This window comes from Chaetodon auriga, chromosome 4 (genome assembly GCF_051107435.1).
Source record: "Chaetodon auriga isolate fChaAug3 chromosome 4, fChaAug3.hap1, whole genome shotgun sequence".
In the NCBI taxonomy this organism is placed as follows: domain Eukaryota; kingdom Metazoa; phylum Chordata; class Actinopteri; order Chaetodontiformes; family Chaetodontidae; genus Chaetodon; species Chaetodon auriga.
The window spans coordinates 23,006,455-23,260,662 of NC_135077.1; the positions used below are offsets into that span (position 1 = coordinate 23,006,455).

The 254,208-nt window shown below is 43.1% G+C and overlaps 11 protein-coding genes across 26 annotated transcripts in view; 5 read left to right on the forward strand and 6 right to left on the reverse strand.

Moving 5' to 3' along the window:
- The window catches only part of rptor (regulatory associated protein of MTOR, complex 1), a 162,616-nt gene extending 155,170 nt beyond the window's left edge, over positions 1-7,446 (reverse strand). For 4 of the 5 annotated variants that reach the window (XM_076727986.1, XM_076727987.1, XM_076727984.1 and 1 more), the window contains exons 1-2: positions 6,999-7,444; positions 5,928-6,102 (exon numbers count right to left, since the gene is read on the reverse strand). In XM_076727986.1, coding sequence (XP_076584101.1) covers positions 5,928-6,095 — 168 coding nt within the window. In that variant the 5' untranslated portion in view covers positions 6,096-6,102; positions 6,999-7,444. Of the gene's footprint in view, positions 1-5,927; positions 6,103-6,998 lie in introns of all 5 variants that reach the window. The other variant, XM_076727982.1, reaches the window with a different exon arrangement.
- Positions 7,447-23,640: 16,194 nt separating this feature from the next.
- Positions 23,641-28,222, forward strand: LOC143319440 (neuronal pentraxin-1-like). Its single transcript, XM_076728434.1, has 5 exons — positions 23,641-24,238; positions 24,591-24,798; positions 25,530-25,771; positions 26,155-26,334; positions 26,931-28,222. The coding sequence occupies exons 1-5, from the start codon at positions 23,810-23,812 to the stop codon at positions 27,150-27,152; spliced, it is 1,281 nt and encodes a 426-aa protein (XP_076584549.1). The 5' UTR covers positions 23,641-23,809; the 3' UTR covers positions 27,153-28,222.
- A 20,543-nt stretch (positions 28,223-48,765) lies between these two features.
- LOC143319221 (endonuclease V-like) lies at positions 48,766-109,127 on the reverse strand. Of its 2 annotated transcripts, XM_076727988.1 has the most exons (9): positions 108,988-109,127; positions 107,348-107,519; positions 102,798-102,932; positions 100,674-100,713; positions 99,503-99,615; positions 92,030-92,098; positions 91,712-91,840; positions 74,996-75,065; positions 48,766-49,771 (listed from the first exon to the last, which is right to left on the reverse strand). In XM_076727988.1, exons 1-8 carry the CDS (start codon positions 109,029-109,031, stop codon positions 75,009-75,011), a joined length of 759 nt encoding a protein of 252 aa, XP_076584103.1. In that variant the 5' UTR covers positions 109,032-109,127; the 3' UTR covers positions 48,766-49,771; positions 74,996-75,008. The 2 variants fall into 2 exon arrangements, with proteins under 2 accessions (XP_076584103.1, XP_076584104.1); XM_076727989.1 differs by lacking the exon at positions 74,996-75,065 and having other exon boundaries at positions 108,988-109,112.
- A 1,948-nt stretch (positions 109,128-111,075) lies between these two features.
- Positions 111,076-143,045, reverse strand: LOC143319122 (SEC14-like protein 1). 5 transcript variants are annotated; one of them, XM_076727750.1, is made up of 18 exons: positions 142,887-143,045; positions 142,641-142,774; positions 140,717-140,806; positions 124,769-124,918; positions 124,510-124,641; positions 122,839-122,967; positions 122,053-122,326; positions 121,625-121,734; positions 120,610-120,799; positions 120,030-120,118; positions 119,657-119,727; positions 118,401-118,572; positions 118,031-118,165; positions 117,714-117,848; positions 116,785-117,036; positions 116,506-116,684; positions 116,011-116,037; positions 111,076-114,071 (listed from the first exon to the last, which is right to left on the reverse strand). In XM_076727750.1, exons 3-18 carry the CDS (start codon positions 140,777-140,779, stop codon positions 113,966-113,968), a joined length of 2,214 nt encoding a protein of 737 aa, XP_076583865.1. In that variant the 5' UTR covers positions 140,780-140,806; positions 142,641-142,774; positions 142,887-143,045; the 3' UTR covers positions 111,076-113,965. The 5 variants fall into 5 exon arrangements, with proteins under 5 accessions (XP_076583865.1, XP_076583862.1, XP_076583867.1 ...); XM_076727747.1 differs by lacking the exon at positions 142,887-143,045 and adding an exon at positions 141,802-141,827 and having other exon boundaries at positions 142,641-142,752; XM_076727752.1 differs by lacking the exon at positions 116,011-116,037 and having other exon boundaries at positions 142,887-143,027.
- Positions 143,046-147,959: 4,914 nt separating this feature from the next.
- On the forward strand, positions 147,960-159,493 carry rasal3 (RAS protein activator like 3). Of its 3 annotated transcripts, none has more exons than XM_076729516.1 (19): positions 147,960-148,705; positions 150,721-150,866; positions 151,010-151,088; positions 152,183-152,250; positions 152,360-152,445; positions 153,351-153,480; positions 153,624-153,722; positions 153,808-154,482; positions 154,591-154,735; positions 154,827-154,971; positions 155,108-155,344; positions 155,498-155,699; positions 156,408-156,499; positions 156,683-156,796; positions 157,685-157,871; positions 158,144-158,257; positions 158,357-158,547; positions 158,891-158,975; positions 159,102-159,493. In XM_076729516.1, the coding sequence occupies exons 1-19, from the start codon at positions 148,081-148,083 to the stop codon at positions 159,210-159,212; spliced, it is 3,531 nt and encodes a 1,176-aa protein (XP_076585631.1). In that variant the 5' UTR covers positions 147,960-148,080; the 3' UTR covers positions 159,213-159,493. The 3 variants fall into 3 exon arrangements, with proteins under 3 accessions (XP_076585631.1, XP_076585632.1, XP_076585633.1); XM_076729517.1 differs by having other exon boundaries at positions 148,010-148,705; positions 150,724-150,866; positions 159,102-159,492; XM_076729518.1 differs by lacking the exons at positions 147,960-148,705; positions 150,721-150,866; positions 151,010-151,088 and adding an exon at positions 151,520-151,661 and having other exon boundaries at positions 159,102-159,492.
- Positions 159,494-160,986: 1,493 nt separating this feature from the next.
- Positions 160,987-169,436, forward strand: trim25 (tripartite motif containing 25). 2 transcript variants are annotated; one of them, XM_076729729.1, is made up of 11 exons: positions 160,987-161,124; positions 161,494-162,109; positions 162,343-162,438; positions 162,635-162,868; positions 163,087-163,255; positions 163,539-163,589; positions 164,073-164,186; positions 164,441-164,530; positions 164,933-165,076; positions 165,375-165,434; positions 165,531-169,436. In XM_076729729.1, exons 2-11 carry the CDS (start codon positions 161,513-161,515, stop codon positions 166,061-166,063), a joined length of 2,088 nt encoding a protein of 695 aa, XP_076585844.1. In that variant the 5' UTR covers positions 160,987-161,124; positions 161,494-161,512; the 3' UTR covers positions 166,064-169,436. The 2 variants fall into 2 exon arrangements, with proteins under 2 accessions (XP_076585844.1, XP_076585845.1); XM_076729730.1 differs by lacking the exon at positions 163,539-163,589.
- Positions 169,437-170,050: 614 nt separating this feature from the next.
- LOC143320211 (E3 ubiquitin/ISG15 ligase TRIM25-like) lies at positions 170,051-175,634 on the forward strand. 4 transcript variants are annotated; one of them, XM_076729733.1, is made up of 9 exons: positions 170,051-170,165; positions 170,364-170,979; positions 171,886-171,981; positions 172,116-172,349; positions 172,682-172,862; positions 173,313-173,363; positions 173,669-173,857; positions 174,185-174,220; positions 175,138-175,634. In XM_076729733.1, exons 2-9 carry the CDS (start codon positions 170,383-170,385, stop codon positions 175,281-175,283), a joined length of 1,530 nt encoding a protein of 509 aa, XP_076585848.1. In that variant the 5' UTR covers positions 170,051-170,165; positions 170,364-170,382; the 3' UTR covers positions 175,284-175,634. The 4 variants fall into 4 exon arrangements, with proteins under 4 accessions (XP_076585848.1, XP_076585847.1, XP_076585850.1 ...); XM_076729732.1 differs by having other exon boundaries at positions 170,067-170,165; positions 170,344-170,979; XM_076729735.1 differs by having other exon boundaries at positions 170,067-170,165; positions 170,344-170,979; positions 173,325-173,363.
- dgke (diacylglycerol kinase, epsilon) lies at positions 175,455-184,746 on the reverse strand. The gene is made up of 11 exons (XM_076729731.1): positions 184,026-184,746; positions 183,336-183,495; positions 183,102-183,221; positions 182,805-182,948; positions 182,540-182,697; positions 181,805-181,853; positions 181,608-181,721; positions 181,385-181,456; positions 180,548-180,675; positions 180,255-180,366; positions 175,455-179,462 (listed from the first exon to the last, which is right to left on the reverse strand). The coding sequence occupies exons 1-11, from the start codon at positions 184,475-184,477 to the stop codon at positions 179,220-179,222; spliced, it is 1,752 nt and encodes a 583-aa protein (XP_076585846.1). The 5' UTR covers positions 184,478-184,746; the 3' UTR covers positions 175,455-179,219.
- Positions 184,747-186,541: 1,795 nt separating this feature from the next.
- On the forward strand, positions 186,542-190,213 carry c4h17orf67 (chromosome 4 C17orf67 homolog). Its single transcript, XM_076729004.1, has 4 exons — positions 186,542-186,642; positions 187,889-187,989; positions 189,110-189,231; positions 190,110-190,213. The coding sequence occupies exons 1-3, from the start codon at positions 186,588-186,590 to the stop codon at positions 189,224-189,226; spliced, it is 273 nt and encodes a 90-aa protein (XP_076585119.1). The 5' UTR covers positions 186,542-186,587; the 3' UTR covers positions 189,227-189,231; positions 190,110-190,213.
- Positions 190,214-191,754: 1,541 nt separating this feature from the next.
- cbx8b (chromobox homolog 8b) lies at positions 191,755-195,208 on the reverse strand. The gene is made up of 5 exons (XM_076729664.1): positions 195,032-195,208; positions 194,858-194,901; positions 194,572-194,637; positions 194,374-194,440; positions 191,755-193,410 (listed from the first exon to the last, which is right to left on the reverse strand). The coding sequence occupies exons 1-5, from the start codon at positions 195,098-195,100 to the stop codon at positions 192,535-192,537; spliced, it is 1,122 nt and encodes a 373-aa protein (XP_076585779.1). The 5' UTR covers positions 195,101-195,208; the 3' UTR covers positions 191,755-192,534.
- Positions 195,209-201,171: 5,963 nt separating this feature from the next.
- LOC143319872 (E3 SUMO-protein ligase CBX4-like) lies at positions 201,172-207,977 on the reverse strand. Its single transcript, XM_076729117.1, has 5 exons — positions 207,675-207,977; positions 207,452-207,495; positions 206,830-206,895; positions 205,129-205,195; positions 201,172-203,917 (listed from the first exon to the last, which is right to left on the reverse strand). Exons 1-5 carry the CDS (start codon positions 207,741-207,743, stop codon positions 202,436-202,438), a joined length of 1,728 nt encoding a protein of 575 aa, XP_076585232.1. The 5' UTR covers positions 207,744-207,977; the 3' UTR covers positions 201,172-202,435.
- Positions 207,978-254,208: the final 46,231 nt, after the last annotated feature.

A 254,208-nucleotide genomic window follows, 5' to 3' on the forward strand; every position in this document is an offset into this window, starting at 1 on the left:
CGTACGAGTCATCTGGCAACCATCAGCAGCTCACTGCCGGCTGAAATCAAGCAGGATGTCCACCTGATGTTGAACTATAACTTTCATTGTCTTTAAATATAGTTCAAATCCCAAGCCATCAAAAAACTGAAGAGCAAAACTAGACGACCTTGAGCCATTTGTAAGTCCAAAGGGGAGGTCACATAAATGACAAATGACCTGACGTCTTCAATTTGACAATCTCAGGAAAGAACACTGGTGTCCAAACAGCCACAGCGTCAAAGCACACCGCTATGACGCCTCAACATCTCTGCTCTACCAAAGTGTTTGTCACTGTGGGAGTTAGGACAGTGCTGTGGGCATCAGGGGAGATAACGGCTGCAATTAGACCACAGATGATTAATAGTAAAATGTAATATGAGTGGAGCTGAGGAAGCACCTGCCCACAGACACACAGTCATCGGCTTTACATGCAGCGACGTCTATCAGAGCAGTCTGAGCTGTGCATCAGGCCTCTGTGCGCTATTTAGCCAGTGAAGTAATATTACCAAGAGGAATCGTACACACACAAACAGCTACAGCGAGCCGTCGGATGAAGAGCTACACAAGCTGTTTCCTAAGTTTCTTTTGCACTGCTGCATCACAGCAAGGCAAACAACTTGAACTCTGCCGTGCGGTGCTGCAGCGTCACTGTGCCAGCACGGCCCGAGCGGTCGCAGCTGTTCAGGCCTTCGCTCAGCACGAGTATCAAAAAGCAGCACGTCCACGGAAACACACTCAATCAGATCACATCTTATATTCTAGCATGTTTGGTTCAATCTAGCAACGAGCTCAATGCTATCTGCATAAAAACACATAATATAAAGAAGTGACTTGAGAAAGATCAGAGTCTCAGAGTGTTTATTTATGCATTACATTGATGTGTTTGAGCACATTCAGACTCGATCTGAGATATTCATTCTTATTGCCAATTACTCTGAGACTGACTCTCGTTATAATAATGGGTGGTTGCTTTTCTGCATGTTCTTCGATCTGAGATATGTCTCTCGTGATGACTGCTGACTGTCTTAAGAGTGCTAATTAAAAAAAGATTTTTTCTTATAGGAACTATTAATTAGCCTGCTCTCAGGTCTTAACAGGTCTTTTAATTAAAGGCAGGAGATGTCAGCAACAGCTGCAGCAGTGCAGCACTTTCACAGCATCCCATGGCATGAAAACTGAGGATCATCATACCATGTGCATTAGCTTTCCCGCAGTGTTGAATTTAATTGCATTAATATTATTAATAATAATAATAACATAATATTTTGTGATCAAAGATGTTTCCAATCTAATAAATGAAGCCAAGGTTCACTATTTTCTCATTGTATCTTTCTCTCATAGTATTTTATCAAAAATGCTAAAAACAGGGTGTCTAGAAATGTCCTCTGTGCGCAGCATCGTGCTAGTTGGACAAACACTGCGTCCTGCTGCCTGTCGCTCAGGTTCACATGCTCAGGGTGTGTACTTGACTGTACACCCCCCCCCCGTCCTTGCATGTCCTCCTGTCTCCACAAAACTGCCACCAAGACAAATTACAGTGCATTTGTTATTTGGTGAGTAAAATCAATTCTGATGCACCTTCACGCTCAACAAGCCGAACAGCTGCCATACTCACACAGTCTTAAAAATAAGCCTCGACAACGTCATTTCTGTGTCTGACAGGACATCAGGCCAGGACAGACGGGCATCAGAGGGAGACAGGACGCTGGCAGGGTTTATAAAGAGGCTGCAATGTTAGATTAGGAAGGGGTGGACATAAAGTTTGCACCAGGTCTGCGTCAAAAGCCACTCTGACGTCACAGAGCTTACAGCTCCACAGGGGACGGTGAAGGATCTCTCAGGAGAGAAACGTCTCTGTCGGCCAACTCCCATCCAGCTTTGAGGCAGTTTATCTATTATTCAAAGTAATGTTTAAAGCCCGTGTGGAGGTTCACGACTAAAACTGCCTGAATTCACAAAAGACAGAAACACACAGACGCATTCTTCTCATCAGATTCATGAAGCGGCACCTGTTTTAGAAACGTCAATCATTGCAGAAGTGGGCGCAGGAGCACAATCCCAGCGTCCACAGGCCTCTGTCACACAAGACTCTGATGTGACACGCCAGAGCAGAAAAAGCTCAGGTGGAAACAATAGAGTGAACGACGGCTGAATTCCATTTAGATACTTCAGTTCCGGGCTTCTGGTATTGTGCACGCAGGCTCACTGTCACACTGTAACGCCTCAGTGAGACGTTTGAATAAAACAGGGCCATCGGTATATTAGCGACGCCTGCGCTGCTGCTCCTCCTGTGACAGTGGAAATGTGCTGTGGAGGAAACCTACTTTTGCCCACTCGCAGGCTTCTCATTTTCGCTCAGTGCTTTGTGCCGCTGAAGTGAACGGAAAGAAACACAAACAGTTTGTTTCACAGCATCTGACTGAGAAAGTCTAATCAACGTATTTCAATGTTGGCTGCTCCTGTGTTTTACCATCATACATAGAGCATCTTTGGAGTTGCTCTCAGCCCTCGTGATGCAGACAAAAATGCATTGCAACAATTAGAGGGCAGCTGAAGTATGATCAAGACAAGCTCAACGGTTCTAAAGGTAACTACACACTGGTAAACTCTGACCCCCTGAAGTCCCAACTTCTCTCTCAATACAGTTTATGGTTATAATGCATGTGCAGGAGTCTATAATGCTTTCTAGATACGGGATTCATAGAAAGTCTTAATGTTTTTCTAAGTTCAGTTTTGACTTTCCTACAATGTCAGCTGATGGTTTTCGCTGGGAACCTCCCAGATAAGTGTAGCCCATGTGGATCAATGGTGGTCAAAGCCTGTGCTGCAATCACTCACCAGGTCAAGGTTCATGTTTCTTTGCTCTCAATACACAGATGTCATGTTGGATGTTCAGCGTGAGAATGAAAATAGGCCAAAAACAACCAGTGACAGTACGGGACGACTGAATTAGTCTTACTGCTTTTCTTTCTTGATGGAAACCAGTCAAACTTATGTAAAATCACTCTAAACCTGATCCCACTCATTCACTCCCTGTCAAGCAGACTGCTTTAATTTCACGCTGCAGGTCTGATAGCTCAACAAAGCAGTCGTGATGACACACCTCTGACCTTACTGCCTCGCACTGCAAGTAGTATTACTGTCAAAAAGAATTCTCCACAGCCTCTCGACAGCTGTCTAATGAACAATTAGGCAGGCTTTTATTTCTTAAAGGAGCCATTTCTTATCCAGACTTAACCCTGACTTTGGACTCTACTGACAACACTGACAGCTATTCATGCAGTCTGTCTGAAAACTGTTATCATGATTATACTTGGCAAATGCAGTAAATGTACCCACGACCATCAGCGGGACACACAAGCAGCTGTGCCCCAATTGAAAACATACACACACACACACACACACACACACACACACACACCTGAATAGCTGTCAATGGCCCAACGGGGGAATAAACACACCATTTTTAAACTCTCCCAGTATGTGTGTGTTTGTGTGTCTACCTCTCCAACAGCAAGACCTCTGATTTCCCACAGTGCAGAACATCATTTAGAGCCCACTCGTAAGCCTCGCACTGCACACGTCTCTCACCAGGCTTAACTGTTCGCATCTCAACTCGCTCAATAACCTAACAGCGAAAGGTGCAGTCCATCAGCTTAAATGAGCCAAAGCAATTACAGGCAAAGCACTGTGTGTCCGTGTCTGTGATCACCCATGAACAACAACTGAAAAGAACATGTGCAAGGCTGCACAGCAACACTCTGGGCCCCATTTTTGCATCACTGCAACAGGCGACGACAAAACAAATATCTTAAACACTCTCAAACGATTAGATGCATTTAAATCAGCGTCAGTAAATAGCAGCTGTTTCAGAGCGGTGATACCAACGACGTGACCAGATGAGAGTGTATTTATTAATCACCAAAGCGTCCGATCCAGACTCCACCTCAGACAACCTTCTTGCACTTAGCGTTTCTGCGCATACAGGAACCAAAATAGCAGGTGCACTTAGAGACGCTCACACGGTCTCGTTCCCCCCATGTGCCATCAGATTCTGTGACTCACTGGAGACGCTCCACAGTATCAAGACTCCATTAGCCTCCTGTGCTTCACTAAAGCAAAAGAGTGAAAAATATGACAACGCAACTGAACACTAGGCTGATCCAAGAACCACCCCAATTTTTTCTGATTGGTGAATATTTGTGCTCAGAAATGCAGAAAAATGAACCAGAGTGCACAAAAGAAGCTGCAAAAAGTCTGCAACCATTTAAAAAAAAAAAAACTTTCTAAATGCATCATTTGGAATTGGTGCCGTCTATAACCCCAGAGCCAGCGTTACATTCAAGGCCAGATTATTCCTCCGTAAAACTCAAAAAGCAGTATTTTGTCACTCAGCCCACAGATGTAAAAAGGACACAATCTTCTTGTACAAATGAGGGTCTATGGCCTGAAAACGCCCCGAGCAATGAAAACTGTTACACAGTTCATTTAGCAGGAATTTCTGACGGGAACGCCCATTTCAGCCAGCCTCTATCACCTCTTTTAAATCAATACCACAGTGACATTTAATGAAGCCCTCTGATTCAACATTTCCCTGAAGCCTGACACTTGAGCGGGTAATTCCACTGATGTCCTCACAGCTGCACTTTCATTTGGGTGAATTTCTGCTGGTTATGTGTGACTACGCAGCATTTGCCATCATTGGAACAGCCGTGTTCTGCAGCCACGAGGCACTGAATGAATCAGGTCGCTAGCTCTGCGGTGGATCAAACGACAGCTTTATGAGAGCTGAAATACACTGTGGCCATTCATGAGGGAAAGCTTTGAGGCTCCTCTGTCAAAGCGTAGCACAGGTAGCCTCCAGCAGAATAAAATGAATCGGCACTGGAATAAATACGAGGGTAGCCAATGATTTGCTGCTGTGTCCTGGCTGTTTAAAGAGTGCTGTCCTATCAAATCGCAGTGTGTCGCATCGATGCATTTGACTCGTCGCTTTAACGGATTCAAATTTTGAGAGCTGGCATTGTGGACTGCCAATTGTCCAATCATAAGCACCACCCATTCCCTGAACGCATCAATCACAGCTAAACACAAACTTGGACGACCTCAGTCATCTGTCCACTCCGTCGTCTCAGCTACGCTAACATTACAAACCACGAGGACACTTTTGAGTATGAAGGAGAAGACAGACTAGCTTGAGTCTGTCCAAACATTACTTGTTAATTATCTTTTGAGGTGCTGGTAGGTCGATGTTGTTATGGAGGGCCAGAGTCAGGCTAGCTGTTCCTGTGTTTAGCTCAACAGCTACTTTAAATATGGCCGTAGCTTCATGTTTAGTGGACAGATTTTTTTAGAGTGGCATTGATCTTCTCATCAGACAGACAATGGATTTCCAACGAGACGAAACTATTTTGCTTTCAGTTTTACGGTCTTACATTTTGAATTCATAAAGGTATAAATCTTTAGTTGTCACAAATATGTAGCTTCATAAAAAAGGCTCAGTCATTTCCCATAACAGCTGGGCAGCTGTAGTTCTTAGCAAACATTACTCAAACAGGCAGAAATAGTCGAGAAGGACTTTCAGTGGCAGATCAATACACATTTGGTGTGCTGGGGAGCAGTACAATAAACTCCAGCTGAACCACAGAGGCCGCGTTCATCATAATGACGAAACATTTTGCTTGTCGTGGCTCACTGACGTGTTCTTCATAGTTTTTGAAGGCACTGTTGGTTCTGGGATTTGTTGACAATAACAGAAGTACAGAAAACCACCAGACTTCTCCTGAAAGTAATGGAAAAAACGCAGCTACAGCACAAATCTGAGCTCATTCCCTCAACGACTCTGCATGCTGACGATTGACGGAGCTACAGCACAAAGACTCCTAACAGCCCAGAAACAGCCTTACCCTGTCCTTCATCCTCCAGCTCTGCGCCAAGGCCTTGCAGCCCTCAATCTTCTCCGAGTGCCGCTTCTTCATGAAGGCCAGAGGAAGCTTCCAGTCATTCATGTCGGCCTCCTCTTCCTCCGCGAGGCCCACGGCCGGCGAATGAAGCAAGTCTGAGTCCATTTTCATCAGGGCCCTGCGGGGGAGAGCTCCCGTTAGTAACACACACACTTGAGTTTCAGTGGGGAGCGAGTTCAGAGGGAGCGCGTTTCTCTGCTATGATGCCACCTGTAGAGCCAAACAGGCCATTAGTGTAGTAAACTTATCTACTCGGCTCAGGTCGTTCCTAATTTAAGACAGAATTTTGCCAATATGTCTGTGCTTTGATGTTTCACATTCTAGAACTTTAGAAAAAGTTTTGCAGAGACGAGAATAAGAATTCCTTTAATAGGACATGCTAAAAATTTTCAGTTTCTCTGCTGACACAATGCTTCCACTGCCTTTACTCAGAGGCTGCTGAGTGTTGTGACATGAAGCCAACGGAGTTCCCCGAGTTCATGACGTGTATGAGTCATGTTTAATGCACTGCTGTCAATACTCCGCCTGAATGAAAACCACAACTGAAAGCAAACACACATCTGGATCCTCTCAGGTCAACACTGAACTCTTCCTTTCAGCAGATCAGCTGACTCCTCGGTGTATCAGCACACCTGGATGATGTCATGATGGGGCTCCAGCTGGCCACGTGAACACTGCTGGAGCCATAGCTGACGAGCTAGCTGGGTTATGTGTTATGTGCGCCTGAAGTCATGTTAACACGGCATGTCTGTGTTAAACTTGACTTCACAGCTGCAGCTCTCTGCAGGACAGCTAGCAGTGACAGCTAGCTCAGTGCTAGCTAACCTAGCGCGGCTAATGTGACAGCTCTCCCTGAAGCTGGCTATCGCAGTCAGACTGCATGAGAGCCAAGTGCTATCTCAAGCTTTTTCCTGGTGGCTTGCGAAACAAAATGAGCAGAGAGATAAGAGAGACAGAGCAGATGTGCAGAAATGGCGCTAGTGCTGGCAGCGAGGCGTGCAGATGCGTGCAGACCTTGGTGCGGTGGGATTGTCAACCCGGGCTGAAGAACCTCTCCGTCTCCGGACGATGACAGAAACGGTCGCACAAATAATCCTGGTCAGAAAATTGTAGGGCAGCGTCCACAGCCTGTATAATATGTCAAACCCGTCAAATCCAAGCTGGACCGGTGCGTGTTTGCAGGGGAATCTGCGGCTCCTCTCCCCACGGCTCTTCGCTATGGGAAGGGGCTGGAGACGAGGCCCATCTTCACACGGACAGTCTGCCACAGCCACACAAAGCACCGGCCACGCTTACAGATGACTGGGGTCGGACGGTGTTCTTCTACAAACCAGCGAAGCCGGTGGCTGATTTGGGGCGATGGTTTTCGCGGAAATCACAGCAATCCCGAAAATTTCTCCGGAGAGGCACTTCTTCAGCACTTCTGCAAGGGCGCAGCCATCTTGGGTTGGACCCAGAATGCACTGTTGGGGCGGCGAGGCTGTCATGAAACGTCACCGCTGCTGTTCCTGACACACACCACAATATCAACACACACATACACACACACACACACACACACACACACACACACACACACACACACACACACACACACACACACACACACCGAAAGATCAACACACACCTACTTTTATGTCACTTTTTGCTAATATGGATGTCAAATGTACTTTTTTCCTGAAAATGAACCGGAACTCATCTCTAAAATTTTAGTCATTTTATTATTTAATTGCAAATTTTTGGTTAAAGATCAACAGTGTTGTACTCACAAATGTCTGTGTAAAAGAGCACATTTACAATTTCCTGCAAAACTTAGATAAAAACAGTAGTATCCATACAATTACTTACTTACTTACTTACTTACTTACTTACTTACTTACTTACTTGGCATAAATGTTTACATAAATTTTTTCACTCATTTAATCCCTTTCGTCTTTTGACAATAAGCCCTGTGACAAGCACAGAGCTAATATTACCATCTGCTGTTACAGCGTACTGTCTGTGACTTTCAACATGATTTTATTGAGTGTTTTTGTCTTCTCTAGTATGATCAGCATACCATCCAAAAGGGTTGGACACAAAACATAAATAACCAGTTACGCTTGACCTTTGCAACAGGACAGAGCACTTTTGTTGAATGAAGGTATTTCTGTTATTTTGTCCATCCTGCAGCCAAACCACAGGCTAAAAGTTTACATATTGTTCATCAGCAATCAGCACTTTAATCTTTAGTCAGTCAGTCAATTAGCATTAGAACTTGAGAAGAAGTCAGAAAGTCCAACTTTAAATATGAAGTTTCACCATAGTTGTCTTATCCTCAGCTTCAGACATAAAAAAGTAACCCAATCACTTTTTAAATAACTGATAAATGAGCGTAAACAACAGACAGTAGCATTAATATAATGTAATAAGTAATATTAACCTGAGAGAGGGATGTCAGTGTTTCTTTACCAGTTCTCTACTAACTGTCATATCAGTTGAACTAAATGAACTTGTGACGTTGATCTATTTCCGAATCAGAAGGATTTGCAATAAAATACCTTTCAACAAGCCCAGATCTGAATTTCAGGCTCAAATCTGATATGTCATAGTTGGGGTGAAGGTGACTATTTATATTATTTATATAAATCCAAATTACATTCAGCAGTGGAGTCAAAGCCAATTAACAACAAGCAACGAACAAATGCCAATGATGTCAAAGTGCTGTACAGACTAAAAACACACACACAGAAAATTCCAATGAAAAATTTAGGTATTTGTTAAATTAAATATTGTTCTAACCTCACGTAGAATAAAATATCTCCCACACTTGTCATTTCATCATTGCCCCTCATCATGGAAAAGCAGCATCTTTGGTACCAAGTGAATGCAGTTTGGCTGATGTAATGGTGGACATGTGCACAACTTCCTCCCTCTGTATGATGTGTCGAATCTTGAGCCAGTTCATCTGATGGCTACATCCATCAAATAATGGCAGGGGGAGCATCTGCTCTAAAATCCCTCACTGCATGCGGGAGTGTGTTAAAAGTAGCCTGAGCTGTAACCTGTTAAAGTCACAGATCAGAACGGTGGCTCGCTTGCACCATAGATTAGGAGCTGTAACAGGGGGTAAATGTTGGCTAACAGTTGTTCTGCACTTTAAATTCACATAGGAGCAGTGGAAACAAGCTGTGAGCGCATGTGACGTTATTGCCTTTTAAGTTGATCTGGCAGAAGTGTTAGCAGACTGTTGTCTATTTACATATCCAGCAAATACGGAACATTTACTTGGAGCTGTGTTTGGTGAGTATGAGTCAATATTGGTCCATCAGTGCGTCCAACAATTTGGTCCAGACTGAAATACTTTGAATAATTCAATTTCCCTTGTTTAATTTGTTCGTCTTCAGTAATATGACGCCACTTGCTCTGTACAGCCTTACATTTCCCAGTACCTGCATGAGTCAAGTGCCGGCTATTTACACAGGCTTTGTCCTCAACATCCTTTGCTGTCAGGCTTCACACTCATTTCTCAAACAGCAGGAGCTAAAGGTTTGTTTTTGAAAGAGGAGTCACAGACAGAAAAAGCTGTCCCATCTGTCCCCGAGTCAAAATCTAACACCAGTCTGCATGTAGCCTACTCACTGAGCCGGTCGTGACATCACTGAGAGCCGTTTAATTGGGAGAGAACAATCAACATGTTTACCAGTTTGTTCTCGGTCAACAAAGAGATTTTCTCTAAGGCAGCAGTGACTTGAAATGAAATCAGGCACAACACAGTCTGTCTTGGGCACAAAGGACAATGCTGCACGGAGATGACTAACAGCTTTCTTTGGCCTGTCAGCTCATCAGAAAACATGAAAATGCTACACCAGATGGATGGAGCATGAAAATATCCCTCTCAGTGAATTTGCCAGCGCAGCAATCATCGCTGTGGCCTTTTGGCTCGCCGCACTAACAGTGCAGGCGCAATCTGGTGTAAGAAATTCATAGGTACATCTGACCGAATTTGTTCCTCTCGCCTCCCAGTCCCAGTGTCGACTGCAGGGGGGAAACCAATCCAATCTCCTCGTTGTGATCGAGGTTGGGACCCTAGGACGGCTGATAACCAACAGAGGGAGGACAAGAAAGAGAGGATTAGTCGACTTTTTTCTCCTCATCAGCCCTTCCATCATGTAGGGAATAGGGTGACATGATCAACTGGGCTGGATCCTGGAAGCTGGAAGTGTTCCCGCAGTGAAATCGGACAGATGCAGGAAAGGGAAGAAAATCCCGTTTCCAAGGATTGATTGCAACAAGGCAAAGGAAAGAGCAAGAGACAAAAGAGGCTGATGGATGGATGGATTCAAGGAAGTGAAAGTTTCATGAGAGGAAGCTTTGCTATCAGGTGATTCTCCAAAGATGCACAGAGACCAGTGACTCTTCTCGAGGAGGAAATTGGAGACACGTGAGCTGTCAGGGAGCACGAATCCTCTTCTCTTGTATTCTCATGTCTCATAAAAAATTTTACTGGACCTAACCCTAACCCTTGAGTTAGATGATACAACCTAAAAGCCCTAAAAGTAGGATCTCAGTCAAACTTGTTTGAGAGTTTAAAGGGAGACAAAAACTTAGTCTGAGCCTTTTTTAATATATTCAACAAAAAAAGGCCAAAATCTCTGTCTGCCCCAATCCTGCATCCCACTGCTGTTTTCAAGCCAAGTTTGCAGTACATCGATAAAAACACTGCTGTAGTGATTAATGCTTTGTTGTCCATGGCATAATGATTAGCAGTATTTACTTTCAGAGCAGCTCCACTGAAAACCTCAGCCTTCATAACTCACACTCAAGGTTGACTGAGAATAAGAACTGTAAATCTATCAAATCCCCAACCGAAGTTTGTGTGATGATGATTGCTGCAGCGTTGGCTTTAAATGATATTCACTGGAGGTTGATGTTGAGATAGACATCAACTTATCTTCTTGGCTGTCGGAAGCTATAGGGAGAGCTGTGATTGGAGCTGACTGACAAAAAAAAAAAAAAAAAGCATGGTTTGAGTTGAGGGTGAGGCTGCGGCTGGATGTCAGAAGCTTTAATGGACTGAAGCTGATTTGTGCTGGCTGTAAGCTGAAACTGAGGCTAAATAGCAGAGGCTGTAGGTAAAGGATAATGGAAATGGCTATCAAACAGATCCTGGACAAGGGTTGTGGATCTCTGTGTAAGAAACCCAAATACAGTACACTTTGATTTATGCTGCTCCAACCATTGAAAAATTCAGCCGTAAAATTCAGCAACAATGTGTTTTTCCAAAGCCAAAGTACCTGGAAGGTCCACACGCCTCAGTGTGAACAGTTTTCAGCGTTTCATTTAAAAGTGAAGATAGAAGACACGTTTTTAGTGCCTGGTTAGAGATAACGTGAAAGCATTTAGACTTCAGTTTACATTTTAAAATGTGACCCTATGTCAGATCAATTGTGGCTCAGTTTCTCTCACAGACGCTGTTTTATCTTCCATCCAAGCTTGTTAAGGTTTTCACCCCATGTTTTTGATTGGACCCAAAGATGCAGACCAGAGAGAAGGTTATAAAAAGAACACAATTTATTAACAGTAAAAATGGAGAACAAAAGGTGCACTCTAAAGGAGTGGAGAAATAACTAAGGGAGCTCCATTGCGACGGGTCTAAGGCAAGGCACACGCTGACGTGGCAGGCAGGCAGCTGGAACAGAAAAACACACCTTGAGTGGTAGTTCATGAGAGGAACATTAGCACACTCACGAGCAGAGGAGAAAGAGAGTTTGTTACTCACACTCACGAAACACACGATCGCGCCAGGAGTCAGGACTCAGGAGGAAAGAGCCGGGAGAAGTCGGGAACAATCCGGCAACAGGTAGGAGAGAGAGCTCTCCCCTTTTAACCTGTGCCTAATCAGCATCATGTGCATCAGGTGCACTCCAGGGAAGGCGGAGCTGGCCAGTTGTAGAGACACACCCAGCTAGACAGACAGTGGAAACAAACAGACAAAATCTACACTGGGGAAAGGGAACGAGGAAACACAAGGATTAGACAGATCTGCAGGATCCTAACAAAGCTGGAGACTGTATGGCCAACGATGAAAGTGAAAGACTCAAAAATGACATTACAAGACAAAAGACAGATGTGACTAAAAGGAGAATCTATTGAAAATTGTTCTTAGCTGTCCAAGTGGGAAAAAAAAAAAAAAAACAACAACAACTTAAGCATACTTAAAACATATTTAAATATTGCAAAGTGTGTTTCCAGTACATTTATATAATGTGTACTTACTTCTCAAGCATACTTTTAATAAACATCCTACAGTAAAATACATTCTCATCTCATTCTTCAAAAAACATAATTTAAGTTTAATATATTTTTCACCTGGGTACACATTGATACCACTAAGGTAACAAAAACAAAACATGCTGTATTTTGTCCTGAACTGCATAAAAATGTCATGTATAACATGCATCTTCTAATAAGTGCAAGGCCTGAAATGAATCTCACAAAATCACTCCATGCCAGAGCACACATGGGGATGGAAGACCAAATATTCTTGTGGTAATTATTTGAAAATGTGAAAGAAGACATAATTGCCTGCATGGCAGTGATTTGATTTCTCTTCATACACATTTTTATGAATTGAGGGAGGTTTATACAGTCAAAGGCAGTGTGGCTAAAGGCTGGATTAACCAGTAGGCAAAGAGGGCAATGCCCTGGAGCCCCAGACCTTCAGGGGTATTTAGTTTGTGTTCACTTAATTAATTTCAAATGAGTGTTTGCACCACTGAAGAACTGTTTAAACTGAAATGGCCTCAAGACAAGACCTGCACATGATCTTAAGGCACCATTTTGTAGAGGGTCCCAGAGCTAAAATCTATTTTTATGGGTTTTGATATTTCATTGTTCATTGTTTATGTTGAGGGCTTAGATTGTGCATTACACTTAATAACTTTGTGCTCAATCAAGTCACCAATACATTCACATTGTACAGACAGGGGTTAAGAGGGGCCCACGGTGATTTTAGTCCCTGGGCCCTGTGGTGGGTTAATATAGCCCTGGTCTGACCAACATCAACAACCTATTCTACAGAATACAATATATTTTACGGCAATTATTAACAGCAGTTTAATTATACATGTGTTATCATTAAAAGGATAAACTGAATGGGAACCATATTGTTTCTCCATATGTCCCAGCTCCACGACAGTGAAATCATTCAACTCAGCTGGAGAAATGCTCATTCAGAGGAGAGACTGGCTCACATACACAGAAAACAAACACAACACAAGGTCCAACTTATTTGAAGCTTTCAGTCGTGGATGGAGCTGCTAGAAACGCAGCTTGACTAAATTTGTGTTTACATTTTTGCAAAGGCAGAGTGAATATTGGACTTCCATTCATCATTTAGGCACCTGTTTGTTAACAGGTTATCCCCTTAAAAGGTGATCAATTGTCTGCACTTCTTGATTCAGCTGCCCGAGTCTGTTATTGCAAATTTAAGGTCCTCATCATCTCATCTTATATTGTGCTTTAGTGTTCGGCTCCCCCTGGGGTCAAGGGTGAAGGGCTCTGCAGCGGTTTCCTGGTCTGTTGGTGACTCAGCCTTGCTAACGACATGCATGACAAAATTGCAGTAAAAATGTTCAACTCCTTCATGTAAACTAGTATTTTTTTTTTTAATATAACACCATAACAAGATCATGGATTGCTGAAGGATGACTTTGCTGTTGCAGTGCAAAGTATTTTAGCCACATGCAGAAGCCTCAGAAATGCTTTAAAAGCAGGTTTTATGGCATAAATGTATCAGTCAACGGTGCTCGTACTAAAGCCTACCAAACAGCTTTGTCGATGATTAGCTTTGAGAGATGTAAATTATCTCTGTGTTCATGCAATTCCTCTGTAATAGCTAACAGCCTTTCCTGACAAGATAATCAATAGCCACTTACACAGGTACCTATTCATTCATGACCGGACGGGCATCATGGAGCACACATCCTCCAGACATGTCTCCATTTACCCTTGATCAATGAGTTCATATTAGACCAGACGACACCCAGTCAGTTGAATGAATGTTGGTGTCTTCCACCCAGCAGACCGAATGTGCATGACGCTCACTGAGAGATCACCTGCCACAGCCTCAGCAGATTAGAACGGTGGGATTTTACTCTGTGCTTTTAATGCGTAATCTCACTTCACTTCCTTCCTCGCTTACTGTAAAGTAGAGTTTTATGTCTGTTTTTGTGACCAACAACTAACAAACACACACAACTTTGCTTCCACTGCATAAAAATACCATTTTCATTGAATGGGTGACTGGCTAACACACATACTCATGAAGAGAGAGAGAGAGAGAGAGAGAGAGAGAGAGAGAGAGAGAGAAGGGCTGATTGATCTTGACATTGAGTTTTGAAGTTACGCGTTCAATAATGGTGATGTCACTTTGCATTTGACAAAGCGGATGCAGGAGGGATGTGTGACACTTCAGGCTCGTCACAGATGTATAAAAAGCAAATATGGCACACACAGACACACACACACAGGCTGGTTATGAAGCCAGCACTCAGGATTTGTACCTTGTAGAAACCCAGACCACATGTTCACACCCATTAAGCGAACAAGACCACAATAAAAATGTGAGGAACATTTCCCTGAACGCTGAACAGTAGCTGCTGCTCACCTTTCCAAACACAATGAGAGGTGTGGGTGGTGTGGAGTGGCCGGGTCTGAGAGCCAACCACTTCAGGTGAGTAAGATGGGTGTTTTTGTTTTATGAAAGGGCAGGCAGAGTGGAATCAGCATCCAAACAGACTGAATGTTATAAAGGTCTGCCCATTGACATTTCAGCTGTGCAGCTTTAGTCAACAATATGCTGAGCATCATTCATTGTGTGCTGTGATAATTATATACATGTTTGTGTTTATGGAAGCTGGAACCTGGATATGATGTGTTGTTGAGTTATTTCTAAAAAAAAAAAATCAAGGGAAAAAAACCAGAGTGCTGTGCCGATATTGTTCCATCTTTATTTTTGTGCAGCTGCAGAAAAAACGTAAGCACAAAGCCCATCCAGGCCTAACACATGGCTCATTCCAAGTTTGCACTTAAAAACTTGAAAACTTGATCATAGTTTGTTCAATGCACAAAAGGGTTTTGCTGCTACGGCCTGAGTCGGTCTGATATGACCAGTTGCTCAGATATCACTGTGTAACTGATGTTTCTGAATCAGTTCATTGACTTACTGACTCTCATTTTGTTTGCTTATTTTTCACATTTTATTTTAACATTTACAATTTTATCATAATGGAATCATAATGGGCACTTATTTATCCAATCAGGTTGTGCTGACAAGTGTTATTAGTGCCTAGATTATGCTCACAAGCAATAGTCTTTTAAATGAATGAAGCAGTCCATTTGTTTGCTGCTCCAGCATCACAGGGATGTGGTCAGGGTGGATGGTGGGTGCCTAAAGCGTAGCACTTTGACTCTAGAGACTGAGATCTCATTTTAATCCCTGTCTGTGGTTCAGCAACACAAGCACTCTGGTTAGGGAAAACCTGCAGTTTCATTTTAATGTCAATAATCACGTTATGTTAAAGTCACTGTGGACTTTTTCTGTATTAAGCCAAAACCATCATTTATCCTTGGCCAAGTGCTGTGAATTTCAAATTACTTGTATATAAATGTAATTTCTAGCAGACGTGGTTTTTCTGTGCACCATCCCCCAGCGGCTGTGCGCATGAGCTACTGAGGCTGCTGCATCTCATACTCAGCTAGTTTAAAGGCAGGCTGAGTGTGTTTCTTTGGTTGCAGTTTGTACAGACAACATTCTGATGAGTGGGATGGCTGCAGGTGAGTAGACAGGAGGAGGAAACCAGGTTGCCCTGCCCTGACTGAAACAGACACACTCATACACACAAATAGAGAGAGAAAAACAGCAGAAACACCAGGAATGAGTGAGGAATCCCATTATACACTAACACATTCATTTAAACCTGGATAGCCAGCCACATACAGTACGTGGTTATACATCTACAGATAAATAGGTGCCAGAAGAACAAGACCAACGTAGCTGAGTGAAACTAAATTGTGGAGGAGTCGTATCTGCTTGACAACAGCAAAGATGAATGAGGAATGAGTGCAACAAAGCATCCAGAGTCAGCCGTACCCTGTACTGAGCTGGGCCTCAGAGTCATCGTCTTGTATAGAAATTGGAAGAGTGTCAAGTGTCCTTGTGCACAACATCAAAGGTACATGATAAAAGCAATATTGCAGGCTGATTTAAAGAGGTTGCTTCTGAAATTCAGATTACACTGGCTCACTTGTCGCCTCTCGGGGTCTTAAACGCTCACACATGCAGAAAATGTGACTGAACACAGAGATGCAGCAGGACGTGCTGCATCAGGGGGAGAAAGTAACTATTGGCTAAACGGGATTGTTAGAATATACAGTCCCTGAAGGTGTGATTCAGATGAAAAGCAACAGGAGATGTGACTTTATTAGTATTCAAAATTAAATGACATTTTCGTTATTAAGCGGTGGGTTTGTCCGCCCAAACGTGCCTACAAACGACACTGGTGCTCATCAAGAAACCCTTTGCATCTGGATTATTGATGTGCAGTTCATCAGCGCACCTCATTTGTTCTATATAAATAAACTGCGTGGTACACCACTGAAATCTCTCAGCTTTGCTCCATTATAAATAATGCCGACCTTTGAAAAATGCACCCAAAGCAAATGTGAATGATGATGATACTGTGCTTTAATTAAGTGTGTGGATAATGTGACATCCCTCATAACACTGACGTACAGATAATGAAATATTCCACTTCCACCTTCAAATACACCTGAAAAAGAACCAAATTTCCAACAAAACATTCATCACCAACACGACAGAGAACAACAGACTCTGAGCGCGTGCCGTGGTACATTAAGCTTCTTCTAGTTTGAAAAGAATTAAGAATAATGAAACAAGAACTGGCTCTGTAACATTTTTTGCTTTGTTCAGATCGCAAATTAAGAAACCTCAGGTGTCGATGAAATGTCCTCGACTTCTTCCCCTCTTTGTCAACTAGGTTCACTTCAACCTCAGTCAAAATTTAATCTCCTTTCGGGAGACATACCCCAGCACTTAGGAGGGCCGTGGCAGAGGAAGTTGTGTTTTACAAGGATGCTTTGGTCACTTGATGCAGTAATTGAGAGGGGATATGCAGAGAGCTCACTCTGCCTTTTACTCTCTTCCACTCCAGACCCTTCTGCTTTACAGGGTTTCATCTTCACGACGTTATTGAGTCCTAAAACACACCTGCTCCCACAGTGCCACGGCCTCGCTCCAGCACTAAACGCTAAGTGCTTCGGCTTGTCTTTAAGACTGCCAGCTCTGTGGGAACTGTTGCTCCATTATAGCGCTGTATAAAATTTTAGAAGGCTTAATGTTTATTTCTGCTTGGATGGTGCTAGTCCACCTCAAAATGGGTCCGATTTAGTGTGTGTGAGTGTTTTTGAGCTACCAGCAGTCACCCCAGATGGTGACATTTTCACGAGCACAGACAAAGTGACCTTTATGAAGCAAAATACAGTGTGTTGTGATAATATTACAAACCTGCTTCACACATAGGTTAAGGCTGCGAGACCTTATGGCGCTGCTTTATGTTCTGTATTAATGTTTTTTTTTAATGAAAAAAGTCCATCTTTGCAGTGAAATGAAATACTGAACACGGTTCTGTAAACCCTCTTCCAAAGTAAATAGAGAATTAATGAGATCAAAACCATAGGGACTCTATCTGTACTAATAAAAGAAAATGGACTGTCAGCATTCAGACTGTGTACCTTTTCTAAACAGACAGTCCAACGATCAAACCCACTTAAAGCAATAATTGGCAGGTGTGCAGTTCATTCTGTCAGACAGACTAAGGCACGTAGAAGACAGAGCTCTGAGAGAGAGTTCAGGGATGCCGCCATGTTGAACCAGCTAACACTTTTGCCTTAACATGAACACAAGAAATCAAGTTACTCAGGTAGTCTGAGGATGATTATCATAACACAGTGAGGGTCAGAGTTTATTTTACCTGTAGATGTGAATCATTTAGTTTACTTTAGTTTTCACTGGACTTGAATATGAGACTGAATCACTATGTTTCAACACACCACTCCATACTCGTCCCTAACAAGTCCTGCCATGCATGTCCCTACATTTAAAAAAAATGACTAAAAACCAGGTTTCTCCAACCCCCTCCCCCGATTGCTGACTCCATGTTTCCTGTATACAAGTCGCTTATATTATTAGGTCACTGCAAAAAGCCAACTGTGGAAACCTGTGTTGTAACATATTACTGAACACACGGCAGCATCTGCATAATTAGTAATGTAATTACTTTCTCTTACTTTTTCATCTAAAATTTCTTTTGAAGCATACTGAGGCCTTTAATGTTATCAAACCTGGAGGAGACGCTGTGTAAAACTACAAAATCTATGAGCATGACAGTCATACAGCACAGGAAACATATTTTCACATCATTCACAGAAGCCTTCTGAAAAACAGAATCAGAGTTTCAGTCAGTCTGATGTTAAAGACTTAACCTACTTCCCCTTTTGGACAGATTTTGGCCGCAAAACGTGTAGAGGCGAAGGCCTAATGGGGAAAATGTTGTTTCTGGAGGAAGTCCAACAAGGCCAACACAAGTGGCTTGATGAACAGTGCTGTCGTAGCAAAAGCATTAATGTGCAGGCTTTGGAGAATTATGATGAGGTTAGCTTAGCGCCTAGTGGAACGCATAATGCCACCGGTATTTGTTTATGTCACTTTGGGTTTTAATGAGAGAGGAATAAGTTAGTGAATTACTCTCTGGTGTGTCTGGACATCAATAAAACAATGTTCCAGTCTGAGAAGTTGGAAGCAATTGATTATGGAGTTGAAGGTCAAGGCCTCATCATTCAGTCCTGTGACTCACCAACATGCACTGACATGTGGAGGGAAATAACGGCCGTAGATTAAGCGATTTACAATGTTTGTGTGTGCGTGTTTGTACAACACTTCAAATTACTGCTCCTGAGACTGGAAGACTGCCTGTGTGCATCTATGAATAGATAAACCGCTCTTCTCCGTTCCTCCTCTCTTCTCATGCTGTCTCCAGTGGGAATACATGCATAGAAGCACACGACTCTACAGTGCAGACGCCCCATTGGACAACTCCCTCCTGAGTCCCCCTTCACCTCCCTCTCTGTGGGATGATTGAAATGGAGACATCAGTGCAGCAGAGACAGTGGAGCTGCTACGCTGAGGCTCCGGTTACCTGGAAGCACATCTTAATTCTCAGCAGTCAGAAGCGAGGCAGTGAAGTGTGTGCAGAGGGACAGTGAAGCTTATTTTGTGGAGTCTGGTATGAGCAAACAGAGCAATTTAATAGGTTTAACAATTAAAACTGCAGTTCCTTTTGAACTGTAAAAAGAGAATAAAAATGGAATCTGATGAAAGAAAAGCAGGAGGATGTTTCTTTCATGTAGTACAGCAGTGAATATAGAAAAACAAGTTATATCTTGAGACAAACCACATCTAACTCCAAGGGACACCAACGTGCAGCCTCTGCTCTAACTACAACCCCTCTTGTTGTATTGTTTGTGGTACCCCCACCCCACATCCCCACATTTTCTCTCTGTGCTATTGCAGATGCTGTATAAATAAGCAAGCGGTTTGCTGCCAGTGTGTGAAATTGTTCTTATCTCTGCCATTAGAGAGTGGGTTCTATTATAAAGCTTTGCATTATTCAGTGAGCCTGAGAGACGGATCATTATGGATTTCAGGCCTTTCCCACACCAGCCCCTGGAGTCCAGCTTGGCCTGCCAGCTGATGTATGTAGATGTGACCTTGTAATCTGAACGCTCTGAACATGGTAGAAGTGGGAACGGGTCAGCTCCAGACTGTGTGTATTCCCCGCCAAACATGTTTGCACATACCAAAATCTGGCTGCAAACTACCAAGCGCCAGCAGCATGCTTTGCTCTCAGAGAGACAGAACGGGATGTAAAAATAAAGTCGACCTTAACAATATGCTTGCAAGAGTGCCAGTCTCTAAATTTCCTGGCAGCTAATTTAATTAGTTACACTCTGGAAAGCTCAGTAAGAGCTGATTGACATCTAATACAAGTATTGTCGGTGTTACAGCAGATTAAGTGGCAGCACATGGTGAAAATGAGGGGAACATGGCTTAACACATGCGCTGCAGCGCGTTTCTGCGTGGGATCGGAGAGGAGCGTTGACCTCACCCTGACTGTACTAGAGGTGGTCTGTCTCCCCGTGGGAATCACTGCCCAGCTTGATCATCAACATTAAGCAGTGCGCATCAAAAGCACTGAAATCTACCGCCTTTGTTCCCATTTAGTAAACGAGCATTGTATTGCTGCTGGTCCGCAGAAGATAACGATGGAAGCACTGCTTGTTGATCTGCAGTCGCGCACACTACGAGCGCTCATATTGCTCGGCCTTTTGGTGTGCATTTGCTGAGATAGGGATCTGTTACATGTCTATCGTAGGCCCCGGCAATTAGACTCTGTCATTAACCATTTGTTATATCTGTTGTTTCTCGTCTTCCGTTTGGCACCTTGCTGATTACAATGCGCCGGATCGATAATTAAACAAATTAAGGCGGACTGCTGGTCAATTTCCATCCCATTTTAGCCAGCGGCTGCCGCGACGTCATGCACAAGTCTAAAACCCCCGTTGAAATGCAACAGACCAAAATTAAAGACGTGCTAAAATGTTTGCACTGCACATTTGTTTCCTGGGCTCTGTTTGATGGCACAGTTTTACGCAGCGCGCCGCCACGCTGACGCGACACGCAGGGAGAAGTCATTTTTCTCAGAGCAAGTGGCAACTCCTCAGCTGGCAGCAGACCTGTGACTTTATGTGAAGACTGCATCCGGGGAAAGTGCCGCAGTTGTTAATGACTGAATATAGCCCAGGTGGAAATGATAATGTAGGCTCCAGGATGATAAAATGTGTGACAGAGACAGAACCTCAATATTCTGCCTTTTCTTATTCATCCTCTTTCTTCACTACTCTGTACTTAGATGAGGGTTCAGATAACAAGAAGCGCATCAAAATGAATTCAGAGTGGAACTAATCAAGAGGCTACTTCAGTATTTTAATGAATAACTTTCTAATTTTAATACAGACATACTGTACAAACTGCCCATTTATTTTTGTTTAAATATATCTATATATCTATATACAGCCTTGTTAAGAAATTGGGCTTGGTTGAAAAGGAAAGATGCCACACATTTCCCGTCAAACACGCACATTCAATGTAGTTTACACGAGCGGTTCACAGTCTGATCCTCAAACATGAACAATTTCTACTACGAGTGATGAGACAAGAGCGCTGTTCGCCACTCTTGTTGCTTCGTTTCATCATATTTTTAGGAAAACAAACAAGCAGCAAAGCTTGAGAACAAATAAGAAAAACAAGTAGCGTGAAACACAGACAAAAGTTGATTTTCTCTTTATCTTCTTATTTTTGTACACTGCTTTCGGGGCAGCTTTGGTTCTGGATGCACCCTGACGGTGTGATGTAGATGAACTGAAAAGAGTCGAGTTTGACTTTGTATTCAAGCTGTTTTACGCAGCAGCGTGTCCGTCCTACGTCACTGCCATCACTGGTGATTTGTTATCTCAACATGATCTGTCGGAGTGTTGGAGCTCTTCCCTATCTTCTTTATTAATGTGGGAGCCGCGGGGGTAGTTACGTAACAGCCTGTTTAATTATTTGGAAACATTTCACTTTGCTTTTAGCGCCTACGTCTTGTGGAGAGGTTCACTAACTGCTCTCAACACATCTGAGGAGTAAAGAATCTCTATCACACGTTTCTTTTCACTCAGAGACATGGAGGAAGCCCCCTTTCAAAGCAAAGCGAAAAACAAGTTTCTCATGTAAGAATGGGCCGTGCGAAAGGTAAAATACGCTAAGAGAGAGAGAGAGAGAGAGAGAGAGAGAGAGAGAGAGAGAGTGTGTGTGTGTCTGTGTGTGTGCGTGTGTGTGGGTTTGAGTGAGTGAGAGAGAGAGAGAGAGAGGAAAGAGAGAGTGTGTGAAAGAGAGTGTGAGCGTGTGTGTGAGAGACGGAGGGGAGAGACAGAGAGAGGGAGATGAGATTGTGTGAGAGAGTGTGTGTTTGTGTGAGGGGGAGGAGCGAGAAAGTGTATGTGTGTGTGTGTGAGAGAGAGAGAAGAAAGAGAGAGTGTGAGTGTGTGTGTGTGTATGTGTGTGTGTGTGTGTGTGTGTGTGTGTGAGAGAGAGAGAGAGAGAGAGAGAGAGAAAAGGAGAGAGTGTGTGTATATGTGTGTGTGTGAGAGAGAGACAGGGAGAGAGAGGGTGTGGCACCGGTGGGGACTCCAGCCATGGGACAGGCTCCTCTGGAAGATGGGGAGCGGCTTTCATTAAAGGTGGACCAATCATTATGCTTCTTCCACCTCATGAGGGGTTTGAATAAACTCAGTCTGTCATGTTAAGTCCAGTGGCAGAAGATAACTCAGCACATGCAGACAAGATCTTAAAGTGATCCCACGGAACTTTTGCTGAACAGTGACAACAAGTGGCAACGAGCGGCAATTACAGGATGGGAGGCTAAGATGTAGCTTAGCATGTGCAGGGAGGATTCATAAAGTCAAAGAGCTGACTCTGAGAGCAATATTTACAGCAAACTGTGCTAACGTCACAGCTTACTGGTCATACCAGACCATCCATCTGGAAACTGTACTTTACTGCTCATGAATTCAGCTTTTCACATGTAAGAGGGAAACATGTCATTTCTCTGTGAGGAGCTTTGAGTATTTCCATTCTATGTCACTCGTACTCTTCTACATTTCAGAGACAAATATTTTAGACAATGGTTTTAAATATTAATCCCACTGTATTTATCTGACAGTTAGTAGCTCACTAATTTCCATATTCTGGAATTAAGTTTGTTTTACAAAAGTTCAATCAATTTCTAAAACATGACAGCTACATTGTGTGGTGGATTTCCCCTCTTATCAAGTAATTTCAGTCTGGAGTCCTTTAAATTTCATTTTACTGTAAACAGCAAAATAATCTGTGTAATTACACATGATTTCAACATGAATCCACGTGTTTCAAGAATTGTATTGAGGCCAAGTTCTTATAACTCTTGTGCTGCTGTCTACACTGAACAAGACAGAAATGTCTATGAGACCAAAGTTTTTGCAGATTAAACAGCCCAGCATTTCTAAAGTAGTTAAATTCTGCTCCACTTTGACCAACTACAGTGAAAACATTGTTCACACATTGACACATCAGTGATAACAAACCTACAAGATCATGAAACGGGGCCAATGAGGGCTTTTAGTTTTTGCTGATAAAACTTCTGTACTTTTACTTGAGTGACATATTGAATGGAGGAGTTTTACTTGGCCCTCATTCGGATACTGTTGGTTTTAGCCAAAGTAAAGGAGCTCAGTTCTTCCTCCTCTAATCTGTCACATGAAAGACATGCAAGTCTGGTGATAGTGGGAATAGTCATCATTCTGTATATTCCACTTCCACTGCAGGTCAATTGTTCCACACTTTACTTTTACTACACAGACATAGAGTAGGCGCTCTCTGTTCTGTAGGAGCTGACTGTGTGGGTGCTTTGCAAACAGTGAGGACGACCTTAAATAAGGGGCTGGACTCCGTAGGTACAGCAGAGCCCGCTGCCTCCCCTCAATGATGCAGTGAATCTGCGCTGCGTTGGATCCGCTATATAAAGTGCACACCGCGTCCAGCGCTCACAGCTTCAGTGGAACAGCTCCGTGGTGCTGAAACCCTCCAGATAACACACACACTCACTCACACGCTCCAGCAGCGACACATGACTGGAGCCATGGACGGATTCTCGTGGAAACTTTTTCTACTTTCTTGCCTGGTTGTTGTGGAGAGCTCCGCGCAAGACTTCGGACAGACGCAGTTTATTTGCACGTCGGTGCCCAAGGATATGGACCTGTGCACGGCCACGATGCAGAACAGCGGGCCGGCGGAGGACCTGAAGACCACGGTCATGCAGCTGCGGGAGACCGTGCTGCAGCAAAAGGAGACCATTATGAACCAAAAGGAGACAATCAGGGAACTAACGTCCAAGTTGAGCCGCTGCGAGAGCCAAAGCCTCCCGGCGGCGGGACCCGGCGGGAGACGGCCGGGGTCGAAGAACACGATGGGGGACGTATCGCGGGGCACCACGGACACTCTGGCCCAGCTGGGACAGACTTTACAGACGCTGAAACAGAGACTGGAGAATCTAGAGGTAGGCAAGCAGAAGAGAGCAGCGCTGACAGGGTGAAAAGTTAATTAAATTATCCTCCCTTGTTATTAATTAGAATGAGGGTTACACCTTCAGTGCGCTGCTGCTGTATTGTTGTGGCTCTGTGCAGTCTCTGCTCGGAGCCACATGTACTTTAGTTCATCTTTTCCTTGAGAAGCTTCATATAAAGTAAACCAAATGCAGGGTAGCTGCATTTTTATGTGACGCAGAGCATCCACATGAACAGATTAGGACAAAGCTATAAGCTTCACACAGAGCAGAGGGACAGGGACAGGTTTCACTGAGTATTTCCTGTAGTCCTCTAACAGTGTTTGTCTCCCTCTGTCCGATGCAGCAATACAGCCGAGGAAACAACAGCGTGCAAACGAACAGCCTGAAAGATCTGCTGCAAAACAAGATCGACGACATGGAGAAGCAGGTTCTGTCCCGGGTCAACACGCTAGAGGAGACCAAACCAGTGTCCAGGAATGACAGCGAGCAGCGGAACAGAGTGGAGTCCACGCTCACCTCTCTGCACCATCGGATCACAGACTTGGAGAAAGGTGCGTTTGGATTTTCAGGGCGAGCGGAGCGCGCGCATACAGTAGGACTTCCACCGCATTAACTGTGGCTCCACGGGAGTTCTAAACGAGATGAGGTGCAATTTCAGTGGTTTTTAAGGTCAAGGGCGTCTCAGTCTTTCGAAAAAAATCCGAACTCTTCAGCACTCTTGTGGCTCCGTTTACAATGCCGCAACCATCACGTTGCGCACAAAGAACGCGAGGGAGGAGAGGAGAGCTGCATCGCTTTGCATATCTCATAACCTGTTAGCACTTCTTCTGGCTGAGTTTATGTTTTTCACGGCCAAAACCTGACTGTCTGACTTGCATATCAGCCTGTCTGTAAAGGGGGGTGATGTTGCAGAGGTCAGAGGCACAGAAACTTTGCAGGGTGCGTCTGGCACTGCCGCGTTTTGGACGCTTGCTCAGCTTTTCTAGACGTGCGAATGCGTCCCCGTATGCAAGAAGAGAGGGAAGAGAGTCCTCCCACACAGGCATCAGACAGAAAATCACTAGAAAAAAAGTGCTTATATTTAATAAGAGGTGTCAGCAATTTTAATAATGTGAAATAAATCTGCTAACTCTTCAGACAAGCTTTGTTTTTCTTACATTAAAAGAGACTCTACTCATATCCCTTAATCCCCAAGTAGATAAAAATGCTGACAAATACTCACTGTGTATTCTAATGGCCAAATCTTAAATGTGACACTGTGTACCTGACATCTCACCTGCAGGTAAAGACACCAGGCCGACAGATAAGTTTCAGCTCACCTTCCCCCTGAGAACCAATTACATGTACGCCAAAGCCAAGAGGAGCCTTCCTGAGATGTACTCCTTCAGCGTGTGTCTGTGGATCAAGTCCAACGCCTCGCCTGGGGTGGGGACACCCTTCTCCTACGCCGTCCCGGGTCAGTCCAACGAGCTGGTGCTGATCGAGTGGGGGAACAACCCCATGGAGATTCTCATCAATGACAAGGTAACAGAAATCTGCTTATAAAGACTGATTTCACACATCTCTCAGCTTTGCAGGACATCATTGTGGCTTTATGCATGTAGGTGTATCAAGCAATTTACAGATAGTGCAAAAAGTTCCAGTACCTTGCACTTGGATGAATCAGAGTGATCTGACAACTTCTCTGTGCCAGCACTGGAAGGGGAATATAAATAGGTGCTAAGGTGAGCAACAGAAGGCCTTTTTATAGAGGAAAAGATAGGTGAGAGGGGAAGTGTTTCAGCAGCAGGAAGAAAGGGTGTGGGAGCGATGAGTTTCCAGGTGGGGAGTGACTCCGCTACTAAAGTGTGAAAGGGAGATCGTTAACAAGGGGGAGAGACGTGACTAACGCAGGGCCTCTGCTGCAGGTTGCGAAGCTGCCGTTCCTCATCAATGACGGAAAATGGCATCACCTCTGCATCACGTGGACCACCCGTGACGGGATGTGGGAAGCCTTCCAGGACGGAGTGATGCGGGGCAGTGGGGAAAATCTGGCACCATATCACCCCATCAAACCAGAGGGAGTGCTGGTCCTGGGACAAGAGCAGGTGGATATTCATTTTCAAATTACTCATTGCAAGGTGTAAGAATAGAAAAATAATCTTAAAACAATTATGTGTTTGATTTTGGATGAAGATTATATGTGAGAAATTTATGAAATGAGATGGTGGAGACATTGAGGAGATGCCTCAATTAAGGCTTTCCAGTCAAATTAGTGTGTAATTTGTCATCATACTATTGGAAAAAATAACAGTGCTTCATCAGTTTGGCCTGAAGTTTGACAGTGAAACATTATTTGATGTCAGTTTGTTGTGCAGAGGAAGACATCTCCTCTATGAAGAGACCTGTATATACTCTATATTATCATTTGGCCAAATACAATCATGCTATGCATGCTGAAACTAACTAGGTTCAGGATTAAGACACATCTAACAGACACATCTGTGATGTCAATGAAATCTTAATGTGTGGTCTTGTCCTCAAATACACATCAATTCAAGGATTCTTCAAAGGAAAAAGTCGCCTGTTGTTTCACCTTCTCTGACCAGATAACCAAACAAAATAGGCCCGCTGACACTTCACTTCAACCTCTGACGTGCACTCGTACAACTGTTGGTTAACACTTGTCTGCACTGTTCCACAGGACACGCTGGGAGGAGGCTTTGATGCGACACAAGCTTACGTCGGCGAGCTAGCAAACTTAAATATCTGGAATAGGAAACTTTCTATCGCCGAGATCTACAACTTGGCGACCTGCAACAGCAAAGCGCTGGCTGGCAACGTCTTCTCCTGGACGGAGAACAACATCGAAATATTTGGCGGAGCCACCAAATGGACCTTCGAGCCTTGCCGTTCGCTCAACTGAACTGCATTTCACCGTTCAAGAAAGGCCTCTCTGTATTTTTGAGCTTTTGTCGTTCTTGTCTTCATTTGAGGTTTGTTAGAGACTATTTGAGTTATTGGTAAGCTTAAATCTGGGATTTCTATCATTCTTAGGTATTTATGTGCAAAACAACACCTTTCATCTTGAGGGAAAAAAACGAATTCATCTTGGAAACCTCAGTGAGAAAGTATTGGTATCTGTTTCTCCTTTTTTTTTCTTGGACATTCATTTGAAAGCACACCTAAAGCTTTTCGTTTGGCTTATTTCATCTTGGACTGGCAGCTGGCAATCTGCGCCTTATGTTTGGACAATTCACAATCCAAGTGAGGAATTACATAACCACTCGCACCCCCTTCGCTCTGGAGAGTGGGAGATTACGCTGTCCATCCAATTCTTGTCAGTGTTTGGCGCTGTGAAGTGATGTCTGACGCGGTACAGCTCCCTACGACCCCCCCCCCCCCCCCCCCTTTCCCACTCCTAACGCCCCCCCCCCACCCCCTCACTCTGCCCCGCCTCTCCGGAACTTGCACTGTGACTGATGAAGAGATCGCCAGGAGAGGAGGGTATGTTGAAGGACACTGCAAAGTCAGACTGTGGTACAAGTCAATTTGTAATCGTTGTTCGCTTCAAGTGTTTCTGTAAGAATGTCGTTAACTTGCCAACATTGCTACAAAGCCTGGGTGCCTTGGGCTGGTACAAATATTCAGCACATTCAGTATGTTATAAGTTGCAATTTCAATGTTTATTGGTTTCCGTTTTCTTTTCTGAGCCGGGTTGAGTTTCTTGTTCCTCTGGTAAATGTAATTTAATTACAGTTTGTTATCTGACATGACGTGTTTTGGCAGGTGTTTGTACTACTCTGTATTAGGAATGTTACAGTATTTGTATAGTAACAGCATGAATGACAGAGTGCTGTGAAAGCATTGTTGAAATCTGCTTTACTATCTTCTCTGGGTCTGGGTTTTTTACTGTATTGTTATATGCTCCAAGCATGGCAAAACTGAGAGATGAAGAATTTAATTTTTGTAATAAAATTGTGATACTTAACGTCACTGTTCCTGCCTGGCTTCCGTTATGTGCATCAAAAGGCGTGAGGGAAAAGAGCACGAGGGAAGGGGAGGTAACATGGTCAAACAGGAACAAGCTGGAACTAATTGCCAGGTAAGTGAAATGCCCAAAGGCAGTGAAGGTCACAAAGAGAGTGCCTGAGACAGGAAAAGCAACAGCGCGGGTGCGTGTGTGTTTGTGTGTAGTGACTCTTTTTAAGCTGACTGCAGAAGGTAACAGTCGCTGCTTTGTTGTTGTTGCTGTGAGATGCAGCGCCTGCACTAGAGACAGCCAGGCTGTCGGAGAAGAAAAGTGCTTCGTCATATCAGCCTTTCAGTGGCCCAGTTCAAGCACAGCCCAAACTAAAACTACAGCACTTTAAACCTGACTCTCATTATCAGTCCACTCAGAAGACCTGTTGCAGCAGCGCCGAGATGTGACTGTTGACACTTCCTGCATTTAAATGAAGCACTTCATCTCTTCCTCGAGCCTCAAGTGGTGAAAGCAATACATCATAATTGCATGATTTCCTCCTCTGCTTTCAGATAACCTTGAGATATTTCACCATGAGACATTTCATTTCTTTCCTCTTAAGAAAAACTCGAGGACAGTCATGTCATGCTGAATCATTTCTACGCATGCACACAGCTGTTCTCATCAGCTGCTCACGTCTATCCAATAGCACAGTGACACACCTTCATTGGGAGCCTATCATATTGCTGTTGTCTTTTTAAATATGATTGTCTCTCTCCGCCTTAGTTCTTCCATTCTGCAGTTCTGCACCACCACCGATTCAAGCACGGCTAAACCTTCAGTGAGATCAGCAGACACGTCAGATCATTACAGCGCTTTCAGTTCAACTGGCGCATCAACTGCTTTAACTTCAACTGCAAATCCCCTACAGCATCCTACATGCAAATATTTATTATTTTAACAATTTGAATCTGTTTACAGTGTCTGCACCGGCAACCTTCAGACTTCTTTAGTCATCACATTGTGTTTCATGGAATGAGCGCCTGCGTCCCAGCGTGGTTAGCCAATGAATAAATTAATCGAACTGTGACTAAGATATTATCGGGCAAAGACTAAGCTGTAGGTCCTTGCAGATGTTTCTGTTCAATAAATGTTGGTCTTAAACTTGACCTTGCAGTGCTTTTTCTTTAGCTGAGAGAGGGAGAATCTGCATCACCTTAATCTCCCATGATGCACAGCAGACAGCAGCCTGGGTCAAGAGCCTTTCAAAAGAATGACAAGGCATTAATACAAAGAGCAAATACCTGTGGCAGCATTAAACACACACACACACACACACACACACACTCATTCTCTCTCTTTCTCTCTTTCAGTCTCTCTCTCTCTCTCTCTCACACACACACACACACACTCATTCTCTCTCTTTCTCTCTTTCAGTCTCTCTCTCTCTCTCTCTCTCTCACACACACACACACACACACACACACACTCATTCTCTCTCTTTCTCTCTTTCAGTCTCTCTCTCTCTCTCACACACACACACACACACACACACACACACACACACTCACTCATTCTCTCTCTCTCTCTCTCTCTCTCTCTCTCTCACACACACACACAGACACACACACACACACACACACACACACAGGGGAAGAAAACTATTTATTCTGTCCCATAGCCACATTGGCAGATGGATCCCAAAACACTTGAATTTATCAGCCAATTATGTTTATAGAAAATAGGAGGACAGCTGAAAAATGACTGAGTATTAGCCAAAGTGGCTGTCACTGTAGGACTTTCCAACCATGTTCATGATTTATCAGAAAGTTTTGGATACAACAGTGCAAACTAAAATCCTGTTAGATAAGAGAGGGCTGACTGAACATTGGTTTGTGTGTATAGAATCAAGCAATGCACATATTATAATATAAATGACCTGCAGTTTATTCTATGACTGTGGAGTGAATACTGGCTCAGGCATTAGCAGAGGGGCAGATGAACCAATGCCAGATAAGCCTGCCTGTCACTTTGACAGCACCACACCCACCACCCATCAATGGGCGTAATCACTAGGTCTGCTTACTACTCTCAGCTAATACCCTGCCAGGATAACGCTGCTAATCCCTGACAGAATATATTGCTGCATGGCAATTGCATTTGTGCTCCAGACACACAGAAGTTAAAGCAGGTAGACTAAAATAGGACCAGTTGGCCTAAAGGATGACCCTATGCCTTGTTTACATAACACACAAAGATCAAGCCAGCTCTTACATGAACAATTTCAATGGACAGCATCACATGATGAAATGATTGGGGTCACACCTCCCAGAGCCGGATAGACTCTGTGAGACGGTATTTATGTACAGCTGTGCTTTGAGCTGAATGTCAACATCAGCATGCTAACTTGCGTTAGCAGGTATAATGTTTGTTTACAACCATAGGTGGGCATGTTAACATGCTAAAAATTGCACTAAAATACTGTAGAGCTGAGGCTGTACCACATTTCATTGCAATCCATTTAATAGTTGGTGTAATATTTTAATTAATCAAAAATGTCAACCTCATGGGGGCGCTAGAGCAAAGTCAGCTGATAACCAAAGTCACATTCATTCTCTAAGCACCATAAAGGGCCAGGGGCGTGGCTTGTGGACAGGCAAGCCAGGCAGTTGCGCCCCCGGCCACTAGCGGGGCCCCGGCCACTTATTTACAGCAACGATTATTGATAGGCCTGGGCTTTCAGGGACCTCTGTTGGTACCTGGACCTCACTTTGAGAACCACTAATCTATTTTTTCAGTTCAACTGTGCATTTATGTGTGCAAAAACCAAATTTTTGCGGCATGCACGGGTGGGGTGGGGGCCCCAGGGATTTCTTTCTTGGAGTCCCAAGAGACCCTAGCAACGCCACTGTGAATGGCTGTGGACCAACCAACTGACTGACAGTCGGACTGTAGACTTGTGCTGCTAGTATGGCTAACAAAGACATATTCAGGGACAACAGAGACGCTGCATATTCAAATAACAAACAAGTGATGTCAGACAAGTGCTTTGAAAGAATAGTTCTACATTTTGGGAAATGTACTTCCTTTCTTTCATCTTCTTGCAGAGAGTTGGAAAATCAATACCCCCTCATGTCCAGATGAGAAATATGAAGCTGGAGGCAGGAAATGGACAGACTGGAAGGAGGGAAAACAGCTAGCCTGGCTCTGTCCAAAGGCAATAACCTTTAAAGGTCACTAATTAACAAGTTTTTATCTTATTTGTTTAGTTTAGAAAAATATATCAGTGTTACAAAGAAAAAATGACAAACTGTAATTTTACTTTTGGATTTACATTCAGCAAATAAGACATAATGTGTTAATAATGAGCTTTAGAAGCAGCAGGTAGATTTGTTTTTTTCTTTTATCAGACCCAGGCTAGCTGTTTCCCCTTGTTTCCAGTCTTTATGCTAAGCTAAGATAGGTCTCCTGGTAATAGCTTCATTAGAATGGATCAGTCTTTTTATTAAACACCTGGCAAGAAAGCAATTGAATTTTTTCCGAAAATATCAGACTACTCTAAACACTATATTCCTGTAAATATCAGCAATAAAACAACTCAAATGCTTTAGCGAAGAAAATGAATTTTTTAGCCATATTGTTTACTGTGCTAATCTTGGCATCAATAGGGCATACACACACATACACACAATGAGCATCAATAGCAAGAGCCATTACGGACTCATGAAGACTAACCAGACCATAAATAGAAGGAAGGACATGCAACACTTTCACAAAGGCTGAGTGAGTCTGCTTTTTCTAGCCAGTAGATACCAACAGTAATATTATATACAGATAAAATAACAACACAGTCCCCAAACAGCTATGCAGAGAGCTGTTACTCATGCAAACATTAAACCAAATCCGATGTGAATCAGTAATGAATTTGATTCTGATACCAAAATAAGTGGGTTGCACTGATTTATGCCTGTTATTTTTTATTGCAGATGTATATCTGTCATAATGAAACACAAGGAGTGAGGATTTTTAAAGATGAGACCCCCTGAGTCAAGCAACCAGAGACAGACAAGATTCATGGTGCTGCTTTATATCAATTCCTCCACGGAGGTTGTTTTTTCTTTTGGAGAGATCGAGTGGATAAAGACGTGACATCTCTGCTGACATCTCATTAATTCATAAGCTGTCCCCTGTGGCAGAGGCAAGACAGGAATAATGTTTCAGTTCAAAACTGCAGCAATTTCTCTTGTTAACATTGGGGTGACAAAGCAGCACCATGTAATGAGAGTTTGGGGGTGCCGTGCTCATCAAATAAAACTAAGGAGAATGTCTGCTGAAAGAGTATGTGTTCATTCAAATATCAGTAAAATGGTGAACCCTTTGGACTATTGACAACCTGCTTATTTCTGCCACTGCAGCTGTTTAAAGTTTAGCTCCAAGACTGGAAATGAGAAAAGGGATTTGACTCACAGCAGATGCCTGAAAGTGGACAGCCAACGTCAAGCCTTCTCCTCAGAGGAGAGGGAGAAAGAAAGAAAGAGAGCCTGGTCTTCTTCTCTGCTGTCCTCCTCTCCATTCTGCTCCCATGGTGAGAACTCCCAGAGACAGCAGGGAGTGGAACTTGTGGCATTTACTGATCAGCAGAAGCTCCAGGAAGGATGCAGGGAGGATAATGAGGCTTCCTGGGCAGGCGGAGATCAAAGTGGATGTAGGTTTTGACAGGAGGCTGCCCCACTGGTCAGGACTCACTGTGGGACCAAAGACGTTCCACTAAATGGAGACCTGCCTCGCTCCACACAGAGAGGTCCCGCTACATTTTTAGCCTGCTGCTTTGAACAACTCATGTGTCATTTCTCTCCCTGTATAGCCTGAATATCACATGCCTGTCCCAGTGGGCTCCACGAGCCCACGACAGCAGCAGAAAACGACATAAAATAACCATAGTACATGTGTGACAATGTGAGAAGCAAAGAGAGAGAGAGAGGCAAAACCAATGACAGAAATCTCCTTCATGGTTAGAGGAAGAGCTGAAGGTGGGAACTGGCATGTGCAAAAAGCAGAAAGAAACTCCAAACAGTTAACAGATGTACAATATGTAATGGTAGGATTATGTTCTCAAGCTAATATACTTTCACTTGCTTTGTTGAAAGAAGTTTCTGACTTCTTCAATCTGCTGAATTTTAGCTCTGTTTTTGTTCTCCATCAACTCCTGAGAGAAACATCTGTCTCTTCAGCTGCTAAATGCTGCACTAAGCTCACTAGCTTTGTCTGCTATCCAGTGGTTGGCAGATGGGAAAGGGGGATGAGGGGAATGGTAGGTTTGTTAGCATGAGCAACACCTTTCACATACAAGTATTGATGATTAGAGCAGGATTATATAAAAACAGCTGCAGTTATCTCACCAGAACTTCAGATTTTCCTGATTTGAAAGACCAAAAAGTTTAGCTGTTGAGAGAGGCTGAAGGAAAGAGACATAGGTCTGCTGTTACACCCCCCAAAAGAGGTCAAACAACAAATACACAAACAGATGAGCCAGTCGAAATTAATAAAGGGAAGGAAAGCCACCCAGACCAGCCCAGGCCGTTGGACTGTGTTCTTCCCTCTGCCCTAAATCAATATTAAAAACTAAGGCTAACAGAAATAAAGTTGTGAAAATAGGACTACGGAACCATCAGAAATGAACAAAACAAAAAAAAAAAGAAAGAAAGACGGAAAGAAAAAAAAGCAAAAGATCTCCACACAGTCAGTCACAGAAGAACTGCTGCGATCAAGGGCAGAAGGTGAAAGAGACCGTTTGACATCAATCAGGCCAGACCAGGTACACCTGAGGGAGGAGCAGAGGAGTCAGCATCACCATCGTATGCACATCACAACCAGCAGGGGGAGCACATGACACACATACTGTATACTAGCTAGTTATACTATATCGTAATCGTACATTATGTGATAATGACTTACCTAATTTAATTAGTCTTGCACTGTAACAGTTACAGTAGTCACATACAGTAACCCTTCAGCTTCCTAATAATTCTCCTGCAGAGACGACTTCAATGATTTAAGATATTAGCAGAATTTTAGTTTAAAATGTTGAAAAAATTTACACTACCCACAGCAGAATGTGTTATAGAGATATCTACTGAAGTTAGCATGCTAACCAGCTAGCTGCGGGCCATCCTGTCTCTCTAATAGCACTTTGTGCCTCAACAGGTCTGTCAGTACAGCTCAGGCCTCTCCCCATGGTTTCAGCTGGAAGACGTATGTGAGCAGTGAGTTTGCTGTGTTTCTCAAGCTCTCTGAACTTTTTTAGTCTAATGATTAAATAAAATAAACTCACACAGTGTCAAAAAGGAACCGTCCTTACACCTATTTTCCATATTAAACAGAAAAATGCAACTGTATACTTTCTGAATTCAAGTTTCTTCCTTTCCTGCTAAATCACCAAGTTTAATCATTAAAACACACAAAATGAAGCTCACCAAAACTGTCTTGTCTTTCAAACGTTCAATAACCACAAACTCTGGTTTAGTTCTCGAGTTAGATGGGAAAATATTCCGGTTCTAGATGCTGCGCTTCCACGCTGGGATGCCCGACCTTCCTCTTGCTGCTCCCCTGGCTCCTGAACCTGAACCTCCAGTCTGTGTCTTCATCATCCCTGCAGTCAGAGTCCTGCTCAGAGCTGCTGTGAATATACTTTCTTTCTATACTTTCATGTATGTGAAGTTCATTTGAGATGTGATCACCTTGCTCATAAGAAAATGAGTGATGAAAAAGTCAACTGAACAAAAAGCATTAGAGTCCAGAAAATGATTCCTAACTTACCCCTCCAGACAGCTGCCCCAGGGCCCAGACCCCACAGTTCACCTCCTGTCCTGTTGTTTTCATAAACAATACACAGAGGAAGTGAGAAGAGGTCATAGGGGCCCAAATGGAAATCTTTGCCCCAGGCCCCCCTGACAGGATAATCCGGCCATTCTCCCTCATAAATGTATTAACATACATGGATTCAAATGTATTAAAACAAGGCTGATGAAAAACATCAATGAAATATTGAAATCACTGAAAAAGAGAATAAAATGAAAACAGAAACGATGTGGAATACAGTTTGAGTGCGAGCTGCGGTGATAAATAGCCAAAATGAATTAAAAGTGCAGGAGAGAAAATGAATCAGTCGAAGGCAGAGGAAAAACAAAGTGTTTGAATTTAAAAGAGGTTAAATCTCGAGCACATTCAAGATGATCAGGAGGCTGATTCAGCCTGTGCAGCTGCAGAGACACACAGCTTCAGTGGGATTGGTTTGACTGAGTTTATCAAGCTGATGTGTGTGTGTGTGTGTGTGTGTGTGTGTGTGTGTGTGTGTGTGTGTGTGTGTGTGTGTGTGTGTGTGCATGGGGTTGGAGCTGTCTCCACCATTAAATGACCCACAAGTAAACTTTCTGAAGGATAAATTAAAACTACTTTGAGCTATCAGTCACTGCAGGTGTGTGAGCTTGTCTGCATCCCGAACAAGTCTGGACAGTCCTGACAATTCAGGCCATTTTTTGTGACGTGGAAGCCTTTTGAAGCGTGTGTTTGATCTGAAAACCTGCCGAGTTATCGCCCAGCTCTCCACAGACAGATGCTCTTGCCTGCGGGTCTGGGGGTTCTCAGGTGTTTCCGAGCGATGTCTGTGATGAGTGTCTCCCACATACAAGAGTGCTTTTCATGAATGAGTGCTTATTTTCCTCTCCAGTCACGACTTTTGTCAAGGTTTCTTTTTTAGCTATGGTTTAGGTGCTCAGGGGTCAGACAGCAACCATACGTACGTGAATGGTTGTGAGAAGTTTCAGTTCAAGCAAAAAGAAAAGAAAAACAGCCATGATGGCATCAGCGCTGTATGAAACCCCGTCATGCCGCCTCCGATCTGCTTTGATTTATTAATGCGCCCACCCTTAACCTACTGCCACTTACCCCTCGCTGAATCCTCAATGAAATATGTATGGCTGACGCACAACAACAGGATGTCAAAGAGGAAGCTGGAGGAACACTGGGGGAAGGTGAAGGGGAGGAGTCTTCATCACCAGGAGTCCTGATCTCATTTGAAAGGTCGTCTCAGGTGAAGTCCCCCGTGGAAATCACAATCTGTGAAGCAGACAAATGTGACGGATGCATCAGAGGGGAAGATCATCAGATCTGCAGCTTTAAATACAAAATCTATTATGCGAGTAATAGAAAATAAATATTTGAACAACAAAGGTTAGAATACTAATAAATAAACATTTATTATTATAATTTTAAACAACTTTTCACAGTAATGGACTGCATGTACTTTTTGTTGCTCATAGTTTAAAATAAATTGTGTATTAACTAAGTTACATCAAAATGCCACTTGGACTTTGGATTTACTCAATAAAAATATGATATTAACAGAAAAACAATGTCGCATTCAAATGAAGTTATAATGTCTTTACAAATGTAACACAATAACCAATTTGATGAAAAAGAAAGTCCTGTATATCGGCTCAAAACCGACTCATGAAGTGAGAGTCCAGCTGACTCCAGCTCTGGGTTTGCTGCTGCTAATGATGCATTTTGAAGACTGTCTTAATACGGGGGGAATATTATGGAAATTCTTAAGTACTTAACCCCCAACAAGGCCTTACTTTTTTGCTGGGTGACAATTTCATCTTTAATGAAATCGTTTTACTTGTATGAACTTCAAGTAAAGACAGGAGGCATTCAGAGCAGTTCTACTGCCAAAGAGTGACATGAACATCGAAGGCATGATAGAGAAAGCTTCCTGCGCACAGTTTCATTTGTGAAGGAGCAAATGTCTCTTCAGCATCTTCATTGAAAACCATTCACTTACAATTTTAATCAAATATTTTTGGAATTGTAGCGAATCAGTCATTTAATATTTGTGCTTGGTGTAAAATGGTGTAAGACCATTAAAACATCACCTCGTTAAGCAGTAAATAAGTTACATTCCAGGGCCCATTTTGCAGAATGTATCTCTTTTTTGAGATGTTTATTTTCTTGTGCTCACTCACAAATTAAATGACCCAATCAGCCTTGTGTTTAACAGAATGAATATGAAGATGTACAAGGGCACACAGCTGGAAAACAGCATGCATGTTTAGTTAAAGGGTGCATCTTTTTTTTCAACTGCATCATTAGCAGACTGAATTTGTTCAACTGACAAACTTCCCATGAGTCTTAGCGCCTCTGGCACTTCTCATTTATGGTCACATGAATGTTGAACTTGACGGCTCATTCTTAAAAAATGGACAGTGGCAGAAGAAAACAGTCAAGGTCTGCAGGTGGAGAAAAATCACTCACAAGCCATCAAGGCTGCCCTGGTAAATATCACTAAATCTTTAATAAATGCACACGGTTTCTCTCTTTCTAACAATCCATTAACGCTGCTCTTAGTAGTAATTCACTTTCGAGTCTGCATGTTTACCAAGTAATTAATGGAGAGATTTTTTCGACAATCCACCAATTTTGCAGTTATAATCTAGTTAAAATGGAAGGATTGTCTGTCTGACTGTTTTCTCAACAAGTGTTCATCCGATCGATTTCACACTTGGTGGGTGTTCTGCTCAGGACCCCAACGAAGTGCAGTGTTGAGTGCAAAGTAGTTTGGATAAGCAGTCTTTAACAAGAGAAACATCGGCTTGCATGTGCAAGTTTAAACAACAGGCAGGGACGTCAGCTGATTTGAGTTTTAATGTTAACATTTTGAAAACACTATGCAGTGGTTAACTTAACGTTATTAAGCAATGATTAGATGGACCAGCTACAGCTTGTAATAGCTGGCTAGTTTCAGCATGAATTCATGAATTTTATCAACAGTAACCATATAGTGGAAGATATTAATTCATTCACTGTAACATCTGGATGAAAAACGTCTTAGTTAGATTTCAGTGGAGGGGCTTTTCTTTCAGCATTCAGGAAATGTTGCTAGCAGTGTAAAATTGGTGGTGGGTGTGTACATGGCAGCGGGTCTGGAACTCACGCTTACGTAAGGCTAAAACTGCAGGTCTGGAACTGCTACGTCTGCAGGGGATCTCCGGTTCCGCAGGTTGATGACAGCGAGAAAACTGCAAGCAGCAATACCAGAGACCAAGCAATCGGCCCCTTCAACGCAGTGCCAAAAAAAATTATTAACACTAATCAAAAGAAATGAATTTGAAGTGGCAGGGCTCAGTTGGAAAGCAGTGACATCAATTACACACACCGATCAGGATTTAAACACATTTGAATCAGAATCTGATGACAAATGGTGTTTAGTTCACTGTCAATCTATTCTCTTCAAACCAGCCCTGATTAGCAGATTAATGCGTTGAGTGTTGAATGTGCAGTTCTGTTGGAACTCTGGGACGCTGTGTAAAGCATGAACAGAAACAGAATTTAATCAGTTGCAAACAAATTGTGTTAACTGAAAGTTTTACGATGCGTTCCTGAGTCCATGTAGTGATCTCCTTTCTACAATCAGATGTTCGCAAAGTGGTGAATCTCACCCCATCCTTGCTTGACTGAGCCTTTCCAGTGTAAAGTGTAAAAATACTTAAGAGTTGATTCCCTGTTTTCTGGGGCTTTAATGTCTTATACTGATGAAGAATTAATAAATTTTATGAAGCCATAATAAGACGATTTGAACCTGTAAACCATTCATAAAGCGTGGTAGCAGAGGTACGCCTACACTGAAAAGTGCTCAGAGTTGTAAAGTTGAAGTGCCTAATGACACACTGCTCCTGGTTGCTCCATATATGCAGAGGAACATTTAATACGCCCGTCTCTGTCGTTTGTTCCCTCCAGCTTCTGTCTCATATTCCCTCCTCCTCCTTCATCATCTTTATTTCTCTCACTGTGAACCCAGCTAAGCAGGCATATGCTTTTTCTTCATTTTCCCCTCCCGCATGTTCACCCTCCCACATTCCCCTCATTTCACTCTCTCTCTCATGTTCCCTCCCTCACTGCCTTCTTCTTCTTCTTCTCTCGCTCTTGCTCTCTCTGTCCGTCTTTCTCCCTGTCTCTTGGGAGCCAGTTATAGCCCATATCTCACAGAAAAGGGCCATCCACCAGAGGAGACCAGTGATTTCCATAATAGGGAGGAGGGGAAGCCTCACAGTGGTATGCTGCATTGACAAAACCTACAAGCAAAAAGGGGTGTGGAAAGGAAGATCACAGAGGGGATAAAGAGTAAAAGCATGGACACAAGAGGCGGAAAATGAGGTACCTGGAGATGAGTAGGTCAGAGGGTCCAAATATCTGTCACCCAACCCAAAGGGGCTAACGAGGTGTAGGATGGACTGTAAATGGGATGCTGTATCCTCCCAGGGGTTTAGGGAGTGATCACATATTCAAGGTCAGCAGCATGAACACTAAAGTGTCCTTGGATGAGTTTTCAGCCTCACTGAGATTAACACTGAGGCTCTCCCTTGAGTTCTGAGGACTCTAATGGTAAGACCTGTCCTGTGATCAGGGCCCTAAGGAGGAGGGAAGGGATACAGTGTCACATGGAAAGAGAGAAAGAGGAAGAGGGTGGAGGAAGGAGCTGTACATAAAGCAGATAGGGAGCGACAGATGAGGTGAACAGGAAAGAGGCTGGAAGGGGAGAAGGGAAAAAGAATGAGAAGCTGTGAAAGAGAAAGACAGATCAAATGGAGCAAAGTGAGGTAGGCAAAAGGGGAAGAAAGCAACAAGAGATGGGAGAAGTTATGAGAGGCACCGCGGCAAGACGGCAGCGATACAGAGTAGATGCTGCTACTGGGTACAGATATATATATATTCCATCTAAAGCTGCCTTTCTTAGGAAACACCAACATGCCCCCCCCTCTCCATTTTTCCCTCCCTCCCTCCCTTCCTCCCTCCCTCCACCGCCTCCTTCCTCCTCCATCCCTCTCTCTCTCTGTGCCAGAGCACCGCAATAGCAGTATGAATAATTGAACAAGCCTGACTCTGGATTGAGAATTTCTGTTGCGGTTGTGTCTGCTGGTGCGTCAGGCAGGCAGGCATTCATGACAAAAACAAAATAAAAAACACACAAACACAAACCTGCTCCTGTTTGCTTCATTATAAATGTTAGAGTACGCTTGAAGACAGCGCATAAACACACTCACTATGTCACGCACATGGCTGGAGCTTGCACTCAGAGGAAGTAGCCTGTGTTGCTGTCTCACTGTGGGGATTTAAGTAAAAGGAGAATATTCAGCTACAGATGTACTGAAGCCTTTCTCAGCCTTCTATGACATTGAGCTGATGTTCAGAGTCGGAGTCTGAGAGGAAGAGAGAACAGGCGATGTTTGATGTGAATATTCCCGAGCAGATTTCCACTGAAGGGGAATCTATGCAGGATGAGATCAATCCGTTTTCCCAGTGGAGAAGACAAAAAAAGCATGTGTAAAGGACAAAAGTTAGAAATGTACTGCAGGAGATATGCATGTATATGTGTATTCTATGTGAAAGGAAAGAGGAGACGGGAATGCTGCAGTGGATGTGTGTGAGGGAGGGACAGAGAGCTGCAGTGGAGGTGTAAGCATACAGTCTGTGTGTGTGTGTGTGTGTGTGTGTGTGTGTGTGTGTGTGTGTGTGTATGTGTTTGTGTGGACAGAAAACAGACTACAAAAACAGAGTACCTGCTTAAGTGCCTGTGAGATGTGGAACAGAGGGGAAACGTGTCTGTGTGAGTGTGTGTTTGAAAGAGCAAGAGGGTGTGTCCACAGGGTGTTCTCAGGTCAGGCCACAGCCACAGCTACAGCTGCAGCATGTGTGTGTGTGAATTTGTGTATATATGCTCCAGTTCCAGCTTAATTGGCCCAAATCTGCCATTCAGTGAGGCCGCTTCCTCGCCCCTCCATGTGGCCTCCTGGGAGAGAAGGAGCATAAGCGACATATTAAACTCTCTCTCTCTCTCTCTCTCTCTCACACACACACACACACACACACACACACACACACACACCTGCTCACTTGCCTCGCCTCCATCTGGGAACAACAGCAATGGATGTGCAAAGTAATTAGGTCAACTGTGAATTGTTTAATTCATAATCACAGGTATATAGTGTACTGGACACAAACACACACACACACACACACACACACACACACACACACACACACTCTTTCATGACACAGCATTTCACCTGCATACATGTGAAACCTACTCTTTTTTTACTCAGGAAATTGACCTGATGAAGTTGTGAGAATCAAAACTTTATTTAAAGTGTAACGACGACACTCAGAATTCCCTGGTTTCTTCACAGTTGTGGTCTTTGATTCTACACATCTGTAAATAAGACTTTATGGTACACAAGGCCTTTGTCATGATTACAACCATACCTGCATACACTGAAAACAAACACTACATGCACACAGTGTAAATCAATTTTGCATGCATAAACACAGGCAGCAGCAGAGGCAGCGGCTCCTGTACACTGTGCAAGAGCAGCAATCTTGCGGTTTCTTTGCATGTCATACTGTACTAAGGTACAGTGGTGCTTTGAGCTAAATGCAAATGCCAACATGCTCACAATGACAATGCTAGAATACCTACAACTATTAGGTAGATTTGCAAGTTCACCATCTTGGTTTGACATGCTAACATTAGCTAATTAGCTCTAAACACAAAGTATAGGTGAGGCTGATAAATGTCTTTAATTATACAGATATTTAAAGGTTTAAGGGAGCAGCAACGTCATAGCAGTTTACTCTGATGGAGGAATCAATGTCTGAACCACTTTTTATAAGCATCCATCCACCAGTTGTTGATGCATTACACTAGAAACCAAAAACTGTCAACCTCATGGAGGCACTAGAAGAAAAGCCAGAGGATCACTAAAGGAATCAGGGTTCATTGTCTGGGAACCATGAATGGCTGTACAACATTTCCAGGTAATTCATCCAGGAATTGCTGAGACATTTCAGTGTGGACCGAGGTGGTTAACCAAGTGACAGACTGATCGATACTGCATCCCTTGAGCCACACTGCTAGCATGGCTAAAGCACACAGCAGAAACAAACAAAAAAAAAAAGGATTTGGCTATGGTTGTTTCCCTATCCTGACTTATCCTGAACTCCCACAATGCTGGGTCCTACATTTCCCATAATGACTTGATGGCTTCTCTTTGTTAGACCCTTCCTGCATAACAAACAGCCATGTCTGTCAAACTCCATGCCCCCTCTTTGTAAGGCAGCTCCTCTGTTACGAATTTGTTGTCTTCAAATCACAGCTGGGATTCCTTGATGCCATCATCAGGGTTATTTTTTCAGACTGTACTTCTAATGTAAATCCAGTTGAGGCATCTCACATGAACAGAATAAGGTGCATCAAAGTGTACAGCAGCATCACTGCTGCAGATGTTACTCTAAATTGGACATGTGTTGTATTTAAATGGTAATGCAGAGACAACAATCAGAGTAATGAAAGCTAAATCCTGTAACTGAGTTTTTCTAAAATGAGGGCTGCATTCTAGTAAGTTAAATCAAAATAGTGAGACTGGGCCAAAAGGGCTAGCTAGCCCACCAATGCAGCTATAATGTTAACGAATGCCCTCGTGGTAATAACGAACACATTGCCGCTCATTAGTAGTGAGAACTGTTGGCTTCACATGATTCATCTCTGCATAAAACCTTACTGGCAAGGATATTGTTTTGAGTGTTGCTACTGCAGCAAAAACATTACATAATACAACATATAAATAAGTTGGAATTACATAAGCAAGCACAGAGAAGCAGCAACTTTTTCTTGGATCAGCGGCTGGGGACTGAGAGTTGGCAGATGATGGAGGGAAAGAGACAGAAAGAAGGGAATCAAAGTGATGATTCAGCAACTGAGTGAAAGCCAAACAGGAGCCATGTGGTTGTGAAGCTCATGATGACAAGGCAAAGAGAAAAGAGACTCCAAATGCATCCAGGAGGAAAGGACCGAGGCTTTCCTTGGATAGGTGAGCTGAGAGAGAGACGATGCTGAGAGACTGAGAACCTGAGAGGAGAGAAAATGAAGAGACACGCAGAGATGAGGGAGCGGAAGGAAAAAGAAGGAGAAGACAATCCATAATGATGTATAATAATAACGTGTGTTCACCTATTGTATTCTGAAAACATTATTGCATAGATGACAAGTTGATTGAGGCTGAGGGAGGCACCACGAGACAATCCATCAGTCTTGTGATGGAGAGGGAAACAGTCCCAGTGAGGTCTCTGCACTCCCCTGGTGCTTTACATCACTGGAGCTGCACTGCATTGTTTTCAGAGAGCTTCAGTCACTCCATGATATATTTACTAGTTTTCCTGCGTCTTGTTTTTTTTTCTAAGCATTTCACAGCAAGCACTATGTATTCTACTGTCCTAACAAACAGCAATGAATTGATCTTACCAGCAAGTATCGCCTGTGTAGTCAAAAACTGATAAAGCTCACTCCTGTGCCATAGAGCTCCATTGTTTTCCAAACACTATCAATAAGTCACAGTGTTGGACTGGGTGACATGTTCCTTCATTATGATGAACATGGCCACTGTACTTTCAGTCAATCCCACACGCACTGCGCCGCTGCTGTAAATACTCAGCAGCACACCAAACGTGTATTAATCCGCTGCACAGTAGTCCACAGCAAAAGCTCCTCAACTCCAGTTTGCAATCGTCCTTTAGGAAAAGAAAGTGTTTTGATGCTCTGCAGCAGAATATGACCTCATGAACCAGAGGGCAAAGGGCAACCAATTCCCTGTTGGTTTCTCATAGATCCCCTTACCAATTACTCCAGTGATGTCCCAAGAAAAGACAACTTGAGCCCTCTGCACACTGCAAGAATCTCATGCCTCCCACAAATTACACACAGGTAGCTCACAGATTCATTAAAAAATCCTTCCTCTGGTCCAACTCTAATTTGACTCAAAGTGTGAATGTGAGCGTTGGCAGTTTTCCGCCTCTGTGGTTGTCCATCCCTCGGTGTCAGCCGTGTGATTGACTGCAGACCTATCCAGGGTGTAATGCGCCTTTCGCCCAGTGTCAGCTGGGATTGGCTCCAGTCACCCTGTGACCCTCCAAAGAGTAAGCAGGTATGATGGATGGGCGACTGTATTCCATTTAGGTGAGCCAGTTCCAGGACCCTGTTATTGTGCATGCTTTTTTGAATGGCTTACTCGCACACTAAATGGAACTGAGCCATTGTTAATGTGATTGTGTGTGAGTTACAGCTGTGCTTTTGCTGCTATGTCAAAATGTCTGCTGTGAAAAAAATCTCAAATATATCTTAAATATTTTGAGACTGTCAACAACAGTGATTGTCGCCTAAAATGACAAATGCATCAGGATTCACCTGCTCACTCAGTATATAAGCACCCAGATTAGAACCAGTATTGTAACCAGCCAAGTGATATCTGATGATTGTGCAAAATCTGGGAATAGGTTCAATGTCATTTTTAAAATTCTTCCATTCTGCAATACCTGCACATGGCCACTATGGTATGTTAAGGTCAGATGACTTAAAAAAAAACACTTTAAGGTTAGACAAAGATCATTGCCTGGAAATTCTTTGTGGATAACAGTCTGTGAAGCACAGATGACACATGCAGCCTCACAGTACTCTTCATCTATTAAGAAGTAAACAGCAGGGTGGCAGCTCAGTGGAGGTGAGGACGACACCAGGAGACAGACAAGTGGAGGACAGAGTCAGGCAGCTGTAGATGAAACCCTTCACCAAAACAGAATTTCCATCAAGGACTCCTTCATGTTACCTTGGGGGATTCTCAACCGCAGGCAGCACACTCACTAATACACACCAACATGCATATTCACCTGTACATGAGCACACAGTGTCCCTAATGCATCAAAGAGTGTTACCTTCAGTCACGAAGGCACAAAAGAGAGGAGGTGTGTTCTTCCAGTTCATCTTCTGTGCAGCTCTGTATGATGTGATCTGTGTCTTGGCCCCTTTAATCTCAATCCATCTGAAAACCACCAAGAAGCCCAGGTATACTGTAGCCTTTCCAGGAGGGAGACACAGACAGACAGACAGTTAATATTTCATGTCTGTAGAGATTTTCAGCTCACAAAGAGCTTGTGACCACATGAAACACCGTTTGATGGTTAAACCAAGTACTGAAAAATCAGCTGGAGGAAACCCCTGGGATAAAAGGGACTGAAAGCACTTTGTCTCTCCGTTCTCTTGGAAGTCATTCATCTGAGAGAATTGGAGATCGTTTTGGACCACAGAAAAAGGTAAGTTTAAATCTGTACAGAGTCCCTGTGAGTCTGTGCAGTCAAGCATCTGAGACCGTTTGTCTGCTTACATACTCAACAACATATTGAAGAAACCTTTGTCAGTGTTATTTTTTTTTATATACAACTTATGAAGCCGAGCAACAAACACAGGATACAGGTTTGGATGTTTAGCATTGTGCTGAGCAGAGCTAGAGCTTTGAGTCAGACTTCAGTCTCAAACATTATGCCTTAAAACTTGATCTGGACTTGAATGTTCTGAGACCTGGCATCGCGGGGCCAATTCTTATGTTTTGATCTGTTAAAATCTCAGAACAAGGCCAGTCCAATCTGCATAGCCACACAGCTTGAATATAATATTAGGCCTAATGTAGTGTAAGGGCTTGCTCTCAGCCATATAAAAAAAAAAGAAGCAGCTTTGAAAGGAAAATGTTGAAATGCTGGATGATAACCATCATTCAGCACCTGCATGTGGATGTGCAATTTGCTTATGAAGGGTTATGCTTGTTACTTGATTTGAGACTCACACTGGCAGAGTGTCTTAAACTGTCTTGACTTAAAATTACTTGAACCAGTGTTGAGTGACTTTTGATTTGACTTTAATTTGTGTCAAATTACTTGAGAGTTGATTTGAACTTGTGCTGACTGACTTGAGACTAGACTTGAACGTCTCACAGTTTAGTTGAGACTTGAAGTGAAGTTGTGGTGATCAACTTGAGACTCGCCTCAGACGTCTCTTGATTGACTTGGGACTACATTTGAATTTGCTGCGATTCATTTGAGACTCGCCTTAGACTTCTGACAATTGCCTGAGACTTGACTTTAACACACTCAATGTTAAAAAAACACCATTTGTGATGTATATTACCTTGAATATGTGTTGTGTTGGTGTTGTGCAGCTGTAGACGTGGCCATGCTAACATCCTTGTGAAGTAGCTAACCAATGTTTGCGAACAAGCTGCATAACCATTTAAGTTTGTGTCTTTCTCTGGGATATCAGAGGGCATTCTAGGAAATGTAAGAAATCACAGATTGATGCAGGAATGAAACAAAAGTGAATAGCAACATTGATTACGAAATACCTTCTGTAACTCACCGTTCTGCAGGAGTTTTTTCCTTTCAGCTCTCCTCTGTTTCACCACGTTGTGTCTCTCCAAAGATCAGAAGAAATTTCTCAAGCTGCAGCAGACACCTCTGCAATTCTCCTCGTCTAGCTGTGGAACTTGTCGACTCAAATCAAAAGAGAGCTGAACATTTTTCTCTTTGCAGGCAGCCGTGGCCCTCACCTCTGTTTCGCTCGCTTGTCCTTTGTTTGGCTTTGCTGCAGAGCTGCTGAGAGAAACCTCTCAAGGGCAGCCACGAGTCTGGAGTCTTTTCATTTGTCCTCGTCTGAGCTTCAAGAGTTCAACTGATTTCTTAAACATTTCTTTGATTCTTGTTCCATGCTTTCATACTTTACTTCCTCCTGATGTATGGGAGTGACACAGAGGGGAGATGTCTGCTCTCCATGTTCAAGACAATAATGGTATACTGCTGCATTGATCTCTGTAACTTCTCCCCCATATTTTCTTTCTTGGCCTATGCTCTGTTTGCACGGGCCTTGACGGGCTTCATTGTTTCCCCGAATAACAAAGATTTATTTATTTATTTTTTTGGAAAACAACACTTTATGTTTCTCCCTCTTATGTTTTGCTCTCTTGTCTTGTGTCTGTCGAAGCAGCAATAATTTAGCACCTGAAGGTTTGTAATGATTTTGCATTGCTGACCACTGCTACTTGGCTCATTTAATTCAGAACAACGCTGTTTTAGAATCCAGAAATGTTATATCTGTCTGCAAAAATCTGTTTGTGATTTCGACTCCATGAGCCTGCTACTAAAACTCAACTTGCATGAAGAATGAAATGACTCTCAGTTACATGAAGAATGAAATGACTCCCAATACATTTTACAGCAAGTTAGAGAGATCAGGGCCACAGCCTTGTAAAACACAACAGTGGAAATTATCAGTCACACAACGATGAAAAAAAAGGAAATAAATCAGAGGAAAATATTTTAATACGAAGATAAAGGGAGGTCAGAGTTGAGGGCGAGCTTAAACAAAAAATGAATGAGGGAGGAGACAGAAAGGCTGCTGAGAGAACAGTGGCAGAGCTGTCAGAGCAGGACAGCAGGATCACTGCCCTCTGTCAGACTCTTCAGGCTCTAAATAAAGAAAAAGCAAAGATGTCCACCCAAGTTTCAACTGCTCAGGGCCTCTGAAACTCAGAAAGAGAAAAGGGAGACACAGATGGGAAAACTGAGGAGCGAACAGAGAACAGAGAGGAGGAAGAAGTGGTCCGATTGTTTGTTTGGTGTCACTTCCTTGTACACCAGCGAGACACATAATTAAAACAGAGATCCAACCGACAGGTCAGCTGAAGAGGTCATCCATCATGATGTAAAATCCTGTAGCATTAATACGGTTTAGTCATTACGCTTTCTTTTCTAACTGTTCATGGAAGTCAGAGGTGAAAATGTGAGCAGGTGGGAAATGGAGAAAGGAATTTACTTCAACTTTGATGGGTTGAAAGTTTTATGTCATGAGTGAAGTCAAGAAAGTGAACTTTGACAATCCAACTTCCACAGACACATTATGGGAATTTGTTACTGTGGCATAGTCGTCTTGGAAATCTTGGAAAACAGCGGAAGGAGAAATGTTTGGGTTTACTAAATGAAAAACTTTGCAAATGCAGATGTTAGCATGTCTGGCTGACGAGCTTACTACCTACAGCTGTAACTGAGTGTTTCTTTCAAAGCCAAGACTAAATCTGTTCACGCTGTGTACACACACACACACACACACACACACACACACACACACACACACACACAATGTGCTGCCAGTCAGTGTGGTAGAGGACGAGGGATTCAAAGAGGTGGTTTGACGAAAACATCACATCTGTGTGGACCAATGAGGAGGCCTTAGCCTTCCTCAGGTAAACGCATGAAAGAAACACATCCTATCATGTCATGGCTTTTTTATCTGGATGAAGCAACACTAACAGTAGTGGATGGAAACGCATGTTTATGAGCATTTTCTTTTCCAATCTACTGGAAATTCTGTTAAAAAGCTTGATCACAGGCCCGATCAAAAGAAATGTGAGCAATATGCCAACGTTTCCTCACAGTCCTGATCATTTACAGGATCAGAAAACTTTTCACACTTGGACTTAATTGTGTTTCAGTGCTAGCCTATCTATTAATAATCAAATTTAGTGTAAAACCAGATTAGAACTTTGGTTTAGACTTTTAGCAGAGGGAAATTAACATGGTGTACTGAAATGTTTTCACTGCTGCTGCAATAAAACATTTAGTGTGACACTTGATCAAACTGTTGGTTAGTTAGAGCAAAAAAGCCTGTTTAGAGTATTCCAAGTTTGCACTGAGCATCAGTTACCGAGCTCCTTCTGTGAGCTTTCAGCACAGAGCTGTACGAAGTGCAGCGTGTAATACCCTGCCCTCCTCCTTCAAATGCCACAATCTGTCTATACTGTACGCTGTACTTGCCCCAGTGTCCTCACTGTGTACATCCCTCTGACGTGGCACGAGTCTGCGGTCACCACCGGCTGATCCTTTGACCCCTCCTGCTGATCAATACTGCCCCATCTGAACTGCTTCTATTCCTGGCCACCATCCCTGCAGAGTCAGCCCCCTTCCCCCCTGCCCTTCTTTTCCGCTCGCCTCGCTGGGACCGGCCTGGCACAGCGGTGTCCGCTGCCAAGTCTGACTCATTTGAAGAGAGGCGCTCAGTGACGACACATTTTACGCAATTTGGCCTACAGCTCATAATGTGTGTTACGCTGTTTCCCATATGCAGCCCCATGGGGACACTTGAATAATTATATATACGACAATTTTCACACAGCACACAGATAGTAGCAGATGACCAACACTCTGATGCAGATCACGGACATATGATTTATTTACAAGGCTCCCAGTGTAAAAAGCTGAGTGACCTAAAAATGTAATGAGAACAGTATATAAAAAGATCCAGTCTGACCCATATCCAGTTTAGATATGGGGCGAGTGCATAAAAAGATACAGTTAATCTGATGGTATCTTGGCCCAGACTGAAACAGCTGCACTTTTAAAAGCATTTCAAAGTTACAGAACACACTCACTCCAAAACACACACACACACACACACACACACACACACACACACACACACACACACACACACACCACACACACACACTCTCTCTCTCTCTCTCTCTCTCTCTCTCTCTCTCTCACACACACACACATACACATACATACACACACACACACACACACACACACAGATAAATCACATTTTAGGGGTCTTCTGTAGTTGCTGGTGTTCTTGGGATCAATTCATTTGCAACCTGAAAAAGAGAAGAAGAGACAAAGAACATACGTCTTAATGCAATAAATCTAATACAAAACCTAACTGACTGTGTCTACAGTATTCTCAGGCACAAAGAACCATCCTGGAAAGCTTTAAAGCTTTTGAAATAACCTAATTAAAAATGACAGAGCATAAGACCCAATAAAATATTTTACCTGTTGTTGTTAAACTGGGATATCTTTCATTATGCGGCTGACATCCAGCCACAGGGACATGATTGTGTTCACATAAGTTTAGTCTGCTGTCACCAACAACCCTCACCGTGGGCATTACCTGTATGACATGCTCGATCAAAGTTTGATGTATGACTGCCAAAGCTGTTGACTCTGCTGTTGACATCACTGTTGCACAGCAGCATTTTCCCTGTTACAATAAAGTGCAACACTGTGCATACGGTCAGTCTCAAATATTACTCACTCAAAACGATCTTTTAATAAGCTTATTGTCATTAAACATTCCCCAAACATCTCTCCTTCCATACAATCTCTCTGCCCTAACACCATATCCTCACAACTCCAGACAAATGAGCAGATATGTCACCGTGAGAATGTTTGGCCATGGAAGAGTGATTTCCTGCTCGGAGACAACTTATAAATACGGGTCCAGATTCATTACTGACAAAGTCAGATACTGTACAGGTGCTGTTTATCATGATCAAAAGTCCTGATAAATGGTGTGAGAAAGGAAGAAAAGACAGGCGTCCAATGAGCAGCTGCAGCAGAGAAGAAGCTGCTGGTGTGTCTGCGGCTGCAGGAGAGCAGAGCTGCAGAGAGGAGATTCATCGGCTGAGTGTCAAGGGGGTGCGAGGCATGAAAAACAACGGGCAGTTAGTGAACGGGCCAATAAAAGGCCGACATATGACATCATTATGGGTTTGGGTCAGCATTATTGTACCTCTGCATAGTTACAAAACGTCGCATCTATCTTAATTAATCACTGGTTTAATGCACCACCTGGCCAGCACGCTAAGTGACCCAAACCAAGATACCCATGATGCTGCATGACCAGCAGGTGCATGCTGGGTCTGGCTAAAATACAAAATGCTAAAATGCTTCATTCAGTCAGGAACTTTTACATTCAGTGAGGTGTGTGTGTGGCCTCTCTGCTGTGTTAACAATTATCACTGATGGGTCTGCAGTGGGACAGACGCTGAGTGGACTGGTTAGAGTGGGACAGAGGCTGAATGGACTGGTTAGAGTGGGACAGAGGCTCAGTGGACTGGTTAGAGTGGGACAGAGGCTGAATGGACTGGTTAGAGTGGGACAGAGGCTCAGTGGACTGGTTAGAGTGGGACAGAGGCTGAATGGACTGGTTAGAGTGGGACAGAGGCTCAGTGGACTGGTTACAGTGGGACAGAGGCTCAGTGGACTGGTTAGAGTGGGACAGAGGCTCAGTGGACTGGTTACAGTGGGACAGAGGCTGAGTGGACTAGTTAGAGTGGGACAGAGGCTCAGTGGACTGGTTAGAGTGGGACAGAGGCTCAGTGGACTGGTTACATCATGCACCGAGAATGAACGAGCAGAGAATGTGAACGGAGAGCGGATCGTTGAGGACTTCACAGCACACGAGACTCACAGAATGCTGTTCAGACAGGTGAGCACAATAAACAATCTTATTTATTGTTGTAACTCAGTGTACAGATGAGAGTTTCAGCAACTACTGTGTTGCCTAGCAACGCAGCATCGTATGTGTGTGTGCTACGTGATGTAAAAAACTGTGCAGTCTCTCCTTTGCTTATTATCTGTCAGTTGCTGCAGATGTGGTGGAGTTTATATTATTTATGCATGTCTGTGATCTGCTTTGGTGATGTTTTATTCGGCTGTTGATACTAAAGGAAGTGTCAGGCTATTTAATTAATGTGGCTTATACACCTGCTGAGGAGTCCAGAGACTTTATATTTACTGTCAGTCCTTTTCCTTTGAGTTTTGCCATATTTTTGGTTTCTTCTAGTGAGGAAAGTGAAAATACATCTGCAATCAATCAACTGTCTGTCAATCATTTGTATGTACCAAGTGTCGTCTATAGAAATGGAAGTCAATGTTGGTTTGGACATCAGGGCTCGTGTTGCTGATGTTGTTCCACTGGTGTATAGCGTAGGTTAATTAACGTGAGTAAGACTGCTTGAAAGTAACAACACCTCCACTTGAATACTGTATTTTATAATTCTTTCCATCCCTGATTTTAACTTGGTGAGGTTCCACCAAGGGGCTTCATCAACACAAACCTGCAGACATTATACTATCATACCACTGTTATTTCCGTGCTGTACCAGCAAGAACCAGAGCCTAACAGCGTGGCCCATTAGCAGCCCCCATCATTATTTTCCCCCCAAACTGTGAAGGCCTCAGCCTGCCTCCCTTGTTCAGTTAGTGTGGCTCCTACAGCAACACAACACAAAGCAATTTGCTCTGAATAGCCACCCAGGACATTTTCAGTACATTACAGAGGCAATCAGCATCAGCACGTAAACTGGAGGAGAGCGACACTGAGCGACCGAGCAGCAGAGAGAAAACAGAATCGGGAATTGTGTGAGAAGGATGCATAAAGAAAGAGCAAAAAGAGAGAGCCAGATGGAGAATGAGATGGAGGGCTGTTATCATGTTACACACGGCCACAGTGCCGGTCGAGGTGCTGAAGGGGCAATGAAAGGACAGCATAACACAGCTGTAATGGCAAGAGAGTGGACATTACATCAGGCTGACTCAGGGTCAGTGTTACGTTAGGGGAAAGAAGATGAGGCCTGCAGCTGGACACAGCAGGAGTGTGTGTGTGTGTGTGTGTGTGTGTGTGTGTGTGTGTGTGTGTGTGTGTGTGTCAGGGTGTCTCTCTGTGGATCTGATGTTAATATACTGCAGGACATATTAGTTATTAGATATGGACACATGATGTTGTGGCTGGTGATTATGGCGAGGTATTACTGTGTGTGTGTGTGTGTGTGTGTGTGTGTGTGTGCTTGCATGCATGCTTGACTGCTATAACTCAAGCAGCCATATCTTTCTGCAATCTCATCTCTTCAGGTGAATATCGATAAAAAATAAACACCACCCGTGCCTCCGTGTGAACAGCACAACATGAAGTCTGGTGGCTCATTTCTCCTCTTTTCTTACAAAGCAGCAGCTTTATGTTACGGCGTTCTTGTCTGTACTGTTTGGTCTATTGCCATTCACCTCAGTAAGTAGATCATGGACCCAGGAATACCATGATAAAGGATAACTCTGCTTTATCACTGCTTATCATCATCATTACTTTTGTAGTTAAGTCCATTAAGGCCAAGCAACTTTTGTTTCATCAAACCACAGTAAGATCTCGGCCCCCATGTGCAGGTGAAACTGTAGAGATGTTCATGGCGATTTGGAGCAGTGGCTTCCTCCATGAGCAGCCTTTCAGGTTACATCGATGTAGGACTCGTTTTATTGTGGCTATAGATACTTCTGTACCTGCGTCCTCCAATATCTTCCCTAAGTCCTTAGCTGTTGTTCTAGGATTGATTTGCTCTTTTCATGCCAGATGTTAATCTCTATGAGTCACAATGCATCTCCTTCCTAAGCGGTGTGACGGCTGTGTGGTCCCATGGTGGTCACACTTGGCTACTACCTGCAGATGAACAAGGTACCTTCATGTATTTGGAAATTGGAGGAAACAAGTTTGAAGGTAGGCCTTAAAACACATCCACGGGTAGCACAAGCATGAAATCTGTGGAGTGGTTAAAAATGAGTTTTAGTGATTGTATGTAAACTTCCTGCTTCTACTGTATTAATCTGAAAATGCTACATTTGGAATAAGATCTAATCCAAACAGAACATGCTCTTCACATGATCCGCATCAAATTCAGGATACTGTCATATCTGGAATAATAGTGTGCATATAAACATAGTCACTGTCACCACAAATGTTTTATAAACAATCAAGCAGATGGCATAAACAGGATTTATGCTGATGAATAAGTAATGAGGTGAATTGCTGTTTTGTAGTGGTTTCCCCAAACACTTCCTGTTGTCACAAAATGCAGCCACTGTGGCTGATCTGCATCTGATCTGACAGAACGCAGGAGGTGGGAGAACACAGAGGCAAAATAAAGCAGAGGGCGTCATTTCCTGCTCTTTCTCTGTGACATGAATCCGACAATGAATGTAGATCACAGAAAAAGGATATTTTTTTAGACATCGGCACGTTTCATAGAGCGACTGCAGTTCTTGTTTCGCTTATCAGCTCAGTGTCTTAACAGATGTGACGTTGCTCAGTCACGCTATGTTGCAAACCAGTGCTTTTGTGCAGCACAGAGTCAGAGTGACACAGAAAAGTCTCAAAAAATTAAAGCGACCAGTCCAATTTCTTTTTCTATTTTCCCACTGTCCCATCTGGTCTTAAAATACACCCCACTTACAGTGAAAAATGTCCTCACTGTCAAGTGTGGCCTCATTCTTCACACACATGCTTGCCGCAACACATTTTGATATTGCATGCGTTGCTGTTAAAAGCTTATTGTTAAAAGACAAACAATGAGTTTTGGAACCAACACCTTCCTTAAAGTGTGCAGGAGGGCTTTGATGGCTTATGACTCAGGCAATTAGAGTTGTGAAGTCTTACTCTAATAGGCTATTATGCATCCTTTCTAATTAGATATAAGACATGATGATACATGAGGGGGTATTACAGAGATGCAGCACTAATTATAAGCAGGGAACATTTTAATTTCTATAAATATATTCAAGGATTATGTACTTAATAATACACATACATGAATGATTGTTACTTAGATGACTTTGGGTCCTAAATAAAGGCTAGCAACCAATAGAAAATGAATGCTTTATTGTGTGGCAGGCCATGCTCAGCTTCAGTCAGCGGCCTTGGGTTTTGTTGCTGCAGTCCTCCATGCTCTGCTGTCAGACACACCATGAGTTGTGTGTCAAGCCACATTGTACCATTCTTCAAAAAAGGAAAGCCTCTAGTTCTTTTAAGGATGAAGGAAGTGGAAATCTACTGAGTCCCAAATTATTGATGTTGTAGCTACAGGTGAGCTCTAAAATAAAAGAGAAACTCAGAGTAAACAAGTGAGAGAAAAATGCCAAGCTGCTGGGCCACATTGTCCTGGCAGAGCTCCCCCTGATGCAAAAATCCATCTAAATGTGATCATCTTCAGTGTGTATCTTTGTGATGATTCATTTGCACCATATAAAAAGGAGATAAGCGCTGTGCAGCCACAAAATGTTCTGTGCCTAATTGAAAGAAGCACCAGTACGAATGCCAAGTTAGAACAGAAAAAAATAGACATTCAAAGGTCATTTAAACTGCCTTTTTTTGCTTTAACATATCATTACGAAGTAAATGTTGATTGCACCGTGTAATGGCTGCAGAATAATGACCCCATCAGTGTTTAGATTGTTTTCCTATAAGCTTTGCTTTCACTGTGCAATTTTCTGTCACAGGGTACGATCTCCAGGGAAGATGAAGGCTGATCCAGTGTCTCTATCTGCTCCCATGTCTTCATCACAGACAACGAGTGAATGAACTCACGCTGCCCCCCCTCCACCCCAATGCCAACCCCTGCTGTAGTTACTTGTTTGCGTGAAGCAACACTGTAAAAATGATGTTATTACTCCATATAAAATTATGACGAGCTCACGTTATCTGTGCAGTGAACATGCCTCTCTCCTCCCTCGTCTTTCCGGAGTGGTGTTAATCGTTTCTCATTCCACATTTGTTTCAGAAATTTGGAAACTAATGTGGTGTATTCTGTGTTTTTGGTAGTAGCTGGGCTCTGAGGAAAAACGGAAAGCGATCTGATTGTCATCGCGACTGCTGCTGCAATAATAAGACCACTTGGAAATGCTAGAGGGGGTTAAAAGGCTGCCTGTGACCACTTTAAAATCCACGACCAAATTAAAAATGGAGCTGATCTGAACTTTCATAATCACATTGACAGCACCACAACTAAAAACTATTTCTTAGAAGCCCTACTCTAATACAGAAATCTCACAAGCCCTGCAGCTCTTATTATTATCTAATTTAAGATCTTCCTTCTTAGGTCCAAAGCTCTTAATGGCCTGGCTGCACACCATGGATCAGACATGCCCTTAGTTCATAAGCCCAGCAGATCTCTCAGGTGTCAAGGTACCAATCTCCTTCATCTTCTCAAAGCTTCCCCCAAAACTAACGCCAATTTAGCTCCAAGCATAGAGCAATGTGGACCAAAGTTCTGCCTGATATGTCTCACATTATCCCTAAGAAAACAGTTTTAAAGGCTCGATATATTTTACAGCTTTTCCTTTTTGATCCTCTTCATGAAGAGTTCCAGTTCTCCCCTGCAGACAGAGATCTGGAGTCTGATTGGCTAGTTTGTACATACAGCATGTATTTTATTTTGTCTAATGTTGTGTTGTGTTGTGATTATATATTTAAGGGTGGTGTTAAACCACCTGAAAGAGTTTCAGATACTTGGAGCATTAGAGCCACCGTTCATTAAGAGTTCAGGAGGCTTGTGGATGCAGTGAAAGAGATGAAAGATTTGACCTTTGACCTTCAGCAGCCAGGTGCACCATCAGCCTGTCTGACCCGTGCATCTGTGCTGGACAGCCAAGGCCAGCTCTGCTTTCATTAGCTTGCCACAGCCTGTCTGTCAGAGACACAGCACGGACATATAACAGAGTGAGAGCAGTTCAGAGGAAGCAGCTTTATAAAACTTGCTCACAGCTGTGGCAAACATTCTCACATTTTTCTTACACAATCTCAATGTGGCTCCATTGCTTTGGTCCAACCTGAAATCCAGCCTATCAGAGGTGGGAAGTAACAAGCTATATCTACTCTGTTACATACACTTGAAAAGTGTTTCCAGGGTAACTTCAATGCAGTATACTCTTTACTCTAACTGAAGTACACAAAAAGTCCTATTCCTCCATTATAGTTGGATACGTTCATCCCGCTACTTCTATTAATTTATCATTTAATGCGTTCATGCTCATTCTGATAAAGTGGTCTGCTGACCCCACGTCTGCTAGCGCTGTCAGACTACAGCAGACCCAGCTCACAGTTCACAGCAGAACACTGGCTGAAGCTACAGCGGGAGATTAGGATGAGACAAAACATCCCGAGAGACAAATGTGAGGAATCTCTCTGATGATTTTGGTGACAAGTGACAATAACAACAGTGACGCTGGTGTGAACCTGCAGTATTTGTGTGGGTATGTGTATATTGTATTGATTGGCATTTCATATTAATTCTTGTATTTACTATTGATTGCTGCCTGCAAGCCAAATTGCCCCTCAGGGCCATTAAAGTTTTACTCTACCTGCATGAAATCATTGCAACTGTTCTGTAATGAGCAAAGTCTTTATGCTAATTTGAGGAGTTTGGTGAATTGAGTGCAGTCTTGATATGGATGACCTTACCGTATAAGATAATGAGACTGACCTAGACTATCATTTACATGATATTTGCAAATAGGCTTTGGTTTGATTAGCATATTAGTGAGCTTCCCTCTTACTGAGCAGTAGTAGATCAGTAGTGGCATTATGATTTTGTCTGTTTGGTCGTTTCAAATGGGCCTCAGTCCTGTTTTGGTCAAAACAGCAATTGTGAGACCAACAAACGAGAAGAGAGAAACACAAAGAAAACCTATACAATAAACTGCACAGGCTTTAACAACGGCTGGTTTCTGGATTTATTGATGTGAAAATAAATTTACACATCATGGCCCACCCATGGCCACACACACACATAAACACACATGCAGGTACTTCTGCAAACGCATGCATAGAGAAACATTCGCACACAAAACCCCCTAAAGTCAGCACATTTCTAGATGGTAAACAAGCCTGGGAGCTGCTTAGCCATGCTGGTCAGGCTTCAGGCATTACTGGTGCATATAACATGAACCCACACACACACACGCACGCACACACACACACACGCTCACACACACGCACACGCACGCTCACACACACACACATGCTCACACACACGCACACACACGCACACACAAACACACACACACACGCTCACACACACACACACACACACACACACACACGCACACACACACACACGCTCACACACACGCACAAACACACACACACACGCTCACACACACACGCTCACACTCACACACACACACACACACTCACGGGGCTGTAAACATTAGCAATATTTTCCCATTTCTTCTGCAGGGCAGATGGGAGAGCAGTAGATCTTCAGAGGGGCTGAGCCCTTCACTAGTAATAATCTCCTTTACACTTCACAGTGCCGGGGAGATGAATCACAGTGGATGGTGTGTGAGAGAGGGAAGGGGACCCTGATGTGCCATGCGAAGGCTAGCCTTTATGGTCCTTGGGTGTACGTCAGTGTGCGTATGTATGTGTGGATTCTTGGGTGCAGAGAGAGGCCAATGATCTCGTTCAGATGTTGTCAGCGGGCCAGAGGTGCTTTAGTTATGACAACAAAGTGAAGGAAAATCACAAAAACATACCATGTAACTGCTTTTCATCACCTTTCCAGGCTGACACACATATTGTACTTTAGTTATAAAGGAGATGAAACAGCACCCTGAGAATCTTTTTATTTACACAGAGAGGCCGTCACAGAGGACAGATGTATGAAAACATCTAGTATTTTTAAGAAAGTTTGAATTTATAGGATAAATACATTGCGCCTTCTTATTGAAATTCAGAAAAATACAGCAGATAATGTATATAAACAAAATATTTTGTTGTTCCAATTTAACATGGTAATGTAACCATATGTTTTGTTGTGATCATGCATTTTACTGCCACCCACTATCTCTTGGGAATAGAATTAGTCTGAAGGTTACAATCCTCAGCAATAGCCATTCTATGTATTTACTTTCTGTAATCACCTCTTTAAATGGCAGCTTTTATTGGCAGTGGCGGAGTCCAGCATTCCCACATTGGATTCAAATGGCACAAGAGATGCACAGAATACGATTCACCATGAAATCTGGTGTGACTGTTTTTCATTTGAATCTCACTGATAACATCCTCACTGTTTACTGTTCTTACTGTGTCCCGTTCACTCACTGACTACTAATACTGGTCCAGCACATCCTACTGCTGCTGCTCCACATTTAAAGTGTTCAGCTGGCGAAACATGGGGTGGCTTTTGATGCACTACCTGTGACTGCTCATCAAGACATCAGCCTTTCTTGTCAGTGGATCAGTTTTCAATAAAGTGGGGAGTAACTGAACCAGACGAAGCAGTCGAAGGGAGCTGCTACACATGTATCCAAAAACATATTCCTATGGATTATGACATATAATGTGCAATTTATGCAGTGATCTTGAGAGGTGCTGTAGGCAGATTCAGTTAGCTCTGGACAGAACCAGGCCAGCTGTTTTCCCATGTTTCCAGTCTTTGTGCTATGCTAGGCTACTAACTGAAAGACATGAGTGTGTTATCAATCTCTTCATCTAATTCTTGGAGAAAAGTTCATTTGTGTATTTCCTAAAATGTCAATTTAAAAGCCCTACAACAGGGCTGCCAGAAGTGGGGCCCACAGGCCAAAGTTGGCACATTGTAAGGTTCACTGTGGCCCACCAGATGTTTCTCATGACATTTTTTTTTTGTTTTTTTTGGTATGAGTAATTTGTATTTTTTGTCTTTTGTATTCCTGGGGATTGTGAACCTAAAGCTCCCCTGAGAGCTCAACATTCAATATCAGTCAGCATTATGATTATTATTATTGTTTTCTTACTCCTCTTGCAGCCACGCACAAACAGAATGACAACATTCAACGATGTGGGACATTCCCAATATTAAGTGTAACCAAACTGTGGCTCTGCTGCTCATCAGAATATTAAGTGGTATCACTCTTGGATTCACACTGACAGTCAAAGTGCAACTAGGCTCACTTTCAGCTGGGCTTTAAATAAGAAATACTGCCTACGTGTTTTGTGCTCATGCATCTCGAGGCCATTTGTGTGTCTGAATTGGCAGATTGATAGAAACCTTTCTAAAATGTGCACACATGCCAAGAATTAGCCTCAAGGTCTTTTCATTTCATGCATATCCAAAGCCTTTCCAACTTCATCAAACTTCACACTTTTTTATTCAAACTTCGACTAACCAAATGAGTTGAGTTAACCTGGCTCATATTGAGTTACTTAAGTACTCAATATTCTTTCATGGCTTCATCTGAGAGCAGCCTGATAAAACAGAATATCATGAAAACGCAGATGGATGGTTTGGTCTCATATTCTCCCCTTTTCATCGTTTATTCATCATTTCTTATAACAGCATTATTATATTAGTCTCACTAACTGGACCCAAAACCACATTAAATATGATATTGTGGGTTCAATTCTGAAAGTATCAAGAGGAAGAGTATGATCGGTCACACCTTTGAAATAGGAGATTAAAGCGAGGGGACTCATGAGACATCAACCATGACAAAATGGAATTCCCGAGTATCAGATGATGCAGTATCAGGTCTCAGACCGACGCTGTGTGACGTGAGCAGTGGCCTGACTGATGAGGACATGGCAGTGTGACAGCGACACCTGCCATCGAGCCGGTCCCCGGGAGACGCTCGCTACCTACGCAAACTGCTGACCAAGTTCTACGGAGAAAAAAAGCAGAAACACCCAAATTTATGGGGAACATCTGCGGTGTGGTGACAGGCTGCAAGTCAAGATCAGAAGGCGAGTTTTTAAGAACTTGTGCCTTCATGATTCAAAATGACATCCACAGCATATGTTATAGGAGATGACGTTTTTGCCTCATATTTATGACAGACACTTATAGCAGCAGTAATACCACCAGTAACAGTGGCTACAAGTACATTTACTCAAGTAATGAAATAGTACACCACGGCAAAGGGTACTTGCACTGTACCTGAGTATTTACATTTTATGCTATTTCATACTTCGACTACTTGACAGCTATAGTTACTAGTTACTTCGCAGATTAAGGTTCCACATCAAAACGTCATCTGCTACTGAAATATGTATTTTGATCATCCAGCTGTATATAAAGTAGAGAAATTATGCTGCTCATACACCCAGCTGCAGTTTCTATGGCACACACCTAGCTAAAACAAATGCAGACTAAATACAAGTGCCCCACACCACAGTAAATCCTACCTCCATGATAAAATGTTCAGCTTTGGTTGAAACCGTTTTAGAGAAATGTTCATTCAACTGTGCAGACTGCAGTGTTGCTGGGCTGTATTGTGTACTGTGAGCTGCTATTTATTCTACCCCATTAATATAAATAGGGTGAACCAAATCTTTCAAAGTGAAATGTTGTGCATGAGAAATAAACCCAATAATATAATTTCTAATAATGTAACACTCTGAAAGGGGACATTCTGCTTTATTTGTACATTTAGCTGATAACATTGTTAGCTAAAGAGTGACCGACTTCCAGCAGCTGAACTTCTTACTTTGCTGCAGTGATGTACAGGTGTTCCCCATGAAATATACAACTTATAGCTGTAATGGACTATTTGACACAGTGATACTGCTACTTTTACTTAAATAAAGGATCTAAGATACTTCTTTCACAACTGAATAACAGTATTGGAAGCAGCAGCAGTACTTTTTTGATATTAATGCTTTTAATGTTCATTTTTTTACACCTAGGAATTTGTGTCAAAGCAATGATTTTGTCACTATGATTGTTTCTATTTAGAATTTATTGTTTATTCCTATGTTACGGTCTGTGTTTTTCCTAATGCCACATAATAGTTTATGAAACATATGGACTTCTGGCCACCTTGAAATGTGTTAAGAAGTGTAATAGTGGGCTATTGGCGCAGTGTAGTGGCATTAGTAATTGAAAGACAGTATAAGTAGTAAAAATAAAAAGAGCAATAGTGGTGATAGTAATAGTAGAAGTAGTAATCGTGAAAATCTGTCATTTATTGATTGTACATTATATACTAACACACAAACTCAAAGTAAGCAGCAGAGACCAAACGCTGTTGGCAGAGTTTACATCAACAGCTTGCCTGCTGAAGCCCACTGGCTCCTTCCCCAAGAGAAATTATTTGCAAAAATCTAATATTGCCCTGTATTCAACCAGTGAAAGTGGAAAACGAACAATCTGCCATTGTGGTGGTTTGGGAGACTTGTACTTTGTTTGTACTTTGTCTATCATATATCGGAGGTTCATGGAGGATCGCAGTAGTACATACACTCAATGTGCCTTCATTTGTTTAAACCTTGATGTGAATCTTTGCAGAGTATTGCCCTGCTCTCATCATCTCCCACTGCCCATTAAACCAACCTTGAGCCATTTCTTTAATGAAATCCACTGACTTCAGACCTTGCCCAGACCTTGACAGTCTCATTTGACTGACCTGTCCCTTTAAAAACACCTACAGCATCTTGACTAATCAGGAATTCCAAGCAGAGAGAATCAGTGAACAGTGAACAGTCTCTTGTCTGTCTGTCTGTCTATCTATCTGTCTGTCTGTCTCTCTCTCTCTCTCTGGTTTCTGCTCCAAAGCGGCTGCTTACCAATAGCCAACATTCACTTTGAAGAGATGCCCCCTCATACTGAATTCTGATTGGGTCAGTGCGATACGATTCACTGCCATGTCTGACAGCTGTGTACCAGAGTGAGAAGGTGATGGAGGGGAGGCAGAGTTAGAGAGACGGCCGGGTCTGGAGGGATGAGAAACAGGGTAAAGGTGTGATGCTAAAGAAGGGGACAAAAGCGGAGGAAAAGAAGAAAATGAAGAAAGAGTAATGAGATGTCCAGAGAGGGAGAAAGGTAGAGTGTAGAAAGGAAGTGAGAAAGAGAAATGAGACATGTACAAAGAGAAAGACAGGATGTTTGAAGCTGCCTGCCTGACATTAAAGCATAGGCTTTATAAGGCAGCTGAGCCTTGACACTGAGGGGTAGGATGAGGAGGAGAAGAGGAGATGAAGGGTCCCTCTGTTACACCCTGTCAGTGAAGAGAACTGACATAACGAATAATGCAATCTGTGCATCTAACAATCTGCAACACTGTCTATTCAACAGCCAAGATTTACCACCGTGTACAGTGTGTGCTGTATGTTCTGTAACTATGTAGCATTATGCCAGGGGATCATTAATAAATGTACCAACATAACAGATGTTTGCATGCGCAGAGAAAACAAGCACATCCGTGTGACATTTGAGATTGAAGTCAAATATTTATCATTGATTCACTACTCATCTTGCCAACAAATCATACCCCTGCCTCGCCTGTAGTAAAACACCATATTACTCTGATGCAAATGAGCTGCAGCGAGCATGATGCATGGAACTGGATGCAGTATCTTCGGGAAACTCGCGGGCAGCACAAGCCTCCGCCACTCGTGTTGCTCTACTCCGCACCAAGACGCACATTACAGCTTATGGATGGCATGGGAGACGAGGAATTACGGTGGGCTGCGGTGAAAGAGCCCAGAGGCCACGGCTTCTTTGTAGTGAGTAATGATGTGTGTGAGTGGGGGAAGGTGTTTGTGTGTAGGAGCTGCTGGTTTTCCCACAGTAATGAGTGAGCGTGATGGCATATTGCAAGAAAGAAAGGCAAAACAAAAAAAACCCCTCATACTCCTGAACACATACATGCAGAGATTTAAGGAGGAGCGGAGTGAAATGGGAGCAAATAATGTGTGGGAGGGATAACGACACTGGAGCGACCGATGAGAGGACCGATGCTATAGATCAGCGAATAATTATTTCAGACCCTGAACCTGCGAGCTCCATCCATTATTTCCTCTGGGGTTACGATGAGTGTTTGTTGCCATAAGTACAGTATGTGTGCGCAGTAAAATGTGTCGGCCTGTCTGTGGAAAAGTGTGACACACAGACGGTTAGCTGCATAGCTAGAATAGAGGAAAAGTAACTAGACAGCTAAACACAGAGCATGAGCACTAGCGGGGGATATGACCGGGCCTCAAGAAATGCTGAGGTCATTAGTCCAAGACCCCTCAGTGCACCACCATCTCTGTTTTTAAACAATAAATAATATATAATAAAAATTCCCATAAGAAAATGCTTAGAATATGACCTTAGCATCCTCAATCGTAAGACCCTAGACAGTGAGCTGGCTGGATAGCTAGAATAGGCAGATGGACACAGATAGTGAGAGGAATGTCTGGACAGCTAGACAGACAGAAAGACAGCTATTCCTCTACCTCCATTCCATTTAGCTGTCTGTCCTTGTTTGTCTATCTTTTTTGGGGACAGATACAGACAGACAGCCACATACTGTATGAACAGTTACAAAAAAAAACCTAGACAGACAGCTAGTTAAGTCAGCTGTGCCTGCAATTTGTTACTAGTTGCAAGGTTTTGAAAACTAGCAGCAGGTTAGTGAACACAAAGCCACAATGTTGCATTTACACATCAGTTACTGTAAATGTGGTCAATGTTAGCTAAAATCATATTATACGCAAGTAGGGACGACTGCTTACACAGCTAACGAGTGATTTTACTACTGGACTAGTCATGCAGCGAAACCTCCACTAGACCTACCAAAAGACATAAGTAGATAAACAGATCTTTATTCAGTGAACGATGTTTGGCTCAGTTCACTGTGATGAGGCGCTCTGAAGTGCTCTGGGACATATGTCTATTTAATCCTCTCTGTAGGACTATTAATATTCATCAGCATCAACCAACTGCGATCAATTGCACAAATAAAAAAAAATTAAAAAAAAAAAAGAAGAAACATCTTTCCAGGTTTTATTCCCTGAGATCACAGGGCAGGACTGATGTGAATGAGCCTATACGCTGCCTGTGAGTTTAAAAGCTGATTACTTTTCATGGAGCAAACACAGAGTAAACAGGGCTTTGAAGAGTCCTGAGCCATCTTAATGAACCATGTTGTCTGAATATTTTGAAAGGTGTACCCTGGAATAAGAAAGCAGTTTGAGGGAGGGAGAGTAAGAGATTTTCCCAAGCAACTAAATACCAGAGCATACTGTGTCATCAAAAACTCTGTACTTGCTAACAGTCCCATGGGATCCCAGTGTTTATTACGCACCACAGTGCATATATTTTGATGAAACTATCATACTTCAATTAGTCCATTCAACCTTACAAGTAGTTCAAAATGATGTTTTCCTGAGGGTGGCACTTGGGGAAAAGTAAAGCCTGGAGATAACCAAAATCATGATGATCGTAGGAACCATACTGATGCCAGATTTAAACATGATCTGGCCAGTAGCTGTGTGGATATTCAAGGATTACAAATCAGTGGTAGGAAACTGCCCTGTGTGACCCTAAGCGACCTGCAAAAACCACAGGTTCATTGTGGCAATTCAACTGTAACACAATATCAACTGATATGATAAGGTCCTTAAATGGGGTCCTGCTTTATTATCTGATCTTTAGGTCCCATCCTGAGGAGGATCACGGTGTCAAAATTGAGTTCATTGACATTAGTTGAGTACATCCAGTGTCAATCATCTCTGACCAAGCATGAAGCAATGTGTGCTGTATGTGGCAAGACATAAAGTAAGGGTGTGGGGGTCTGGGTGGTGTCTGGGTATGCAGATGTCCACTATAACTATGATCTCTTGCTATCGTTAACAATACTGTGGCTGTCGTGCAGATATTGTACACAGAATTTTTAAATGTTTAGATGCAATTTGGGATTTTGCAGAATCCCATATCAACATCCTTGGCTGACAATGGTTCAGGGTTGAACAGGAGGGGTTTTTCAGCGGCTGGCAGCTCATTTCCTCCCCAGGGCCCCTCAGCAGGTTAATCTGGCTATGGGGACATTCAACTCTGGAGGGAAACGTTGAGGATTTAGACTCAACAAACTGCTGGACTGCCAGCCTGTCAATGTGGGGGGGGTTTGTCGTGGTGCATACAATGAGCTCCGACAAAAATGAATTCAGCATTTTGATCATGGGTACACTGGGCACATGGCAAAGAGCACACAGATTAACGCTACATGACAAAGCTAAGGTGGGAATCTCATTAATGTCTAAAGTCTGCAGTCAGTGGGAAAGGCTTGTGAGAGCGTTAATCCCACTCCTGACAAAGCCAAGCATCGCTGCTGACTGAAGCACCTTACAAGTGGGAGCGGAGCAGCCGACTGGCAGCAACGATAGAGTTACTAAGCAGGGGTGGCCTTCACATAACAGCCGCTCAGTGAAAACAAAAGCCCTGGCCATGTCTGCGGAGGCTCTCTTTCCCTCGCTGCAAAATCTAATAACCGATGTTCGCAGCATCTTTCCTGCCTCGTCCAAGGCTGAAGCGTCCTTATTACAATAGATCGGCCTGAATTGATTTGTCTTTAGAAGCCTCGGGGAAACAAAAAGGTCCCATTGATTTCTGGTTTATAGTGAGGCCGTCTAAGAAGTTCGAGCTTGTGGCGAAGCAGAGAGCAAGACACCTGGATGCCTAAAGTAAGCACGAGAGGGTGCAGGGTTAAGGACGCACAGGTGGTGTGTGGGGTGTTGGTTTGAGCGGGTGCGCTTTGTGCCATGGCTTCTATTGGACATAAACAAGGCCATTAGTCTGGTGCTGCAGCAGCTCACCTGTCTTCATAGCTCAAGTGCCAGGCAGTGTCAGCACGGTCCCCTATCAATCACACACACGTCAGGATGCCACAACAGAACAACACGCTGCTGACAATGGTGGAGATCTGCTACAACACCGCTGGGACGTGTTCTGTCAGACTTAGAGCGAACAGAAAAAGCAAAACACAGAAAACACACACAGCGCTTCTGTTTGGATTTAACCTTGCAGAAAGTGCCTCGAATGTCATAAGAGGATTAATAAAGGCTAAGCTTCATCCAAGTACACCTCCTGGACACTGCTATTTTTACTCCAATATAGTTTACACTTTCATATGGTGGCAATTGAGATTAAGCTTCTCGCCAGAGTGACTTGACATTGAGCACAACAACAGTATGCCTTCAATTTCTGATCATTTAACTAATGCACACATCTTCAAATCCAAATACGCCTGTCCTAGCATGAACTGAGTGGGTCTTTCTCACAGCTAAATATACTTTAAATACTACTAGACAGAAAAACAATCACGCCACCGCTGTGAAATCATCAAAAGCGCGCTCACCTTAACCGTACGTGTAAATGTTGCACAGGTTTTAAGCAAATTTCTGACCTTTTAGCTCAACAAAAAGTGCACCAGTGTGTGGGTGAAAAGACGGCATATATAATCAGTAAATCTGACACATAAAGTCATATCATTGCTGCTTCACACCTAAGATGGTATTTCTGATGTTTTTTTAATGATTTTTGTCACTCCATGTGTTGTTTTTGACAGCTGCTGTGGTTACAGACAGGGGTGACATGCATAAAGAGCCCTTATTTGTGCTGGATTCTTTATTCTTTGTGCTGACTGGCAGAGTGGAGGCATGTAACGGTGAGCGGCAGCGTGGCATGAATGCTTTGTCTCCAGTGCAATGAGGTAGAGGTGTTTGACAAAGTGCAAAAATCTGTTAAAGCCATCACTTAATCACATCTCCTCCTTTTCTCAGACAGGCATTAAAACTTTTTTGCACCATTGTAGCTTTTTTTTTCTCCGGAATTCCTGGGGTTTATATTCAGGTCTAAAGAAAGTCTGTCGAAGATGGGGTTGAGTCTGAAGCTATTCTTGTATTGGGGAACCAGGAAGAAATGCTGAATATGATGGAAGTCATAGTGCATCGTGACGGTGCAACATCCATCCACCTTTCACTTACAAACATACAAACAAGACCTTTCCACACAAGCAATTGTAGGAGTGGTTTTTCAGTGTATAAATCTCCCAGCCGAGCGTGACGATCCCTCAGTGAAATCAGCTGCTAGAAGAAAAAAGTCCCAGGAAAAGGTCAAAGCATGATGGGAGCACAGAGAAACAGACAACCGAACATTGTATTGATTAACTCCTCTTTGTCGTTCTACAGCTTTGACTTACATCCAGACCTTTCTCCTGCTGCAGAGCACCTCTGAATACAGCAGCATGCTGCACAGATCTACGGTGTGACTCAACACAACTGCCTCAGGTGTGATTTACAGTCACGCCGCTGCTGGAAATGACAACATTGTAAGGACGGGGTGTTTGTGGGAGAGAGACACTGTTTAAATCCACTGCTGTTGGGCAGCTAAAAGGATTTTTTTAACACAGTTTCATTCTTGTGCCTGAGCATGACTCCCTTGACTTACAGAAATCCTCCCGAGACTCTAAAGGTATCTGACGTGGAGTCATGACAGCCAGGAAACTGGAAATGTGTATATTTCAGGCAGATTGATATTTGCTTCAGCTTGATTCAATTAAAATAAAACGGAGCTCTTATACTTGAGCGCACAGTATTTTGTAATCGCTACTGTCAATCAAAAACTAAATGAAGCAATGTTTGCCGCCTCTTGTTTTCTTCATCTGCCCCCTCCCCAGACCCCTCCCACTTATTCCTCCACCCATTTGCCCTCTCCCTCTGTCTTCCCATCTCTTATTCCTGGGGCTCAGCAATTGTTCTTGTTATTGCTGAAGAGCTCATGGGGGCTTTGTGTCAGTGCGTATGTGTTTGACGACGAGGCGGCGGTGGTGAAAAATGAGGCAGGTGGTGGCAATTTATCAACACTTGAGGGGCGCATGGTGACACTCTGGCAGAGTGAGGCGAGGCGGCGCAAAGCGCGACGCTGGGAGTTTTTCTGTGTGAGGCCAGGCATGATGAAATGGATGCGGTTTCTCCTCCGCTGCATCAAACAGACAGTGGCAAGCGGAGAGAAAGAGAGAGGGGAGAGGGAAGGGTCTTCCCTCTGTATGCAGGCTTCCACTTCCACATCAAGCATCTGCTTTTCTCCCTCAACAACTCCCTCTGCATCATCCCCATCACCCTCTCCCCCTCTCTCATCCAGTGAGTCAGTTTTCAGGGGTTTACTCTGCAACTGTGCAACATGCACTTTTTTTTCTTTCCCTTTTTTTCTCTTTCCAATGCAATTTGTATCTCTGTTGGCGTAGAAACAGATGACAGAATGCCAATAGAAACGAGGAATGAACAGGGAGAGAAACTCTTTCACAGTCCAATGATGCCATGTCAACTCTGGCTCCCACCCACCAATCAAACAATCAAACAATCTGATTAATCTCCCTCCCTATCATCTGTGCTGTCAACCCCCTAAATCAGCACGCACACACACACGCACACACAAACACACACACACCCTAACTACCACTACATTCTCTGACCTTTTCACAATTTATATCCCTCCCTATTCCCTCTGCTCCAAATTCTCCACATCAGTGCATAAACACACAAATACACACAGACACTGTACACACACATTGGGTACTGTACTACTGGCCCTGCTCGATGCCTGCAGCTGCCTCAGGCACACTGCGCAGCTCTCTCCACTGGGAGGAATGCATGGAGCGAAAGACGCATCAAGACAATGGAGGGTCAAGTGATAAAAAGTTGAAAAAAAAAAAAAAAAACTGAAAAAAACCCAGAAAACACGAGTACGAAGAATACTGGATGGTAAATTAATAATAATAATAATAATAATAATAATAATAAAAAAACCTCTTGGCTGAAAGTTGTCCTTCACTAGTTCAAAATTACTAATGACTCCATCTGGTTAATATCTCAACAAAAAGCAGAGCGTGCCAGCGATTTTATCTCACTGCCAGATACGGGAGGAGACACACAGAACAGATTAGAGAGGCCTGAAACAAAACACAAGCAAATTTTGATGAAGCCAAGCCAGCGAAACTGGAACAAACGAGGGAACAATAAGTGGGGATGGTAAAACAAGGACAAATAAGAAAAGGAAACAAGACAACAACAGAGCAAACGCCTGGGGAGAAACAGAGAAAAATGGCTTCATCATAACTGCAGCTTCGATTTCAACATCAAATTGAACAGGGAGCCCTCTCTGTTTCATGTTCACTCACATACAAACAGAGAGAAGGAGAACGACGTGACAAATTGTGGATAAAACAGCACAGCAAACAGCTATGATACAGTGACAATTAAATGACTTTGCACTTTGTGATAAAAATCCATTTGATGCAAGTGTGCAGGGGTCTTTGAGGAAAAATAAAGGGCTGTTCTGACCAGAAGCTGAGCTGCCTACTGCAGATCTGCAGTCTGTCCATGCAGCATATAAAACAGGTTAACTGGATATAGCCAGAGTTAATGGACTCTCCATATTTGTTCCCAAAAACTGCAACTTCTATTGGCCAAAAGTATGGAAGTGCAACTAAAATGAACTTCCATAGAACAAGCAAAAATGCACTTTGTCTTAAACAACATTGGCTGAACAGCTCTGTAGAGCTGAGGGCAGTCATGGAGTTGGCTGATAACACTCTGTACCATCACTCTGAGTAATGTGTTCACATTGCATGTCGTTTGATCCCGTGTTGATATAAAAACATTACTGCAGCTTTAAAGGATAATTCTGATTGAATCCAAGTTGGGTCTTATTCAGAAATCATTCTGGTGTGTTTCACTCACTTTGCACTCACCAAAGGACCTGCTGAGATCTGAGAATGTGTAACACAAATGACCAGACAACCAGACAGATAGTGGGACCAGTATGTATGTATGTATGGTTTAGCTCTTATCTAACCTACTTTCTCTGGTGGCAAAACCTAAAGTTAGCACACCCAAAATGTTGTAATAATGTCTAGTTGCACATGAAAACTGTATGCAGACAACAATACATTAATCTTGAGGGATAAATTAATCATTAAAGGTAAGCAGGTAAACAGTGTGGAGAGCAAAAGAGGCGGAACGCACCGGCTGCAATGTAATCTCTGAGCCCACCGGCTATCATAAAACAATTTAGCTTTGTATTGCCTGTTCTTTAATGTATCTGGATTCATATGCATATTATCTGCAATGTCGAGCTGTTGTCGAGTTTGAAGGTCAAGTTGCTAATCAGACCGTAAACAATGACCATGACTGGCTACACTGGTGAGAGGAGGAACAAGCATGGAGAACGGACAGACAGAGAGCTCGAGACAGACGGAGGGGAAAAAAATATCATTAAAGCTTCGTGCCCCTGAGCCACCTGAACATGTTTTATTTACTGTCCCTTAGAAGCAGAAGCAGAGTTGGTGTCAGAACTTTTTGCTCCACAGTCTGGGCTGAGCGCCTGATACACACAGCCAGAGGCTACAGTCCTGCAGGACACACTAGAGCCACCCACCCACACCCCCCCACACAAACACACACACACACACACACACACACACACACACACACACACACACACACACACACATAATGATTCAGCAAACTTTCAGATACTACATCACACATTATATTTTCTATTAACTATAACAGATTAACGCAAACTTTAAAACTGGATATTTTCAAATGACAAATGACACATTCTTCTGAGAGCAGTAGCTTATGGTGACTAACGTTAACTAACTTCAGACAGTGTTGGAAGTGAGAGTGAGTTCTCTGACTCTGATTCTTCTCTTCTTGTGCTGCTGTTAAATTGCATTTTTACCTTTTTAACATGTCCATGGGACGTTTTATTATACGCTAAACATATCGTGTGCAAAATAAGCCGCCAATGCCATCAGTGGACCAATGACACTCTCACAAAGACAGATTCAGACAGCCAGAGTTTCATACGTCACAGCCCCGAGGAACTGACATTCATAGATCCATGAACACTAAATGAAGGCAAAGGTGCATATCTAAGCTATTTTAAGGCATGACAGGATTTTTTTTTTTTTTACAGAAAAAAAGCTTCTTAATATGTAATTCTGAAAACACATGCATTCTTCTTTGTCCAAAATCAAAGCAAAGCTGCATGAAAACTGCATTGAAGAAGACACATGACTAATTATTTGTGCACCTGCCAGGCTCTGCAGAAATCTAACTGGGGAAATCAACGTTATTGCTGACTGAACAAGCCACCCACAGCCCAACATGACGTGCCCCATGACAAAAGACACACACCTCCATCCATTGTGGCCCCATTTGTGGACAAACGAAGCCAAACGGGTCAATCTGAATTCCTTTAAAGTGAACTGATGGTGTTTAAAAACTGTCAGTGACATGGTGGTGAAACACACTGGTGTTTCTGAGAGGGAAGAGTGGAGCGTGATGAAACATTCACTGCCTCTGCATATCAGTCCTCCACTTAATTCAAAGCTGAATAGTACCTCCAGCAACAATCCGAGTCCTTGTACCACTCTAACTTTTTAATAAGAGCGTCTGCTCCCAGCAGAGCGCATCAGCCCAACCTTGGGCCGACTGCCTCTGCAACATTTTCCATGACATTTTAGAAATGTTTTGAAAAGGGCAGTCAAGTTTGTATAACAGCATGAAGTTGATTGAAACAATCTCAACAGTTGAAACTGAACAGTTTCCTGATGACTGATTGATAGTTTGGGACGATGGGATTCAAATCCCAGATGACAACTCACACATAATAAAAGCAGTAATTAAATTTGAATAACAGCAATAATTAAAGTTATTGTTTTGGGGTAGTCATGTGGTTAAGTCAGTCACAAGCAAGGATGGAGCGAGGTTCACTGCTTTGTGAACACATGATTGTACAAAGCACATTACTGCATGGACTCAGGAACACTTCATAAAAGCGCTGTTGGTAAACACAGTTCATTTGCAACTGACTGCATTCAGTTTTGATTTACCTTTTACACAGCGTCCAAACTTTTTCAGAACCAGGGTTGTAGAAGAAATCAGACCAGCTGAAGTATTGTTTTCCTATAGTTAAGGCATCATGTTGCCATTCAGCAATAAAAGCAATCAATAGCAGTAGAAGTTAAATCCAGCATATCGCTCCATCACTCTGACCACTAATAAGTTTTTATCCTCTTGCCTTGACTCCTTGCTTTTTCTCTCTTACGTGGGCATTGATTTTTCCACACTCTTGCTCCCTCCCTCCCTCCCTCCCTCCCTCCCTCTCTCCCTCTGCACCCCTGTTGTTTCCCTCCTCTGTTCGGATCTCTTCATCTCCTCTCCTGCTGCTCTGTCTTTCATGTCTCCCTCCTCTCTCCTTGACAGAGAGAGAAACTCTATTTCTCTTCCTCTGCCACCCAGGGACACCAACCTCAATCCGCTGTCGAGCCGCTTGCTCCCTCAGACTATCTGCAGGTGAACACTGGAATGAGCTAAGCCTGTTACTGTAGAGCTCAGAGCTACAGTAAAGACTGATTTTCAATCGTCTTCTGTCTCGACAAGAAGAAGCGTCTTAAATCACTAACCTGTCCGAAAACAAGCATATGCAACATTGGCTGGTTGCACATATGATCCGAAATAGATGTTTAGAAAAAGGTAAAATGATTTACAACAAAGAAAACAACAATATCCTACTGCTTCAAACTCCAGTTTTCAAGGCTCACACAGTTTATATGCTGAATTTGGAGAAGATTGGCCAGCATTTACACAAGGAGCTGCAGAAGCAGAAAAAGAGCGGCTTCTATTGAAAGATTTGTCTCAGACCACCGGCTCAGGGCCTGTCCAGCTCATGAGACAGGCGATAAGGCCTTCTGCAGGGTACGTTTACATCCAGCCTGGAAATTTCCTGTGTGTTTTATTTAGGGATAATCATTTCATTTTCTTGCAAAGCTGCAAAACCCGGGCATAAAACCTGACTTTTTATGACACATTTGGCAAACTCTGCCTAAACACACAACTTAGAATAACCACTTCAGATATGACCAACAGCTGTCTGAATTACAGCCACGAGTTACAAGTGAAAATATGAAGGGCATCGTAAATGACTGCATGCTGGTGCAAACGCAACAAAAACTAATGAGATCCTCGTCCGTCCATGGCATTACTTTCCACTGAATTTCACTGAAATATGTTCCATAGTTTTTGGTATATCCTGCTGACAGACAATCAAATCTACCTAATTAGTCATGTGCCTGCCAAATGTTCAGCAAACTGTCTTGGTGATAATGATGCACAGATACAAATTACAGTCCTGCTACAATGTAAATTAAGCCTGAAGTGTACAGCTCATCAGCTCTCACTGCTAACGTACAGTGTGTCTGATCGACTGTGCCTGCGGCCTGCTGAGAGTGAGAGGGTAAAGCTGGGTTAAGGCCGAGAGGAGCCTTCTACAGCCCTGCCTACTCAGCACAAAGCCTCTCTCCCTGTCTCAGTCTCTTTGTAGAGAGGCAGATCAAAGAGCACAGCGCGCTCAGAGGATTCACCACATCACGGAGCTTCGGAGCGGATGAACACGGACATCCCATTATGTTTCCCAGTGGGGCACGCTGAGGAATGTGATAGTGCACACACCCTTGTGTGCCTGCGTGAGCAACTGTGAACAAACCTGTGAGCGTGAGCGGCTGCTCCTCGGTCCTGAGCGCTCGATTCTGTGCACGTTTGAAAATACTTGGGTTCGGAGGGTGAGAGCGAATGATGATTGAGTTTTTCGAAGCATCTGAGTATGCCAACGATCTGCAGCTTTGATCGGTAATGAGGAAGGTAGGGTCGAACTGAGCGGCGCTGCCTGTTATTTCAGATGAGAATCACAGGATCAAAGGCTTTTTCTGTCCTCATCGTTCCTTCTCTCTTTCTGCCTCTGCATCTCTGCTTAACCCCCGGCGTCCTTCGCTCACCTCTGTCCTGTCACGCCCCTTGAAAATGCAGAGAAGTTGTCAAACTCTTAAGCATCTCCCCCTGCTGCAGGAGGATGGAGGTGTATACTGTTACTGAAACAGGACGTCTGAGTTCAGGCCCCCATCTTTGAGGAAAAACCATCAATCCGCCAGCACTGCCGCTGACCTCTGATCTGCTAATAAGGGATAAAGCTACGATATGTTTTCCTCACAGAGATCAGGGCCCGTGCTAAGTGGACTACACAGCGTTTGTAATGGATGAGTTTAATTTCACAGGTTTGATTCAAACTATTCTCTTGTTTTATTTTTCCTCTGCGCCTACTGCGCTCCAGCTAATAAGGCAGAAAGACGACATTTAGAGAAAAATAATTTGCTGGCAATTCTGATAAAATTCCGAGTTTTCCAGAGATACCAGAATGTTTACCCTCCTCAAAATAAATTTGCTTAATTTAAACAGCAAATTAGGTAAGAATGATTAGGCTTTCTACCAGGCTTTACTTTAGGATTTGGGGAAAATCCTCAGTGAGTCACTCGCTGTGGCACTTAAGCCTATTTTAAGACTGTGTAAATCTCTCTTCTCTCACTGTGTGCTGAGGTACCACACATGCAAGTTATTTGTGTGTGTGTGTGGTTGTGTTTGTGTGTGTGTCTGAGTGAGAATCCACTTGTGTATGATGTATTTTGTCACTTACTTCATTCTTTGATTCATGTGTCTGCAGCTGGAAAGTGTATGCGAATGTATTCTCTGGAGCGACAGTCTGCCTGTGGAGGAGGAGAGGGAGGATGAGGATGGAGGGAGGCAGAGAGAGAAAGAGAGGAAAAAAAAGCGAGGAAAAAAGAGGGGAAAGATTCCCCATTTAACAAGTTGTCACAAACTGTTCTCAGTTGTTCAGCTGCGTGAGCAGGAGCGCCCTCACACACTGAACATGTTCTTCTGAAGTTTGAAATTAAAATTAAGTGCCTTGATCCTGACTTTACACAGAACAAACCGAGCTCTTCTGTTTGCTGCCAAATCTGACAAACAACGTAAATCATTGTGTGACACACTGGGTTGTTTGTACAAATGTTTCTGAGGCTGCGCTGCCTTCTAAACATCATTAAGATATCACTGTGCCCCTACTCCAGTCCCAACATTGGAAAACTCTTCTTATCATCTCCTTTGTGGCTCCACAAATGACAAAAACACACCATGAAAGTCTTGCTGCGGGTTACTCTCTCCGATGGTTTTAAACAAACCAAACCTCAGCCTTTGAAGATGTGACGCTCAATAAAGGCAACATGATATGACAGTTGTGAACTTGGACCACGTGTCAAAATTTAATTACTAACAGAGCCTACTCGCAAAACATGCTAGATGTGTTATTTCATGGTTCTGTTGTCTTCAGTGTTAATCTACAATACAGAAAATTAGAAAAATAAAGATCACTGAATTAGAAGGTGAGTCCAAACTTTTCACTGGTTTTACATAAATAATTATATCTTAGTTAAATTCCACTTCACTCCTGGCCTGTGTGTCATCATCAGTACATAGTCTGTCACTTAGTACCTTTACATACACACTAGTTGCTGTTGTGACTCATCCTGATTTTAATTTATTTGGGATATTGCATGGATCACAAACGTGGATAATGTTCGAATCATGCAGGATTATTAATAACCAGGGTGCTGGTTTATTAACACCCCTGTATAATTTGAACATTATCTGGGTTCTTGCAGACTTTTTCACTCATTCATATCCTGAAGTTGTTGTATCTTTCCCTGCTCCCAAGGTTATGCTTTCCTTTGTTTTATGCCATTAATTCATTCTATCCTGTTATATATTGAAATGCTCATCTCTCCTCTCCTCTCATTTCAGTTACTTCACTTCCTGCCTTTGTGTTCCCTGCCTGTCTGAATGTCTGCCCTGCCCTAATTAGTTTCTCCCGCCCCTTATTAACCTTCCATCCCCAAATGTACTTTTAAAAATGAGTATTTTTCTCCTCTGTGAGCTCCTCATTTTCCTTTAGGAACTGAAAAACACAAACAATAACAGCTAATTATTCCTGGCTAATATTTATTATTTATAGTTATTTAACACCTTTCTGCTACATGGTGAATTGAGGTGACCGCATCATCGTGTCCCAAATGCTCCATTTTGAATATACAAAGGAATACACAGAAACTGCACTTTAGAACGCATCTAAAGTCTCTTTTTTAAGATAAGATAAGAAAAACGTTATTGGTTCCATGCTGGGGAAATTTTTAAATAACCTGAGAAGGTACTGGTGTGTGAAGGAGAGGCCCAAATACATGTGTTCCCCTCTCTCAATGCCAGTTCGTCTTTGTGCCCTGTTTTTAATTTAGAAATGTTGGCTCAATAGCTCAATTGGTAAGGTGTGTGCCTCATGAATTGAGGTTGTCAGTCCTCTGCAGTGGCCGCAGGTTCAACTCCCACCTGTGGCTCGTTTGCTGTGTGTTGTTCCCCCTCTCTCTGCCCCTCCTTCCTGTCGTACCTTCAGCTGTCTCTACCATAAAGGCTAAAAAGCCCCAAAAAAATTATTAAAAGAAGTGTCATAATGCTGTATCTTCAGTGCACATTTTGCCTGCATTAGGTCTCCATTGAAATTAGTGAAGCAACTTGGATGTTTGACGGCTTAATACCTCTGCATTAAGAAAATATATGACCTGCATAACAGCTTTGTATGCTATCCTTGGAGAATGCCAGTGTGAATCTGTGGTTGCACTAAAGTATGCAAAAGATTTCGTACTGACAAAATACTTCTGAACCGATAGCAGCAGTCCAGGTATATGGTTAACTTCCACAATCTACATAAAAAAGTGCAAAAAGGATTGCTTTTGAACCGCTGATATTCTGCTCGCCTCTCTGTTGTTATCATATCATTAATTGAAACTGCAGCTTTATTTTGCTGCCCATGGCTAACTCTCTCACAACACTGTGCAGTCAGTGTTTTAATGGAGAGAAAGTGGGCACTTTAAACAGCTGTCATTCCAGGATTTGGCTTTATATCTCAGCTATAATGATTTCAGTCACAGTGTTATGACAGCAAGCACAGCATCTTTAGTTGACTGCTCCCACAGAGTCTCAGCCTCAGATGCGGTGTGAGAAGTGGGATTTTTTTTAACAATGAAATGCATGCACTGTTATAGTTTGGGGGTTTGTGACATGGATTGCTCGTGCACTCTTGGTGACCGCATGGCTTGCCTACGCCTATAAACGGCCCTGAGCTGCAGTAAAATGCAAGCTTTTGTTGTAAGACAATGATTCTGCATTACTGGTTTCTGGATTGGCATAAATTTTTAAATTTAGGTATAAATCACAAGCAATGCAAGCTGACGTCACTCTGTAGTCACTGAATATATCTCCTTAAACTTGAATGACTGATGAATTACGCACAATTTTTAACCTGTTGGTCTTCGACAATATCCTCTTAGTTCCAAACAGGACTGACTCAGTTTTACCCAAATGTATTGAAAGCTGATTATCTATGAGCCAATCAGTACCATATAACAGAGGCTTGCATTTCACTGCAGCTGACATATCATTCATACACAGTAAATAATGAATAAGGGGGCCTTGGGGTACCTCGCTAATATCATTAGGTGCTGACTTTGACCCAATCCCATACTCCACAAAAAGGAAGTGTGTGAGTGCTGCCAGTACAGGTCAGGGTAGAACAAAAGAACCTGATATGTACAATATCATCAACGGTCATGCTCCTGAATATTTGTGTTGACAGGCAAAAACTCTTTTCATATACTGGCACACTTGTGCTATTTGGTCAATTAGTGCTGTCTACTTCCCAAAAGCATCAAGCAGAAGTTACAGGCACCAGCTTTGATCAATTGATTGCTTTGATTCAGTGAAGCTGTTTGAGCTCATAAACCTGGTCTTGTCTGATCAAGCTACTCTACACAGTCATCTGATGCTGGTTATGCCATTTAGATGTCAATTACTGACAAGTACTTGGGTGTGTGTGTGTGTGTGAAAGAGTGTGTGTATGAATGTTTGTTCACACCTGAGAGTCTGATGAAGGTGTGTGTGTGTGTGTGTGTGTGTGTGTGTGTGTGTGTGTGTGTGTGTGTGTGTTATGGGATAGAAAAACACTTCTGTGCCAATGAAAGTGAAGCCACAATGTCATATAAACTTGACATTACATTAAAAGTACACACGCACTCACACACAGATTCACAGGCAATAGTGTTAATATGACAACAAGGTTGAGGGTAGCCATTCTAAAAAGTGAGATCATACAGTATAACTATAGCTAGCCTACTTGTCAGTGAGGAAAAACAGTAATCAGTGATTCGGGTTCCCAGCTGGTGAAATCAGGAGTGATCACAGAGGATGTGTTTTCAGCTTGGATTTCAAAGTATCAACACCTCCACCTCACTTTACCTCCTGAATGTGACCACCAAAAGAGTGCTCATTAAATTGAGGAATAGTTGAGTAACCGGCATCAAAGATGTGATGGAGTTGGAGACACACAAGATACATGAGGAATGAGACAATTTAAACCCTTATTGGTAAAAAGGAGAATTGTGAAGTCAGCTCTTGCATGAACCGGCAGCCAATGCAGAGACATTACTGCCAGTATTATATGATGTAACATCTAAATCTTGTGAGGACTCTGGCAGCTGCATTCTGGACCAATTGGAGACCTTTTGTTGCTGTCTTAGATAGGCTAGGGGAAAACAGCATGGCAGCCTGTATTTGGGCTATTTTACAAAGGTGGAAGAAGGCAGTTTGTGTTATATATTTGATGTGTGGCTCCAATTTATGACAAGGGAGAAATACTATTCCCAGATTCCGAACTGTATGGGTCTGAGAAATTTTGCAATCTGTCACCTTTATGGAGAAATCTGTAAAAAGCAATGTGAATCTAGCTGGACCAACAAGCAACATTTCAGTCTTGTGTGCATTCAAATGCAGGAAAGTTTTGCACAGTCAGTGATGGACCAACCTGTCTGTAACCGAATGAGCTGGGACGAGTCATTGACTGTTACAGAAGGATAGATTTGTGTTACATCAGCACAAATCATGTTTTTGAAGATGTGAACCAGAAGGAGCAAGTGAACACAAAATGGGTGGCCCGACTACTAACCCCTGTGGAACACTGTTTTTGACCTTAGAGCAGGAAGACATAGTGTTATTGTATGCAAGGCGCTGCGCTGTATTACTCAGGTATGAACGGAACCAAGAAGGTGCCAGGTTCTCAAGACATTATAGGACGATGTCATAATCCACAGTGTCAAAGGCATTTAAATTTAATAACAGCAGACATGAAGGATCAGAGTCCGTTGCCATTGATAGATAGATATTTACCTTAGTTAGTGCAGGTTTCGTAGAGTGTTTGGGTCTGAAACCGGACTGAAACTCATCAGTAAGGTTATTACTGGATAGACAGGCAGTCAGTGGCTGGCAACCACCTTCTCTAACAGTTTGGATATGAGCGAGACATTTGAGATCAGTCTATAATTGTTAAGAGTTTGTGGGTCAAGGTTGGATCTTTTTAATGAGGGTGTAACCACAGCTGTTGGAACGATACCAGAAGTGAGGGATTTATTGATGATGTCAAGAAGAGGGGTTCCTACCATCGTGAACAGGTCTTTTTATGAGGTTGCCAGAAAGGGATTCAGAACACGTGGTTGGTTTGGAGCTGGTGACAATTTGGGAGAGAGTGTTTGAATTAATTGGATCAAACTGAAAAGGGTGGATGGTGGTTTTGGGGAGAGAGATCAGGGGTAGAGGGACACTGACTTACCGGTAATATTGTTGATTAGCTCAATCTTGTCAGTGAAATAGATGTGAAACACCTCAGCTCTAAAGCTGGTAACCAGTGTCAGTGATGTTTCACTGAGTTCATCCATGCTGCTGAATAAAACTCTGGGGTTACGTCTGTTGTTAGAAATCAGATCAGAGTAGTAATTAGATTTGGGAGGGCACATTTGTACTTTAGCAATGATTCATTCCAGGTCTGGCTTCTGCTGTTGTGTTGCACTGTTTTTTGTCCAAATTTCAGCAAGACTGTTTGAGCCAGAGCAGAATCACTGAACTATGAGGTAAAGTTGGGAGAGGGACGTTTTCTAGACTGAACAGGGGCCACAGAGTCAAGCGCAGTGAGTTGCTATTCAGTTCATTTGTTAAGCTATCCAGAGAGCCAGGGTGATTATTCAGTTTTTATGAGAGCATCAGGAAGGGATGATTGAGCACAGTACATTTGTTCGGACATTTAAAGTGCCGGTGGTGATCAGAATTAGCGTGGCAAACAGTCTTAAACCTGCAGTATCTGACAAGCTAACCTACTGTACAGTTTTCTGTCCCTGCACAGACTGCTGCTCCCTGTCTAGTGAGTAAAACCACAGTGAGCTGAGAGGCAGATCGAGGCAGAAGCTACCGCTGGAGAAATGTTTGAAAACCTAAAAACAGAATGGAACAGAGCAGCAGGTTTGAGACTGCTATTGATGTAGTTGCATATAGAAGAATTCTGCTCAGGGTCTCATAGATGCTTGAACTGAGCTTGCATGTAGACACACACAAACAGACCAGATACAACAACAGTAACACTGGGCCTCATCTGTCATTCCCTGCTTGAGAGACACAAACACTGGAGACGATCCTTTGAGTGTCAGCAAAACCACGATAATATGTCCACTTGGCCATTACAATATTCATGATGACTGGATCAGCTTAGCCATGTTAACAACAATTTTAGTCTATCTGCCAGCTCGTCCACCACTTCGGTCTCAAAACTATTGGATGGATTTGCGATGACAGTTTGTTTCCTCCTTTTGGCATGAATGTAATGACCTCTGTCAACCCTGACAAAAAAAAAAAAAAAAAAAAAAAGTCCAGTATTTTGGTTTATAATCAAATACTTAAAACTTAATATCAAACTTCAGCTGTACTTCGTGTTCAAAATTCTGGCATGCTAACATCAGAACTCTTTTCTCTTGCAACGGCTATGACAGACTGCGACAACTGAAGGCGGTAGTAGTCAACGTTTTGATGGCCCTGCTAGCTTATCCACCTGTAGACCACTTAAATTCTTTCAAGTAAGACTATGTAAGCCAAACTAAGTTTCATAGTTTGAAGATTTTCAATGATTTTAGTTGAATAGTTCAACATTTTGGGAAATATCCTTGTGTAACTGAGTCATACTGTATGTACAGTCCTACTGTATGTACAGTCCTGAAACTTAGTGCAGTCATACAATATCTGTCAAAATATTGCTAATAGCCTTACTGACAACCAGGGCCTTCAAACCTTAATGATCACTGTGCGCCTGTAAGTTCAAAGATACCTCCTCCTTCACCTCCACTAGAAATTTCTTTTATCCCCTTCTCCTCTTCTCCTTTATAATGATTGTCAGATTTGGTGGTTTTAATCCTGGTTCAACCATTTAAAAAACTATCTAACTTGGTTTTGAAAAGCGTTGTATATAAATAAAGTATTATTTCCATATATCTTTTATTAACTTTTACTTTGCATTTGGTCTATTGAGGTTTTTGTACATGAGATTACTGTCCATGTTGAATATTTTACTGCGAGTGCATCAGTTCTCCAGTGGGAGAGGATCGGGAGCAGACAGTTTTACTTCCATGTAGATTCAACTTTGTCATCTGTTACTTTCATAATTGTCTGTATAAACTTCAAAGGGATCCCGGTTCCACAGCATCTTCATTACTAACCAGCACCATGCAGAAGCCCACCAGTTACATTTGTTCTCTTTCTCGCCTCGAGACAGAAGATGAGAAGATCGATACAGCTATCATAGCTGTCCACTAAATAATACAACCAGCAGCCGGTTAGCTTGGGGAGTCAATTACTGAGCTTTAGATGTGACTTTGTTACCTGTTGTTAGCCACTTCCCCCTATTTCGACTCTTCATGTTATGCATAGAAAAAAGGCAGCTGGCTCCAGCTTCATATTTACGGTACAGACATGAGAGTGTTCTCCATCTTTTCTTCAAACTCTTATCAAGAAAGCAATATAAGCCTATTTCCCCAAATGTCCAACTATTCCTTTAAAATGAGAGGGAATATCACTGAAGCAGCTGCCCAAAACTTAAAACCCAAATGCTTCAATGTCTGTTCACCATATTCTCTAACCTGGCAAGCTGACAAAAATCTGCCCAATAAACCACCTACTTCTTAGCTCCTGCAAAATTTATTGACACGCCTGGTTGGCTTGTAACTAGGCAGTGTGAACCTAAAAAAACCTTCTGAAAAATGCAATAAAGAAAATTTCCCACTCTGGTTTGGAGCGCCATAAATTATCGTTCTGTGCGTACCTGACAAAGAGAAAATGGAGGGAAAAAAACTGTGATAAATTGTTAAGACTGTGACAACTGTGTCACTGCAGAGCAGAGAAAAAGCGAAAGTCTGATCAGTTCACAACTGGTTTCCTCTGGCCACAGTCCCTGGCAAGGCGAGAATGCACCGCTGAACAGATGTGCATTGCTGGCTCTCTGCAGGGGCTCTTGGTACATTCAGGCCACACACACATGCAGAGGTGTCAGAGTCCTGGCTTTGGTCCAGTGGCCTGGGGCAGGTCTTTATCCTCCAGCTCCCCAAAGCCCCTTAAGCCCTGCAGCTATGCCAGTCTGCTCTCCCCCTTTCCTTTCTCTATCTCTCCTTCCTTTTCCAAATCATTTTTACAATTCTCCTGCTCCCTGGAATCCACCTTCCATCACTTACTTTTTCTTTTTACACCAAATCCCTTGTATCACTCTAATCATTCAACTTTTTCCCCCAGATCTGTCTGCATCCTTCTCTTACCTTTCACTGACACCTCTCTCTCTCATATCCACCCCAGGGCTGCTCTTTCGTATCTCTCCAACCTTCCTCCAACCTCTCTGTGGAGGTCCAGAGTCCAGTGGCTGCAGCACCAGAATGTCAGTCAGCCATATATTAACATTTAGACAGCCTCAAGGCCCAAGGAGGAGCTCCAGTTTAAATCAGACACATCCTCTCTGCGCATTCAGAAAAGTTCCACAAGCCCACTGGAACAGCTGCCACCTGCGGAGCACTGGTGTCAATCTTCCTGGATGTTTTACCCCATCCGCTGTCAGACGTGACTGTCTTATGGCTGTGTGGGCTTCTCTTTCTCTCACTTTTTCCTCTAAGACTGGCGTGTTTCCTGCAAATTCTACTAACACCTTTTCTTGTGTCGCCATCAGCGTCAAGTCAACGTGACGTTCTAACTGCTCCACAGAGACTCTGGCTTTAAAAGAAGAAATGTACCATTGCTATCAGTGTGCCTCGAACAATCAGCTGTTTCCCATATTGATTTATCTGTTGATCATTTTTCATCAATTGTCTATAAGATGTGGAAAACTGTCATCGTAGTTTGCAAGAGCCGAGGGTGTTTTGTCTGACCAACAGTTCAAAACCCACAGATGTTCTATTTACACAGATATAAAAAAGAAAAAAGCAGTATATCCTCACATTTGAAAGCAGAGAGTCAGTCAAACAGTCAGTCCACACGGTCCACATGAAATATTCCCTTAAATATTGAATGATGTGCCATGAAATTCGGCCCCCAAAAGATGAATCCTAATGACCTTTGATCTCCTGACCTTCCTGCTGGTGCTGATTTATATGTGCAGCATTAGATAGTAACATATTATTGACACTTTGGTTTATGGCCAAATACCTGCAAAACTAATGACATCAGCCCCTCGCAGTAAAATAAGGCAGTGAATACGGTACACATTTAACTAGCTAAAAATGAGAAAGCTAACACGGTCTGTGTGAAGTTAGCTAGAGTTAGCTTTTAGCAGACTAGTGCTATAGTGCTGCTGGTTGTAAACATTCGTCGCGTTGGCTGACACGACAATCAATTTACAGTCAAAACTGTGGAATAATCTTCAGTAGATTGACAAACAAATAGCAGTAAAACTACAATAACGCACTGAACCTTGGCCAGAAACTCTTTACATTGTTTTTTTTTAACAAATGTTCTTTTTTTTTAGAGACCTTCTTTGTTGAGTCTATGCAGATTACTTATCATTTCATAATTTTTATAAATCAACACATCAGAAGACAACCAGACAACTTCCTCATTAAATGAACACACCCTCTAGGTTAAGTCATCGACAACTTCAGTCTTCTGAACATATTTTATTGATTTGCTGATTTTTAAAAAATGCCCATATAAATGTTATTCTTAGAAATAATGGATTAAATGACTGTGTGTGATGAAATGTAAAAGATGCAGTGACATCCCCCAGAGATTTATCACCTGACTCTGCAGTTCCCTTTAGCTCTACGGAGCACTTTAGCATCTTTTAGGTCACTGTCTTGGTTTGTTTTGGATGTGGAGTAGCCTGATGGTTTTATGTACTGAAATGTTCTTAGTATTACCTAAAGATTTAGAACTGGCCTCGTGTACTGGCCTATTGTGTAAATGTGTTGTCTTCATCTTGGCTTTGACAGATTCTTGATTTCAGGAGGAATAATGAAGGTAAACAACGATTAAATTAAGAAAACCGTAGCTTATAATGAATGTCAAATGTAGTAAGTTACTGCACACGGAGGATCCACGTGATCAAAAAGAAGCACTGGAAGTGTCTACTTTCAAAGTTGTGTCTTTCCTCACACACACACTATTTTACAATCAAACTTCGTGTAACTGTGGAAGACACACGAGTGAGACATGTTATTATTCAGTGCTGGGAGGGCAGAGAGAGGGTGGAGCATATTGATGGTGAGAAATCCCTGTAAGGATGACTCTTCATAGTTAACGTCCCTCAGCAGTCTCACAGAGTCTGGTACTTTTCTGTTGCTGTCAGCAGCCTTGTTGAATCGTGTGTGTGTGCACAAGCATGCTGGCATGGCTGCATGTGTGAGTGTGTATGTGTGCATGCTCGCTAATATGGGCTTTGTTTGTGTTACTGCGGAGGTGACAACAACCAAAAATACACTAGCTCTGCAGGCCTGAATTATTCAGGGAGTGGAGACGGAGCAGGGGGTGGAGATAGATGGATGGATGAGAGAAGGCGGCAAGAAGAAAAACCGTACAGGGAGGACAAAACAAGTCGGGGAGAACAAGGTGGTGAGAAGAAGTTAAAAAAGCGGGGACTCATCAAAAGCAAGCCATACGTACCGGTCACACACAGCCTGGTTGAGGTGACACACGAGAGAGAACACACGCATATATATTCAGAAAAACATATATTTTGTTCTTTCCTGCTGGGGTGCCGGATGAATTCTTGCTTTTGCACGCTGCAGTGCTAAAAACAAACAAGCCCACACAAAAAAACAATAAAAGCAAAAATCTTTGCTTCTTACACATAAATATATCATGCTCTTCAATATCTGCACACAAAACACACATCGGCAATATCTCTCTCTGAAGCACACACACAAACACACTGCATGCCTCCTCTTTTCCCCATATACCCACACACAAATGCATTCCTCAATCTCTTTTATTCCATGCATGCTGGCTCCCCATCGCCTATCACTCACATTGAAATTCCATCTGTTTTTGCAATCTGGGAGTGCAGCTGTGGAGCTTTTACATTTCTTGTCTTCCTGCCCAGTACAGGGGGTGGATGGGTGGGCAGGTGGGCTGTGGGGGTTGATTGGAGATATATGAAAACATGAAATAGAGAGTGGAACGTGAAGCCACATTTATCGCCTCTTAGCTGGAAAGCATACACATCTACTATCCAAAGAACTTTACAGTGCTGTGAAGCACGGGTGGCTCAGCAGGGAGGTTCTTTTAATGCTGCCATACATGCACGTCAGCTACACGGAAATACAAGTCAAACCCCTGTGATACTTCCAGGAAACAGTGTGCTGCTGGAGAAAGCCAGAAAGACCGTAAACTACTCAGTGACCTTTCACAGCGTTACATGAAATCATTTTACAGAACTCAAAGGTACACTGGGTAGCACAGAGAGCCAGCAGTGTACAGGTGACTGCTGCAGAAGGGGAGGGAAAAATAATTAGCAGCTTCCGCTCAGTACAAAGCACTCAGACAGAGAGGAGAGGTCTGGAAATAGGCTGTTACTGTACGTCTCGGACAGCTCCTCAGAGTCCCATTACTAGTGGATATCTTCCCATCAGTGTGTGTGAAGGAGGAGGAAGAGAAGGGGACTGGGGAGTAATGGGTTTCAGCCCGGAAATGGTGACCAAGGGACCACATGTAGCTCAAGATTACACATATGACACAGCTGTGTTCAAAGACCCATTAGGCTGAAGCCAGTGTCAGACCTGTCTCTGAAGCTTATCAGTCCTCATCAGTCTCTGTCTGTCCGCTGGAATGACGAAGCCTCTTGAACAAGTGGCCACGTGCGTTCAAGCTGAACAAATGTTGAACAAGTTTAAATTTGTTGTACGTGTTCTACCTAAAAGTCCAGTCTCTGAATTACAAGCAAAAATACAGCTGAGAGGCAAACAGGGACTTTGGGTGGAGGTAAAAAGGGGGAAAGTTGTGGCTATGCCGTGGGTATATGTTCTCTGGTGGCCTCTGACCTTTTCGCTTTCCAAGATCCTCTTTAATCAGTTGCCATCATCAGTAAGTGACACGACTGAATGGAATGAGACCGCAAACAGGAAAGTGTCTCTTGGCGAGGGGTCTCTTTGCAGGCTCCAAAAACAAAATAAAAAATAAATGCACTTGGAACTGTTCTGAAAACCACAGACACCAGACCACAGCTCTGTTCTCAGCGATGAACAGGAACAGGAAATGATTTCCTGCTCGTTTGAACCCTCAAAAAAGAGGAGCTACTTGAAGCTGCTCGATTCGTAGGGCTTTAAAATGCAATCCATTACAACGATTCTTTTTTTTTTATTATTATTTTTGTACCAGTTCCCGAAAGAGCCAACAGACAGGCCTGTTAATTCCAAGTGAGCAGGGCTGACAGAGGAGCAGCATGTTTGTCAGGGAACATTAGCTTAGAGAGACTTCTGTTTCAGCTCCACTGCTGTCCATTAGAGCTTTTAAGTGACTGCTGAAGGAAGGGAAGGAAGGAGCGCGGGATGTGCCTCTGTGTGTGTGTGTGTGTGTGTGTGTGTGTGTGTGTGTGTGTGTGTGTGCGTGCAGCCTCGTGGGAATGTGCACAGGCTTTTATGTGTGTCTGTGGATGGATTGTGTGTACACATGTTTTGTGTGTCTGTGTACAATAGGTCTGAGCAGAGAGGTCAGGAGACGAAGCTCCTGCCTGCAGGACTGTATGTTTCAAAGTTGAACATGGAGGGAAAAGTCAAAGAATTACTCTTTTTGTACAACATGATTTTATAAGTCTGTTCTTTCCTAATAACTTTCCAAGAAACTGCAAGAAGTACAGAATTTGGCACTAATTAAAAGGGAAACAAAAGACAGAGTTCTGAGACCCTTGCTGTTGTTTAGTCGGCTGTATTGAGTTTGAAAGCTGCAGTTGATTTCCAGATGAATTTCTTTGAAAGAACCAAAAAAAAAAAAACATTCTGCACACCTGAATGTGTGAAACACAAGGGAAGCACAACCTGACTTAAAGTGAACAGACTTGATGCTCCTACATTAACCTTTGTTAAAGTTTTGGTCTCACAATGTTTACCAGGTACAGTGTATGAACAGTCACACTTCCTTATACAGTACATACACAGATGCTGGGTGACTTATCCAATCAGAAGACCACAAAAAGTAGAAAACACACAAGCATTACAGTAAGAAGGCCTTTTTTCTTCATAAAATCAATGAAACATCACACTGTTGAAGGGATGGAAAGGGAACAATAAATAATTCCTTTGTCAGGTTTTGAGTATGAATTAATCCTTTAGTCTGTAAAATACCAGAAATACAGAAACCTTTCTACCAGTGTCTCAGAGTTCAAAGTGAGTCTTCATATGTCTTCCCCAACGAACGATCCAAAACCCAAATATGTCCAGTTTAAAATAATATGCAACAGAGAAAACTAGCTGAAATTAGGGTATATTTGGCATCTTTGCTTGAACAATGGTTTAAAAGATCCATCAATTATAAAAAAAACAATTACCGAACCTCCACACTAAAAAAAGAACGAGAAAATTAAAGCTTCATCGTCCTCAGATTGGATCATTTATCCAGCATCTCTGCATACAGCACAGCAGCGAGTTTTTTCCCCGAATCAGAGGAATTTCCTTAAAAGGCCTGCTCCATTTAAACTAAGTCAAAAGTTACTCATCCTTCATTTAATGCTGCAAACCTCTCTCGATGTGTATGAGTTGTCTGCTTGCCTGCAGACGAAAATGCATCAATTGAGCCGTCTCTGTTTTAATTATAATAGCCTTTCCAAAGAATCCAACTCCAAGTCAGAGAGAGATCCACGCAAAGCTTTGAGACATTATTTTCAATGAACCAAACCCCACCATGTGCCTCTACAGCGACTGAATGGGCCACTAATGCAACATCTCAACGTGGCAGCTTCCACTCTCTGACCTCCGCTCGTCACTCGCTCACTGCCACGCTGACCGCAGAGCAGAAAAGCAATGAGTCGAGGCAGGTGTCCGCTTGCCTTCTACTTCCCATCACATATTTCCTTCGGCTTCATCGGGCGAAGCGTGGGACACACAAGGAGTGTCAGAATTTAATGGTGTGAGGGAGCACGGCCGAGATGGAGCGTGAATTAGTTTGAGCTTGTGGTATATAAGATTCTGCTGCAGTGCTTTCACACATGAGCCTTCACTGCAGGATCCAACCATGATGTCATCTTTGCCTTTCATCTGTCTCTCTCTGAATCTCTCAAGCTGTGGAAGGAGGAGTTTATTTCAGTCATGATGGAAAGGGAGAGGATCTTATTAGATAGTGTAGAGGAGGCTTGAGGAGAAGGGTAAAAGAAAGAAGAACCAGCTGACGCCCTTTGCTAATCCAAAACATCATTCGAGCCTTAAACAAAATCAAATTTTGAAATGTAAAGTTTCCTCCATGCTTGAAGTGCTGAAATAAACGGTCAATTCATTGATCAGCTGATCAACAGAACAGTGGTGGATGAAACAATGCTGGCATGTTTTTCACTTTTCTTCAGTTTCTCAAATATGATGATGGCGAGGATAGTGTGACCAATCTGAGATCATGACATCATCAGGGTTCGTTTCTGAGTCTGAACAAAGTTTAGTAGGACTCCACAAAACTCACCCCTCCTCAGTGTGTGTCCCAGCGGTGAACCGCAACTAGATACAAAGCACATCACAATCTTTTGTTCGTAGGTGTGTGTGTGTGTGTGTGTGTGCGCACTTGTTTGCCCTCAGTCTACCATTACAAGTGTCTGGACAGAGGGGCCATACTGCAGCTCATCTTCATCTATCTTCAAACTTCAAATAGACGACTGTTACGTAACACAGACAGGCTTCCTGTCAGATTGACAGCTTTTTGATTTTTTTTTTTTTTCTCAGCAAGTTGTGACTGAGGTTTCACAGGCCTGGGGGACGCGAATCTTGCTCTGCCCACGAAAAGAGCGACGTAAACACAGAGTTCGACTCCAAACACGACACTCACCAGAATTGGATCTTTTTTTTCTGTGATGTCAGCAACAGAGAGAATCGAAAATATCTGTGGGAGAGACAGAGAGACGCAGAGAACACAGGGCCAGAGACGCAGATGGAGAGAAAAAAGACATGGAAGACGGGGGAGAAAGATAAAGACAGAGGTGCCAGTGATTGGGCAGAGGAAGAGTGTCCCCGGTTCTCTCCAATGTCCACATTCAGTCCCTGCTGCTGTCCTCCTCCTCCTCCTCCTCCCACCAGCTAAACACACTCACACTTTGATGAAATAAACACACACGCAGAGGGGATGAGTGAGCCGCTGCTACTGCAGCTCCCCTGGAGAAAAACTGATTTTGAGACGTGTGTTTGTGTGTGTGTGTGTGTGTGTGTGTGTGTGTCTGTGTGTCTGTGTGTGTCTGTGTGAATGTATGTCTTCTGTGCGGCGGATGTAAAAGCACACACACAACAGCAGAAGCACAGCACAGCCTAGTGGCAGAAAGACAGAGAGCCTGAGGCAGGAGGAGGGATCGTTCAGGTGAAGTTCGGGTTTTTTCTCCTCTACCTGTCTGCACCGCGACGATGATGATGATGATGATGATGATGATGATGATGTTTTTGAGACAAAACGTTTTTGAAAGTTAAATACAAAAACGCTGCTGTGAACACTGTTACTCATCTAAAACTACTCGTGTAGTTGCCAAATGAGTAGTAGAAGTACTTTCTGTAGCCTCTTATCCTGTTAAGGGGGTGAACAGAGTCACTCAAACATTTCTAGTGATCTTCGGTTCAATTCAGTTACTGTGTGGTCTTAAACTCCTGCAGCTCGCAGTCAGAAACAGCAAGAAGAAAATCAACAAAATAATCAGAAGTACATTGGACCTGATGCAAGAACAGTTTGTAGTCCTTCCTAATCCTCTCTTACTGTTTTCTGAGAGGTTTGTCCAAACAAGTGTTCCAAGTTGGATTCAGCAAATTCTCTTTGAGGTGGTGCGTCACCAAATCCGCGTCTGACCAAATGTGAAATATGGTCACAATCTCCCCTGAGTGATGGTGTTGAATAATGGCCAGGAAGTGTTTTTGCAGAGCATTACAATGTCACAGTGAAGCTGACCTTTGACCTTTTGGATATAATACGTCATCGCTTCATCATTTCATCCTACGAGACCTTTGTCTGAAAGTTTGTGAATTCTTGAGCTTAGGCCAAAGCTGTCTTATATGTGGTCACAGTAACTCCCTCCAGGCGTCCTGAGATATCGTGTTTATGAGAATGGGACACACAGATGTATGTACAGAGAGACAATCTGAAAACATACTGCCTCCAGCCACAGCTGTCACCAGCGCAGGGGCAAAAAAATAAAATAAAGACATGAGAATAATGAGAATAAGTATTTCAGAGTCTGCTGTTAACACACCTACCCAGTGTTGTCACTGCAAACACATTTTAGGACAATAGCAACAGCAACGACTTGAGTAATGAGCTTCGAGGAAGACAAAAGGACTGATTGTCTGCTTGGAGCTAAACAATCTTCCCTGTCACACTGGAGCTCTGTCGGATCAGTCCCCGACAGTCAGCACTGTGTTACTGTCTGAAACATGGTTTTCTGCGTTTCTGCTGCCATTTAAAAAAAATCCCCCCACAAATCAGACCATCCTTAACGTGGCTGCACACATTCTTCCCTCCATTTTTAAAAGTGTTCCAGGCCAGGCCGCTGAAAAGCCGCACACAGCATGACGCGCACACCTCCTCCTTCACAGCAGGACGCTGTTACACAAGTGCACTGTTTGCTCTCCAACGCAGCGCTCTGCCTCACAGCTGAGGAGTTCATCGTTTGTTTAATCTGATCACTGAATCTTCTGCTTCTCACTCTGCCTTTTCAATGGGATGGGCTCCCCTGAAGCTGCTCTGCTGCTCAGTCCTGATCAGAGAACTCATTGTTGACTGATGTGTGTGTGTGTACCTGTCTGATGGGCTCTGGGACCCGGTAGCGGCAGCAGGAGTGTGTGAGCCGAACAGCTGTGTCCACACTGATCTTGTGGCCAACGGACACGTACACCGGTTTAGAGCTCTTGTCGGAGCTTCTCAATGCCTGAGCACAAAGAGAAAACGTCTCTGTTAACTGTTGCACATTCCTGTCTCCCTGTGATTGTTATCGTCACACACGTTTTGTTGAGTTTGAACTGAAGTATGGCGGGTATTCTTTGAGGTGATCAGCAACAAAACAACACCGCTGTTAAAAGTATTTGTTTGTATTTTTTGTGTCTGTCCTTTGCCGCACCTTTCCGAGCACTTTGCCTGAGGCAGCTGTGAGTGGGAAGCTGTCTCCTCCTTTCTGCAGAGCAGCGATCTACGGAGGCAAAGGAACAAAGTCAAAAAAGATGCACAGCCTGCCAATACCAATGACAGCGCACTCAAACAAACTATTAACCTGCTGTGGAGGCTTCACACTCTCATTGTGTTTCAAATGTGATGTTTCAAACCTCCAAACTTTGAACAAAGTGTAGTTTTTTTGAAGGATGGCATATTAAGTTCTTAATTGACAAAATACATATAGTGTTTTAACAATAATTGCTGTCTTAAAAATTCAGGACTATCAGTGAATTACACTACATTACACATTGCATTACAATGCAAAAACAGCTGTTTGTGTTATATGAAGGTGAAGCTTCGGGACACTGTCAGAAAACTGTGTTTTTTCCCTATGAAGGAGAATGTCATGTATCAACATCCTCTACTTTGGACTGGGTTAACCTGCTGGACAGGTCAGAGGCATCATCAGCAGTGTTTCTCTCCAGCCAAACACTATGGCAGGTGATTTCACTGGTTAGCACAATCAGTGCTATCTGATGTAGAATCTGACAGGGATGGACACCCTTTTTTTATTTTTAAAAACACGCAGAAAAAAACATTCAAAATCCTTTTCGCAACACCTTATTGTCAAAAATAGTGAGGAAAATGAAAGTCCAAAAATGAGCATTTTTGTCACATTTTGTCCAAGGTGTTTTTGTTTTATAAAACAAGAAAATCTCAAAATCACATTGATCAATAACAATTCAGGATTTTTGATTTGGGCTGAAGATATAATATTTCGAAATCCAACAGTAACTGTTAAATATATTCCCAAAGTCCTGTGTCAGACTAATGCAGAGATTTTCTCTTTTTTTGCTGTTTGTTTCTCTTATTATTAACAGCCTTCTCATTTTTCTCCTCTAGGAGTGTTGGTGCAGCAAAAAAGACGAAAGATGAAAACTCACCAAAATGAGCAGGTGGCTTGTAATTAGTACTGTGTGCACAATATTTTCTATTTTGCCAAATGTTTGATCAAATTTCACCCAAATATTTGACAGAGCACTCGAGAAAAGCAGGTTGGTGTGTGATTTTTTTCAGATTAGTATTCATAACGGTTACATTGTTGTGAATACTTGAGTTTCGTGGCATCCCTCTCTCTGAGAGAAATGTGATTTCGAAAATGTGAAAACGAAATTGTTTTCTAATTGTTTTTAGCAGCTGAGCATAATCCATGCTGCTACGAACAGAGCGGTATGGAGGACATCACAGAAAACAGGGCCAGATGATGGAGCTCCACATTGGAAAGCCATGTTGCCAGAGCATGTAATTACTGATGCCTACATCTGTACTGCTGCAACCCATGCAGATAGGTTGGTGATGGCTGGACACACAAATCCAATCCGATTACTTGCAAAAAAAACAGTGAGGACAGTCTTTCAGATCCGATTAGAGAAACATTTCTCTGCCGCAGTCTGAACGAAGCTCACTACGTTAACGTTCATGTGAACTGCTGTCAGTGGCTGCTGTGTTGTCCGGATGGTCTAGTGGTATAAACACATGCCCTGTGACAGTAAAGGTTCCTGTTAAAATCCATCTTGGTATCAAGGTGTGTACATCTGCTCAGTCTCCCCTATGACAAATATATATATATTATTGATGTAACTTCTTCTGATTATGTTTCTCTGCTAAAACTGTTTTTAAGACCTAGAAACACCAAAAATTGGGAGGTGGGTTGCAAATTCCACCCACCACTGAGGCACATATAATGATACTCACTGACTTAAGCTGACACGGTAATAATCACATTTACATTTTTGCAATTATCTTGAAAAGAGCTTGGTCTGGAGTCAGAATTATTTCCTCATTGTAATCATCTTAATCTCATCTTCGGCTCTAAAAATGTCAAATTTTGCAATTTTTCTTAATCTGCTTGTGCTGCAATTGTTGCTGCTTGTTTCTCCTTTCTGTTTTATTTCTCCTTTGGTGAAAGTGGTACTGCAGCACACACTGTAACAGTTATAGTGGTATAGAATGGTACACACACACGACAAACACCAAAAATGACATACGTCGATCAGCAGGTGCCATTAAAATCACTCTGAGTGCTTTGGTCAGTAAACATTGTACATCACGCATTCAAAAACCTTACATGCTCACACATTGCCTGAACTAAGCTGAATGTTGTGGCTTTGAGTCCAATCTGCACGAAACTTTGCACACTGAATCTACAGACTGTGAGGATAAAAAATTCTTCATTTCTTTGGTGTTATTCAGTCTTTAAAGAAGGTGTGAGAAACGCCGAGTATCTAATAGATGCAGAAATTTCAGGTACAGGCCAACGGAAGCACGTCAGCATGAAAGCCGCGGCCTCTGACACAGACCACCAGAAAATATGATCCCACTGTCATAAAAAAATATGCAGCAGGCAGGCGTTAAGCCACCCGTTCTGAAGGCCGTGATCAGGTGTGATCATGGTGGCTTCCTATTAGTCTCATATTTGTACCCAACAGTAAGTCAAATGTGTGATTAGTTGAAGAACTCAAGGTAACCGCATTTTCAATTTGTCCGACGGGAACTGAAAGTTTCGATCTCACAGCTGAAGAGATGGTGCAAAGTCAGATGTAGTGATGTGGGCTGTGTTGACAGGTGTGCTGTGGGTTATGGGCCAGAGCGATGAAGGGAGCTTAGCCGCCATGATGGATGGAGTGTCTGCTCTACTATGACTGATTACAGCAAGCAGCCAGCGGGGAGACAGGAGGGGCCGCATAGGGCCCCCGATCCCGGCTGGGATGAGGCCAACAGTGTGTGTGTGTGTGTTTGTGTATGTGACAGAGAGAGGCTTGACTCGTACGAAGAGAGAGCAGGGCTGAAGCCAGAACAGCAGAAGTCAGACAGACAGAGCAAGTCATCAATAACACACTGGTTTGAGTTACGCCCTGGCTATCAGAGAGCAGGGGAAGAGAGACAACGAGAAAAAGAAGAAGACGAGATGAGATGGGAGGAGAAGAAAGTGAGAGGGAGAGAGGAGATGGGGTGGGAGAGGAGGGATACACTGGATGTGAGGAGAGAAACAGAGGGGGGGACAGAAGAGGGAGAGACAGAGGACGAAATCTGAAGGACACTGAGCTGCATGGAACTTCAATAACAAGGATATAATTTTCCCAAAGTGAATCTAGGACAAAGAGGAAGAAAAGAAACATTTTTTCTCCTCTTTCATCCTTTTGTTTTGTCTCTGACTCAGATCTCAGATAAAAACACACAGCACTCCCTTGCCTCTATTCAAGCACAGACATATTACTTTTTCACCTTCTGGGCATTCAGCTACAAGGAAAGGTAGCGCGTCTGAGCAGGTGGACTGTTTCTGCTCAAGGACACTTCAAAAAATGATGCATACATTCTTTAATGGACAGGCTGGCTGTCAAGGGAACTGTAAACACTAAAACAAATGTGTTTTAATCTTATTTGTTTCAAGACTCATCTGTTATTTTTCTGCAGTGCAAAAAAAAAAGAAAAAAAAAGTTTTCTCAAACTCTCAAGCTTCATCTGTTCGAAGTTTAAAAGGAATAACTTTTTCTTTCCAAGAATGACATAAGAAGATTAATACCACTATTATGGCTGTTGTTAATGCTGTATTCATTTCGTTATTTAGACAGTAATTAAAAGCAAATCAGAAGAGCCATTCGTGTCTGCACGTTGTGTTTTCAAAGTCAAACACAGCAAGCATTTCTGAAAGCTTCGAAAAGAACTACAGCTGCAAAGCCTCCATCGCTGGCAGCCACATGTAAATAAAATCCAGTATTAACACTTTGATTCAGTTCATTTAAAGGAACCTATACACAGTTTGTTTGTATTTGGTTTCATTTGTTCATGAACTGCTCCAACTCTGTAACCCTGCTAATTAAGACTCTTTAATTAACCATGCTTGAATATTCCAAATAATAGAATATTTTGTGTTCTTCCCATTCTGCCAACTTTGAGGGAAAGAACAGAGCTACGTTACGCTGTGGTTAGCCTAGCTTAGCATAGACAAGCAGGTAGTAACAGTTACTCTGGCTCTGTCCAAAGCTCAAAAATATGTGAAGCTCACCAATTAGCATGCAGCGTCTTTTGATTGTCCAGTCCGTACACAAACAGAAAAAAACTAAAAAATTGGCAATTTGCAGGAGGAGATAGAGGACGTCCAGACGCTAGCTACATACACAGACATGGGACTGAAAAATGTAGTTTTTTCCATTTAAAGCACAACTTTTAGGCTGCAGTCGAATAGTCAGAAAAACAGGTCTTATGTATTTTCCTAAACACTTTTCCTTTACCTCAATGGGAAATGTCATTAGGTCAAAGAAAGATGTGAAGGAATCTGGCCAAGAAGAAAGTGGCATTATATGCATAGGCCCCTGAGCTGCATGCTGTTGTAGTCTGGCTCTTTTAATGTGTAGTACTGTCCATGGTGCTGATGCTGCTGTCATGATTTTAAGGACTTTCTTAGGCCTCATACTGTTTGTGTCTGAAATGCAAGGTTTAATAGTCGGTTGAAACTATACGACTTTAGCACACTTTGCCATTCTTACAAATAAAAGGCTCCATTATGAGGTTAATTCATTCACATCAACTGAGCCAAATTTAAAGTGTCAATAAAATATGCAGTAAATAAGCATCAGCTCATGGTCGTTTTTTAACATAAACCCTCGTAACATTGACCTATTCGACATAAATCCACTGTTAAATTAAAAAGTCTGAAAAAAATGACTAATTCCCATAAAAACCAAATGCACGGCCAGTTACTTTCCTTTCCTTCCTCCTCAGAATTGGTCTATACACACACTCCACCAGCTCCAGCTCTCCTCAACACACAGACAGTGATTAAGATCTTCACATTTCATCCTCTGACAGAAACTGTCTTTCACTCTATCTGTAGCATTTTCAATACAGGCCAATTTCTCCAACCACTTGTCCACTGTGCCACAAATGTGTATTTGTACTATACGTGCACTCAATACTTCTTCTTGAAAGTGTTATATTTTGTTACTTTAATACCAATAAGGATCTGCGCCCCTGGGCCTCATACAGACATACACTAACACCTTTACTCTCGAGGCACGCACATTTAATTACAGCAACTGAGAGAAAGTTCCTCTCTGTAACCTTCAGGGACACTTCTCAGACTGCATATTGGTTTTTGAAAACTCTCAGCGTGTTTTTGGAAACTCTGTCTGACATCTAATTGAGTATGGCAGCATAATGCTTGTCAGTGGTACGTGCCGGTGTGCCTGTACCTCTGGTAACAGCTAATCTTATTTCTTAACAGCTAATTTTCTGAAATTTGGTATGGAGCCTGATATGGCTTGTGTTTCACGGATTACTTCACAGCTAATTTCCCACCAAGCACTCAAACGCCAATGCCAGTGTTGACTTGAGGTGTCGCAATTCTGTGCGTGCCTCTAGACAAATTAGACGGAGCCCCAGAGAGTGACAATTACATCAATATGGCTGGGAGGGGAGTTCTAAAATTTCATGCGCAGCAACTGATCCAAAGCTAATAGCTTGAGCCCAAAGATGCCGCATGGGCTTGTAATGCAGATGGTACCTGATACTCAACATGAACATGTCCAAGCCACCAGGACTTTGGCACAGAGATAAAATCAGGATATATGTGAGACTGCATCCTCAGAGGAGAAGATGTTCTGTGTAAACAAAGAGATCAGGTTCCCCTCCACGACAGAGATGAACCGACACTTTCTGACACAAAAGCCACTAGCGCTAATTGAGGGAGATGGATACACTCATGTGGGGAATTTAATTAGCATGTGACACTACTACATAAAAACCACTGGGGTTAGAAGCAGAGAGTCTTTTGGCTGCTAATCGAGTTGGCAGTGCATCGGATGGTTGCTAGAGTCATCTGCACTGGTTCCCTTTGAAACTTCAGCAAATGCCCATCGCTGCTCTTCTACAGATCGACATCATCTTTTCCCCAGGGAAGGCGCTTGAGCTCATTTATTAGAACTGTTCAAGCCCTTTCTTTTTTTTATGTTCTTTCTACGCACCCCAAACACTCCAGATGCAATTTTAAACCATTTTCCAGAAGGATGACAGATGCATGAACAACATAGTGCGTGTAAACGCATCTACAGTCTAAATCGATGTGAAGCATTAGCAGAAATGGACAGTGTGACAGTTTAAACTTCAACTTCTCACATCGAAGCTCAAAGCTGCAGATACCAGAACTTCTCCTTGTCTCACAATCCTGCTACATTAGAAAAAAGGATCATTTACTGTTTATTCTCTTTCATTAGACTCTAGCAAGATGCCTTCTCATCAGGCAGATTTAACTTTAACTTGTTTTTATTCTTTCCTCAACAGGTCACTGAGGTTCCAGGCTGAAACAAAGGGAACATTTGCATATTAATGAAATCCAGTTTTTCCTCTCCCATAGGTATACTTTGACCAATAGGTGTTTGCTCCAGCTTGATTTGTATTCAAAAAGTCACATTAGCATTAGCACACAAGGAGGCCTTGGCTTGTAATAAAAGCCACGCTGTCAAAATAGCACACACACTAACACAGACACACTCACATGCACGTACAAATAGAAGTGCGGGTTCAATGTATGCACGCACACGCACACTCAAAAGTAATTGAGGATTCTGTCCTTTGCTTCGTCCCTCTCTGACATTTCTTTGCTTTTTTTAGAACGCAGTGAGCAATGAACAACGGGAAAAGTGATTACACTTTGATGACTTAACTTGAATAATTTAATCTATTGACTTTTGTCAAGGGTGGCAGCTCTTTTACAGACACAACATGTCAAGGCTACAGCCGTGTCCCAGTTTTTCCTTTGTGTTTCATTGTGTTTCCCTTCCCTGTGCCTGCTGCGCCTCTGTCTGTCTCTCTCTCTTTCTGCCTCTCTGTGTGTCTGTGTGATCATCTGACTGGACACAGGTGTGCTGAAGCCAGAGCAGAGCATCACCAGCTGCATCCCATCCTGTAATGAAGCCTACAAAGACTCAGCTCTGCCTCATATTCACCTTGCCAGATCATAGTCTCATCTACCATCCTGCTGCTGCTGACTCTGGCCCTGCCTCACCCCCTCTGCACTGCTCTGCTCATCCAGTTCCCCTGGAGTCCTCTCAGGACCTGAATCTCCCCAGCTTCTGCACCATTCTGTCTGCTGTGACCCGTCTCCCAGCCCTCCACCTCATCTGCCTCAGACTTCAGCTCAGCCCAGCAACCCTCCAGATTCTGCTCTGCGCCTGCTGGGCTCCTATTCCCATCCCATTTGCCCTCATAATAAAATACCTCAAATATTACACCTGTGTGTGTCTGTATCTGTGCTTCAGTGCAGTCCATTACAGTCTCACTTACATTCTGTAAGCAGACCCACAGAGTGACAAAGCCCTTACAGCACAGAAGAGAAAAAGCAAGTTCAAGTTGGGTTAATAGGCAGTCTTAAATTTAGTCTCACCTGTGACCGGTGTTCTTCACTCTTGTACACACCCTGCACCTGCAGCAGGTTCTTGGCCACGCCCACACACGGCAGCCCTGACAGCACTCCGAGATGACACGCCAGGCCGAACTCTGTTGGGGCCAAACCGTGACAATGTCAGATCTAGATTGAAACCAAACTGAGAACAACTTGAGTTGCTCTTGACACAATTATATTGACTTTGTGGGCTTGCTGCGCTCACCTCAAATTCTTACCAAGTGTTTTTGAAGTGGAAATATCTGATTTAATAAGAGGGCATTAACTGTACGTTCAGCGATTAAACTTCTCAAAGGAATAGTTTCAGTAACATTCTGAGAGGTACTTTATACTCATCTATTTAACTACTTTGGGTTGTTGACATACTGTGAACTCAAGGCTCTGGGGATCTGATAGCAATAGATTCTCCTCATAGCAGACTTTTTGACTTGCCACAGCAGGAAAAGCACGGGTGTAAATATTTTGTAATGATTACTCAGTGCCACTCAGACACCAACAATACCTGCAACTTGGTGAAAATAACTATAGATATGTTGAACTGTTGGCAGAGTGGCAGCAAATGCACCACTGCTGGCAGTTACATCTAAAAACAGTATCACTGATACAATAGATTGCGCTAATTTTACAGGAGCAATGTACTGTTTGTTTGTCTCTGGATTCACTTGGAAATATAGTCATATAAATACGTAACACATCAAAAGTAGATCATTTTCATCATGACTACAAGGTTAGCACTACAGCTAACCACCTCAGAATAATGCATGAACACTCCCAAATAGCAATTAGGGTTGTTTTTCCTGTTCTTCCCATTCTGCCGACATTGCATGAATGCAGCATAATCAGGACACGGTCACACAAAAGTGCAAACTTAAAGAAGCATGTGAAAATATTCACATCTTCTCTTTGCTTGGAGTTCAAATTTGGTGAACTTTTACATGAATTTCAGGTCAGCAGGTAATGGCCATGTGTGACCATATCCTAACACCTAAATGGAAATTGGCCTTTATTTATGTTATTAACCACACCTGTGCTTTTCTTGACAAGAAAAGCAAAAGTGTTTGTTATAAAATAATAAATATAAAAAAACATTGATTGCATATTAGGTGTCACTGAACGCATCCTGCCATCAATCAAGCAGAAAGTATTGACTTACCTCTGTAGTGGAGCAGACCATTCCCATCGACCAACACCACCTGTTGAGAGGACACACCACACATACACATCTGAAATGAATTTCCCCATCATACAAAAGCTTGAGCTGTTAACCGTCCATGAAAACATCATACATAGCGAGTAAAATGTGTATTTCTAAAGCCCTTCTGTGCTTGAGCTGCTGCACTATTGTTCAGCATTTTCTTCTTGTTTTCCAAGATCCTAGACCTTCTGTACAGCAGACATTCTGACATGTCAAAGCGGGAAAAGCGCCACTACAATGAATAATATTAATCATGGCTGCTCAGACACTTCAGTGGAGCAGAGGCATCGTTAAAGCTTCCAGACACAACAAGTGGAAATTCCTTCTGCGACAGCATTTTCTCCTTATCTTCAGCTGATGACCCCAGCTGCTACCGCTGTCGGACACAGTGTCAGATGTACAGTGTGAGATGGCAGAGTCTTTATCCTGAGCTTCAAAAGCTGAAGTTAGCAAGTGACAAGATCCTCAAACTGATGCACAACTCGTCCAGTTCCAACACACTGATGAGTTCTTGAAGCCAAAGGTGACTCTACAGACGAATTTCAGCATTGAATCTTAAGTCGCCGGGAATAACTCACTTCAAAGGTTGCGGATAAAGGGAGCAGTGACTGCATCTGTCCAGGGCTAAATGTCAGTGGAAGTAAAACTGTGTGCGCGCGTGTGTGTGTGTGTGTGAGTATGATTGTATATGTGGTGGGTGAAAGTACATATGTGTGTGTCCCTGCACACCTGTGCACATGCTGACAGAGAGACAGAGTGGGAGGAAGCGAGGGAGGTGTGTGGGCAGCGACAAACAGAAGTGAGTGGGTGAGGATGAATTTGAGGCACTTTCTGAGAAACAGTGAGAGAGGGAAAGAGAAGAGCTTTGTCACAGGAGCTGCAACTCACTCAGGGGGTTTTAATGAGCATGAGCGAAGGCGAGGTTTGCACCATTTAGACAATCCCAGTGATATCAGTAAGGTGTCAATCTTGTTGGGTGTGTCAGTGAACTGTAAGTCATTGTAAAAGTCCAAAATGATGATAATGACCAAATCCCCAGAATCATCTTTAAGATGAAAGCTGAAATGTTACAGATAGCATGTAACGATATCAAGCTAACCATATGCTTTACAGCATGTTATCATGCTGGCTCGGTCCATCTGAGGCTAACAAAGTACAACTAGAGTGACTTAAGGTAAGCAAAGTCTGACAATAGAGCCCGACAAGCTGAGGCTGATGTCTCAGCAGTTAACAACATGGTTTTCCGTGGTGGTGTCACTCTTCATAGTCCAACATTTTGGGGAAAAAAACTTGACTGGAGGGAAGGACAAACAGCTAAACTGAAAAAAAAAACCGACTAAAGCTGACTAAAGAATTTGAATCTTGTTTAAATCAGTTACTTTAGAGGGAGTTACAGTCTGTAACTAACAACTTTGCCCAGTTCTTCTGTGCAGCTTCTCCAGCCATGAAGCAGTTTGCCAGATGGTAAGCACAAATCATTTGTAGCCAGGCTAGCTCTCCCTGCCTTTAGCCTTCATGCTAAGCTGGGATAGCATTTCCTCCCTCCAGCTTTGTGCTCACAGTTACGACAGTGGTACCAATCTTCTCATCTCACTTCTGGAGAGACAGCTAATACTTTCCAAAATGTTGAAAATGTAGAACTATTATGACCAATATGAACTAACCACATTTGAATTCAAATGACAAAAATCAAGAAAGGGCCTTGCACACACCGACACTCAGCTCAGGAACAGCTTAGAATATATTAACATAAAAAAAAAAAAAAAAGACATTTCTTGAAGTGGAAAAGTGAGCAGTCCTTTCCTGGATTCCTGGAACACATTCACATGGGGAACAAATGACAAAATCATTTTCAACACCTCAAAATGTTATTACAGTTACATTTTCATTTCTACAATTACACCAAGTGCTCGTAGTCATTTGAGGTACTCGTCTATATTGCACCTGTCACTTGTTCATCAAGCCCTACCTTCCCTCTAATGAATTATGAATTCTGAAGCCCTTAAACAAGATGAAAACATCATTTTTAGGAATATGAATATGACCCTGTGACTCTGTGTGTGCGTGTGTGCAGAAGCTGACCTGAGGCAGAAGTTGGGGCTGGTTCCTCTCCAGCCGCTGCAGAGCATCCAGGAGGAACGGGGTTTCTCTGAACGCCAGGAAGCCAGCTATGTACGGGGCCGTCAGGGTCACCATCTGACTGTCTTCATACAGCAGCTGGGGGGACAAAATATACATTTCTGTTTCTGGGCACCAAGGTGGCTGAGTGGTTGTCGATTCTGCGATGATCAAAAAGCAGTAAACTGATCCCCTACCTGCTCACTCACTGTGATTCCCACTTAATCACTGGCAATTCACAGCACTAACAGCACTGGGTTCAGATACATACATCTGTGTCAGGGATCAGGTGGTGCATGCTTTGGACAGATGCCTCTACCCCAGTGTATATGTAAGGGTGAGTCCACAGACACACAGACAAGCTGTGCAAGATAATCACTAACATGCCCCATCTGGCTCAAAATGAAACACCTGTTAGTGCTTGCTGGTTTAAGGCTGTGAACGTGTTCTGAGCATCAGAAACATTACTCTATTTAGGTTACCTGCTTAAAATCAAATTACATGGTTTTTTTTTCTGCTACAACATTGATTTGCAACAACTTATTTATTGCTCTGTCAACCTGATGTCCTGGGCTCTCCTTTGACAAAAAGTCAGCCAACAAAAAGGTTTATATTCTATCTTTTTGGTTTCATGATTGTGCCTCCTTGTCTGTGCATGTGCTGGTTGCAATGCAGTTTGTCCCACCTGCACTGCTAACATCAGTCTGCAGGCTAGTCAGTGAATTCGCAGGTCAGTCGAATCAGAATCAGAATACTTTACTGATCGCTGAGAGGAAACTGGGTTGCAGATACTCCCAGCAGTAATAAAAATAGAAAAGGAAATAAGAATTTGTAAGAGAATGTAAACATTTCTAAGAAAATGTACACGACACAACAATATAAATCAACCACAGATTGTAAACAATGTGAAATATGTCTATGTGAATATGTAACTATTTGTAATATGCAGCAATAAATAGTAGCCATCTATGGAGAAATACATCTCTCATGCAATATTCTACACTGAATAATAATAATAATAGAATACTACTACTGTTACTAATACTGATACTAATATTATCATAATACCCATAATAACAATAGTAACAATAACAATAATATATAGAACTATATATAGTATGTAAAGTAATAACGGTATATAGTAAGATAGAGTGATATAGAGCAATAATCATAATAACAATAATAGTAGAAGTACAACCCTGTCGCTGTGGAAAACAACGTGATGATTAGCAAAACACTGAAACCCCATATTTAATTGAAAATAGCACAAAGACAACATATCAAAAGTTGAAACTGAGAAAAGTCCTTGTTTTCTGAAAACTATGTCCTCATTTAGAATTTAATGCCAGCAACACCACATTCTGCATGTATTCCAGCATGGCTCCGTAGTAAAAGAGTCTGGGTGCTAAACTGGCTGCCTGCAGTCCCAACCTGTCATCCACTGAAAATGTTTGGAGAAGACACCGAACTGTTGAGCAGCTGAAATCATACATCGAGCAAGAAGGGCAAAAAAAATGGCACTTTCAAAATGACAGCATTTCACAAATGCTTATATACTGTTGTTAAAAGAAGAGGTGATGCAACAGTTATGTGCTAAACACGACGCTGTCCCATCTTTTTTTGAAACGTGCTGCTGGCATCAAATTCTAAATGAGGATATCATTTTCAAAAACAGTCAAACAGTCAACACTTCAAAGACTAGAAAAGCTCTCATTTGTGAATGGAGGCAAGCCCATGACACCTCGACACGATGATGCACTCTCTAACGCAATCAGAAATGTCAAATACCATTCAGGATATGTCAATGTTGTATTTTTGACGACAGTGACCTTCATCTCCCTCGACCAAACAGTGGTGATAAAACACTGCAGTGTTATGCATTAAAGTATTACAGCCAATAACTTCAACAACTACAGTTGTCCATGTGTTGAGTGTGTTTTGAGCTGATGTTTGAAGCCATCTTTTTTAAATGCAAATGCGATGAAACTACAAAATTATGGTCTGCTGTTCTGTAAAACTCCACCTCGGTGGACACTCTGAGCATCATGTTAACAGTATTACTTTGTGTCACAAATGGCCTCAGGTAGCAGTGTCGGAGTAAATTGAAAGCAAGCAGGGAACATAATCCCATTATTGGACAGCATTTCTGAACATTTCATTAGGCTCGTTGAGTCCATGTATCAACAACGTACAGTGACAAATGTCATTAATTATAATGGGTGCTATAATGAGAAGGTGCCAGCAGCCCATGTCAATGCACAGATAAATGGCAGGAGTGAGGAATGCTTGTGAAAGGCTCGCCAAAAAAAACAAATGAAATGACAATTGGGACTGGCAAGGTCTTGTCTTAACAACAGCCGGTTTAACAAGACTCGACCTTGAGCTGGATTGCATATTAAAGCTCTGCTCTCCTGTGTATTAGTATTGCTTTTTATGCTCGGCAAGGCCACTTCTAGTGCTTAGGTTGACTTGATAAATTTATCTGGATTAGAATAGAAATCCACTTCATCTTTCAATCCATTTTTTCCAAAATTAACAACATTCATTCATTTGGATGGGTTTTTCTTTCACTTTATCACAGGTCATTCATAATTCCTTAATGATACTGTAGAATACATTTACTATGCATTTGGCATTTCTATAGCATGACATTAGAACCAGTGTTTTTAACGATAACGTTTGTGTTGATTCTACACTGTTCATCCTCCTGTCCTCCTTGTACAATGACCCAAATACAACTTTCACACACACAAAAGATGGAACAATGACTTCAAATACTGGAAATATGGGTTAAATGGGTTACAGGTTAAACCTAAAGCTACTATAATCAATATTTTATATCAACAAAAGATCAAATGACCAGATGTCATGTGACAGGTGTCACTTAGTAATGACCCTACAGAGAATCAGCTCGAGAGCTTTTAAGCAACATGAAACAGGTTCTGGTTTGTGCCCATTCAAAGCATTTCAACCAAAAATAAACTGATTTGGTTGCAAAGTTGCTTCTCAACTGGTACCAAAAAATAGCAGTTTTTCCTTGACCTGGGGTCCACGTTCAATCTGACAACAGGGTGCTCCGTTTTGCTCCAGTTCCAGGTTGAATGACATGTTTACCTGAAACAGTGTGAAACTGTGTGCAAGGGGGTTTGAGGTAAATTTTCTCTTGTTTGGCGGGTGTGTCAGAGGTGTTAGCAATCAGCAGCAACATGACCACACTAAAAAGGCAAGGCGCTTTAAACAGGGTGTTCAATACACCACTATCTGTTTAAATAAACGTTTAGCTACGTTTTCTCAGGGCTGAATGTGCACATGAAGCACAAAATGTGACGACATCAGTGGCTCTCACTGTTCTCTATGACCTCGTTTGCAGCTGCAGCAGGCAGCTATTTAAAGGTAAAAAAAAAAAAAATAAGCCCATTGTACACAACCAGCTCAGCACAAAAGAGCTCCAAACAAAGTTAGAGGCTCACTGGCAATCACAGTAAACCAGCTGAAGAGCTAAAAGGCGCATGAATATTGGATTTATATTCATCAGTCAGAAAGAAATACAACTTCAAATGAAGGATGATTTTGATCCAAGACAGCAAGACACGGTCACCACATGAACTTCATACAGTGATAATAAGTTACTGGCCAAAATGGCCAAAAACAACTCAATTAATGCAGGTTTAACTATAGATTAAATATATAAACAATCTCTCGAAGTAGTTGCCATGGAGATAGCTTCATTTTCATCACGTAAGAAAAGTATAGGCCTGGGTTCATACCTAGTACAGTGAGCTATCAAGTGGACGTTGAGTTAAGATAAAAAGAGTCAACAGCTGCTCCCTGGCTCTCGATAGTTCTGCTGGACATTGAAAAGATCAGCAGTAAGTTGAAAAAGATACAGGACATCAAAAAAAAAACAATAGTTTCAGGGGACATGTGCAAGAAATCGACAAAACTATCAGCAGGATCACTGCACAGGCAACAATCACAAACTAAATATCTGTTTAGGTGTAAGGAAATTCATGGTCAGAGGTTGGTGGTGAGAAACTCAACGGAGAAATTACCTAAATTTAATGTACAACAGTCGAAATCACCTCAGGGACTGACTGAACCGAGCAGGGAGCCTTGGTGAAAGGATGAGTAACTTGCTGAAGTGTGTTCACAGCGCTCATGCAGCCAGCTTTCAGGAGTCACGCGCACAAAACAAGCAATGCTAAAGTGATGATGATGCAGCAGGACCTTGCATTCAACAGCCCAAATAAAGTTAGTGAGACTACTTAGAAATGCAAATCAAACACTCTGATATCATTCCACATTATGATACATTGGTGTATTTTCATTATTTGTGTTGAATATATTCTGTGATTACACTTCTCATCTCTTTTGTGAAAATGTGACTTTTCTGACAAATGCAAACGCGTTGTCAATACTGCTGTTGTTCCCACTTGTCACCACTAGAGGCTGACAAAGCTCACAGATTGCTGAGTTCATCCACAGTGAGCGGGTGTAGTGAGGGGGCAGCTCACCTCCAGGCCGGGGTAGCTGAGCACCACGAGCTGGGCGCAGGCGTTGACATCGTCCCCTTTGATGAAGGAGAGGTCCACTCCACCGACTCTCTCCAGGCCCGAGAAGTTAGGACTCCTCTGCCACTCCTCAGTGTCCTCCTCCACCACCTGCTGTCTGAGGCGGGTCTGCTCGCTGCGGGGACAACAGACGACTGAGTCTACAGTGCAATCAAATCACACAAGCAGGGCATCACACAAAGACTCAGGTGAGAAATACTTCATGAAAGAACAAAACTCCTGTTCAAAATGTACAGTCTGTAATCCTAATGTAAACAAAAGGGGTCACCCCCACCAAAAATCTAAATTTAAGACCGGCAACTGGCATCACTGACAGACTTTTATTATATGGACTTGAGTTAGACAGCAACTAAAATCTTTTAATACTGTGAAAGGTTTGTTTACATGTGAATTATTTGTCATTAAGTCATTTAAATAACCCAGTATTTTCAATTAGGTGTGGTTCAGAAACATATTAAATATGTTTTCTTTTACATTTAAAAGAACATCTGGTTTACATTCTGCAGTTACACATATGAAACAAGTTAAGTGTCATAATGTATGTTCTTCCTACACCAGAATAACACACCTGATACCACAGCATCATGTAGACTGTTAATTTTAAAATTCATTTTCTGTCAATCAAGGAAAAGATGAATGCACTCATGGTTTCAGCTGGAGTTTACTCCATTGTGCCCTTTGACCAAACTTAATACACAACTGCTGTTGTTGTCTTTCTCCTAAAAAATAAAAAAATAAAAAACTGTTTCTTAGGCATCCAATTGCTTTACACATTTATTCTATATCCTTGCTTATGTCCTGCAGCAATATAGTGTTTCAACAGGAGGTACATGAAATTATAAGTGCGAGTTGACCAGAAAGCAGTTTCTAGGGCTGCAGCTAACAATTACTTTCATTATCAACTATTCTTCAAATGATATCTTAATACATTAATGGTTTTGTCTACCCAGTGTCAGAAAGGTGACAACCCACCAACCAACACTGTAAAACCTACAGATTATTCAACCTATAATCATGTGAAACAAAAAAGCGGCAAAGCTGGAGAATGTTTTTACATGATGTTCCAGCAGGTTCACTGAATTCACTCAGTTTGCATAAGGCTAGAATAAAAAAGAGTCCAGGTCATGAAACCCTGTGGCCTCTACCTGGGCTTTGCATGCATGTCAACACACACACGCACACGCACACACACGCACACGCACACCCACACACACACACAAATGTGGCAGGCAGCAGAAGGACATAATATGGAATCATGGCGTCATCACTAGCCTTGCCGTTACAAACTCACAAATCAATGTCTGCTGAGCGCTGGTGGCTCAGGTCCAGAGCTACTGGCAGAGTGACAATAGAGACACGGACACACCTGGAGGCCAGTTAAACAGCACTATGTCCGTTTGTTTGTTTGTTTGTTTGTTTGTTTGTTTGTCTGTCTGTTTACCAAACCTCAGGAGAGCGTAACGAGGCAACGAGTAGCTCCAGTGTGGAGATACTGGACGTTCCACTCGTATCAGTTGTGTAGTAATGTAGTATAACTTCCTGTACACAGTTCAGGTATTAAAAAAGAGGAAAAGCTCTCTGACCTCTCCCACTGCTTCACCAGACCTTCCGCAGGTGGAGCAGACATCTCTACCAGCCTGCTGGAGGACCTTTCATCAGGAAAATCAACTGACAGAAGTAGCGTGGTTGCAGACGTTACTGTTTTCAATTCGTTTTCCTTCCGCGTACTAACGTCACTGCGAGGGCGGAGTCTGTGGCATCAGCGTGGTGCAGTGCGGGTGAATCCTGCCATCTAGTGGTTTAAATGGGAAAATACACTGATAGGAAACGACACGGCGCCTCCAACACCTTCACTTGACCACTTACATCTCATTAATAATATGCTTTTTTTCATATAAGGCCAAGAAAAAGATGATCTGATAGGTGGACTGATGTGTCATCAAAAGAACAGACTGTTATAGAGAAATGACACTGTGACCACAAAAGTACAGAGACGGTAAATGTCTTTCAGCAACTTTATTGTACTTTATTGTAAGTGTATTATAAATTGTACTTAAGTGTACTTTTACAAAAAAAAGTGTTGTAAATTACAAAAACATTTAATGGTAATAAAGTGTACTTAGGAAAAAGCACATTTATTTTCAAGTCCTTTGTCATACACTATTAGCATGCTTAACAGTATACTTTAAGTTGATTTCATCTTAAATATATTTGAGCACATTTTCAACATGTTGGTGATTTTTACTGCAAGTGAGTTTTTAATGCTCATGATTCATGTACAAAGTTGTACCTGTTTAGCACACTATTTACACTTCAGATTACTCAAGTGGTGCTCAAGGATTACTTGGGTACACCTAAGTATATCAGAAGGTGACAAAAAATAGCACAAAATGTACTCAGCACATTCTTCACAAAGTGTAATTTACCTGTGATATTTTTTCACCTGGGATCAGACTGCCAAGGCCTGTCAAAGGGCAGGTATGCTGAGAAAAACAACGGACGGCCACTGGAAGACGAGCATTCTGCATGGACTGAGACTGACACGTCCACTGATGAGATTTATCCATCAGAGAGATGAGATACTGGAAATGCTTGATGCAATCAGGTCTCCTAAGATGAGCCACAGACAGGAACAGACAGGTCAGTGTGATAGATGAAGGAGAAACAGGAGAGGATGCAGAGGCACATGTGAGCTCTTCTTCCTGTAAAACAATTTCTCCAGTGAAAATTGCCTAAGATGGTGAAGCCCTGGTTGTCTTTTGGCCAGGGTGTGTCCCACACAACCACAATGTCCTTAGTTTGAGTCCAGCTGAGGACCATTGTTGCTCCCCACATTTCCTGCCTATCTGTATTTTCAAATAAAGGCAAAAATGCTTAAAATCTTGAAATATTCCCGTGAAGTAGAGCATACCTCAGGGCTTTGTTCTTCACCTCTTGGCCAGTTGAAATAATTGAATGAATGACACTCGGCTATATGTGCCTGTAAAGACATTAATCACAGCAGTATTGGGAATTTAGTGCTCAGTCTGACTGCTGTGGGAAAAAGTGGATGTTGTGAAACTTCCTAAGTCTAAATCCTGAACAAACGGAGATGCTGGGGCCCTGCTCCAGATTTAGATTCAATCAGATAACAGTATCTCTTCACAATTGTGTGATCTCCCAATGTCTGACACCCAGAATTCTTCTGTTCTTTTTCTTATCCTTCTCTAGCCTTTGATCTACACCTTAGAAAGTCAACAGCTCTGTGCTTCTGCACGCACAGGAACACTGACATGACCTCACCCACGGCAGAACAGACAGTGTCTGTGAGAAGAATTCAGACTGAGAGCAGCTATTTCCAACGAGGACATTCAGGTCAGCGGGGACAGATCATCCTTTGTGATCATTATTAAAGTCAGTGATGCAGTAAACACGAAACCCATTTGATTCTCATTAATTGACAAGGCATTAAAAAGTGAATGCAGCCAGTGGCACAGAAATATGTAGAGACCCACTGACACAATTTTCAGCAAGTTTGGCAACAGATGTATTTTCAAATTCATCTCAGTTAACTGTGTCAACTGTGAGGGTCCCGGTCAAATATATTATGTTTCAGTTTTGATATGAATATGTACTTCACTTCATCACATAAGAAGAAGACGCATGAAAACCCCAAATGAACGTGAGACGGGTGCATGGATGTTCTCATAATTCAAGTTTATTGTTTTCAAAAAAAAAAAAAATGTAAAGGCGCCATATTCTCATTAATTCAAACATGTACTTTTTACATAATTCCTCAAATCAAGTAAAGAGAAGATATGCAACGATGTCGGAAAAGGAAGCAGAGAGACAGACAAACGTGATGGACAGACAAACAGTTATAGCCCTCATTTGTCAATGAGATCTTGATGAGAAGTGTACACGCTGGAAGAGCTACAGTCACAGAGGCGTGGGACAGCAGAGCATGGAAGTGTTCTGGTATTTGAAACACTGAACTGAAGCAGAAACAAAAACCTCTGATCTGAGTACACTTCTTTGTGCCTATGGCTTCAATCAAGGTCCACGCTGCTTTCTAAAATATACACAATGAAAAGTGCTTGAAAGCAAAACAGCAAACCTGGAGTGTACAGGTGACAAAGAGTCGACAGAGAGAGACCAAAGGAAGTATAAGAGAAGTTAGGTCTGGAACTGATGTTACCCGTTTCATCATCGGTCGAACCACTGAGGAAACGCAGGAATAACCAGGTGAAGGAAAGTTAGTCGTGTAGTTCTAGACATGCTTCAGAAAGTGAGAAGAGGCTGAGAAGAGAAACACGCCTGCTCTGCCCTGAGGGGCTGAGGGAGTGCTTAAACACATCTTACAGGCATCATCTTTTATCCCACTGTTTGGAACATTCATTCTTTTACACCATCATGCACACTTAACAGCCCACAATATGAGGAGGTCCTTCTTCTCAGTAAAGCAGTTCATGTTATTGCAGTTAATGACATACAGTTACCACAAGTTAACCTTTGACCTTTCATTAATATTTAAAAACGAGCAGTTTCACGTATCAAAAAGGAGATGCAGGGCCAGTATTTTCAGGAGTCTGATTCCCAGACAAGGAGAAAGCCTCTGCCTTATCTCTTTTGTTTTTTTTTTCTTTTTGCTGTCAGCTGCACTCAGTAACCATGGGAACAACATGCGATGACTCTTGGCAATGGCAACCATTTCTGCCCTCTACAGGGAGTCATCGACGCTTATTAACTAAACAAACTGTATCAAAAAACCGTTGCATGGATGTGTTGCGCTTAGAAATGTCCACTCAATTCACAATCGCTCATCTATTACAGTAATGACCTTGAAAAATGCAGGTACGTTTCTAAGTGGTGCTTACAAAGGCTAAAATGGTATTTATTGACACATGACTCTTCAAATGGCTATATCTCAATTGCTTAAATAACAGATCTGTAAACCCAACCACCACATGAGCATGCAGCAACACACCACACTGCTTCACCCCATCAAGTACTCATCTCCAGAAAACAGGAACAAACAGCCAACACTAGTACAGATACAGTATCAATATGTTGTCTACTGGTGCACCTTCAAATGATAATCACAAAGTAACATTCACCCCTAATGCACACTGAAATATACATCACTCTGAAAAATAAGTAGAGAATGATGGCAGTTCTGCCCAATTACACCACAACCCTCCAAATTCAGGCATTTTCATTGGTTGGCGAGCACTAGCCAATCAGTAGCACATTCACAAATCAGTGACAAGGCATCTCCTTTACGTCTCGATTTTGACTCTAGTTCCTCAAATTGTGCAGACGCTGGATAGAAAGCAAACAAACTGTGGTCCTTTCGAAGGAAAAGGAAACGTGTCCAGGAGAAAATCTGGAAAGTTATTTGTGTTTCTCTCCTGACAGAATGGTCACCGAGACGGGAAGAGATGACGTCAGTGCCACAGAATGTAGCTGTTTACTGGCTCAGTTTGCTTGTCTGTCTGCCTGTACACAACTTACGACAAAAATGAATCTGCAATCAGCACCCATGATCCTCCACGTACATCTTCATGATAAATAGAAAGATTTCACACAGTTGAAAGTCAAACTCGTGTTATTGCTTCTAGCGGATTACTTCGCCATAAGTCAGACCCAGGTCAAATATTCAAATGCTGTTCAAGGTGTGATAAAGCCCTCGTGAGACAGACGGGTGGCATTGGCCACAGAAGATAACAAGATGAATGACAGAAAGCTGGCACAGCCACGGGAGAACGTCTGAACGCTACTTCCCCGCCACCTGGCAACTTTGCTGACACCATCCGCATCATCATGATTCAGTAAGCTCCACCCAATCCGTAGCTCCGTGCAGTTTGAAAAACAAATTATTTGCAGGTGATATTCGACCCAGGTCAATTGAAGAGTTCACCCCGCCCACACACACCTGACCTATAAACAATTCACCAGATTGAACAAACCCCTCTGGTAAAACGGAAAACTTGTTTGTGTGTGTGTGTGTGGTGGTGTTTGTATGTAACAGCACATCCAGTTTTTCAGCGAACACACATGAATGAGGTATGCGTCGTCTCAGTACGGTGCGTGTGGGTGTAAATGTAAATGCATATATGTAACAGTGCCTCCAGTGTGTTCATCCGGCCCCGTTAGCTCCCAGGATGAGAATATTGCTTCTTTCAGTTTCCAGAGCCACAAAGGCGCCGCAATTTATCTCCCGACCTTTAACCTTTCCCCCCTGCATGAGACACGACACAAACACACATTCTGCTAATGTTCTGATTCAAACTGCTGCCCGGCACAGATGCCAGGCACGAAAAATATATGACCTTTGTGCAAAAATCAGCCCTTTAAATTGTACACACAGTCTCCGTTTTTTTCTTTTTGCCTCAAGATATTTTTTTTTTTTTTTTTGTAATTATTTGTCTGCTGTTTGTGCAAGCATGCATCAGTTCCACAGAGACCGGCTGTGCAAAAGTCCAAAGACAACGAGGAGGGGCAGGAGGAGAGTTGGCTTCGGTGTTGATGGTAAGGGTAGTGTGGGGGATTGTGGGGATTGAAGTCCTCAGCTTCCAGTTTCTACCTGGAGATCATCGAGCTGGACTGTGACTGGCTGGAGGAGGTGGTGGCGGCACTGAGCTGAGAGAAGCCGCTGTGGCTCGACTCCAGGCTGGTCATCGAACCCCTGAGGCGAAAGACAGACATCCGGAGAGCATGTGAGCGGACAAAAACTTCACATTCTGCAGCTAAATTCACATGTATGCAACACCAAAGCAACTGCAGTCTGCCAGCCACTAACTGAACGCATTCTGTGAGCATGACTCGTGCTCATGATGCACAACCATGCAGCCAGATCAAACCTACAGGAGGGAGGTAGTCACTCTGTGTGACACACGAGGCTCAGGCTCTGCCATAGGTAGAAAGGGGCTGAACGGCAAGAAGACATGAAAATTGCAAATTCTTTGCTTGTTCCTGTAAAGTCATTTCACACATACTATGTGGGAAAGGGGTTCTGGGTGTTTTGGTGAGGGCAGAAGCAGATCCACTCTGTCTCATATGCAAAACCAAAAAAAGCTTTTTCTGTTATGGTTTCCTTGCATGTTTGAAGGCTCAGGTGCCTATGGCAAAGCATGAAGCATTTTCTTCCTTTTTGTGTCTTTTTGTGCATTAATTTCCCAGAAATAAACTACTTTGACACATTTTTATCAGTGTAGTATGTAATTTGCTTGGTGCACATTTGTAGCAAATTTTATTTTCTAGTGAGCCCATGTCTATAGTGCACCATACATAGCTCCATAACACATGAGTTAGGATGTTTGTATCAAGCACTAAAACGACATGAATGTAATTGGAATATTTTAGAAGTTCAAGTATGGCAATTCCTCACAGTAACTTTACTTCTTTCATTAAGTTGTTAAGCGTAACGAGAGGGCAGTATGAGACCACATTCGTTCATTACATTTAGAGAAAGAACCCTGATGTTCATAAGAGTTTATCTTCAAAGCAAAATGGCAGGGCTCTATAGTGAGTGTGAGCATTTTGCACAATAGAGTGGGCCGATGGGAAAAATTACTGGACCACATTGGTGAGAATGACTGACTTCTGACACTCTTATTCGTGAAGTTCAGTGTACAGAACATTCAGGTAGCATCTTCTCCTTTTTAGTCAGCACTGACGATCACTTTCATTGGATATAATGAAAAGCGCAGGTCCTATCAGCTCTCACAAACTAACATTAATTCCATGACTTACGTGATGACAAACACAGAGTCTCTACTCGACCAAAGCTTGTTTGTTTAAGAGGTAAGAGAAGCATCACTCTGTAAGAGTTTTGCCTAAGAAAAGCATCGGCTGAATGCATCACATCAGTTTCAGGGGTCAGAATCAAATATTCCAATTTGACATCTATTTTATTGTCAGAGCAGAAGTTAAAAACTGTGATGATGATGTATGATGATATAACGACTGTCCTATCGCCTTATGAATGCTTGGCATGAGCTTATACGTTGCTGTGGAGGTACATTACAAGGGTTTCCTAATCCATATTCTTAGTTCAGATTAGTGTTTCAAATATTTAGAAATCTCAACCTCAACCAGACTTGTCAACCTTAAGCAACACACCCTGTTAAATGCTGCTGGAACGAGTTAGATGGTGATTTCAAGTCTGCTGAAGTGAAACAGCAGGTGTGCTGAGAGCAAAGTGAGATTCAGCATGTTGGTAGTTCAGATGGATGAGTGCAGGAAAACAAGTACAAATGCCAGGAAATGTCTCTCTGAGTAGGCATACAAGTGCACATGGTGGTGTAAGAGGTGTGTGCACACTTAGATATACAGCAGTTGAGCGCAAGTGGACAGAACTTAACCCAGTTTAGGAATCCTGATATTAGTCATGCAGGCAGATGACTGAAGCCAGCAAGTCCCAGTGCAAGGATTCTTTATTTAGCGTGAAAAAAGCAACAACATCCTGTTAGCCACTGCTAACACAAGCCATGAGCAAGAACAGATGCAAACAAGCATCTCTTTGCTGCATCAGAAGCGTGACTGCCATGAGGGGGCCGTTCAAATTAGTAGCAATGACAGTGAGCTGGTGCCAAAAGAAAAGGGACAAACGCTGAGCCACTTACAAACTCTGCACATCACAGCAAGCCGTTCTTCACAGGAAGAAGACAGAGGAGGAGGAGGAGGAGGAGGAGGAGGGGAGGAGGGGGAGGGTGTGAGCGATAGAACAGGAGTGGATTGGACAGAAAAGGCTGGATTAAAGGAGTCTCCGAGGGAGGGAAGCATCCTCATTTCAAACACTGAGCCTGGAAAACTCATGATGCTCTTGAGGCTTTTCGTCGTGTCATTTAAGCAAAGTTACAGACTTAATTCATTCAAATATCAAATGTCATACGTGGCACTATGTGGTGGGTTGTAGAGGGAGAAAACTGAAAGAAGGCAGGAGTGAACATGAGCAGTCATACAGGAATAATGTTTGAAATTAAAACTATGGCAACATCATGGTATAACACCTTAACACAGGAAAAATATGGGCACATACATACACTTCACGTATATAGCATGGACACAAATGTATGTCTCTGTATTCCACTCACACACATGCACACTCTGTTACCAACCTGAAGTCCTCAGAGCCCAACACCTCGGTGTAGTACATGACTTTACACTTGTGCGAGGAGACCTGCAGGGTGGCCAGCACGTCATCCACTCGAGGCAGGTTGGTGGCCGAGCAGGCTGGCATGTTGTGGAACTTCCACTGGAGGATGTAGAAACCGGGCCACCGCGTAATGTGGGAGCCCTGAGGAGAGGACAGATTGATAGTACAGACAATGTCAAAGACAAACAAGCAAAAACATGTTGGGGCCATAGTCCATCAATTCACAGTCCTGAAGCCTGACCTGGACGCTCTCGCCCTCCCTGCAGGTGAGCGGGGACTCCACCATGCTGTAATCTTGCCCCAGAGTCCAGGACTTGTCTATAAGTTGGACGTTGTTGCCTCCTGGGGATGTGATGCCGTGGGCTCCCAGGGGATCCTTACGCGGAGGCTGGGGGGCCCGCTTGGAGTGGTAGATGTTGAAAACCACGTCCCCTTTGCACATGTCAAAGTCCCAGGTGATGACTGAGGAGGCGTCAATGATCTCAATCAGAAGCTGGTTGGTGGAGAGAGGGGGGAGGGAAGATTGGCCAAAAATCAGAATAAAAATATGTTTTCGGGGGAATCACAAATTAAAACAAAGTAAGGAGGAACATTTTTTCTCTCCCTTTAGCTCTTAATTTCTTATTTTACTTTACACACATCCTTTCTTGCTTGAAGGAATAATGCAGGCGCTCTCTGGCTGTAAGCCTCACACTCTTCGTTACTGTCACTCATAACACAACTTATACTACAGTACTCATTTTATGAGGTTCCATATTTAAGCACCAGCTAAATGTTGCAAAATAAAAGACGCCATCAGTGACAAATAGCAGTGACAGAAAAATGAGCATCTGTTTGTGAGGTTATGAGCTCATTAAAACCATTTCCACAAGGGTGATTATGTATGACGCTGCGGCTCTGCCTTCGCAATCATTTATGTAACATGACTAACTGTATGTCACTGCAGACGGATTATGCTTCAAAGCCACATCACATTTGTTCAAGGTCTGAATTAAGAACACACAAAGAAGTATCGACCACGTTCGACCACTAGATGGCAGAAGTTTCAACAAAACCTCCACCAGAGACATCCTGCAGCTCTCTGCTGTCCTGCCCTACATATTCATTTCAAACGTCACCACAGGCTTTCCTTCGTTTCTTGTCACTCGGCTGCTCTACGTTAAGCCTCACCTCGTGCGGAGCTCCCTTGAAGACGCTGGCGCTTTGGTAGATCGTCTCGGTCCACAGGCGGACGTCTTCATTCTCCATCTCCTCGGCTGTGCGGTACATGGACTTGGGGACCAGGCCGCCTTCTGGTACCTCACACTGCAGAGGAAAAAAGCATGCATGTACAAGCATGCGCATAGACACACACACACACACACAGAACTGGGTCAGTAAAGGAGACCTCAATGAGGATGGTGTCATGTCCCAGAAAGTTCAAATTCACAATTAAATCATATTCTCAAATGATGACCTAAGAGTTTAAATCTTCATCAAACACTCACCATACACTCTCCCCCCAGGAAGTCAGGGATGATCTCCTTGTCTATGTAGTCCACCAGCCCTCCAGGACCCTGGTAATCATTGCCTGCATAGATGAGAAACTTCTTGCGGGTGTTTTCATCAATGAAAGGACTCACCTAAGGGCAGAGGCAGATGTGGATATGGGTTATGGACACACCAAAATTAGTTGTATCCTCGTTATCCCAAGGCAAAAGCATATGAATTTCGAGCAATAATAAGAGTGTGTTTGGTGTGATTGTGCACCAAGACACCTGCCTCCAGGTTTAAAAATGAGGGAGGACCATAAACTAGAAACACCCTTCAAATCTATATAAACTGGGTCTATGAGAAGTATCCCCTGCTGCTTCTCACCAGTGTCCAGAGGACTGGGAAAACTCTGGGGGCTCTCAAGATGAGCAGCCGTCCAAGAGTCTCTGGGTAGTTGGCCTCCACCACCTCGATGATCCTCAGCAGCGCCTTGACTCCCGGTCGCCACAGGTGACGCATGTTCAGTCCCTCCAGATCTACCAGACACGTCCAACAGCTACAGAAGAGGAAGAGAGCGAGGATTAGTGTGGATAAACGCACGGCACAAACACACACGTAAATGGGCTACAGCCTCTTTCCAACCACTTAGCACTAGTCACACTGAAGTGAAGCTTAAGTGGTGAAGGCAATGCTTGCTAATTCTTGCCTCCCCCCCCCCCCACGTCCCCCTTTCCCTCTATCTGTTCTGGCTGAGGACTGTGACGTGAATGCCACTCATAGTTCACATGCCTTCCTGTGTGGCTGTTATCCCAGCCACGTCTTCCTGCTTGAGAGGGCTGACAGATGACAGATACCATCTCTGTTCCCTCCCTCTCACTCTCACTCTCTCCATGGCCATCTGAAGCAGTGCACTCAATGAAGAGCCTCGTGCATTCTTTCCATGTCTCCTCTGCTCTCACTCACACTGTGTGTCTCTGTGTGAGCACCTGTGTTCAGGCTACAACTGCTGAATCCAATCCAACGAGCTTGCATGCTGCCTCATGCCATCAAAAAAAACAGTGGAATGCAGCTTATTTCAAGCATTTTTCATCTTTTTCTACATTTCTTTTTGATGTACAACCACTTTCATTGAGATGATTAGTATTGGCCTAGAGCTGCAAATGATGATTATTTTCATTATCAATTATTCAATAGATTATTGTTTTGGCTAAGTGTTGCTGATTAAGTGTCAAGACATCAGGATGGTGAACTCTGTCATCTTTCCTCTATATATTCTCAGGCTCGTCTTGCAGACTGCCCTCCCTCTGTGAAGTACATTTGCTTATTTTTACCCTTATTCCAATTATTATTCCTTATTGCATTCTACCCTTTGTAGCACAGCCTCAAAAATATGCCACCCGACATTTGACTGCACCTCTTGTCTCAGCATGTGGCAAAAACTCTTAGAATACTGAATTTTGTTCAGTTAATAAAACTGCTCATTTTGTCCCGATAACAGACCAAAAACCAAAGATACTCAGTTTGCAAAGACATTTTACAGAGAAAAGCAGTAAATCCACAAATTGGAGAAGCTGGAACTAGAGACTATTGGCATTTTTAACAAGTTGATAATTTTTTCTCCCCCACTTATGAAGCTTTACCTGATTGGTCGACCAAAAACCTTGGTGTTCTCCTCACAGCGTCTCAGACCCTCCTCATTGATAGACAGCACCTAAAATGACACAACATGAACTCAGTGGTCTATCGTGATCTTCTTATGATTTCAAGCATTTTGCTCTCACACTGGTAACCTGAGCACATTAGACTGAGAGCAACACTATAAACAAGTAGGCTATTTATATATGTACAGTACGGTATACATCCTGGTGTTAATACACTTGTCAGGATGTGCCACTATACATTACTTCCCTAACCTGTAATCCAGCCACCAACTGCCTGACCTATAAACCTATCAACCTACACTGATACACGCAAGCTTAAAGCTTAGAGTGTGTTGTGACTTGTGTTACATACATGTCTGAGCAGAGACTCCTCCCCGAGAGCACGGACCAGTCCTTTGGTGTCCATCTGGCCCAACCTCAGGATGTACAAAGGACGACCATCTAGAGGCATAAAACAAATATTTACATGATCTGTCAACTATTTACATTCTGCAAGGCTTCATGTTACATGGAGTGGTTTGCATAGTTTGCCTGTCTGTTCTTCTGTTGTGTAATACCATAAGTGACTGTGTACACTAAGAAATGCTTAATTCACTTGCAGGGCTGGAGGCTGGGGGCTGCTAAGAATGACTCAAGTTCATGTGATGTGTGTGTGTGTGTGTGTGTGTGTGTGTGTGTGTGTGTGTGTGTGTGTGTAACTTAAGTCTGTAAGAAACTGGACAAGTGAGATCTTCCTCTAGTTAACAGTGTAAATAAAGCCAGCTCTGACATGGCCTACATAAATCATGAGTCTATGTGCGTTTGCATAAGTCACACGTGAGTTTAGATGGTTTAAATGCTAAACTGTCTGTGAGTATGACTGTAGATGGGAGTATTTTTTGTTGTTTTCCTGAAATGGAATACACACATCATTTCTTTCTGTCAAGGCCTACCTCTGTCATGGTGGTGCCAGCCCCCTGTGTAGTAGTCCTGGAGGACCTGTGGTGAGCTCCAGGTCTCCAGCAGGTAGTCCACCTGGTGCTGCTTCCTCCAGGTCAGCGACTGGCACAGGATCTCCCGTGCCTTGTCCATGTTGAAGTCCCTTGCGCGCAAGAAACGCAGTATGTGCTCATCCTTAGGGATCTGGATAGTGAGGGGAGTTTGTTTAGCTGTACTGGATTTGTGAAAAAAATATATGAAAATATGACAAATAAACAGTATGTCAAAGTACGTCACTGTAAATTGGCTAAGTTAATAGACCACTGACATCGCAGCAAGCAGCAGGTCAATTAGCCTTCTTGGGAAGTGAAAAGTAGCTGGTAGCTGTCAGACTAAAATCTACTACAACCTGACCTCTGCACATCTCTGATAATGGATAAATTTGAAGGTGGACAATTACACCATTTTTATACCAAAATTAGCACATACATGCAGGTTTTTTTTAAACAAGGGAAACCCATCTTAAAATCGATAATTGACTCATTTCCCGTTGCCAGTAGACAAGTGTGTCTTTCTGTTTTGTTTTCTTGTATTTTTCTGGTGTGTCATGTTGAACGTCACAAATGTACCAGAAAGCAGAACAGTAGAAAGCAGCAGTGAGGCCGGTGACAATGTTACAGCGGTTACTGTCTCTCTTTCAAAGCTAAGAGAACAATGTTGAAGGTTTCGAGTTTCTTGGTAGTTTTGCGCTGACGATTCATAGCATCAATCCGGAAAAGGGCCAAAATTAGCGTGCCATGTTTCCATTACTGCCAATTGTAGCTGGAGCCGATAAATACCGGTGAGTGCTGCAGAGTCATTTGACCGAGAAAAGAATGCCAATTGTTCCCTTTCTCACTGAAGACAAAAGCCAGATGTCAGTGGGTGGTAGTTTTTTGTCCGTGTGAAAGCAGTTTGGAATCAACATACCTACAAATTGCAATTCTATTTTGCTCTATTATTCAAAAAAGCTACAAAACACAACATTACCTTTCCCTTGTGTGTCTCTTGCAGCCATTTACGAAGTCTGATTAGACAGCTCTCCTGCAGGGGGGTCAGGTCGCCTAGATAACGTTTGATATAGTCGGCATCCAACTTATCTGCAACACAAAAACAGAACTCCTGCAATTAACATAATACTCAACTTTGAATGACTGTGTGGTATACACTTTAAATGAAACCAATATCCCATAATACTGTATGTTGTTACTTCGATATCAGCGTAATCACCTTCCATTGAATTATTGTCTCATTCTGCTTTCAAATGTGCATTCATTCCATTTCTGCTGTAAACTGCAGCATTTTTCTAGCCTGTATTCTGCTGTAATGATCACGGTGTTACTGAAGTGCTGGCACAACGATTTTCACACATTCTAAATGTTCTGGCTTTCATTTTTCAATCATCTGTGGGAACACACCTTCAGGTGTACCAGCCAGGATCTCTGTTAGGCTGTCTGCCTGAAGTGCGCTGCTGTCCTGCTTGGTGTCCTGAGAGGTGCTGTCCTTAGCGTCACTGGGCTGTGGGATAGAAACGTTGGGTGTGACTGCGAGCTTGGGAAGGACTGGTGGGCTGGTGGAGAGGCTGGTTGGCCTGGGGAGAGGCAGGGGAAGAGAGGAGGGAGTCCAGCGCGGCACACGAGTGATCCCTTCATCTTCTAGCTCTTTCAGGTAGAACTCTATGATTTCTTTTCCCTGTGAGGAACACAAGTGATGAAGAGTCAGCATTATGGCAAAATGGCAGAAGAGAGTGTAAATTCAAGGAAATGAGATTTAAGACAAGGATATGGAATACAGACCAACAATACTGACGATACTATATCTTCATAAAGTATGTACTTCATTCACGCCAAGAAAGGCTAAGGCTCGGCATATTCATTTAGTATTTCCAACTCAAGTGTTGGGTAATGGAAGCAGAGGGAGACAATAAAAGGGATGCATTCAATATTGCCCACATCCATCTCAAATGAAAGCAGATGACTCACTGGATCCACAGGAGAAGACCCATGTCCACTCAAAGAGATTATACAAGCTTATTTATGCAATTACAGCATGAGACAGACTGACTGACTCATGCTCCAGCAATCTCGTAACAGCAAACTTCATAGAATAGACTGTCAGCTCTGCATAATCCATATAGCACCCATTATGCAACTATTCATCAGTCGCAAACTTATGTTTTTGTGCATCTGTGCACGCACACACACCTTTTTGATACTGCTGGCATACTGCTTCATAGCAATCTTTTCCACGGTGCTCTCAAAGCCAAAGAAGGACTTGATGTCCAGGCTGGCGGTCTGCTCAAAACATGTCCAGTCCTCATTCTCTGGGTGAACCTGTACCAACATACACAAACACACACTGTATATTATACTGCATACACATGCAGAAACAAGATGACCAGGTTTCTATGGTAACCACACACCCAGCTTCACTTGATGGTGACGCACGCAGAGAACAATCTTCCCACTGTGCACTGTGTGTGGGTGTGTGTGTGTGTGTCAGTCTGTCCATATAAAATTAGCTAGCCCTTTACACATGAACAGTTTGGAGCTAAAAAGGACAACACACAGACATACAAGGACACACATGTTTCTGCTGTGTGGTAAACAGGTTGTGAGAGGCGAGAAAAAATCCATTCCTTCCTTTATTCAACTCTGTTGTTGTCCACCTCAGTCTCCTAATGTTGTAGCACTGCTCTCCTTAATGACAGCCAGGTTCTACATTAGGAGTATTTCACTATATGTAGTGTGTGAATATGGTAGTGTGTGAATATGAAAAATGATTTGGTTGCACCAGGGACTGTCTCTTTTCTGACAACAAGGTGAGCAAAATACACAGATTGTCTGAACTCCAATTAGGACAAACCTGTTAACCCTGCTCTCTTACTATCAAAGAGCAGTGTACAAAACATTCAGGTAGCAGCTTGTCACTTTAGCTTGCACTTACCATAAGGTGTGTCAGATTTAGTAGGCTACACCTTATTTCAATATGTCGTAGGTATTTTACCAACATTTAGGTGAAAATAAGTATCTGATGGACCTCAGCATCCACAGATACCCAATATTAAATGACTCTGCACGGGATCAGGCCCAAAAAATATGAATGGGCATCCGTAATATTTTAACCAATTATTTAAATCCATTTTGATTTAGACTACAACTTTATAAGATTCAGAAGGAAGTCAAGAGCTTCATGCTTTCTGAAGGCACTGTGCAGGTAGCCTCATTACCCTATACTACCAAACTATTTCAGCTTTAGCCAGGTCCATTGGCTCTGTATAATTGAGCTGTCCGTCCTGGTTACTGTTAGCATAGTGTGCTAAGGCACACAATAAGAACCTCTGCGCGGCCTTGGACCTAAAATTAGCACTCTAGTTGGTTGGAGGCTAATACAATGTGCTTGACCTCATTAACTCAGAGCGCTTCCATTCATGATATGCAGATCTGAAGTCAGAATTAAGCTTGCAGCGCACAGTGGGGTCAGACGCAAAGGGAAGACATGCTGGTGTCAGATCAGTACTTGAGTGTGTTCGGCCAGAATGTGATGGAACTGAATAATTCAGAGAGTGAGAGATAGGTTGAGTTAGCTAGCAACATGCTCAGTGCTAGTCCAAACATGGTTTTCTCTGCAGGGATGCTGGAGGCAGCTTGCTATTCAGCAACTGAAGAACAGCTTGACAGAACATGCGTCTGTTTGTCCATTTGTCTGTGAGATGTCTGGTTCTGAATAACTGAATGTGTTGTGCATGTCATGAAAACTGCCAGGGTCAGGGTTTGATTTTCCCTATGGGGCCATCTGTACTACAAGTTCATATTATAAACTGCTTCTGAACAACAGCCTGCACTAAATGGCACAGGTGGGTGAATGCTACTGACCGAATAGCAGCAGGTCTCATGGATAATGACCCTGTTGGAAAAGGTCTCATTATGGGACTCGATGTGAAGTGTCCTCTCCTTTCGGTTCAGCGTGTTTTTCTGGATGAAGTAGACATAGTCCACGCCGGCAATCTGCAAACCACACACAAAACTCATGTTACAAGAAACTGAACATTTACACCAAAATTAAACTTAAGGTTGCAGCTTAATCAACTACTGCATGCAGAGCTAAAACTTAACACACTCAAATGCTTCATACCCTTTTGAGCAAGCGCGGGGCGTCAACATCCAGAGCACAGCGGCGCTCAATCCTTTGGGTGGAACCGTCCTCGCTGGTCTCCTCATCCACCACATCACTTGCCACAAACATGGGGATAAGGTGACAGGTGGGGAACCGGCGCTCATAGGCCTGAAAGAGGAAGGGGAACCAAAATTGTCAGGTAACATGGTGGTTTTCAACCTGGGAAGATATCTTTTAGGTTTGAAATTTCATTCTGGCGAATAAAGTAGAAAGAAAAGAACAGAGGTGTCAATAACTCTGGTGTCACCTTTCTCCATGCCATGCAGAGGGCAGACAACAACAAACTGTTGTCCAGCAGTGCTTGGCTGAAAACTGGACGAACTGGCTGGTGACAAACATCATCATGTCCCAAATGACACAAGTTCAAATTCAAATTTCAAACAGTTTTTGCAGGGAGTACAGTTTTTTTTAACTGCTTCCTAAATATGGTATTGCGAAAAGATTGAGAAAAGATTTTATTATTAGAATTAGGAGAAGATTTTATTATTAGAAAGGTTATGGTGATGTTTATTTCAATAAATCTGATTTAAAGGCTCAGGATAAATTCAGCTCACAAATACCACACTGCAACAATGGTGTTGTAATGCCAGCTTATGTAAAATTCATTGGAAAAAGTTCACGTATTCTCTAAGAATGCAAGTATTGAGCTAAAAGGGACTGAAGAATCTGAATAGGTGGGCAGAGAATAACTATGCAGCAAACAAATGAGAGGCCAAACAAAAGCTCCTTCAACTTTGCACACATAAACTCCTTAGCTAAGCCACAGTAAAAATTGCCAAGACTCAACTAAAGCACTTTTTAATTCCTTCACAAAAAAGGGCTTGATACACAATAAAGCTGCTGGGCCCAGGGGCAACACCACGTCTCCAAATTGTGTGTTCCCATAAATGCAAAACATGAGCAAACTCAGCTCTTGTGCAGATCAGATCAGCCAGGCCAGCTGTTATGCAACTGGGCCTTGGCTGACAAAATGTGCAGCAGCAGCACGCATTTCTTCCTGCTCTGTATCGCCACCATTCTCCCCTCTTATATCTGATCAGCGTGGTTGCAAAACTAAGTCTAAAACACCAGACAGGACTGTAAACAGTAAAGTGAGTGATGTCCATGATAAGGTGTTCTGGAGACACAAGCCAAAGTTAGTCAAAACACTGAGCTGCTCTGAGGCTTGTGTCATGTAACCTTGCTGCATAACCCAACAGGATATTTCTTCATTTTGAACAGCTTGTGTGAATGAATGTATTAATCTATGAGTGAATGAGCAAATGGGTGAATGACAGAGATTAAAAAAGACCTGGGAAGCAATGACATTAAGAAAGACAAGGGAAACTACCTAGATGTGGAGAATGTGGCAGTGCAATCACTTGCAAATCTACCAGTTCATCATGGGGACTGGAAAGTCCTGAAAATTACAGTGACTGAAAAGACGAGGGCGAAGAGACTGTGTGAGATCAACTGAAAGAGCGAGTGCTGCTCACAAGACTTTTGGGGTCGGCTGAGTTGGTGTCAGCTGAGTCTCACTGATAAAGGAGCAGTGTTCTATGGAGCATAGGGCGACCCATTTGTTTTTGAGCTCCAGGAAAAGCCTCTATGACAAAAATCATTAGGACATCAAATGGAGCTTTAAAATGATCAAAACAGAACAGAAAGCATAATATTTGAACCAGAGCCACATAACAACTGGTCTATTTGAATATAACTGTCAATATACAGTACATGTGTCATCTAGATAAAGAAGCAAACATGACAGAAGGTTTACTGTTCAGTATGTTGATCAGCAGTCGTTGGTTTGTGTCTGAGTAGGCAGTCAGTAGGGTTCAGCAGCTCCTGGCATACCACTGTCAGGGCTACTGAGCCACTCAGCTGCCCACTGTCCACTGCCTGAGTGAATGCTGAGCTCTGTTTTTCTGCCCTGATGCTCTGGAACACTGGGCGCAGGCTTTGTACTGCCGTCAGCACAACAGCACTGACTGTAAACATCAGTTTCACCCATTAAAGGTAACCGGACATCAACAACAAACTCACCCACAAATGACATGTGCCATGGAAAACACCACTACCTCACTCAAACTGGGCTTACATACTGTACAAAATAGGATTTACTTTGCATTAGACAGTAAACCGCTGAGAGGGGAAAAAAGCCTCTATCAGAGCTTTGTTCTGCCTTATGAAAAAAACAACCTAAACTTTTATGTGCACAACTTCAGCACAACTTTTATCTGCCCCTTGTGAACTGAAAATAGTCACTACTGTTAAAGTGTTAAAAACAGGAAACAGGAGGGTCATGATGCCAACTTATTCCTCAAAAACGGAATGTAAGGGCATGCTGCTAGGCTACATACACAGAGGCCAAATCTGGTTACATCTGATCATCTAACTTACTTTTGTGATATGCTACTACTAATGACAGTGAAGTGCAGCCTTAAAACCTGCTCATGAACCTATTGAATTCAACAAAAGATAATGGACTTAACATTACATAACTTTGCCAGGTGTGTGATTAACAAAAAAGCTATAGCTAAACAACAGCACTCGGTATACCTGACACCTGCGATGATCTTTTCACTTCATCTTTCCATGCAACTGCTCAGTAAGCAGCCAAAGCAACAGTTTAATGACATTCATCTGGCCTGTGGTCAGTCTTAAGAATAAGGAGCAGGCACTGATGACACATCAACCCTTCCAGACACGGTAACCAAACTCCACCAAAATAAATATTCATTTGTCCTCTTTCCTGGAATGCTTTAGCACAGGGAAACAGTAAAAAAAAAAATATATATAACAAAACAAAACCTATCCAAGTTTCCGGGCCAGCTAAAACAACGGTGCATGTCTAACATAGACTGCAAGAACGTCGTCCTACAGTCTCTATGGTGACAGGATATGCCCGGACACACCTCAGCTGGCCAAGCCATGAGTAATGGTTCCTGGAATTTGGCTGGAGATTTTATTTGCTTTCCATGTAGGCCATGAGAGAAAATATAATAAAAAAAACAATACATGGTTACTCAATCCCTTCCTGCATACACAGCAAACGCTTTGCCTTTGGACAACAGGCAGTGTGGACAAGGACATGGGTACGGAAAACAAGACCATTTTTGCTCAGGAAGGGAGATTCAGGAAAGCCAGGAGTTCCGAGGGGACACATGATACATATCAAGACTACAAAAGGTTGCGTGGTGCATGTATTTGTGCAGAATGTACTGACGGGCAAGAAAACAAGAGGGCTGGCAGGCAGCCCAGCCATTATCTGGCTTGAACCTGTGACATAAAAAAAACAACTTAAATATAGCTGCAAGCACAAGCCAAGCAAATACAGGAAAATGAGCTCTGCTTGGATATACCTTTTTTAAGTTTGAGTGGAACACCTATGAAGTAATCGCAACTTTGACAATTCAAGTACAGCTGAAGGTTTTATTGCATTAATTGATTAGTAGTTGTTTCAGACATTTTTCTAGAAGAAATTCTCCATTCTCTAGTTTTACCTTCTCAAATGTGTGAATTTGGTGCTTTATTCTGTTTAATATCACTGTAATAGTGAATATCTTTGGGTTTGTCACATTCTTATTCTATAATGTTTAATAGATCAACCAATTAGATCAAGAAAATGTGACAACAATGATTAGCTGCAGCCCTGGTATTTCATCACATCGATGAAAAAATCATTGCAAACTCAAATCTTGTCGTACAACAGTTGTGCTTCTTGTTCTGCAACAAGGCCTACAGTGATCTTGTACACACAGAGGCATTAAAGGGGAAAGATACCACAGGATAAACAGTAAACAAATACTTATTTTCACACAGTGGGTTTCCTTCAATTGCCCAACCCTAATGTTGACATGATTTGAGAAAAACAATTCCAATGAACTATTTTCATAACATTCACACCAAACAACAACAAACATGAGCAGGTCTGACTTTGCACTAGGCATGTCTTTTGCTTTTAAGGGCTCATCTGCAGTGAATGTGCAATAACACTTGTTGGTAATTGATAGCAAGAATACAACACAGTAAGAGTAAATACCGGCCTACACGATAAAGGAACTGACATTTACGGCAAAGAAGAAGTGAAAGAGTAGAATTTAATTTACTCTGCATTTTCTGTATGTGCATGACAGATAGCATGACTGTGGTACAAGAAGGGAGGTGGAGTTAGTCCACCAATGTACTGCAATATAGTACCACAAAACAGTTACAGCATTGGATGAAGTAAGAAACACCCTCACCCAAAGGCAAAGCTTTTGTAACACAGCAACAGCTCTGATGCAATGTTTCTATTAATTAACAGCCGTTCACAAGAACTAAAGAGAGCAAGTTCCAGAGGACAGGAACTGATCTGATGGTAAATGTTACGGTATTTAAAGTTTTACAAAAAACAAAATGCCACAAACACACGGCTTCTCGGTTTGTTAGACAAGACCATTCTCCTGTTGCTGTCACAATGCAGACGGTTTAAAAAAGAAAAAAAAAAAACTTCCCAGGTGTGTTACTTTTTGGAAAATGCCATTTTCTTATCTAGTGAATCCTGCAAGTGAGATGAGGGTCAGTCTGCTATGGGTAAGATGAAAATCCTTGTCCCCTAGGTGTCCTGGGACCAACACTACCACAGAACACTTCCTCGGGAGCAGTGTGACATCTCCGGAGCTTATGAAAATGGTTGTGTAATAGAGATAGCAACCACCCAGAGGTAAGCCTCTGCTATTTTTATCAGCTGGCTTTTCGGGCGGCTGGGAAAATGGGAACATTTTGGTCGCGGGCACTTAAGATTAAGATACTTGATGAGGACAGCTTTGAGTAGATGTCAAAACATACCGCTAAACAACGCACAGGAAAGCTGAGGCGCACCGGTCGATCGGGCTGTAGTTCCTATTCAAATGATTCACAAGAGGAGTGACTAAGTGTAAAAGAAATGCTTGACATATTCTATTCATAGCTCGACTTATTCTAATGTTTGAGTGCAGAACAAACTATGCCTTTTGGTGGTGTCAAGACAAACAAATGAGTCAGCATGACTTACACATTTGGTCCGAGTTACAAAACAGCAGTGTACACAGAAGGGATACCAGCGTGTCAGCAAGTACTTCCTAAGACACTCTAATTTCCCTTGTAACATTTAAGTATCTTTCAGTAACTCACAGACGCAGTCACACAGCTAAATGAGGCCTACTGTCAAACAACATCCACTACATTCATTCATTTAGATGATGCTTTTATCCAAAGCGAATTACAACATGTGCATTCAACCATGAGGATACAACCCAACAACTGTAAATCAAGCAAGTCCATCAAACTTCATCAAACACAATAAAATGCTTTAAGTGCTACATTTAGAACAATATGAAAATAAGACATAGAGAGAGAATACAGTGGGCTTGCTTTTCTTTCTTTCCTTTTCATTTAGATTTATTTATGGGGTCAAGGTGCAGTTTGAACAGGTGAGTTTTCAGTCTGCAACAAGCCAGGACCACAAACAGTCATGGTTTTGTTGAGCGGTAGCTGGGCCCCCCTCATAGTGAAGGCGACTGGCAGTAGCTGAGCACAGTGGATGGGCTGGGGTGAATTTGATCATGTGCTCCATGTAAGACGGGCCTGAGCCAACAGACAACCAAAAACAGGGTTCATTAACAGGAATGCTGCCTCACTTCAAGCCCTCTCTGACGCTGCCCTCTGATTTTTTCTCTGAAAAGACCAAATACATATTGCATAACAAATACACGCCAGTCTTGACGTCAGATACAAACAAACCAGGCTTGGAGTGACTGCTGCAGGCAGGGGGTGTGACGTCATTTATCCAATGTTTGGTGGCAAAAATCATTACGAGTTACCACCCACCACCTCAGGCAATCCTGGGCTCTGACCTGTTGGGAACATTATCACAGGGATTGAGATCAGACACATTTTTGTTGGACATTGTCCACCATGTGCCTGCCAATTATTAATTGGACTTATTGGGTCATGTCCAATGTTGCTTGCAAAGAGGATGTTAGGATGCTGCCTAGTGGACAACAAGGAAAGAACATTTGAGGGGCCATTAGGCCCCACCCTATCACCAGCACCGGCAGGATGCCAGTGCTGCAAAATGAAAGATAACGTCACGTTCATTCCTGAAACAGGTTGTTGCAGACACACGACCCGTTTCTGAAAATAATGGTCCTGACACACAAGACTTTGCTAGGATTTGTTTACATAATTTCTAGGTGAATAGCTAATAGAGAAAGAGGTATAGAGAACAGCATATGGAGAGGAAAATTCCCTCTGGTTTTCATTTCAGAGAGTGAAGCTATAAACCCCAAACTAGGTCATCGACAAGGATGGGGGGAGAGCAGGAGGAAAGCTACTGAGCAGGCAGCTAGAAAAATTGTGAGTTTCTTCTGACTGACTCAAAAAAAAAAAAAGACACTGGTGTTAAGATACACAAAACAAAACCTGTCTTAATTATATTTTCATACATGAGAACTAACAGGTTACAATTCAGACAGGCTATACTGGTTTATCAGGGTACTAGTGTTAATCAGAAAGAAAGAAAATGATTCATGCTTGTAACCAAGAGGGGAGAATTCTTTCCACCATGCTCTGTGGATCTTCAGAAACACCGGGGTGATCCAATACTAACACCAAAACCTTTGAAATGGCTGTGATTTAGTGGTTTTTTGGGTTCAGAGACACTTATAACCAAACTCAGTTATATCTTGTTTCTGAATGGCAGAGCTTTGAGACATTACGGTGTATGGGACTTGTGCCTTTAAGAATCAGGAGTCCTTGTTACTCGTTAACATATGCTGTGTAGGGATGCAAATTTCAATGCTTTTAAAGCTTTATTTAAAAAACTTGCTCGGGCCATTTCCGCTGCACAGCCCAAGGAAATTTGGTATTTAAATAGTGTACACAAATAATTTGAAAAAATATTTGAATCATACATGAAAGTAAATGCTTTCACTTAATTACTGCTCCCACTCAACCTGTCATTATTTAACAAGTATGACCAACCAAAATTCATGTAAAGAGTAAAACATAATGATGTGCAATTTACAGGCTTTATTTTACTTTACTTAAGAGAAAAAATAGCTGCCAGGTTCATTGTCACTTAGTTCATTTTTGATCAGTCAATATTAACACAGTGATTAACTGACCATCAATTTACCATAAACATTCACAGCTGTGTTTATCATCCCTTCCACAGTATTGGAAGCCCAATCAATGGCAGTACGACCTTAGTTTGGCCCATTAGCCTTTTCAACAAAACTGGTTTCACTATGACTCACGTCACTTTTTGAATCAATATGTACAGAGGGCGCATATGAATGGGGAGCCATGCACGTGAACTTAAGTAGGTGAAACCACTCTTAGAGTAAGATCCTATAAAGAGCCTCCACGTCCCTGTTCTCCATAGCTGGACCAACCAGTTATGCACACCGCACCGCAACACGACAGGGATGCTGCGGACCCAGCCTCCAGTGTTGATACAGTACTATTACTAATCTATTTGCAAAGTGCTCAACATGGTAATTGCTATACTTTAATAGACTTTAAATGTTTTCATCTGCTGTCACATTTTAAGAGAAAGAAATGAAAATGCAGCTCGTGATGTAAAAGGTTCATCACAGCAAATCAGGGGTAATCACAGCACTACCTAAAGGCGGCCAAGATGAAATGTTTGTCCACCCATCAGGTCCCACAGCATCTGAGCGTAGGTGTAGACTGGATGTAGGGTAGGAGAGAGAACAAGCTCCTGATTGAACAGATGCAACAATAGAGGCTTTGGTCTGTACATGCCATACCACCCACTTCTCTCCTTCCAGTGATCTCACTGCTACAATGTGCATTGTAATGGCAGAACTGCCTGGAACTACCAACTTGGAGAGAGGAGGGGGACCATCTGCCAAGTACACAGACTTTATATAAATGTATGATCCTAAATATTTGGTGTGCCATGCAATATGCTAAACTATAGTACTTGGTTATGCATGCATGGCTGGATATATGTGCGCACCAGGGAGTAGAAAGCAGCAGGAGGGTGATCTGGCAGCTATCAAAACCATATGCATTTTTTCTGGTGTAAGGCTTACTGAGATACAACCTTGTCAAAGTAAGCTGTTACTCTGTCAGCTCATTAAAAGACATACAGGAACAGGAACAGACAATGATGCTCCCAAATGATGAAATGGAGTGATGTCTAAGGACACCTTTCACATTTGATTGTATCTGAATCCAGTATGGATTCCAGTCCCTTCTCAAATCAATTAAAGTTTTATTTGTACAATTTTCACATTTACAGAACAAACACAAACAGAAAGATCAACTTACAAAAAATACCATCTGTCACGGTAGGGTCTTACTGAATTCTAGTTTCAAAAGGAAAATAAGCAACACAAACATCCAAGTCATGACATAAAACAGATTTAAAACTATGGATATGAAATATGCCCCCCAAAAACAGCTGTGAAACAATGGTTTGAGAAACATGTGGCTGGGCATTTTGTGCAATGTGTCAACCACTTGGCCAGCCTATTTAAAGTTGATTTCCACCCATTTGAAGTGAAACATTACAGTATCTATTACATGTTTTTGTAGATGGTGCAGAATGTCCCCTGCAGTCACAAATATTTAGTGTGGACGAAAACATAAGGATGAAATAAATCATTACATAGATTCTCATGTCTACACATTATCTTTAAACTTTCAAGATGATGAACTGTGTCCAGGGTAAGTGGTGATTTCTGATCACTGCTCTTTATAGATTAATGGACTGCTCTAAGTGTGAGTATGGGGTGTATGTGGGGGTGCCTACAAATCTGGAAGGAAAAGAAGCATACATAATAGGGGAGGTTAATAAAGCTGTATGTCACCTACATTGTCATATACATGTCATATGACTGCAGAGTAGCACTGTCTCACACAAGGTAGTGTTACCTTTCTGTCCCTATTTGTTTGACAACACTCTTTCTGGATAAATATTTTAACCATAAGTTGAAAGCAAGAAGAAAAAGCTTTAACCAGCATTTAACAAAACTACATGTTATCAGAAAAACATGGCAGCAGGCATACACATACATGCAAAGACTGACGCAGTATATCGTACACATTCCTATTAATGTCACATCACTGCTGCACTGATCTGAGTCACTATCCATTGCCACACTGTAGCATAATTGCAGTATAAAATATGATAAAGGGTCATTGTGTAAAAGAATGTGCACAGACATTCATCTGTGTCTAGCAGAGTGAAGCAGCATGGGGGAGGGGAGCTGCTGGGGAAGCATCTCAACCTTGCAGCAGAAAAGAGGGTGAATGAGTGCCCCGGTGATCGTGAATGAAACCAGCTCCAGAATTTTCTCATAGGCTCACAGAGTCACGTGGTGGGGGTGGTACACTCCTTTATTAATGCTGTTTGAAGCAGCATGCCAGACGATAAGCTTCTCTCCCCCAGGCAGGTCATAACTCTTCCCTGTTTTTGGCACACGGCATCTAGCCGAGTAAGTGAATTACACACTGCAGGCAAAGCTCTGACAGATCCATTCAGAAGAGTGGTTGGAAATTCTCTGAATCAGAACAGACAGGTGCAATGCTGAGAAAAGCATACATAAACAGCTAATTCGGCAAATATTTCACTGGAACAGCATTACTAAATTTCCTTCTTGATATTAAATATTCCTCGAGGAGCTGTCTGAATAACTACCATGAATGAAGTGTAATCAGGTTTCAGTCTACTTCTCTGTACTCTTTTTCAGTTTACCACATGCCAAAAAAGATAGTGTGAAATGATTGACTTCTCTATTCAGGCAAGGCTGGCATGAAGGTGAATCTTGGCTGGTATAAAAGGTATACGCCTCTAGATGTGAGGCCAGTAGGTGAATATGAGTGCTGGACAAGCAAGTAGCTCACAGAGGGATTAAAACAATAGATAACACCCGGGATGCTTCTGTGCCAGAGAATTGGGCTGCAAAAGCCTTAACCAGACCTGGCCATAAGTGGGTCAGGACATGGTGAGACAGGATGTCACTGTGGCAGTGCTGCTCTGTGCTTAGCTAGATAAAGAGAGGGGGGGGACAGCAGGATGAGCCAAGTTTAGAAACACTGGCTTGGCAGTAAAGGGGCACAAAGCAATGGGTTGCCAATCTGACTCTTAGAAAAACATGCTAGGCACGATCCACGTGTAGACGGTTATAGGAGGCACAAAGAGCTCACAGTTCACGGTGCAAAAGAAGACAAAATAAGTAGACTGTACAGGGTGTGAATTCCCAAGTGCAGCAGCACCAAAACGTATCCTTTTGTAGAAAACCTACTGTTTACTCTCTGCAGTATGAAAAATATGAGGTCTTTCATCTAAAGCAGCTGGGTTTTGGTGCCACCATCTAACCAACTAAGAGGCAAAATAGACACAGATGCACGTCTAATGGACGCATGTACTTCCTTGAATAAAATGTCATTATTTGCATGATGTAAAGTCAGATTGACTTTTAAACGTTTCCCACAGGCAACCATAATCCAGTGTGAAAACTACTCTCACATGCCGTGTTGACAGAAGATGTTACATTAACCAATTTTAGGAGAGACTATAGAGGAACAGAAACGAAACTAAAATGTAGGCCAGAGCAGCAGCATAAGACACAATAAAAACGCGTCAAAGATAAGGTCCCCTATCAACTCACTAAATTGAGCTGAGAGTCAAGATTTTTTGTTAAAAAGCTCTGCATTTCACTACGGGTCCTGGTTCTTTCACCTGATAAACACCTCATACATATACAATAACTGAACTGTGACACAGAGCAGTTCGTGCAACCCTGGATTAAAGGAAAACAATCGTTTTCAGCAATACACTGAGGGTCTTATTAATGATCCTCCGGTAACAACATGTTATTGAGCAAAGAACAGGTTCCAGTGCAGTGCACCCTTTCATCCTTTGCTTTCACCTGAGTGGAACAGTGAGCGGGCCCCACAAAAAGGGACACACTGAAATCCAGACACTGAAGGTTGCTGCCCAGAGGCTACTGTGTTTGTAGGCAGAGCTTAGCCCAATAAGCAGCTAACACAGTCTGGGTCACTTTGCTTCTCCTCCTCCCTTTTGTCACTCGTCTTGCGGTATTTCTGCTTAGCCCTCTAAGTTATATGTATTCCTCCTCTGCTTCTCTGCTTCTTCATCTTTCAACTAATTTTTGTGCTATCTATGTATTAAACCGCATGTGTCTAGTGCTTTCGAGTCAGTTTTTCAACATTATAAGGTTTTACGCACGACACATTTCTGATTGCTATTACAAGTCTGTTGCCACGAAAACATTTAGTATGCAAAGCATATTGTTAATTGTTAATGTTGCTGCCACTGATAGAGGATTTAATTACTAAGAAGAAAACATGCTCTGTCGCTGATGGTGCCCGACAAGTCCAGCAGACATTACACTAGTATGGCAGTAGAGTTTCTTCTGGGACAGGGGCAGGTCCAAAGCGCTTTGTACTTGTGGATTAGCTACAGACCCATACGTTTCCATGGAGCAGGTTAGGTTACGACAGGCTTTGACTCACTTAATACCCTCTTTCTGCAGCATGCATACTAATCTGGGAGTTGAGGGACTTCAGGGATAGGTTTTGTCTTTTAAGCTCGACTGTAACTGACAACATCAAGTTAGCTGTTGTTTCCTGTTCCAGGGTTCGCCAGTTTTTTCCCCTTGTGGTAGCTGAAGTCATTCTTCATCTGTGGTTGTGTTGCAGAGGCAACTGTCCCTTCAGGCCTGAAACAACAGTGAGAGGGGTGTTGTGTTGTGCTTTTGACATTCCTATGTCACTCCCCGAGGATAGACTAGAGGCTCTGAGACTGGACTGCTGCGATAAAAGCAGCAACAGCATCGACTACATTTCCTGTTATTGAGATGCGGCTGCAGACTCAAGGGACCGCTGTGGCTGAGAATGATTTAAAAAAAAATAAATAAATAAGCGCTGCTGTACTTCCTTCCTTCAGTGATACTCCAAGCAGCTAAAAAACAACAACAACAAAAAAAACAGGGAGAGAGAGAGAGAGAAGAAAAGAAAAAGAAAGAAAAGGCCAAAGTGATAAGAGGGTATCAAGGTCAATACTAATACACATGAGTGTTTGTGTTTTTGGGCATCTCAAACAAACCCAGCCAGCTGCGGACAATGAGAACTGCTGTGATCCAGTTTAGTTTATCTACAGAGGAAGTTCAGAGTTTCCTATTAGGGTACATACTGAAGGTGCTGTGGTGTGCATTTCACTCTGGCGCCATTCTAATCTAGTCAGTACTTTTAGGAGCCGGCCCCTTAAGTGACATGCAATCCTCAACATCAGGCATTTCTGCAATAAATCATTTAGTGGAACATTACAGCAGAATCTTTAATTAAGTGTCATGTCTAGTTCCTAGCCCTTAATCACTGTTGTAACCTCAAAGTGCTTCACAATACGCACAAGCCAAAATCAAAACAAGTTCAGTAACACCACCCAATGACACAAGGGTAATGACAGTTTTCAATTTACTTCCTTGCTTTACTATGTCCAGATTCTGGTACAGATAGGTAACTTCATTCTAAAAATTAAACTTTTTTGCCATTAAAATAAATGCCAGATCAGTCTAATGTATTACATCGTAACTGTTGCAGTTAAAAATACAGACTGTAAAACCATCAGATTAGACTTCAACAGCCAGGTTTTGAGAGGAGTGTCAAATCTGCCAAAAACTGTCAAAACCGGGAATACTCAGAATACCATGTTCAAAGCAGGGTACGGTTACCACTGCAGAACAAAAACAGCTGAGGGGCATCGGAGATCCAAGCCTGACTTATGCAACAGTACATTCAGCCACAGCAGTGTTGGCCAGAGGTTGAAATACTTTGATGGCACCTGTCAGTGGGCCCAGTGGCTCCTCGAGGCTAAGTGAAGAGAGGCTGTTTTTCATCTACACTAAGAGGAATGCATTTAAAGGCTTTAACAGAGAAATGTAGAGACTTGGTTTTTACCCTCAGAAGAGTAAATGGGTATTTCACAGAACTGACAGTATCCAAACAACAGAGTCAAGTGGAGAGAGAACACCAAATTCCTCAAAGCACAATGTCAAATATAATCCCCCAACAGACGAACGGGAGAATTACTGGCAATACTTCAGCCTCTGACAGAGGAACTGGAGGGAAGAATATCAAGGTTGAACTAAGCTATGGCCCAATATAATAATGTGCATATCATTTGGAACTACTCTGCATAATGTATAAACCTGCCTGAACGATATGTAGACTTTTTACACATTGAAAGTAAAAGTGGTCTTGACATAGAGATGCTGATTATTGTTAACACAGTGAATAAAAAGCACACTGTATTACTTCTTCCTGATGGTTTCACACAAACGCAGGATGTTGTTACACTACTATACTGCAATGGCGACAGACCTGCTACAGAGGAAGTGAGAGGGGTGACATTTCACTGGGTTTTCAATAAAAAGAGCCAGCAAGTGTTGTGACGCACCATTAAGTCTGCTCTGCAGTGTCTGCAAAAATACTCACTGCAGAGAAAAGTCACAAGAAGAAAATAATCCAAATGCACCAAACTCAGCTTCTAACTGACTGAAATGTACATTTTAACCACTTGCTAAGTCAAAATTCACTACGGAGTCTGACCACATTCCTTGTGTCTAAACCACTAGATCACGCAACACAAAGAAATTCTTTTTTTCTGTATTCAACTTTTCTAATACACCTTATCTGTTGCTGCCCTACTTTCAAAAAAACATCCAGGGCTGCTTCATTAGTTTTCCAAATGTAAGCCTATCCCATCTAGAAAAAGCCCATGAGGTGGGTCATCTCCAGCTTACAAATCATGTGAGTCTGCTTTGCTATTATTGCTATTCCCCCCTTTGGCTGCATGTGTAGACCCAGGTGTAGGTACCAGTCCTCTATTTTTAGCCACCTACTTGCCCAGTGCTCAATCCAGCCTGTGTTAAGAAGATTTAGTCTTCCTGCATCCTCTTTCTTGTCTGTGTAGAAAGCTCATTTCTATTTAAAGAAAACAGCCTTCCATGCTAAAAACGCATGACAGGTTGTTAAAAGGAAGTAATTCCCAACTAATTTCCTGGTGATCAGAGGTAATTTAAATGAATAAAGCCAGAACAGCCATATGTTGCTGAAAATATCAGTACAGCTATAAGCATCTTTGACTAGTGAGACTATTTGGCTGAAATCGACAGTTGTATAATCAGGCCAGGACTCTACAGGCGTGCACGAACACCACATTAGTGACAAACAGCAGCTGAGGTCAAAACATTGCTGAGTAAACCATGCATCCACAATCCATCCAGTGTTTGATCAGTGTAGTGTCATACTGTAGGTTATTATTCTTTTCTTTTACATTGGATTTAAGATCAGATCTCTCATGAATGCTAAACAGGTGTGAATATAAAATCTTTTTCATTGTCTTCCACATATGAAACTTTGGCACAAAGAAACACTACACTACAGGCACTCAGTCATTTATTGTTTTCGATTTGCTGGCTGCTGGTGCATTTAGCCAGTGAACCTTCGAACCATCCCCTGTCCTACAACACTGGGGTAAAGACTGACGATCAGGGTATACACAGGAAAAGAGAAATTAATGCAAGTTCCAATATTGAGGAGGAGAAAGCATGGATGGCACTTGGAATGCTGCTGAGAGGGTCATGTGGAAAAAAAGCAAAAATATAAAGGAGAGGGACATGCAAACCGCCAGTCTCTCTCTGCACTCAACACAGGCACTCATGCTTGAAAGTGAGTGACGACATGCAGCGAGGCAGTCGCTAAAAGCACTGCAAGGCACTGAATTTTTTACACTGCAAATAGTCTACAAGCACCAACTCTGTGGGGAAACCTCTGTTGGACATAAAAGCACAGCCGTGTTATATATTCAGATGCTGAGTATGCAGGTGTACAACACAATGATTCTACACCTCAGTGAACAATGAACAGATCTTAAACCTTGGGAAAAGACAAAGCTAGATGAAGTCTGTAATTTCAGTCGCCTACATGTCCTAAGAGAGCATGTGTGGTGTAGAGCTGCAGTGATAAGTTGATTATTAGTTGAGAGAAAAAAAGTTAATTCTATTGTGACAACTGATAAATTGCTTCAGTCATTTTTCAAGCAAAAATGTAAAACATTTGCTGGTTCCAGCTTCTTAAATGTAAGGATTCGCTTCATTTCCTTGTCATTTATGATAGTAAATGAAGAGTCTTTGGGTTTTGAAATGTTGGTTGGACAAAAGAAGCATTTTGAAGATTCACTTTGGGCTCTGGGAAATTGTGATGAGCAGTTAGAACATTTTTTCACATTTCACAAGTCAAACAATTAATCAGTTAATTGTAAAAATAATCATCAGATTATTCGAAAATGAAAATAATCATTCGTTGCAGCCACAGTTTGGTGTGTGTCGCAGGGGTATAACTGCCTAATTTACATTGTTATCAATCTAGATAGTTACTCATTGGCCTGTTTTAGACTGCTGCTAGTGTGTTCACACTGGAAAAAGTTTTTTTTACATTCACTGTGATGGTTTCTTTGTTTTTTTTTCATGTTTCAACTACGAACATTTCTAAAGGTTTATGTTGTCAGTGCTCATCAGAAGCTACTCTCATAGCAGTGTTGCTGCAGGTCCTGCAGCCCACAAACAACACTGACAGTGCAGCTAGCAAACACCTAACTGGAAATAGCCATGGACATAAGAATGGTAATGTGCGAACATGAAATAAAGTGTGTGCACTGCAGTTTGCCTTCAGTAACAGCATTTTCAATCTGTGAGCCAATCACATGCAAGGTGTGTAACTCAATGACTACCTTCTGAGGGTGACCTCGAAAGCGCCCACCCACCAGCATTACATAACTTTGCATCTATGGGATGCAATATTCATGTGGACAGAGGCTTGACTGCAGGCACAGGTAAAGACACTTACCGCCATCACCAGCTCAAAGGGATGCTTGTACACCCGCACAGGTGACTGATACTTCTGCACCATGATGGGGATTACAGCAATGCCAACAACCTGACGAGCAATAAGAAAAAAATCAATCAGAAATGATAGAATATACTATAATCATAGGCATTTACAAAAGAAGAAAAGCTGGGATGTGGGGCTGCATTTCATTCACTCTCGGCATCATCACAATAACCGTGTGCTGAGTGCCAAATTGATAGCATTATAGCTGCATCTGGCCCTACAACAGGAGTCTCAGCATGTAATTAAGCAAAGGTGTATTTTGGCTTACTGCTTGAATGATGCCAGGTGCCTGTGTCTGTGTGTTTGTGTTTTGGCAAGCAGCCCTACGAACTAGAAAACCATGTAGTGATGGGCTGCAGAGGGGAACTCTCCCGAACCCTGACTGAGGAGCTTACTGATCAATAGATGCAGCATTTCCCGTTCATTTATCAAGTTGTACCACTGCAATGGCTTATCACTGCAAACTACCGGGGGTATAACTACGCCAAGTCCATCTACTATCTCTGCAGAAGCTCAGGTCACAGCTACACACGTCAACACTGCATGTAATGATAAGAAAAGGCAGGTGCTATTATTGTTTAAAATGTATACAGCACATTCCACATGACGGAGCATTTGGGTAGAGGCTAGACAACAGGATGAGTAAAAACATATGAATAAAAGGAATCTTCTGTTCACTTGACCTTAATGGTTAAAAGACTAATGCATATATGCTTTTATGACACCTAAACAGAATGAGGTGTAAAGACAAGGGCTCTGCTAACTCCAGGCAAATTGAAAAGAGGTGCAAAGTGTGGCTAGAACTTCATGTTCTAAGTTTGTTCAGCCTGCTGATACATGTCTGTAACTCCTGCTATGCAGTGATGGGAACATGGCTGCAAGGAGGGGTGTGAGCTAACGTCCCAGCACTACTTACAGAGGGATCAGGGCAGGCGGACTAATAATAACCGTGCTAAGACAGACAGCATACAAACAGGTCGCCACAGTGTTCCTCTCTAAACAACTCATATCTAATGTTTGCTAGGGCAACACATTATTACCGTCATGCTTCAGGATCTGTCTGCAACTTCGGAGACATGTCAAAACAAGACAATTACGTTAGTGACACCTGTGTTTGCACCATTCCACCACAGTTTCTCTTTCTGAATACCTGGCACGATCATGTCGAGTGATTGGCATGTGTTATTATCTAATCACATTATTATTTCCAGTGTTTATGTACGTAACTGTTCTATCTGTTTTGGTGTACAATTTTCTCAGGCTTTCTTTTTGGGTCAATTAAATTGCTAGTTAAGCGCTCATGTTTAGCTGCTGTGGCTCCTGACGCTTGTTTTGGTCTTCTGTGAAATGCGTTGATGTGTTAGCCAGCAGTGAACGGGAGTCGGCTGTAACGTTTAACAGTTTCACCGAGCCACGTCTGAAAAAATAAGATACTTCTTTTATCTTCAATCTCTCTCTCTCTGTTATGCCACTGGTTTAAAATTGAAAAAAATAAAAATAAATAAAAACAAAAATAAAATCTCGATGACAGGTACTGCAATTTTTCACACAACCACCTGACAGTGTTTCAAAATACTTGCCACGCCGACTTGTTAATGCTAGCTTAACAGACTTGTGTATATATATTTATATTGTTATGTTTTGTCCTACTCTTATTTTTAGTAGATGTGTCATACACCAACTTCACCACAACAAATTCCTCGTATGTGTAAAACCGTACTTGGCAATAAAGCTTTTTCTGATTCTGATTCTAGCATAACGTTACACAACAGCAAAACACAACAGCGCTGGCTAACAGAGACTAGCCCGCAAGCTAGCGCTAACTTTAGAAATTGCTGTTAACAAATAACCAAAAAAAAAAAACATAACTGGTGCTTACCAGTGATTCAAAGAACTAAATAAATCTGGGCTGGTTTAGTCTGGTTAGTCGTTGTTTCTTCTGAAAGGGCTATCCGAGTAAACTCCTGCCATTCCCCTCCTCGGCTCCTCACTTCGCCGGGTCTGGATGGTGAGCTGAAACCAGAAGCTAACGATGGTTAGCTTAACTGTGCTAGCTGGTCATGTAGCCGGAGTAAGTAGCAAACAGGCTGAACGTGGGACAAGTCCTCCTGATAGCCGCACTCACCGGCAGGGTTGTTAGAGAGATAAACTATGTATCCTTCACAGTCCACTGTTAAATTCCGCCTGGACAGACGCAGTGTCGGCACAGGAGGACAGTGTCCCTCTCTCGGCGCTTCCCTCCTCTCGTACTCATGCCTGTGCTGCTGTCGCTCCTCCCCGTTTTAAGCTCAGTTTTTTTCCACCTCTCAGGGCAGCGCAGTGCCAGCGTCATGCTCACAAAAAACACTCTCTGACCACATCTATTCAAGTAAAAGACAAAACAAGAGGGCAGCCGTCTCTGAGCAAAGCAAATAATCAGGACAAAATGATGTGCATGTCCAGTGACGGCATTATTGTTTTATTTCAAAGGATGTGTTGTATGAATAGCCGGACAGATGAATGAGTGACTTATGAAACAGGCTAAAGCTGAGTGCGACCCTGTCTTCTTCATGCATTTCATCAAATGATGGGGACAGCTTGTTTGGATTTTTATTTTGCAGCCATATCAGCAGCGGTCACCAGATTGATATCGTGTTTCCTGTGTAGTGTAATGAATGATGTGTGTCTGCTATTCCGAAAGACCAAAGATTTTTTCAATGACCAGGTGGGTAAGACTGTCATTTCACCCAAATATATACATACACCACAGCCTTGAGCATGAACACCAGGTGAAACTTGAAGCCAATCGGCTTATTCAAAGGGGCATCTCAGTGATTTAGAACTGCACTTTGATAAACTTGGGAGACACAATTTTTAAAAACAATCGTCCAAATATGAACATCAGAGGGCCAGATATCTTAAATTTGAGCTGCTAGTGTGGGGCAAGCTCACTCAACCTGTGGCACATTGTCCAAACTCCACACCTCCAGTGTCTACTAAACAGACCTTTATGGGTAAAATTGGTTTAAAAAAAACAGCCATGCTATTGTTTATGCAAATGTTACAACCTCTTGGTTTTGAGCTTTAATTCCTGATAAGATAATGGAAAGCAATGAGTGACACCAAAGACACAGCACTCTCTTTCCTTCAGCTGTTCAAGATGATAGAAGGTGGTGTGTCTTTCCCGCAGGACTGTCTCTGGTTTCATCTGCCCTGAAAGATGTGTCACCTTGGCACGCTGCCAAACCCCCAAATACCTTGTGTAAATGGATCCAGCCTGAACCATTTTAGGCCATAGGTAATCAATGCTGCTGTTGGAATCTGTTGCTGTATTGCTGACATGTAAAACGAGCTTTGTAAACAAGTGCAGATCCCATATACAAGCCAGCTAATTTACACACCTGAAACACAAGACCTCTGCTGTTGTAAATCTTTAAACAGGAGTTCATTGTAAAGAATGAAAACATCGAAACGAAAATGAAGTGAAAAACACATTAGTGGTTCCTCCATTAACAATCAAATAATAGAAGTATTTATATTTTCATGCATAAATTTGCTTTATTGAAACAGTTGTTGATAAATTATCCTCATTATGAACTCATGTTTCATGCGCAAATGTTTCCTTCCTCTGTTGTTGCACAAAATGTCTGGATTTTGCAGTGGCCTTTAAGCTTCTGTTTAGTTCTCAGAGTTAAATACACTCACATCCTAATTATGTAAGGGGTTTAGCAGCGATGGCGGTGGATGATAGCACTAAGGCGATTGTGTTTCAAAGGGCAGGCTAGTTGAGGTTGTACCACTTACGCCACGGTCTGCCACCACACCAAACATTAAAGGACAACAGCTGTGACATTGACAAGGCAAAAAAAAAAAAAAAATGTTATTGTACAGTCACATAATGTCTGGCTTGACAATGTGTTTATGGAGAAGGTGATCTGTTGTGATTGCATTATCATGAAGTAACACACCATTCATACCTTTACCATGAACACAGGATGTGTCAGTAAATATTACAGCTTTGGCTCAGACTGAGTCAAGGTCAAAAGGTCATCATGTTGTGTGCTGTTCAGTGGTTCAGCGAGAGCAAATTTCACCAACAGAGCGAAACAGAACATATAGTACACATCATTAAGTGAGGTGTACAGTGGGCACATTGGGCTTAAGGCTAAACACTGTGTTAGTGTGACATCCCAGGTTCATATACAGCATGAGATTCTTGCCTCAAGTCATCATGCACCTTTTCTTGTATTCCTTTTCCCTTTACTACCTTCCTCTCAACAGTCTGACAAAGGCAGACAGCCAGGAAAATCATCTTTATATATCATGTACTTATAAATAATACAAATGAACTCATGTTTATTTCATAATAAGAATCATTTAGAGAACAAAAACTGTGTGTTTGTGGATTTTGTCAAGTTAGCTGTGCACAGTTTGATCAAGACCATGTGCTCTTATTGAAATATATGACAATAGTAGCTTCTACGGTGGCAAATGGTGATATGCTGATCAATCACATGAGCACACAGCAGAAAATATTGTATGGAAAGAGAAATGATATGTTGTAGCTTTGAGAATATTTTAAATGAATGAGCAGTGTCCTCTAGTGGGCAATGACTGCACTTTGAACAAATTGCAATTAAGGAGGCATTAAAGGTAACACTGGATAATTCACAAGTCTTTTAATTGCATCCACATTTCCCCTCACTTGCATATTTTCCTGCAAGGAGAGAAGAAATGCGGAACTATTTGTCTACCATTTCCTTGTGGGAATCTCTGATTGGCTTCTGTTTAAAGGACTCTGTCCCTTCAGATCTATCTAATCAATGGGGTGAATACTAAGGATTTTACCAAATAAAGCTTCTCTATTCGTGTAAACATGCACTGTCTTTCCTGACTGAACTTATGTTACGTTTTCCGACAGTTGTAGATAAATGTACAGGCAGTTTTTCATCATTCAGTCTTATCAACCAGTTTATGTTATAGCCATGCTAGCCACATGGCTACATGGATGACAGTGTTGGTTCGTCCACCACTTTGGTCCAGATTGATATACCTGAAGGGTGAATCCTGCTGACTTTGGTGATTACCCTGACTTTTCATATAGTGTCAGCAGTAGGTTAAATTTTCTACTTTCCCAGTGAAATATATACATTTGCAAGATTCTCAGACTAGCACCATGTGCAGATTGACATTTGTGGTCTTGAGTGAAATGTCAATGAAAAAATGAAATCTGGTGCAGACATTCTTGACCCTCCTCAGGATGAACTGTCATAACTTTGCTGATCCCTTAATTTTGTATCTAATGCCCTCATGAGGTCAAAAGTTTAATTCATATGATACTTCAGTCAGTGACGTCATACCTGTGAAATTAATGACATACTTAACAGACCGGAAAAAGCAAAGACAGATAAAATTCAAATTCTGAGACAAAATCTTATCCCCACTCAACGCAAGATAAACAGAAATATTTCTTTAAATTGACTATACAGCAAAATGTTGCTGTTGGTGTTGATTCTGATGATAAAAGCTATATCTGCAGTCAATAAGGCTGCAAGTGACAATTATCAATATTGATGAATCTGCCAATTGTTTTCTCGATCAATCCATTAATCATTTTGGCTATGAAAAGATCAGACAGCTCAAGGTGGCATTGTCAAATGGCGTGTGTTGTCTGACCGGCAGTCCTAAAAATCTAAAGCTATTAAGTTTCATGTGTGACGAAGAAAACAATCAAATTTTCACATTTAAGAAGCTAGAACCAGCTTCTTTGGTAGGGCCAAATGACTAAATAGATGGGTAAAATGATAATTCCATTATCAACACAGATGATGATTAATTTTCTGTCGATGAACTGATCGATTCATCGACCGTTCATTGCACCTTTTCGGCATCATTTCAGTACCACTAGCAATACCAAAACACAACCACCAGAGGGACTCAATAAAAAAAGGAAAAAAAGCAGTATCTTCATGCAACTGATTCTTTAAAAAAAATGTATGCCTGTATGGATGTTTTCAGGGTAGTTCTTTGAAGATCATTTAAAGCTCACTTTGAAGTAACTGGAAGATTGAACGACATCAGGCACAAAAAGCAGTTTTAAAATACACCCACAGTCCTGCTGTTTAGAAATGTGAATAGATAGACAATAGATACAATATGTGTATTTGTCGTCCATTTATATTTTATCGCTGGGTTATGGCTGACATTAATGGTGTTATCGTACCCCAGTGGAACACAGACATATCCTGCAGGTGTGCACGAGCAGAGAGCAGCATGAGTGCAGGAAGTGGTTTTCAGAGTTCGACAAACCGATCGCAGAAGGAAGTGCAGCCTCTATTTGACAGGAAACCGATCTTAACAGTCAACAGTCCATACACCCACAGGTAGCTGGTAACAAGTGGATACTGTCCCTCGTTTACTTAAAAAGTGCTTCATTGCACATGGTATTAATAATAGTTACAGGTAGTATTTGTGTGCCAGACCTGTACCTTTAAGCTTTTATTAGACAGGAGAAATGTTGTCCTTGGTTATTTATGTCATTCAAATGAGTATACTTCAGAAAATAGGAACATTAAAAGCAGATAGTGTATTTGAACCATTTATTCATTAGAGTCAACAATCATTTAGTTCTTGACACTTTTTCATATATAATGGAAAACAGACGTATAGAATTGAAGCTATATCCTTGTCCTTCAAAAGGCATCATCTAAATGAACCGAGAATGTAAAACCACATTTCTCACACTCATATTGTGACAGACTAAACGACTCAATAACTGACAGACAAACGGGTTTCCTTTGAGGTAAGCTACCTGCAGCATGCCTACATCAGATTACACTTTGAAAAAAGCATATGTGTACATTGCTTTGAGTTTGGATGCTTTGCCACTAAAGGCTGATTTCAGTGATGTATCAGCGATGAATTTGTAAGAAAACCTTGAATGTTAAAGCAGAACAGGAAGTGAGGAAGAAGGGAAGTATTACTTGAAAACATAGAGAGCAGAAAAATAGTGAGATTTCTGTAAATATACATGAACTTCTCTGTGCCATTTCATGAGGAAGCAGGCAGCCTGTGAGCGAGACGAATTGGGAGCTGCAGCAAAGCAACCTCATTCAGAGCACCATGTTGCATGTTGTTGCTTGATGACGTTTTGCAAGACAGGAAACGAGAGAAGCAGTGAGACAGAACCAGAAAGGGCACGGACTACTTTCTCATCCTTAGCAGTAGTAAATCAGAAGTGGAGCAGGCGACGTCTCCTATGAAGGTATTTCAATTTGAATTAAGTTTGATGCGTCCTTGAGAAGAGACAAAACTTGAGTCTCACACGTTAAAAATCTGAAATGGGTACTGAGGAGATAGATTTAGATCCTGTAGCTCAACAACCACCAGAGGAACAGGGATCACCGAACAAGGAAAAGGAATCTTCGGTGGAGCCTCCACAAGGACAAACATCTGACACCACCGACCCCCTCAACACGTACAAATGGCATACCGGCTCCAAGGGAGCGCTCAATGAATTGAAAGAAGAAGAAAGTGGAGCAGTTTCTTCTACATCTACTATTGAGAAAATTCAGAAGGCCTCCACCAACAAATGGAGCAAGATGCAAAACTGGCGCAAGGCTCTGAGTGAGGACCCTGGGGACAAAAATTCATCCAGCGGGAAAGGTGGAGAGGGAGCCAAGTCTGACAAAGGCACCGGGGGAACCAGAAAGAATCCATTCAGAAGGGCCCTGTCCGAGCCTCCTGGGTCACTGTTTGCAGTTCTGTCGCCATCCTCCACCCCTGTTAGCCCTGCTCATGCAGCTTCATCATCAGCGGCTGCAGAGGCGTCAGGGGTCTCCTCAGCAGACCCCTCACAGAAGGGAGGTGGAGGAGCACTCTTGAAAAAGTACCTGAGAACTGTATCCCAGAAGCTCAAAAGGCCCAGGCTGCAGAGTCGGAGCAGCACGCCGAACTTACTGCCAGGTAAAGCCATACAATGTGAGAGTATACCTATACTCAAACTTCATTAACTCCACTACTCAGTCTTCCAATTTCATGTTTAAGATTAGCACAGTCATTGGCATGATAAATGTTGATCTTTCAATCAAATCAATTTATGGTAAAATGTGAATCCCCACAAATAAGATGCACTCAGCAACACTACAGTAGGTGCGGTATGTGTGACTTTTTTTACTGACACATTATAAATACAGCTTCATTACTGTTGAGGGTATTTCAACTCAGTAATAAAAACATAACCTAAGAGAAAACCTGGCAAACTTTGAACTTAAGGAGGAAAATAATGAGTGAAAAGTATCAAAGGGAAACTGGAACATATTTACTTTGAAATTAGAGATAAGTGGAAAACTTATTTTCAAAATTGCCATTTCAAAATTTCAAAATTTCACATAAAAGCACAGACGCTGAAAGATCTTGAAAGAAACATAAAAAAAAATTACCGACAGACATCACTCTGTTAACATATCATGGAATTAGAGCTCGAGAAACAACTCTTACAAATATGATGGCATCTTGTGCTCAATTAAATTTCATAAAGTTTTGTTTAGTTTGAGCTTTGCCTGTATATTGGAGTGAAGGTATGATCACACCTGTCAACAAATCTGATCATGACGACGAATCTGTCAGTGGCAACCTCAGGAAGCTACTTATCAGTATTCTCATCTAAAGATATATAGACTTCAAGATATCATTTTCATCCTAACACACTAATATGGACTGTCAAAATGTTAAACTGGGAATCATCAAAATGAAGATTGAAAAAATGATAAAATTATTGATTTAGTGTAAGTAATATTATTATTCAATCAGTACATAAGATCGACAAATTAGATGTCAAACTTGGCGGTAAACATAGTGTTCTGTGTAAATGTGTGAAGCAAGAGTAGAGGCGTTAAGGAAGGTAGTAATCTCAGCCCTCCCCTTTTCAAATGTAAGGAAATGACCAGAACTGGACCTACAGTGTAAACAACTGCTGGTGTCACTTTAACAAAAAAAAAAAAAAGAAATCAAGTGTCTGTTACATGCAAATGATGTGGTCGTTTTCCCTTCCACTGAAAAAGACTTAAACAGAACTGAGACCTTCTTTATCAGCACTTTCAGACCCTGACGGTGAACATGACAAAGACCAGACCCATCACCTTCCATAGGGTTGCAAAAAACTGCTGAGGAATTACCCAGAAATTAAATGTAGCTGTAACTGTAGAGCTAACCAATACCTCTGCTCATCTAGAGCTACAAACCACTCCCTCAGAAAACTTCCGCTCTGCTGTGAAGGAACTAAAAGCTAAAGCAATACAGGCTTACTTTTAACATCCTGAGAACATAGCAAATGTAATGAGTTCATGAACCAACCGAGCTGTATGGCACTGAAGTCAAAATCCAACTAAAACCCAACACACAGAGTTCATGAGTCTAAAAAGAAAAAAAACATTCATTGGTAGCGAAAGAGTTAAAGGATATCCCAGTGAAGAATAAATAAAGGAATATTGTACGTGCAAGATATCGTGGCAAAGCTTTTAAAAAGGAGAAAACTGAAACCTAAGTACCATGCAAATACATGTTGAAGGACGTGTACATCAAGAAAAAACTACTGAGAAACCACAGGATGTGCGTAGCTCATCCTGGTGTGTCATGAAAAGAGAGCGATACCATCAGTAGCTCTGGCAGCTCCACAAATGGGAGTGGCCAAGTGCTCGGGGAGATAAGTGCCATCATGCCATAATTACCAAAATAAATAACAAACAAGGGTCAGCATGTGCCTGCAATTACAGTATGTTCCTGCAATATCCATTCAACTATAGAGTTGTTTCTCCAAGAATGAGGGAAATTATATTGTTATTTATTTTGCCAAATGCATCTACATTGTGACTGTATGGTGTGGATAGACCTCTTTCAATTGTGTAAATTCTCTGTAATTCATGCGCTGATATTTATCCATGTGTGTACATGCTTGTGTGTGCACATGACTGCTTGTGTAGCAGATGTTGATGAACTGGCATCACCTGTACCTACCAGTTGTACCCTCCCAAGACTACAGTGGGCCCCGCCTCAGGAGGTCCCCTTATGGGACATTAGCAACTGTATCCTTGAAGATGGACAGATTCTCATTTCTCCAGAGGAAGAGGTACCAGCACAGACCTCCACACCAATCACCAACTCACGTTTAACCGAATGTCTATTACACCTGCAGACACAGAGCAAATGTGAAATATGTGTGTGTGTGTGTGTGTGTGTGTGTGTGTGTGTGTGTGTGTGTGTTTTTCTCAGCCTACAATGTGGACCCGAAACCGTGTCAGCAGTTGCCTGTCCAACCTCAGCATGCAGAACCTCGTAGATATTGACGCAGGTTAATACATCACACACACACACTCAGATAAATATAAATTAAGCAAAATAAAGAACAAAATTGTGTGTTTTAAACTGCAGTAAACACCATGTAAAGCCATCAGGAAAAGTCTGACCAGCATACCAGTTACTGACATCACAGCAACGCAAAGTATGATTCTGCAGACAGTCACAGAGGAAATAGCTGAATGTTTATGCGTGCGAGTGATTGTCAAATCGCTTCCTCTGTGTTTTTTGGGGAAGATAACATCACGATTGGGTGTTCTAGCAGTCCAATGAATGCTTGTGTAGAGAGAGAGAGAGAGAGAGAGAGAGAGAGAGAGAGAGAGAGAGAGCATAGTCAGTATTTGCTTCCATTGAACTCTGTTTTTTTGTTCAGAAGAAGGTCTATAGGCACACTGTGGAAGATCACAGATCCTTCATTAATTTCAGCTAGCTGGCTCGGGTCACCATCACCATATCTTAATGAAGAGAAGGGAAAATCTTAAAGGGACAGATATCAAAATAGACTGTGACACACCTCTGGACTAAATGATGGGATTTAGACGCTGGATTGTTTGTGGTGGGGCTTTGGGTAAGCAAAAAAGAGAGAAAATGTGTCTGACAGTACTCTACGCTGTAAACTTTTACGTTCACATCTTTGACTTTATGGATATCTTTCCCTTAAAACTGAAGGGTTAAAAAGGTGATGCTGCGGAGACCAATCAGAGGATATCTTGGCAGAATGTGATTTTCTAATTTCATCCTCTACAAATCTTTAAATGGGTTCCAATTGTAAGTGTGTCTGCCAGTTAACTTTTAGATAGTTGCAGTTCCAGCTGAAAACCACATCCTGCATGGCTTAATCTGAAAGTATTTGCTAATTTCAAAGCCTTGACTAATATTTTGAGGGTTAAGTCTTTCTTCAGTGGAAGTGCAGCAATGAGTGCAGGCGGTGGTTTCGGAACAGTGACAGGAATGAATTTTGACTGGGATATTTCTATGTATAAAATTGTCTATATTCACAACATGTTAGAAAATTTAAAAACATTGACATAAAAATAGCATTTTCAGTTCTTTATCATTATCAAATTGCTAATTTTTTGCTGATACCAGAATGTAGCCCTGACCACATGGGCCAGTCGAGTGGCCCTCGACCAAAGAACCAAGATGGCGGTGTGAGGGTAAGTGTTTTACACACCAGCGATGACAATCTTTCTGCTAGCCCTGCATTTCCTGTTGATGTAATACACAAATACTCTCATACACCACACCTGCCTTCTTCACCCTTAGGCACTGATCAAGCGACGTCTCGAGAACAGGGCCAAGAGGAATAGCAACACCCAACTAAATCCAATGGGACTGAACAAAGGAAGCAGGTAGCTCACTGTGATGTTTAAGAAGGCAAATGTTGTTAAGTCCATAAGTATTTGGGCATTCAAACATTTTAGTTGTGCTGGCTCTGTACTCCAGAACATGAGATTTGAAATGCGACTTGAATATGAGAATTACATGCAGCCATATAGTGTTCATTTAATTTCAATTTTAGCATGTTAACATGCTAACATTCACGAATTAGCACAAAACACAAAGGGCAACCAAGGACTATGGGAATATCATCTGTTTTGTAAGAATTATTTGGTCATGAACCAAAATAGTGGACAAATCTTTCAGGCAATACATAATATACATATAAACTTGTTTGATGGATACTGTTGTAGTAGATGCTGAGATATTTCACTGGATCAGGGAAAACTTTGACCTGCTGGTGGCGCTGGAGGGAATAGTTGGGGTATCAGAGAAGTCCAAGCTTCATCATCTGAGCACCCTGGATATCTGTGCTGACTTTTATGGCAATGCATCCAATAGTTGCAAACACGTCATAACCCCCATCCTCCACCCCCAGAAATACTAACTCCATCGTGGCACTTGGGAAAAACTCAGAGGATTGGCTGCAACCTCTGGGGACCATGAATATCTGTTCAAAATTTCATGTCAATCAATATCATCTTTGCATGTTGTTTTTTAAAACTAAAAACACAGTGACAAAGAAGTGGTTCTAATTTATCAATCCATATATCACATGAACATATATTGAAGTAACCTTTCATGGTACCAGCAGCCAGTGAAAGATCTACATAGCACTCGTGTCCCACGACTGTAAGAATAAGAAGTAAAAGGTTAAAGTAAATTTTTATTACACTTGACAAATCACGATATTTGACACTTGACATTTTTACCATTTCCAGTTTGGCTGACTTTTTCTGCTTTGTTTATCTTTAAGGCACTATGGTTCCCGGGAGTCTGTGTCAATTCCAGTCAGTGCAGTGGGGAGTCTAGATCTGAGTGCAGACACCAGCACTGTCATCAGGCCAGTCCATAGCTCCATCTTAGGGGAGAAGTACTGCTTTGAGGTACACTTTGACTTCTGCATTCTCTCTATGATGCTCACTCATGCTCCTCAGGGAACATCATGCAGTGCCCTCCACTGTCCAAAAAAGAAACTTCCTACCTCAGTGGGGCTAACACAACTCTGTTGGTTTCAATGTACTTACAGGTGATAAACTCTGAGAACACCCACTGCTTTGGCTGCTCCTCAGCTGCCGAACGTGATCGTTGGATTGAAGACCTGAGGCGGGCTGCCCAGCCCAATAAGGTAAGCCATTAGCTCTTTGTTCTAAAAATGTAACATGCAAAGTTAAAATGCTATTACAATGAGCTAAATGCATCATTGTTCACAGGATAACATTGAGCGCACAGAGAACTCCTTGAGTCTGTGGGTAAATGAAGCTAAGGATCTGCCACCCAAACGGCGTTACTACTGCGAGGTGCACCTGGATGGTACCTTGTTTGCCCGCACCAGCAGCCGAGCTGTTGGTAAGCCGTCTAGCCGCTCCAGCTTGGCAGCGGACAGCTCTACTGGGTCTGCTGGAGGTGCTGGGGCCAGTGGAGGTGTGGCTGGAGGATGTCAGTTATTCTGGGGTGAATTTTTTGAGCTAGACAACCTGCCCTGTGTCTCCCAAATCACCCTGCACCTGTTCCGTGAGGAAGACCCCAAGAAAAAGCGTCACTCCCGAGATGAGTCCAGCCTGCACCCACTTGGCAGCGTGGCCATACCTCTAAATGAGATCAGAGGGAGGACCTATCAGGAGAAGTGGTATCCCATCGCCCCATATAAGGCCTCAGGCACAGCAGGGAACAAAGAACTGCTGGGGACACAGGCTTCACTCCGCATCAAGGCCCGTTTCCAGAATTTGCAAGTGTTGCCCATGGAGAAATACAAAGAGTTTGCAGAGTATGTGACGGTGGATTATGTGGAAATGTGCAGAAGCCTGGAGCCACTTCTGAATGTGAAGGAGAAGGAAGAGCTGGCAGGAGCCCTGGTCCATGTACTGCAGAGTATTGGCAAAGCCAAGGTGGAGGATGAGTATCATAGAAAATGTGTAAAATCTAACTGCGTCATAGTTTACAGCAAGAAAGACTAACCAGACATATGTTATCTTTATTGAATGTGTATGCCTCAGGAGTTCCTCATTGATTTGGGCAGTGCAGAGGTGGAGCGTCTTGGAGAGAGGGAGGCACTGATCTTCAGAGAGAACACACTGGCCACTAAAGCCATAGATGATTATATGAAGCTGGTTGGCCAAAAGTACCTCATTGACACGCTAGGTAGGGCAGTTCAGTGCTAAAGGCGGCTTCTTGTAAATTATATTGGTTGGTGCTTTGTTTTCACTGAACTATCCTTTTCTTTTCATTGCAGGGGACTTTATCAATCGTCTTTACGCTTCAATGGAGAACTGTGAAGTTGACCCTCGTAAATGCCCTGCGACTGAACTGTCAAACAATCAGAAGCATTTGAAGGAAGCCTGTGAGGAGGTGGTGCAAAAGATTATTAAGATCCATGGGTGAGAGAAGAGAGGCCATCATTGAAAAATATATAAAATAATATATTAAATGTTTAGGTCAGTACTAGGCTGTAGTATTTGAGCTGATGAAAAAGTCACATTCACAGAGCTAATGTGTGACATTTCTTGCCTTCAGACCCTTTCCCGAAGAGTTAAACAAGATCTTTTCCAGCTGGGTGGAGCTGTGTGAAGACCAGGGCAGACCAGAGATTGGCCAGCGTCTCATCTCAGCTTCCCTCTTCCTTCGCTTCTTATGCCCTGCAATCCTCAGTCCTTCTCTTTTTGGTCTGACACAGCCTTATCCAGAGCCAAACACCCTGCGTACCCTCACCTTAACCGCGAAAGTCATCCAGAATCTGGCCAACTTCACCCTGTGAGTGGCCTCATATCTGCTTGTCCACTTTTGTGCATTTTTACCTGAGCAAAACATCTTTTGACACACTGAAAAACTAGAAATAAGAATGAAGACATTTTCTTGATTTACCTGAAGTGGCTTAAGTAAATGAAATCTTTTGTCCTGATTCAGGTTTGGAGAGAAAGAGGAATATATGCTCTTCATGAATGAATTCCTGGAGCAGCACTGGGATGGAATGAGGACATTCCTCCAAACAGTGTCTAATTTAGACACTGAAATCCCAATGACTTCTTTCGATGGTTATGTGGACCTGCCTCTACGCTTGGCTGTGCTGCATGGCCTGCTGGTAGACATCATCTATCAGAGGGACCAGGTAGGACAGTAAACAAATAAGCCCAGTTTGGTAGTTAGATCTACAGTTTTGTGCAACTCTCACAGTATTTATTTTTTCACGTGTACTTGACCTTTAAGCTTGTGTACAATTGGACGAGTAGACTGTTAATCATGGCATATCTATTCCAGTGTTCATGGGTGAATTTGGAGACTCACATACACAGAAAATACTGTAACCTTGATTTTGGTGCGGCTGCTGGTACCCCCTAACCCTAAGGGCCAGGTTATGCTAAAAAATAATTAGTTTGTACAATATGTTGTCTGACTACATCGGAAGGCACAAGCTGTTCTGAATGGCCAAACTCAAAGGCAGGATGAAAAGGTATCATCATAGAGAGAGCTGACAAAAAAGAGCGCTACAGAGAGAAACACAACCCTTGCTTACTGTCTCACCTCCGCACACCTAGCTGACCAATTACTGCATGAAGTGAGTGTGAATGACAGGTTGACAGTTTTGGAAAGTAACAGAAATGGTTGGAAGCAGAAAGATGTGATCTGTATCCAGATGTTATTTGTATATAGAGATCGTTTTGGATGTTTGCAAATAGACAGTTTCATTTCAGTCTGGCAGACTAGCTCCAGATGTAGTCAAGCACATCTGACTACATTCTCACTGACATGTATAGCTTGCCTAAATGGCATTTAGTGTGCTAAATGGGACCTAACATGCTGTTTGTTTCTTCCTCAGGACACAGTTGACAAGCTGCACCCTCTGCCTTCGATTCTGAACCAGATTACAGAATCCCTGGGCCCTGAAGCACGTCGGATAATAGTTAACAGGTATGTTTACAGTCTATATCTTTTTTGACTTGTCAGCAATTTAAGATAACACTTTATTGATCCCATGTTAGGGAAATTCACTTGTTACAACAGCAGAATAAAAAGGAGAGATAGAACTTGCAATCTGTTATGAACTTGAACATGGTGATGTCACATTTTACTGAAGCAACTGCTTTCTTGCAGCCAAATGGGACAAGCCAAGCCAGTGTATGTTCCTCCTAAAGACTTGGGCAAGTACAGCCCTCACCAACCATCTCTTCAGCAGCTTCCTGTGGACTCCAAAAGCCCACGAGATGGGTATGATAGTTGTGTGTTTGTTACTGGGTCAGTCAGTATTGCTTTATAGACATCAATAATCATGAACGCAATTTCTGAATGCCCCTTAAGTTTTCGCACCACTGATCCATCCACCTATTCATTCAATTTCTGCCATTTATCTAGTATGGCTCGTTGTGGCTACCATGCAGGTATGTCAGAATTCCTTAGATGCTGGACCTCCAGTTTCCCTCCCCTATAACCTTTTGGCAAATTCAGAGGTACTCCCAAGCCAGATGGCATATGTAATGCCCATGGGTCTCCTTACAGTTGGACCTGCCTAGAATACCTCCATAGGCAGTGTCAGGGAGAGATCCTAATCAAATGTCAAATAATCTCAACCGGTCCCTCTTAATGCCAAGGAGTAAGTGTTCTATTCCAAGCTCATTCTGCATGTCTCAGCTGTTCACCATATCAAATCACAGCTTAGCTCTTTCAATCAACGCCCCCAGAGCTCATGACCATTGGGAGAAGTTTAAAGTAGATCAAATGGTAATTCAGGCCTCTTTAGACAAGCCAGTATAACTATCGCTTTGGATGGCAGTACAAGTGATTAACACTCAAAATTTGATCTTTTTCATCCCAAACAATTACTGTACATATTGTCACGGATTCGCCTTAAGAATCTTTATGCATTTTAAATATCACACACATCATGTGAAAAGGAAGATTCACTGTATTTTACTGCAGTAAGTCTGTGGTTTATATTATCAGTAGACAACACTGATAGGCAGGTATCCTTTACTCAGTTCAGGATATATACATAGACACAGAGTGTACAATACAGGTATACTGTGGGATTGTTTAACCTGCGTATCGTTTGATACATGGCTCTGGGAGGATTAATACATTAATTAATTCATTTAACAGGGATGCCAGAACTCGGAGGAGTATAAGAGAGAGGAAGCCGGTAACTAGAACTCAGAGTGCTCCACACAGACGTCCTGGTCACGCAAAGCAAGCCTTAAAGAGGCAGATAAGTTCTGAAACTTTGCCAACAGCTGACCCTGAACAAGAGATCAAGGCCAACGAGCTATTCATCTCATCACCGGAAACTGTGAGTACAAAGAGGAACTGTGAACTTAGCTCGGCTTGGCTACCAAGCTGCACAGATCATGCACTCATGCCACTGTAAAAATACTGCAACAAATACCTCCCCTTTTAGGGGTAGACTATTTTGAAATATTACATTTTTTCTGCAATACATAAACTTGTTTTTTAATCAATAGTAATACTGTGAACATATTTTGACATGAGTGTGAACACAGAGTATGACTTTGTGTGGTTAATTAGAAGGAATCATGTCTACAATCCTTCACTGTGTTTCAGAGTGTCAGTATCAAACGTCCACCTGCACCGGTTCCCTGGATCAAACCCAGCCACAACAGGGAGTCAAGTGAGGTGACTGAGACTGAGAATGAGGAGTTCAGCTTGTTGGATAAAGTATGTCAAACCTCCTACTCACAAAATGACATAATTCTGGCTGTATAGTATATTATTTCATTATCATTTCATTAAATGTCAATGTCATTTACATACCAGCATGCTCAAGAGCTATCAGAGCTGCGTCTGGGAATAGAGCAGGTGACCGAGCGCGAGCTGGACATGGCAAAGCGCCTGGAGGACTTCATTATCCAAAGCCAGGACCAGAATGCAATGCTGCAGGCTGAGGTGGACAAGCTCCAGAATCTGCTAGCTGTTCGAGATGAGCAGCTCGCCAGTGCCACCTTCAGGTAAGACAGTAGAGTTAAACAGTAACATGCATATTCCGTTTGTCAGCCAATGTATTTAGTTTTCAAATGAAATTTATTTAATTTTGCCTGCAGTTTGCATGTTTTTACATATGTGTATTCTGTCTGCATACTCTGTCTGTTCACCTTATAACTTTAATTCATCTCAAAGATTAATGAAACTGTTGATGCTTCATTTGGATTGGATGTGGAAAGTAGTATGCTAGGCTGTGTTCTGATTGTTACTACTAATTATCAGTAGATTATTTGACATTTGATTTGCTAATGAGGAGCGCTGTGCTTGTTCATGTACTGTAAGCGTCTCCTCTATCTGTGTCTGTCACAGGCTTGGTGTGATTGAGGAGGAGCGGGAGGAAGATGAGAGGAAGCTGAGTGTTGCCATTGCAGCAGCTGAGCGAATGAATGTACTGGTAAGACAGACAGACAAAGACAATTATTAAGCTTTGTTAAAGGAATAGTTCACCTCAGCATTCACCATTTTAACCACAATTGCATACACATGAGTCAATGGAAACATGTTTTCTATGTGTTACCAGGAGGAGCAGTTTGCAGGCCTGCTGAAGGACCTTCAGCAGCTCAGTGAGGCCTACAACAGTGGCCAAAACAACATACAGCATCCTGAAAAGCCACAGATCAACAGCAATTGAACCCTAACCATAAAAAGATTTCGAGCTGCAGTATCACAGTTTCATGTAAATACATATATAGAGCTCATGTGGAAATGACTGCCTGCAGTCATGATTACGGTTTTCTGATCAGCTCTATGCTTATTTTATGAACATATTCAAAATGGATGTGAGTGGCGAAACTATGTCTGAGGTGAACTTGAAATCATAAGGATTTGTCTGCATTTCAGCTTCTACAGTATCTCTGCTACAGAAATGTTTTACTTGTAAACCTCTCTGATAAATAAAAGAACTACAGCCTAAAGTGTTTCTCTCAGTGCATTCTGCAGTGGGTCATTGTATACATACTATATAGTTTTGAGGTAATTGTAACCCACTTTGATTGAGCTTTATAAGCCTCTCTATACTTCGACTTCACTACATTTCAGAGGGAAATCTTATACTTCATTCCCCACTACATCTTTTTGGCAGCTGCAATCGCTTTGCAAATTAAGATTTTCCATGAAAAAATATGACCGTCTTATAAAATATGAATCACTGACATTTATTTCACCCACATTTATTTTTTCCCTGGGGTCCCAGAGTAGGTTAATCTGGCCCTGAATATGCAATAATACTGTACTTGCATTTCATACGCAGATGTCCATGAGTATGACATTTTTTCTAAAAAAAAAAAAAAGAAAAAAAAAAAAGTAAATCTTCAGTGGTCAAATTGGTGGTGGTCAGAATGGTCAAAAGTAATCTTTTTCTTTTCTTACCTCGAATATGCCATTTTCATGAATTTGAAAAGTGCATTCAAACCCATACTCCACCTTCACTGCTGTTGAGACAGTGGTTTGTGGCTTCAGCAGAAGGAGCAGAGGCAGTGGTGAATGGAGAAGGACCCAGCAAACATTTCCACAATGAAATAGAGTTGAAAGCGTCATCTGTGGGATGACATAAAGAGCCAAAATGAAAACTGAACCAACATTGATGTTGTCTCGCCTGCAGTCTTCAACGTCTCCACATTATCAGGTCACAGCCTAACGTGCAATCTGCACATCACTGTCGTCATCACCTCCACTGTCATCTGACTGCAGACACTCACTCTGAAGAAAATCTATCTTCACTTTACTCTACGACTGACACAGGTCATCAGTTTTCCTCTATTTCTAATCATCTTTGAAAAATGTCCTCATCCACCAACATCCCACTTTCCTCCTCCACAACACACTCTGCCTCCTTTATTTCAGTCGGTGTGACCATGTGTCACACTGAAAACTGTCAGAATGGAGCTTTTGAACCAGATCCACAGCAGCACCTCTACCACTAGAACCCAGACAAGCACCATCCTTTTCACCAGAGCCCAAACCAGCAGCAACTTTCCCACTAGAACCCTGAGCAGCACCTTCATCACCAGACCCTGAACCTGGAGACACCAGCCCAGCAGCACTCAGACCAGGAGAAACCTGATCAGCATCAGCCAACTCAGCAGCTTGAAACTCAGTTTCAGTCTGTGGTGAACTCTGTCATAACCGACAACTTCATCCATTGCTAGACTGCAATTCTCCACGAAAAAACCGACGGTCGGACATGTCCGCGTGTGAGCTTTCCAGCCCCCGCGCCTAAACCACAAACACCACAACTATGAAAAACTACATCAATACCATCCAAAGATAATCAATAACAAGATAGAAAAGATAGAAAACCCACTCACCACTTCTTTCCAGCTCACGCATGCGCTCAGAGAGAGAGAGAGAGAGAGAGAGAGAGAGAGAGAGAGAGAGAGAGAGAGAGAGAGAGAGAGAGGTACGTCAGTGAGTGTTGGGCGCACGCAGTCGACGCCATACTGGGACTCTTTCGCCTGATGCTCCTGTATGAAGCTGAAGTTGAGCCTTATCGAGTTGGACTGAGTTATTTACTGAGTCATTTGTTGAGTGCTCCAGGATTCGAGGTATTGTGGCAGATTTTTTGTAAACATATGAAAGTTGTTTACTATGAATTTTCTATTCTTGTTTATAAATGCGTGAATGTAAACATGAATGTCAGACTCGCGCTTAATGTTCGAGCCTCGTCTTAACATGTTTGTTTCTATTATTATTATTATTATTATTATTATTATTATTATTATTATTATTACTGTTATTATTATTCCGTTTTATTGAACGCGAATATTTTGCTAACAACGAACGACACACTGGACGAAAACCGTCGACACAGGTCACTGACATTGCATGTTTGGGTTGGACTTGAATTGAAACGAGTAATGCTCTAGTTTCGTTTTCGTGCGCTGACAAAGTTAGGTTTCGTTTCTCCCTCGCAGCCTGATCTGAACAGTCATCATGGCCGACGTGGACCAGAGTCAGTTTTCTCTCATGAGTCTGGAGGATGAGCTGACCTGCAGCATCTGTCTGAGTCCCTTTGACTGTCCGGTGACCATCCCCTGCGGACACAACTTCTGCCAGGACTGCCTCCTCACCACCTGGAAGGACTCTTACAGCTGTCCTCAGTGTCGGACCGTCTTCCCCACCAAGCCGGAGCTGAAGAAAAACACAGTCCTGAGCACCGTCGTGGAGACCTTCAATTTAAGGTCCAGCAAGAGTGAAGTCAACCTGATCGTAGAGCAGAGCAAAGCTAAGAAAGAGGATGTCATTCGTTGTGATACATGCATGGAGGCAGAGGCGTCCCAGACCTGCCTCACCTGCATGGCCTCTTTCTGCGAGGAGCACCTGCGGCCTCACCGGGAAAATCCAACGTTCCGTCTCCACCAGCTGAGTGAGCCTGTCGGCGACCTGTTGGACCGTATCTGCGCGGACCACCACAAGCTGATGGAGTTCTTCTGCAGCCAACATGGTCGAGCAATCTGCAGCGTGTGCCTGCAGCAGGTCCACAAAGGCTGTTCCTTCATGTCTCCAGAGGAGCAGAGGAACGCCAAAGAGGTGTGTGTGTGTGTTTGTGACAGTATTTGCCTGAGAAGTTTAAAGGGGTCATTCAATAAAGTTCTAATATATAGTCATAGGATAGGTGTGGTTTTGACATATCCACGTTTTGGACCTGGACTAAACCCAAAGTTAGCACTTAACACATTAATCCATCTTTACAGGGCTCTGTGCAAATGGACCACAATCCACTTTGAACTGTGTGTGTATGTATCATACTTTCCTGTTTGTAGACCGACCTGAGGGGCAAGTTGCGCGTGCTGGATGAGAAGATTAAGAAGAACGAGACCGTCATCTCTCAAATGAGCGACTTGCAGAACAAGCTAAAGGTGACTCCCTTATTTGATACTTACTGTATCATTCACATGAATGGGAAACGTAGCGCCTTGAAAGACGAAGAAGCTTGAATAACAAAAGAAATGAATGAGTGATTCTCGTTCATTTGCAATCCATAACACTGAATTTTTATAAAGTATTTATAAGGTATTTGGTCTATTTATGGATGTTTTCATGATCCTCCCATAGGACTCAGCGACCAATAGGATGAAAGCTTTGACAGCTGAGTATCAGCAGATGCGGGATATGTTGGCTCAGGAGGAGCGAGATGCTCTGAATGCAGTGGGCCGCGAGCTGGAGACTGGTCAGACCAAACTCAAGGTTCTTGTGCAGAAGTTCACTGACAACATTGATAATATGAGCAAAGCTAAAGAGGATATCCACCGGCTGCTGAGTCAGTCCCAAACTCTGGCCTTCCTGCAGGTGAGACAGCTGTGATCAATCTGCACAGTGGCATACTGCATACATCGTGTTTCAACCATGACACTGCAGCCTCACAGCTGCATACTTACATTATTCCAAGGATATTTTAATTACAGATTTACCTCAAATTTAACCCACAATAGAAATAGTGTTGCTCTATCTTGACTGTGAAACCTTGTTCCATCAGAGAAAACGACGTTGTACTCTTCTCCTCACAGGCTTCATTTGACCTGCCACCAGTCACAAAGTTTGACCCTTTTACCCCTCGAATCAACCTGGACTCCAAGAAGGTGACAGCAACAGAGGCCTTTGCTGCTGCCCTGAAGAAGCATCTGACAGAGGTCCTTAAACAGCCCGTTGAGGCCAGATCACTCGTATTTAAAGCAGGTGAATGTGGAAAATACTTGAAATTCAATCAAATGTTGACTTTATTGATGCTGTGATTTATGGTGGTGGACTGAGTAGATAAAAGTCTTTCTATTGTGTTCCTGGGATCTTCATTGTAGCTTGCTGCCATCAAGGTGTGTGTATGAATAGCTGAACAAGAGGCAAATTGTAAAGCGCTATAAAATGATCGTCATCATAATCATAAACTTTTTGGAAAAAGCAGCTTTCATACAAGTGGTGTAGCTCAAAGTGCTTATAAATACAGTCCATTTACCATTCGCAGATGAAAAAGCAGCTCCTGTCTCAGGAAGTGGTGGATCTCAGCCAGAATCTGGTATGTTCATCTCTGTAAAGGTTTCATTGTAACAGGAAATCTAGATACAGTACAACATGTGCCTGTGATAAAATATCTTCCCATGACAAAGATTCATACTCATATCTGCACTTGCAGCAGTTTTGAAGTCGCAGAAGAAAAGAGTATTTGTCGATTTTTGCTCATCAATATGTGCGTGTAGAGCAGGGAGGGAAATGAGCACCTGCCAGATGCTGGTAAAATATGAAATTGGTTGGTAGATTTCTGTCACGAAATAAAGATTTATGACTGAGTGGCATGTGAATTTGAATGTATCTGTCAGTGGCTGTTAGATGTTCACAATTTAAAAAGTGAACGCCTCACCCTGGTGTGGTGTGCACAGTGAATCGCTGAAGTACCTTCATACATCTCTGTCAAGTGCATATGTGCTTTGATAGAGGTGAAAAGAAAAGTACACTAATTACAATGTGATTAAAGCAAGATGTCTTCTCGTTTCACCGCCAGAGCCTCAAAAGCAGAAAAGAAAGCCCAGGTCACACAGTCCAGGTGGTCCCGCCATCCCGCCACCGTTCCAGCCATGGAATCCATATGCATGGAATCCATCCCAGTATGGACAGGGTAGGTCACCAGGCTCTGATCGGGGTCCTCCACGTATAGCAGGACAACAGACAATTAAATAAGATGTAAATGTGCAATTAAATCAATATATTGATGATTACAGTATGATTAAGACATTCATCATCTAAAATCATGTGGATTAAAAGATCATCTGGCATACCCTCAGGTGAAAGAGCAGCTTGTGGCTCTGGATTTACACCTGTGTCCTTCACCTGAGTTGGAGAATAAAATGCCTTTTCTGTTTGCTGTTTCAGATCCACAGTGGGCTCAGGGCGATCCCAGATTCCCCTGGTCGCAACCTCCAGGTCCTCAACCCAAAGCAGATCCAAAGAAGAAACCTCAAAGTAAGAAAATGTCCATTTTGTAATACAGCCAACTGAGTTGCCAGTTTGTTCGGTACATCTAACTTAACCTAATTTGCTCTAATGTAATAAATCCTTCATGAAGGTTATAATGTTCATTTTTTGATAGATGTGTTGATTCAACTTAATGGTCATTTTGGAGGCTGTAGTTTTCCTGCTACTGAATTGTGTTGTGGTACCCTGAGATGTGTGTATATAATACTTTGTTCTCCCCCTTTATATGAGTTGTGTAGTGTTACTGCCTCTACCTTGTCATTGATTGGTGCAAGAATTCTACTTTTTAATTAATGCATGTTGGTTGCAGTTGCCTGTCACATGACACTGAACAGCTCTTCATTTTCACTGCAGCTACAAATCAAACATGTATGTATTTTTTTTCTTTAGAAAATACCAAAAAAGCCTCACAGTCCAATGAAGACAATATCAGAAAGAAGAATCTAGCCCGTTCAACAGAAAACCTGTTGGAGTGTGGTGAAAAAGACAAACCCAGAGGCCGTACTCCTGCAGCTGAATCCAAAGGGAAACCAGGTAGATGCCATTCACCTCCCGTTAAAATGTAGCATTGCAACATTGTCAGACTCATGACAGAGTGCTAAAATATATACAGCACTACCAGAGATGTTGTCTTCTGTATTCCACGCATTCTTTCTCCTTGTCAAACCCTTGATCATTCATTAACTACAACACAACTCCATCGCTGACAGTTCAGTTGGACATTCGTGTTATGCTAGTAGCGGTCTGGCAAGCTCCAGACCCCCAGATTTTCTTCATTGTCAAACTGATGATGGACTCAGCTGACCCTTAACTTTTTTGTCTTGTGTTGTAGAAACTTCGGACATTGCAAAAGACATAACATCTGCTGAGAAAAGAAGCGAACTTCTGAAATGTAAGTGTGTGAATGTAGCAGATATCTTCAACTCATATCATAATAGCAGGTGTGTTTGTTACATGAATGGTCAATTTTTTGTTCTGTCCCCACCAGATGCCACGATACTCACATTGGATCCAAAGACGGCCCACAACCGCATCGCTCTGAGCGAGGGCTTCACTAAGGCCTCTGTGTCAGATGAGCCAACAAATTACCCCGATTGCCCAGAACGCTTCTCTGTCTGCTCCCAGGTGCTCGCTTGCAAGGGTTTCTCCACAGGGCGCCACTACTGGGAAGTCCGACTGAGCGGCAACAACTTCATTGGCATAGGCTTGGCTGATGGCAGCATTGACCGCAAAGGTCCCACCAGTCGACTGGGCCGCAACGCCCAGTCCTGGTGTGTTGAGTGGTTTAATGTCAAGCTGTCAGCTTGGCATAACAGCAGTGAGACTGTGCTGGTCAATCCCAATTCAAAGCGCATAGGTGTGCTGTTGGATTGTGACCAGGGCATTGCTACGTTCTACAACGTGGCAGACAGGGCATATCCCCTCCATTCCTTTGTGTTCCCCTTTGCTGAGGCAGTGTATCCAGCTTTCTGGATTTTTTCAAGTGGCTCATCCATTTCTTTGTGCAAGATGCAGGGGTGAGGAGCATATGCACAAAAACGGCATATGCAGGTGCACACACACACACACACACGGTTTGGCCATTGTTCTAATTACTGCTATTAATAATGGAAAAGAAAACTAGTTGCATTTAGAAAGTCAGTCTTAAATGTTTTTAACAGCAAACATTTGAAAACACGTAAAAGATATTTAAAGCGGTAATCTCCATTTCAGTCCTAGTTGATTTGGCGACACCAACAGTAACTGGTGGTAATGGCAAATGTGCTTTAATACTACGGGTCCCCTTCTTGTTCCGTTACTCCCATCAATATTTCAAACTGATCCACTGCCAAATTTTGATGAACGACAGTGATAAGTGCAAAGCTCACCAACAAACACTTTGCATTTCCTGTGATCACTTCATGATAAAATAGAATAAAAATGAAAGTCACTTAAATGCTTGTACTGTGAAGCTGCAGCAGTAGGAAATGTTCAGTTTGCATTAGCAGGAAGTTAATACGGCATTTCTTTCTGGGAATGTTGCCACGTAGTTCGTAATACTGCAGATATGTAAATATTACATTAGGCTCAGTCACCGTGTGTTCACTCATTCGGCGATAGTGACTCAGCAGGTATTTATTTCGATGAAAATCTTCAAAATTGCCATTTTAGTATACCCAACGTAGGTTAAAAGAATTTTCACATGAAGATGCTGATGTTCTAACCGCCAGTTAACTGCTGCTAAATGCTGTGGAAGTGGAAAACCAGCGTTGTCTGTACAATTGCAACTTAATGGCATTTTGTGCTGCTGGGATGGGCCAGGTAAAACAGTGATTATCCTCACCATTAGTGCTTATTGCTCAGTACCCTTCTGTTAGGTCAGCGTTATACCAAGAACATGAATAAAGAGGTAGTGGTGATTATTCTGCCCCGCCTGAGAATATGAGTACACAGACAGCTGGAAGCATTAGAACTGAAATGGGGGTCAAGAGTTAATGGCATGGCGTAGCTCATGTCCTTAGCTGCTGTTGTTAGCTGTGCTAGCTGTGGTCTACTGCTGACTTGGTGGTTATGCGACGACAAAAATGCTTCTCAGAACACAGGAAAAACAAGATACCTTGTGTTTTCAAGTCTAAAGATGGCCTCCCATGTGATTGTGATGCACTTAAGTGTTCCAGTCACTTCATGACACTTCATGATTAGCAGTTTTTAAAAATAAGTAAATGTATCTTAATATATCTTATACATAGAGGGATCAAAATGGAGGTGTGCTGTCAGTCAGCCGCTTTCAGCCAGTTGCCTTGATGGTGTGAAACGAAGAGTTGCAGCTGGGTTTCCTTTGGTGGGTTTCAGTCTTCAAAGATTTGATCTGCTTCCTCATTTTCAATGATTACAACAGAACACACACTGTACACTTACTGTACAGCATGGGTGTGCTCGTGTGTCTCCTTTATTCATGTACAGACTATTCATAACGCACTGCAGAAAGGTTGTGACTGTGACTGGATAAAGAAGTTATGAATCACTATCCAGGATATGTCAGAACGGTGTTTTGATGTGATTGGTACTATTGCTTTATGGGTTGGGGTGTAGCTGTTAAGGTAATAGGGCTGGGTGTTATGGTCAAAGTCTTATCGAGGTTCATTTTTTCATATCAGTCCGTGTCAATGTTTGTCATGTTATGAATCATTTCTGGAAATCTTAAAGATTTCCTTAAGCTTACTATTCTCTAATAGTAGATGTAGAATTGAAAATAACTGAGAACTGTATGGACTGTAATAAGAAAGAGCAAATTGGAAGTCTTGTCAGAATAAATTGAGGTAACTCAACAAACCCAGCAAAATGGGTTCTTCCCAGCAGATTGTCTTGTAAATGGCTAGAAAAAGATGTTTCTGTGATTTGATTGACTGTTCAAGCGATACAAGCAGTGTACCCTAAGAACAAAGTAATGAAGGTTGTAATTTTTAGCTTTTTTTAACAAGATAAGTCAATATATCATTGTATCACCCAGCCCTATATGGTCACTTCCTTAACTCTTTGACCTATTGATTGAGAGCAGGTCATATAGACTCTGTTCTTATCAAGTTCTGACAGTCTTTTTTTTTTTTTTTCTGTAGAATTTTGCCTTTATTACTGGAGTTTGAACCAGGAAATAATATGGGAAGAAAGCAATGACATGCAGCAATGGTCCTTGGCTAAATTTAAACCTGGGATGTCATGCTTGCATGGTATGCCCCATAGAAATTCAGTGCTATACTGTTTAATATCTATGGTAGGCACATTGAACCAACAAGCCTTCAGAATGCTCTTGGCTTTTTGTAAGGTGGTAGGAAGGTAGCTAGACTTATGGTTTCACAGGGGTAAATTACTTGTTGTTTGATACAAAATTTACTCCAGGCTTTAAGGTGTGTTTGCTGACGCACACTGCTGACATTAGTCACAGTGGCTCAGTTCCTGATGTGACACCTCTGGAGTACGTCAGTGATTGATCAGTTTGCCTGCTGATCACTTTCATTCAGACTTACCACGAGCATGCTCATCTTGCATGCACTAAAAGATGTGATAAGCTGGATGTGTGTCAAGCAGTAGAAATCTGGCTTCACAACATGTGGTTTGAACATGGTTCTCTTTGTTCTTTCTGGCAGAGGTCACCGAAGTTCTGACTTCCCTTCTTTTAAGGGTTTCACAGGACACTGTTGTCCAGAGTAACTTCACTGATACGCTGGTAAGGTTCAGACGTGATGACTGCTGGTGGTTCAGTGTAAGGATCCCTGACACTTTAGGTACACGCCTTTCTTTTTAGGTGACATACTTAAAGGTGCAGTACATCACTAAATGTAACATCTGAACCTGCATGGTGAAATCTGCTGTTTTCACTATTTGCCACTGCTTATCATCACAAAGGAGAATTGTGGTTTGGAACACATAACTTTTTGAAACTGTAAAGAGCTTTTCACACCAGAATGAGTGTCCAGGTACTGATATTGAGCTGGTTTATTCTCATTGCCAACCTTAAATAGCATAATGAGCGTGTCTTTGGAACACAGGACAGATTCCATTTATTTCATGCAACATTTGACTGTATTTCCCATGACTTTGTTTTGAGCTTGTGAAATGTATCTCGGATCTTGCAGATCATTTTGTTGATTTTCTTGTTCGTGCTGATCTTCAATGGAAATTTAACACAACACACAACAGTTAACATCAAACCAACCTTTGTGCAATGCTTCATGTGTGGTGGTTTTATTCAGCGTACCCAACAGGCAACACATGGATCAAATATGAGTATACAGTATGAATGTGATTGTCTTAAAATGCTCAAGGTTATTGCTGTATTACATATAGTTCAATCAAAATCAGCGTGTATTCCAAATTAATCAGTGTTGTTATTAATAAAAGGTGTGTTTCTCTCTCAGTCACTCATTTCTTTGTAAGCCAGAAGTGATTAAAGGAGCAGCCCAACGTTTTGGGAAATTCCCTCTTTTGCTGTCTTACCTACAGATGACAACATCAATATCAACCTTCATCTGTGGGTCCAGAAGCGCAGCGATGATACGGATATTGATCTAGTGATCTATTGATATAGTTCCTACCTGACATAATGAGCTACAGTACAAAACCACATTAATAGAGGTCATCGTCCACCCTGATACCTGACAGGATGCCCTACTTTTAATTACATTTGTAGAGGTTGTAGTCCATTCCGACAGATATTTATGCTTGGCTTGCTTGACTTTAGAAGCCACTAAATAATGTTTATTGCTAGGGCAGGTGATAGCCAGTGAGAGGCTTCCTTCATTAGACTGGTCTCATCCTGAGAGCGTGACACTGGTCCAAAGAAAGCTGCCTGTCCAGACCAGACAGCAGTGCTTCCATACCAGTGATACCAGTACGAGTGTTGTTATATAATAACAACTATCATAATGACTATAATAACATGCACACTTACTATATCCCGAGAGAGAGACAGAGACAGAGAGAGAGAGAGAGAAAGAAGGAGGGAGGGAGGGAGAGAGAGAGAGAGAGAGAGAGAGAGAGAGAGAGAGAGAGAGAGAGAGAGTCAGGAGTTCATCCAGTCAGCCGCTGAAGAGCCACAGACTGACGTCATGTCAGTCACCTGGAATTAGCAGCAATCGCACAAAAGGTGAGTGGGGGCTTTAAAATTGATGTTAATTGTACACCATTAGACGAACGTCCTGGATGGATAAATAGATAATATGCGTCCTATTTGTTTCTATGAAAAATAATCGTGGGGGGGTCGATCGTGTGCTGACAGTTAACTGCGACACAGCAAGTAATGTTGGAATTTTGCTTACGTTTAGGTTTCGTTTCTCCCTCGCAGCCTGATCTGAACAGTCATCATGGCCGACGTGGACGAGAATCAGTTTTCTCTCATGAGTCTGGAGGATGAGCTGACCTGCAGCATCTGTCTGAGTCCCTTTGACTGTCCGGTGACCATCCCCTGCGGACACAACTTCTGCCAGGACTGCCTCCTCACCACCTGGAAGGACTCTTACAGCTGTCCTCAGTGTCGGACCGTCTTCCCCACCAAGCCGGAGCTGAAGAAAAACACGGTCCTGAGCACCGTCGTGGAGACCTTCAATTTAAGGTCCAGCAAGAGTGAAGTCAACCTGATCGTAGAGCAGAGCAAAGCTAAGAAAGAGGATGTCATTCGTTGTGATACATGCATGGAGGCAGAGGCGTCCCAGACCTGCCTCACCTGCATGGCCTCTTTCTGCGAGGAGCACCTGCGGCCTCACCGGGAAAATTCGAATTTCCGTCTCCACCAGCTGAGTGAGCCTGTCGGCGACCTGTTGGACCGTATCTGCCCGGACCACCACAAGCTGATGGAGTTCTTCTGCAGCCAACATGGTCGAGCAATCTGCAGCGTGTGCCTGCAGCAGGTCCACAAAGGCTGTTCCTTCATGTCTCCAGAGGAGCAGAGGAACGCCAAAGAGGTGTGTGTGTGTGTGTGTGTGTATCTGGTTTATATACGGTTCCTCTTTACATGTATTTGTGGCTGCAGAGATGAACTGTGTTCACAGATGTTGGTTTTTGAAAGTGTCCCTGAGCCCATGCAGTGATGTCCACTCCAGAATCGTGTCTGTTTTCAATGCAGTGCTGTCTGAGGCCTGAAGATCACGGCCAGCCAGTACTGGTTTTCAGCCTTGTCCCTTGTGTAGAGAGATTTCCTCAGATTCTCTGAATCTTTTAATGACATTATGTTCTGTAGACAATGACAACTCCACATTCTTTGCAATTTTACACTGAGAAACATTACGGTTAACTTGTTGCACTGTTCAGCAGCGCAGTCTGTCACAGAGTGTGAACCCCTCCCTATCTTTACTTCCGAAAGGCTCAGCTCCTGTGGGAGGCTCTTTTTATACCTAATCATGTGACTAACCTGTTGCCAGTTCACATGATTAACTGTGAGATGTTCCACCAGCTGTTTTCTTTTAGCATTTCACAACTTCTCCAAAGCCCAACTTTTATGAAATGTGCTGCTGCCATTAAATTCCAAATGAGGATATAGTTTTCAAAAAATAAGGAAATTTCTCAGTTTCAGTGTTTGATATGTTGTCTTTGTGCTTTTTTCAATTAAATATGGGGTTTCAGTGTTTTGCAAATCATCACATTCTATTTACATTTTACACAGTGTCCCAACTTTTTTGGAAACAGGCTTGTAAACAGACAATACAACAAGTCATTCAAGACTATCACACTACACCAGCTGTTCTCAGACTGGAGGAGTGGCCGCTGAGTTTGCAGCAGGAACGATGGCGTACATGCAGTATAAAAAGCATTGTTTGCATTGTGCATAATTCTGTGTGTACAGAAGTTGTGTTTTCATATCTGTCTTCTAGTCTGACCTGAGAGACAAGTTGGGTTTGCTGGACAGGAAGATTGAGAAGACTGAAGCGGTTATGTTTCAAATTAATGACATGCAAGGCAAGCTGAAGGTAAGTTTGACCTGTTACACATGAGTAGACATTCATTTCCAAAGATAAATGATTTCAAAAGGAAAACTGATGCCAATTACATGTATTTACGTGTATTTACTGTGTCTATGGTTTCTCTCATGATCCTCTCCTAGGATGCAGCAGCCACAAGGAAGGCAGCATTTGCAGCTGTGTATCAGCAGATGCGGGATATGTTGACCCAAGAAGAACGCGAGGCCCAACATGGTGTGGACCACGAGCTGGAGACTGGTCAGATGAAACTGCAGGACCTCATGAAGAGGTTAACTGAGAACACGGAGAACATGAAAAAGGCCAGAGAAGATATCAACAGCCTGATGAGTCAGTCCCAAAGCCTGGCCTTTCTACAGGTGGGTGAACATTGTCACAGACAGAAGCAGGGGAAGTTAAATGGATGATGAATTGATGTTAAGCTCAAACACAAATGAGGCAAAGTGGTTTCAATAAAGTTCGTTTTTAAAGGATGTTTTTAAACTTTAGTAATTTCAAGGAAAAAATGGAAGAATTTGCTGGTTCCAGCTGATTTGGTGCTTTTATTTGTGATATATGATTCCATTTCTGTTTTGGGCTGTTTGTATATCATAACAGGTACTGTATTTGTCCTCTACTCTCCAATGATTAATTGAGATTAAAGCACTAGTTGCAGTTCTCAACTCAATTTTCTTTCACTTGTTCCTCACAGGCTTCATTTGACATGCCCAGGGCTGTAAAGTTTGACCCTTACGCCCCTCGAATCAACCTGGACTCCAAGAAGGTGACAGCAACACAGGCCTTTGCTGCTGCCCTGAAGGAGCATCTGACAGAGGTCCTTAAACAGCCTGTTGAGGCCAGATCACTCATACTTAAAGCTGCTGAATGTGCAGGTACCTTTTTTATTGGTAAAATTCACATTTGAAGATGTATCACGTCCATTTTTCTTGAGGAACTTAACACCGACGTAGCTGCAGCTGGAGTTGTCGTCGTGGAAAACACTGGAAACGAAATCAGATGTTGACTTTATCAATGCTGTGTTTTGTCATGGTGGACTAATTGTTGATTCTGACTGATGAAATTCTTCCCTTTGTGTAATCACTGTACCTGGGATCTTCAGGGAGGGCTGAGGCTCAGCAGGTAGAGCTCTAAATGCAACACGGCTGGTTCTACCTCCATCTCCTGTTCACATGTGAAAGTGTCCTTGAGTGAGACACTGAAACCAGAATTGCTTCAGATGGTAGCACTGCAGCTTGCTGCCATCGCTGGGCGTGTGTGTGATTGGCTGAACGCGAGGCAGATTGTAAAGCAGTATATAAATGCAGTTCATTTACCATTCACAGATGAAAAAGCAGCTCCTGACTCAGGAAGTGGTGGATCTCAGCCAGAATCTGGTATGTTCATCTCTGTGAAGGTATTATTGTAGCAGAAAATCTAAATACAAATAAAATATCTGCCCATGTGTATACCAAGAACATTTATGGATTTTTCATGGATTTATGCTTGTCAGTATATGTGTGAGGTGAACACAGTGAATCTCTGAAAAAATACCCTCATGCATCTTTGTCAAACAGAGACGTGCTTTGATAGGGTAAAAATTGTAAAACAATTTAACGAGAATGTTGTAACTCTGTGGTGAAACGCTTACAGGTGGACAAAATGTCTTATCGTATGACTTTCCCTGTTTCTGAACTACCAGATCCTCCAGAGCAGAAAGGACAGTCCAGACCCCAAAATCCAGGTTGTCCACCTGTCCAGCCATACTTTCAGCCCGTTCCTGTACCGGTTTTTATAGGGCCGCATAGAGGCTGGAATCCACCCCAGTACGCACAGGGCCGGGCACCAGGCCCTCACAACACTCCTTCATTTATGGCAGGACAAAAGACACGTAAGCAAGATTTAAACATTCAATCTAATTGTTGTTTTTGTCGTGACAGTTTGATTAAGAAAATCAAAAATACAGTGTAACAGACAGCAGTGTGACCCGGAGACACCGAGAGAGATGCTACACTCACATGAAGAAGCCATATCTGTATCAGATTATCGATGTAATATATTGATGAAAGTGATGGACTGACCACCACTGCTATTCAGAAAGCTACACTGCACCTCCAAAAATTTATGAAGCCATGACATTGTTTTCCTTATTCTATAGCAAAACAAATGTTTCATGCCTTTCAATGTGTGTTGCTGTTTTCATTTTTTCCTTATACAGACAAGAAGAGTGATGGCAGTCACCACCCCTCCCACAGTATGTCCTTTACCTGTATATTCTTTTGCATTCTCACATTTTTTCTCACACTATTTCTCAGACCCTGCTGATGTAAAAACATCTTAACCAGAGATGGTTTCAGCCTCATTATAATACTGAAATATTGAGATGACAAATAAGGACTAGAGTGGCTCTGTGGGTAAGAATCAAAGCTCTGTGTTTAATGTTTGGCCTCTCTCGGTTTTTCTTTGTTGCCAGATTGAAACTTTTCAAAATGACTTCCCCATTGCAGCACATTGAACAGTGTTTCTGAAGTTTTAAATAGGACGTTGGGGTCAAGCTTATAGAGGAAGCTGCAGGTGTGAGAGCGGGGCTTCTTTGACGTGTGGTTGTAGAGCTGTAGCAGTGACATGAACAGGGAAATAAGCTCAGATGTTTTGCAATGTGGAGTAAGCATTGAAATACACAGACAGATATCTTAAAACAATTGCAAATAAAACCTTAGACTTTTCTCTTGATTTTCATTTATGAAAAATGTTGAACCACTGAATTGTTCCTCTGAACTGAAACTGATTTGAGGTGTGGTTGCATTACTGGAAATGTTCCACTGATTAAAATAGCACATGAGTTTGGCTCAGCCACCAATAAACATGTGTCACAGGTGGAGCACCTGCCTGTCTGTGGCCTTCAGGACAGCAGTAGAGTCAGTGGACTAAAGTTCACAGGGAGCTTTCCTATGAAAAACAACAGCTTATAGGCCTGCTCACAGAATGAGTTACCTGTGAATTACCTGTGTGCCAAGACATTGGCATGGTTGCATTTAGAACTGTGGCTTCACGAAAATTCAAGTTGAATCGGATTTGAGCACAGGTGATTTTGGAATCTGTTTAGCAAGTGGCACAACTCTCATACTGTGGACAAACTATTTAAGAGGCCTTTTTGTACATTTTCCTCAGAACAAGACAAAAAGCCCCACAGTGCTCCAGGAGGAACAAAGCCAAGTGCAAAAGGATCTGATTTCACCAAGAAAGACAATCCCAAAAGCCATCCTTCATCAGGGAAATCAGCTGGAGGCCATCCAAAGGCTCATAAAAATAAGTAGATGTGAGACTTTTGCATCCTGAAAATATGGAGATTACACGTCAATCACATGCTAATCTATGGCTTTCTGAGTGCTCACAGTTCAGCTTCAATCGTATCAGTTTGGCTGCTGTGATCTGTGACCAGGGCATGCAGCTTATAACACTTTATGTAAAACACAGACACACATGGCTTCTGTATGAAAATATTTATGGGAATGTCGTCAGATTCAAAACTTCTCTTCATTACATTCAATTAAGTCAAAATCCATTTCTGTCACCTGTAGTAACCAAACCCACTTTATTATGATTTTCTTTCCAAATTGTTTTGTTCAACATGATTGTTAACTATTAAAGCTTAACTTGACCCAAACGGTTTCTTTGTATTTTCATTTCTCTTCCTTTTAGGACAATACTACAGTCAAAATGAAGATCAGCATGTTTTCTGCACATTCTTATCAGCCTTTAGGGTTCTGTTTCGACAGACTTTTGACAGCAAAGAAGTAAGGAGCCTTTTGAAATATATGTTAATTAATAATGAAAGCATTTCGGCACACACAACACTTTTCACTTCTCAAATGTGTCTTGCCAAAGTGAGTCTATATAAATACTGCTCTATATCTGCCAAGATTGAACAATTAATAAACTGACAGCTACGAGATGGGAGCATTCAAAACAAGAACAGCACAATCATGTTCCTGCAATACCAACAGTGAAACAAGGAAAAGTCATCAGCCACACTACCAGCACTGTGTCATGACACGCCAGGAAACACATTTTTGGATGGTTTAAAAATGGACAGACCACGTTGTTGTTTATGGAGGCCCATTCAAATCCTGCAAGTCATTCTAGTGATTAGAAAATAGTCCATTTGCTTTACTGTATATTTAATCCAAATGGAGATATCGTCAAGAGAACGCAATGTTGCATGACACATGAAAATTTATATGATATATTTGAAGAGGTTAATTATGTAGAGCACCCTTAAAAGGGCGTGGGAGTTGAAGAGTTAGCCTCATAATCATGTATTTCCATTTTCAATGCAGTCAACCAGCAATGAGCACAGTCCAAATACTCCGCATAATAAACTCTTAAGATATTATTACTAATGTTGAATTTTTCCTCCAATTAGCTATTTTATTGTTATTGTTGATATATGAATGTATTGTGTCCATTACGGGCCTTTGAGCTGTGCCACAGACCTGTCAGTGCTGCCCTAGTTTCTCTGGAAAGGACTGAGCTTGCCTACCTCTTTTTTTTTTTTTTGGTAGACTTATGTCTAAATATTGAGAAAGATTAATAATTTGAGATATCAAGTTCATATGTTGAGAAAGTCTTTCATCATTTTGAGATACTCAGTCTTTATTGTCAGTCATACTGACTTAGAGTCACAGTCATCCTCGGTGCGTTAGCCGATTTTTGACCGGATCAAAGCAGCACGATCAGGTTTTTGCTTGATTTCAAATCAAGCTTAACATCCAACGCATTTGACAAATTGCCTAGTTGCTATGCTAAATATGTTAGAAAAAGAAAAAAAAAAAGGTCAGGGGACACGGAGCAATATCAGCATTCATTTGAAGTCGTGTTTCCGGCAACTGCAAGTACAATATTCACTGTTGTTTAAACTCCGTTTTGGTCTCGAGCATCTTGCCAGGAAAATTTCAGGCTCTTTGGCCACTAAGCTAACACACAAGCTAAGTTGGTGATAACTGTATCTTGCTTCTCCACTACGATTGACACGTTTCACATTTCACATAGTAATTTTAATCACTGTTAATACACAAATATTAAAGAGTGCAGCTTTAAGCTGTTTTGCAAACATCTGGATTTTGGTCCAACTAGCATGTGCTGTAGCATGTTAGCATGCATCTAGCATTAATGCGTCATGAACTCAAGTGATTGACAAACGCAGTTTTGACCTGGTGATGGCGCTACATACGTGGTAAGGATCAACAGCATCATCACGATTCATTCTCTGGGAATCGTTAATATCTGCACCAAATTACACCGCAATTCATTAAACAGCTATTTCACTCGAAAACAGTGCTTCAAATTGGAGCCATGCTGCTAGTGTGGCTAAAAAACCTGCCAACAAACCCCAGTTACATTTCAGAAAATTCAGTGCAAGCCAACACACACACAGACACACACAACTCTGGTAAACATGGACAAGGTAAAAGATCAAGCAGGTGTCCTTGAGCAAGAAGACTCACCAAACAAACAACCAGAGGATGATGAAACCACAACACTTGGTTACCTGCCAAAATGTGCATATTCCAAAAGCATAGGCATCACTTGGCTAAAAACTGATCCCTGTTCAGCCTTACGAGCATGTTGGCTCCAGATTCCTTAACATTCAACAGACTTTTCGGATATGGCTGTGAGCGACAGGCAGTTTTCTTCATTCTGCCATGAACAGGACCACCTCAAATGAAGAAATCAGTTTCCCTACAAGTCGGCTACTTTACAGACAGAAACACAAATGGCCTCTTGCACACATTATGTAGAATACAGGAGAGATGCAACCAATGAAAACTCAACAGTTAGATCAACGTCACCTGAACACAACACAGAAAAGTACATGCAAGTATCTCCAATGGTATTAATATTGAGCTGTAGAGGATTGAGTAGCAGAGCCCATCTACAGAAAACACTGTGTTCAGTCTGCCAACCTGTGGTGACTATGTGGTAAAACACAAATGATGAAATGCAAGAGGATGACCTGAAGAACAGAAAACAACAACACGGACAGCTTAATCTCATCAGCAGTTATCACTATCGGCAGCAACATCAAAGGTCAACATTACGCTGTCATGTACGTCCTCAGCAGTGTAAGGTATGTATCAGTGTAAGTGCCAAAACAGTGCAGCACGAAACATGTAAACAGGAGGAATACGTAAAGACGAGGAAAACAAAAGGTTTGACATGTAGGCGAAATGAATCCTCTGAACACTTACTTGTCAGTACTTTAAAAATAAAAACAAAAAGTCAGGCTGTTCCCTGTAGCTCTTACAGGGAAGTTAAACATAGTTTCAAGAGTGTTTTTAGTACAATGTAAGTGTGCGCGAGCTACATGAGATGGTGCATCATGAAGCAAGCGAGCCAGCGTCCACGTCCAGTGACTGAAAACACATTGCCGGTGTGACAGAGCCCTTGCTCCATCGAGACTCAGACCTTTTGGCCAACGAATATTTCAAAGCCTCATCTTAGGTGACGAACGCAGGAGACATTTAAACACTAACCATGTTGTGATGAGGAGTCTGAATGGGGAATTTAAAAAATGTTCTGTACAGTTTTACAATCCGCCCACCATCGCCTGGAGTTCCTGTTTGCTTGTGCTCTTACTGGAGTAAAAAAAAAAAAAAAAACTCCAAGGAGCAAAAATGCTTTGCATGTACCTTCAGCTAAACCTCGGCTTCACATTCATTGTGACAGCTGTTCTTTCATGTGTTACTACTTAATCACCTGCTGCTGACTGAAACATGGCTTTGAGGGATTTTGATAAATTGAACCTGGCCAACTTGAAATGGCTCACTGGTGCCTGCAGGGCTGCACTGGGCATTGTAAATACAGCATAATAATACAGTAGAGTCGACTATAGATATATGTATGGCACAAGGGATCAGTGCAAATAAACAGCAATCTCTCTCCAAAACATTCACCTCCTCCTGACTGTCCCACCTGAGTTCTGGGTTACAATACATGCGGAGTGTAAAAAGGCCCAAAAACAAATCACATCAGCCCAATTCCAAACTGAACCCTCTAACCCCTGCGGACCCTCTGGAAAACATTTGAAATGATAGCGCAGGAAACTTATAACACCTTGTTCTCGTGAACAGGATTGGAGGATAAAGTGTGTTTAAAGATCTTAAAGGAGGTAAGTGCCTTTACAAACGAGGGCTTAATAAGAAACTGGGCTGCAGAAAGAAAACAGAAACTAAGACATGAGGAGCTTCAGATCACAGGATGTTTGGGGTGGCCCTTACACCAGCAGAGGCCAACCCCGGGGGCCTGGGTGAGTCATGAGGGGTGGGGCTCTCTGTGTCAGAGGCGCTGGATTCGTCGTCGTCGTCGTCCGTCTGCTCGGCGCTGTGGTACAGCATGAGGGCCTGCGTCTTATGGGTGATGGTGATGGTGCAGGGACCCTGGGCCCACGGCTCCCCGTCCACCTGCATGGGCATCTTGGAACTCTTGAGAACCAGCTGGAGAGAGAAAGACGACACCAGACTGTACTGTGAATTCTTCTGACAAACATGAATACGGAAGGCTTACAGAACAATTCAATCATCAATGCCAACAAATGCAAGAAATCAAAAGGTTTCTTTTTCTTATTAATCCTCATCTTTGTGAGACATCAAACCTCCACCCTCACTTAGCAGCAATGTTTCTGACGACCTTGTAGCTAACTAGTTACAGCATTCAAATACCAGTAAAATGAGCTCCTCCATCTTATTCCTTGCTGGGCTTCCTGTGGTTGTCTCAGTCACCCTCAGGCACCGGTGACACATAACCATGCAGGTGCACATCTCTCCCTGCCACTGTCATCATGTTTACAGTGACAATGATGGAGGTGGACGCTGTAACCTCTCACTGTCTGACAGCTCCTTTAAATCTCCGTAAAGCTAAAGCTCTTTTTTCTTCTTCTTTCATTTTGACCTTGATATGCGCAGTACATTTTACCAGTGCCTGTTTTTGTAGTGTTTTCAGGGAGCGGTTAGCGGTGCACTCTTTCCTGAGGGGTACCACGTAAAGAGCACAATGAGCTTGTGTGACAACAGGCAAAGGATGTGAACATGTGCAGGAGCCAAGTAGCATGTGCTTAATCACATTAGTCAAAATTAGATTCTCATGTGCTGTAAAGAGGCAGATGGCAGTGAAAACTAATTTGACTCCCTCACTGTCTCTTTCCATACCCACTTACTGAGATAAACAGGAAGCACTGTGGCAGTGTGTGTGTATGTGTGTGTGTGTGTGTGTGTGTATTATTGCCTCACCCTAACGGTGTGGGCCTGTCCGAGCCGGACAGGATTGGCCAGCTTGACCTGGATCTGAGCACAGTGGAAGGAGCCATACACACCCACCACCTCCAGCAGACCATCATCCAGCCTGCGGGGGGAGACAGGAAACAGCACAGCTGCTCGCTGCTAGTTGCCATGGTAACTTGGAGCACTTGATATAAACACTTCAGTAAGAATACCAGAGGATTAACAATAACTTCATATCAATTCTGCTTTTTGGTCAAGTGGCATGTGTGTGACTAAAGCCAGATTCACTGGTGCTCTCTTACCGTGTGGGGGGGCAAGGTTCATCGCCCATACCCTCCCAGAGTCTGCAGCCTCCACCCCAGTAGCCAATGTTACAAACGATGATGCCCTCCAGACTGGGCAGCGCCACCCTCTCCCCATCCAGCTCCAGCTGTGGTGGGAACGCACACGCACACGCACACAAATTACACATGTAGGCATCGTGACAAACAAAGCTAATTTATCCTCTGCATTGTCCAGCATGCTTAGAGGCAGCACAACAAGAAAAGAGAGGCCATGTTTTCAAATGAGACACTGTCTGGAGAGTAGAGCTCAACCTCCTATCAATAATCAGCTATTTCTTTAACATATAACAACAAATATTTTTGTTTAAAAAAGACTGAACTAGGTAGCGAGTGACACATTTTACATAAATTCACTAAACAGTAAATTTAAGAAGTAAAAATATTCATATGTAAATGTGGAGCTGGAGACAGCAGCCGGTTAGCCTGGTTTTGTGGGGAATGGTAGGACAACAGCTAGACTAACTGTTCCCGCCTGGGAACAGCTTCCAGTCCGCATGCTCACTCTTCCCCTTACTCTATTTTTCCAGACATTTGCTTCTTAATAAAGCACTGTAGAAAAATGCCCAACATATTACAGATAAAACAATTTACAAAACATGCACCAGAAGCTCAAAGTGAAATCCTCCCAGTAGAAGATGATGCACAAAAGTCAGAAGCAAACCCAGACAAATATATAATGTAGAACTTAGGGTCATTGTAAAACACTGGCTGATTCTCTTTGATTCTCTTAATGAAATGCATATGTGAAGGCAGAATTAACAGGAAGCGTCATCACATGAACAAAGGCTACAGTACCTCAATCCTCTTATCCAGATCCTTACATTCCTGCACTAAACAATCTTTGGTGCCATACAGGAAATAAACAGCCTGGGGAAAAAACAAAAGAGAAGTAGGTATCAGTATAAAGCAGCTTGTTTCTCCTCATACAGAGGCACTTTATACGACTATTCAAATTCATACAGGGTAAACATTTGCAGATGATTTGTGTATTCAAACAAAGTGCTTGAACCTGTCTGACCTTGTTGATGATGCGGCTGGAGAAGAAGGAGGGCGTTTTCTCACGGTGTGTGTGGAAGTTGAGCGCCATCAGAGCGTCAGGCCCCACAGAGAAGTAGTTGTTCATGGACAGAACCTGAGGAGGACATGCAGTGTGTGTTTTATTTGGGCTGCTGTGTGTCAGTACTCAAAGAATCTGAAACTGGAGATCAAACTCACCTTAGGTTTACGAAAGTAGAGGCCTTTTGAAGCCACCTGCACCTTCCACCTGAAAATGATTGTGTTGGTAATTAGCAGGATTTTAGAAATGCAGAGGTCATGAGTCTAAATACATTTTGACCAAACAGCAAAAAGAAACTCTGCAAACATTTTTATTTTTATTAGAAATTATATTTGCATTAACTTCTATTTCCCTAGGCCTAAATGTTGATTCAAAGCCTCCTCCACACTGACATGAATACAATTCTGGTAGAAAAATACTGAATCAGTAATTTATTTATTGACTGTTGGCTTAAAAGATAGAACATTTGAAACAGTAAGTCAAAAAATACTGAAACTAGCTTATAAAATAGCCCAAAGGTTTCAATTGTTAACCTTCTGACTAGTCCTTAAAAAGCTCAAATTCTCAGGACATAGGGAGAAGATGACCTCAGTGTCCTAAATGTTACAACCCTGAGCACAAATGAAATCAACACACACACACACACACACACACACACACACACACATTCTGGGTGCCCAGAAGTTCCTTCAACTTCAGCTGAAGACTTGTGGAGACCTTTTAATGCCAAAAACACTGTGAAGCTGCTGACAAGTCAGATCTTCCATATCTTCTTGACTGCATGAAAAACACACTTGTAAGACTAAAAAAACATTTCTAAGCACAGGAGACGATATCATACTGTGGAAGACTTGTTCCTAAAGCTAAGACTGAAACTAGTACAGCAGCCCTACCTGTCCATTTTGACCACCTCTGCATCAAGGACGTTACGGAGAACCTGTTCCACAGGGATCTCTCCAGCATACCCGGCACCCCAGCCTAACGTGTTGGAAAGGTCATTTCCTGTCCCCAGGGGCAGGATGGTCACTCTTGGCATGAACTGGTCTTGACCCTGACACAGGAAAATACACAGTAAGAGCAGCAGGTACGTTATTGAGGCGATGCCACCTTGCAACACAAATGTAATGAAAATCCCTGTCATGGATCATCTCATTTCACCTTCAGCTTCATAGTATCGATGGCGTCCAGCACCCAGCCCACTGTGCCGTCACCCCCACACACCAGCACCCGGACACTTCCGGGGGGCAGCAGGGTGCACAGCTGGAGGGCTTTGGAGGGAGTCAGCTCAGACAGGTCAAACACCTGGACGGAAGACGAGACATGAGACACGTTTAAGTCATGATTCGTGCAGAAATCTCTCAGTGGACTCATCACCAGGCTTAGATGACAACTACAGCAAGTGTTACAGGACAATTTAGTCTCACTGAGACAAAGTACGAGAAGCTCCAGGCTGACCTGCACAGGATTGAGAACGGTGCGAAATTCTCCCAGCAGAGCCTCCCCCATGTTGTTCCCGCTCCGTGTGTTAGCCAAGACCAAAACTGGAGTCCAGCCACTGCCACAGGAAGACGCCAGCTACAGAAACACACACAAAGCAGCACTGCTTGAACAGCTGTGGGACACCCCTCACCCACAGCGTGAGTCCGCTGTGCACCGCGGCCCCACACATCCCCGTCACATCCTCAGCACCTTGCTGTACTCGTCGGGGTGCCTGCGGCGGAGCTTGTTGACGCGGTAGAGGTAGTGAGGAGGGATGATGAGGCTGTGGAACTCGCCCAGCTCACACCGGTCTGCATCCGCCAGGCTGTCCATGCAGTCATCGTGCACTGTGGTCTGACACCACACACACCTGAAGGAGGGACAGAGGGACACAATCCTGTTAGAGAAGTTACACTTAAAAAACACATAAAAGCAATTCCTGCTGACGTGAGCAAGAGCCTGAATCTGTGCTCGCTGCAGGGGGGCTGGTCTGTCTCTGACACTGACCTGTGATTAACATCAGTCCAGCAATTCATCTGACAATAAGAGATTAATCCAGCTAGAGCCCGCCCTCCCACAGAGCAGCAGCAGTCCATTAGAGCAAATTAAAAACAGATTAAAATGAAGGGACGTTTTACCCCATTGTGATAAGACAGCCTGGGGTTGTGAAAGTGTAAATGGGTGAAGTGTGAAGCAGCAGTCCTTCATGGACAGAGCTGACGCGTAAAGATTTGCAGGTATGTCAGCGTACAGGTAACCAGCTATGAGCCAGGCTTTGCCTTGGGCCGCTTCACGGCTGCAAGAAGAGCAGAAAGCACGTTTTCCCCGCACACTTGCAGCACACACGCTGAGGTGGCTGTCACACACATGCGGCTGCACCTGTAGCTCCACCCACGCTACCTGAAGTCGCAGAGCTTCGGCTGCGTCCCACACTGCTGTTTGCATACTGCACAGTAGCTGGCGAGGGGGACATTTCCGCGGACCCAGCGGTGCTCCATGGCTCCGTCGGGGCTGCAGGGGGCCATGATCTCCTTGCACGACAGGCTCCGGTCGGCCCGGCGCAGGCACTGCTCGTCGGCGCACACGCCGCAGCAGTCGCAGAAAGCCCCTTGGAGGATGTGCTGGGAGCACACGCAGCAGTAGGTGGGCTTGTTGAATAGGTCCGTGTAGTGCCAGCCGTGCTTGCTCTTGCGAAAGAAATTCTTCATGTGCGTTTTCCGCTTGGAGCGCTGGGCGCTGCACCACAGTGTGATGATGACCGGGACGATGACGGCCAGGGAGGTCCAGAACAGCAGCGTCCACTCCTCCCGGGAGCCGCAGTCGTCCTGCACCTCGTCCCCCTCCTTGTACATCGCTGCTGGACGATAGCTGGAGCGATGGGTGATGCTAATGAGCGGAAATCAGTCCAGAGGAGAACTCTGTCAGCAGCTCTGAGTGTGGACTGGACGCACGCCACCGACTCCCTGCGACACTCATGTTGACGGACAGCAGCCTGCTGCTGGCACTAATTTCAGCCTGAATATACCCATTTTTGTGTCTAACTAGCTGTAAACAAGGGAACAACGATGTAACGTTGAACCAATGAGCCACCTCGCTACCCTAGCTTCATCAGAGAGTGTTTACATGTGAAGAGAAGTCAGTTCACCAACAGGCAAAACGCACATGCGTACAAGTGCGTACAGCAGACAGAAAGTATTAATCATTAAAATTGATTCGTCATAGCACGCTATAAAAATACTCCATTCGAAGTACCATTACTGCATTCAAAGTCCTACTTTGAAGTGTTTTGAGCAGTGGTTCCCAAGTTGAGGGTCAGGCCCCTCGAAACGATCGATAGCTGAATCTGAGGAGTTGAGAGATGATTCATGGGAGAGGAAAGAGGACAAGTGAAAGACCTGCTCTACACATCTGTGTTCATTTTTGGGACTTTTCTCTACTCTTTTGGTGAAATATTTTACTTAAACAGGCCTCGGACAGTTCTAGAAGCTCTCTCTCTTAAGTGGAACTGTTGATAAGTCAGACATCTAAGACCTGCGCTGAGGGGCCCCTGGTGGATACTATGCTTTTTTGTAAGGGGTTTGTCTTGTATTTTCCAAGTTTATTCTATGTTCTAAAAAAAACAAAAAAAAAAACAAGAAGAAATTTGACTTTTGAAAGTGATTAAAGTAATTGCAGCTGTCTGATAAATGTAGCGGTGTAAAAAGGACAACATGGCCCTCTTAAATGTAGGTGGGTGAGTTTAAAATAACCAAAAAATAGTCAAGTAAGATACGTTATTATAAATTGTACTGAACCACAGTATTTTAGTAAATGTACTTAGTCACTTTGCACCAGTGGTATAAAAAAGTGCACTTGAGCCTCATCAGATGCACTGATTGATCATGGCCATTCCATCTGCTGGTGCCAGATGTTTTGCAGATTAGCTTTCATGGGGTCATGAACGCTCTCAGACAGCAGCCTGCTGCAAACTTAAAGCAACTGTAGCACAAAATGAGCGATTTCCTGTTTTTTCTGACGCCATGTAAGCGAACCGGCAACATAACACATGAAACATTTCACTTTTTCTGTCATCTCTGATTCTGTGCGCCTGACGTGATGACGGCGCATGCGCTCTGCGCTGCGGCGTGAGCTCAGCGTGTTAGATAACCACACTGAGGAACAAGAGCTGTATGAGCACCAGGAATTGAACAAAACAGCATTTTCTATGAAGTGCGCACGGTACTGGAGACACACGGCCGGCGCACAGGGCGTAGCGAGAAGCGGAAGCGGAAACAATGACGCGCAAGGACGTCATCCCAGGATGCCACTGGCGGTCCTCCGATCCAGTGCTGAAATAAATAAATAAAACATTAAAAACATTATGGGTTGATAAGTGTTTAAGAACAATAACATACACACACGGCACATGAATAAATAAAATTTTAAAGTAAAATAAATGTGTTGATATTTTAAAGCGATATAAAACCTTCATCGTCGTTGTTCAGAAATGTGGTCACTATAACAGCAGAGGATTGTGGGTAGAAAATAACAACATAATCAAACAACTACCAGCCATGATGTAGAACACTATAAACAAAGCAAAGTGATTAATGGCTATTTTCAAAAAGTCTGTCATGCCGATGGGAACAGACCATTTCATAAAGAGTGTTTGCACCGCCATCTAGTGGACAGCTAGTGCCTCAGCAGACCTCATGCAGTATGTGCTTTTTAATTGGTCCTCCACAGTAATTATGCAACTTAGGAGGTGTAACATGAGGAGATATAAATTATATTTCAATGTAAGTACATGTTTCATCACTAATGGTGATTTACTGTGAATATCTCTTCAGTAACATGAGCAGGTGTGAGACAGTTATGTGGGTGACGTGCAGCAGGGGGAGGAGAATTTCCCCCTTCACCCCCTCTGGACTCTGGAAGGGACCTCAGAGCACAGAAAGCTCAGGCAGGAAAAAGGTGAGGAAGATGAAGGGGCTGGTGGTGTTTTTGTTCTGCGTGGTCCTGCTGACCTTCTACACAGGTAGGAAACTCTCAGGAATTTAACCACGGAGAGCAGTAGACTGTCTCATGAATCCCAGGGTGACATTTGAATGAAAGGAATACTTTCTGTCAGTACATTTAGGGCAGTGAAGTCAGATAAGGACCCTACAGAATAAAGATGATTTCGTGTAGGATAATTTTGCATAAAATGATACATCTTTCTTTCGTTGCATGACTATATTTAGATGCTGAAACAAGAAAGGGAAATGGTGTTTCATTACTTTGGCTGCATCTTTGCTGCTCTTCCTTTGCACTGGTTTTACAAATTCACAGCTATTGCATTTTGATGTACAACTGACTTCATCTCAGCATGCATTGTTGCTCAGAACAGAAAATTAAATTGCACGAATTGTCACAATTGCTCATTTTTCTGACGATGTAAAATCAGCGTGTCTTAACGAGATTGCTGGAGAATGTGTGTGAATGTTTTGCCACGTCGCTGTGAGGCAGCGGCGGCAGCAGCAGCAGCAGCACCAGCAGCAGCAGCAGCAGCTCTGGCCTTGTGTTGACAGAGCTGGGCTCTTTCACAGCAGCTCCCTCCGGCAGCAGAGGAAGAGAGAGCCAGCCTGGCTGCCTGCTGGGGTCACGTGCTGCATGGGCCGGACTCCCTGGGGAGTGAGGAGGATGAATGGGCACTTTGTTACCTTCCACCAAGTACCCTGCTTCCCAATACAGGCCTGGGTTAGAGAGAGGGAGACAGTGTGTGTGTGCGTGTGTGTGTGTGTGTGTGTGTGTAAGCAGCTCCCTTGGGGCTTGCATTGGTGAATAAACAGCCTCACATGGAATAGCTAAACAGATCAGGTCAGCCACAGCTCACCAGCAGCAGATAGTGGTGAGAGGTTTATTCATGGCCCTGAACGCTGCTTTCAGTGAGAGGAATGTTATCCTGGATAGCCAATAAACAGCCAGCAAGAAAACAGCTGTTGTGTGCTTAGAAAAAGAAATAAATAAGTCAGGCAGAGGTTTTAGGCAGAGCAGACAAGCTTGGTTCATGTGTCACTTGGAAAGAGGACATGAAAACAGAGGAAACTGCTAACACACACACACACACACACACACACACACACACACACACATCTAAAACCTTTATCTATTTTATGTGCTGTTTATCAACTGAATTGATTCTTTTCCTCCTCAGCATCAGTAGAAGAACTGGACATGTGTATCACAAGACTTAGGAGTAAACAACGTCTCCTCTCAGCCAAACTCTTATCTCTCTGCTTCAGATGCCAACCCGATCATCAAGGAGAGCTTCGCTAAGCAGCTGCTCCGCAGCAAGAGGCAGGACCGGCCAATGAAGGCCGGCTACCCCGATGAGCCAATGAGGGTAAGGTTCACTCAGAGCAAAGGGCACAGATGTATCGCAGAGACAAGGCACACACTGACTATTGATTATTGATCATGCTGAGTTCTCAAGCTGTGTGGGTGACACTTTGTCTTAACTTTCCTATTCAGCCTTCATAAGCACTGTACGAACACTACGCTCCAACACGCTGTCATTTTGCTGTAGGCAATGATAAAAACACTTATAGTTCACTCATGGTTTTGTCAACAATAAGAATTCCTCATCTGAAGCATCCATGACTGCTGCGTTAACCGCACGTGAATGTTGAAGTACACACAGAATAATTCAAAGCATGCAGGTGGGTTTCAGCTTACAACTACAATATTGTGTGTAATAATGTCTTATGAAGCAATATTCTATTGCTTATAAATGCTGAATAGTCAGTATAATTTCAAAGCATTTCATTTCAAAATCTGATTATTCATTAATGTGTTTTTTTTAAATCTCAGTAGCCTTTTAAGTTGACATTGAATATTAAAGAAAAATGAGAAAGACAAATCAAACCAATGCTACAAACAATAAATAAAAAAGGAGAAATAATACAAAAAATAAGTCTTATGAGAGCTTGTGCACGAACGTTGTATGATAGATCAAATTTAACTTCATTTATCATTTCAATTCAATCTTGAAATCAATTAAATGTGTCTTTAAAAAAATGTGACATGTCCTTCAAATGATTAGAAGAAAATTGTTTTGTTTTTTTTAAATATATCACAGATCTGTCAAAATCTGAATCACCTCATGTATTTTTTCTTACATTATTTTGCAGCGTAGGACACACAGTACACCTTCAGCCTCTGCCACAGCACATGTGCCGTTAAATGCATTCATTCATCAGTGTGCAATCCAAGGATGTTTCCCTCTGTAGGTCTCCTCTGTAATTTCACTTTGTGCTGTTCAGTGTGCTGTTGTGATATAATGCACACATCTAAAGCAGAAACCTCCTGTTCTGACTCAGACCTGCGGCTCAATCATCCCCCCTTAAACATCCGTATTCACTTGTACAACCACATGAACATTTATCAGCTCTCTCCTGTGGTTTCTTTCAATTTATCTTCATCTGTCAGCACCTCCACCTTATTCACCTTATTGCTGTCCCCAGGAGCATTTGCTCCACATGCAGGCTCTGGATCAGAGGGCCCAGGAGACCAACCTGGAGAACTGGCTCAACCCCCACTGCTACCCTCGCTGTGACAGGAACTACGGATACCCCGTCTGATGATGGTGATGACAGAGGCCACCACAAGTCTCCACTTTAACTTCAAACCCCAGATGCACACGGTGCACAAAGGCAACGCCGTGCACATACACAGCAACGCCATCAGCACTAGACACCGACATAAGGCCTAGAATCCTTTTTCCACACTTACACGGACGTTAGGACTGACAGGTTTCTCATCAGCTCACAGCTCACGTAAAGACATCTCCTTCATCTGTGACTGAATCTCTTTCTTCCCTGACCATGTTGGCCTTCTTCTCTTCTGCCTTCTGTCTGACTTTAGACGTTGGTCTTTTCTCACTGCTGTTATGTTATTTCTCTTCCTGTTTTCTATGATTTTATCACATCTGTTTGGCAGAGCAGGAAACCTCAGAGACGAGTAAGCAGTTTCAGAGTCAGGCTCACATCATGTAATATTTTAACACTGTCAGTTATCTTGTTTAAACCCTTTCAGACTCAGGCTGGTTTGAAATCAGCAGAAATTCATCGTTAACAGATGTCTGCAGTGACACTGTTCATTCAGGACTTCGGGGTGCTAAATCAACTCTTCTTTCACATTTCTCAGCTTTCAGTTTACAAAGAAAAAGAACTAGAAAATCAATGCGACGCTCTGCGGATTGTTTCAAAACTACAAAAACAAAACAAAGGAAAAGAATATCAGCTTTGGGAATATTTATCAGTCATGTTTTATTGTCTGGTATAATGAATACATCTCCCTGATAAACATTTAAAATCACGCATTGGTCCCATTAGACCATCACTCTGTCTCAGGTGTCTTGTCTGACATGTGCTACCTGGTAAAAATCAACACTCAGTTAATGCGCAGGTGATCAGCTGATCGTTCCCTACTGTCTGAACTCTTCTTTCCTGTCTGTCTTCACAGCAAAGGACCAGGAGTGACAGCAGGGACTCAACACAGACAACGATGGAAATTCTTGAAAAATAAAAAAAAAAGATGGAAAAGCTCTTTCTTTCTCTCTCCTGAACTATGACCGAGTGAAGGCTGCTGAATAAATGGTCATGCATATAATCGGACCGTATACAGCTGCATAGTGTACGACTGTCAGTAGATGCTCCATTTATTTTCTTAATTGTGCATCATGTATCATCCCAGAGTGAAATGTATTAATAGTGAATACAATCGCAAATAAATCGAAATGCATGCGTGCCTGTACTGCACAATAATGGCTGCTGTGTTATTATTCTAATAATAAGAGGGGGAGGGGTGGTGCGGCTGAAGGCTGCAGACCTACACTGTCGCTCTCCTCTTGTTCTGATTTTAGTCAGAGTCAGAGGGGATTTACCGCATCAAACCTGGATGAGGAGCTCAGATTTGCATAGTTTACCCGCCGGAAATAAGCTAAGCGAGAGAAATCATTTTCACCCTGTTTGCGCCTCTAAACATGTTTTCAGTGCCACTTCCTGATGCAGTGAGGTTACCTTTCAGAAGAGACCGGGATCAGGTGTGTAATCAGAAGAGTTCAAGCACGGGGACATCGTATTTTGGTCATTTTGAAAACAAAAAGACGGAGCTTGATTAGAGGTTAATTTAACAGACGGCCCGGCTTTGAAGCCTGTCAGTGGTTCTGTGTGTTCGGGATAAATACGGCAGCGTCGCACCTGCGCAGAGCGGCAAGAAGTAGGTCCGTCAGGCTGCACGCTCAGGCCTATTCATAGACAACCCCATAAAAAAACAGGCTATTTTAACGTACTGAAAAATATTTAAAAGCCCATCCAGCCCATCCGCAAACCAGCGTAGGCTATAAATGCTATGGCGTGTGGCACTGCTCCACGCTTCATGCTGTCCATTTAGAAATAAACAGTAAATAAATACGTATGATTGTCGCCTATTCTGATATTATAGAAACTGAATGAAAAAAAAAAAAGATTCTCGTGGAATAAAACATTTGGGGCCTGTGAGAGGATGAATATCTGCATTGTTTTGTTATTTATTCAAAAGACTGTGGAGTGAAAGTGGTGGATTAAAAGCAGATTTGAGCTGCAGGACACATCGGCCTCTGCTAACATGAAATATTGTGGTGCAGTGCGTGAACTGACGGACTGCTGTGTGGACAAACAGGAATCCAAAACCCAAACCCAGGTTTTTACTAAGATAACTCTGAGCAGAAATGAATGAATGAGGCCTGCGACGCACAGCTTCTATTGGCTAAATTAGATTTTTCTGCCGAGCCTGAGGCCTTTACCTCCTCCTGCAATCCTCCTGCACCGGTCACCCTTTATTTATAGGAATTTCACATAAATCATTTACATATATATACACACATATTTCTGTATGATCTATAAAAGATATTGAAGTCATTAAAATCTGTGTAAGAGGCGAGAAAATAACCCTAACGGTGTAATGATGCGTCGGCGGCTAAATGCGTAACAGGTTTGGATCAAATGCGTGATTTCATGGCTTTATGTGATTTCATGGCTTTATGTGTCTCCTTCAGAGACTGAAAACGGAACAAGGCCGACGGCTCTGTGCTGAAGACTGCCAACAAAACACGACAGCAACGAAATGAGAAAATTCAAAGGATTTATTGAAAAGCGTCTAAAAAGCAATTTGACACCAACTCTGTAATTATCTCATTACATTAAAGCTTCATGAAGGTTTTCTATGAAAATGTAAAATATACGATGTTAATGGAAAAATGTAGTTATATGCACAAAGAGTGTGTCCGTGTTGAATTTATTAATTTAGCTTTCAAATAGAAATGTTAGACATTAAAAACTCCGAGACGGACTCGGTCTTTGAACACAACACAAACGGATTATTTCATAATACTTTTGAATTCAAAGTGCTTCAGTAAATTTTCAAATATTAACCCCATTGAATTAAACAGGGTATGTTCAGTCTAATTAACTCAAATTATAGAGAAATATTCAAACCACAGACTGAATTTACTATTCGCGCCTCGCCTCACCTCTAACAGTTTTCTGGCATGAGCTGAGGCTGAGAGATATGAGAGTGAAAAAATACATTTTAGTTAGTTACAGTTGCAAAATAGAAAAAAATTCACAAGCTCTGTACAGAAAGTAGCCGGCTGCTGCAAAGGAAACATGCAACTCTTGCATGTTTAACCAATGCAAGCTGTGAAATGGACTTCATTGATTTGGTCAATACATTAAACAGATGTCCAACTTAATAATATATACACATATGCACATTATGTAATTTGCCTTTATACAGTACATACAAAAACTGCTTTGCCAAATAATCACACTATGTCCTATAAACTTCAGAAGGATCCTGATGCAAGTGAGAGAAAGCAAGTCATGGCATGAAGAAATCAGTGAAGCAATCATCTTTTGTCTTTGAAGAAGCCTTTAGAAGTGCTGCTCTCCTTGATGGTGACGGTCAGGAAGTTGGTGGTCACGTCCGTCACAAGGACTTTCTCCACGTTGCCCAGAGAGGGCCTCCATGTCACTTCATCCAAGTCGACGTCGAGCCTGGTCGGGGACGGCCTGTCCAAGAAGTAAGGCTTTTCCATCTGTGGAAGCTCGGCGGGGCGACTCGGGCTCTGGCTCATTTTGGACTGGTGCTTGAAGTGTGGAGGTGCCAGGTAGCTGGAGCTCTCCTTAGTCCTTTGCGTGTCAGTGTCAGTTCTGTGTGGATGCAGGCCGCGGTCTGAGTACACCTGCTTGTAGGCGCCTCCACCGGCGAGTCCCCGGTTGTGTGTGTGGTGATGATGGTGGTGGTGGTGATGGTGATGGTGGTGTTTATGACTGTAAGCGTGGTTCTCTGGATGTCTGTGGGACACTTTGACCAGCCTCATGTCCTCACCCCCCTGGAGCTTACCCAGTTTGTGAGGGATGTGGCTCACCTGCTCCTCGGCTCTCCTCTTGTGGGGCTCAGAGACGGCAGGGCTGCAGCTGCTGTCCTTGAAGCGAGGCTTTGGCTTCGGGCCTCTTTTCTTGGGTATGTGGATGAGTCCGTCTGGACCGGTTTGCTGGAGGGAAGGCTGCTGGTGCTCACGTGTGCACAAATCTGACGGTCGGACACGTACGCTTTCTCCACGGTTGACGGTACTGGGTGGAAAGATGGTGGGAACAACAGCTCTCAGGCCCTCTCTGGCCCTGGGGGTGATGACCGGCTCTGGGGTCGGGTAGGTGATGTGCATCCCTCGGACTGCCTCACTCCTGAACTCATAGGACTTAGCTTTCACTTTAGCCTGCGCCTATTAAAGTGAGAAAAAGAGACAGAAATTATTACTCAGAATTTTACAAAAAAGATGCTATTCCATTCAATTGTTTTTCAAAGTGAACTTAAAAGCCTTTTTCATAGCAGGCATTTTGACTTGTCATAGAAAGGCAGCATGCACAACACAAGAACCCTGGAACTGAAGCAGCTACATGCATTCCGGCTGTCATTAACTTTGTTATTCACACCACTGTGACATGTCCAAATGACTTCTCTGACAGCAGAGAAATGCCTGTCCATGCCTGACACAATTACACTCCATGTGTGTAACATGTTAAAATGTGAAAAATGAGAGGGAGGAGATGGAACCATACTAACAGGCTACAGCACTGACAACTACAACAGCAAGCGACTCCTGTCAGGCCACCGTATTTATTCGTGAAATTCCACTACCCCGTTTTTAACAACAGCCCTGTGGAGGGAGATTCTGGTATTTAGTTCAGGATAAACTGTCGGTCATTAAGCAATTTTCACGGTTCGTTGTACTGAACAGCTCAAACCTCTCGCTGACTCCATCAGGCTTTCATGCTTTACTCAACCGGTTTCATTCACGTAGGACAGACACATTTTCGCATCTGAATTTACAGACGGACTGAGCGACAAAAAAAGGGATTTTACTAAAAGATTAATGACTTGAAGCGAGTCGCGGGTGTTCCAAACCACCTTTGCTGCGCCAACAGGAGCTAATACACACGCTGAATACACACCCATTCATCAATGCGCTGTTTTGAATTTGCATAATTAGCATCATTATGGATTTAGGTTAATCACGACAAGGCCGAAATAAATTTGGAAGTGCTCTAAGCAAACAAGAAGGGAACCAGAACATACCTCGTTTGTATAATGCTGTTTACATGACAAACTGTCTGAGTATTTGTCGCGTTATTAGCGGCGATCATGCGATTTATTAAAAAAGAGCGGACGAGGCTGCTGCGTTTACCTTGAGCAGGAACGTCTTGGGCTTCGGTCCCCTCTTTTTGGGCCCATACAGCTCCCTTTCACGCTCCCTGTGAGGAATACAGTGACAGACACCCATTTTGAGTGTCACGGGAGCAAAGTGCACCGAGGACACCGTATATTTATTGGTCATGTTAACATCCACTGGCTGTGCCCGTGAAGGCCAGCCCAGACATCTTACCTCTGCTCAAAAGCGGCAAACAGGCGCGAGTCCAGAATATTCTCCTCCGGCTCCCAAGTGCTGTATCTGTGAAATAAAACATTAAGTTAAACTGAGGAGGCGAACGCTGGCTATGGATGGCCATATGCGTTAGCCTGCGAGCTAAAATCCCCATCGTGCTATACACCTCAGTTTTAATCCGGCTGTCTCGCTAGCTTTGGCAAGCTAACGACAGCCACAGCCGAGACAGTAGACACCACAGCCGCGGGTGGAAAACATGCAAGAGACACAATGTAGCAGTACTTACTTAGGAGACCAGCCCTTCCATTTCACAAGGTATTCAATCCGACCCTGCATGCCATCAGAAACAAACAGAAATTACTTCATTAGCTTGTAGGGCAACAGTAGTATTAGAGTACGGTGTTGGTTCGTTATATCCAGCGCTCTGGGAGAAACGGGGCGCGTTCCATCTCATGCCTACCTTCCTTATCCTCCGCTTGATGATAGACTCGGCAGCGAACACCCTCTCCCCGACGGCAGACAGCTCCATGTTTACTCCAGTGCTACCTACCGTTAGCTTGGTGGACGCTAACGTTAGCAGGGCAGATATTTTTCTCCAGTCCCAGCCACTCTGAATTCCCGACAGACCATAATACTCCCGAACAGAATGGACGTCAGCGCAATTTTTTACAGCGTTGCTAAGGAACCGCAGTCGGTGGAACCTCGAGAAGAACGCCAATTGGTCCACCCGTTGCTACGTGCTCGGGTTGCTAAGTGAGGGGAGGAGCGTGCGCCTGTGTGAATTCTTTCGGGGGGGAAATGGTGGGTTTTTCTCCGCGCGGCGGTTGAATCATTTCACGCAAGTTATATGAGATAGTCAAAAATGCACGTGGTGTCCTAAATAGTGCAGTTATATGCACGCGACAGTATCGTATGACTATTAAAGAAACCAGGAAATAACAATGGTGTCTGATCTATGGCACAACGCGAGAGAGCGGAGTGAGACACCCCTCATTTTCGTTTAGTCTATCCAGCAATATATCTATCAGCTAATGCTGTAAACTGGCTTGGCAGAGATTACTACAGGCCAGTTCGTCCGGAGGCAAAACTGTGGTCGTCTGTCTGAAGTCGTGTCGCTTGCCCGCATTAATTTCGTTTGTCCGTTCTCGTTTTTGTCATGTCTCAGGCCAAACACAAGCTGTCCAGCAAATCTACACGCTCCTTTATTCAAGTCATTTCATCTAAACGCCCCGTAGACTTGAAGTTTGGGAGCAAAGTTTGAAGATGTAGGCTTATTGCCTCTATATTTATGGCGCTTTGTAGTTTCAAATAGCTCCGCATTGGGACGCACATTTCACCAAAGAGCTGTGATCCGGGTGAAACAGAGATGTGGATTCCCAGACCGCTCGACGTAAAAAACATGGAGTGAAGTGACAGTCCGTGGGATCTCTACGGCGGATCATTGTGTATAACGTGTCGTAACTTTAATTTATGCCGTCTTAAGAAAACGAAGCTTTTGGCAGAAAAGATGAGCTGGTGCGCGCGGACAGCTGGCAGCGCTCAGGGAAGCTTATTATTTATCTGCATGAAAGCAAAGTTACCTGTCACCTCCCTCCTGTCTCTGTGTGGCTGATCCGTTCATAAAACACATGAAGACAGGTTGCTGGGACTTTTCTAAAGCGTTCACGTCTTTTATTCCGGTGTGTCATTTTCTTTAAATAAGATTAATTGACCACAGCGATCCGCAAATGTGAAGAAAATAATAAGCTTCCATTGGGTCCGTTGTTTTTAATGTGAACAGCGGAGAAAAGAAAATATTATTTCAGTTTTCAAAGTCTAAAACTTTGATTCAACAAAATAAAATAAAATCCCATATTCTGATGCTAAACAAAAAAAAGAAAGAAAGAAAGAAAGAAAGAAAGAAAGAAGTGTGTGATGGCTCAGATCGATGTTTGGCTCAGGCCGACAGGTGGGTTCCATTTTTATGCTGAGAAATAAAGACAAAAAAAGCTAAAGTTGAAGGCTTATGTACACAATAGGCGGCCATTTTTAATAAATTAAATTGGAATTAATAAGAAATTTTGCCCAATGACAGGCGAATATAATAACAACAACAGCAATAATAACAACAATAATAATAACAACAATACGTATTATTATTATTATTATTATTATTATTATTATTATTATTATTATTATTATTATATGTAGTTTGGTGACATAGGAAGATATGGCTTCATAAGGTATTTATCAAATAATCAGGCTTTAAAATAACAGAATTATTCACAGTGCGAGATATTAATGTCATTCCCTCAGGTAAATAACTAAAAATAGATACCTCTGTTAAATCTTTAGATTAGACTATTCATTTTTCATTTATTCACTGTTATTCAAATGATTGGAAAAAATACCGAGGGTGAAAATGAATGAAAAAATGAAGCCCGAGTCCAGGAGAGAGACCTGATATATGGACGTGGAGTTGTTCGGTCATCTGCTTTCAGACTTTCTCCAGCCTCATTTCTCGCGGAAACTAAGAACCAACAATCAGATTAATAGATTATATTTACGATGACTGCTGCTGATATGAAGCAAGGCTCCACTGCCGTTATTTAATGAAGCCAGAGCTGCACAGTCAAAGGCAACATTTCTTTTAAGGACAGTCAGATGAGCTTTAAAACAGGCCTCGTTTCTATCCATGCGCCATGTCCACTGATGATTTCCAAAGAGACTCAAATATGGGAGTGTAAATAGAAGAGACTCTCACGACGCCTAATCGGCGTATCAGTGATTTCAACGAATGCATAAAAAAAACCCAAATGGAATAAATCCAATATAAGAAACGTGTATATTTAAATAGCATTTATTTCCCCTCTCTCGGCTGACTTTCTGAATTAAGACGCTCCAGCATCACTGGAGACAATCAGACGCTTCCACTGTAAAGCTTTCAAACAGCTTCATAATTTGAATTAGTCCGTCAAGATGATTAAATTTGATAACGTGCTTTTCAGGGGAACCAATGGAATTTATCCTTTCAGTGAACGAGAGCCTTCCGCGGGATGAAACGTTCGTTCACGGCTTGGTTTGATCGGCTCCGGGGCCGGGGACTGCGCGCTCATCTGAGGCACAAATTCATTCACCTGAGCGCAGAGATCAGGCCAGAAGCTCCATTTACAGGCCGTGACAGCTCACATCGAGGGGTAATTACGGCTCAGGGTTTATCACACAGGCCGCTCACACCTTCTCATCTGGTCTAATTCGCTCGTCATTAGAATATTTGTCGTTCAAAGTTCTTCAGGTGCAGATGATGATTTTCTTGTCATTTAGACGCGAATACGCCGATGCCAAATTCAAAAAGCAATTTTTTTTTTGCAAGTTTTCCAGCTTTTACAATTACTAATTTCTTTCAATATATTCGGGACTATTATCCAAACAAACCAGACGAATTTTCCAATCAGAGCTGCAGTCAGAAGACGGGTCATAAAGAAGGAGAGTGAATCCACCTGAACCATCAAACCGAACGTGTGATTCAGGAAAGTCTTTACCTTTTAGAAAGGTTTACAGTGAGGGTGTAACGCCCTGGTAAATGTCGGAATCTTTTAAGGGACGCAGAGCATCCGCCAACGCCTCTGGAAGCCTGCAGCATTCATTTCTCCGTGTTTGACTAACCATGACAGGACTGCAGCACGCAGTCTGTAATTGGGCTCATTTTTGGTTATTTCTCGGTCGTCTCACTCGACGCAGACAGACAGGAAAGACGGGCGCACCTCGCGCTCTGGATGCGATTGGTCTCGGCGCGCCTGCAGTGCAGCAGAGCCGCCGCCGTTTAAACTCCATTGGTTGGCTTGTATCCGGGCAAGACGCGGGCTCCTGGTGAGCGCACGAACGGGAAAACCCTGCCACAGCACAGAGGCAGCGATGTGGAAAATGCAGTAATATGGAAAGAGAAAGAGTGGAGAGGGGAGAGCGTTCATCGAGCCCATGAAGCCCCTGTGATCATGCTTTTGGTTGTGAGAGGTGGGACAATGATAAAACAGTTAAGGCGGCCATCTCGATATGAATAATAGCTTCTGATATGAAAGAGTGTTCATCTGTTTTTCCTGTAAGCTCTTTCTCTTGCAACTATCCCCGCCGGACCTCACTGTAAGGCTTCATTTAATTCCACTTAGGCTTGAAGGTAATAAGCAACTAATGGAAAGGTGAGACAGGCTCCGGCGTCGCGCGCAGGTAACCCTCGTGCATACAAGTTTTATATGGGATGTTTCCAACTGGGTTTAAAACGAGTATTTATTTCCCTGAACCCCCCATGACTGAGGAAAAAAAAGATTTCCATGAAGGCTACAGTTCCTCAGCGTTAACCTGTTCCATAGCTCCACACGCGCGCGGGCTTTATGGGGTACACAAACACTAACGAACACGTCATGAACACTAGAGCACGGGCTCGCGGAGGAACGCAGCTCCAGGCTCCGCGTGCCACACACTAATCTCCAATTATGTACACACGGGAAACACTGCAGGTGACTGATAGTGCTGCGCTGAAAGCCACAGGCCTGTGTTACACGTAACCCCACCACACACACACACACACACACACACACACACACACACACACACACACACACACACACACAGAGGACAGCAATGATGTGCCAGTCTCTGCTGGATAATTTGGTGTTTCGTCACCTGTTTGGACGCAGCTGGGCGTCGCCAGCGTTATAAATGATGCCTTCAGAGTCTGCCATCATGAGTGTTTGTGCGCTCAGGTTTCCTGCCCAACAACTCGTTATTAACGAGTCATTCTGATTGTGGACCAGGCTGGGTTTGTGACAGAGATCTTTCAAAATTTAAAGTTATCTTTTTTTTTTTTTACGAAATGAATTAATTTTCCCAAAATTAAAGAACTGCAGCTCCCAAACAGTTCAATTTAACGGTGATTTTTTTTTTTTTTTTTTTTAAATTGCACCTGTGGACAGTCACCCGTGAGCAGAAGTGGAGGCTGCTCTGTGTGCAGCTCCTGGCAGTTTAACGACTATAACACTCATGAAGGATATCCAACAGACTGTGCGTGTTGCAGATGTTGTATTTCAGGCTCTGTCTTTATGCGGCTGCTGTGACTACATGTGGAAATATGCGGTGCAGTCTGAAAACTGCACATCTGGACGTGCAGGCCTACTGAAGAGGACTCCGTGAAGGCACGTTCATCTCACAACTGTCCTAACGCTCCTGTCACAGGCACCAGGCTCCTGTGGAAAGATTCCCTGAATATTTCACTGATTTTGGAAATGATCAGCGCTCCAGCTGAGAGTTCATCGTGTCTGTCAGAGACCATCTGCAGGCCGAACAAATCCAGAGCTGACGGATGAGAGGAAGGTGATCACCAAAAAGACCACTTATTAAACCATTTTATACACTTCTTCTTTTATCTATCGGTGTTTCGAGTCCATTTGGACTTTTCCAGTTTTTAACCTACAGGCAAACAAGCCCCGTGAGGTTTTACATGAAATAACATGTTCATGGTTTTCCCGCCGGAGCTGAAACCTCTCTGCAGTTATTTGTCGGCTGCAGCAGCTGCGAGGCGTTTCACACAAACACGGAGGGAGGAAAGTGGATGGAGGAACGAGAGGACAGCCATTTTCTCTGTCGTTGCTCACATTAACGCGCACAGAAAGCAGTTTTATTGGCGGGCTGCAGCCGACGAAATGGTCGAGAGCCGCCGTGTCTGTCGTGTCCGTCGTCGAGCTGCACCGCAGCATGTGTTTGTGTTCGCAGCGTCGGGAAAGGAGGATATCAGTCAGCTGGATCCGGAACACACCGCTGAGGTGACGTCCGCCTGAAACAGGAGCAAGGTTTAGGAGGTTCATGAGGGCGGAGCTCCTCTGCACATCTGTCATTTCAAGCGTCCTCCAGTTCCTCCGAGGAGCAGCATCTGTCTGCCTCAGTCCACGACCGGCTGGGAGACACAGGAAACCCCCGTCATGTTATTTAAGATGAACCCGCAGGTCAAGCGGAGAAATCAGTCGCCCCCCGCCGTCTCTCCCAGCATGACAGGAGGATTCCTCCAAGAAACATCTGACACGAACAGCTGCTCGGGTCAAAATGACGAGCTGTACACGACGCGTGGAGGAGCCCAAACCATGAAGCAATGGCGGATCGATTTTTGGCAGTTAACGCTTAGATTTAACATAAAGCCAACCTGTAATGGTGATCAGCTGCTCATCAAGGTCAGAATTAAGCTGCTAACAGCGTTTTCACTCGCCTATTTCATCCGTTGTGAATGTTTTAAATGAATGAAGCCATGCCTGGCCTGACGCCACAGTGTGCACACAAGGGTCCGAGTATCTGAAAATAAACTTCCAGGCCCGCAGCCTACACACACACACATACAGTGAGAGAGAGAGAGAGAGAGAGCCACCAATACAGGCATGGACGCATTTGGAAACCTCTGAGGTAAGGTTAGTCAGGCCTGATAGCTGCCGCCACTTTCTCCTAAAATCTTTGACTCTGTGCAAAGCCAAGGTCACATGTCATGTCAGCCAGCAGCCGCTTTGCCGCAGGCTCATGTTAGTATACACAGAAACACATTAGAAACACATTGCACACAAGGCCATGTCTCATTTGCAAACATTTTTATTATTGCAAAAGGTGCCATTGAAAGCCTTCACCCTTTTTTTTTTGTTTTTTGTTTTTTTAGTCTGCACACAAAACATCAAAAGTGCATCTGATCAATGTTCTCACAGAGCAGTTCAATGCACCTCAGATCACAAAGTGCTGGATTTCTAAACAAAGGACAGGGGGCATGTATGACACAAGGGGGCCGATCTGATTGTGATGAGAATGTGTGCTTTTACGTAATTTCAACTACTGCTTTGTTGCAAAAGTTGCTCAAAATGTGACACCAAGACAAGCCCATTCAGTCCCACACACACCGGCGGACATGTCAGAGTGCCAGACAACAATAACATGAAAAACTGATTCACGGAGCACCCAGCTGGAGGTACTAATCTGTAGGATTACACAGCTCAACTGGCAGTGTTAACACAGATTTGTGACTGATATAATTCAAATGAATAGAGACATTTTTAGCCACCACACTGCTGCACAACAGAAAACAAACAGTCTCAGGGTTGAATATCGACCGTCTTATTGGATATGGCTTGTGCTCAGTATCAGATCTCGAGACGCACGCCGCAGCAGACACTACCTTTGAACAGAGATCAAATAAAAGGAGCATATATCAAACATTAACCATTGATAATCTTTCATTTCAAAAACATCCCCTTTTCCCTTTCAACAATGCAAATCGCACTTATTGACAGGGAGGCGCTTCATTTTTCTTTATCTGCTTGTTTAAGCATGCCTAATGGCATAATCTGTCCAAGCAGCATGCACTCTTAAATCTGTCCATCTGTTTACACACACACACACACACTCTCTCTCACACACACATACAGACACAGTGTAATTTACCACGTTTCAATATAATTTTTCTTTGTTACAAAATCCTCCATGTAGCCAATTCGCTGAACATTATCTGAGATGCAGACAGTTGCGTGTCTAATCAAATCACATCCATAGAAAAGTGAAGAGTATTTACAAGAGTTAAGGGCATCTTTAATTAAAGTTCCGACATTTATTTAACCTAATTTTGCTTTTTAAACTCAGTTTGAAATAGCTGAAATAAGATACTGCATGTCATAAAATCTCCAGAAAGAACAACAGGTAGAGCTTATAAGAAGAAATATGCAAATAACGCAATAAAGGATCTTTTTTTTTTTTAAACTGAACTATACAAAATGAAAAGAACATCAAGGGTCATACATTCAAGCATCTGAAAATACAAATATATCTAATATACATATATACAGTTGCACAGTTGGTACCAGTTCAGTTATGCTGTTATGTATTCCTTAAACGTAACCGTGAGGCAGTTCGTCGTAATGTCTGTGATCACGATATTCCCCAGGAAAGGCTGGAAAGAGGGAAATGTCTCCTCTTTTCTCTTGTCCTGCTTAGAAACAGACAAAGAACCAACTCTCTCCTCCTCTGTGGACTCTTGTGTTTCAGTCTGACTGTCTGTCTGCGTGTCCGTTTGTGTTTCAGCCTGTGTGTCTGTTCCATCCTGTGGCTGTGCCTCAGCTTGTGTTACAGTTTCAGCTTTTGTGTGGGTTTCAGCCTGGGTAGCTTTAGGCCTGGACTTGACAATGCTCAAGTCAATTGGTTCCTCTTGGTCTGCATAGCCACAGTCCTGCAGTCCGATGTGACTCTGGTGTCCGTTTTGGTGGGCGCTGGTGCTTTGGGTGGGTGACGATAACGTGTTCGGAGCGCTGATACTCCTGGAGGTAAAAAACCTCTTAGTACTCCCGTGGTCCTCACCGTCTGTGTCAGAGAGGTGTCGCTTCAGTCCTTGAAATCCACCTTGGCTTCCTCTTTTGTCCAGTGGGGAGGGAACTCCCCTATCCAAAGGCAGGGAGAGCAGATTAGGCTTGGTTGTCAATTGTAAAGGCTGATCCACTGGAAGCTGTCCCTGACCCCTGACCTCGACATGTTTATCCTGTTCCGTCACAGTTGGCTCCATTTTGGGGGACTGTTCCTTTTCTTTGGGGCAATCTCTGTTAAATCCACAACTGGGAACAGTTAGTTTGTCTTTGGGGTTTTTTGCAAATCCATTCATGAGGCCGAGCTTCTTGACGAGTCTCATCTTCTCAAGGTGGTTCTCCGTGCTGTGATCAGGTCCTTGCTGAGATTTTTCAGCAGTTTCACAATTTCCATTTTTAATCTTTGCCGCCTGCATTCCGTTTTCCATGTACTTGCTCATGACAATAACAATCCGCCCGTTCTTGTTTTTGTTTTTCACGATCTTCAGCTTGCTGTTGCTGACACCATTAGACTGTGGTAAAGCATCCTCTTTAGGTTTAACCTTCTCTGGCTCTTTGTGGCCATTGAGGTCTGCTGGAAGCTTCTTCAGCTCCATGGTGATGTCCTTGACTTTGGTCAGGCAGCCTGAGTCCTTGTCCCGCACCCACTTTTGCTGCAGCACTGGGGGAAGGTTGTACCCCTTGTTTGCCAGCTCTGGAGCATTTACCTCTCGGGGTTTAGCAAATATGGGCTCGTGCACCTTGAAGTCCGGCTGGTAGTGGTGGTGCTTCTTGCTGTTGAGCTGATAGTAGAACTTCTTGCCGTTGGCCTGCTGCTCGGTCTCCCGCTCTCTGCACAGCGGCTGGTACTGGTGGTGCTTCTTGCTGTTCAGCTGGTACTGTTGGCTCTGGGGACGGAGCATCTGGATGGGGCTGGTCTTCTGACAGCTGTCCTCGTCCAGGGACGCCTCATGAAGGTCAGCCAGAATACTGGATCTCCGGGCAAAAGACGGAACCTGAGAGACCAGAGAGTAACCTGTGTTACTAAAAAGGATAATAACATACAACATACATAAAGAACTGGGGACTTTCTGGTGTTTTTACACCAGTATTTAAAAGAAAGGGCATCCCTCTCTGCGGGGCATTTGATTCATGGTTAAACTGTCTACAGTATCTATACATGTGTCTGCACCATGGCTACAACAAAAAGCCACGGTTCACTGGGGCCCATGAGCTGCACCGCAGAAACTGTGCTTGGAATGTGTGAAGGGGCTCTTCGGAGGCCCCGACACATTATTTGAGGGGCCTTCGTCCATGTTCACACAGCCCTCCTACAGTTCCTGCGCAGCTCTTTCAGCCACCGGCCTGGCCATCAGAGTGACATTTCAGAGTGTCTCCTGTGGCTGTGACCTCACCTCGGAGGAATGTCACTGGCTGCTTTGTGTCCCGTCATTGACTTTATCCCATGTGTTACCACCAACACCCTCCTGAGAGGAACAAAAAAAAAAACACTCCTCTGAGGGTTCCCCTGGCCTTTTGGACCAGTGATTGATGCACTAAATGTAGGATTCACAGTCATTTAGCTACAACTGTTAGGTCAGGGAACCGGTCTCTATTAAAACTGAACAGAGATAATATCTCCTCGCATATTTTTCTGCATAATAAATCTTAAATTTTATTTTAAGCTAAAGGGACCACTTTGCCAGTTTTACACATAAAATTCAGATATCCCATCAGGGATGGCATGAATGAGAACAGTTTGAAAATGTCTTCTGTGGCTCTGGAAGACTTTCTTAAAGAAGAAAAAATGGTATTTCAGCTCTGACTTGAAAGTTATGAATTTATAGCAAAAAAAAGTCTGCAGTACACCCTGGATGTGTTGAGGGCCATGAGTGTTTAACATGCAGAAGTGTCTACCAAATGCATTGTTTGAGTTGCATTGTGGGAAATGTAGGATCCATCATTTCCAGAGATTGACCCAGTCTAGGACTTTAATTTTGACCTTTTTTCTTTTTTAAAAATTGTCTCATATGAGTCTCCCAACTATATGGAAGTGCAATATTAAATGCAGTGCTCCTTCAAATCTGCCTTTATCATATTATATACTTTTTTTGCATTGCCTCCTGGGGTATGAGGGAGAAATAGACGTGAAAGTGAAGCACAGCTGAAATGAATCGTTTACATCACTGATACTCGAGAGAAGCATTAAGGACTATTTTTTCCTCACTTGAACCAGAAGGTGCTTAGGCTTGGGTCCTCTCTTGCGATATCCCATCAGCTGCTCTTGACGTTCCCTGTGGGCGAGGAAAACAGCAGCCAATCAGAAAAAGCATCTCACAGTGATGAGTTGCCGTTGCATGGCAACACAGCGTCACAGAAGCCCATGTTACAGGTTGGAGTTACGCTTCCAGATGCAAAGTGAAATTCATTCAGCATGGATTAAAGGAGCATATATTTCTATTTTATGATCATGTAGGCCATGTTATCTTTTTCACTGTATCCTTGCCTGAATTAATGTTTCACACCTTATTACACTCGTCCCCACCTGCTAGAAAAAGCCAAACAGTGGTTTCAAATGAGGCTTCTTCCACCCAAAATAACTGTCAATATTCCAGGTCATGTCTGTATCCACAGCAGACGATAAAGGCCAGCCCCTCTCTGACTTTCCTTAGCTTTCTTCAGTCTCCATGCAAGTCTCTCCACGGCAGTAACTCAATACTGCAGACAGGAGTGATGTCAGTCCCCTCCCCCACCCTCCTCCCTCACATCTAATTACAATGACGACTCAGTGTATTTTCATAGCCTGGCATTCAGACGATTTGGCTCCCCGGAGAGACACGCAATTAGTTTCAATAAAACCTCTCCTCTTTAGAGAGAGAGAGGTAATTGCAAAAACAGACGCAGAGTGATGTCGATGCTTGGCTTTAACGTGTGACCCGCACCTGAAAGGTTGCTGTAAGCGAAAGCTGAGGGAGGCTAAGAGAAAAGCCAGTGACAATTTAACACGCCATGCATTCAAGAAATTCAATTACGCTCCTTCATGGGGAGCTGTCTGGTCGGTCACTCGTCAGGCTATTTAGCAATTAGCCAAGAGGCTAATTTCACCATGGTGGCCCACTCTGAAAACCACAGATACAGGGTCCTTTACTAATAGAGAACTTGAGGTTAGGAAGTGACTCTGGTTCAGTTTTGAGACGGTACAAGCACCACAGATTCAGAACAATTAGTAAGCCACTATTTAGTTCTCTGGTCACTTTAATCTTCATGTCCTCCTACCTTTCCACTACATCATGACCCAATCTAGAAAAGAAGTGCACCATAATTTAAAGTCACCCTCCACTCAAAAATGCATTTTACTTATTATTAATTCACTTGGATGCTTCACTGTGCAGAATCTGATACCTGAAGGCTGTTCTCACAAATTAGCAATTAGCCAGACAGAACTTTTGCATTGGTAAGTTTAAGATTTTATATAATCAATAATAATGGGTCTATTTATCACGTGGAAGATGACACAGGTGTATCTGGTGACCAGGTGGTGGGACAGCAGGTAGCCCTTTAGCATGATAACCTGATGCTGAAGCTCAAATAACTCTCAGGTGACAAAAAGTAGAAGCAGCAAAGTGTCACAATTTGCTCTGGTAGCTCTGACCTGAGTTTAACCCTAACCTGACCCTCTGATGACACCACTGCTAATCCTAATCCTGTTAAACCCAGGGTCTCGATTTCTGCACGGTTAAATGATATTTTAAGCACATAATTTATTATCAACGTGAGATAATCCAGGTAGAGCGACCAGGCAGCACAGAGTTCCTACTTTATCCGTGGACGAGTGACAGACACTCCATGCATCATGTGGAGAACTGGAAATGTAAGACACAGTGCATTCAAACATGTTTGTGTGATTTATATTGTGGGCCAAACTTACCGGTCTTGGAAAGCATCAAGCAGCCTTGGGTCCAGGATGTTCTCCTCTGGTTCCCACGTGTTGTATCTGTTCAGAGAGGAGACAGTGAGCGGTGAGGACAGGATGGCCTGTCAAACAGTAGGACACCTTAACATAAACATTAACTGGCCTCAACTGGCCGTCACCCAATCCTTCACTTATAAATCCTCCCTTATCTTCCTCGTTGGCATGTGTAAACAACACGCTGAGACACTTTCACTCCTTGTGGATGCACGTGTAATAAATCATGAGTAACTTTTACACACTGATGTGTGAGTATGAGCGCGCACGCGCGCGTGTGTGTGTGGGGAGGGGGGGGGGGTACAATGGCCCGGCCTCCACTCAACTGTAGATATGTGGGCATTTCTTAAACATAGGGTTCAATTATAGACACGTCTTCCTTTAATTGGCACACTGGGGATTGCATCTATTGTAAAACCACATCCATCATCGAGGCCAACGCGTCGAGCGCCCAAAGCAAGAACGCGCAACCGCCCATTTGCGCGCCCACGCTCGCACGGATGAACACATTCACACACATGCACACAGACTTGTGTTCAGACTCATTATGAGTATTAATGTTGGGTTTTGAAAGAGGACTTACTTTGGAGACCATCCTCGCCACTTGACCAGATACTCAACCCTGCCCTGTGAATGGACAGAAACGTTACTCTGCATTGCACCGTCATCTTAGAAATGATTTGATGGGGAAAAAAAAAATAACATTAAACATTAAGTCCATAAGAAGGTGAAGGAGAAGCAGAGAGAAATGATGCTCCTCTCCATATGTGTGCGTAAAAATGTCCTTCTGCGCTCTTGTGACAAACCTTTCTGCTGCGCTTCTTCTCGATGCTCTCCACCGCAAAGACGTGCTCTCCCGCGGCGGGTAGCTCCATTTTCCGATACAAGAGAAGCGGCTGTTCTGTTGTTTTTTTTTCTTTCTCTCTCTGCTTTTGGTATCCGACACCTTATCCTCGTTTTCGGGCCGTTTTTTCCTGCTGCTCCTCTGATGTGAAACACAAGAGCCCCCCTCCTCTTCGTATTTTCACTGCGTTTCTTCCCTCGCTTTCCACCTCGGAGAGACTCGTTCTGCAGGAGACTTGAAGCCGCAGCTAGAAAACACTTCATGCAAATAGCCGTTGGCGTGACGTCAGACGAGGGGGAGGTGATAGGGGCGGGGGTTGTTCTCGTGCTGCTTTCACGTGCTGTCGGAAGAAGTGATATCACGACTTTGGTGGCGTACGGACACTATGTAACAAAGCGGTAAATAATTATGCTGCAAGAAAAGTTAGATTTTTCTATAAAAACTGTTGTGGCATTTGGTAAGGGGTGTGGAAACAGTGGCAACAACTGGTTGTAGCCTACAAGAGTGAATTATACAAGTTATTCCAGCTGTTGTTTGTCCTCTGTTTTATAATGTATATTAAGTAATTTAATCATAAGTCAGTATCTGAACAAACAAGACATTTATGTTGATATGAAGCTTCTTAAGGCATCAGTTAACACACAGCCTGGACACTTGTCGGCTTTGTAAAAAATCATAGGAAAGCACAGTTATTACAGGCAATAGTTCCTCTAAAACAGGGACTTCTGTCATGGAAGAAAGTGAAGTTTTGTGTTCCACTTTATTTCACTTCATCTCTCTGGCTGAGAAGGTGTGTCAAAGTCAGCTGCTGTTGTGCTTGTTTGGAAACAAAATCTACATATACACCCATAGCACAGGAATCCGTACACATATAATAGGTTTAATCACACATAATGTTCTCTCTAATGTCCAAGCAAAAGAAAGTACATTTGCGACTACGGTTATCTAAAGTACGAGCTGAAACGAGACCCTGAACGCAACACGTGCCCCTCCAGTGTAGCTGCATGTGAAGCGAAGTCTAACTGCAAGAGGGTGCTATGAAAGACGAGAGCATTTCATCTGAACCACAGTGGCCTGAATGTGCCGCTCACCAAACTCCAGTGTTGCCAGTGAGGCCTTTTGCTCAGTTTTTTGATTTCAGTCACACATCATCGCTACACTGGGTTCGTTTTGGATATTATGATGTCCGTGCGCGCCATGAATGCCACCTACAGAGCTGTTCGAATTAGTATTTAGGCAATGAGATGGGGCACATACACCGAGGTTTACTTGAAATTATATGTCAACCAATCGCATAAAACGAATTCTTCCACCTAGAAACTCACAATAGGCCCAAACAACGTCAAGGCCAGCGCCTGTTCCATATAAATTTATCACCGCCACCCTTTCAAGGCCTCGTGTAGTGCGCGGAATCCTGGTGAAACAGAAACAAATCCCCACATGCTCCTTTAGTCTCGGACTGAGCCGCCTGTGTGGGATGATAATAGGGCATGAATGATTGCTTGTGTAAAGTTAAATTGCGGTCAGAGCTCGGCTGCCGTTATGCGCATTACAATGAGATTTCCATATCCTCTGTGAGTCAAGGTCACACAAAGAGATGACATTTCAGATGGCACCGTGTCGCCCGGATTTTCTGCTGGATTTTCGCGGTGTTAATAGCCCCTGGTTGTGTGGCAGCCGATGTAGGTCAGCATCCTCTAACCCCGCCGGCTTTAGCTCCAGCGGGGTTATTTCTGACTGCGAAGCCCCGACAGGACAGGCACCAGCCGGTTCCGTTATCACTTGGCACGAGCAGCGTGCAGATATGACTCACGGTATGAACCGGCTTAGGCCTGACACACACCAAGCCTCGGGTTTCGTCGGGAAACGGCGGTGCACAAGGTTGCGCTCAGGTGAAGATTATTCAAAAATACTGAAGGACAAAGAGAGGGTTACAAATCACAGCCCAGTCCAGCTGTTAACAGCCACTAGCTCATATATCCAGATGTTAATTGTCATTCAAAAGGTGTATATCTACAGCACGGACACATTTTCGATGTGTTGCTTTCAAAATAAAAACGCTTAATTGTCTATATAGTCCTCATTTCATTGTTTCATACGCTCGGGCCAAATAAAATTCAGCCGTGAAAGGGTTAAAGTGCAGGGTTCCCGCAGGCTGCAGCGCTCGGCCTATTGCAGAAAGGCACGACTGTCTTTCCTTATAAGGCAATGAGTGCAAAACGGCGCTGAAACATCGCATGAAATAAACCACCATAGCACATGCACACTTTTCTATTTGCTTCAAGTGCCGATTCATAGACACGCCGACTGTCCAAACACCCATTATTCTTCACTGGCTCGCTCTCTGCAGCACGGCGGGGCTCGCGCGCAGCAGCTTCGGCGCGCGAGCACAAGGGCGCAGCGCCATGCATAAGAGTCTGCTAATTCAGCTGCGTCATTCCTAAATTAACGACAAGAGAAAGAAACACGGGCGTCAATTAGAAGCTAATGGCGACGATGAAAGGTGTTACTCTGAAGAAACACTGGCCGGGAAGCTTTTATCAGGCGTCCAAATGTCACCTGTCTGCTCCTCAGCCCGCCAAACGACAGCGTGGCTTCACAAACAGATAACACTGATCACACATGGTATTTAGGCTGATCATTATTGTCTAACAGCGCTCAATGATGTCAAAGGTCGATGCTTATACACGGCGTTCACGCGACAGTTTTGTCTAAACGTGCGAGCTTTGGAACATGGCACGTGCTCCAGGGGCGGAAGGAATGTGATGCAGCACGCGCGTGTGTTATTAATGGTGCACGGTGAAACTTCACCTGAGCAGCATCACGTTGAATCCCGCTCCCAGTCCACGGTGCAGCCTGCATTACAAGAACAACAAACCCGCAGCGGCAGAGCAGCCGGGGCTCCCGCAGCCGCTCAAAGCGCCATTCGTTTAATGATATTTCGATGTCAAAGGAGGCACCTTGTGTGGGGAAATTATTTTTAAAAAACAAACACGTGACGCATAGACGCGAACAATCAGGTCTGGTGTCTCTCGAGTACGCTTGTAATCAATTCCGATGTAAAACATCTACATCTGATCTCAGGTCTTCTTTCAACAAATATAAGTTCAATAAGTGCGGCTCGATTGCTGCCAATTTCTCCTAAAAAATATGAAGACGCCTGTCTGACTTCACTGTCCTCAGTCTTTAATTCGTGGACATTAAATAGCCTTTTCCACGGTGTGCAGGTGCACGCGACCACACCAGCGACACTGCCTGAATTACTGCACATGAAGAGACTCGCAGAAGATGATCACTGTCCTTCAGTAAAAGCTGCACACGAGGAATCAGAGAAAGCAGCTTATCTGAAAGATTATTTTGAATGGAGGAAATTTTAACTGGAGCCCCTTTTACTTTAGATGATCCATCCTTTCATGAACACTAAAATCATTACAGTAAAGGAGTTCTAATTTTTAAAATACATCATGATGTTATTCATCATTTAGCACATTACCATCTCAGGTGTAGCTCTCAGGTAATTGTCTTTGTTCAGTCATTTGTTCACTCTTACATTTGTAAACTTTACTCTGCACCTTTTACAAGTTAGATAAGACGATAACATACGGCACCGACTGACTCATCTAAAGCACATGCTGTTCTGCCAGTGTTTGTGTCATTAAGAGAGAAGTGCAAAGGGAAAAAGTGACTGTTGTCAGCGGTGACAGTGAACAGGGGAATGAACTTAATGGCGACACTGCTGTAAGGAGAGAAGCACAAAGAAAAATGAGGATGTTTCTCTTAAAAATGTTCCACGTGTTTGAGACAAATGACAGTTTGATACAGAGCATAATTTACAGCAAATATGCAGGAAACACAAAAATACCTCATTCAGACATGACACAAAGAGGAAGTGGAAATCCTCAAGAGAAGGGCTATTATAGGAGTTTTTTTTTTTTTTTTTCAGCACACACCAGGGACGAGCAGCAGGTGAACATGAGAGCCGATGGACAGAAACACTTGGATCCATGGATCCAGTGATGCCACGGCTCTCCCTGCAAGTGAGGACATCTGATTAAGATGACATTTCCACGTAGGAAGAAATGACGCTCTGTCTGCGTCACAGCGCCAGAGTACAGATCAAATGACAGCAGAGGGAAAAACGGGAGGACGGAGGGGAGACGAGGCGTCATGAAACAAAGGCCAGTGGAAAGGATGTGCTTAATAACTGAGCATATTTGTTCAAAGGAAAGCAGAAATATAGATGCGTGATCCCAAATCAGCAGGACTGTTTCACCTCAGAGCACAGAACTAAAGAGCTTCTATAAAGTCCTCTGACCACTGTGATTCATTCAGAACTGAATTTACTGAAGTGGAATTTAATCATCTAAAATGAAAATGATTTCCTGTTGTAAGATCAATTCTAATCCCACAAAGGATATTTTTTACAGCAAACAACTGCAGCTGAAGTCTTTGAAGCACTGGTAACGAACAAATGCTTTCTTGCTACTAAAAGCTTTCATGTCATTTAATTAACTGAAATTTTTCCTGAGAGCATCGACAACATGACGGGGAAGCAGCTGACCACAGACAAACCTGACTGCGTACCAGCTGCGAAAGAAAGGAAAACTGACTCTGAAATTTTCCCAATTGTCATAGTTTAACGTCAGCGGGGAGAACACACACTCCTCTACAGCTCTGCAAAACCTGTTGCATAAACTCGTAATGCCTGATCCGGGGCCTCACCTGGAAACGAGCCTGCCCCTCGAACAGCCCCTGAAAGCTCGACAGTTTGAGCTGATGTTCCATTGAGGGGGAGCCGTGTTATTTTAAGTACTGGAACAGAGCAGAGGTTACAGTTGTGGTTTGTCGACTGTCACAGCTGAACTGTCGTCACTCCGTTTCACTGTTCATTTTATTTTCAGCTGGGACTCATGCAACAACTGCTTTGCTTTGCTTTGCTTTGCTTGGCTTTTTTTTCCCCTTTTATAAAGATCAGACTGCTGAGTCACAACTGCACCGCGGGCAGGTTTTAATGCACCTTTAACGACGGCTCAGCCTGTGCTCGTGACGTCTTTTACTGCCTTTGGTTGCAGCAACAGGCTGACAGAGAGAAAAGGATTAATAATACTCGTAAACCGATGCTCAAAATTGTTCTGGCATGACACACATATGTGTTATTTTTTTTTAACACAGCGCCTGTCAGAGATTGATTATTTGATTTCACAGCTAATTTTGTAAAATGATTGAAATTTAATCATGTGGCTTTTTAAATAAAACATGAAACGTCTGACAATGAGGATTCTGATCTGTTGTCAGTATTCTATATTTATCGGATGCCTCGTGGGTTAGATCTTTATATGTGATGTTAGCGCACACAGACATGTGGTGTGCCAAACTTGACACACAAAGGTGTGTTGAAAATGCCGTTCTTCAGACTGCTCATAAGCAGCCGTGTGTTAAATGAACACACACCTCTTTCATCTCGCTTCTTCAGAGATTCGTCTTTGTAGCTGCCACAAAAGGCAAATGTAATCTCCAGAGCTGCATCTAAAGACTCTGATTTCCCACTGCGTGCTGACGACAAATGTTTTTAACCTGCCGTGGTGCTGGAGTCAATTCTTCAGGACTCATGAAGTCACACTCATTATCTCCTCCTCGGAGTAATTGAAAGGGTTTTTGGAGTTGCACAAAGCAAGACCTGAACATAAATCACCGGCATGAAATTAAGAGATTCAAGGCGCAATCCTGATACAGAAGTTATTTTTATCTGGAGTGAAATGACGTAGAAGTTAATAGGTGCACATGACTCATGGGTGAAGCGAGTCTCATGGGAGGTTTGCGCTCGAGCTCTCTATAGAGCGAGTCCTCGTACTTACGTCAACAGCGCTCGCACTCGCCACGCAAGTGTCTCCTGTGCATTTAGAGTGAGTCAGACTGCTATCTGGACGAACTGATGAGGATGTGTGTGTGTGTGTGTGTGTGTGTGTGTATGTGTGAACGTTAGAGGCAGGTAGCAGTCATGACTGTCTGAGCAGTGACCGTTGTGCTCGGTGACTCACAGCAGAAAAGTCTACATAATGGATCTTACGTTGATAGTGACGTGTGTTAAGCCTCCCTCACACACACACACACACACACACACACACACACACACACACACACACACACACGCACACACACGCCTGTACACACACACACACACACACACCCACAAACTGAAACTATTTATCATGTCTGTGAATTTTCCACCGATCTGCAGCCCATCAGCTGTCAACAGCGCCTCTCCTCCTGCCTGACTCACTGACAATCAGCTGTGCAGGATAATGTGAGTTCATGAATGTGAATCCTGACTTCAGCGTTTGGTTTATGAAACCAATCAGCTGCAGTTTCCATTACCAGCTCAATTCCTGGCACAGCAAATGAAAACAAGAAGGCAAGTGGACGACAACAGGTTGAACCACGAGCTGACGCTGACTGGCCTGTTATTACTCCACCAAATGACTCCTGCGAGAAACAGTTCAGTGCATCAGCACAGCGGAGTCAGGCTGTGGAGTGGACACATGGTTTCATGAGAATCCCAGGTCAACAGGTCAAGAGGGGAGCAGACATGTAGTGCATGCCCCATTCAGACAGACAGACAGACAGACGGACAGACAGACGGACGTGTGCAGGTAGAACAGGCAGAGAATTCATTTGGCTGGCAGAAATCCTGGGAAAATAAGGGCATGTGAGGAAGTGTCAAGGAGCGGTGCCAAGCAAAACTGAGCTGTAACATGTCATAACCAGACGGCCAAATGATTTAACGCCGAGCAGCCTCAAAATAGTCTCTTATACTGACACATAATTTCCCACAAGTCCTGGCCGCCTCTTTGTATCGTAGCCTTCTCCAATCATCGTGAAAACACAGCGCCAATAAATGGCCTTTACAGCTGCTTTAAAATCAGCATTCAAATCCATATGTGCTTTAAATTTCAGTTCACGTTCGTCACTGAAACGGGATGATGTGATTTGGGGGGGGGTCAGGCAGTCTAAATGGTTTGGGGAAGTTTTGGAAAGGGGAGGGTCCCATGACTGTCTCTCATTGTGGACGTGAATTTGATTTCATTCTTCCCTGAATGACAGTGACAGTGATGTTTTTTAAATGGACGAGTTCGTACCAAGTAAAATAAGAACTAAATAAATGTTACAATTATATTCAACCAGATACCTTGAAACACACGCTGATACACACAAACTGGAATTGAAGTTTGGAGACACAAACAGTTGATGAAAGAAAATTGAATCATCCTGAATTAAGACACTTCTTGGCTGATATGCTTTCATCATCCATGGTATCAATTCTTAATTACTTTAACAGCCAGTGAAGGCGTGACCATAGAAAAAGAGACGCTCTATAACAGAGAAGGACCAACGGATCAACCTGGACAACCTGCTCGAAGCCCACACATCAGGAGAGAGACAGAGACAGAGAGGGAGACGGGGGAGAGCCAGAAGATGGAAGCTCTGATGCGTGGAAAAGTGAACGTGACACTCTGGAGAGGAGCTCAGAGAGAGCTGTCTGCAGAGAGGAGGCGCGAGGCGCTTCACAGAGCAGCTGGCCGGCAGAGAGGAGGCCTTCAAAAAGAAGCCCTCCTTCAAAAGAGGAGAGAAGCTCCAAAAAACAGGTTCACTGAAAAACAGGAGGACTATAAAAAGAAGCAGCTGGGAAGCACTTCAGAGAGGGCTGGACTGGCCAGGATCAGAGACAGCAAACGGAGCAGAAGAAGATGAGATTCAGGTATCGTGAGGTCAAGAATAACCACCGCGGCTGCTGAAGGAGGGGCTCTGTTTTCCCTGACGTCACACTTCATCAACCCATCCTGCCCCATCATACTCCCATCCCCTGCTACGCCCACATCACCCCTCCGTGTCTCACAATTACTGTAAATAGTTTAGTAAAGTTTAGTTAGTTAGTTTAGTAAAGTAAGTTTAGTAAATAAGAGAAACATATCTGTGCCTGCAGCATTTCTGCCAGGGCCGAACAGCTGCTGAGTATTGTTAAAATAAGACTTGTTTGGCATGTTGAGCATCTGAAGGTTTGCCCACAGGCGACACAGCCAGCCCCTCCTGTTAGAGGACGGCCTATAGGAATAGCTCCAGACAAAGGCGCAGACCTAAAGAAAATGTCCTGCGTGATCCCAAATGTTTTCAGTGGAAGCTCAAAGCAACAACTGCATCAAAGTCTTCTGGAAAAACATCTTAAATAGGAAATGTGAATTTGGGAATGTGTCGTCAAGCAGCATTGTTTTTTTGTGCTGAACAAGTTCAATGTAACGGTTAAAGGTGGAAAGAATGAGAGACGGTCGGCAGCTGTCAGTAGAGTCCTGTCATACTCATCACCTAAACCACTGTCAGGGTTATAATGTGAAGTAGATGGAGAATGAGTTATTAATGGACTGCTGCACTGGTGTGAAGCTATGTGGCTCAAAGGCGCAGTGAAAATGGAATTGTCAAACCAAAGCAGCAGAAGCCAAGACATCCTCACATTTAGCCTCTAGTTTGTGTCACGCCCTCAAAATGATCCTACACTTCCCATCATGCAACTTGACAGCATCTCTCTCTCTCCACCTCCCCTCTGAGGTGAACGCCCTTGTCTTTCAAACTCCACACCTCCGCTTTGTAACACAGGCTCTGTGTCAAATATTTATCGTCTCCACACCCAAACGACGATCGTGGTCAAAAATTCACTTTTTGGCCCTTCCTGACTCCAAACCTCCCTCACTGCAACATGTACCCTGTTGGCTCCAAGTTCTCATTAGGTCCAGTACAATGCTTCACTTTTAGTAGGTGATAAATACAGTGTCTGCTCTTAGTGGAGACTATTTTTCTGCCTCATTTCTGATAGATTTCCCCCACTATGAATATTACAGGTCACTGTAAAAGTGGAGGAAAGAGCGCCAATCTTTGATGAAGAGCGACTGACGCATTATTGTAAATGTTTAAAGATGCTGCAAATGTTTCCTGTGTATCTGAACTGGAATGATTTTGACCAGTTATCCACAGTCATAACGATCAAACAATAAAATTCTTCCAAACGGTGAAAACTGTGCTGAAATCTGCACTTCTGACACTCTTAAAATGAATGCCAACCGCTGTGTGTGTTTCTGTGTGCACGCCTCAATGTAGACTCGACTGAGAGCTTGCCTGAGAGGAACCTTGAAGCCGGCCACATGAGAGGATGCTGATATAGGAGTAGCCTCCCTTCCGGCTCCTCTGGCGGCCTTTTCCTCTGTCAGAGCTGCTGGTGAAACAGCTGGAAGTCAGGGCTACTGCGCAGGCTGATGAGACTCCAGCCTGGAGATAACGGCAGGAAGGCGCTGTGTGAGGAGGCGGAGGAAGAGGAGGAGGAGGAGGACTGCCTCTCTCAGCCCTCAGGACATAGCCGCATCCCACTGAATCCATCCAAGGTGACAGCGAGAGAAGTGGTGGTGTGTGGTGGGCCTTGGGCAGGGAGGAGGGAGGGAGGTGAAGGCTGAAGGATGAGTAAAGAGACGAGGAGAGGAGTGAGAGTAGATTTTCTAATTTATTGGCTTGTGTTTATTGTGTGTGTGTGTTTGTGTGTGTGTGTGTGATCATGTGTTGTAAATGTTAAGAGCGGCCTGCAGCCATGCTGACAGTGCACTGCGGGGGGTGATTAGGGCTGTGCCATCCATCTCACAGGCTGGCTACAGCAGCAGCAGCAGTGGTGGTGGTGGAGGTGGTGGAGGGAGAGAAGGGGCCTGTTTGGAAGACATGACAGAGTGGGTGGGTGGGGGGGTGGGGGGGGAGATTACTAGCCAATGCTGATTAGCTGGCAGCTTAACAACACGCTGTTTTCCATCTCATCGTGAGCACATGACCTGGGGCTGACTGGGAGAAATGAAATGGTATTTTTGATTATTTGTAGAGAGAAAGAGAAAGTGGAGTAGGGCTGGTAGCTGGGACATGAATATTCAATTCAGGCAATTACAAGATGTCCTACTTGGAGAAGGATAAGTGATGTGACTCTGTCATGAATGCAGTCATGTTTGGGTCTTCTTATGTAAAATATCTTGACTGCATTGCATTTTGTCTTTTTGTAAATTTCACTCTGTACAGCAGCCTCAGGAGTCCAGTGTTAAAAAAAATGCAATTAAAGAATCCTTTTGGTCGTCTTTGTTGAGACGACTTTTTAATAAATACACATGATGATCTACATAATAATGGCATCTCTGTCAGGTAAGTTGTAATATTTAGAAATGTCTTCTTTTCACATTTCTGTACTGTTCTTTGCGATCTTTTATGTTTTTGCTGTCTAAGCCCAAACAGGCTGGACAGCATTTGGTGATAAATCAATAAAATATGCAAAGCACCCTATCTATTATCCTCTTGTTAAATCATGGTATGAGCACAAAACATTTTTACAAAATGCACAAATTATTCCTCTAAATCAATTTCAGGCAGACTTGAGCAGCGGTGGAGCTGCACTGCCGGGACCAGTCACACAATCTCAATCCACTTTTCTATTATTTTTATCAATCTGTGTCATTGCATTGAAATGGGCTGCTTTTATAATACCAGCGTTCTGCCATACATTTTATTAAGCCAGCGCCATTCTCCCAGAGATGAATGTGATTGTGGCGTAGTGATGACTGACTGTCGTGCTTAGGAGGATGAATGGCAGCGGTGGCTCTGCGTTTTCTGCCTCATTGCTTCGAAATGACTATCCCAGTGTCATTGTCAACGAGAGCTGGGAGAGGCAGGATCTTTATCTTTTTTCTTTCCTGCTCCTTCTCTCTCTCCGTAGCGCGGCGGCGGCGGCGGCTCTGTCTTCCCTCTCTCACCTCACCCTCGCTCTCTGCCAGGCTTTCTTTCCATGGCTCCTTCTCTCTCCCCGTTCTCGGAGCAGGGAGCTCCCACGTCACCGCTTCCCTGGAGCTGCTGGAGTGGGGGATGGGAGAGAGGGAGGAAGGGAGGTAGGGAAGGAAGGAGGAGGGAAGGGAGGGTGAGCAGACAGTCTGCCAGGCTCGTGAGGAGGCGGTGGAATTCTGCAGGTTGCCACGGTGAGCCAGTCGATGGAGCGCTGAGCCACTTAGCTGCCGCATGCACGAACCCTTTCTCTGCCCTTCACCTGCCGCACAGAGGAGGAAGACAGGAGCGTGTTTGTGTGTGTGTTGTGTATCTGTAAGGTTCACCGGGCCCCGCCTGCTTTCCTGTTGCTATCCCTGTCAAGCTTTCCTTCCTAGCATGGCACATATGAAGCTTACAAAGGCAGATTTACCACTCGAAACACACAGCAACTTTTAATGGGCTCTTGATGTCAGACAGAGGTAGACAAAAGCAAACTTGTCATGTAGCAGCTGTAGCTAACTAGCTAATTAGGGATGCAAATTGAGACAGGGCTGTGCATCATTCAAAAATTTCATAGACTGGTATCGATACTTTAACTTTGATATCAATTCGATAAAATCCATTTTAACAAAAGAAAATGACACTACAAAAGATGGTACAACTACTCACTTTCAAAGGAGGATACTGTTCAAAGAGAAGCTGGAGAAACTGTTTTTACTTTGCTCAACCTTGATAACTGGACTAAAGTGAAGAAACTGATGGAATATCTATACAGTGTGAGACTATATAAAATATAAACAACTGTCAAAAGCAACATTAATTACAAAGTACTGCGTGGCAGCAGTATGCCTTTGTAGCGTCTAGTCTGCCTAAGAAGGAGAAGGGAACGACTGTGCTGGTGATGTCTGCAGGACTAGCAAATAGTGAGTAAGACTCTTACTTTCTCAGCTGGCCCGCTCTGACAACCATCCACCATGTCAGTTTCTGCTGTATTCCTCTCCTTTTACATGTTGGACTGTAAGCAACCCCGTGTTTGCTGTCAGACACTCTCTGCCTCAGCTCCAGGCTGTCCAACCCCACGGTGGCGAGAAGACTCGTCAGGGCATCCATCCCGATGGAGGGCGTGGTGAACGGACTCACCGTCAAGCAGATACAAGTTAGCTGCCCTGGCTAGCTCCCAAGTTCACATAGTTATCTGTGCTGGCTCACTGACGCATTTTTTGATAGTCATGAATACCGAAGCAAGTCGGTCAGTACTTCAAAAATACCCCGCCCTGGTTGAAAAAAACCAAAAAAACTGCAGAAGCACCGCAAAGATTAAACCGCAAAGATTAAACCGAATGCTTCATTCAAGGAAAGGCTTTTGGGTAAATTCCCCAAATGAAAAGGAGTGCAGACAGAGCTGCAAATGTAATGTGACCCTAAACTCTGATATAGAAGACTGTCCTGCACCTGTCCTGAATTCAGGTGATTATATTCAACCTGCCATCGGCAGCACACACTGGCAGCACTTCAAAACCCATTGTTATCAATGTAAGCCCACACACACGCTTTATCTTGACGTGTTATCATGGCTCGAATGAATCAGAGCACACCCTATTTCCCATCACAAACATGCATAAACTCCTTTCCATGACGACTTCTTATGTCTGTATGATGCATGCATGAAATGACAAATGAAATGACGCACCACTACACAGCGGGTGTGTGTTCCACTGAACTCCACAAAAGAATCACATTCTGTCCCTTGTTATTGGAAGTCACACTAGAATGCTACTGTCATTAGAAAGCTAGTTAGCCGGGCATGCTAACATGAGTGGCTTATGTTAGAGCAGATTAACACACAGTGCTGCTGTTGCAAAGGCAAAGAAAACACACCATTCTCCAAACTTGTTGCTTAATGTCGCTCTTGCTACAGCAGCGTACACACCACGATACGGTGTGGAAAACTCCAAAGCCCGACAGACCCGCCCTGCCTGCTTACAGTTATCATTGGGCTATTGTTGTTCGGGGGAGGGGTTTAGCTGCCAGTAAATTACACAGCACTCACAAACAAAATGATTATTTGGAGAACACACGCACACACACACAGACACACACATAAACACAGCAGGCCAGAGCTAGCAGCAGCAGACAGTAACCAGAGTACACGAAGGCTGCAGCAAGTTGGATTAATGGTCAGTGGAAATTTCACATCTATGTGTCATAAAGACAACCCGCCTGCTTTTATTGTGTTTTTTCTCTCTCACTGTGTGTGTGTGTGTGTGTGCGTGTGTGTGTGAGAGAGAGAGCCCACGTGTGCCAGCATTGTGCCTGTGTGAATACCCTCGTCTTTTGTGTGTTATGGAGTGAAATAAGTGTGCGATCATAATATGAATGCAACTGTCTTTGTGGCTGTGTATGAGAGAGAGAGAGAGAGAGAGAGAGAGAGAGAGAGAGAGAGAGAGAGAGAGAGAGAGAGAGAGAGAGAGAGAGAGAGAGAGAGAGAGAGAGAGAGAGAGAGAGAGAGAGAGAGAGAGAGACCTGTCTGCTAACTTGTCCAATGTCATGCAAATTACGGGCTCCGGGCCGGTGTTGAGGGAACAAGGCCATTGATTGGAGTACCTTGCACTGTTGCTGCACGCCATTCAATGATGTCCTGTGGGGAAGCAAATTTGCTTATTGTGATTGAATTTTAATTTTTTTGGAGGGTGCTACATGGTGTGGGGAACAAAACTGAAGGGAGAGAAATGAAACAAGGACTGTGAATGAAAGAATGCAAATGGCTGCCACGCTGAGAGGGATTTTGAGAGCCGGTTTAAGGAGACGGGTTATTGTCACACTGGTTTTGTTTTAATGGTTTTCAGGAAAATGATTTTTTCCAATGCAAACGGAGAAAATACTACAAAGGAATTGATTATATTATATATATGTATAAATCAACAAAACGATTAAAAGCACGTCAGCGAAGCGCACTGTTGCTCATGTTCCCTCGTTATAAAGGAGCAGAGTGCTGTAGTTTATTTTGAGTCGATCTGACGCACAGTGTTCTGCCGCTGTAAATACTCTTAATGTGTGTCTCAATCCACCACCAAAAATAGTCCTCAATGTTGCTTAAAACGACAGCGTCCACCTGTTTAAGGAAATGACTGAACATTTTTTAAAAACAAAATCCCAACACTGTTGGTTCAGGTCTTTTCCGGGGATTTGTCGACAACGAGGAAAATAAAAAACGAATGTCAGCTATATCCTTTAACGTACCGTTGATTCCTTATGCTGATCAATAAAATATACTGATTAAAAACACTCATTTAAAGCATTTACACCCGATGCATTGATCGCAGCCTGTTTAAATTCCTGTGAGGGCTATCAGGACTACAGCGTCAAAAGCCTCGCTCTAATAAAAATGAAGCTGATTTGAAAACAGTGTTAGACAATCGAGAAGTGCAATGAATGGATATTTCAAGGAGGAAATAAAGGACAAAGCAGTGCAGTATTAATTCCCGCTCTCAGTGCCCTTTCAGCGCTGCCGCCTCTCCGCTGCTGGTATTAATCACCGTTCTTCACAGCTCTGCCCTCATCCCTCTATCCTCGCCCACTGTATTCAACTTGACCTTTTCCTTCTCTTGGCCGCTTCCACTCAGAACCCAGGAGCCTTTTGATATGTGGGAACATTTTCTCTGACCAGACATCTTGCACCCTTGGTTACACAGTGGAGGAGAGGACAGGGCGAGAAAGGAGAGGGGGGTGGTGGGGGTGGGTGAGACGGGAAACAAGGGAGGAGAAGGAAGAGAGATGGACAGTGTGAGTGGAAAAAAAAAAAAAGACAAAGTAGTGCCAGAGATGTTGCTTTTAGTCTTAGTCGAAAAAATGCTTGACTTAAAACAATCAATTAAATGAAAATCATATTCATCTCATGCAATGTTTCTGCAAAGATCTACAAATTTCCTTTCCCAAAGAGTCCCAATCTTTCATCAAATAATATAGAAAAGTCCTCTGTTGCCCATTTGCTGGAGAAGCAGATGCTGAAAAAGAGGTGTGGATAACCAGAAATGGAGCGAGATCACCAGAGAGAAAATCAAGCATTAGATCTTTTTAAATACACATTAGTGTGAGAGATGGTGAGAAAAATTAGATTTGATTCAGCGGGACATTTTAAAATAACACTTGAGTTTCACCCGGAGTCAGAGAGCTGCAGGGAGAAAAGAGAGGTGGAGGAGAAGGAAGCAGGTTTGAAGCATTAATGCCAAATTAGCAGGAGTGAACCTGAGAGAAATTAGATTTGGTTCAGAGGCTGAGGGAGGAAAAATTGGAATTATCCATCAGATCTGTGGAAAGTATTGGGTATGAAAGAGCGAGAGATGGAAAAGGGAATGAAAAAAAAAAGACGGGGGGTGGGTGGGGTGTGAGAATGAGAAGGAATTTTGCAATGGGACACAGAGAAAAGCTGCTCCGCTTTGGCGCCGACTGTTGAATGAGGCGTCCTCTCCATCCAACGCTCTGCTCACCTCTCCAGCCCTCCTCCCAGTGCCCTCAGCGGGTTGAAGACCCCATAAATAACTCACAGTCCCATCAAGACACACAATAGATAACAGGACAGCTCTCCTGCTGCTGTCTCATTTCAATACTCTCCAGCCTGTGCTGCTGTATGGAGTCAGTTAGAGGCTGAAAAACATCATTAAAAACCAATAGCTTCCTTTTGACGTGCACTCCATCCTCCGCCCCCTACATTGTTGTGTGTTAATCATGTTAAACAACACAGCGTTTGGCTGCACCACGTTCCCCATAGGCCCAGAACAGGTGGCCGTTAACGGGGGTCAAAAGCTCATTAAGTGCGATTTTAGTGTGCGTTTGTCGTTGAGGCACATAAAAACGCCATGAGCGTGGAGAAAATGACTGGAATAAACATTAGAGGAAAGACACAAGTGCAACAAAAGACGAAGATGGATGCACACAAACAAATGTGCGCGTGCGCGTGCACACACACACACACACACACACACACACACACACACACACACAAGACTGAATGCTCTGCCTGTACAAAAGCCAAGTGGTGGAGCTGAGAGTTGCTGAGAGGCCAGAGAGGGAGGGCTTTCTGCAGATTCATAACTTAGAGGCCTTGTGCAAGTCCACACGGCCGAGAGAGAGTGAGAGAGAGAGAGAGACAAGAGGCCAATCTGGCAGCAAGAGACAGCAGCACACATTCACTGGACACACACACACACACACATGCATGCATGCGCTTAACGGACACAGATAAACGTGCACATGGTTGTGAGAGCATGCACGGGAATGAGCATTCAGAGGCAGCCATAAATTAGGGAAGACTCTCTCTCTCTCTCTCTCTCTCTCTCTCTCTCTCACACACACACACACACACACACACACACACACACACACACACACACACACACACACACACACACACACACACACACACACACACACACATAGAGAAGAGGGTGGCGTGGGACCAGGAGGTCTTGGCTGTGTCTGCTCCACGTGTCTGAGCTGTCCTTGGGTTTCCGGCCCTCTCAGAGAGCCTGCTGACTTATGACACAGATCAGTGTGTGTGTGTGTGTGTGTGTGTGTGTGTGTGTGTGTGTGTGTGTGTGTGTGTGTGTTTCAGGTTGTTTAAGGAGTATGAGAGAAATATACAACCCCGATTCCAAAAAAGGTTGAGACGCTGTGTAAAACATAAAAGATATGAAAGAGAACGTGATGATTTGTTAATCCTTCTTGACATATGCTCAATGGAAAACAGTGAACAGACAATGAATTCATGTTTAACCTCATCAGCTTCAATGCTTTTTGCAAATATCTGCTTATTCTGAATTTTCTGATGTTGGAACAGGAGCAACTACAGACTGGGAAAGATGTGGAACGCTCCAAAAACACCTGTTTGGAACATTCCACAGGTAAATAGCATCATGATCGGGTATGAAAGGAGCATCCTGGAAAGACTTGTTTGTGAATGACTGCATTTTATGTCTATTTCTATTTGCTGTATAATGCAGCAATGTGAACATCTACTGCCACAGCCAGGCAAACACATCTGCTAATGATGACCGTGTGATGCAATCGAAAGCTCGGGGACAGATATTCAGTGGATCCCGTAGTGAGACTGTTCTTGTTTTGCCAGTTTTGGCCATCTCTTGTATCAGTTATGATACACAACAAAGTAAGTGCTGACAATTGGGAACACAGTGATGTTGTTCAGTTCAGGGTCACAGTCAGGATGAGCAGTCAGAGCATCGCACAGGTTGTAAACAAGTCAGCAGCTCAGCCGGATAATCAAAACCTTAAACCGAAACTTTTTTTGGAGGTAAAATCAAAAGCACACACACCCAAAATGTCTGTCATCACTCCTCACTGCACAGAAAAACTACAGTGTAAGTACAGTTGGTCAAAGTTGCAGTAAGAAGTCGGCAGACATTTTGGGTAATAATTTAGCATTTGCCTTCAATCCAAATAAATCTGACTAACCTGGGGCCATTTAACTTCCCACGCTGTAATAAATTGGAACGATCCTTTCAAGAAGAGCGACGTAAAACAGGCTTTGACATCTGATGGGCCTGCGCTCTTCACACGAGGACAAGCCAAAATATCTGCTGTGACAAAGGCCCCTCGTTGAAGTGCCATGTTTGGAGCAAAGGGTTTAAGGCAGCTTGTAACCTAAATTCAACACTGAGATTTATTATCATACAAGTGAACTGTTCTGTCAGATCGTGTCCTATTTTAAAAATAGCGCTCATGTTTCTGCGATCAGCTGGGGATTCAGTTTTCATACATACAATAAAACGAATTTAAAGAGCAAATCAGCCCTCGACTCTGCATTACTGAAAAACACATTGTGCCAAATCGTGTGCTTTGAACCAGCTTTGCTGTGAATTTTTCAGCGTACTCAATCTCTCCCAAATGGCCTGCACACCCAGCAGGTTTGGACAGACTTTACATGCATTTTAATTTGTGTGCCATGGGTTTCTCTTTGATATACCACTATTTCTCATGTGCAGCATGTGTCAGTGGAAATCTTTCTCTAATTTGCATACAGTATCATTAAAATATTTTTTTTCCGCTTTGCATACAGAATCATTAAAATGAGCAGCTATTTGCATAAGAGTGTAATGTGTGGTGAGTGCATGTAAATAAGATGTGTGTTTGGAAATGTGCGTGAGATTATGTGTGTGCGTGTGTGTGTGTGCAGAAGCATATGTTTGTTCGTATTTTTCCACAAGGGGTTTGCATCTGTATTCAGGTCTCTCTCTCTCCCTCTCTCTCTCTCTCTCACACACACACACACACACACACACACACGCACAAACACAGAGGCCTGCAGAGGGAGAAATGGTGGGAGACGAGAGAGGGAGAGGAGCAGTGAAGCGTGAATTATGGATTTTGAAGGATTTCCCATTGCTGCAGGAGTGAGGATATACTGAGAGAGAGAGAGAGAGAGAGAGAGAGAGAGAGAGAGAGAGAGAGAGAGAGAGAGGTTAAGCCTGATAATGAGGGGGAAAAAATGAGTGGAAAGAAAGCAAATGTCCATGCAAAAAAAACCTGGAAGGGAAAAAAAGCGATGCTGTATATTTGCTTTAGGGAGCTCTGGGGGCAGGTAAGAGTGAGCAGGGAGGTGAGGGCAGGCATACCTGACCAGTTCAACACCTCTTTTTCCACAACTTGGACTTTCTCTTGCACCGTGTCTCTCTCTCTCTCTCTCTCTCTCTCTCTCTCTCTCTCTCTCTCTCTCTCTCTCTCTCTCTCTCTGTCTTTTTCCCTCTGGCCGCTGTGTGAAACGAAGCAGAGTCAGGTGGTGAATGCTTAACCATGTGTGGCAGCGGATCAAAACATTTTTCTGGAGGAAGTGCTTTAACACAGGCAGTAAAACTCTGGATAGTTGATAACCCTCATGCAAGCCCGCTGTACACGCCCACACACACACACACACATATCTAGTCACGTTCACACGCACCAGCACACACACATCTGAGGTGTTACCGGTTGCAGAGAAGATTTAGTGCCATATGCCTGATTACAGTCCGTTTTTGTCTGTTGTTCCTGTCTCATTCACTTTTCTTTATTATCGTCTACTTTTCTGCAACTGCACCTCCCAAAATTCACGAGCATGCACACACACACACACACACACACACACACACACACACACACACACACACACACACACACACACACACACACACACACAGGTATCTCCTCGCCGTTATGCTCAAGGCCTGGCAATACATCAGGGTGTCACTGCTGCTCAATCCCAGCAGGTTATCCCTTAGACACACACACACGCACGCACGCATGCACACACACACACACACACACACACACACACACACACACACACACACACACACACACACACACACAGCCCGCGAGGATTCTTTATGTCCTTAACAGCTGTCTGCAGGGTTTCTGCATATTTTAGTGACTGTCCCAACTGAAGGCCACAGCTCATGTCGTCTATGGAACAGATAAATTCTCTCTCTCTGTAGAATTAGAGTTTCACTTCAACTCAGCCATCAACAAGTTTGGATCCATCCCATATTTGCATAAAGTATCTAATCTACGGCAACAAAACAATGTCAAGTGAACAAAATGGTCTTTGTTCATCAGCACCTGTGCTAACAGCATTTCTCATAAATCCTCATGAGCAGGAACAGGAATGCAGTTTACTGCCAAGACTTTGCTTACAGGTTTGGTACATTTTGGGAAATATGCTTACTGACAGTACAGACGTGGACTTGGGACTAGATTAGCATAGCTTAAAGGTTCCCTGTTGACTTTTCTGAGAAGCATCCAAAAGTGATGTGTTACTCCCCAAAATGCATTGTGTGTAACCTGGAGGCCGAACAAACATGTTGAATATACTGCCAACCCTCGGTTTTAAGTATCTTAAATCCTGCTTTGTTTATATCCATGTTTACTTGCTAGCAGTCTCCTTCTTTACTCCACAGGTGCATTCCATATGAAGACTGTCCAAAGAAACAGTAACTCCTGTTATAACCCCAGATTGTCATCTGTAATTTTGAACGGTGGACAGAGGCAGGCTAGCTGCTTCCTCCTGCTGCCAGGCCTTATGCTCACGAAGATCACCGCTGTCCAGCTTCTGATTGACGTCCATCTCATGTCGATCTCAAAAAGGAAACAAATACTTTAGTGTATTCCCCAAAATGACTAAGCTGCCTGGGGGCCCTGGGGCAAAAAATGAGCTTTGGGTCTCGGGGCCCTCCACCCTCTTCAATTAAACAATTAAGCACAACCGTGTTTTGCAATATGTAGATCTAAAAACAATCAGTCAATGAATCGATTCATTGATTTTAAGAAGTTCATCAAGCAAAACAAAAAACAAAGATACACCAACTTTCTCAAACGTGAAGATTTGCTTCTCTTCTCTGTTCTACATCATTGCACATACGGAGTGTGTGTGTGTGTGTGTGTGTGTGTGTATAATAGTATATGGAGCGCAGCATTAGTTGAGGCAGGGCGCTGAAGCTGTGTTTGCATTAGCTAAGTGGCATCAGCTGTTTGCATTCATGCTTTACAATGACTGGCTCTTTCATCAGCTGTGTGACTACCAGCCTTTTTACGATTGTTCTCAAGCTCTTCATATGTGTGTATTCATTGAACAGGGATTTGCTCTCTCAGTAGAGAGAGGATCCCTCAAACAGCACAGCATTTTCCGCCTAATCTAACTGTATAACCATTAACTATAAATGGTCAATTCCTTGACGCAAGCGTCTCTGACTGAACTTTAGGTTTTGGACTGTTGGAGAGTTGCCTGCTTGGCTTGGTTGATAATCCAGCTCTGCCATGCATGAATATCAGCCCGACAAGTGTAGAAACATACACATATTCACATCCAGCAGCTGAAATGGTGCACGCATCTGTGAGAAATGCTTACATGTTGTTTTTCAGCAGTGATATTATTGTTGGAATGTGGCCTGATTCTCTCCACAGCGTGCCCGCTGCCTCCAAACCTGTTAGCAGACAGGAAACTGTAACAGAGAGCTCGTGAAAATACATTCCTACATCCTCCAGTGAAAGGCACAGCATACGTCACCATCAGCAGGTGCTGTGTCATTCCTGCCAATAGTGCTTTAGTAATGACAGCGGCCCCCAACACACACACACACACGCACACAGACACACACACACACACACACACACACACACACAGAGGCAGATAGAAAGACACAATGTTTGTTCTGTTAACAAAGCTGAACTGACAAAGTGTGTCACCCACTGCGGATCCAATGGCACACACACACCCACGCAGACACACAGACACAGACACGCACGCACGCACGCACGCACGCACGCACGCACGCACGCACGCACGCACGCACACCATGTTAGGTTTTCATCACTTCTGGGGACATTACACAGACTTAGATTCATTTCCTGGTTACTTACCCTCAACATAACCATAACCACTACTTGCCTCACCCTGACCTTAACCCGAGTCTTCACCCTGAAAGGTAATGAATGACATTATGGGGACCTGCATTTCGTCCCTACAAGTAAGGCGAGTCCCCACAATGTGACTTTGTAAACAGATTTATGTGCCCACAATTAGAGTAATACATCACACACACACACACACACACACACACACACACACACACAGTGAACATGTACTCTGTGCCTTATGCTGTTTGTGTTTGTCCCATTTAATGACCACAAAATGTGACTAAAGCATCCACGACCTTAAGACACTTTGTCCTGAGGACGTTTCGTTCTTCTCAGTGCCTTTCAGGTCCTCCTGTGAATGGACAATGAGATACACCTTCTGTCTTTCAAAAGAGCAAACTAATAATGACTTTGAATTTGTTTTTTAAATTGCTAACTTTCTATTTCTCCTTATCGAGTTCACTTTTCACAGTCAGCACATCAGAAGTCACTGCAGATGAAAAGCGGACACTCGCTTTTCACTTCATTCATGAACTGTTTTCTTGCTCAAACTCAACCGTCACCAAAACTCCATTTCGCTTGTTTACACACTACTTGTCTTCAAAGCTTAACATATCACAAAATTACTATTAATTTGTCTGTAATTTGTTACACTTTGCAACATCTATGTCTAAAAAGAAGTAAAGAAAATAAAATGCAAACTCCTGACTGGAACATAAAACACTGAGAATCTGTTTTCATTCCCTTGTCACCTCTGTGAAAAGCTTGAGGCAGGTGAGGTGAGGCAGAATCAAGGCGTGATTCCTACACAAATATAGATCGTGATACATATTTTACAGTTTTGTATTGCATTGCTAGAATTACTTCAGTTTCAATTTTTTTAATTATTCTGCAAAAATATTGAAAAATAAGCCAATTAAAGCATTTCGCAGCATTTCTGATTCATGCATCTGTGCTGAGCTGCATGCCAGTAAAAAGAACAGGAGAACAAGAGAAATGTGAGTAAAACAAACTGTGATAGAACGAAGAAGCAAAACAACATAAAAACCCACAAAAACACCTCCAATACAGCTGAACTTTAAGCTGCTTCCTGTTATGAAACTGAAGATAACACACTTTTCATCAATGCTCACTGCTGCAAATGAGGGGTACTATCATCGCTTATCTGCACATTGTGTTTGTGTAATTCTGACATTTTACTTTGAGGAAGAAAAGACTATATTACACTATATTTACAAAGTAACTTTTTTCTGGTTATAATGCTTTAAAATGTTGTGGTTGATCTCAGCGAGTGGCTGTTCCTGCATTACAGCGTGAACCTGTAGAGACTGCTCTTCACACCCAATCATATTGTGTGTTTTAACACTGTCTAAAACGCACATGAATGACTTGGGAATGTATATTTCCCTTGGGGATGAATAAAGTATCTATCTATCCATCTATCTATCTATCATTTCTCTTTCAACACAGTGAAACAGTGAGAGAAAAAGCAACTTTATCTTCAAAAACATGAACGTTAAAAACAGTCTTGGCTATGTCAGTGACATTCTTCTAATAATGAAATGGTGAAAGAGAGATATATGAGAGGAAAAAAAGCATAAAAATTAAAAGATATAATTCTACATATGACAGCAAAAACTAATCATCAGGGGAGAAGAGAAAAACCAGATGTCAAGTTTACACCAGAGCCATGTGGGAGAATCTAAGACGAGCAAAAGCAAAGCTGATTAGAGCAATCAGTGCTGGAAATGTAATTTAAAAGGTGAGATGTGACAGGAGAGAAACATCTGAGTGAAACTTTGAGAGCATCACCAAGAACAACAACACGAACACAGTTGTGGAAACTCATATCCAGTAGACAGTGTATAGTACACCACCTGCGTTGTTTTTTCGGTCACACACCCAACCATCAGCCAGTATTTATGAGTCCTTGAAGTGAACTGAGCTTGTGTGTGTGTGTGTGTGTGTGTGCGCGTGTGTGTAGCAGGTAGAATGATCAGTGGAGCAGAGAGTAAGCACAGGTCTGGATCAAACTGGCCTGAAGCGACTTTAAACCGCACTGAGCAGAGTCATCGACTGCAGCCTTCGTACTGGATGAGTCCCCAGCTCCACTGAGGCTCTCCAGAGAAGAGTGTGGTTTGTGTGTGTGTGTGTGTGTGTGTGTGTGTAGTGGAGAATAATAATCATAGCCCCTTAGATACACTTCAAACTCAGCCAGACGTGACATCTCTAAACCACGGAGAAAAGTGTGTACACGTGTGCGTCTGACTGTGTGTGCGGACGCGATGGGGGAGGTGGAGAGCAGCGTCGTTCAACGTCTCTCTGTTAGAGTCCCTGGGAGAAACAGACTGTTCTCGCAGCTGGGGAAAACATTGGACAGGTGTGTGTGATCGTGTGTGTGTGTGTGTGTGTGTATGGCTGTGTGTGCGACTCTCATGTGTCCTCCCTCCTTCCTCTCTGCTTTGTTTACTTCTCTCTCCGGACCAACACATCATCCACAGAGCTGGAGCCAAATGACAGCTGGTTGGAGTCCAACACTGACTGTTATATAAACCTCATGTGCAGCGCGTCCTTATCTCAATCAATCCGCCGCGATAAAAGTTTTATCACAAAGTTGCACCACGCCTCATCCCGATGCTGTGAGCTAATCTGCTGAAGGCACGTTGCTGGTTGAAGGTGTAAAGGTGAACGATAGGGATCCAGAGAAAGGAAGGAAGGGCGAGGGTCACGGCGACGCGGCACTGTGTTTTTGACTGAACACACCCAAATAAACTAAGTGTCACACGCTGGCGGCGGGGACGTTGTTGGTTTCAAAGGGAGGTCTGAGGGTCCAACAGTGTCCCCAGAGCCTGCACAGGGTCAACCTACATTCACTCTTAAAAAAAAAAAAAAAAAAGGAATACAAAAAATATAATTAAAAATTAAAAAGTTTTTTGCATGATGAAAATATATTTGCCCTTAACAAAAAAATATTTCTGAGTTGCTGTGTGACGCACAGAAAGTCTTTTCACATATGAAATATTCCCATAAGTTTCCATGATACATGCACATGTTTTACACACATTAACGTTTCACGTGTGAAATAAAATATTTCACATTGAAACATTAATGTCAGCTGTGCTTTTTTGTAAAAGGCTAAAAAACAACACTGTATAGGGAAAATGCTGAGAGACTGCAGGACACTTTAATGCAACGTAAGACAATTAAACCAGAAAGGAGTGCAGAGGTTTAGTCTAATTCTTTAGGATTTTATGCTTCTTGATGTCCATTTGTATCTTATTTTCTAGAATCAGCGCTAATAGATTAGGATGCGAGCAGTGATTTCCATGTTTTTATGGGTGAATAAAATGAACTCTGATCATTGACACAATAAAAACTACATTATATTCCAATTCAAATACACAACAGACGCGTTAATAATCTCCCTCTTCTGCTTGGAACCTTCCCATTTGATGCTGGAGGTGAAGTCCAGTGATAATGTGGAGAAACTGGAAAAGGTTTTTGCAGCCTGATTTCATGAATCGTGACGCAACAATGAACTTTGAACTATTTCATCAAAGTGGAGACAGGAAGCTACTGCGGCATCACAAGCTCGAACATAACCTTCAAAAATAAGCTTTAGGCCAATGACATCTTACACTGAACTGCCAGTCTGTTGTAAATATGGGTACCACTTTGTTTTGTAATTTGAGGTATACATTGGGAAAATGATCAGTTTCCATCACTGTAAGACAGAATTTTGAAGTGTGAGGTCAGACAATGGCAACAATATTTATATTGTTTATTTAGTGTGGTTGTATATTAGCATGCTACTGATTAGCTAATTCAGTTAACATGGAACAGCTACAGTTACCGTACAGTGTATGAAACATGGACGTAGTCCCCATGACGTCACCCATAGGTTTCTGAAGAACCATTGTGAAGCCATCCTGGCAGTGCCTGACTCCACCAAACTCCTGGATTATGCCTCTTGGGTGCAACCCATTTTAACTGAATAATCTACATTAATCTCCACTTAATGATTTTAGTTTGAACTCAGGAACAGCTGGTGCTGCTGCCTCACTGTCACACTGTCATGGCTTACTGTTTATCATACAATATCAATACACACAGCCTACATATCCAGTACAAACAAGGAAATATGGATTAGTGCAGTGCCGGGATGTTCAACTTTCTTTCTTTCACAAGCCTGCAGTTGACTTTTGGACTTTATGTAAACACACAACTGTGCTCAGTGACAGTGAGACATGTAGTTGAAGGACAGTCTTCCAACTCACTGCAGCCCTGCACAAACAAACACACAGTGCGTTCTCGGTGGTAAGTCACACTCAAACACATAAACACACCCTCCATCTTGTGGTCAGTGCAGAATCACGTGCACTCTCACATACTTGACTGTTTTCTGAAAGAACGGCGGTGTGTGACTCCACGATTCTTTCATTCTCCAAATGATATTTCTTTCTCTTCTCCCTCTATTCCTCCGTCGTTGTTAGTGATGACTCAGAGAAGCGGTGAGTCACCGCACCCTCCAGGTCTCACACACACACATGCACGCACACACACAAACACAACCTTTAACACCCTTCTTTCCTCTTACTGGAAGCAGGTTCCCCTTTTCAGTCAAGGAAATATTTTTGTTTTCCTTCTCTGGTTCCCTTTGCTCTCCTGGACTCTCTGGGGTGCTATGTATGTTTGTCTGTGTGTGTGTGTGTGTGTGTGCTTGCGTGTGTGTGTGCATGTGTGTATGTGTTAATTAAAGTTGGGAGGAGAGCTTTGGAGGAGGAGAGAGTGAGCTGCCAAAGGCTGCTGCATAAAGTAAACAGGCAGACGCAGAGTCACATGCAGACAGCGCATGCACACACACACACACACACACACACACACACACACACACACACACACACACACACACACACACACACACACACATACTGCAAACTTACTGCATGTTTCCACCCACTCTAAGCACTGCACAAGTATGATTTACTGCAGTGGGACACTTCAGTCATATTAGTGTAAAATACTTCTATTTCCTTGTGTACATGAAAATGTTGCTGCCCTAATTATACCCCTCGATGCCTCAAACGCACTTCTTTAACCTTTGTAGGACAAAATACTACTACTTTTCCACATCTACGTCTTCTTTCTCCCCTCCATCTCATTCTGTACGAGTCAAACTTGAGAGATTTTCAGAGCTGACTTTTCAACGCTCTCCAGCCTTAACATTTTCCGACCATGGAAACTCTATCCTGAAACTATCTGCAGTATCTGGAATCATGTTTCCATTAAGGCATGAAAAAAAATTGCACCTCTTGGAAAAACATGAGATAGCTAAAACAGCCCCGTTGCCAGAGTCAAATCACTTAAACCAAGAACAGCAGACAATCAGCCAAAACTCCCTTGAGAAGCGACTGGTTTGACCACAAACCTCAAAAATGTTGGAGTAATCATAACGCGTAAACCATTTTAATCAAATATACCACACTAAACACCCATATATCACAGGCACGCCGAGGGATCTTAACCTCAAAATAAATCGTACAGAAAGCAGTTATGTGGTGCGATCACAATTTTGAACCCAACACAAAAAAACTCTCATGGCAAGTCGGGTTATTTGCATATTTCTACTTGAGGGCTCATGTGCTCACTAAGCAAAGCAAGCTTCAAGGTCTTGGCGGGAGCCTCAGTCAAAGTAATGATACAATTTTGAGAATGAGTTGCCATAAATCTGAAATTAAATAAAGAATATTGAAGAGAGACGGTTCTCATCCTACATCAGAAATTCCCCTTCTCGAGTGTCTCCCCTCTGCTCTCGCTCTCTTATTTCCATCTTGCCCTGCAGGCTTTCAGCCGCCTGTTTCAAACTGGTGCTTCATGTACTTGGACTTCAGGTCCGAAAGAGCGCGATTATACATTCAAGCCCTGTGAAGAATGGGATACGGTGTGCGCGCGGTCAGCCACTCTGCTTTCACTGAGGAAAAAGGAGAGGGAGAGAGAAGGGGGCTTTAACATGCAAATCCCCCCGCTGCTTTATCTGCCTCCTCTCATATCGTCCATAGCAACACGGATATGGGCCGTAATGGGGAGGACACACAGGTTAACAGCGCTGAGCTGTCTCAATGGGTGTAGTTGACATGTCCTTCATGAGCACACGCGCAGCCTCGCACACACACACAAACAGCAGTGTGTTATCGGAGAGACATCAAGGAGGTGTATGTGTTAGCTTACAGGAATCAACAGACGGCAGCAGGACAGGGCGATTCAGTTGATAAGCCTCATTGGACTGTTGGCAGCCTGAGACTTTACACACTCACTTACACACACACACATGCACACACGCACATGCACACAACCTCTCTCCCTCCCGTCTATTTGACAGTGCTGGGCTGATTTCGATTTATGAGCGTATTAGCGCCATTACCCGAACACGTGTCAAGGCGCTGCTTTACTAAGGAGGCGGAGGGTCATGTTTGACTGCACTTACATGTGCACGTACATGTACACACACACGCGCGCACACACACACACACACACACCTGAACTACACCACAGCAGAGGAAAGTGGGGAGAGCGAATGAGAAAGCGGGTGAATGGTGTTTTTATTTAGATGGATAGTGGCTGGGGTGTAAAAAGGCAAACAAAATGCCAAACAAGGTTATTTTCATATCTTTAAACAGCCATTTGTGTGTACTTGCAGTCACACTTTGACTAATTTTAACGGAGCACACACACAGTTGGATTGAGGGTCTAAAGAGGAATGTACTGGATTGTCTCCACCAGTGAAGAAGGAGGCTCAGGGACTTATTTAGACACTGCTTCTTAAATGTTAATGTTTTACATTCTGAAACATCTTTTCTGTGAAGCTGTTTTCACTCTTTTCACTCTGCATGTTGTCAGTGTCTACAGAAATGTACAGTTCTTCATTTACCAAAGGCAATGCTCATGAGTTAACATAGGTGTGATGGAAATGATGTAGAAAGGCCAGCAGGCTGATTTTCATCTGCAGTGCCTGTGTTGGCTGGTTTAAAAAATAATTACAGGAAACAAAGCAAGACAAAAAGCAGATAAACATCTGCAACCTAAATGATTTCCTCCAGAGAAAGAAAACATGTATGAAAAGGTCTGAATGATAACCATAACAATACTCTGCAACACTGAAATAATGAGATAGTGACAGTTTCACTCAAATACAAGTAATAAGTTTAAAGAGTGACAACTCTGAGGTAATCAAACGTGAGGATCAGAATCTTGCCGTGGTCAATCTCATAATTTTGTCCTAAAAAGTCTGTGTTTCGACTTCTCCTAGTCTTCACTTTGTATCTGATCATTTCCACTTACAATGATTATTTTATATTTTTGTTATTCAAGACCTTTTTCTTCCTTGTCCATGTGGAAACGGGCTTCGAGACCAAACAAGATCAAAGCACATATGCTGCACAGTGAAATCCAACAAATAAAAAAAGAGAAAAGAAACCAAATAAAAACTGTTACTGAACAGTCACAAGCAAAGAACAGCCTTTACAACAACAGCCGAGACGCAACATCACAAAGGATGACAGACAAAGCTGCATAAGCTACAAGGTTGTTACATTGCCTTGTTAAAAACCTGGTCCGTCTCCTTCACTGAAAAAATCTAGAATCTATGAAGATTGGACAATATTTCACTGAAAACTTGATTCATGTGTGCTGCGGAGTTATGATGTCACCAAATCCTGCTCATGTGTGAAGGCATTAAAATGAGACTTAAGTTGAACTTTCTCCCTTTAGCAGATTCATATAAAAACATCCTTCTTGTGACGAATTCACATTCAAATGAAGTAAGAACAAGAAAAGCTTGGAAAGCGCCGGTATGTGCTGCTGTTTCGTGAAGGTAATGTCTTTTTTGGAAACTACAGCAAATGCATAATTTCCTGTGTGCAAGGCTTTTCCTGGAAACCTCACTTGTGTTTAAACCTGCAAATATACTGGCGTCATGAGCTGCATGCTGTACATTCACTGATAGGATTTTGGTTTAGGTCTCATCTTTGAATGAAAACATGGTGGCTAAGCATGGAGGCACTGTCACCTCACAGCAAGAGGGTCCCGAATTTGGCCCTGTGTTGAGTTGGCATGTCTTTATGGCTGCATGAGTGCTCTGCTTTCCCCCAGCCTCAAAAACAAGTATGTTACATGTATGTTAGTTTAGGCTAAGGGCCCTTAACCAAGGCCCATTTCTCGGGATGGGTTAAATGCAGAGAATGGATTTCACCATGCGTTGTGCTGTCTATGATTGTGTCTACATGACAATAAACTTGATTTGATTTGATTTGAAAGGAACATACTTGAATAGCACTGTCACTTATTGCAGATCCGAGTACAAACGAGCCTCTCTGGTGCTGCTGCCTCCATTCAGACATTGAAACATCAAACATCCAGAAGATGACAGGCACACACTGGATACACACCATACACACTCTGGTGTGTGCATGCTAAAACAACAGTGTGGCAGCAAGCGACCACCATGCTGGTTTAATGAGGGTGCAGAGTGGTGCCTCGGGCCGTCCCTCCAGCCTTGTGGGGGGGGGGGGCGAGGTCTGGCTGTGGCTCCCTCGGTGCGTGGGGATGCATCACTGGAATCATTTAATTCATACCGTAAACGTGACAGGGTTAATGAGTGGCAAAGAGAGCCTGGGGACCAAGGAGGACGGGGTGCGGGGTAGTGTGTGTGTGTGTGTGTGTGTGTGGGGATGGATGGGTTGGTAAGTGTATGTGTGTGGGTTGGTGGGTAACATTTGAGTGTGTGTTTGTAGTAGGAATGGTGCGAACATGATAGGCTGAGGCCAGGGTGCTGTGCCCTGCAGTTAGAACTAATGCTCTTTAATTCTGGATGCAATGGCCTACAGAGAAACTCCTGGAAAATGGTCGAACGGCAGCATTAGTGGCATGTTTGGGAGTGTGTGTGTCATAGGTGTGTGTGTGTGTGTGTGTGTGCGGAGAGAGGGAGAAAGAGAGTGAGGTGGTTCAGAAGTATCAGGTTTATGGGGAGACAGATGGTGAGGGCTGCGTGTAGTTTTTATTTTTTTGGTCGGCATTGGTTTTAATTACGAACAGCATCCACACACACACACACACACACACACACACACACACACACACACACACACACACACTTTTTTACATGTATTCAAAACACCCAAGCAACAGACTGCATGCAAACAGACAAAAAACACTGCACACACAGAGAGAGCTGTCATTCAACGTCATTCTCTGACAACAGGCTGCTCGCATTTTGCGATGAGAGACCGGCGTGAGCAGAGAGAAGCTAAGAGAAAGAGAGGTTAGGATGGAGGACAAAAGCACGGCGGTCTGCGGAGGAGAGAAAAATGAGGGAGGACTAAATTGGCTGGGTGGAGTGATGGAAGACGGAGAGGAGAGGAGAGTGAGAGGCGATGGTGATGGATGAGCAAATGGTGGGTGCCTGATGGGGGAATGAGGGGGCAGAGGAAGGGAGGAGGTGATGTGATTCACGGGTCGGAAGCACCAGACCCCACCTCGAACCGCCCCTCCCTGCTTCTCCATTAACACACTGTGCAGCCTGGTAACACTAGCACTTATTGTCTGTGAGGCGTGCAGTTTACACTCGCCTTTGCCCCAGACAATTAAATCTGGCATCAACACACTGGGCTGCTTTCACTGTGTAGGTGCACATGGGGCCTTTCCTCTCCTGAAGGTGGTGTCCATCTCTGGCTTTGTTTAGTGTTTGTGTTTGCAGCCTCTGCTGTCAGTCAGATTTAATAAAAGAACAAAAGACATGAGATTTAAGACTCAAAATAACGTTTGCCGGCATAACAATGACACATAGACGGATTGCTCATTAATCCACATTATAACTCAGTTCTATATGCTGTCATATGTTCATTTTCAAGCTGGGTCACAAGAACAGCTTGTTTGCTCCATCAAAGCTCTGGCTGTGGTGACATTAAGGCCACCAGTAGAAAAACAAAGGCCTGCCCCTTTCACTTCCCCCTCCTCAGCCCCCCTCTCCACCCCTCCATCGCTCTCTCCCCAGGGACGCCATCAGGACAAGGAAAGGTCAGGGGTCTGGTAACGCACACTCACACACACACACACACACACACACACACACACACACACACACACACACACAAACACACACACACTGAATGCCACTCTCATCTACCTGCTCACACAAAGCACCTGCAGACAAAAACAATCATCTGTGCTGTGTTATGTCTTCAGTGATCAATTAAAAAGCCTCATTTGAACCTTTGCACAGAGCAGTAATTGACAAGGTTCATCAATAAGTCAGTCTGACCTTTTAAAGGTGTTTCCAGTTTGTTTTTCTCCTCTTTCAGTGACGGCTAACGATTACCACCACTTTCATTTTTTTCCATTATATTTTTGACCATGTTTAAAAAATAAATATGAGGTTTATTTCAACACATATGAACATGACTCGAAGACACACAGTGTCAAACACTCAACACCTAAACAGTCTCTGCAGAACCCAGAAGTTCATTTATCACTCGAGAATTTCCAGAAACCTCAAAGCCTCTTGTGACGGGATGAAAAAAAGAAAAAATCCATTTGCTGCACATTTTTATCATCAGTGTAGACAAACATAACTGATGATAAAACTCTGAATAATGTCATACAAATTGGATAAAGGTATATGTTGTTTCTGGCTTCCATCTTAGTTTGGAACAAGTCGCAAGTTGGGAAACAGATTAAAAGGCTTCTTTGTGCAGACTGATTTTTTTATTCATCACATGGTGAGAGGAGTCTTTAAGGATTCAGGAAAATACCTTCAGAACAAAAGCGTGTTCTTTCTGATTGCCAGGTATTTCTTCTTCAGACAATCAGATGCTTTGCTGTGTGACTTGAATGCAATGTTAATACATGAGAGACACAAATCGGGATAAGCTTTTTAAAGGAGACGTCGACAAAGAGAGAGGAGCGCGATTAATGAATTCATGACGTTCGGCGTCTTAATAAAAGAGCAGGAATTCCCCCGAATGGTGGAATTCGTTCTCCTGCATGGTCCTGTTGAGGGAAACAAAGCCAGGTTTTTGCTGTTCTTGATTTCTGACTTCAACACAGTCAAATCCATTAAACTGGGAAATGAAATGTTCTGTGATGACCAGTCACGCCTGCCGGTCGTGTGCATCTAAATTTTCCATATTTCACCACCAACCAGGCTTTTATTTTCAGCGTTGTCTGATGGTGGAGATATCTGTTGCTTTAACACTTCTTTCCCTCTGTGATGTGCAGGTAATGGAAGTGTTCATTATTAAATCTATTCCGGTACTTTTTTTTCCTTAAACCTTTAAGTGTGTGTGCTTATGTGAGATTAATATTGATAAAAATCTCCCTCTCTCTCCGTGTTTTGTGTAGCTCCAGAGGAACAGCCCCCCCCCCCACGCCACCGCCTGATACAGTATCTACTTAAATAACACATCTCATTAAGTCTGCTGACTAATGAGGTGATTAGCCCCAGCTACCAATAACTAGCGTTAGCCTAGCGTAGCGTTAGTGGCTCTCTCAGAGGGTTTAAGCAGAGTGATTCAGATGGAATGGCTAATATGGCTGGTGGTTGAGGCTTTTAATTGCCTGAAAGCTATTAGAACTAATGTGCAGATATGTGAGGGACAAATTACTTTAATTAGCCTCTGTTAATGTGTTTGCTCGCAGAAATATTAGCACATAACATCAGCAGAAGGAAACGGAGAGTAGCAAAGAAAGGCTCGGTGCCCTGCCTTAGATTGAGGGTGGAGAGCCTGTGTGTGTGAGTGTGTGTGTGCGTGTGTGTGTGCGTGTGTGTGTGCGTGTGTGTGTGTGTGTGTGTGTTAGCAGCTTTTTGGGAAGGGCAGGGGGCCTCAGCAGCAGTGAAGTGTGCCACAGCTATTTATAGGCCCAGTTGATTGCAGATTTATTCTCCTGGGAGGCAGTAACTCGGGATAGTGTGTGTGTGTGTGTGTGTGTGTGTGTGTGTGTGTGTGTGTGTGTGAGTGTGTCGTGGGGAGGTGCAGGTTATGAAGAAGACCCACTGTGGGAGGAACAGCTGTCTGTCAGGAGGAATCCGTTGGTTAATTTCCTTTGGGGAAGAGGCAGAATTGAAGGCTGAGACGAGACGTCTCTGGCTGCAAAAGCAGATCATTTGTCTTCTTTTGGTCGAATAAAATCCAATAGGACTTTTTTGTCCTTTGGGCTTCAAAAGAATTTCATTTTCATTTACTGCTTTAGCCAACCTTCATCTACAAAAATGTTGAATCACAGACCTGATTTTCAGGTTGAAGGCTGTGCAACTTGAAACAATTATCAGGTGTTTTGAATGAGTTTTACAGTTCGGGGAAAAGCACCACGAGAATCTGTCCGTTACGACCAATTAAAGCTCTCAAATCCAACTCAAACACTGTGTCTTTATACATGACTGGACAAAAAAAAGGCCTCCCATGTCCATGAGAAGAGGCCACTGTGAAGTCAAATAATAATGCCATTATTGTCTAGAGGAGAAGAGAATCTTTGAGACAAACGTGACTCTAAACGAGGGTCAGCTCCGTATTTAAAAGGTGGTGTTACCATTTTGTACACTGTGTTCCTGCACAGATCTGTGTTTGTCTTTGCTGTGGTCAGGGCTGCATGTGTACGTCAAGGAGGAGGAATAAAGCAGCAGGGTAAACAAGGAGGTGCATGAGGCTGGATACAGCTTTTGACAGGGGGATGGGAAATACTGCGGCTGGCGCTGTGAATTAGATGAATTCCTGACTGCTGGCATTTATGGCGCAGACAGCGGTGGGCAGGGCAGGAGGGGAGGGAAAGCGAAGCTGATGTTGACATGCTCGAAAAAACCAGTGTATACAGGGATGAGCACATGCCTGCTTGTCAGTGAAACGTTTGTGGTGGTGGTGTTTTTGTGTCCTCTTGCTTGCCCTGACAGCTGTATGTCTCTCTGCTTCTTATTTATTTCTCGGAGGATTTCAAAAGCCGATCGAACAGAGACAGAGAGGCAACAACAGCCTCAGTATTGTTTGGCTGCTTTCAGAACGGCTGAATCAAAAAAAAGTGTTTCAGGCTTTACCCCCTCTTCCTGAACTCGGCTGACCGAGTGGCAGACGGATGGTGCCAAAAAATGTGAACAATGCCATTGAGCTGAGTGCTGGTTTAAATGAGCCATTCAGAGGATGGAGGCAGTTAAAATTAAAGGTCTGAGCCTCATTCACAGCGCAATCCGACTCAATACGCTCTTTTGTAGTGCTTTGCAAGAATGATTGAGGTTTTCTTCACTATGAAATTAATTAGTTTAGCTTTTGGTGCAGACTGTATATGAAAGCTAAGGACAAACTGAACATACATGTTGGTGCTGATAAAGGTTTGTCTGAAACATCTGCTAACCTGCACAAAATGCACTTTCGTGTCGAGCTGTCAAGGAAGCTCCAAAAAGTTTCCTTTCAGGCTACTAAAACATTTTGAAGGAGAGTGACGGACACGTGATTGCACAAAAATGTCGATGTGATCTTGAATCAGCGATGGTTTAAGTTGCAACAGTAATGAGCACTTACTGTCCTGTAAAAACATACACCACAGTGGCTTGTGGGAGCACAAAAAGAGCGCTGTTTACAGTGACAATGAGATGACTAAGGAAAAGGGTTACAGTGCTACAAACACACACACACTCACATACACACTCCACACCCCCGATGTTGTTCCAGAGGATCAGGCCTGCGTCCGCGTGCAGGATCATGTGTGCTGAGGCCTGCCTGGCATGGATGCTCATGATGGATAGCGTGAGGCTGGCGAGGCTGGCAGAGGCTCCTCAGAGTGGAGCGATATGCCAGCCGAACCGCTGCCAACAAAGGCAGCGTTACAAATACCTCACATTAGGGGAATTATGTCTTTATGCGCCATCCAAATGGGTGCAGGGGCGAGACAATGGTGTGAGGGAGATGGCGTTTCCGTTGCAATTAGCTGCATGTTAATCTGTTTTTCCTCATCTTTTTTCCTCCCGTCTCTCTTTTTTCCTGCCTTACGGGCCTCAGCGCACAAAAAAAAAAACACCAACAGGACGGAACAGTGAAACCGCAAAAAAACAGGACCAAGGCAATAATGTGAAAAACAAAAAGACTGTAAAATAACGTAAATCTATTTTACAGAATGACTGTAGGGGAGAGATGAGCAGATACTGAACTGTGTCTGTAACATCCCCTCTGTATTAGAAATGTCTGGAGATGTTATCTTTCCCGTCTGAAACTGGCTCTTTCCCAAGCTTTAAAAGAAACGAGGATGGACTATAATAATGCACATCTACACAGACACACGGGATATTCCCAAACAGACAAGTGTAGGTGAAGGTTTCTCACCCTTCACTTGAGTGCAAAAAAGACCTGCTGCCCTTTAAAATGCAATTTCCTGAAACAAGACACATGGACCAAATTGTGCCGTGCTTTTTTCCTCCTCTGCCCGCCTATTACTGCTCGTAGAGCTCTGTGAAAGCCCTGGCCAGGCTTTCCGCAGGCACTTTGGCAAGCATGAGCATCCAGTCTATTTTTCTCGGATAAGGGGGGGCTGGAGGAGGTTGTGGTGGTGTTTTTGTCTGCCCATGTGAGAGGGAAGGAGGAGGAGGAGGAGGACAGAAGAGGAGGGGTGGATAGCGAGAAAGAGGGAGGTATGTTAGAGGGAAAAGAAGAGGACGGTGCAGCAATGTGAGACGGGGGGTGTGGGGGGTGTGTGGGGGGGGGGGTGACTGTAGGAGAAAGAGACGTAAACAGCTAATCAATCAGCATAGAAAAGAGACGGAGGAACAGACAGCAGAGCGGAGATGGAGATGCACACATACAGACAGATGGGGACAGGGGGGCGGCCCTAGTCTTCCTCTCTCTGCACAGCTGGCTGTGGCTGGCAGGACGCCGGCTTTACGCAAGCACTGCTGGGCTCTTCCCTCTCCCTCTGGACATCCTATCTGCATGTCTGTATGTCTGGACCTTGGCGGGGGATCTAGGTGGTGCTGGGACACAAGCTCAAACATCCTCTGTGTGGTCAGACTGCTGCCCACAACCCCACCCCCCCCCTTACCCTGCAATTTGAACTCCCACTGGAGTCTAAGTGTGGTTATGTTTTTGTTTTCTTGAGTCTGGGGGTTACAGACGAATGGGGGGGGGGGGGGGTCAGGGAGAAGAAATGAACGGCTACAGCAGCTCAGGTGCTCCCCACTGACAGACAAACACACCTCACACACCTGCCTTTTTTTTTTCCATTTCCAAAGTGGCTTGACAATTTTGAGATTCTTGCATATAAATCATCATGATCACTTCTAAACTAATCTGGGTTGACTATTAGTCTTTGTTTAATAGGGTTTGAAAAGCTTCCTTTGAGACACGACTGCGTGACCTTTAACATGGCTGCATCCTGTCCTGCTGCGCTCAGAGAACGCATAGACTCAAAGCCCAGTGGACTTACACAGCCTGAAGACTTTCTATTTTTACAAGCTAAATTAGGAGGCCCAAAATGGCATGAGGGGCTGTATTATTGTCCCATTTTTCCTATGATAATGCCTCTTCTTTGTCCTTTGAAATTTGAAAATGATCTTATAGTTCGCTGACACAAAACACCACTTATCCATCCTTAAAACAAAACGCAGTCCTGCTTCTCCTGCGCAGCATAAATCAGAGCGGATCAGATGGTTCACAACCAGACAATTTACTGCACGTGATCAGAGAAACAATTCTGGTCCTGAAGAGGCCAAACGCTGCTCTTTAATAGAGACCTTGAGATAATTCTGTACAGGACAACTCCAAGAATAAATGTAAGAGACACCTCACATAGTGCCACGTCCCCGTGACTCAGCAGGTAATTTATCATGTCTCCAAGCCTGACTTGTTTTAATAATGAATGCATTAAGAATAAATTCACACAGCTACAAAATGTTGCCATAAGCTGCAGCAGACAGATTCATAAATAATAAAATGCCATTGTTGATAATCAGAGGATTCTATATGCAGCTTAACACACATCCATGTCCTTATATCCACACTTCATTCTCAGTTGCATTTTTCCTGTAATTGGCCTTTTATTTCTAAAGTGAGCACAGAATAAAATTTCTCAAATCCTCCAACAAAATGTCCATAATCAAGATATATATACAGGTGTGCAGAAGGACAATTGATACTGAATGCCCTGAATGCCGAATGCTCTTATAAAACACTGACAAAACACGTTCACAGAAGCCTCAAGTGATGTATAATTGTCTTACAGCTGCAGTAAAGACAGTTTAACACAGGCAAATGACTTGATTAGGTTCACATCTACTCTGACCAAACAAAAGAAAAAGGTGAGACATGCTTCAGCCCTCTTGAAATATTTAGTCAGAAAAACGCTAGAAGGTACACACAAACAAATATTCAAATGTTGAAATTAGAATAAAACAATAAAATAGAGCAAAGTCTACATATAAAGCAGCACTAAAGGATGGAATAAAACACTGACATATATACCTATGTATATACACAGTATACACATAGAAAATATATCATTTATGTGCATTGTCAGTGTAATATAAGTAACATACTGTATATTAGCGCAAACAGAAAAATATGGTTAAACATGAGAAGGAGGATATAGTGCAAAACCAGCACAAGAGAAAGCTCCTTGTTCAGAAAAGTCATTTATTTATGGTTGAGCGTGAAGTTGAGGAGACTCACATCCTGAGGAAGAGAAGCTGCTCTGTGGTCTGGTGGTACAGCAGCAGATACTTCTGTATCGTGTGCCACGCGGCAGCAGGATGAACAGGCTGTTACCTGTGTGGGTCTTTAGTATCCTTTGGGCACCGATATCTCTGATGCTCAGTGGTGATCAGTGATGTTCGAGGCAGTTTTAATCATCCACTTCAGGGCCCTCCTATCCTGGGCCATGCACATCCCACGCCAATGCGTCAGGACACTTTCTATTGCTCCTCCATAGAAGTTGACAATAACTTGGCTTAGAAAGTAGACCCTCTTCTTCTTTGACTAAATTTTCCTAAAATTAACAATCAGCTCCTTGGTTTTCTTGACATTGAGCAGTTGGTTCTTCTGTCTGCACGACCCTGCGGGATTGATTTCCTCCTGATTTGAATTTTCATCATTGTTTCATCATTGTTTGACTTTGCAGCAGAGTTCTCTCTGTGTCTGGGGTTGCAGTATGGGTGTATAGTGCAAACAGGAGGGGGCTGAGCACACAGCCCCGGGGTGCTCCAGTGTGACCAACAATTCAAACTGTCTGTGGTCTGTTTGTGTCCAATATCCAGTTGCAGAGTGTGGTACTCCAGCCCACAGTGCTACATGGGGAGATTGTGCTGAATGCGGAGCTGCAATCAACAGAATGAAGTTATATAACTAGGTTTGGGAACAAAGACTATGCCCCCCACACATCCCATTTCCACACAAAAGTATCTAAGCCTACCTGATTCATTCACCTCCCCTCCGCACCCAACCACTTGTTCTTTCTCTCTCTCCCTTGTCCATTGTTTGAATACAGGAACCACTGGGGGCTTTAACAGAAAATCCAAGAACATCCAAAGAGGCGGCTCCCCCACCCACTGTCTCAACTCCCCTCCTGGTTCCATCCCATCTACATGCCGACAGCTCACACTGGTTCATCATCACACTCCATCCATCCATCCATCCATGACCCCGATCTCTCCCTTCATCCTCTCACCCCTCACCTTTCTTTCCCTACTCCTCCATCCCTCTACCCTCATCCTTTGACCTTCACCCCGCCCTCCTTCATCCCTTGATGATCCCTTCATCCCTCGATCCTCATTCCGCCTTCCCTTCACCCCTCACCCCTTCATCCCTCATCCAATCATCCCTCCTTCCCTACATCCCGGCTTCCCTTCATCCATCCACCCTCATTCACGGATGGGAACTCTGCGTTTTATCCTGCAAATTAAGCATGAGGTTGTGGGAAAATGAATGGGCAAAAGCTCCAAATATCTGACTTGTGAAGAGGGACTATTATTCTGAGTATCAAACTGACAAAGATACTGGAAATTAATTCAGTTAATACAAACTGAAGGGTAAAACCACCTTAACCCACTTTACCCACAGAGCTCATTTAGTCTCAGTCTGAGGTTGGGGAATGTCTTTGTCATTTAGTGCTTCATAATGTGGGAGCTGCAAAGCCTTTTGAGACTCTAACTGTGAATACAGGCTATTTCAATAAAACCTGGCTTTATTCCAAGGACTTGGATATACATAAGCACTAATCTAATTGAAACTCACTTTCCTGTCTTTAGCCAGTGGTTTAGTCTGACAAGGCTCGTGGAGGTCAGGGTTTACCCACCTCTTTATCTGCCACTGTATCACTGCTGCAGAGCAGATTTACAACAGGTGGAACAGCTTGTCTTGGCCTGGCACCATGCGTGGTCAGGTTGACGGCACATGTGACATGTGACAAAGCTGACTGCAGCTGCCTCTTGGTCACATTGCCTACATCACGTTTCAATTTCCACAGCGTGTGAAAACAAGTCTTTAGCAGAGCTTCTTCGTGTCTGCTCATTTCACTTCTTGGATGCTGCTGTCCCAGTAATATGCTTCTACATGAAGACGCGCCATCATCGTGCCCTGTGGCCGCTATAGCTTTAATTCAGTAATTTGCTTGTATGCTGGTGCAGAGGCCATGCTTATTTCGGTTGATCTTTTTACATTTCCCCTCCAAGAGACATTTAAAGTGTCTCATCTCCTAAAAGGGAAAAATAAGATGGGACTGCTGGCTGCATTTCAGGAGCAGTTCTCATTTGTCATGCAGCGAAAGGACAAAGGGAAGCCCCTCACTATCTGTCCCGTTGTGCTTTACACTGCTACTATGATGGCATTTACATGTCAGTCAAATAAAACAGGCTATTCACGTGTGAGCACTGCTGACATAATGTCACATGGCATCTCTTTATTGGCACAGCAGGCATGCACAGCAATTTAGTGACTGCATATCGTGAGAGGTGGCACGTTAAAATCTTTCTTTCATGGAGGATAATCCAAACACATTTTTATTTTTAACAACTGAAGCTATTTATTTTCACAAAAGAATCTGCAAATGCAGCTGAATTCATCACCAAAAATGTATTTTTTTCAAAGGTATGCAGCTGTTTATGAAGATCTGCTGATCTTCATGGTAACTTCAGCACTGACACTGTCACTATAAATAAAACATTAAAAACATGGCATATTCTGGCAGGAAGGTGTCAGGACTGTCTAACAGTCTCATTAACAGTCACCTTTATTTCATTTAATTTTCTCACAAATCAACACGACGCCCACCTACCTCCTGCACCTGGAATAACCAGCAGCAAGCACTGCTAACACATTAAAAAAGAAGAAGAATGGATGTTTTTTCACAACTTAACGCTAAAATCATCCATTTGGGTACGTATTTGCTTCGGATTCATAGATTTAAAACGTAAATGTCAACATTTTCCCCATTTCTGCACCAATTATATTGACACACTGCAGTGAAAACGCGGCCATAAAAGGGACGGCACAAGAACAAAAAAAAGATGTGGAATATTCAGAGTAATGATATGCTGTGAAAGAGTGGCCACACTTTCAAATGGATTAGCTGACAGCTTCAAAGATGACCCACTCAGTAAATACACACACTGTTTGTCTGTGAGAACGCAGTCCCTTGTGAGTGTATGAATGTGCGTGTCTGTGTGTGTGTCTGTGTGTGTGCGCGTTACGTGCATAAGGGGTGGTTGTGGCGGATGTGCACGTTTGAGGCGTGGGCTGTAAAGTGAGCAAAAAAATACATGAGAGATAAAAAAAATATGATGAGGGGATCAAGACGGGATGGAGAGAAGGGAAGAGAGAAAAGGAGAGGGAGGGACGGTGGCTTTTCTTTTGTCTTGAGCTGCAGCCTGTTTCATTAGCACACCAGCCAGCTCCCCTCCTCCTCCTCCTCCTCGCTGGCTCCCCAGCCCCAGACGGAGAGCCCGGTTACTGTCCTAATGGCAGCTCTGTATTCATTATCACCTCCGCATACGCCTCCACCCCCCACTCTTCTCGGGATGGGGGCTGCCGTAATTGATAATTAAAGAGCAATAACACAGCGGTCAATGCAATCTCACCGCAGGAGTGCCTGAGACCCCAACCTCACTCACACACACACACATGCACACACATACACAGAGCACAACAAAAAGGTTGCACTGATCATGGCGGTTAATGCACAGATGACTTGTATACACTCATACAAAGAAACACACACACACACACACACACACACACACACACACACACACACAAAATTGTCATCTCTTAGCACAAACACCAAGAAACACAGCAAAATGTGTGTGCATACGTTTGCATCTAAATGCAAATAAACACACGCCCACACACACCCCTGGTATCCATCTCCATATCCACGATCACACACCCGACCACAAGCACATGAATACACAGAAGAGGAGAAACAAGCAGGGGAGCACGGAAGAGCAGAGCTTTAGGAGAAAAAACAAAACAAAACAAAGAGACACACACGTTCATTTAGCAGCACAGGCAGATCAATACATGGACGCGAGGCCACAGCAACATTGATTATGAATGGGGACTATTCTCTTCCATTGGCAGTGCCAGCGCCTGTGTAGAGCTTATTAACATCTCATTAGTCAGCATATTTCATGAGCTACAAACACCTCCAACAACCGCTGCTAATTAAACTGCTGCTCACGTTCATTCAGACAACGCACAAAATCTAGATTCTTGCCAAAGGTAGTGAAAACACACATGCAACAATGCTGCAATCAAACACATTTTCCACGTACATTCGGTGTCTGCGTGAGCGCATTTGTCAGTGTGTGTATTTGTTTGATCAAGCAGTCATAGAGGAACCCCATTCTGTCACACACACACTCACACACACACACACACACACACACACACACACACACACACACACACACACACAGTCCTGTTTCCATCATTTTTAGGGACATTACATAGGCTTACATTCATTTCCTGGAGACTTACCCTAACCATAACCATAACCACTACTTGCCTAACTTTAACGCTCACCCTGACCTTAACCCAAGTCTTCAGCCTAAAATGTAATGATTTACATTACAGGGACTTCCATTTTGTCCCCATAAGGAAGGTGACTCCCCACAATGTGACCGTGTAAACAGATTTATGTCCCCACAACATGAGTAATACACGGCCACACACACACGTGTGCGCACACACACGCACGACAGAGAGACACCACGGCTTAGAGACAGACAGAATTCATTAAAGAGGGTGAGATCCCTCTTTCTGTCTCTCTCTCAATCTCTCCTCTTGAAACTTGTTTAGCGCGTTAAGCTGCCGCTTGATGCAGTATGTGGGATGTAATTACAGAAGGAATGAACGAGGAAGAGCATCCACTGATTAGAGAGAGAGAGACGGAGAACGAATGATTATGTATGTGCTGTATGTGTGTGTGTGTGTGTGTGTGTGTGTGTGTGGGAGAGACACAGCTGACTCCACTGCACTGTGAACACTGTACAGTTTCTGTCTAATGTAAAATGAACAAATCATATTTTAGGTCGGCTTGTGTGTGTGTTTTGTGTTTCTATGGGCTTGTTTTTCAGAATCTGCCTCTTCCTTTTACGGCAGGTCACCTAAAGCCTCTCTGTGTTCCTGAAGGCTAACTTATATTATAAACTGTTACTCCTTTAGTTCTAGTTAATGGAAATGCACAACTTCTACAACATATCTGTAAAAATGCAGACAAAAGACACTGCTTTCTTATTGTGATGTGCTATTTTGGATATTTTTGTTAAGAACAATACCATATTAATCTCTTGTACAGGACATCTCCAGACATCAGTCAATTATGTGCTATAGAGTATCTTATGAAAACAAATGAATAGCAAAGAAAATACTCCAGAATATGAGGATGGAAGCAGATCATCATGACTTGCATTGTATGACTTGTAACATAATGACAGTCACATGCCATTGTACACTTAAATAGTTTCCTGGTGTGAACAGCTGTCTCAGGCTGGAGGGGCTAAGTATAGAGGGTGTTGTATGCTGTACAGATCATAAAGCCCATTGAGGTACATTTTTGGTTTGCAATTTTGGTCTGTACAAAAAAAAATGACTGATCCTTAAAGGCACGTTCGATTTCTTCCACTTGCATGGGAGCATTCATCTTCGATGAAGACATACTGTTTGTCAAACATCATAGTAGTTACTGCACCTTATTAAACTCTGAGTATAACTCTGAGCTTCAGATGTCATCCCTAAAGGTCTCACCATGTTAATTGTCCTTTTTCATGGATTGAAACATTAACAATCCTACTCTGTTGAGAATAAAACCACAATTATCCTTCGCCTACACTTTGAACCTTAATTAAATCAGTGATGACTGAGGCCTCAGACATGCAGTCAGCAGGCACAGCTTTTAACTGTCTCTGTGATATGCATTACATGTGTTTCTGATTTTCGAAACGTGCACATTAACTCCTTGGTGAGGAAACTGTCAGGCATACCCACTGTGCAAGATGTTACATGTTCCTTTACAGATGTTTTGGGCCTGACACAGTGCCCTGCTTCTCACACAACCGAACACCTGAAGGTTGGATGATCAAACTGCACCAGGGCCTGGAGCTCAAAGGTCCACTTGTTTGAGACTAAAGTGGGCAGAGAATGTGAAAAAGGCTGACAAATCAAATCAAATCATGAGTGGAGACATGGCATTTCACAGTCACTGACAGCCATTTCAAACATTCACTCGGTCAGACGAAACAGCAAAAGACAGACACCAAGATTTCGGGCAGATTCAGAATCGTCCTTCCAATCATCTTCTTCTCTTCTTACGTTTTCATAATTAACTAGTTTACTGCAAATGACTCGGGTAGGTGCTATTTTCATAAAGACACACGGAGAGGGAAGAAGTGCAAATAAACAGGAGACGAGAGGGAAAGACATCGTGTGCATGTGAGGGTGTATGAGCAAACGCATATGGCAGTGCATGTGTGAGTACTTGTGTGGGAGAGCCATATGCTGCAAAATGGCAGCCCAGAGGGGGTGAGAGACTGATGAAGACAGAGTGTGAGAACTGGAAAGAGAGGAAAAAACGGAAGGGTGAGTTCATGAAAGAAAGAGAGGACAATGTGGGGAGAGGAAAAAGTGCGTGTGAGCATGAGAGGGACAGCTTCGAGACTAGATGGAGTGTAGCAGAGCTGTCAGAGCACTGCATGTCAAAGAGGGCAGATGAAACCTGACATACTCCAGCTATTGCCCACTCCTCCCTCCATCAGTCTTGCTCTGCAGCAGAGAGCATCCCTCTCAGCCCTTTTCTGGAGAGTGGTATTGACTGCGTCGGTTCGATGTTGGCTATTTCCATTTTCTCCTGCGGGAAAGAGGAGACAAAGCAATAGAAAGTGTATTTCACTTTCACCGCATCCGAGGTTGAAACCAGAAACTCATCAGTCACTGTGACACTCTCTATCGTTTCACTTTCCCCACTTTCTCTTGCTCTTCTACTCTGCGTGTGAGACATCGCTTTTGTATGCAACACACACACACACACACAATGCTTTCTATTGTTAATTCCCTGGAGGGGGGCAGATTGGAAGAGGGCATAAACAAAGCCAGGTACAGCAGTCCATCTTTACCTCACATGTACACGTACACACACACACACACACACACACACACACACACACACACACACACACACACACACACACACCTGCACACACACATACTTGTACATGCTTACACATGCATAACATATAAAACACACACAGACAGAGATGTACAGGCTCATACGTGCTGTATGCACATATTCACACATATTTATGTATAAACACAGACATGTACTGACAGACAAACACACCAAGGTTTACATAGGGAGAACACACACGCATACACACACACACGCAAAGATGCGCACACACCTCTGAGCTCAGCTGTGTGGAATGAGGCCACTTTGAAGTGCTTAAAAACGTCCTCCCTCCATCTCCACCACTATCCGCTCCCTGCGGGATGTCTGCTATGGCAACAAACACCACAGACACAGAGGTTTGTGAGCACGCACACACACACACACACACACACACACACACACACACACACACACACACACACACACACACACGCACTCACTTGTGGTTCTCATGCACATATGCATGCAGGAATCTAAACACGCATCAACACAAAGAACAGCATCACCCTGCATGACCACAGCATTCAAATTGGCTTGTTCTGATCCAATGGCATCTGACAGGAACACACACACACACACACACACACACACACACACACACACACACACACACACACACACACACACTCTAACATAAATGCAAATACATTTTCAGCCTATATGATAGCAAAATTGAATAATGCACTGAAACAATTTGGGGCAATTTGGTAAAAAAAAAAAAAAAAAAAAGTGTTGCAGAAAGGAGTGAGACAGAGCTTGAAGGAAGAAATGAAGGGCAGAGAAGAGAATCTTCATGATGTTTAGGATGTTCAAAGGTTTTCAGTGAGCAGATGAGGAGACAGGGTGAGGAAGATGACTCATGGAGCACTGTATTTCCACCCACGTTGTCCCCTGATCACTGATGTGTTTAAAGGGTGCTCAGTCAAATTACACAAAGGCAAGTTATCACTGACCTCTAGTTGTACCACACACACATATACTGTAGTTCTGTTTGAAGTTTTGAGGTATCTGTCTCTGAGATGTCTGCCTCCATTCTCCTCCACATGGACCCCTGTCCACTGATGGAAACACCAACTGCTGCTGCACCGACTGCTCTGAGTGCAGAGTGCAGGATGTCATAAACCACCTGACCACTGTGGCAGTTCTAGTCCAGCTTTTGGTCTTAAATCACACAGCACTGCCCTGATCTCTGCCATTTGCTCTGTGATCAACCTTCATACCCCGTACATTCCTTCCTAACAAGCAAGTGGAGGTCAATACTATATCCTCTAATTCTAGCCTGCAGGCACACACCACGCCCCGACCCCAAATCTAATTTTGCCCCAGGCGTTTTGGGGGGCCACGTCTGTCAGAGCAGGCAGATAGTCGCTTCCAAATCACAGGTAATCTCTCCTGTATTGACTTAATGGGTGCTGGCTCTGTAATAGAGGTCATTTAGAGCGATGGTTTAGTGCTGTGGAAGATTATGGACGAGAGTGGGGCTTACCAATCCTAATGTTACATTTTAACAGCAATTTGGGGATATTTACACTTTCCCTTGAATCCCGAGCCCCTGTGGTCACCCCCTCCCAAAAACCCCTGGAGTA

Excerpts from the sequence above, each read along its gene's own strand:
- LOC143319440 (XM_076728434.1), top strand. The coding sequence starts at position 23,810 with ATGACTGGAGCCATGGACGGATTCTCGTGGAAACTTTTTCTACTTTCT. Across the intron at positions 25,772-26,154 it reads AGATTCTCATCAATGACAAG|GTTGCGAAGCTGCCGTTCCT; the intron begins GTAACAGAAATC and ends CCTCTGCTGCAG. Across the intron at positions 26,335-26,930 it reads TGGTCCTGGGACAAGAGCAG|GACACGCTGGGAGGAGGCTT; the intron begins GTGGATATTCAT and ends ACTGTTCCACAG.
- LOC143319221 (XM_076727988.1), bottom strand. The coding sequence starts at position 109,031 with ATGTCTGCTCCACCTGCGGAAGGTCTGGTGAAGCAGTGGGAGAG. Across the intron at positions 102,933-107,347 it reads TCAGCTACCCCGGCCTGGAG|CTGCTGTATGAAGACAGTCA; the intron begins GTGAGCTGCCCC and ends TTGTCCCCCCAG. Across the intron at positions 100,714-102,797 it reads AGCCCCAACTTCTGCCTCAG|GTGGTGTTGGTCGATGGGAA; the intron begins GTCAGCTTCTGC and ends TCCTCTCAACAG.
- LOC143319122 (XM_076727747.1), bottom strand. Across the intron at positions 120,119-120,609 it reads CTGGCACCACCATGACAGAG|ATGGTCGTCCTTTGTACATC; the intron begins GTAGGCCTTGAC and ends TTATGCCTCTAG. Across the intron at positions 116,038-116,505 it reads TTGGGCTCTGAGGACTTCAG|AACGGCTTGCTGTGATGTGC; the intron begins GTTGGTAACAGA and ends CTTCCTGTGAAG.
- rasal3 (XM_076729516.1), top strand. The coding sequence starts at position 148,081 with ATGGGTACTGAGGAGATAGATTTAGATCCTGTAGCTCAACAACCACCA. Across the intron at positions 153,723-153,807 it reads GGGCTGCCCAGCCCAATAAG|GATAACATTGAGCGCACAGA; the intron begins GTAAGCCATTAG and ends CATTGTTCACAG. Across the intron at positions 156,797-157,684 it reads TCCAAAAGCCCACGAGATGG|GGATGCCAGAACTCGGAGGA; the intron begins GTATGATAGTTG and ends TTCATTTAACAG.
- trim25 (XM_076729729.1), top strand. The coding sequence starts at position 161,513 with ATGGCCGACGTGGACCAGAGTCAGTTTTCTCTCATGAGTCTGGAGGAT. Across the intron at positions 163,590-164,072 it reads TGGATCTCAGCCAGAATCTG|AGCCTCAAAAGCAGAAAAGA; the intron begins GTATGTTCATCT and ends TTTCACCGCCAG. Across the intron at positions 165,077-165,374 it reads TGAATCCAAAGGGAAACCAG|AAACTTCGGACATTGCAAAA; the intron begins GTAGATGCCATT and ends CTTGTGTTGTAG.
- LOC143320211 (XM_076729733.1), top strand. The coding sequence starts at position 170,383 with ATGGCCGACGTGGACGAGAATCAGTTTTCTCTCATGAGTCTGGAGGAT. Across the intron at positions 172,350-172,681 it reads AAAGCCTGGCCTTTCTACAG|GCTTCATTTGACATGCCCAG; the intron begins GTGGGTGAACAT and ends TGTTCCTCACAG. Across the intron at positions 172,863-173,312 it reads TAAAGCTGCTGAATGTGCAG|ATGAAAAAGCAGCTCCTGAC; the intron begins GTACCTTTTTTA and ends TACCATTCACAG.
- dgke (XM_076729731.1), bottom strand. The coding sequence starts at position 184,477 with ATGTACAAGGAGGGGGACGAGGTGCAGGACGACTGCGGCTCCCGGGAG. Across the intron at positions 183,222-183,335 it reads ACCCCGACGAGTACAGCAAG|CTGGCGTCTTCCTGTGGCAG; the intron begins GTGCTGAGGATG and ends GTGTTTCTGTAG. Across the intron at positions 182,698-182,804 it reads TCGATACTATGAAGCTGAAG|GGTCAAGACCAGTTCATGCC; the intron begins GTGAAATGAGAT and ends TTCCTGTGTCAG.
- c4h17orf67 (XM_076729004.1), top strand. The coding sequence starts at position 186,588 with ATGAAGGGGCTGGTGGTGTTTTTGTTCTGCGTGGTCCTGCTGACCTTC. Across the intron at positions 186,643-187,888 it reads CCTGCTGACCTTCTACACAG|ATGCCAACCCGATCATCAAG; the intron begins GTAGGAAACTCT and ends TCTCTGCTTCAG. Across the intron at positions 187,990-189,109 it reads ACCCCGATGAGCCAATGAGG|GAGCATTTGCTCCACATGCA; the intron begins GTAAGGTTCACT and ends TGCTGTCCCCAG.
- cbx8b (XM_076729664.1), bottom strand. The coding sequence starts at position 195,100 with ATGGAGCTGTCTGCCGTCGGGGAGAGGGTGTTCGCTGCCGAGTCTATC. Across the intron at positions 194,638-194,857 it reads TGGAAGGGCTGGTCTCCTAA|ATACAGCACTTGGGAGCCGG; the intron begins GTAAGTACTGCT and ends TTTATTTCACAG. Across the intron at positions 194,441-194,571 it reads TTTGCCGCTTTTGAGCAGAG|GGAGCGTGAAAGGGAGCTGT; the intron begins GTAAGATGTCTG and ends TATTCCTCACAG.
- LOC143319872 (XM_076729117.1), bottom strand. The coding sequence starts at position 207,743 with ATGGAGCTACCCGCCGCGGGAGAGCACGTCTTTGCGGTGGAGAGCATC. Across the intron at positions 205,196-206,829 it reads CTTGATGCTTTCCAAGACCG|GGAACGTCAAGAGCAGCTGA; the intron begins GTAAGTTTGGCC and ends CCTCGCCCACAG. Across the intron at positions 203,918-205,128 it reads CTAAGCACCTTCTGGTTCAA|GTTCCGTCTTTTGCCCGGAG; the intron begins GTGAGGAAAAAA and ends CTGGTCTCTCAG.